The sequence below is a fragment of the Elgaria multicarinata genome, chromosome 2 (assembly GCF_023053635.1).
Source record: "Elgaria multicarinata webbii isolate HBS135686 ecotype San Diego chromosome 2, rElgMul1.1.pri, whole genome shotgun sequence".
NCBI classification, from domain to species: domain Eukaryota; kingdom Metazoa; phylum Chordata; class Lepidosauria; order Squamata; family Anguidae; genus Elgaria; species Elgaria multicarinata.
Window position 1 is genome coordinate 78,256,914 of NC_086172.1, and position 224,229 is coordinate 78,481,142.

At 46.1% G+C, this 224,229-nt stretch overlaps 10 protein-coding genes across 11 annotated transcripts; 1 reads left to right on the plus strand and 9 right to left on the minus strand.

Annotated features, from left to right (window-relative positions):
- Positions 1-10,373: 10,373 nt before the first annotated feature.
- LOC134393626 (glycine N-acyltransferase-like protein 3) lies at positions 10,374-19,261 on the minus strand. The gene is made up of 5 exons (XM_063118687.1): positions 19,175-19,261; positions 17,733-17,840; positions 15,745-15,871; positions 13,329-13,449; positions 10,374-10,794 (listed from the first exon to the last, which is right to left on the minus strand). Exons 1-5 carry the CDS (start codon positions 19,250-19,252, stop codon positions 10,374-10,376), a joined length of 855 nt encoding a protein of 284 aa, XP_062974757.1. The 5' UTR covers positions 19,253-19,261.
- A 12,209-nt stretch (positions 19,262-31,470) lies between these two features.
- LOC134393315 (glycine N-acyltransferase-like protein 3) lies at positions 31,471-38,172 on the minus strand. The gene is made up of 5 exons (XM_063118346.1): positions 38,095-38,172; positions 35,482-35,589; positions 34,746-34,872; positions 33,015-33,135; positions 31,471-31,891 (listed from the first exon to the last, which is right to left on the minus strand). Exons 1-5 carry the CDS (start codon positions 38,170-38,172, stop codon positions 31,471-31,473), a joined length of 855 nt encoding a protein of 284 aa, XP_062974416.1.
- Positions 38,173-40,688: 2,516 nt separating this feature from the next.
- On the minus strand, positions 40,689-44,098 carry LOC134393316 (glycine N-acyltransferase-like protein 3). The gene is made up of 5 exons (XM_063118347.1): positions 44,021-44,098; positions 43,543-43,650; positions 43,102-43,228; positions 41,714-41,834; positions 40,689-41,091 (listed from the first exon to the last, which is right to left on the minus strand). The coding sequence occupies exons 1-5, from the start codon at positions 44,096-44,098 to the stop codon at positions 40,689-40,691; spliced, it is 837 nt and encodes a 278-aa protein (XP_062974417.1).
- Positions 44,099-51,145: 7,047 nt separating this feature from the next.
- LOC134393317 (glycine N-acyltransferase-like protein 3) lies at positions 51,146-55,614 on the minus strand. Its single transcript, XM_063118348.1, has 5 exons — positions 55,537-55,614; positions 55,059-55,166; positions 54,621-54,747; positions 52,383-52,503; positions 51,146-51,548 (listed from the first exon to the last, which is right to left on the minus strand). The coding sequence occupies exons 1-5, from the start codon at positions 55,612-55,614 to the stop codon at positions 51,146-51,148; spliced, it is 837 nt and encodes a 278-aa protein (XP_062974418.1).
- Positions 55,615-63,088: 7,474 nt separating this feature from the next.
- On the minus strand, positions 63,089-67,805 carry LOC134393319 (glycine N-acyltransferase-like protein 3). The gene is made up of 5 exons (XM_063118349.1): positions 67,728-67,805; positions 67,250-67,357; positions 66,808-66,934; positions 63,964-64,084; positions 63,089-63,491 (listed from the first exon to the last, which is right to left on the minus strand). Exons 1-5 carry the CDS (start codon positions 67,803-67,805, stop codon positions 63,089-63,091), a joined length of 837 nt encoding a protein of 278 aa, XP_062974419.1.
- A 7,271-nt stretch (positions 67,806-75,076) lies between these two features.
- Positions 75,077-80,040, plus strand: POLD4 (DNA polymerase delta 4, accessory subunit). Its single transcript, XM_063116861.1, has 5 exons — positions 75,077-75,217; positions 75,778-75,905; positions 77,002-77,103; positions 77,407-77,518; positions 78,627-80,040. The coding sequence occupies exons 2-5, from the start codon at positions 75,809-75,811 to the stop codon at positions 78,649-78,651; spliced, it is 336 nt and encodes a 111-aa protein (XP_062972931.1). The 5' UTR covers positions 75,077-75,217; positions 75,778-75,808; the 3' UTR covers positions 78,652-80,040.
- Positions 80,041-80,276: 236 nt separating this feature from the next.
- On the minus strand, positions 80,277-99,081 carry LOC134392491 (MLX-interacting protein-like). 2 transcript variants are annotated; one of them, XM_063116858.1, is made up of 17 exons: positions 98,483-99,081; positions 93,820-93,926; positions 93,423-93,505; positions 93,233-93,322; positions 92,685-92,726; positions 92,351-92,501; positions 91,993-92,088; positions 89,880-89,917; positions 89,165-89,612; positions 87,608-87,651; positions 87,334-87,436; positions 87,106-87,182; positions 86,868-86,984; positions 86,607-86,734; positions 85,270-85,393; positions 84,975-85,104; positions 80,277-83,407 (listed from the first exon to the last, which is right to left on the minus strand). In XM_063116858.1, exons 1-17 carry the CDS (start codon positions 98,845-98,847, stop codon positions 83,286-83,288), a joined length of 2,265 nt encoding a protein of 754 aa, XP_062972928.1. In that variant the 5' UTR covers positions 98,848-99,081; the 3' UTR covers positions 80,277-83,285. The 2 variants fall into 2 exon arrangements, with proteins under 2 accessions (XP_062972928.1, XP_062972929.1); XM_063116859.1 differs by lacking the exons at positions 87,334-87,436; positions 87,608-87,651.
- A 2,721-nt stretch (positions 99,082-101,802) lies between these two features.
- Positions 101,803-128,612, minus strand: SSH3 (slingshot protein phosphatase 3). The gene is made up of 14 exons (XM_063116855.1): positions 128,435-128,612; positions 124,183-124,220; positions 121,128-121,317; positions 117,116-117,234; positions 113,983-114,054; positions 112,539-112,604; positions 111,237-111,431; positions 110,520-110,613; positions 110,095-110,223; positions 106,041-106,087; positions 105,568-105,714; positions 104,351-104,551; positions 103,102-103,534; positions 101,803-102,838 (listed from the first exon to the last, which is right to left on the minus strand). Exons 1-14 carry the CDS (start codon positions 128,498-128,500, stop codon positions 102,338-102,340), a joined length of 2,298 nt encoding a protein of 765 aa, XP_062972925.1. The 5' UTR covers positions 128,501-128,612; the 3' UTR covers positions 101,803-102,337.
- Positions 128,613-132,754: 4,142 nt separating this feature from the next.
- Positions 132,755-149,358, minus strand: ANKRD13D (ankyrin repeat domain 13D). Its single transcript, XM_063116860.1, has 15 exons — positions 148,966-149,358; positions 144,426-144,561; positions 143,404-143,528; positions 142,198-142,243; positions 140,957-141,100; positions 140,587-140,776; positions 139,531-139,597; positions 139,281-139,362; positions 137,702-137,763; positions 137,353-137,483; positions 136,927-137,084; positions 136,216-136,374; positions 135,702-135,865; positions 134,981-135,060; positions 132,755-133,849 (listed from the first exon to the last, which is right to left on the minus strand). The coding sequence occupies exons 1-15, from the start codon at positions 149,053-149,055 to the stop codon at positions 133,573-133,575; spliced, it is 1,911 nt and encodes a 636-aa protein (XP_062972930.1). The 5' UTR covers positions 149,056-149,358; the 3' UTR covers positions 132,755-133,572.
- Positions 149,359-155,479: 6,121 nt separating this feature from the next.
- GRK2 (G protein-coupled receptor kinase 2) lies at positions 155,480-197,713 on the minus strand. The gene is made up of 21 exons (XM_063116856.1): positions 196,789-197,713; positions 187,509-187,585; positions 182,870-182,943; positions 181,430-181,531; positions 180,811-180,885; positions 180,370-180,431; positions 179,481-179,532; positions 178,403-178,494; positions 176,107-176,206; positions 175,107-175,185; positions 174,822-174,952; positions 173,976-174,070; positions 172,392-172,499; positions 172,113-172,179; positions 166,674-166,774; positions 164,010-164,076; positions 163,759-163,854; positions 161,584-161,746; positions 161,219-161,355; positions 160,861-160,974; positions 155,480-157,796 (listed from the first exon to the last, which is right to left on the minus strand). The coding sequence occupies exons 1-21, from the start codon at positions 196,899-196,901 to the stop codon at positions 157,626-157,628; spliced, it is 2,076 nt and encodes a 691-aa protein (XP_062972926.1). The 5' UTR covers positions 196,902-197,713; the 3' UTR covers positions 155,480-157,625.
- Positions 197,714-224,229: the final 26,516 nt, after the last annotated feature.

The window sequence follows — 224,229 nt, forward strand, 5'->3', positions numbered from 1 at the left end:
CTCCCCCTCTGTGTAGAAAAGCTCACAGACTCAGCAGCTGGCTTACAAAACAAAATCAGACAAACTAACAGCCATGGATGGAAGATACGGTACAAGTTCCAGTTCCCAGCTCCATCCTTCTCACTCCCATCCATGAGACAGCGTGCCAATCCCAGAGCCTTGGCATCCTTGTTTCTCGCTCCCCCATCCTACTGCAACTAGCAGGCCTCCCATGTCTTATCTCTTTAACCATGCCTTTTGCTGGCCTGTGAGAAGCCAGCCCCCGGTCCCTGGGGGCAGATAACGAGTGAGTCTCCGCATCCAGGTTGGCTGCTTGGACCTCTTTCCAGCTGTGGTGAGATCACGAAAGTGTTCCACAAGGAGAGAACAGAGATAGACCTTCTGGCCAGCCTCCTATCTACCTCTTACACAGAGACCTTAAACACACACCCCTCCCCCCATTGCTTCCATCACTTCAGTTGGGACAGTCAGGATCCGGGCTACAGCGCCTCAGTTCCTCTGTGTAGCTCCCTAGATGCTTCCCAATGTGGCACCTTCCTTTTCAAGGCTGCTGCATGAAAACACCCCTGTTCCAGCCCTGCTTCCAAGTTTCCTGCAGCCTCCTCTTTCTCCTTGGGGATATGTGAGCAATTTTTCCTTAATTACCTGCTTCTTGGGGCAGGAGTGGCTGGTTTTTTTGTTTGTTTTACAAGCCCTCCAGGGGACTCTGTCTCCCCTCACACCCCCTCACACCTTGGTCCTTCTCACACCCCTCCCTCCATTTTGCTTCCTCTTGTTTTATTTCTTACCTATATCTGGTCCCTTCATCCTCCAGAGATATGAAGAATTGGGGGGTGGGGGAAGAGAGACTATCCCATTTCTTCCTGTCACCTCCACACAGATGACATAAATTCATTAACACGTTTTCCTTTCATAGCACGTTTATACAGCAACTTCCCTTCATCATAGTTTGACCCTGTAGCACTAAACCAAAAGCATGAGAAGTAGTAAAAGCAAGTGCCTCCTTTTTGTCCCATACCAACCACAAACCCTGGGCTACTGAGAAATCGCCTTCCTATGCACTGGGGAAGAGTGGGAGTACCAACATGGGCTGAAGACCTTGCAAACGTGCAAGACAAGAATCTATGAGCTCAAATAACCAGCTAGTCTAGCCTTCCCCAGCTTGCTGCCCTCCAGATAAGTTGGACTACAACTCCCATCATCCTAGCCAATATCCTGTTTAGTAACCATCCTAATTCGTCCAATTTTTGTGAACCACCCAGGGAGCTTCAGCTAATGGGTGGTATAAAAATGCAATAAATAAATAAATAACAAGTAGGACCTGCAAGCAATAGCTTTTCCAAATTGTGAGCTTTTCTACATGATGCTATTAATCTGGTGTAGCTACTTTCAGTAGAATTGAGATCTGAGCACTACACAAGGAGAGTTTCCTTTCCTGCTTTTTCACTATATAACCTCTAGATGGCACTACAGTATAGCAGAAAGGCATAAATACACCAGAGACAATCATGCTTTGTTTTGCTTTCACAATTAAATGCTCCGTTTCCCCTGCTCTAAAAACATCTGCTGTAACTACGTTTGATTCTGTGGCAGAGTTGAGATCCCAGCGCTACACCAGTAATGTTTCCTTTTCTGCTTTTCCACTACATAAACTCTAGATGGCACTATGGTATAGCAGAAAAGCATAAATTCACAAGAGGCAATAACACTTTGTTTCGCATTCAGAATTAAATGCCACATTTCCCCTGCTTTAAATAAACTTACTGAAAGTGTTGGTTAGACACAGAAAAGAAACTGGAGAGTCACAACATCATCTAAAGAACCCATAAACAACCATGAGTAAGGAACCCCCCCTTAAGCTAGTGGCCATCACATCCTGGAATTCACTACTACATCAGTTCATTTTGTATTGTGTGAAAAAGCTCTTTTTTTGTATGTTCCGGACTTACTAGGTGACCCAGAGTTCTAGTATTAGGATCAACACTGAATTTCTGCATCTGATTACCTAAATGTCCTGCTGCAGAGGTGTCCCAAAGAAATCAGGAAATTCCTAACAGGCGGGGTTTTTTTGTGTTTTTTTGCATATTCAGTTTGGCTTGAATATACTCTATCTCAGTGGTTCCCAAACTTTTTCAGGTAACCGCCCCCTTGGTTCCACAAACTCATGCCCAGTGCCCCCTACCCTACACTATAAAAATCATTATTCAGAACAGCGGTTTTCAATGACCCCATTAAGGAAGATAATAACAATAAAATTCAAAACTGTAACAATTAATTGAATATTTATTCAAAATCCAATTACATTTTTTTAGTTTATTCAATTAAGCATAATTGATGAACTTGATCCAGTGATATCATCTTTTCAAAGTCTGATAGTCATTTAGCAAGAATATTAGATATCACATTTAGTAACTAGGGTAGAGTACCTCACTATTCTGTAAATTCTTAATGTGATGGATGGGCTTGATGAAGTGATACCAATTTCCCAATGTCTGGTTTAAAGTCACTTAACATGAGTCTTTAAATCACCACGTTTAGTAATCTGGAGTCGATTTCTTTGCTTGGAGAGAAGTAGGCAGACCACACTAAAACCACATTCCACCAAATATGATGTTGGAAATGCAACCAGGAGCTTCTGAACCACTCTCCATAGTGCAGGATAGCGATCAGAAATTTCCTTCTGTAACCAAAACTCCTGGTACGGAAAAGACCACCTCGAGCGCCCCCCTGCCGTCCGCTTGCCTCTTAACGCCCCCCCATGCAATCCCACCGCTCCCAAGGGGGCAGTACTGCCCACTTTGGGAACCATTGCTCTATCTCCTCCGCTGGGCATTTACTCATCTATTCACAAATATAATTTCTCTACATTCGCACAGTCTCCAAGTTATAGTACTGGGATTCAAGACATGATAGAGTGTCATATATTAAAGGAATACCATTTAGCTGCTTCCTGTATTCATTTCATGTATACCATTGAACAGAGCTTCACTTATTGCAGAGTACCATTTCAGATTCCTGTGTGTGTGCAGGCATACATGCACAAATACATTGCAATGAAGGGGTGGCGGTAAGATTCTCTGTATGGTTTTAAGGTATAGTTTATTAGATATTATTAAATTGCGCGCGCGTATGCACACACACACAGACACAGTATTTTAAGAGAACTTTTGTGGGAGTATTAATACCTCATAACAACTATAACAATATTATAAGCACAGGACAAACTGTCACCTTTATAAAAAGATAAAGGATTTGTACTTTTGGCATATATACCTTGTATTCATGAAAACAATTACTCAGTGTCTGCAGAATTAATGAGTAGGCCAGAAATGTAGGTACTTCTGAGAAATAATCAAATGTCGTTTGGGTCACAGAAATGGGCAGTGGGGATTAGTGATGTCCCTCTTCTTGTCTAATGGTGATACCTTATCATTCCTTATACTGTAATTGTATACGTACATAAATAATTATGTCCACAAACTCTTACTTACCTCCCTGTCCTCAAAACATTACTACCACTTTCTGTAAGGAACGAGAACTAATGAGTAACTCAGCAATAATGATATCAGAGGTGAGCCAAGTACAACTAAATGAATTTGCAAATCAAAAACTGAATCTGCCTGTTTGCACACCAAAAACCAGTATTGTACAACAATATAATGATGGATGCTGCATGTTGAAACTTGCCTTCATAAGGAAAACTTTATTTCCAATACAATGTTTGGTTAGAAGTGAAAGTCACATCATCTGGAAACCCCCAGGCCTGATCTACACCAAGCAGGATATGACACACTTTGAAAACAGGTTGAAAACTGTGTATGGAGTGTGTCCTGTGCCCCAGTTGTCGCTACTGTTATAAACCATTTAAAAGCACTAGTGTAGATCCTGCCCCAGTTTTTGCTGCATAGGATCTGAGGTTCCTCAGTTTAACTGTTTAGCAAAAGTGTAACTTCTTGGAATGTAAGGCTGACTGGAAACTTTGCATTTCAATATAATGGCCCCATTTGGGGGAAATCAGTCAAGTGTCTCATTTCTGGTGATATTTGCTTCAGTGCTAGAATCTGCAGTGCACAATCGGGAATAAGGAAGGATTTGGCATAGCAAATGCAGAGAAGATAGTTTTAAATTTATTTAATAAAATTTATTCCGGGCCCTTGAATGTAATAACAGTTCCATGATGGTTTGCGTAAATCAAACAGAAAACAATATAAAAATAGATGTAAAAATACAATTAAAAAATTATCAGCAGGATAAAAGTACCAAATTTGAACAGTTTCCACCGCACGTTAAACATTCAAAGCATAAAATTCAAATTCAAAACAGAAAGGTTTTTGCCTGGGGCCAGAAAGACAACAGAGTTGGTGCTAGGCAAGCATCTCTGGGTGAGCTCATTAAAAGCTCCATCTGACGAGTGTTTTATTGCATGCTCATTACTGGGCACTCAAGGATTCCTCGTAGGTAGCTCACATGACGTCTTCTGCTTCTCACACGCCTTCCACCCCTTCTGGTCTTCCTTGTGCCGCAAGAAAAACCAGAAAAACACCGAAATATTTTTTAAACTGAAGTTCCTGCGCTCTCCTGTATGGGAGAAGCAGCGTGTTCACAAGGAGGGACCGAATCTGTTTGAAAACAGGAAGTAACTGAGTGTCCACGGAGAAGCGATGGTAGCCAGCGTTAGTCAGCGTTTCTTCCAAGGTGTGATGGAGCTTTTAGTATTACATAAGAAGGCCTTCTTTCCAGTTGCCACTCACCTCCGTTGGAGGGAGAGCTTGGAGGAAGTACTCCAAAGATATCCTGAGTGTAGATAATAGGCTCATGTTGGGGCAGGTTTGTTGTAATACAACTGCTGCAATCCCATTTCATCCGATAATTTTGTCAGGCAAAATTAGGCACAACTGTTTTACTTAAACTGAGCAAGTTGCTCCTTGGAGAAGAGTAGAGAACAAGAACACAAACTCCTCAGTTTCATGGGGCCTGGTAGCTAGCATGGCCACTGAAGGGAACCTTTACCTTCAAATTGTGTGTGTGTGTCTACCATCTAGAGAACATTACAATTAGACACCACAAATCTGTGATGTTCAAATCTAGTTCCCAAATGCTGCTCTCATCATCATGTGTTAGCAAATTTGTTAGATCTAGTACTATGAAAGCAAGAAAGCTGGTAGCAGCTGGAAGTTTGGTTCCAGGATGAAGTATAAATGGGGCACATGGTTGCAACTGGTATAAAAAGCATGTAAATAAGAGACTGCACCTAATAAATAGATATAAATGAAGACTATGTAGCCCTGCTGGGCAAGATCTACACACTAGAGAATTCAAACGCTGGGCTATGAAGGAGCAATGGCTCAAGAGGCCAAGGGACATCAGTGAAGTGGGGTTTGTAATTCTTTCCTGAAACCATTGGATTCCATTCCTCTTTTTCTGAGTCAGGGGCGAGAGATGTAGACGTTGATTAGTAAGCCAGGTCAGGCCCCCAGCATAGCTCCATAAAATGACACCCATGGCTGGAGCTGAGCCTAGTGAAATGCATGAGTCACTCTATGGTTTCAGGATAAAAGGAAGGCTGGAGAAAAGTTGAGGAGGGTGAAGTGGGGAGCGGGGAGGATACATTGATCCTTGTCCCAACTTTCTCAGAGCCCCTTTCTCTCAGGACCCATTGGCTCCTTGTGGGATGGGGGAGAGCATGGAGGTTGATGATTCATGCCCGAATGGATTCCTTACCCCCAGCTCTCTGGGGGTAAGTCTGGGGCAGGCACTGGGGTCAGCGCCTCCTGCTGTTTCTGGCTTTGTCTCATGGAATCTCTTGTCCGGGAAAGCAACTGACTCAGTCTTGATTCCCAGCAGGGGACAAAGCCCAGGATGGGTTTTTCTGGGGTGGGGGGAAGTGTAGGGTGGGGTGGGGGAAGCATAAAGACAGTCAGGAAACAACCTTGAGCTAATCACTGCCATCCCACCACCACCACCGCCCCTTGTCCTCAGCCCTCTGCCTTATCCTTGTTCATGGCCAGGCAGACTACTGTGCTAAATCATGGCCCTGCCAATGGCAGTCTCCACCACAACCCAAATGACCCCACTGTAGCATCAGTCTCCAAATCCTTCATGGCCTTGAGAAAAGAAAAGGGGCTCTGGCTGGGGAGGCATCTTTCATGGACCAAAATGCTATACTGGATGAAAAGTGTGCAGCCCACCCCATCTACACATTGTCCCTGTGAGTAAGGGCGCAACTAGACAAGGCAGCAGGGCAATTAGCAGCTTCAGGAGGATTTCAAGTGGCAGAACAGCATGGGGAGGTTTTAAGTCCCACTCCCCCAGTGTTGCGGTTCTGACTGGAATCGGGCAACCTTGCAGCTGCATTTTAAAAGCCATGGTAGATCCAATCATGCAGCATCTCCGTGGTTAGTGATTCTCTGACTGTGTGCCCAGGCACATTAGTGTGGCATGAAAGTGTACCACTTCAAGCTTTTTGAAATACTGAAGCACCATGCAGAATTGGTCCCCTCTTCCATCAGTATATGGACAGTGACATCATCCACGGTAAGTACACCCTGCATCCCCCTTCACATGCTATAGCTGACAGGGTCTGGGTTAATCCTTGACATATCAACTTTGCCCCGAAAACGTGGCTCCATCTCTGAGCACTGAACTAACAGGGCAACCTGACAGGCAGATTTAATTGACCAATCCTATCATTGAAGGAAGAATGTTGCTAATAATTCTGAGAGCTAGCTGGGAATATTATATGTATATTTTTCAGTGTATGAGTGAAGAGTGTTTTCATTTTTTAAAAAACTCTCTCCCTTCCTCCAAGGTATCAACAGTGTGGGGAATACTGCTGCAGGTTAAACCAACTTACAACAAGGTAAAAACTGAGGAACAAACACCCTGATTGTCAGAATGCTACATTAATGAATACAGTCCACAACCAAATGTGAGAAAACTACCTTTTGTAAGTTTGGCATTCTGCGCCCTGCCGCCATGCGGCTGCTGGCCAATTGAGGAACTGTGCCTTTGGCAGCCACACAGCAGGCAAAAATTCAATGTGTGCAGCAGCGACTTTCGCTGCATTTCTGCTCTGGAGAAAGCTGGACCTTTTCTGTGGGGACTGAGAGAAAAAAGGGCAACCCTACAGGATATCAAATGAGGAGGACATAAGGGCAGCAAAAGACCAGGGCAAGCGTGTTATTTGATGAGGCTTTGTTGCAATTTCAGTTTCCGACACAAGAGATATTTCCAAACCGGAAGGGGACACAAACAAGTTGATTTTTAAAAGCAGAATTATTAAATGGCACGTCTCAGCTAAGTTTGTAGTTCTGGCTGTAAGTTTTATAGGTAATTAGTTCCAGTGTGTATGCACAGGCAGTTCACAATATAAACCATCTTAAGGGGGAGTCAGTCTGGCCTATGTACAGCACTCCTGGGCTTTCTTTCTCTTTAAAGCCACCTATTATATAGAACAGGGGTAGGCAATTTGTGGCCTTCCAGATGTTTTGGCCTCGAACTCCCGTGATCCCCCACCATTGGCAATGCTGGCTAGGGCCAATGAGAGCTGAGGGCCAAAATATCTGGCGGGCCACAAGTTGCTCACCCAATATAGAGAGATGGAGCATGTCGAAAACATATAGAACATGTGAGCAGTCCTCAGCCTATGGGATGCTTTTGCCCTTCAGGGGTCTTCCTCATGGCCCACAGATGCCCCACCCACTCACCCACCAAATTCTCCCCCCACCCCCGCTATGATCTTTTCCTACTACTGAAAACAATGCCATTCCCAGATGTGCTCAATGCTACCTTCCCATTTATTTTGTGAATTGCCTCACTTTTTCTAGGAATATTTGCACCCATCCCTGCCACCAATTCCCTGTTTCCTGCTTCCACTGGACCCAGCCAACCACAGAGCATGCTAGATAAGAGTGCGTTCTACCTGGCATGCTGTATAATTTGGTGGATAGCATAAAACAACCAACCAACACATAAATAACAGAATAATAAAATAATTTGCAACTTCTTGTAGCCCTAAGGACATATCCAACAGTGCAATCCTATATATATCTACACAGAAATAAGTCCCATAGAGTTCAAAGAGATTTACTTGCTGGAAAGTGTGTATAGGACTGCAGCCTTATTTCTTAACAGTAGAAATTTTAGATATAGCCAAGAGTTATTATGAATAGCCTGGTATAATCCTAATCTGAGTTTATGAGCTTCTTCTACATGTATGTTGATAAAGACAAATTAAAGGGTTAACTGCTAACTTTTGCAGACATTTTCATGGACTGCTTAGAGGCAAGCCAACCACACTGCAACATAACGGTGGTAAAAGTGACACCTGGTGGACAGAGGCAGTAGTTCATGAGCTTAAGAAAACAAAATTCCCTATGTATGTAAGTGATAGAACTTCAACAATCACAAGTCCCTAACACTTCCTTTCCCCATTTGTTGAGGAGATTTCTGAGGTTGTGCAAGAATCAGTCCCTCAAATCTGTGGCAAATTTGTTAAAGCTATATTTTTGTTGTTGATGGATTGATTTGTTCCTCTTACGAGCAAATCAGTTAGTTGGCTCTGGAATTTTAAGAACAAATTTCATACTTGGCACAGGCAGCGATTGATGCAACGGTCCCAAAAACATAAGCTGTATAAAATAGGCAAAGTTTGTATTGGATCAACTCATGTTGACAGGGGTGTATTAAAGTTGCATAGGTAATGATGAAGAGCCAACAGAAACTGCGTGTTTTTTTGAGCCCCAAACCCCTTCTTACCTTTTGTAAGTTTCATGTGATGAAACTTGTGGTGTCACAGTGGTGTCTTTCCCCCCTCCGGCCCCATTTTGCAAAACTTGAGTTGATGTGTCTGATTCTTCTGAGACGCAGAAGGGAAGGAGAAATTCCTTCAGACTCCGGTATCGGGGGAAGACCTACAGCTTAATAATAATTTAAGAAACAAAATACAAACATATTCTTGAGCAGAGATACCTTGAGCTCTGGGGTTCATGCACATTGGATTCATAGGTATGCACAAGGGGTGTGCCGGGTGTGCCTAGGCACACCCTAATGTCCCGAGCAACAAGAGCCAATTTGGGTGTGTGTGTCATTGAGTAGGGATCCAGACACAGTGGGAAAGGTCCTCCAGCTGCCCTCCAGCTGCTCCACTGCCATGCTGAGAAATGAATGCTAATAAAGAAATGAATAAAAATAATGTCCTTCATGACTGTTTATTCAATAAATGGTCGCCTTTAAAAAAAAAGAATTCCATGGGTGCACACCCTAATAAAATGTGCTGCACACACTTATGTTTGGATTACTGCAAAGCGCTTTATGTGGGGCTGCCCTTGGTCTCGTGCTGCAGTTAGTGCAGAATCCTGCAGCCAGGTTGGTAACGGGAGCAGCTTATTGTCAGCATATTACACCTATGTAGAAACTGCACTGGCTGCCTATATGGTTCTGGGCCATATTTAAGGTTTTGGTACTTGTTTACGAAACCCTAAACAACTCAGGACTGGGATACCTAAGAGTTCTCCTGATCTGCCTGTTTGATTGCTTACGGTGCCTAAGTTTTCGGAGGTTCAGTCCAGGATGGCTCAGAATAGGGCCTTTAGTATCAGAGTGCCCACTCTCCGGAACTCCCTACTTTTATTTATTTTTATATATTTATTTCATTTATATCCCACCTTTTTTCCTCCAAGGAACCCAAGGTGGCATACAAAATCCTCCTTCTCTCCATTTTATCCTCCCAACAACAACCCTGTGAGGTAGGTTGGGCTGAGAGTCTGTGACTGGCCCAAAGTCACCCAGTGGCTTTCCATGGCCGAGTGGGGACTAGAACTTGGAACTCCCCAGTCCAACACCTTAGCCACTACACCACACAGGCACCAACACTTCTGGGTTTTCGGCTCTTACTGAACTGTGATCTTCTCTTCCTTGCTGTCATGTGGAATTTTATTATGTTTTTATACCATATTGTTTGTATAATGCTTAGAAATGCCTTTTAATGCAATGTATTTATCAATATTAATGAATATTGGTATATAAATAAATCTATACACGCAAATCAGCATATTCACATTTTATGCAAACCTGTATCCTCTTTTGTCTTCTTTTTTGATGGTGCATTTCCTGTTTTTTATACAAATGCCTTAAGTGCCCCCCTCCATGGATGGATGCCTCTGTGAAACCAATTCTCACAGATGTTTTAACCCTTTATTTTCTTGCCCACCTTCCTATCCGTATGCTTTGAAACCACCACTGCTGAACCAATGCATATCAGATAGTGCTGTTTATAAGCTGCTTTATAGGGTAGGCACTAATGAGACAGCCTCCATTCTATAAATATAAAATCATGATATTTCATAAAACAAAATCACACACACAAAAGCATCTCAATTCTGGAGATTGAGGGCTGGTGTCACAATAAGCATGTAGTATGTCTCAGGCAAGATATGAAAGCCCATGCGCACCAGTGCCTGCTTGGAGGGCTGGTTCTCTGCCAGGATCCCACAGTACACAGGAAAGCCACGGGAATACAGCTTTCCAGCTATTGCCTGGGCCACAGCTCTCACGCAGCCCTGTCCCCGGTACTGAGGGAGGGTGTAGCCATGTGTCAGGCAAGCCATTGGATCACTAAGGTTCCAGGAGATCAGCTGGCCTGCCTTGTCCACGAGGCAGGCGCTAGGGAAGCAACGAATCAGGCTGTCCAGATAACGCAGGCTCCGATCATTGCCCCCAAAGTCCCAAGCTTCATTCAGCAGGGTGGCTTGAGATGGGCTGAGGATCCCAAGGTGGAAGACGTCGCTTCTGAACCTGAAAAACAAGGGCAGGCAGGGGTGGTTGAGCCAGCTAAGGGGAGACATGATATACATGGTGCGGAGAATGTGGATAAGGAGACATTTGTCTCCCTCTCTCAAAATGCTAGAACTCAGGGTCATCCCATGAAGCTGACAGGTGGGAGATTCTGGACAGATAAAAGGACGTAGTTCTTCACACAACGCATTGTTAAACTATGGAATTCGCTGCCACAAGATATAGTGATGGCTACCAATTTGAATGGCTTTAAAAGGGGGCTAGATAAATATCTCGAGAAGGCTATCAATGGCTGCTAGTCCTGATGGCCATGTGCTACCTCCAGGATCCAAGGCAGTAAGCTCTTGTACACCAGTTGCTGGGGAACATGGGAGGCAGGGTGCTGTTGCACTTGTGTCCTGTTGTGGGTTCCTGGTCAACAGCTGGTTGGTCACAGGGTGAACAGAATGCTGGACTAGATGGAGCCTTGGTCTGATCCAGCAAGGCTCATATTATGATCTTAGCCAAAGTACTCTTGGGCTGATACAGGCACAGAGTTGGGGCCATACTCAACAGGAAGAAAAGTGCCGGAAGTTCTAAGAGAAAGCTCTGAGTTGAAATGACCTCCAGGCCTCCCAGTTTCTGTTATGGAAGGGAACAGGAAAAAACGGGAGAGAGGAAATAAGTGACTTCACACAGCTTGTGGTCAAGACCTACAGCACTGCCCAGCCTGAATGGAAGGGAAAATAGCAACTTGTCATCCAGAGGTTTGGAGAGGAGCCATTTCACTGCACACTTTCCTGCTTTGCAAGGCCAAGCCAGGACAAACGCAGGTTCTGACCATGGGAATGGCATATGGAACTGTCTGTTAGGCTAGACGAGGACTCATTGTTTCCAGCAGAGATTCAGCAAGGCTGCTTCCAGACGGGTGGCTCCTATCATTGCTCTTCTGTAAATTACAAGCGGAACGGCAGTGGAACATTTCACACAATGGAGAGTATTTCTTTATTACATTTCTATACTGCCCCATAGCCAAAATTCTCTGGGCGGTATTGCACTGTAACACTGGGCCTGTTCACACAGCACACCAAGCCCTGGTTAGGCCACGAACCTAACTAGTGGTATGTTGCAGCAAAAGGTTAGTGAGCGTGTTTAAACCATGGTTATGTAGCCACTATGGTTAGGAATGGTTCACATGACATGCTAAGTCATGGGTCACATGACACGCTAAGCCATAATGCTTAACTCAACATGCTCAACCACTGTGGCTTGGCGTGTCGTCTGAACAGGGTCTATGTGCACATCACACTTCAGGGGTATTCAACATCTTTCACCCCAGGGTCCACATTCCACTACAGAGATGCTCTCAGGGTACACATTCCAGTGGCGGGTGGGACTGAAGGCAAAAGGCCGGGGCGAAAATATCAGCATATTTTAGCTGAAAGCCTTTATTGCCAGTAATTAAACTTTAGGGGAGGTATTTCAACTTTTTAGAGTGGGGGGGAGGGAAACTGCACAATAGCTGGGAAACCACCAAATAATCAGTGATTGGGGGAAAGGGGGCGAAGCCATATGGGAAACCCCGGAGGGCTGGATTGGGTCCCTGGGCCTGAGGTTCCCCAATCTTGCACTATGTTGTGCTCCTACCAGTAAGTGTGAAATTGCTGCCATGGAGAAAGTGGAGGCTGGTGGCTCCTAATACTGTGGGGCTATGAATCCACTCCAGGTTTCAGTCAGAGCTCTAAAGGAGCTATCCAGAGTGCTGAACCCTACCCCTAAAATGGGTTCAGCGCCTTGGATTGCTCCTTTAGAGTTCTGACTCAAGCCCAGATTGGATTCACCACCCCACTGAAATAGGAGCCACCAGCCTGCAGTGGTTGGGGCCATCTAAATTCTGCATACATTCATTATAACCTTTATGGTGGGCACTGCTTTATTACCTTGTGTTTTAAAAATTTGCCTTTTCCAGGTAGATTTAAAAAGTAAAATAAAAGGGAGGCAAAGTGCTATAACACTGTAATGCTACCATGTTAAATAAGACAAAAACAAAGCCCATTAGTCATTGCCAAAATGGTGGTTAGCAGAGCATTTTAAAAACAAAACAAAAACCATTATCTTTTATTTATTTATTTATTACATTTTTATACTGCCCAATAGCCAAGGCTCTCTGGGCAGTTTCACAATTAAATCTGTAAAATACAGCAAGTCAGAACACAATAAAAAGCTTTAGAAGGTAAAAATACCATATAAAACCAAAATAAACCCAGCAGGAGTTATGATGGCGGCGCTTTGGCTCTGCGAGGCCTCGGGCTCCTGTATTTGCGCTCCTTCCCGGCATCTGAATGGGAAGGAACGCAAGTGCGGAGTTGCCGCCGCCACTTCTGTTGCACTGAGCACCGGGGGTGGGGGGAATGGGGGAGGAACGAGGAAGCCAGAGGGGGACGAAGAGAGGGATGTGCGGCGCTCAAACCACCAAAGACCTCCACAGACTCCACAGTCTCACTAAACAGGGTAACCGAAAGGGGGAGAAGGAGTGAAGGAATACATCCACTGACCGGCTTGGATGGAGAGTAGATGGGTCTGGATGCATCAGTGTCTGGTAAGCATATGTCTCCAGATGGACGCATTTGGTTTCCGCGATACTCTTGGTGGCTTCATACATTCCATCTTGGAGTCCTGGGTGGAGTAAGGACATTATAGGTGAAGTGACACAATGGGTGGTACAAATAAGGGTCCCCATTTCTGAATGTTTGCATGATTGTTGCATATACACATACATACACTACAGCTAGGTATAACGGTGATCTGAACAAGGGTGGTGTTTCTTAACCACCTCTCCAAAGAAAGAGGCTTACTGGTTCTCTGATTAAGTATCTAAGGCCCTTTCTACACCTAAGGGTCATCCCAGGAAAATGGAGGGATCGTCCCTGCCTGCTCCCGGGATCCCCTGTTTGGCATTTGAATGCACAGGTCTGATCCTGGGATGATCCAGGGATATAGGACTGGTGTAGACATGCCCTAAGTATATATAACTTATGTTCGTTGGGAGATGTACCTTGGGAAATACATACAAGACTACAAGGTTCAAGGAAAAAGGAAGCCCTAGGTTGACATCTCTCCAGGGGTACATACAGAAAATTTCACTTGGTGGCAACCAAGAAAACTTTCTGGGACAGTATCAGAGTTGCTGGGGAACATGGGTGAGAGAGGATGCTGTTTCTATGTCCTGCTTTGTTGGTCCCTGGTTGACAGCTCGTTGGCCACTGTGTGAACAGAGTGCTGAACTAGATGCACCCTTGGTCTGTTCCAACATGGCTCTAGCTTTTGGACAAGATGTGTGTATGCATGTTCCTAGACACTTAATGTTGGCGGAATCTTGTTTGAAATCTAAGGGAGAAGTCTAATGATGCCTACAAGGCCACCCACAGTGACCGTACAGTGCCTATTCTCCATATTGCACAGGGTGCTTTCAGACAGAGGGGCTTTACCTAGCACTAACTAAGGGGGGTAGTAGGTCTTAGATAGAGTACCTGCTTTGCTTGCAGAAGATCCCAGGCTCAAGCCTAGGCATCTCCAGGTAGAGCTGGAAAAATTCCTGCCCAAAAACCTGGAGAGCTGCAGCCTGTCAGTTGTAGAAGAAAATCCAAAATGGAGTCTGTTATTGCATGTGAGAGAAATTCAAAATGGAGGTTGTGTTGTACCTGAAGGAACTTGGATATGCTGAACTATGTATGTGAAATCATAATGGAGCTCTGTGTAGAAACAGTGCATACTAAAAGAACTGACTGATGGGCATGTTCAGAAACTTTTTATCTGCCAATAATGCAACACAGGCTTCTAATCTTGAAAGCTGAGTTCATAATGTATTTAGCTAGTTCTCATGGAAAAGAGAACGAGTATAAAAAGGGCTGCCCTAACTGTTCTCTGGGCCTCCCCTCTCCTATTGGGGTTCAGCCCACATATGTGCTAACTCTGCTGCTGAAAATAAAGCTGTTTGCTAGTGTCATATTCGTCTCTTGTCAGTGCCTTGGAAATCCATGACACAGTGCCGACAATACTGGGCTACATGGACCAATGGTGTGACTCAGTATAAGGCAGCTTCCTATGTTCCCTATGTATTATGGAGAAAGCACTGTGCTCCTATTCCATCTTAATGGATTTTTCATGGGAAGAGAAAAGACAGTAGAAAAATACTTCTGAGTTGAAGATGATGGCTGGTCCCCCTGTAAAATTCTGTGGACAAGGCAGAGTGATGGCACCATAAAAGCCTTGTGTGGAATCACCTACAGTGGCTGGATAAGACTTTTAGTAAAGGTCAACTTGTAGAAAGGCAGTACCTAAATGATTACTCTTGTTATGTAGTGCCTGGAATAGCCTTGTACAGTAAATATAAGCAGGATCTATAATAATAATAATAATAATAATAATAATAATAATAATAATAATAAAAAATTCTTACCCGCCTCTCTCTCTGGATCGAGGCGGGGAACAACATCAAATATAAAAATATTATATAAATATATAGAAATATATAAAACTGATTAAAACTGGCCCTTGTGCCCCTGTAAGCCAGCCAGGAGGAGCACGGCTGCTCCCAGCAAAGGGCAGGAGGGGAGGAGGCGTCCTGGCAACACTGCTTGACTCATGTTGGCCAGTGAGCACCTAATGGTGCTCTTCACCTGGCATTATAAGGATGTCAGAATTGGTACCAAGTGACCTTTCCTGTGGATGGGATTCCAAATCTGAAATACCAGGACTGAGAAGACCCCCTCTCCATTCACCATCAACCCACCTCAGAAGGTTGGTGGGATTTAGAGAATAGCCACCAATGAAGATCATAAGAATGGAAAGGAAATTTGCTGGCTAGGAACAGGACCCATCTGGCCTAAGCTTATAATGCCCTGCATTTCCCCCAGGAGTGTTCTGGTCAACCCCTTGCTTATTCCCCTCTCAGTGCCTGTGAGGACTCACCTTGCAGCTGAAAGGCCCTGCCCCAGTCAATGGCTTCTGCATTTTCCAGGAGCGCTTGGCAGGCATCTATGTCCCAATAGAAAGCAGCATGCAAGTTTGCATAGTAATCCAAGTTGTCTTTCACCACCTGCAGGACATGGTGTAAAGCTGCATCACAAAATCTGACTGTTCACAGCAGGAAGGCAGCAGGGATGGGCTCAGGAAGAGAAGGAGGGTCAGGTTAGTGTTGAAGAGCAACCACGAGAGACGAGGCTCTCGTTCAGTCACCAGCACCACTGAACGGCAGTGATGAAGATGAGCAGCCCTTTCAGTTCCCTCAGCTGATCAGGGGTCCCAAAGGCAACGATGAGTAAATGGGTTGTGTATAAAGTCAGGGGCAGCCTGAGGCAAAGGAGAAGATAGAGCCTCTCTCCGTTCCATGTACAGAAGCCAACAGGAATTACAGTTACATTTTACATCAACATTGCCAACGGGACAGCATCCTTCTCCAAACCTGTGGGCAGCTGCCTAGTTCGGAGGGTGCAAGACACGCCATGTGGCACACACAGCTCTGTCCTCCAAGCCAGGGGAAAGGCCGGGGATGCTCAGGAGGAATGGGCAGGGGGATGCCACTGCGGGACCTGAGGTGGCTGCCTCACTCTGCCTAATGTGAAGGCCGGCCCTGTAGAAGGGAGACTCCACTGGCGAACAATATCAACATGTAAAACTAACATGGCAATCGAGGAAAGGAGTGGATACATTTGGGAAACGTTGGGATTCAGTGAAAGAGGAAGGACACTTAGGCCTAATCTACACCAAGCAGGATACAGCATTATGAAAGTGGTATGACAGCAGTATATAAAAGGCCAGAGCCACACCAAGCAGGATATAGCGGTATGAAAGCGATATATGGTATATGTCCATGGGCCCCAACAATTGTCAGTGCACTTCAATACTGTTATAAAGCAGTACTGTGGCTCCTGCCTCTTATATACTGCTTTCATACAGCTTTCATAGTGAAATATCTTGCTTGGTGTAGATTAGGCCTTAGCATACAGAACCAAAACACCTAAGGCAAGCCTTGGAGGAAGTTTCAAATAAGTGTAAAATCTCAGGGAATGGATTCTGGGTCTCATTAAAGTAGGAGTGGCTAACTTTGAGTGGGGGCATGTTTACACCTCCGGACCAGCCCAGGGACTGCACCCTGCCATTACCACCATGCTGCAGAAATGGTGCTGCACCAGCAAAGCAATTCAGTTCATTCATTTATTTCTTTGATTATATTTCAATACCTTCCCCTAGCTGAAGCTCTCTGGGCAGGTCACTTTTTTAAAAATAACAACCCCAAACCGTTAAAATACATTATACAAAGCACAAAAACCATTTATGTAAACAGATAGCACATATATGCAGACAACAGATATCTGAAAACAAATTTTAAACTATCTGCCAAAGTCAATGCAAGACCTGTTTAAAAATTATATGCCACCAACCGCCTGAGAGAAGAGGCTGCTTTAACCAGGTGCTGAAACGATGGCAATGTTGGCAGCAGGGCACGCCTCGTCTGGGGGTCATTCCATAATTGGGGTGCCATTCCAGTTGGTGCTTTGCTGCTGAATCTCGGTGATGTGACACAGAAGAAGCTGCAAAGGGCCAAATGTAGCTCGTTTTAAAGCTATATTTGGCCCCTTTCGGCCTCCATCCATCACAATGCTGAAATTTGGAGGCACACTGCGAATTCCTTTGCCTTCACTGTTGTGACACTGCCAAAATTCAGCAGCGCAGTGGTGGGTGGCAGTGGGAGCTGCACCAGAGGCCAGGAGGGGCCCAGGTGACCTGTGGGCTGTGTGTTGCCCACTCCTGCATTGAAGGGTGGCAATACTTTGTTTATAACCACCTAGGAAAGGCATAATTCAGATGTCCCACCTCAGGTTCTAATATCTTTGCCCTCACATATTGGGAATGACTCTGTGGGAGGAGCAGGCCAGCACTCAGATTTCATTTCCTACCTCCTGACGTGGGCGGGTAAGGACAGCTTTCACTTCAGGCCAGGAGTCCACAACCACTTCATGCTGAACTGGGTTTCCACGGTTGATGTGCATCACTGCCCCATAGGCCTGCCAAAGAAACACAGTTAGAATGACCTCAATCAAGTTCTGGTCACACTTCAAGAATGTTTTTGCAGAATTGGAAAAGGTGCAAAAAAAGGCAACTAAAGTGATCAAAGGGCAGGAGTAAATCCCCTATGAAAAACGGTTACAATGTTTGGGGCTTTTTCACTTGTCTTCGGCCATAGCTAGATCTAAGGTTTATCCCTGGATCATCCAGGGGTCAAACCTGTTCATCTAGGTGGCACACAGGGGATCCAGTGCTCAGGCAGGGGCGAACCCTGGATGATCCCAGAATAAACCTTAGGTCTAGCTGTGGCCCTGATCTCTCATAATTGTAGAATCCTGGATTTGACAAGCTTTAGACTGATCCAGCATAGCTTTTCTTATGTTTTTAAGCGGAAGTTCAGGTTGTTCCATTAAAAAATGTTGGGAATGTCATGGCTGCATGGTTGCTACATTCTCACTTGGCAAATTCTAACCATGAATAGCATCTGTCCGTCATCTTAAGTGTATTGTCAAAAGCTTCATCTCCGCCAAGTACAAACATGGGTACATAGTACTATAATTTGTTTTATGAATAGATAGACTAGAAAACAGGTCTCTTATGCTTATTATAGATTCCTGTTTATCCTGTACAGCAGAATGAAGACGACCAACTAACAATACATGTTATAGTTCCACAAGATGTATTTATTGCTTTGTTTGACAAAGCTCACCTTTTCTCAACCCTTTTCCTCAGCCATATTTTGAAACTGAAAGCAGCATGGATCCTGTTGTTGTAAAAATAAAAAAATAAAAATAGGGACAGCTTTTGACCATACCTCTTCTAGTTATCTTGTGCAAAACTGACAAAATACGAACAAACCCCAACAATTATGAATGTTTGGCTAGAAGGATTGTAAATCCTGGACAAAGACCTAGGCTATTTAGTGAATACACACCACCGTCAGTTGCCCAAAGACTTGAGGCATCTTGCTGAAGACATGAAGAGAGGGGTTGTACCCTGATTGGCTGTCTAGAGCCCATTTATGCTCAGTTGATTAGTCAGTTGCCAATTGCTACGTTAGACAAGTTGCAGAAATATGCAGCTTCAGACAGGGATATGTTGAGGGTGGTGTTTGGATTTAGTGGAACAAAAGGTAGTGGACAGGGAAAGCTTCCAATCCTCTTTTGCCCCATTCTCTGGCACCTTTTCCTGGCAGGGTTCCTGTGCCTTTAACATCAGAGAGAAGCTAAACAGATGCTGTCCATCAGGGGGAAAGTGCAATGGGGAAAATGTCAATTGGTTCAATTTATAGTAAAAGATGGCAGCACTAAGTGGGTCGGTGGGCGAGGGTTACCGGAAGTGTGTGAGGCAGGCTCCGTCGCAGCAAGCCCTCTAACAGCTGCAACTTGGAGGGGCAGTTCAGGATCAGCATGGCTGGCCAAACAGGGATTGCCTGGCAGGTTCCAGGAAAGGTGGGGTGGTTGGGAAGCACCTGGAGAGAAAGGCAAGATAGACAAAAATATCCTCCCAGCCCACGCAAAACTAGAGGGACTTGCGGTGCCAACTAAAATTGCAAATTTTGTACGTACTCGTCCAACCAATAACAAGTTAAGAATTTTTGCCAGGCCCCTGTTCCCTAAGATTCTCTGTGATAGCTGTCTGTCAGGAATACAGAATTGACACTTAACCAGAGAGGAAGAAAACTGAATACCGTTCATTTGCAAAGCCCAGTTCCTCGGAGTAGCTGAGAATTACTCAGCTGCCTAGCACTGCAGCATGGCTGGACTGGTAACCAAAAAAGAAAAGCAAAAAGCTTTGGACTCCATCGTTGATGGGGGATAAGGTCGTGTCCTTCAGGCACCCCCTATTAGTGATAACAAATCTGTCAGTTTTGGTTTCTCTCAGTTTGTCATTGTTCCAATCCTAAGTTTGGTTCACTCTAACCTTTCTGAACTTTTTTTTTTTAATGTGTACACATTTTAGAGCATATTTCTCCTAATATATATTTCTCTTTTTCTTTTCTTTTTTGTCTAACATATACATTTTTTGCAAGTAATGTTCCAAATAAATTGGATGCTTAACATCAGTTTCCTTAACATACACAGTTGCATGTGTACATTTCCCCATTAGAAACCAAGAAAAGAAATGTTAAAAAAAAAATAGGGAGACATTGGCACACATTTCCTGGGCATGGGGAAGTGCGAAAATGTTTTTCCTAGCCTGGTCTTTGTGCAAAAACAGGGCTGTTTTTTGTTTTTTTAAAAAGGACCGCTGACAATGGTGGCAATCGAAGTAGGGACAAGGGACTTGGCAGCAGAGAAGACAGGCTCAGCCGCCAAGTCCCCTGAGATGCCAGGCAGAAGTGGCTGGAGGGCCAAGGGGAAAGAGGGGCGGGGAAACAAGCTACATGCTACGGTTGGTGCGTACGATCATCTATTGGGTGAACCAACCATGCACTGTGGGTTGCCTGCAGAATGAACCACAGTGCACAGCTTGTCACCCATATGTGGATTGACATGTCATGAGAATGCACCCACTGGTTTGAAAGTGCAAAATTAGGTAAACTCGCATTAAATTGTGAACGGAACAGATTTCTCCCCCATCCCTGCCACCAATAACAGCTGCTGCTCACCTGGAAGGTTGGATTGCCTAAGAGACGAAGGAAACAGATGCATATCACAGGGCTGCAGGGGCATCTAATGCCAGACTCAATGGGAATCCTTAGTTATGCAATCCAGAAAGCAGCCTTTGATTATGGATGGAGTGAACCATTAACAAAATTGTGCCTTGCTCCATGTCCCAGGGGCTCAGTAGGAAAGGAAGATTGGTTTAAACCTGTTTTTGTGCTGACTTGGCCTGGTTACAAGTCCAGAGAACACGAGAGCCCAAGCGTATAACATTCATTGCCCTACACCGGACCTTCTCCATTCTGTAGTTTTAAGGAGCTTCCAAATGGAAGGGTCCTATTGTGACCAATCAGAAGATATTCTGCAGATATTCTGTCCTCCCCCCCACAATGGATTTTGTGCAATAAGAAAAAAAAATTGGAAGGAAAGACTTTGTCATCTAGAACCTCTGTAAAATTCCTTGAATGAGGCAGGGTGATGGCAGGATAAAAGCCCCATGTGAAATCACCACCACTTTGGTAGGGTGTGTGATACCCAGGCCAAGTGATAATGCTAGTGGCTGCAGTGAATCCATCTACTTGCTTTTTCCATGTAGAGGAACAAGGGGCTACTGACGCCACTGGCACCCTCCTATCTAGGAACACCACTGGAAGGGAGGGCAAGTGGGAGGTGAACTCCCTGGGCTCTCGTCCTCCACATGGTAGGAAGGCAGAAGGACCAAGTTGCTTAAGGCCCAGGTGATGTGGTCACCTATCCACCTACATCCTCTTGTCCAATGTAAACACTCTCTTTCCTCCCTGGGTGGCATGTCTGCCTGTGTCAGCAAACAGGACCCAAGCAGGGCATTGAGGTGCCTCTCATTTCCTTCCTCCATCTCCACCAGTTCCCCCACCATCAACCTTGTCTGTTAAAACAAAGCCACTGCTCAGCATTTCCTTCCCACTGGAGGCACCTATTTCAGGGGGGCTGTGAATCCTCTCTGGGTTTCAGTCAGAACCAGCCTGAACTGTAAAGGAGCTATCCAAGGTGCTGAACCCTGTTCAGGATTGGGGTTCAGCACTTTGGATAGCTCCTTTACAGTTCAGGCTGAAAGCTAGACAGGATTTACTGCTCCACTGACACAGGAGTCACCAGCCTCCATTCTTTTAAAACTGAATTTTCTGTTGAAGAAAAACAAGTGACGAGCAAATGATTAACTGGATAAACTTTGCTGGGTACTTTGTCCCGGAAATTGCTAATTTTGCTTTCTTGGACTTGCTGGAAGAGCTTTTAAGAAAATACTAACCCACCTCTCTTAAAACAATATAACATATCTGAAAATGTTTTAGTGATAAATAATTAAGAATTTGGAAAAAAAAAAAGTAAGTAGTAATTGTACCAAAGGGAAGATACACAAGGACACAAGCAGGTTCACAATGAATTATGGGTAACTAGTATAAAAAAAAATTGTTGTCAGGATAACTGGGATAATATCTAAAGAGAAAATCCTGAGTTAAAGCCTTCTCAGTTGGACCACAGGGTTATTTGAGTAATGAACAGGTATAAGACTGTTATTCCAGGGCTGCAACTCCCTACTGCTAATACAGTGGGAGGCACAGTTGAATAGAGAAGGGAATTTCAGCAGGTGTCATTTGTTGTATGCATGCAGCTCTTGGTGAAATTCCATCACAACAGTTAAAGCTGCAGGAGCCCTGCCTTCTTTTGTATCTGCTCGAGGGTAGGGATCCTGCAGCTTTAACTGTTGTGATGAAGAGGGAATTTCACCAGGTGCTTCATGCATACAAACGACACCTGCTGAAATTCCCTTTTCTATGCAACTGTTAAAGATACAGGAACCCAGCCCTCCTTTCCATATGGTCACCCTATTTGTTTGCATTCTGTTGAAGAGTTGCATCTTGACTCATGATTCTTTGTGAATCTTCCATCTCCTCCTTTTTACTTTGCTGAAACAATTGCTGACCAAATCAATCTTCACATGTAACAAATATATTACTTTCACAACACGTAAACAGGTCTGTCCTATTACTTCTGTAAACTTCCCCAGCAGTTGTGTTTCCTCATTAATTGACCATGGACTCTAATTTCATATGCAGTTTTTAGTATGTGTGAATTGAATGTTCTGTGTCTTTTGACTTAAGCTTTGAAGTTGGCTCAATCACCCCACAGGTTATATCAGAAGTTATTTCAGTCAAGGTTATTGTGATGAACTAAATGAAGTTATCATTGTTGAAGCAAATTAAATGAAGTTGACAGTTTGAATTGGATTGGAGAAAAGTACAACCTCTTGTGTTCAAATGACCTGGGGGTGGGGTGGGGATTCCGAATTCCTGGATAATCAGAGTTTTGGATAAATGAAAATACTATTTAATACATAGTGCTGCCCAGATGTGAGGACGTTGTCTGAATGTAGTCTGAATGCAGTGCTTTTTACATAGTGCGGCTTGTTAACCACCCTGGACAAACAACAACAAACCATAGGTCCTCAAGAAGACTTGTTCGAGAAAAATAAGTCATGTTGCATGGTTAACAGGCCACCCTGAGGAAAATGTCCTGGGTTCAGTCAACACACTAATCCACTGAGTGTGGGTTAGTATGTTGTTTGAACAGGTATACAACAGGGCTAGGGAATGGGTTTTTTCTGTTTTTATCCTCAAAGGGTAATCTGTTAGAGGCTGCATGCTGGTAGTAGTTGGAGCCAAAGCTGATGCTAGCCAGGGACAGAGACAAAAGTGGGCATGTCCTGCTTTCCTCTCTCTCTCTCTCTCTCTCTCTCTCTCTCTCTCTCTCTCTCTCTCTCTCTCTCTCTCTCTCTCAATCTGTGTGACACATATATACACACCCTGCCATGCCCCTCCCCCACTGTCACCCCACCATTCTCTCTTTTTCCCTTTCCCTTTTCCTTTTTGCCCAACAGGCTGTGGGAAAGGTAAATTGCTGTTGCCAGAGGTCTGAGCTGATCACTTGAATAGGGCTTTTGAAGTTAGGCTGAGGAATGCAGTAGGGCCACATGTTTCCCTGCTGGTGTACAGTGAAGGGCTGCATATGGAGAACTGGGCCTAGATATCAAGAGACCTGGTTTCAAATGCCTTCTCGGACTTGAAGCTCATGCAGAACACTTGGGCAAGTCAATTGTCCCTCAGTTTAATTTACCTCATCAGATTCTTGTAGAAAAGAAAGAGAGGCTGGGTGAACTTTTCAGTCACCCAGGAGGGATGAACTATCAGGATGGGGTTAATACTGGAGCTGCTCTGCTCTAGTCCCAAGAGGGGGCCCATGGGGCACCAGGGAGGAAGGGAGTCTGGACATTGCAGCAGCAAGGAGAGTTCCTGCAAGGATGTCATCACTTTGCTTCACCCTTTGCTGCAGTTCCAATCCATTGCATTTATCACAACCTCATTTGAAGTATAAGTGAGCAGTGAAGTCTCCCCTCCCCCCAGTTATTATATATCAGTACCATAATGAATACTCATACTTCCTTCTTTAGAAAGTTCAAAGCAGCTTACATGGGGCTTGCAAGTGGTCTCCTGTCCAGGCGTGGAATAGATCTATACCTTCTTAGCTCCATCACTTCCATAGCAATAGGTGCTCCCAGAGCAGTTAGCACCCAACTTTAACTGGGTAATGGGATTTCAAAGGCCAGAAAAGGCTCAAGTACAAATGTAGATAAGTATAATAAGAGTTCTTGCCATTTATCCTCTCCCTCTCTTTCCCTTCTGGGTGTTCATTTCCTGCCTCATCTCCTTCTTTCTTCTGGCCAAGAGCTTGCTGGTCTTGAAAGCTGAGAGCCGTGGGACAGTCTGGCTCCAGATGGATCATTTGCTTAAGTTGACCATAAAATTGTGTCTGCTCTGAGGCCGCCATTGTGGTGCTGGGGGGAGCCTAGCCCATTCCAGCTGTTTGGCACACGGGTGGAAAGGAATGTCAGATGCCAAGGCAGGATCCCCCGGAGAGTAACCATGCCCCAAATTCTTCCCTTGTAGCCTGTGTCATGAATACGTCCTCTGAGAAGAGCATCTGGAGGTACCTCAGGCTGAGAAGGAGCCCCTGCTGTTTTGACGCGATCGCTTTCTGGATAATTCCTTCATTCCTATAGCGGACGTTGTTTGGTGGTGGGAGGTAAGGGCCCTGGACAGTGGCCAAGGCCTCCCAGTTGGCCCCCAGTCCTGGTTCTGGCCTCAGCCTTGTCTGCAGCCAACACAAGACTCTTACCAGGAACAGCTCCTGCCACTTGGATCGAAGAATAAAGGCTTGTTTGGGAACACCGAGGAGGTCTAGGCGAAGTGAAGGTGGTGGCTGATTTGTGCCAATTTCCTCTGCTAAACTGCAAGCCAACCCAGATGAATAGCTCTTGATACAGGCTTGATGTGGCATTGCATATTTCATTTTATTTTCATGCTTTATGAACTTCTAAAGCTTCTCTTGATTTTTGCAGTGTCCACTGCCCATTGAGCTATTGGATCTTCAGTATTAGGCTCATATGAAGATGCAATAATGAGAACTTTGTCTTAGATTTTGAACCTTACTGAGAGATCTGCCATCAGGAACTACTATTGTTTCCTTCTAACACTTGAAGTTGTGAGTCTGTATAAAAACATCACAGGACCTCTAGTCTTTCTTGTATTGACATTGCAGATTGCTTGACTCAGCCATTATTTTTTATTCTGGATGCTGCTGAACTATGCAGACAGGTCTATTGTAAGACTGGGGCCATAGCTAGACCTAAGGTTTATCCCTGGATCATCCAGGGGTCAAACCTGTTCATCGAGGTGACACACAGGGGATCCAGTGCTCAGGCAGGGGCGAACCCTGGATGATCCCAGGATAAACCTTAGGTCTAGCTGTGGCCATAGAATCATAGAATCAGAATACTAGAGGTGGAAGGGGCCTATAAGGTCATTGAGTCCAATCCCCTGCTCAATGCAGTAATACCTTAAAGAATATCTGACAGATGGCTGTCCAACTGCCTCTTGAAGGCCTCTAGTGTGGGAGAGCCCACAACTTCCCTAGCTAATTGGTTCCATTGTCATACTGCTCTAACAGTCAAGAAGTTTTTCCTGATGTTCAGCTGACATCTGGCTCCCTGTAACTTGAGCCCATTAGTCTGTGTCCTGCACTCTGCAAGGATCGAGAAGAGACCCTGGCCCTCCTCTGTGTGACAACCTTTCAAGTATTTGAAGAGTGCTATCATGTCTTCCCTCAATCTTTTGTTCTCCAGGCTAAACATGCCCAGTTCTTAAAGTCTCTTCTCATAGGGCTGATTATCCTCGTTGCTCTCCTCTGAACACGCTCCAGCCTGTCTGCATCCTTCTTGAAGTGTGGTGCCCAGAACTGGACACAATACTCAAGATGAGGCCTAACCAGAGTCGAATAGAGGGGAACCAGTACCTCAGGCAATTTGGAAGCTATACTTTTATTAATGCACCAAAACATCATTTGCTTTTTTTGCAGCCACATCACACTGTTGGCTCATATTTAGCTTGTGATCTACAACAATTCCAAGATCCTTCTTGCTTGTAGTATTGCTGAGCCAAGTATCCCCCAACTTGTAGCTGTGCATTTGGTTTCTTTTTCCTAGATGTAGAACTTGGCATTTATCCCTGTTAATTTCATCCTGTTGTTTTCAGCCCAGTGCTCCAGCCTATTAAGATTGCTTTGAAGTTTGTTTCTGTCTTCCAGGGTATTAGCAATTCCACCCAATTTTTGTTGTCTGCAAATTTGATAAGCATTCCCTCCACCTCCTTGTCCAAATCATTAATAAAAATGTTGAAGAGCACTGGGCCCAGGACTGAGCCCTGCAGTAGCCCACTTGTAACCTCCCCTAGTTTGAGAAGGTACCGTTGATAAGCACTCTTTGAGTCCGATTCTGAAGCCAACTGTGAATCCTCCTAATAGTTGTTCCATGTAGCCCACTTTTAGCTAGTTTGTTAATCAGAATATCATGGGGCACTTTGTCAAAAGCTTTGCATCTATATCTGGGTTTAGGCATTTTAAATGTCTCATGATCTGCAAGTGTTTCTCAGGGTCTGCCATCCCCTCCATGTTCCAGGTGTTGGAATTTAATGACAGGGAATAAAGATGTAAAATTTCAAGAAATTTTGAAGCGATACGGGGGACACATTTTTTTCCTATTTTTTTTGGGGGGGGGGAACAGAAATTTTTGGAAGAATTGAAAATTAAGCAATACATTTTTAGCACTCTTTCTAGATCTAAAGTCACTTTGTTGCTTTAGAACAACCTTTCCCAACCTGGTTCCCTCTAGATATTTCATACTTCAGCTCCCATCAGCCTCAGGCAGGATGGCCAATGGTCAGGGATGTTGGCCATTGTAGTCCCAAACATCTGGAGGGCACCACGTTGAGTATGGCTGTTTTATGTTCCTAAAGTTACATTATGTATAACTTGGTCCGCTCATAAAATTATCATATATTTGAAAACTTAAAAAAACTGAACTCAGTAAATTTGTAATTCTTGTCTGAATGAACCATATTTTTAAAATTTAGTGTACCCAACATATTAATTATATAAGCAAACCAAGTTATACATAACATATTTTAAGTTGCTAGTTTATGTCTGATCAGAGAGAACTTCAGCAAGTAGTCCCTGAAACATCTGGATCATCCTAGACACCAAAAGAAGCAGGAAGAACTGGAGGCCAGTCCAGAAACACAGGACTCTGTAGAACAAAACCCAAACTGTCAAGTATGTACATTTTCTTCCGTATAGTGACAGTTCACATGTTGGGAGATTGAGCATGACTTGGAGCATCCAAGAATGTCTATCAGTAAAAGGTATATTGAACCAACAATTTTAATAAGAAATGGAAGAAATAACTATGCTGAGAATCTTACAGAGAGGATTAAAAAACATTTCCCGCCATGGCTTTGTTATTTCCAGAAATTTTTACAACTCTAATCATTCTATAAAAATCTTATTACATAATTTTTAGAAATCATTTGGTGGGGAGTAAAGGCTTGGTAACAATATATAAGACATCTTGTCTTAAATTTTAAAAGAAAATATTTTGTAATCTGAAACTGTTCAATTTTTCCATTTTTGGGGTGGGTGTGGGTGGGGAACAATAATGCAGGAATGGTCCTGGGGGGAGGGGAGAGAAGAAAATGAACAACTGTTCTCCATCATCTCAGAGTGCAGGACATGGACTAATGGGTTCAAGTTACAGGAAGACCGATTCTGGCTGGACATCAGGAAAAACGTCCTGACTGCTAGAGCAGTATGACAATGGACCCAATTACCCAGGGAAGTGATGGGCTCTCCCACACTAAGGGCATTCAAGAGGCAGCTGGACAACCATCTGTCAGGGATGCTTTGAGGTGGATTCCTGCATTGAGCAGGTGGTTGGACTCGATGGCCTTGTAGGCCTCTTCCAACTCTACCATTCTCTGATTCTATGGGGAAAAAACTCCTCCCCCACCCTAATTTTTCTGGGTTTTTCCTGGACCTTCACATCTCTAACTGAGAATGCATAACAAATTGAGCATGTTCCATTTAGGGATGGAGGCGAGCACAAGGGCAAAATATCCAAAGCAGAACATATAGGTGTGGCTTGAGTTGAGGTTGAACCAGGTTACCAAATTCCCAGAGGTTAAAGAAACATGTGAGGTTTCACATTCCATCACTCCTCCTCTCGTGCAATCACTGAGTCATTACTGACTCTTGGAGGGACGCCAGCTTTCGCTGACGTTTTCTTGGCAGGCCTTATAGTGGGGTGGTTTGCCGTTGCCTTCCCCGGCCATGATTACCTTTCCCCCAGCTAACTGGGTACTCATTTTACCGACCTTGGGAGGATGGAAGGCTGAGTTGACCCGAGCCGGCTGCCTGAAACCAGCTTCCACTGGGATCAAACTCAGGCCGTGGGGAGAGTTTCAGCTGCAGAAACTGCTGCTTTACCACTCTGCGCCACATGAGGCTCAATTCCATCACTAGGTGGCAGTAAAAGTACTGCTATTTGAAATAAAATCCAGTATTTCAGATTCAGATACCTTTCATAAAACATCCAGCTTCTGCAGAGGTTCTGAAATGTGGAGTTGGTTGGCTGGTTTCCGTGGCATATGCTACTTATATGAGCAAGGCTGCCTGCAGTGGAGGCTGATGGCTCCAGTGTCAGTGGGGCAGGGAATCTTCTCCAGGTTTCAGTCAGAACAGTCAGAACTCTAAAGGAGCTATCCAAGGTGCTTTGTTCTGACTGGTTCTGACTGTCACCCTGAGCGGATTTACCATCTCACTGACATCGGAGCCACCAACCTCCTCTGACTGCTGGCTAACAAACAAAGTTTTCTACTTTCTGATCTAGAGCGTCTCTATACCATGCTTTTATCCTGCAGCTTTCCCAGAGTTTCTGCTTCCAATTTCCTTGAGGGATCAAGATTGCTTTCCTTTTCACCTGCTTCCCTTTGCTTTTTGGGAGGGACAGGGGAATATCCTACGTTTGCAAGTTCTATATGTTTCATTAAACAGCCACTAGATGGCAATGTGTATAGTGAAATTGCACACTCACAAGCAGCAATTTTGCACCTCCCAGATTTAATCCCACATTTTCCCAGTTAAGAGAAAAGCCGTGATATTTGTCATGTTGGGAGAGGCTCTGGAGGTTGAAGACATCATGTAAAGGACCTGCAAATCTCCTTGAGTGACCCAATCACGTGTGCACGATAAAAGGCCCATGTCATTGGAAGTGTTTACACAGATCAGGTTTTTTTTAAAGCAAATTTTCCAACTGCACAAATGCCCTGTCAGACACCCCCCACCCCAGCCAAATGCATTATTTCTCTTTCATGACTGGACAGATTATCACCAATTCTAGTAACACCTTAAACTTAAAGACAGATTGGCAGGCCCGTACAGATAACCCAGGGAGGACGACAGACCAAGGGAAGTACACACCATTGGTTTTCACCTACAGCCCCCAGTTGAAACCACTGCAATGGAACATCAGTGAACTCCAACCCATCTTCAGCACAGTCACTTGTCTCACACAAGTCTTGGGAGGCAAAGCAGTCCTGGACTACAGACAATCTCCCAACCTGAAGCAGATGCTAACCAGCAACAGTGCACAGGGCCGAGACACAGACAGAGGGACCAGACCATGCAATAGCCGCAGGTGCCAACTCTGCCCCCACATCTATTCAGGCAACACTGTCACAGAACCCAACAACATCAGTCACACCATCAAGGGCGCTTTCACCTGCTTCCTTATATAATTTGTGTTACATGCCATCCCTGCCTTGTCTGTTACGTTCTTAATAAACACATACGCATAACACATGGGTTATTTTTTTCACCACTTTCTCCAACTGCACATGATTAGATTTCCAACTGCACATTTCCCCCCAACTGCACATTTTGTGTCCAACTGCACGCTAAAAACACACACACCCTGACACAGATGAGTCTAAAATGTATGCATCATGCGTACTTCCATGGCTCTCAAGATCCATGTAACATATATTCATGCTGATAAAGCTCCCTTTGGGCTTGGGAGGGTTGCTGGTGCTCTCCTTTCTAAGCACTCCCCTGCAGGTGAGGGCATGTGTTTTAACTTCAGTCACTCTTGTGGAAAACCAAAAACAGCAGAGTCCTGTAGCTCAGCCACATCTGATCATATTGCCTCTATTGTTCTGCTCCTATTATTCTGACCCTCTAGCTTCATTATTGGACTGGTTTTTGGCTGCAGTTGTCTGTTGCAAGTTTGATTTCATGCTTGCGTTTGCCATTCTTGAGAATGTTCGCTGCTGGCGCTGTTTTTATTGTTGCTTTTATTGTGTTTTTACTGTTTTTAATACTGCATCACTTTTTATTATGTGTTTTAGTGTTTTATGCCGCCTTAGGACTCCTTCCCTGAAAAGTGGCAATAAGTATTATAAATAGAATAAATGAATAAATTCATAACTTCTGCCAAAGCAGGTTGGATTCACAGCAAGGGGTGCCTTCAGACATCACTCTGCTTTCTTTATACTCTTTCACAGGAGTATAAAGGTATGAAGGCTGGACTCTGCTGGGTGTTCAGCCATTGCTTTAAGTGTTTTGGAAAAAGTCTGAGCAAGGTCACGGCTATTCCCCTCCCCCATAGGTTTATCATCAATCAAAATGGTTAAACTGTTAAGGAGGTGATATGTCAGAGATTAGGGTGACCATGGGCTAATCTACACCTACAGCCCTTTCACAACAGAGGAGGGATAATTGCGAGGTTTCCCGCTTCTGGAATCGTCCCTCATGGGGCACATGCGAGGGAGGTTTCCCACAAGTAAAGGGGAGCCATTGCGGGAGGACGTGTGCCCCCTGATGGCAGTTCCAAATGGGTATTGGAAGAAGTGAGCAGGACTGGACAGATGGGTAAGGGGCATGGATTTTGTTTTAATAACTCCTCTGAGCTGCGCACTAGCGCAAACACACAGCAACACCATGCACACGCCCCTCACACCTGGTGAAATTCCCTCTTCATCACAACAGTTAAAGCTGCAGGTGCCCTGCCCTCTTAACTAGATACAAAAGAGAGCAGGGCTCCTGCAGCTTTAACTGTTGTGATGGAGGGAATTTCACCAGGCGCTGCATGCATACAAATGACACCTGCTGAAATTCCCTTTTCTATGCAACTGTTAAAAATTCAGGAGCCCTGTCCTCCTTTCCATATAGTCACCCTACTCAATATGCATCCTTATAAGACCACAACATACAAGAGGCATATTTGTCTAATGTCATGAGCAGGATGGAGGTTAAGGGATGGCTATGGGCAAGGGCAATGTTTAAAAGAGACAGGAAGAAACGTGCATTTTAGACTATATGGTTATTTATCAGGAGCACCTCTATCTCTGGTTCTTATGAGGTATAACCACAATAAATACTCTGGCAGAATATTGTTGTTGTTGCAATTTAGTCTTGAATATATCCACAGCAGGCCTTTGAACTTGGCCTATGTACAAGGCAATGAACGTTACTCCCACCGCTCAGTTTTCTAATGAACACTGACATGGAGCCCCTGAGTCTGGGAGAGAAAGCCCACACTCTGCTATGTTTGGGGCTTGAGGGCTGGTGTGAAGAAAAGCAAGTACTTTGTCAAAGGCAAGATACTGTAGCCCTGACGCTTCAGTCCCTTCCTCATGGACTCGTTCTCTCTCAGAAATCCGCCATATAGGGCAAACCCACTAGCATGCAATCTTCTAGCTGTTGCCTGTATCACTGCCCCCGAACAGCCTTGTCCCCGGTACTGAGGGAGGGTGTAGTTATGTGTCAGGCACCCAACTGGATCACTAAGATTCCAGGCAGCCAATTGCCCCCCCTTGTCTAGCAGGCAAGCACTAGGGAAACAGCGGATCAGGCTCTCCAGATAGCGCAAGCTCCGATTATTGCCTCCGATGCTCCAGGTTTCATTGAGTAGGGTTGCATGAGATGGGTTGAGAGTGCCAAAGTGAAGGAGGTCACTTCTGAACCTGGAAGACAAGGGCAGGTGGTGTTGGTCGAGTAAACTGAAAGCCTTGCAATACCTCTAGGGCTGAAGAAGTCTTTGGTCATACCCTGCATCGGAGATGGGAAACTTTGGTCAGCCCGAGGGCCAAATTCAATTTCAGAGATGCTTCTGGGGACCACATTCCAGAAGTAGGCAGGGCCAAAGGCAAAGGGGTGGGGCCAAAATATACTTTTTAAAAATACCAGCAGATTTTAGCCTAGAGCTCTTACTGCCAGTAACTAATCCTTAGGAGGGGTATTTCAAGCTTTTAGAATAGGGGGAAAACTGTGCAAAAGCCAGGAGCCCACCGAATGGTTGATGGCAGGGGGAAAGGGGGTGGGCCAGTGGAAGGGAGCATGGCCATTTAGGGAGCCCTGGTGGGCCTGATTGGGACCCCAGGAAGGCTGGATACGGCCCCGAGGCCCAATGTTCCCCACTCCTGTTCTATGGGAAAGAGAACAGTTGGTTAAATGACCTAGAGTACTGTCCTTCCTGAGCATATATAGAAATAACTGTTAATCGATTCTAAAGGATTGCAGAGGGGTTCATTTCACCCTGCAATCGCCTATTTTGTGGCTGGGACCATGCCAGAGCATGGCAAACAGACTCATACTAGAGCAATGCCCTGGGAGCAGACTGTTGGGGATAAAATACCAAACTCACTTCCTCTAAAGCAGCCCCCTAGAGTTTCTTGGAGCTTCAGCAGGACAACTCTGGGCTGCTTGTTCCTGCAAAGTCAGGGAACTCCTCCAAGCCATCGCTTCTCCGAAAAACCACATGGATCCTGGAACTTCAAGCTTCTCTCCCAACTCTACTGCTCCTCTCTGCCAAAGATTGACCATTCCATACCTTCCAACTGAAGCGTGTTGGGGAAGATAGCTTTTTAATCATAGGGGAGCACTTGTATGTCTCCCAGTGCATTTTACAGATGTAGTGGAAGATGTGTTTTCTACTCCTAAAATTCCACAGAGGATAGAATTTGGCTGTAGGGGTACCAGATAATCCTTATTCAACCATCAAGGTCCAGGGAATCCCATAGAATAGGTCTCCCCACTCCCCTCAACCCACCAAGCAGGTGTCCCAGGAGAGGGAGTACGCTTACTAACCGGCCCTGACAGTAGGTAGAGGGGTCTGGATGCAGCGCTGGCTGGTAGAAGTAGGGCTTCACATTGACGTGTCTTGCCTTGGCAATAACTCGAGCAGCTTCATACAGCCCATCTTGGAGGCCTGCATGGAGCAAAGATGTTACGAGAGACAAAATCTAAGGCGAGACTGAAGGATTACCTTTTCTAAACCATTGTGTTTTCTCCTTCACTGCTGCTTGATTATTCTATATCAAATCATCTCACTAGCCTTGTCTTAAACAATGCCCTCTTTTGTCTGGATAATATATACCAGGGGAGGAATGACATCCCTTCTGTGCAATACCTATGTAAGGCCTGTGTAACCCCTCAGCAAGCAAGGGACTGCTGAGTTAGAATTCATCAACAGGTTTAATTCTATTGCCAGAGGCTTCAATTGGGATAAAGGGTTTGTTTTGTTTCGTTATCACACTACATGTGTTAATTGGTTTACTTAGTGCCAGGATGTTTGTGTTATCAACAACAAGTGCACTGTGAATATCCACTGCTAATAAATGTGATTGTCACTCAGCACCTTTAGCATTTCATTTCCTTCTGACCTCACTGTTTGCAAATCTCCCCTACCCACAATACGTGTATAGAAAACTGCAACCCTCCATAATACTCCATATATCTGATAGTGTGCTATGGTCCAGAATGAATTTGTTAGTCTTTATAGTTCCACAAGACTCTCTGTTGTTTTTGCTTCAATAGAATAGAATAACATGGCTACCTTAAGGAATATGCAAAACCTAGTCTATCTCCTTTTCATTCTATTTAAATTTATGTATTCATTTTCTTTATGAGAAAAAATGTGGGCAAAAGTTATAATTTTATTAAAATTTCTTAGTCCCTCCAAGGACATTGATTTGGAAGGCAGGTTTGTGTTAAGGCAGAAGTTCCAGTTTAGGGTGCATAAAATTCCAGGTGTTGGTTCCTGCTCAAAACAAGTTGGGTGTGTGTGTTCTGCTACAGATTCCCCCATGTGTGCTTCTCTCTGGTCTATTAACTTAGCCGAACATTTCAAAACACCCATACCCCACTTTCCCCAGGTTTGGCCAGGGCAGCAAAGGGGGCAAACTTGGACATTTTCGAGATCTCTTCATGAGGCAAATGAGGATGACAAAAAAACAGGTTGAGGAGCAGGAATAGGGGAGGAAAACACAGATTTGATGGTGAAGTCGCAGGTTCGCATGATCACAGAGTGGTTCACCCCTCTGTGCATTCCTAGACATGTACTGGCTGATTTGCATAATTACCCTTGCTGGGGGCTGCTTTTCGTGTTGTCCGAATCTAGTGAGAGTGTCCTGTTGGGTGGTTAACAAGCCACCCAGAACTCCTGTTCTGTGGTGGTTCAATAACCAACCCAACAAGCCACCACACACAGGGTTTGGATGACACAAAAAGCCTTTCCTGGTGAAGGTAACTATTCAAATCGGCCAGCACATGACTGGCATGCACAGGGAGGTTAATGAGCCACTGTGGATTGTTAACCACCCTGTGATTGTGCAAATCCCACCCACCCCTGCATTCATTGTAAAAGTGATCTATATTTATTTATAATTGAAATATCTGGGCAAGTTACTAAGTTATACAGAGATGTTTATGATTGTGCTGGTGCATGTTTATCAGTATGTATATTTTTGTTGTAGAGCTCCCAGGTAAATAAATAACTTCCCCCTTAAAATAAAATTCTTGGTTTCTGTGGGACCTCACCTTGCAGCTGAAAGGCCTTGCTCCAGTCAATGGCTTCTGCATTTTCCAGGAGTGTTCGGCAGGCATCTACATCCCAGTAGAAAGTAGCATGCAAGTTGGCATAGTAATCCCAGTTGTCTTTCACCACCTGCAGGACATGTTGGCACAGAGCTGCACCATGAAATCTGGGTATTGCCAGGAGGCAAGCAAGCAATGTAGATGGCCCTGGGGTGGGTGGGTGGAGGTGCTAAGTCAGCTTAATGCTGACAAGCAAAAGCAAGAGACCAAAAAAGGAGGCAAACAATGCAGACAGCAACAATACCAAGTGCCCTTTGCATGGCTTTTCTGCAACATGTGCCAATATCTCCTGGGTTTACCCTTACGGATGGGGGCCAATGTAGGGTGGCCATGTGGAAAGGAGGACAGGGCTTCTGTATCTTTAACAGTTGTACAGAAAAGGGAATTTCAGCAGGTGTCATTTGTATGCATGCAGCACCTGGTAAAATTCCTTCTTCATCACAATATTTAAAGCTGGAAGATCTATACTAGAGTAACCAGATACAAAAGAAGGCAGGGCTCCTGCAGCTTTAACTGTTGTGATGAAGAGAGAATTTCACCAGGTGCTGCACGCATGCATACAAATGCATTTTCTATGCAACGGTTAAAAATTCAGGAGCCCTGTCCTTTTTTCCATATGGTCACCCTAACCCAATGGGCTGTGGGAGGCATCCACCAGTCCTCAGATCGCATGTCCTACCTCCTTACGTGGGCGGGTCAGGACAACTTTAACTTCTGGCCAAGAGTCGACCACCACTTCGTGCTGAGCTGGGTTTCCACGGTTGATGTGCATCACTGCTCCACACACCTGCCAATGGAAGATCGGGTTGGAGAGAGAGAGGCCTACAGCACTTGTCTGGGTGGCTCCACGAGAAAATGGTGTCATACTTGGATGGCTGCTACATTTTAATTTGTAAATTACAGACTATCCAGCCATTCATTGCAAAACAAGTATAATATCATCACAACACGGGCAGAAGATCATTCGGATGACAAAAAGCCAATGAACAAATGTCATTCACCAATGCTTACGATGTTTGAATTGCAAAATTCAGAGTGGAGATGACAAGCAAACTGAGTAATATGTATAATATTTCCACAAAACATCTGCACCCCCTTTCAAAGGAAATCATGGGAAACTACCTTTTACTGAGCCGGACCTTTGCTCCATCTACTTCAGTGTTGCCTCCGGTGATCTACACCAAGCAGAATATGACACTTTGAAAACGGTTTGAAAACTGCATATGGAGTGTGTCCTGGGCCCCAACAGTTGTTACTACTGTTATAAACTGTTTTAAAGCAGTAGTGTAGATCCTGCTTAGCAGTGGCTCTCCAGGGTTTCAGAGAGGGTTCCCCTACGTAGATACGATGGGGACTGAATCTGGGACATTTTCCCATTCAAAGTATTTGCCTTTATCATGGTTGTTTGGGGTATCTCTTGGGCCGCCAACATGCTGCTCCTTGGGCCTGTTGCAGTGGTCTCTGTTTGCTTGCCTTCCCCTGCAGGCCTAGTTGGCACCATCGCCCAGAAAGAGGTAGGACAAATCCCAAGGTTACTGCTGGTCTGCATTCCTTTCTCATTCAGAGAAGGCAAGTAGATACAGAATAGGGTGACCAACTGTCAGGATTTCCCCGGATTTGTCCTGGTTTTTGTTCTTTCCATGGTGTCAGGGGGGATTTTCTATAATTTTCAATAATGTCCTGGAATGACACACCTTCCCCTTTAAGGCTGCCATTAGCATGGCAGGAGGGAATGACATGCTTTCTTGAGGCACGTCATTCCCCCACCCCAAGCTCCAATTGAGGTCTTAAAGGGGAAAGTGGGTCATTCATGGACATTATAGAAAAGGCCCCAATTGGAGTGGATGGTGGTGGTGCAGAATGAAATCCTTTCCCCTCCTCCACTCCAATCGGGTTCTTTAAGGTGGCGGGGGAATAACGTACTTTCTGCAGGACTCAGAAAGCTGCTTCCCCACACACACACACTAGGTGTCCTCTTTTTTGGTTTCCCAAATATGGTCACCCTAATACAGAAGCATGGAGGATTAGGGGAGGAGCAGGGCCAGGGGGTTCCGGAGTGGACCCCCTTTGGCAGATCCCATTGATGCTGAACTCTACAACCAGCCCTGGCTTGACCGCTGGGTTATAGCCCTCCTTTTTCTCTTCCTCCTCTTGTTTTCAACTTTTAGCAACTGTTTATATCAAACATTTAAAAAAAAAACTCAAGGTAGCATTGATTGAGCTAGTTTGAACCCACAAACTAGCATCCACCAAAAATGACAACCTTTACTAGTTTTCAAATTACCATGGAGAAAAATATGAACTGCCTCTTAATGTTATGGATGGGTAGCAGCAGGTAAAGACTGCAGGCACCTTGCTGAAGAGAGGAAGATAGAGCACTTTTCCAGTCTGTCTTCCCAAATGACTGAGCAAGAAGCTTTTGTGTAGTGAGCACCCTGATTGGCTCAGCTGGAGCCCACCCGTGCTTCGTTGACTGCCAAATGCTACACTGGGTGAGTTGCAGGAATTTCCACCATCAGCTGAGGTGGGTGAAATGCTTGGATTTTGTGTAACGGGGAGGGGGGGGGAATCCCACTCCGTTTTGACCCATTCTCTGACCTTGTGGACTGTTTTACTGATGCTTCTGCTTCCAGATTCTTTGTGGGATTAAGATTGGCTCCTTTACATGTTTTTTCCCCTGGGGCAGGGGTTCTTTCTCTGCCTTTTTATATGTTCCATTACACAACCACTAGGTGGCACTGAGCTGTAGCAGAATTGAAGAAATACACTAGGGTTTTATGCTGCCATTCTGGGATATACCAACCTTTCCTTGTTAGGAAAAACACACACACAATTAAAATGGTTTGAAAGAATGGGAGAGCCCAGGAAGATGACGACCTCATATAAAGCAGCTGTTAGTGAGGATTCACGTGCGTACAAACAATGCCTCCTGTAGATAGGCTTAAAGGCTGCCTTGTAGCTTTAAGTATTCTGCAGCTGTTAGCAATTTTGGTTTTATTTGTTTTTAAGCTGACATTAGATGTCTTGAACTTCATAAAAGAAGGACAGGGGAGATATAGATATAGATAGATATAGATTACAGTTAATCAATTAAGATATCCCTGGATTTGAGGCTAGCACCATTCCTTGGCAGGGTTTGATTATTTATATATTTATTCCTGTGCCTTTAACACCAGAGAGAAACTAAGAGATGTACCTTCCCTGCTATAGACATGTAGTGATTGGAGAACATCACTTGTTCAATTTACAGGAAAAGATGGCAACCCTAAGTGGGTCAATGAGTGAGTGTTACCGGAAGTGTCTGGGGAAGTGTCCTTTGTAGCAGACCCTCCAGCAGCTGCAACTTCGAGGGGCATGTCAGGATCAGCATGGTGGGCTAAACGTTTTTTTCCCCGCCTGGCTCCAGTACAGGTGGGAAGCACCTGAAAAGAGAGGTTAGACAGCCAGACCAAAATCCATCAGTCCCTTACAAACAACCCCCCGGCCCAACAGCTCATGCAAGACCGACTTTCCATTTCATAGAGAACAACCCATTTACCTTAGCACTGGGTCAGAGATGACATGGTAAAAAATAAGAACTGTGTCCTGTGGTATAACAACTTCTTTCATGGAGATACCATTGTTCCTGCCAAAGATGTGCAATGAGAGCTGCCAGGCTTACCTTGAGGGACACATCTGGCTGAGGGAAGATGGGAGCAGCCGCCTATTATGGGGCCACTGAGACGATATCCGATGTCATCTTTCCTGAGGCTCCTTAAGAACAGCTCTGTCATCTATTAAGCAGCCTTTTATTCCTGGGGGAATGAACTATTAACAGATTCATGCCTTGACCTGTGTCCCAGAAGCTGAGTGAGAAGAGTTCGGAAGAAGTTTGATTGGGAAATTATTGTTTTTGGACACAGCCTGTGGTGTTTCCATACGTAAGCCCATTGAACTCTATCCATTGTACCATGTCCTGCTTCACTGCCCTTGAAAGGACAGGAGCTGTATCAAGGATGGAATCTGGCAGGCTAGTGGACATCCCATCTCACTGCCAGTGCCAATTTCTGAACTAAATGAGGTTTACTTCAGGACACTCGGACTTTGGCCAAGATTCTCAGTCAGCGGCTAATACTGTCCGGGGTTGTCAATTTTAATGCTTTCCACATACTACAACAACTAAATTTCGTAAAACTGCTAAGTAAAGCAGTGGTCAATTGTAGATCTGTTTATCCAACCCTGATCTTTAGAGAAAATGTCTCAGTTCAGATGTCACACTAACCCATTGAGGGTGGCGTTTGAGAGTGACCCATGGTAGGTTAACTTGTCATGTGATGAGTGATTCCCTCCCCCAACGGGTGCTTTACCCACCCCTGCCAGAGTATCAGTGGTGTATCTCCAGACTGGTGTAGGGTAAGTGTAGGATCGTTCAATAAGGTACATCCCTTAAAAGAATGATTGGTAAGAGTTTGGGAAACAGCTGAAATGTCTAAACTGATTGAATATATACACTTGAGAGTAAATACAGCATAGCTGTTTTTAAGAAGTGTTGGTTACCTTTTATTTATATTTATAAAAGAAAGAGATAAGATCAACATCAATTATAACAATTTTCCAAATTATTTAACTGCATAATTGTATAATATGTTACAATATTCACACTTTGAATAGCTGTCAAAACAGGCAAATGGATGTGTGTGAGAGAGAGTGTGTCTCATTCAGAGTGCTGGTGGCGTCCAAGAGTGGTTAAGCCACAGAATGGATGCAGATATAACGCAACTCAGATAATTTGGTTTTGCCTTGTTTATCTGCCAGTTTCTGCATATAGACATTGGCTAGGGCAACATTGCCATATAGAGGATAGCCAGCTGCATGGACTTGCATGGCCAGTACCTGGCTCAGCACGGCTGAATAGCCCTTTCCACGGTGTGATGGAAGGGTGTAGCCATTTCCCATTGCACCAAGAGGATCCATCATGCCCCAGCTGATAGGCTGACCACTCTCGTCCAGGATGCAGGCACTGGGGAAGTGGCTCGGATGATACGCTCGAAAACTAGTAGCAAAATATAGTGAATCTTTTGCCTTTATAGCAGAATTAAAGCAGGATGCATGGGGGTACTTCACAATAAAAGCAGATTATAAACTAAAAAACTTCAGAGTCCTTTGCAATCAATTCACAGTGATTGCACAGTATTTATTTATTTATTACATTTTTATACCGCCCAATAGCCGAAGCTCTCTGGGCAGTTCACAAAAATTAAAACCATAATAAAACAACCAACAGGTTAAAAGCACAAATACAAAATACAGTACAAGAAGCACAACCAGGATAAAACCACGCAGCAAAATTGATAGAAGATTAAAATACAGAGTTAAAACAGTAAAATGTAAATTTGTTAAAATTAAGTGTTTAAATACTGAGAGAATAAAAATACTGAGGGAATAAAAAGGCAACGAAAGGAGTACAGTGTAGGCGCCAGGCGGACCTCTCTGGGGAGCTCATTGCACAGCCGGGGTGCCACAGCAGAGAAAGCCCTCCTCCTGGTAGCCACCTGCCTCACTTCCTTTGGCAGGGGCTCACGGAGGAGGGCCCCTGTAGATGATCTTAAGGTCCGGGCAGGTACATATGGGAGGAGGCAGGTACATATGGGAGTATGACGCTGGTGTGATAAAGCTCTTTGTTTAGCACCTACTGTACATAGGCTTGGTATTGTACAAAAATGAGAAACATCGCAGGCTCACAAACTAAAGGTATACACAACACGTTAGGGAAGGAAGGAAAGGGCATTGAAAAGAAAGGAGAATCACCTGGGCATAAGACAAAGTAAATAGCTGACAAAACAGGCAAATGAGTGTGGGTGTGTCATTCAGAGTGCTGGTGGCGTCCAAGATGGAGGGGAGGGGTGGTTAAGTTGCAGAATGGATACAGATATAACACAACTCAGATAATTTGGTTTTGCCTTGTTTTTCTGCCAGTTTCTGCATATAGACATTGGCTAGAGCAACATTGCCATACAGAGGATAGCCAGCTGCATGGACTTGCATGGCCAGTACCTGGCTCAGCACGGTTGAATAGCCCTTCCCACGGTGTGATGGAAGGGTGTAGCCATTTCCCACTGCACCAAGAGGATCCATCATGCCCCAGCTGATAGGCTGACCTCTGTCGTCCAGGATGCAGGCACTGGGGAAGCTCCGCAACATGGTGGCAAGGTACCTGTGGCTTTGTTCATTGCCCCCGTAGGCCCAGGTTTCATTCAGCAGATCGACATGGGAGTTATTCAAGGAGGAAAATGTGAAGCCGGGATCTAGCCTGGAAGAGCAGAGAGGTGAGCATAAGGGAGAGGTGAACATAAGTACCCAAGGACTACCTTGCTGGATCAGACCAAAGGTCTATTCAGTCCAACATGAGTTGCTTCCAAGCAGGGCAGTTGTTTACCCCCAGCGTCATCATAGATATTCTGCCTCTTTACAACAGATATCATTTTTGGTGACTATGATGCCAACACAAACTAATTCTTTCTACTATCTGTAGGAAAAAAGATACGGGACTCACACAATGTAAGTCCCACATTACAGGTTAACCCAAACAGAGAAAATACAACTATACCACAGTGCCACATAGAAGCCATGTCACTTAAAAGCAGGAAAGGAAATGCTTTCCGTGCAGTGCTCAGATCTTAATTTTGTGATGAAACTGGAAGAAGACACAGCCAATTAACAGCCTTGTGTGGAAAAGTTCTCTCTCACCTCTGAAAATGCTGCTGCCTTGACATTTGATTGGCACAGCAGTCATGAGAAGGCAAACTAAGGGGCAAATATTGGGCTTGACAATGGAGATTCTCCAACTGGGAGCAACCACAGCTTACCCAGTACTTCAACAGCACCTCGACCCAAAGAAAAGTGTGTAGGAGTGAAGGAAGATGGACAATTACTGATACTCAGGTGGCCTTTCTGGGATGGGATCCAGGTAGGTGAAGTGGGGAGTTGCTGACAACTGTACTTTCTTGACAACGGCGGCATCTTGGGATACTTCATGTATCCCATCTTGGTGCCCTGCAGAGAGCAGTAAAATAGTCACCAGGAGAAGGGAGTGTGTCCATCTGTGTGTTTGTCCACCCTGCAGGGTGTTGTTAGATGCATATATCCAAGTGGTCTTGCTCAGCAGCTCCTAAGAGATCCAAACTAGACATGACACTGTTTTAAAGTAGGACTGATGGTGACCCTGACGGGCATCTTGATGGGTTGTGTGGTTTGGGGGCTTTAACCATTTGCCCTTGCTGCCATTCAGATCCGGATTGGGGAGGGCATGCCTGCTATTTGCATTGGAAGAAAAGCTTCGAATGACAATAACAGGTTCTGTGTGTTGTGTTGTGTTGTTGGCGGCTGGTCTGGATCAGGAGCACAGTGGAGGCACAACACACAGCCCTCTACTTTCCTGCCAAGCTCCTGATTTGGATTGGGGGCCCTGCCATCCCATTTCTTTTTTAAAAATAATAATCATGCAATTGCATCTAGCTGGGCCTGAGGCACAGCTGTACTTGTGAACATTGGCTGTGTCTAAGCAGTGGTGGGATGCCGTATTGCAGCTGGTCCGGTAGCCCTTTGTAGAGGCCACCAAAATGCCACAACAAGACACAAGGGAGGCAAGTTAGAAGTAATGTTGTTCAGGGAACAGTAAATTTAAATTGATTAAATTGGCATTAAAAAGGACGATGCCAGAGAAAGGGCTCCTAGTACTCCTTATCAAATGACACTGTTTAACTACTTCATCTTTTTCTCCTTAAGTGCTTCTTTTTGAGGTAAGAAAAGAGATAGATGAAATAGTTGGAAAACATGGGAGGGTTACAAGTGGAAGGCAACATTGACTGGGCTGCCCTATACAATTCCATGAGTGGGGCAGGGTGCCTGCACAATAAAAGCCTCATCTGGAAGCACCCTAAGTGAGTACTGTGAATTAAAACGGCATGTGGCAGAAGCCTGGAGTGGCCAGGGCACCACTTTCGTTTACTGAATGCCAAGTTTCCCCCAGACAGCATCCGCTACTGCCGCTGCCAGCCTGGGGGTTGTTTGGTGCCCTGGATCTCTTGGCCCCTCTAGACAAGCAGCCACTTTGCCTCTCCCTAGAAACGGCCCTCAGGGGTTGTAAATTCTTAATCTAATGACTCTATAGAACCCAGTGTTCGAGGAACTTTAATAATATGATGGCATCATAATTAGAAGGGGGAATATTATTCCATCGGCCCAAGCTATAGACCCATCAGAGCAAACACAGCCTTTAATGGGTCTCTTAGTTCTTCCCTTAGAAGGAACTGCCTGTTACCATGAATACGCAAAGTTTGGGCCCAGTTAACGGCATCCGTGTCCAGCAATAGTGTCCGGTAGACATCACGATCATGGAAAAATGCTGCATAAACGTTGGAGTACATATCTGAGTCATCTGAGGCAACCTAAAAAAGAACCATAAAGCTCCCAGGTAATCTCTTGATGATGAACATAGCCTTCCTGCCCTTCCCCAAGCTAACTCGGTTCTCCTACAATTGCCAATGTTTTTCCCTGGCAGGACTCCTGTGCTTGACAGTCACCTGCCACTCAACCATTTTAGCTGGTAACGCTTTTCTTAAAGTGCAGATGAACCAGAGGGAAAAGGCTCACCTGCTATTCCCCCTCCCTCATCCAATCTGACACGGATTTCACGAAGGCCTCAGCACAATATGCTGACACCCCATATAGTCTATTTTACAAGACCCCCAAAGTCTATTACCTCTCTGCGTGGCCGGGTGAGGACAGCTTTGAACTCTGGCCATGAATCCACAATCACCTCATGGCCCACTGGGTTCCCACGGTTTATGTTCATTACTGCGCCATGGACCTGTTGAGAGTCACATGTCAGAGCTGGTGCTGCGGTGCAGTTGAAGGAGGCAGTCCGAGACCAACGTGTGGGGAGCGAATCAGTCGAGCGGAGTCTAATTCAGACTTCGATCTGCTGTATTATCCCCCAGTGTCTGTTTGGGTCCTATTGAACAAAATGTAGGAATTCATAGGATCCACGGGGCCATGTTTTCATGTACTTATTGCTTGCACTAACCCCACCCCCACCCCAAATGCACACCTACAAAAATGTAAAGTGTAAATTTGACCACAGATGCTGAATGTGGAATTTTAGAATGGCAGCAGGTAATGGCAGGAGTCTGGCCCACAGCCCTTGTTTATCACCCAGATTACATGGCTCAAGAGATTACCGCAAGTGCCTGAGGGAGGTTCTTCCTCAGCAGCCCCTCCAATAGCCGCAACTTGGAAGGACAGGTTAGGATCAACATGATTTGGGAGATGGAAGCTGATGACCAGGTACCAGTGGAAACAGGGTGGATGGATAACACCTATGTGTGAGAGAGAGACAGAGAGAATTTTTCTGCACACAGGAAAAATCCTGCAGCCTTATTGGGGCTTTCATCTGCCATAATCTTCCCACCATCACGACATGTTCCTTTACACGTGACCACATGATTTTCAATTAAAAACATCCCTTCTTGAAAAGGTTCCATTGTGTTAAATGAGACAGCACCATCAAGTGGTGGAATTTTAGCACAATGCCAATGTTACACACTGGGAGATCCTAGATAATCCCACGTTATTCCAGATAATACCACACTATCTCCATTCCTTAAAAAACTGATATTCCTGGGGGATAACATGGGAGACGTCCTGGACATTGATGATTTCGTGAAATGGAACCACGAACTTCCATGAGTGGCCAATCATGAACGTGCAATAAATTGCTTGTTTAGAAAAGCTCAGAGAGAGCAGTTCTATGCCTTGCTGTAATTCCCAAACCAGGAAGTGTTCTATCTCACTGAAATTACATACTAAGGTAACCCCTGTGTAAACAGGAACAACCTGGTACTGTTCCTGTGCTCCCAACAGTAACAGAACCCCGCTTCCTCCACCATTCCAGCTCAACGCAAAGACATTCTCTTATGAACTACAAATGCTCTATCACAAGGTCAGCTGCTCACCTCCAGTCACCAAGGTCTTAGTGAGAAGAAAAGATCAGAAATAAGAAACCAATGTAGCAACACAACCCCACTGTATCAGTGTCTTGTCCCAACAGATCTTCTTAGGAAGTGCGTAGCTCTGGAGGGCGGTGGATTCTTGGAAATGTATTCTAGAATGAATGAACTATTAACAGTCCTTTGCCTTGGGTTGTAGCCAAAGCCCTTGTGGGAAGGAATCCAAATGACACAGAATAATTGACTGAGTCCCTCAGTAAAGATGGGATGAGTCTGCTTCTTAAGAACTGGAAATAACCGCCTGTTTTAAGGGAAGCTCCTGTTGGCCTCAGCCTCTCATATGCTGGAGGAGAAAAAAACATAGAATCATAGAATAGTAGAGTTGGAAGGGGCCCATAAGCCCATTGAGTCCAACCCCCTGCTGAATGCAGGAATCCACCTTAAAGCATGCCTGAAAGGTAGCTGTCCAGCTGCATCTTGAATGCCTCTAGCAGGATGACTCTAGGGTGTGGTATGGAGGAGGCCAGGAAGCTTCAACTCCTGCTGGAGAACTGTGGCATGATACTTAGGCGCTGTATATTTCAATAATCCCAGGAAACCTCTCTCTGGGAAAGAGAATTTTTGATGCAGGCACCTCTGCATTAGCATTAGTTGTACTGAGTTTCACACACAGCATGTACAAGGGTTAGTCACTGACGTTTGCTCTAAGCTGCTCAGAGGCTGCTTAAGAATGTGTTGGCTTTGGTTCCTAGATATATGCACCAATATTTAATTGAGTTGCTTCGAGCCCTCCCATTTTGGGTTTGACCACACAAACATTTGGGGCTCAGTTGAGTGAAGTTGTGAACTTGGGGTGAACGAAACCATGTTGTAATGGTGTCTGTGATGAACCAGTTATCAATTATTCTTTTATTATATCTCCATATTTCAAGTTACACACTCCTCTTTTGGAAATGGGTAGAAGGTGTGAAGCCCTTCACAAATGACTGGTAAATCCTGTAGATCTGTCCTCATTTTCCTGCCTTATATTCTTCTTTGGCCATATCTACCCAAGATACTTACTCCATTGTGGCTGTGAATTTGTGCACCTTTGGACACATGATGCAGCTGCCGATTCACAGCCACACTGTGGTTTTCCTCTTGAAGCTGTGCATTTTCACAGTGGCATTGTTCTGCATATATTCACTTTGGTGTGTTGCCACCACGGTTCTCCAGTGCAAGCATCATTCTTGGGGTCAATGTGGGTTAGGTCAATGCGTGTACTTTGGGGGCAGATCCCACCTCCATCACCGCTGTGGGATTTCCCATTTTTGTTTCCCCACCTTGCTCCTTCACAGCTGCGCAGTTCCAGTGCGCCTCGAGAAAGGGCAGGGTGGGAGGCAGTACCGAGATGAGTGTTTACGAACAATAGGCATGGCAACAGTCAGGTACCCATTGGTGAACTGAAGTATGGCAGATAATATACGTTAAATGCCAAGACTCAACTGTGTCTAGCTTCATAATTGCACCATGTTTCAGAAGAGAGAGAAAAACGATTTAGAGAGCCCCATTGTTAACCACAATTTACTGCACGTTTACAGCTGTGTAACCCAACACTGCAAAGTTTCCAAGCCAGATACTGCATGGTCAATCCCGCCCATCTGTCGTAGTTGTAGTTGCTTCAAAACTGCAATATGAACTTTTGTGGGGAGATCAGCATTGATAGTAACACCTGTTGATAGGCCCTTTTTATATTAATGCTTGAAGGCACGTACAGGGGATCCTGTGAGAGCAAGAGCTTTATCACACCAGCGTTATACTGTGCAATCACTGCGAATTGTGTGAAAAGGACTTGGAAGTTTTCCAGTTTATAATCTGCTTTGACTGTGAAGTTGACCCATGCATCCTGCTTTAATTGTGCTTTAAAGCCAAAAGACCAGTCCTGTTTTGATACCCTTTTAAGAGCGAATCATCTGTTGTTTTCCGAGCGGCCACTGGGGGCACAGGAGCAGGACTTGATACTTTTAAGATTCAAATTAAACAAATGCTTACACCTGTTTAAAGAGAAAGACATCAAAATTGGCACAGTAATAGATATTAAGGAGGGCTTTAGGCACACCAAATTTGAATTGGATTGGGTCATCCGTTGACTTTTTATGATTTTTTAAATATTTCTCCCCTTAAACCCTTTTCCTGGTATGCAAAGGATCTTAGGAGCACTGCTGCCCAGGGTGTGATTTAGCTAGCAACAACAACAACGACAGCTTAGCACTGTAGGGGATAATTCGAGGGAAACAGGTGTGTAGAATGTACCTAAATGAAAGACCGAGTGGTATCAGGGCCAGCTTGGATGATCCCTCTTTTTTTGTCCAGCCATCTCATGCTGTGAAATCAGAGTGGGTGCATGGGTAGACTGGAGATGGCCAACAGGGCATCAGACTGGCCAAAGGCAGGCGAGCCAACTGGCCAGCGCGGCCATCCATGCTGTCCTCTCAGTGGGGAGAATGCAGCCAGGATCCTTCTCCCATTCACTGAGGAATGCATGATTTCCCCCACCCCTGCCTCAAGCTCTGGTTCCCCAAGCTGGTGCCTTCCAGATATGCTAGGCTTCAACTGCCACCATCCTCAGCAAACATGGGCTGTGGCTCATGGGAGTTGTAGTTCAATACATCTGGAGGGCACCAGCTTGGAGACATCAGGTCTAGATGCTCCACCAAGCTCATGCTCCCAGGGCAAGAAGGAAAGTTGTGCAGCACCAGGTGGAAACAGCAAGGTCCTGCCTGTTGCCTCAGCTGTAAACTTGCATGACAGGAAGCAACACCCTTCCCTGAGCACCCCCACCCCCCATAATACAGCATCCAGAGAAGAGAAGGGAAGGGCTGGTGTCACCACATGAAATGGGCTGAGTGAGCATGCTAGCTAGGCAGAACCTGGTGGCTACTGAAAGGCCCAAACTATTTCCCCTGCCAAGGATGCAAAGACAGGTCTGTGCATGCATCTGTTTTGTCCAGGGTGGCATTTGAACTAACACCCTCCTCACCACGATCTCTGTGCTTATTTTTCAGCGTGTGTCATAGGACTCCATTGTCTTTGGTTGCTTCATGGATGTCTGTTTGTGGGGGTTGGGAACTGCTTTTCCACGTTCAGGGCATAGAGACATGTCAGACACATCTCATGCTTGGCTCTGGGGATTAGCTGCCTCTGGACTCCACTGGACTCAATGGCAAAGAGCACCTTTTATCAGCTTGGGTTGATATACCAGCTACGCCCTTATCTGGACAGAGATAGCCTAGCTACAGTTATCCATGCTCTGATAACCTCTCGTTTGGATTACTGTAATGCGTTATATGTGGGGCTGCCTTTGAAAACGGTCTGGAAACTTCAGCTGGCACAAAACAGGGCAGCCCGCCTACTAACAGGGACTGGCTGACGAGATCATATTACGCCAGTCCTTCTACAACTTCATTGGCTGCCAGTCCAGGTCCGGCCCGATTCAAAGTGCTGGTATTAACATTCAAAGCCCTAAACGGCTTGGGGCCAGGTTATCTGAAGGAACGCCTCCTCCCATATGTGGCTGCCCGGACCTTAAGATCATCCACAGGGGTCCTTCTCCGTGAGCCCCTGCCAAAGGAAGTGAGGCAGGTGGCTACTAGGAGGAGGGCTTTCTCTGCTGTGGCACCCCAGCTGTGGAATGAGCTCCCCAGAGAGGTTCGCTTGGCGCCTACATTGTTTTCCTTTCGTCGCCAGCTGAAGACCTTTTCATTTTCTCAGTATTTTAACATCTAATTTAACTTAAATTTAAACTCTGCTGTTTTAATTTCATATTTTAACCTATATCAATTTTTGCTGTGTGGTTTTATCCTGGTCGTGCTTTTTATATTGTATTTTGTATTTGTGTTTTTAAATTGTTGGTTGTTTTATTATGCTCTTCATGGTTTTAATTTTTGTGAACCGCCCAGAGAGCTTCGGCTATTGGGTGGTATAGAAATGAAATGAAATGAAATGAAATGAAATAAATAAATAAATAAATCATACCACTGTTTTATCACACTCTCATCATGCTGGTTTGCCGCTTTGCAGTACTCACATGATGTCATGCCTGTTCTGCAGTCACCCCTCTTCCCCTCCATTTCCTGTGTTTTTCTTGAGCGGGAAAAGTCCAGCTTATTTCCTTCATGTGGAATTAAAGCACTCTTCTGCCCCCATGTATTGCCATCCTTGTGCTATGTCCTTTGTTGGGGGCATGTGCTTTGAAGGGAGGTCTTGCTAATGAAAGAGGAGGGTGGGGCAGTTCTCCTCTAGCACGCTGTGTTGAATGAACGGGCTTGTGGTGACTCAGTTGAACAGACTTTTGCTGCTCCAACCTCACTCTCATTGCCCACAGAAATGGCACCCAGCTGATGAAACATTAAATCGGTAAAATACTAGACAATAAAGCCAGAGCGAGGGGCGGGGGAATGTCCATTAACAAGAACCAATGAATTGGAGGGGGAAGCAGAAGGGGTGGGGTGAGAGAACAAGCAAGCAAAAGGAGATTTCACCAGTACAGTGGTGATACCACAAACACACGTGAAAGAGACCATTAGCATGATGCGCTAATGAAACAGAGGTGGAAAATGTGGAGGCAAACCAGGAAAAAAAAGTAGGTGTGATGGAGCCCTCTGTGTCCACATGGGCTGTGGTGGAGATTCGAGGGATGCTGTGCGCTGTCTGTTGTTTTTCTGCCATTTTGCTTGTCTTTCTCCATGTGTCGTTCCCCCCCGCCCCTGCCACTCTGCTCCTGGGCTTAGCAGGCAAAAGATTGGGCAGCTGTTCTGCCAGCGTATCAGTGGCGCATCTCCAGACTGGTGTAGGGTAAGTGTAGGATTGCTCAATAAGGTACATCCCTTAAAAGAATGAGAAGTGAGAGTTTGGAAAACAGCTGAAATGTCTAAACTGATTGAATATATACACTTGAGAGTAAATAGAGCATAACTATTTTCAGGAAGTGTTGGTTACCTTTTATTTATATTTATAAATAAAGAGATAAGATGGACATCAATAATAGATATTTTTCAAATTATTTAATTGTATAATATGTTACAGTATTCACGCTTTGGTGTTGCTGCATGTATAGTTTGGGATATAGTCTCATATTTATCATATCTGAGGCCCAGAATTGGGCAAAAGGTCGGGTAATAATAATAATAATAATAATAATAATAATAATAATAATAATTCCTTATTTGTATTGATTGCATTATTTATGATGCTTATGCATATGATGTTGATGTTGGTATTTACTATAATGTGGCTAACGTCAGTTATAAACATGTTGGTGATTGTAAGATTGTGCTACTTGCCTCAGAACTTGAGATCTTCATCATCTGATAACAGGATGAGGAGACCTTTTGGTGGTAGACGGGAGTCGGCTTGTGACTGACCACAACTACTTAAAACTGATGGCCCTGTTTCCCAGAACACAATATAACGTAGCACCCTAAAGCTTTCTGACCTGATATTCAGTTTAGTAAATGCTGGACTGGACATTGAAAGCTGGCAAGTATAGACTTTTGCACAGACTTCCACTGTGGTCACGACAAGGCTTGGCTGCGCAAACTTGAATCACTGGGATAGGAAATTAGTCTTTACAGCTCCATTTACTTCATGGCAGTGAATAGCCCATCTTTTGGGTATGTGGCAGGCACACCACATTGTTACTTATAACACAAGGCGTTGTTTTTTTGTTTTCCAAGAGGTTTTCCAATTGTTTCACAAACAGAGCCATGGCATCAGAATGCATGGCAATTATCTTTATTGTATCATTAGACCCCTGCTGTGGCGGTTGATCATTTTGGATGTTGGGTGTAATGTATCTGAACTGCAGCATAAAAAGACTGATTTATAAGAGGGGCTCAGGAAATGCCAGGATGGAGGGGAGAGATAGGTTGCAGGGCGGGAGCAGTGTGCAGTGCTGTAACGGGGTTGCTGGGCACCCTGGAGGGAAGTGTGGGAAGGTTCCTTGGCTCCATGATATGTCCTACCTCAAGGTTCTTCCCACTGACAGATATGGTCAGGATTCAAGATCTCCAATGAGTTGAGGCTCGTGGCGGTGATAGTGGTGTGATGGGTTTACTGTAGTAGGTACAGGATCATGGCTTATGATTTTGTTTAGCACCTAAATAGGCTTGGTATGGTACAAAAATGAGAAACGTTACAGGCTCACAAACTAAAGGTATACACAACACGTTTGGGAAGGAAGGAAAGGCCATTCAAAAGAAAGGAGAATCACTTGGGGATAAGCCAAAGGGAATAGCTGACAAAACAGGCAAATGGATGTGTGTGTGCGTGTGTGAGATTCAGAGTGCTGGTGGCATCCAAGATGGAGGGGAGGGGTGGTTAAGCTGCAGAATGGATGCATATATAACACAACTCAGATAATTTGGTTTGGCCTTGTTTTTCTGCCAGTTTCTGCATATAGACATTGGCTAGAGCAACATTGCCATACAGAGGATAGCCAGCTGCATGGACTTGCATGGCCAGTACCTGGCTCAGCACAGTTGAATAGCCCTTTCCACGGTGTGATGGAAGGGTGTAGCCATTTCCCATTGCACCAAGAGGATCCATCATGGCCCAGCTGATAGGCTGACCTCTGTCGTCCAGGATGCAGGCACTGGGGAAGCTCCGCAACATGGTGGCAAGGTACCTGCGGCTTTGTTCATTGCCCCCGTAGGCCCAGGTTTCATTCAGCAGATCAACATGGGAGTTATTCAAGGAGGAAAATGTGAAGCCGGGATCTAGCCTGGAAGAGCAGAGAGGTGAGCATAAGAGAGAGGTGAACATAAGTACCCAAGGACTACCTTGCTGGATCAGACCAAAGGTCTATCCAGTCCAACATGAGTTGCTCCCAAGCAGGGCAGTTGTTTACCCCCAGCATCATCATAGATATTCTGCCTCTTTACAACAGATTCCATTCTTGGTGACTATGATGCCAACACAAACTAATTGTTTCTACTATCTGTAGGAAAAATATACGGACTCAGGCAATGTAAGAGCAGGGGGTTGGACTCAATGGCCTTGTAGGCCCCTTCCAACTCTGCTATTCTATGATTCTAAGTCCCACATTACAGGTTAGCCCAAACAGAGAAAATACAGTATTTAACTATAAAAGTCAAAGAAAACACTTTTTTTCCACATTTATTTATTTATTTATTACATTTCTATACTGCCCAATAGCCGGAGCTCTCTGGGCAGTTCACAAAAATTATGTGTATTTGTGTTATTCGGCTATACCACAGTGCCACCTAGAAGCCATGTCACTTAAAAACAGGAAAGGAAATGCTTTCTGTGCAGTGCTCAAATGTAAATTCTGTAATGAAACTGGAAGAAGGCAGAGCCAATTAACAGCCTTGTGTGGAAAAGTTCTCTCTCAACTTTGAAAATGCTGCTGCCTTTGGCATTTGACTGTCACAGCAACCATGAGAAGGCAAACTAAGGGGCGAATGTTGGGCTTGATCACGGACACCTTGACAATGGAGGAACCACAGTGGGAGCAACCGCAGCATACCCAGTACTTCAACAACACCTCAACCCAAAGAAAAGTGTGTGTGTGTTTGATAGCAAGAGGGGCACTTACTGATACTCAGGTGGCCTTTCTGGGATGGGAGCCAGGTAGGTGAAATAGGGAGTTGCTGACAATTGTACATTCTTGACAATGGCGGCATCTTGGGATACCTCATGTATCCCATCCTGGTGCCCTGCAGAGAGCAGTAAAATATCCAGTCACCAAGAGAAGGGAGTGTGTCCATCAGTGTGTTTGCACTAGGAGTTTGGGCAGGGTGTTGCTAGATGCATATATCCAAGTGGTCTTGCTCAGCAGCTCCTATGAGATCCAATCTAAACATGACACTATTTTAAAGTAAACTGTAGGACTGCTGGGGATCCTGATTGGCATCTTGGCGGGTTGTGTGGTTTGGGGGCTTTAACCCTTTGCCCTTGCTGCCATTCAGATCCGGATGGGGAGGGCGTGCCTGCTATTTGCACTGGAAGAAAAGCTTTGAATGACAATAACAGGTTCTGTGTGTTGTGTTGTTGGTGGCTGGTCTGGATCAGGAGCACAGTGGAGGCACAACACACAGCCCTCTACTTTCCTGCCAAGCTCCTGATTTGGATTGGGGGTCCTGCCATCCCATTTCTTTTTTAAAAATAATAATCATGCAATTGCATCTAGTTGGGCCTGAGGCACAGCTGTACCCTTGTGAACATTGGCTGTGTCTAAGCAGTGGTGGGATGCCATATTGCAGCTGGGGCACTGAGTTGGCACCCTGCACTTTCACTCCTGTGTGGGGTTGCACCAGATAATCCCCATGCCAATGAGCAAGCATGGGTTTTAGGGGGGGCATCTGCTTCCTCCCCCATCCCTCCCTGAGACTGGAGTGAGGCAGAGGCAGAGGTGGTAGCAGCTCGGGAGGTGGGGATAATTTATTTGAGGAGGAGGAGGAGGCAGCTCAGGGGAAGAAGTGAGGCGTTCCGGCATCCATTCCATTCGCCGGCCTGCCCCTGCCTTTTGCCCAGACAGAAGGCAACCAATTGGAGGTCGCCACCCACTGGGGACACCCCCAGAGAACCTCTGAGGCAAGGACAGACCAGTGGAAGAGCTGGGCTGCCCTCTCTTTTGCTGGAAAAGTCAGAGTAAGCCCCCAACTTTTCAGCCAAGCATCTTTGGTTCTTTGCCCCAGAGTGGCTTTGAATGTGCGCCTGCATCATGTAACTGATACCACGTAGATTCGGAGCCACCCCGGGGCAAAGAAAACATCAAGACAGCCCCGAGCATGTGGTGGCAGGTTCTGTTGCTGTAGAAGATGACAAAGGCCCAGGAAAATAGGAACGTGCACCTACACTACATGAGTCAGAACAGCGATGTATAATAGCTGCATTTAACTAACTGCATTTAATTAAAATAAATTAAATAAAATTAAAGTTATAAGAAGGACAATAACGTGAAACACGGAAAGACAGACAGAAATGAGCAAGAACTGGATTCCAGTTTTCCTAAGGGGAATAGCATGGTGGATTGACCTGTATGCCTCCCATAACTACAAGAGGACGCAAGGCACCGAAAACACAAGCTGGCAAGAGAGGCAGGTTAGATGTACTGTTGTTCAGGGAACAGTAAATTCAAATTGGCATTAAAGAGGACAATGATGCCAGAGAAAGGGCTCCTAGTGCTTCTCATCAAATGACACTGTTCAACTACTCCGTCTTTTTCTCCTTAAGTGCTTCTTTTTAAGGTAAGAAAAGAGATAGATGAAATAGTAGGAAAATATGGCAGGGTGACAAGTGGAAGGCAACGTTGACTGGGCTGCCCTATACAATTCCATGAGTGGGGCAGGGTGCCTGCACAATAAAAGCCTCATCTGGAAGCACCCTAAGTGAGTACTGTGAATTAAAACGGCATGTGGCAGCAGCCTGGAGTGGCCAGGGCACCACTTTCCTTTACTGAATGCCAAGTTTCCCCCAGACTGCTTCCGCTACTGCTGCTGCCTGCCTGGGGGTTGTTTGGTGCCCTGGATCTCTTGGCCCCCCTAGGCAAGCAGCCACTTTGCCTCTCCCTAGAAATGGCCCTCAGGGGTTGTAAATTCTTAATCTAATTACTCTATAGAACCCAGTGTTCGAGGAACTTTAAAGAGGGAATATTATTCCATCGGCCCAAGCTACAGATGTTATGTAATGTTTTGTTTCTTCCCTTTCCCCTTTTCTCCTTGTGCTTTGCTTTCTGTAGAAAATAATAAAATTGTTAAAATTAAAAAAGAAGAACAAACACAGCCTTTGATGGGTCATCTTAGTTCTTCCCTTAGAAGGAACTGCCTGTTACCATGGATACGCAAGGTTTGGGCCCAGTTAACAGCATCCGTGTCCAGCAATAGTGTCCGGTAGGCATCACGACCATGGAAAAATGCTGCATAAACATTGGAGTACTGATCTGAATCATCTGAGGCAACCTAAAAAAGAACCATAAAGCTCCGAGGTAATCTGTTGATGAACATAGCCTTCCTGCCCTTCCCCAAGCTAACTCGGTTCTCCTACAATTGCCAATGTTTTTCCCTGGCAGGACTCCTGTGCTTAACAGTCACCTGCCACTCAACCATTTTAGCTGGTAAAGCTTTTCTTAAAGTGCAGATGAACCAGAGGGAAAAGGCTCACCTGCTATTCCCCCTCCCTCATCCAATCTGACACGGATTTCACGAAGGCCTCAGCACAATATGCTGACACCCCATATAGTCTATTTTACAAGACCCCCAAAGTCTATTACCTCTCTGCGTGGCCGGGTGAGGACAGCTTTGAACTCTGGCCATGAATCCACAATCACCTCATGGCCCACTGGGTTCCCACGGTTTATGTTCATTACTGCGCCATGGACCTGTTGAGAGTCACATGTCAGGGCTGGTGCTGCGGTGCAGTTGAAGGAGGCAGTCCGAGACCAACGTGTGGGGAGCGAATCAGTCGAGCGGAGTCTAATTCAGACTTCGATCTGCTGTATTATCCCCCAGTGTCTGTTTGGGTCCTATTGAACAAAATGTAGGAATTCATAGGATCCACGGGGCCATGTTTTCATGTACTTATTGCTTGCACTAACCCCACCCCACTCCCAAATGCACACCTACAAAAATGTAAAGTGTAAATTTGACCACAGATGCTGAATGTGGAGTTTTAGAATGGTAGCAGGTAATGGCAGGAGTCTAGCCCACAGCCCTTGTTTATCACCCAGATTACATGGCTCAAGAGATTACCGCAAGTGCCCGAGGGAGGTTCTTCCTTAGCAGCCCCTCCAATAGCCGCAACTTGGAAGGACAGGTTAGGATCAACATGATTTGGGGGATGGAAGCTGATGACCAGGTACCAGTAGAAACAGGGTGGATGGATAACTCCTATGTGTGAGAGAGAGACAGAGAGAATTTTTCTGCACACAGGAAAAATCCTGCAGCCTTATTGGGGCTTTCATCTGCCATAATCTTCCCACCATCATGACATGCTCCTTTACATGTGACCACATGATTTTCAATTAAAAACATCCCTTCTTGAAAAGGTTCCATTGTGTTAAATGAGACAGCACCATCTAGTGGCGGAATTTTAGAGCAATGCCGATAATCCCACAATATCCCAGATAATACTGCATTATCTCCATTCCTTTAAAGACTGATATTCCTGGGGGATAACATGGGAGACGTCCTGGACATTGATGATATCGTGAAATGGAACCACGAACTTCCATGAGAGCCCAATCATGAACGTGCAATAAATTGCTCGTTTAGAAAAGCTCAGAGAGAGCAGTTCTGTGCCTTGCTGTAATTCCCAAACCAGGAAGTGTTCTATCTCACTGAAATTACATACTAAGGTAACCCCTGTGTTAACAGGAACAACTTGGTACTGCTCCTGTGCTCCCAACAGTAACAGAACCCCGCTTCCTCCACCATTCCAGCTCAACACAAAGACATTCTCTTATGAACTACAAATGCTCTATCACAAGGTCAGCTGCTCACCTCCAGTCACCAAGGTCTTCTTAGTGAGAAGAAAAGATCAGAAATAAGAAACCAATGTAGCAACACAACCCCACTTTATCAGTGTCTTGTCCCAACAGATCTCCTTAGGAAGTGCGTAGCTCTGGAGGGCGGTGGATTCTTGGAAATATATTCTAGAATAAATGAACCATTAACAGACCCTTGCCTTGGGTTGTAGCCAAGGGCCTTGTGGGAAGGAATCCAAATGACACAGAATAATTGACTGTGTCCCTCAGTAAAGATGGGATGGGTCTGCTTCTTAAGAACTGCAGATAACTTCTTGTTTTAAGGGAAGCTCCTGCTGTCCTCAGCCTCTCATATGATGGAGGAGAAAATCATAGAATAGTAGAGTTGGAAGGGGCCCATTGAGTCCAACCCCCTGCTGAATGAAGGAATCCACCTTAAAGCATGCTTGAAAGTTAGCTATCCAGCTGCATCTTGAATGCCTCTAGGAGGATGACTCCAGAGTGTGGTATGGAGAAGGCCAGGAAGCTTCAACTCCTGCTGGAGAACTGTGGCATGATACTTAGCCGCTGTATATTTCAATAATCCCAGGGAAACCTCTCTCTGGGAAAAGGAATTTTTGATCCAGGCGCATGTACGAGGGTTAGTCGCTGATGTTTGCTCTAAGCTAGGGTGACCATATTTTGGAAACCAAAAAGGAGGACAACATGGCCGGCCCCCAAGAGGGCATGTAATTTGTCACGACACAGGCTCTGAACACCAGACCTCACAGGTGCCACCACTTATTATGGGGCGACACAGGCTCTGAACACCAGACCCAGCTGCAGCTACTCCCTGCTCAAGCCAAGCACCACCGCTTGATATGCCTAAGGCAAGGGATAAAAACCACCTTCCTCCAAACTATGTGGAGAAAGGGGTTAAAATGGAGAAGGATTTTAATATATATAATAATGCGCTGTGAGTTATATCTGCTTAGGTGAATGATTGTCAGAGTGGTTGTTATATGTGTAAACTTAAGATGATAAATGCCAAACAGACACGTGGGATTTTTGTGGTAGTTTAAAAACAAAACAATCAACATTTATTTTTAAAAGTTCACAAGCTTTGTTTCAAATAAAACAATTAAAAACCTTTTTGAAACTTTTCATACAATCCTGTCACTCATTCACATACGCGCTTTCCTTTTTCTCACACAATCATCCTTGAACTTTCTTTATTCTCAGTATTGATTAATATACATCCACTACGTGCACACCACACTCTAAAGACACCACTCACTACACTGACCCTCACATTTCCCAGAACTTAAGTACCATAAACACAGAGAGCACTACAGACTCTAAGAGTACCTAACAAGTCTCCCTGAAAAGTTTTTTCAATCCCCTCAGTCATTCCCTTATATATCACTCCTCCCCCCTCCCAAGACATTCTAACTCCGCCCACTCAGGCCAACATTCTAAAAACCACAGACTTACAAACCGCAGACATACATTTGGAATTGACTTGTGGGGTGTAACGCCACAGGCGTGTCCAGCACCAAGGGGGCGTGCCCACCCGAACATAGCCTTGGTCACATGTCTGATTTTACAGCACACATTTAAGACAAATCTGTTCTACATAGCATCTTAATGTTAAAATCACTGAAATAAAGAACAAGTGAGAGATTCAATGTATCTGAAATTCACTTCACTCACTCCTACTTTTGTAGGTTTTGCTGTACTTTGAAGCTTTTGCTATGCTTTGTGTGATAGTCTCCCCTTCCCTCAAATATCTTTGTGTCTTCACTCATTGCAAGCTGCTGTTGTTGTTAACAGGGTTTGCTACTGGCCAGCTGGATGGCTGGCTTTTTTTAATTTCAATTTTTTAAAAAAGCTTGTGTATAATTGTCACAAGTTTCTCTACTCTAACATTAGGGTGGGTGTTGTGGCAGTTTACCTAAAGACTGGAGATCCCCTTAATGCCAAGGGCTGAAACTGCTCAATATGCAAAACCCCAAAGAGGAGGTTTGACAACCTGAGTTCGAAGGATATGGCTCCAGCAGTTTTAAAACACAATAATTTTAAAACTTTGAACTTCTAAAAAAATCCTTTAAAAATGGATGAACAGATGATTCAAACATGGCATGGCTAAATCTCTCCTTAAGAGCTATCATGGTGCCAACTTTCAGCCCTTTATCTTTTAAAAATGTCATTTAAAAATAATAATTTTAAAACCTCAAACTTTTAAAAAAATCCTAAAACTCAATGGATGGACAGATCTGTTTCAAACTTGGCATAGCTAAAGTCCTTGTTAAGAGCAATCATGGTGCCAAGTTTCATCTCTTTATCTTTAAAAATAATATATATATTTTTTAAAAATTAAATCCTCAAATTTAAAAAAATTCTAAAAATCAATGGATAAACAGATCTGTTTCAAATTTGGTATAGCTAAAGCTCTACCTAAAAGCTATCATGGTGCCAACTTTCAGCTCTTTATCTTTAAAAACGATGGTTTAAAAATAATAATTTAAAAACCTCAATTTTAAAAAAAATCCTAAAAATCCTAAAAAATCAATGGATGAACAGATCTGTTTCAAATTTGGTGTGGCTAAAGCTCTACCTAAATCCTATCATGGTGCAAAGTTTCATCTCTTTATCTTTAAAAATGACAATTTTAAAAATAATAATTTTAAAACCTCAATTTTTTAAAAAACTAAAAAACCAATGGATGAACGGATCTGTTTCAAATTTGGTATGACTAAAGCTCTTCCTAAGAGCTATGATCGTGCCAAGTTTCATGTCTTTATCTTAAAAAATGACGGAGTTATAAGCATTTTAGTTAATTCCCATTAGAGCTGCCCTTTGGAAAAATCCGGATTTCCCCTCCACCTTCCGGGCAAATCCGGTCATATGGTCACCCTACTCTAAGCTGCTCAGAGGCTGCTTAAGAATGTGTTGGCTTTGGTTCCTAGATATATGCACCAATATTTAATTGAGTTGCTTTGAGCCCTCCCATTTTGGGGTTGACCACACAACTATTTGGGGCTTGGTGAGTGAAATTGTTAACCATGGTATAATGGTGTCTGTGATTATCAGTTATTCTTTTATTACATCTCCATACTTCAAGTTTCACACTCCTCGCCTTTTTTGGAAATGGGTAGAAGGTGTGAATCCCTTCACAAATGACTGGTAAATCCTCCTGTAGATCTGTCCTCATTTTCCAGCCTTATATTCTTCATTGGCCATGTGTCGCCTTTGGACACATGATGCAGCTGCAACTGCCAATTCACAGCCACATTGTGTTTTCCTCTTGAAGCTGTGCATGTATCTGTTTTTGTCCATGGTGGCGTTTGAACTAGCATCCTCCTCACTGAGATCTCTGTGCCTGTTTTTCAGAGTCTGCCATAGGACTCCATTGTCTTTGGTTGCTTCGTGGATGTCTGTTTCCATGCTCAGGGCGTAGAGACATGTCAAACACAGCTCATGCTTGGCTCTGGGGATTAGCTACCTCTGGACTCCATCACACCACTGTTTTATCACACTCTCATCATGTTGGTTTGCCGCTTTGCAGTGCAGTACTCACATGATGTCATGCCTGTTCTGCAGTCACCCCTCTTCCCCTCCATTTTCTGTGTTTTTCTGGAGTGGGAGAAGTCCAGCTTATTTCCTCCATGTGGAATTAAAGTACTCTTCTGCCCCCATGTATTGCCATCCTCGTGCTATGTCCTTTGTTGGGGGCATGTGCTTTGAAGGGAGGTCTTGCTAATGAAAGAGAAGGGTGGGGCAGTTCTCCTCTAGCACGTTGTGTTGAATGAACGGGCTTGTGGTGACTCAGTTGAACAGACTTTTGCTGCTCCAACCTCACTCTCATTGCCCACAGAAATGGCACCCAGCTGATGAAACATTAAATCGGTAAAATGCTAGACAATAAAGCCAGAGCGAGGGGCAGGGGAATGTCCATCAACAAGAACCAATGAACTGGAGGGGGAAGCAGAAGGGGTGGGGTGCGAGAGCAAACAAGCAAAAGGAGATTTCATCAGTACAGTGGTGATACCACAAACACGTGAAAGAAAGACCATTAGCTTGATGCGCTAATGAAACGGAAGTGGAAAATGCGGAGGCAAACCAGGAAAAAAAAGTAGGTGTGATGGAGCCCCTCTGTGTCCACATGGGCTGTGGTGGAGATTCGAGGGATGCTGTGGGCGTGTCCATTGTTTTCTGCCATTTTGCTTGTCTTTCTCCATGTGTCGTTCCCCCCTGCCCCCGCCACTCTGCTCCTGGGCTTTGCAGGCAAAAGATTGGGCAGCTGTTCTGCCAGCGTATCAGTGGCGCATCTCCAGACTGGTGTAGGGTAAGTGTAGGATTGCTCAATAAGGTACATCCCTTAAAAGAATGAGAAGTGAGAGTTTGGAAAACAGCTGAAATGTCTAAACTGATTGAATATATACACTTGAGAGTAAATAGAGCATAACTATTTTCAGGAAGTGTTGGTTAGCTTTTATTTATATTTATTAATAAAGAGATAAGATGGACATCAATAATAGATATTTTTCAAATTATTTAACTGTATAATATTTTACAGTATTCACGCTTTGGTGTTGCTGCATGTATAGTTGGGGATATAGTCTCATATTTATCATATCTGAGGCCCAGAATTGGGCAAAAGGTCGGGTAATAATAATAATAATAATAATAATAATAATAATTCCTTATTTGTATTGATTGCATTATTTATGATGCTTATGCATATGATGTTGATGTTGGTATTTTCTATAATGTGGCTAACGTCAGTTATAAACATGTTGGTGATTGTAAGATTGTGCTACTTGCCTCAGAACTTGAGATCTTCATCATCTGATAACAGGATGAGGAGACCTTTTGGTGGTAGACGGGAGTCGGCTTGTGACTGACCACAACTACTTAAAACTGACGGCCCTGTTTCCCAGAACACAATATAACGTAGCACCCTAAAGCTTTCTGACCTGATATTCAGTTTTGTAAATGCTGGACTGGACATTGAAAGCTGGCAAGTATAGACTTTTGCACAGACTTCCACTGTGGTCAAGACAAGGCTTGGCTGCGCAAACGTGCATCACTGGGATAGGAAATTAGTCTTTACAGCTCCATTTACTTCATGGCAGTGAATAGCCCATCTTTTGGGTATGTGGCAGGCACACCACATTGTTACTTATAGCACAAGGCGTTGTTTTTGGTTTTCCAAGAGGTTTTCCAATTGTTTCACAAACAGAGCCGTGGCATCAGAATGCATGGCAAAACTTATCAAAGGAAATTATCTTTATTGTATCATTAGACCCCTGCTGTGGCGGTTGATCATTTTGGATGTTGGGTGTAATGTATCTGAACTGCAGCATAAAAAGACTGATTTATAAGAGGGGCTCAGGAAATGCCAGGATGGAGGGGAGAGATAGGTTGCAGGGAGGGAGCAGTGTGCAGTGCTGTAACGGAGTTGCTGGGCACCCTGGAGGGAAGTGTGGGAAGGTTCCTTGGCCCCATGATATGTCCTACCTCAAGGTTCTTCCCACTGACAGATATGGTCAGGATTCAAGATCTCCAAAGATCTTGCGTGATGAGTTAAGGCTCATGGCAGTGATAGCGGGGTTATGGGTTTACTGTAGTAGGTATAGGGTCATGGCTTATGATTTTGAGCTTCATCCCATGTACCTATTTACCTTGAATTATCCCTTACAGCGCTAAGCTGTCACTGTTGTTGTTGCTACCGGGTGGCTAGATCCTTTGCATACCAGGAAATGGGTTTAAGGGGGGAAATGTAAAAAAATCATTAAAAAATCAACAGATGACCCAATCCGATTCAAATTTGGTATGCTTAAAGCTCTCCTTAATATCTATTACTGTGCCAATTTTGATATCTTTATCTTTAAAGCTTATGCAGATGTAAGCATTTGTTTAATTTTTCTTCAAATCCTGCTCCTGTGCCCCAGTGGCCGCTCGGATGATACGCTCGAAAACTAGTAGCAAAATATAGTGAATCTTTTGCCTTTATAGCAGAATTAAAGCAGGATGCATGGGAGTACTTCACAATAAAAGCAGATTATAAACTAAAAAACTTCAGAGTCCTTTGCAATCAATTCACAGTGATTGCACAGTATTTATTTATTTATTACATTTTTATACCGCCCAATAGCCAAAGCTCTCTGGGCAGTTCACAAAAATTAAAACCATAATAAAACAACCAACAGGTTAAAAGCACAAATACAAAATACAGTATAAGAAGCACAACCAGGATAAAACCACGCAGCAAAATTGATATAAGATTAAAATACAGAGTGAAAACAGTAAAATGTAAATTTGTTAAAATTAAGTGTTAAAATACTGAGAGAATAAAAAGGTCTGAGAGAATAAAAAGGCAACGAAAGGAGTACAGTGTAGGCGCCAGGCGGACCTCTCTGGGGAGCTCATTCCACAGCCGGGGTGCCACAGCAGAGAAAGCCCTCCTCCTAGTAGCCACCTGCCTCACTTCCTTTGGCAGGGGCTCAAGGAGGAGGGCCCCTGTAGATGATCTTAAGGTCCGGGCAGGTACATATGGGAGGAGGCAGGTACATATGGGAGTATGACGCTGGTGTGATAAAGCTCTTTGTTTAGCACCTACTGTACATAGGCTTGGTATTGTACAAAAATGAGAAACATCGCAGGCTCACAAACTAAAGGTATACACAACACGTTAGGGAAGGAAGGAAAGGGCATTGAAAAGAAAGGAGAATCACCTGGGCATAAGACAAAGTAAATAGCTGACAAAACAGGCAAATGAGTGTGGGTGTGTCATTCAGAGTGCTGGTGGCGTCCAAGATGGAGGGGAGGGGTGGTTAAGTTGCAGAATGGATACAGATATAACACAACTCAGATAATTTGGTTTTGCCTTGTTTTTCTGCCAGTTTCTGCATATAGACATTGGCTAGAGCAACATTGCCATACAGAGGATAGCCAGCTGCATGGACTTGCATGGCCAGTACCTGGCTCAGCACGGTTGAATAGCCCTTCCCACGGTGTGATGGAAGGGTGTAGCCATTTCCCATTGCACCAAGAGGATCCATCATGCCCCAGCTGATAGGCTGACCTCTGTCGTCCAGGATGCAGGCACTGGGGAAGCTCCGCAACATGGTGGCAAGGTACCTGCGGCTTTGTTCATTGCCCCCGTAGGCCCAGGTTTCATTCAGCAGATCGACATGGGAGTTATTCAAGGAGGAAAATGTGAAGCCGGGATCTAGCCTGGAAGAGCAGAGAGGTGAGCATAAGGGAGAGGTGAACATAAGTACCCAAGGACTACCTTGCTGGTTCAGACCAAATGTAGTATTTAATTGTAAAAGTCAAAGAAAACACTTTTTCACTTTTGTATTTGTGCTATTCAGCTATACCACAGTGCCACCTAGAAGTCATGGAAAGGAAATGCTTTCTGTGCAGTGCTCAGATGTAAATTCTGTGACGAAACTGGAAGTAGACACAGCCAATTAACAGCCTTGTGTGGAAAATTTCTCTCTCACCTCTGGAAATGCTGCTGCCTTGACACTTGACTGGTACAGCAGCCATGAGAAGGCAAACTAAGGGGCGAATGTTGGGCTTAACCACAGACACCTTGACAATGGAGATTCTCCAACTGGGAGCAACCACAGCTTACCCAGTACTCCAACAGCACCTCGACCCAAAGAAAAGTGTGTAGGGGTGAAGCAAGAGGGGCACTTACTGATACTCAGGTGGCCTTTCTGGGATGGGAGACAGGTAGGTGAAGTGGGGAGTTGCTGACAACTGTGCTTTCTTGACAATGGCGGCATCTTGGGATACTTCATGTATCCCATCTTGGTGCCCTGCAGGGAGCCATAAAATATCCAGTCACCAAGAGTAGGGAGTGTGCCCATCCGTGTGTTCGCTCTGGGAGGATGGGCAGGGTGTTGCTAGATGCATGTATCCAAGTGGTCTTGCTCAACAGCTCCTGTGAGATCCAAACTAGACATGACACTATTTTAAAGTAAACTGTAGGATGGGTGGTGATCCTGATTGGCATCTTGGTGGTTTGTGTGGTTTGTACCCTTGTGAACCTTGGGCTCCATCACACCAGTGTTTTATCACACTGTCGACATGCCTGGCTTGCTGTTTTGCAGCGCGGTATTCACATGACATCATGACTGTCTTGCAGTCACCCTGCCTCTTCCCCTCCATTTTTTGTGTTTCCCTAGAGCGGGGGAAGTGCAGTTTATTTCCTCCATGCAGGATTAAAGCGCTCTGCCATCCCTGTGTATTGCTTGGGCCATGTCCTTTGTTGGGTGTGTGAGCTTTGAAAGGTCTTGCTGATGAAATAGGAGGCCGGGGCAGTTCTTATTCTCCAGCATCCCGGCTTGTGCTGAGTCAGTTGAACGGATTTTCGCTGCTCCAACCCCACCCTCATTGCCTGGAGAAATGGCATCCAGTGAACAAAATGTTTTAAAACTAGACAATAGAGGTGTGCAGAGCGGGTCTTCTCTGCCACAAAATTACAGTAAATGGGAATTAACCGAAATGCTTACAGCTCCCTCATTTTTAAAGATAAAGTGATGAAACTTGGCACCATTGTAGCTCTTAAGTAGAGCTTTGGACATGCCAAGTTTGAAGCTGATCTATTCATCTCTTAATATTTAGGATTTTTTTTTAATTTTGAGGTTTTAATTTATTAAAAAACAAACAAACCCACTGTCATTTTTAAATATAAAGAGATAAAAATTGGCACCATGATAGCTCTTAACTAGGGATTTAGGCATGCCAAGCTTGAATGAGAGCTCTTCATCGGTTGATTTTTTATGAATTTATTTTTAAAAAACCGTTCGCCACATAAACACACACACCTCTGATTCTGTGTTAATCCAAACCTGCACATTTATGGAAGATAAAAGCTCCCTCCATAAATGTGCAGGGGTGGGTTGATGCAGAATCAGAGGTGTGTGTGTGTGTTTATGCAGCTTGAAGGATATTTTTTTTAAAAAAAATCAACTAATAAAGGGATATTGTTCAACCTTGGCATGCTTAAAGCCCTATTTAAGAGCTATCATGGTGCCATGGTTCATCTCTTTATCTTAAAAAACGAGGGAGCTGTAAGCCTTTTAGTTACACCCATCACATTGGCTGATGGGTCTGGGATTTTCCGTGGTTACCTACAAAGTTGTTGATTGTTTTGTTGGGACTTTGGTTGGGAAGAACGGATGCAGTGATCCTATGTTGTTAAGTGTTATTAATTGGGATTGGGAGAGCGGGGGATAAAATAACGGGTGTGGAGCGTGAAAACGGGGGATGTGCTGAGGTCTTTAAAAGCTGAAGAAGTGGGGGGGGGGCAGTCTTGGCGATGCTTTTCCAACAAGGCCTGGGGAAAAGAGTGTGTGAAAGCTGGGAAGCTGGCTTGACGTTAAGCAAAGAGGTGGTGAAGAAAGTCACCCCTACGTTGTTAGGAGGACTCTGCATTTGGCTTAAAGTCCTCTTTGCTCCCTGCCCCCAGCACTTCCCAAACACTTTGGGAACTTCTGTGACATAAGGAAGTCCTGCCTGTGACTTCCCAAATTTTAACCATTGTGATCACTCCAATGTTCGGAACTCTCTGTATAAATACATAAATAAGGTCCTGAGTGGAGGCATCCATGTCCATCACCCAACAAGAACCAATGAACTGGAGAGGGAAGGAGAAGGGGCAGGGTGGAGTGGGTGTAATAGCAGGATAGCAAACAAGTGAAAAGAGAGTCCCCCGGTATAGTGATGATTGTGAAAGGGACCAGCGCTTGCCCCGCTAATGAAATGGAGGTCAAAATCGAGGGCGCATACCAGGAAAAAATGTAGGTGGGATGGAGCTCATTGGCTGTATCAAAGCAGTGGTGGGATGCCATATTGCAGCTGGTCCTGAAGCCCTTTCTGGAGGTCACCAAAATGCTTCCCTCCAGTACTGCCCTCCTCAGTCAGGTGATCCCTGTGGTAAAGCATCTAGGATGGGTGTGTTCTGGGGATCTCAGGTCAGGCTGGCCCCTTCAAACGAGTGCATGCTGTGATCCAGCAGCAACTGAGCACTGGCATAACAGTTCAGTTGGAGCTGTGGTGCCAGGAAAGGGTGTGCATGTTGGCCACTATGTACAACTTGTAAGATGAAGGAAACATTTTGCAGCCGCAACACCAGGGGGCTATCTTCACGGCACCGAGTTGCTACTGACCTCCCCCCACAACTCCATGCTTTCGCTTCTGCGGGGTTACGCCAGATAATCCCCATGCCAAAGAGCAAGCGCAGGCTTTAAGGAGGTCATCCAGCCCTCTCCCATTCCACCACCACCATCCCCCGTGAGACTACGGCAAGAGGAGGAGGCAGCAACTTTTCCTCTCCCTAGAAACAGCCCTGAGGGGTTGTAAATTCTTAATCTAATGACTCTATAGAACCCAGTGTTCGAGGAACTTTAATAATATGATGGCATCATAATTAGAAGAGGGAATATTATTCCATCGGCCCAAGCTATAGACCCATCAGAGCAAACACAGCCTTTAATGGGTCGTCTTAGTTCTTCCCTTAGAAGGAACTGCCTGTTACCATGGATACGCAAAGTTTGGGCCCAGTTAACGGCATCCGTGTCCAGCAATAGTGTCCGGTAGACATCACGATCATGGAAAAATGCTGCGTAAACATTGGAGTACATATCTGAGTCATCTGAGGCAACCTAAAAAAGAACCATAGAGCTCCCAGGTAATCTCTTGATGATGAACATAGCCTTCCTGCCCTTCCCCAAGCTAACTCGGTTCTCCTACAGTTCCCAATGTTTTTCCCCAGCAGGACTCCTGTGCTTAACAGTCACCTGCCACTCAACCATTTTAGCTGGTAAAGCTTTTCTTAAAGTGCAGATGAACCAGAGGGAAAAGGCTCACCTGCTATTCCCCCCTCCCTCATCCAATCTGACACGGATTTCACGAAGGCCTCAGCACAATATGCTGACATCCCATATAGTCTATTTTACAAGACCCCCAAAGTCTATTACCTCTCTGCGTGGCCGGGTGAGGACAGCTTTGAACTCTGGCCATGAATCCACAATCACCTCATGGCCCACTGGGTTCCCACGGTTTATGTTCATTACTGCGCCATGGACCTGTTGAGAGTCACATGTCAGGGCTGGTGCTGCGGTGCAGTTGAAGGAGGCAGTCCGAGACCAACGTGTGGGGAGCGAATCAGTCGAGCGGAGTCTAATTCAGACTTCGATCTGCTGTATTATCCCCCAGTGTCTGTTTGGGTCCTATTGAACAAAATTTAGGAATTCATAGGATCCACGGGGCCATGTTTTCATGTACTTATTGCTTGCACTAACCCCACCCCACCCCCAAATGCACACCTACAAAAATGTAAAGTGTAAATTTGACCACAGATGCTGAATGTGGAGTTTTAGAATGGTAGCAGGTAATGGCAGGAGTCTGGCCCACAGCCCTTGTTTATCACCCAGATTACATGGCTCAAGAGATTACCGCAAGTGCCTGAGGGAGGTTCTTCCTCAGCAGCCCCTCCAATAGCCGCAACTTGGAAGGACAGGTTAGGATCAACATGATTTGGGAGATGGAAGCTGAAGACCAGTGGATGGATAACACCTATGTGTGAGAGAGAGACAGAGAGAATTTTTCTGCACACAGGAAAAATCCTGCAGCCTTATTGGGGCTTTCATCTGCCATAATCTTCCCACCATCACGACATGTTCCTTTACACGTGACCACATGATTTTCAATTAAAAACATCCCTTCTTGAAAAGGTTCCATTGTGTTGAATGTGATAGCATCATCTAGTGGTGGAATTATAATGCAATGCCAACATTACACACTGCGAGATCTCAAGAGAATCCCTCAATAATTCAGATAATAACACATTATCTCCATTCCTTTAAAAACTGATATTCCTGGGGGATAGCATGGGTGACGTCCCAGACAGTGATGATATTGTTAAATTGACCCACAAACTTCCATGAGTGGCCAATCAATTGCTCATTTAGAAAAGCTCAGAGAGAGCAGTTCTGTGCCTCGCTGTAATCCCCAAACTGGCAAGTGTTCTATCTTACTGAAATTACATACTAAAGGAACCCCTGTGTTAACAGGATCAACCTGGTACTGTTCCTGTGCTCCCAACAGTAACAGAACCCCGCTTCCTCCACCCTTCCAGTTCAACACAAAGACATTCTCTTATGAACTACAAATGCTCTATCACAAGGTCAGCTGCTCACCTCCAGTCACCAAGGTCTTCTTAGTGAGAAGAAAAGATCAGAAATAAGAAACCAAAGTAGCATCACAACCCCACTGTATCAGTGTCTTGTCCCAACAGATCTCTTTAGGAAGTGCATAGCTCTGGAGGGCGGTGGATTCTTGGAAATATATTCTAGAATGAATGAACCATTAACAGACCCTTGCCTTCGGTTGTAGCCAAGGGCCTTGTGGGAAGGAATCCAAATGACACAGAATAATTGACTGTGTCCCTCAGTAAAGATGGGATGAGTTTGCTTCTTAAGAACTGCAGATAACTGCTTCTTTTAAGGGAAGCTCCTGTTGGCCTCAACCTCTCATATGCTGGAGGGGAAAGTGAATGAGACTGACTCTAGGGTGTGGTATGGAGGAGGCCAGGAAGCTTCAACTCCTGCTGGAGAACTGTGCCATGATACCTAGCCGTGGTACAGTTCAATGATCCTGGAAACCCCTCTCAAGGAAAAGGCATTTTTGATAGGGGTGTGCACAGACCCCCCGCTCCGCTTCACTTGCAGATCCACCATTTTCCGGATCGGGCCGCTCCGCCCACTTCCGCTCCGCTCCGCCCGGAGCTCCGGATCCGGATCCGGAGCTCCGTTTCCCCCCCCCATAGGCTTGCATTGAAAGCTAAAAAATTATACAACTTTTTTTCTGTTCAAGTTAGAAACCTCATGTTTGGCACCATGACACCTCATGGGGATATACACACGCACGCCAAGTTTCAAAGCAATCCCATCATCCCCTGATTTTTGGCGAATTTTTGAAAATCGGGCACCCCACACACAACATCCCTGCGAGGTGGGCAGGGGAGGAGGGAGGGAAGGCAGGCAGGCATGCAGCTGGCATTTCTGGGGGCATAAGGAAGTGAGCCAAGGATAAGCCAGTAATGCATATAAAATGGAATAAATCAATCAATAAACAAAGGAGGGGTGGAATTAAAAGCAGCAGTGTTGCTCAATAAACAACAAGAAGAACTTTTTTTAAAAGGCTATATCTGTCTTTTACCAGCAATAGGGGGACGTGCCCGGGGGAGGGGGAAGTAGCTGCCAGTTCAAGACACTGACAGCCACAGCTCTGAGAAGAAGTAAAACGCTCACTTCAACTCAGAACAGGCATTGCTCCACCACTGAAAAGTGACCATTCACTTCAACTCATGATAGGCATTGCTCCACCGTTTTACTCTCTTTGGAAGGCTCTAATGGCCTTCCAGTGCAGGAGAGAGTGGGGGCACGTCCACGATGAGATGCCCTAGGGGAGCTCATCCCCTTGCACCACATCGATTCAGTTGTTCCCCAAGGTTAGGGTGGGGAGCAGTGCTGTGTTTCTATCTCTTATTCTTGGCTTAGTATATGATTTCAGGTTGTGTTTGTGCATTTGGTGGGGCTACTGTGTTAAAAAACACGGGGAAAAGCCCGTTCAGATGAAGAAAGAGAAGTTTCCCAGAATCCCAAGTTACCTGTTTTGCCTATGCCCTCCTCCAACTTTGGGATCATCATGACCGGGAGCTGACTCTGCCCCTCAGCCCTTTGAAAAAGGTATTTTTCCCGCCGATTTTTTAAAAACGTCTAGCCCGCGACCCGTACGATGCAGAAAGTTGAGAGTGGTCTCAAAATGACCCCCATCCACGACTCTCTGTGCACAAGAATTTTCAGAACGATAGCTTAAACCCCCCCCCCCAGTTATCCCCGATTCTTTCCCTCAATGCAATCCTATGGGCGAAAAGCCGAAAACGCAGTTTGAGCCGCGCGGTTGACCCGATTTTCACAAAAATATAGCCCGCAACCCGTACGATGCAGAAAGTTGAGAGTGGTCTCAAAATGACCCCCATCCACGACTCTCTGTGCACAAGAATTTTCAGAACGATAGCTTAAACCCCCCCCCAGTTATCCCCGATTCTTTCCCTCAATGCAATCCTATGGGCGAAAAGCCGAAAACGCAGTTTGAGCCGCGCAGTTGACCCGATTTTCACAAAAATATAGCCCGCGACCCAGACAACGCAGAAAGTTGAGAGTGGTCTCAAAATGACCCCCATCCACGACTCTCTGTGCACAAGAATTTCCAGAATGATAGCTTCAAAAACAACGTAGTTATGCGCGATTATTTGCCGCAATGCAATCCTATGGCGAAATGTTTTCAAGATGGCGACCGGAGCGCTCCGCCTGAACTCGGAGCTCCGAAAAATGGTCGCTTCTCTTCGCCTTGCTTCTAGGGGGTCCGCGGTCCGCTCCTACTCCGCCTCTGGGTAAGGCGGAGCAGGCCAATCCGCTACTGCTTCTACGCTCCTAATCGGAGCGGAGCACATCCCTAATTTTTGATCCAGGCACCTCTGCGTTAACATTAGTTTGTACTGCGTTTCACACACGGCATGTACTGGGTTTAATCGCTGCATAGTTTATTGCACTAAGCTGCTCAAGGGATTTATTTATTTTATTTATTTAAGGATTTTTATGCCTCCATTCAGCCAAAAAAGGCTCTCATGGCGGCTTACAAAAGTATTTCTTGACAGTCCCTACCCACAGGCTTACAATCTAAAATACATGACACAAAAGGAAAGGGGATTGGGAGGGAGGAGGAGGAATTAAGAATGTCTTGGCATTGGTTCTCAGAAATATGCACTAATATTTCAAGAGCAAATGCATTGTTTCCTCCCATTTTGGGGTTGACTGCACAACCATTTGAGGCCCGGTGAGAGAAGTGGTTGACTTGGGATGAACAAAACCACTGTATAATGGTGTCTGTGATGAACCAATGATCAATTATTCTTTTATTACATTTCCATACTTCAAGTTACACTCTCCTTGCCCCTTTTGGAAATGGGTAGAAGGTGTGAATCATGGATTTTCGAGACATGTTAAAAACGTCAGCTAGTCATTTCACTATTTCATCCCTTTACAAATGACTGGAAAATCCTCCTGTGGATCTGTCCTTAGTTTCCTGCCTTATATTCTTCTTTGGGCATATCTACATGGGGTATTTACTTCACTGTGGCTGCGATTTGTGCACCTTTGGACACATGATGCAGCCACCAAGTCACAGCCACATTGTAGATTTTCTCTCAGAGCTGTGTATTTTCCCAGTGGCATTGTACTCTGTATTTTCACTTTGGTGCATCACCACCATGGTTCTCCAGTGCATGTATCTTTGTTTGGGTGAATTCAGGTTAGGTCAATGGGCATACTTTGGGGGCAGATCTCACCTCCATCACCGCTGTGGGATTTCCCATTTTTGTTTCCCCACCTTGCTCTTTCACAGCTGCGCAGTTCCAGTGAACCTTGCGAGAGTGCAGGGTGGGACGCGGTACCGAGATGAGTGTTTACAAACAATAGGCATGGCAACAGTCAGGTACCATTGGTGAACCGAAGTATGGCAGATAATATATGTTAAATGCCAAGACTCAACTGTCTCTAGCTTCATAGTTGCGCAGTGTTACAGAAGATAGAAATTACTTTGAGAGCCCCATCGTTAACCACAATTTACTGTGCTTTTATGGCTGTGTAACCCAACGCTGCAATGTTTCGGGGCCTGATACTCCATGTTCCATTCTTCCCGTGTGTCGTAGCGGTAGCTGCTTTGAAAATGCAATGTGCAGTTTTGGGGGGAGATCAGCATTGAAAGCGGTGCCATATCAATGACCCCTTGTATATGAATACTTGAAGGAGCATAACAAACGTTCCAGCTTGTTGAGGACATACTTCAAGCCCTCTTGGCAATTATAGCCATGGCTCCTTTGGTTGCTGGGCCATTTCTCAAGAGTTGTCAGAGAGTGTGTCTGCTACACTAATGCATTTCCTTCAAAAAGCACAAGATACAGCCCACTTAACTGGAGGAAGGAGGTGGGGAATGATTATGCAGTATATGATAGCATGTAGAGTTCATAGGTGTGCGTTAGGTGTGTGACGGGTGTGCACAGGCACACCCTAATGTCTCAAGCAATAAGCCCCGAATTGAGGGGGCCATTGAGTAGGGATCCACAGGGGGATCCAGACACAGCAGAAACAGCCCTACAGCTGCCACCACCCCAACAGCACGCCATTGCTCCCAGAAGCCGGAGAAAAAATGAATTGCTCTGCTAGGAGCTGCATTTCAAAGAGGCCAGGAGGAAGGTCCCTGAAGGCTAATATCACTTCATAAGCACCTCCTCTGGCCAGTGTCACCACAAAGCCTGACCAATGCTGGGGCTTGAGGAGCATCTCTTCATCCCCCCCACTCCCACAATGGCCCTCCCTTGGTCAGGCAAGCTGAACGTGGAGTACAGTATCAGTGTCCACATGGTTTAATAAATGAATAAAAATGTCCTTTATGATTGAGAAGTCAATAAATGTTTGCCTTTAAAAATAAATAAATTAAAATTCCCTGGATGCACCCTCTAATGAAATGTGCTGCGCATGCCTATGGTAGAGTTAGGAAGGTCTACTGCTGATACTTGAAGCTGGCAGGGCCAGGGTCTTCCTGAGGCCTACCAAAGTGAGAGCAGGCTCCTGAGTCTTCAGTAGGGTTTTCATTTCAGACAGGAGTGGAGCCCATGATTCCCCTAACCAACACTCATGCAGAATGAGAGCATGTCAGGGGGTGTTGCTGTCCTGTCATCAGTAAGCATATCTCTATGTGATAAGAGTGAAGTAGTACCTCCATATGATCTAAGATTGTGACACTCCTCATTGCTGTAGAGGATTCTGGGGTCACTCTCAGTTTGCATGTTGGGAGCTACTGGAAACAGTGAAAGAGGCACACTGCTTCCTACATGGCTGGAAAACTACAACTAAAGCCAGAACATGAGCAGAATGGGCAAGTACTTTTATATCTCCAAGTTGCATCTGACCATGCCAACATTACGAAAGGTCAAAGACGCATCACACATTACAAAACTGCTGCTTGCAAGTGCCTTCCCATAAAAACATTTTGTGCCATGAAGCTGGGATGGCACATTCCATGTCCCCATTCACACAGTTAATGACCTCCCAAGTATTATATTACTCAGTAGCAGTGCCTAGTACGTGGTGCAAATGATCTATAGGACTGAACAGTCTTGAATGTTAATGTTCAATCCTAGGGACTGGCATGCTTTTGTGAGCAGTCTAGCTAGTGAGTGCATGAAGGCTGGGCAATGGTGGGCATTCAGTCATTGCTTTAACCATTTTGGAAAACACATGGGGATGATTTCCATAGGTTTATCATCGATCAAAATGGCTAAACTGTTAAGGAGGTGATATGTCAGGGGTGGGATTGAGCTGGTGGGGAGGAGCCCAGGGCTGGCAGATTGGCAGGAAGGACTATTGGAGCAGGCTGGGATAGCAGGGAGGCTGGTGCAGAGGTGGAAGAGGAAAGTGGCTGTGCAGGGTGAGGCTGGCTTATATTCTTACTTGGAAAATTACCGTCTCCCATAGGAGCCTGCCCAGGTTTTAGGATCTTCAGAGGAGGCCCTTTTTTCAGTACCGCTGCCATCAGAGGCATATTTTGTGGGGGTGCGAGACAGGACCTTCTTGGTGGCCGCTCCCAGGCCGTGGAACTCTCTGCCGAGGGAGGCCAATGTGGCTCCTGCTCTGCTGCCCTTCTGCTGCTAGGCAAAGACTCTTTTATTCAAGCAAGAAAGCTGATCTGCTGGGCTTGGGTGCTTTTTTAAAAATTCTTTTATTATTGTGGCTTTTTGAAATGTATTTGTGTTATGATTGTTTGAGCCAAGTTTTCATTGTAAAATGTTAGTTTTTACTCTTCTTAGCCATGTTGGGTAAGATTTTCTTGGTGGAAAAGCAGGACATAAATCAAATAAATGAATAAATAATGCCAGTTTATATGTATGAGTCCATTAAGCTCAAAATTGAGTTTAATAGGACTTACTCCCAGATATGTATGTATAGGATTGCACTCTAAGGTGGCAATCATATACATACTTGAAGTTAGTATCCGATACACACTTACCTGAGAATAGGTCCCATTGAACGTTATCTTTCTTACTAGACATGTATAGGATTGCAGTGCATGTTTTACTCCAAACATGACACTAATGGTACTTCTATACTAGGCATTGATTGTTCACTCACTTTGTATAGGGTATCTGTGGGAGTTCCCAGATGGAGGGTCCTAGCACTAATAGAAAGCATTGTGCAGCTATTCAATCTTTTCTTCCTTAACAGATTTTCCATGGTAAGAAAAAAGACAGAAATGGTAGGAAAATACGGGAGGGGTATGAGACAAAGACAATAACATTCGGAGTCCCTCCCCATACAATTTTGTAAATGTGGCAGTACAATTGCACCATATTCATCTGGAAGCACCCTGTATAGTGCTTCCAGATGATTTATTTATTTTTACATAACTTGCGCAGTTACGGTAGAACAAGGAAATGGTCGTGATAAAAAAAAGGTGTTGGTTCCCCCCCCCCCGCCCCCCCAAAAAGGAACATGTCAAGGGTAATTGGGTCCTGGTTTCAGTATTGGTCCTGGGGCACAAGTACGAGCTTGTTCCGCGGGAACAAATAATTGAGAAAGCATTTCATTACATGGTTGGCCGCTGGAGGGGGCATTGTCTTCCTCCCCTGCCCATGACGTTAACTCAAAGCGAAAGCAGCTCTGCCATTGGTTGCTAGAGAGCAACAACAACGCCACTCAGCCGGGGAGCTCCGCACCCCGCTGGACCGCGGAGTCTGGGGGCGTCGGCAGCAGGTCGCGTGAGGAGCCCCGTCGCAACCCTCACGACACGTTGGGGGGTCCCGCCGGCACTCGGCGCCGCTCTTGGTAATGGCGCACGACGCAGTTGCAGCTAGCTCACCGGAGCATTTCTTCCGTGTTGGCTTCCTTTTGCCCCTGTGGGCGAGAGCGGCTCAATAGCCGTCGCCTTTCGTTTTGCTCTGTGTCGGGTACTAGGGCAAAGGATGCAAAAGGAATCCTCTAGTGACCCTGAAAGGCAGAGGGACTCTCCCGGGTCACCTAGGAAGAAGGCTGAAACAATTGCGGGGAGCTGGCCATCTGGGGACTTGGCTGAGGAGTGTCGAATCCTACACTTTTTTCACGGTCGCACAAGGAAGCAGAGTCCAGGATAGGGACTGAGAGGCATTGGGCCTACTCTCTGACAGGGAATAGAATGTGAACCCTGATTCTTTCAGTGCCAATACGGTGCCCTGGAAAATGCAAGGAATTTACAAAGGGAGCAGGATATCTGAGCATGCGTGGCTACCAGGGGGACAATTAGGTAATGCTGGTAGGCAGGAGGGGACGAATAGAGTGAGGCAGAGATGAAAGCACAAGCTGGCAGCTTTCCTGAAACTCCGTTTCTCCTTATATCTTATTTGGAGCAGCTTTAAATGGTTTTTGGCCTCACATGGAACCATGGGCAGGAAGAGGCTCATCACAGATTCCTTCCAAGTGGTGAAGAAGAGAAAAAGAGGTAGCAAGGAAGTACAGGAGGCTCAGACCCCAGCCCAAGGTGAGTATTTCTAACTAAATTAAGTGTCCTGATTAAACACGTAGCTTTTTGTGATTGCCTGCTGTCAGTCAAAATATGAATATTATACGTGGGGGAATAGGCCAGTGTCACTTTTGAGTGGCACAAGACCTCCGTTCTTACGTGCCCATCCCAGTAGGTGACCCATGTCATATGTATGATTTGCCAGAAGTCGGTGGCACTGCCTTGCTCTTCTCCAGAGCTGTTTGTAGGAGTTGTAACTATTAGGCGCACAGAATAAATCTAAATTATCATTAGTAATTAAAGTGCTTGCTGCTTGATTAGCTCAAGAAAGTTTTTATATTACAGATATTACACCACTAATAAGCCTGGTGGTAGAAAGATCCAGCCATGCTCCTTCGTAGAAAACTGTGCCCATCTCTATTTGTTTTCACTGCAGTTTCCTGGTGCTCTAGAGAGGAGCCTAATACACGGGATGTCTCACCTCAGCACTACAGGAGTAGTGATGATATAACTGCTCTCTGCCTTTTAAATGGGTTCTATGCATTGTAAGCAAATGAGAAAACTTGGTGATGATATTGGGGAATTTCCACATTAACTCCTTGGGAACCCTGAATATCTGATGGAAGAGACAGACATTATTTTGGATTAAGGAGAGCAGGGTGGCTGGGGACAAATTATTTCCTATTTCCCACTTCATAGATGGGAATATGTATGTGTCTTACAGGGTTATTGTAAAAATGAATGGGCAAAGTCTTTGCAAATCAATTGCATAATATAAACAAATACAAAAATGAAATGCAAAAGCTGAAACTCCTCACTCTTCTGTTATGTGACCTAATAATAATAAATTTATTTCTTACCCGCCTCTCCATTTTGATCGAGCGTGGAGAAGAGCATCCACAATCAACTGCTCTCATCTTGTTTGGGTGTTTGCTACTAATATGCAGAAAATCATTGCCATGGCTATTTGGATTATAGAGCAGTCCAGAGAGAGCTAATAGCATTGGTTAAAGAAGGATGTTACTGCCACCCTAGGCACACATTTCAAACAAGGAAAACCAGCCGGTACCACTGGCAGGGTGATGCTAATCCATTTATCTCTGATCTGACACAGTGACAGTCCAGGCAGAGTCTCCTCTACAAGAAGCTGCACAGCCAGAACAGCTGGAGTGGCTGAAGCAGTTTGATCTCTGCTGGCAATATGGTCCCTGCACGGGTAAGAACTTCCAGCCCTTACTAAAAACCTACGTACACGTCACTCCATTTGATGCATAGTTGTACCCTACCCCACTCTTTATCTTTTGCCACGCCAAATTTGAGTTTATAAGCATCTTGGGACAAGGAATCTGCGTAGTCTGCAGAGTGCCATGCCCATTGATGGTGCCATATAAATAACAGCAGCAGCATACCCACAAAAAGCTTTCTCAGCTGCAGTAGCCTCTCACCTCTCAAGGAATCTGGTTGGGCAGCGCTGCCGTTGATGCATCACCTTTGAACACACACTTTGTTTTGGTGACAGGAATTACCCGTTTGCAGCGCTGGGAGAGGGCAGACTTGTTGGGCCTGAGCCCCCCTGCCACAGTGCGGGAGCTGCTGCTGAAGCACAGCAGGGACCCTCTTGTTATATACAGGTTAGTATAGACATTCTGTTTCTCTTCCTCTCAATCTGTGTGTCAAAGAACTTGTTGAAGTAGAGGGACCTGAGTGAAAGAGCAAGACTGGCAAGATTAGATTGGCAGTGCAGGGATATGGCAGCGCCAGGCAGGTAATGTCACTCTTTTAAGGTCTGGGCAGCTTTTAATCACAATGTACAAATGGGCAGTGACTACATCTCATGAGGTGAGACTCAAGATGAATTGGAGCAAATAGAATCATGTGCTGAGCAAAAAAAAAAGGGGGGGAATCTACAATTCACAGTCTAGGATTAGAAAAAGCATGGGGTCATTCATGGGGGAAGTCAGTTCCCCTTCCACTGGAGTTTATGCCAAGATCTATGGTAGAGGCTTTAATGGACACATCATGGTAGAAAGTCCTAGTGGCAAAGATTCTCATGGATCTCAAGCAAACGTACAAAGATACCAGTGTCAGCGCCTGGAGGGAGACAGCCCTACACTGCCAGTGTGTCATCACTTTGCTTCACCCTTTGCTGCAGTTCCAATCCAATGCATTTATCACAACCTCATTTGAAGTATAAGTGAGCAGTGAAGCCTCCCCTCCCCCCAGTTATTATATATCAGTACTGTAATGAATACTCATAAAGTTCAGAGCAGCTTACATGGGGCTTCCAAGTGGTCTCCTGTCCAGGCGTGGAGTATACCTTCTGAGCTCCATCACTTCCATAGCAATAGGTGCTCCCAAAGCAGTTAGCACCCAACTTTAACTGGGTAATGGGATTTCAAAGGCCAGAAAAGGCTCAAGTACAAATGTAGGTGATTCCAGCGAGTTCTTCCCATTTATTCTCTCCTTCTCTTTCCCTTCTGGGTGTTCATTTCTTGCCTTTTCTTCTTCTTCCCTCTTGCCAAGAGCTTGTTTTCCTTGACAGCTGAGAGCTGTGGGACAGTATGGCTCCAAATGGATCGTTTACTTAAGTTGACCATAAAATTGCGTCTGCTCCAAGGCTGCCATTGTGATGCTGGAGGGAGCCTAAACCAGCTGTTTGGCACATGGGTAGAAAGGAATGTCAGATGCCAAGGCAGGATTCCCCGGAGAGTAATCATGCTCCAAATTCTTTCCTTGCAGCCTGTGGCATGAATACGCCCTCTGAGAAGAGCAACTGGAGGTACCTCAGGCTGAGAAGGAGCCCCCGCTGCTTTGACGCGATTGCTTTCTGGATAATTCCTTCATTCCTATAGCGGACGTTGTTTGGTGGTGGGAAGTAAGGGCCCTGGACAGTGGCCAAGGCCTCCCAGCTGGCCCCCAGTCCTGGTTCTGGCCTCAGCCTTGTCTGCAGCCAACACAGGACTTTTATCGGGATCAGCTCCTGCCACTTGGATTGAAGAATAAAGACTTGGTTGGGAACGCTGAGGAAGTCTAGGCCAAGTGAAGGTGGTGGCTGATTTGTGCCAATTTGCTCTGCTAAATCGCAAGCCAACCCAGATGAATAGCTCTTGATACAGCATTTCATTTTATCTTCATATTATATTTTAAAACTAGTTTTGAGTTTTGTAATGGTCATTGGCTATGATGGATTGACAGCATACTCAGAGGGATTCTGAAAGATGGAAATAATTTGAGTCTTCCCAGGATACCAAACCAATTTTAGGTGGGATGTTGTTCCCTAGTCCCACCCATTTTGTCTTTCTGTGTACAGAGAGCGCCCCGGGATTGCTGTCCCTTCAAGAAACAGAGCTCCTGGGTTTGTGCAGTATGTGCCCCCACGTAAGGACTTAACTGGCTGAAGAGCAGTCACAGACTCCGTTGGAAGTCTGTCTTTAGAAGATCGGACTCCTTTTGCAGTAATACCAGCACTAGGCAATGTTGCTTCTAAGGCCAACAAAAATGCTGATGACTAGGCTAACTTGACCCACTAAAATCTGGGAATTTAACTTCTGAAATCCAGAACTTTAGATTTGCCACAGTGTCCTGGGTTAGGGCCTCTCCCTGCAATTTGTCTTCCTGCTCTTTTATTATTTTTATTTATTACATTTACATACCACCTTTTTTCCTCTTGTAAGGAACTCAAGGTGGCTTACGTGCTTACGTGATCCTCTTCCACTCAGTTTTATCCTCACAATAACCCTGTGATGTGGATTAGACTGAGTCAGTGACTGGTCCAAAGTCAACCAGTGGGCTGAGTGGGAACTAGAACTCAGATCTCCTGAGTCTCAGTCTGACACTCTAACCACTATACCAAACTGTCTCTCAAAGTCAGTATGATGTAACTGCACACCAAATATTCCTATATCATAAAGACCAAACCCACCATCCTACCAGTTGCACTCCACACAAAATTGCTTACTTCAACAGGAGGCAGTGGAACCTGGTAGTTCCTGTCCAATTGTGCCAATGTGAAATGAGGTCTATCAATTGAGATTGAAAGTGCTATCTCATGGAAAACTACCACATTTTCTATAAGTTAACTTGTCTGCTAAGTTACCAGAAGTGTAGCCCACCAGTTATGAGTGTCTAATTCTTTAAAGACTTATTTACCCCAGTGTTTGTGTGTGTACTGTGTGTAAAAGACTTGTAAGGTTAAAATCAATATGATTAGGGTTAGGGTCATGCACCAAGATGGTTGTCAGTTTTAGCTAATCAGGAAATACATAGACCTGGATTTTTAAGGGGCTAAAAATCCAGCTAGAAAAGTGAAGACTGTCAGACTGATGGATATTTACTACTAAAGGTGAGGAGCAGATGATTCCATAAGGCACAATCAAGGCTAGCCAGGTGTTGAAAAGGCTTACAGACTTTATTTCTTTCAATATGCCCATGCTTCTATCACTCCTTGAGTATTGCTGGTCATCACCTGATGACTCCTCAATCAAGCACCCTCTTTAAGGAGACGCAGATGAAATGGAGGTTTCATTATACTTCGTGTGGGCCAATACCAAAAGGTGGAAGAAGGGCATATATTACTTGCTGCTGTCACCTGTGCACCTAATAGAGATTTATAGAAGTAATAGGTGCTATGTATAAATTCATTTTCCAGCCAGTAGCAACATTTTTCCCCCCAAGTGTGGATCTGAGAGTAGTTAATTCTTTAATAAAGCATTTTGGATAGAATATGGTTGAAATATATTGAGACATAGCTAAGAATATGCAGTTGCTGAGACAAGATGATCCAATTGTAGGTATCATGAATTCAGGGATCAATTTCACCAAGTAATTTATTCCACTTAAATATATGGAAACAGGTGGTGTTCTGTTCTTCAAAGCAATGGGTGGGACAGTGGGAGATTTAACTGGTAATGCAGTTGCAGAGAAGAGATGACACCTTCAGAATGGTTCAACAAAGTCAATACAAAATTTGATTTGTTTAAGACCTGTAATAGCAGCAATACAAAATAAATCTCTCTATAAAACTGTAAAAAAAAGAAAAGAAGAGGAACGTTGATAGTGGTTGGCCATGTAAATCGTCGGTTCAGAAAAATACAGTGGTGAAAAAGAAAAACTAGAAGGATGAGCCCACCATCAGTGAACAATTGTTAAAGATCACTCATATAGAGTTTAGATTCATATTTGAATCAAACAGAAATTACAAAATGGAATCAGAACACAAGAGAGCCCAAAGCATTAACTGAATTCATTAAAGAGCAACAAAAACAACCCAGGGCCTCAACAACACCCTGAGCTCATACAGCTTTATGAAAAGGTGGTTTTCTCCGTATCTGGACACATAAGTACACCTTAAATGCAAGCAGGTAGAATAAGTTCAATTCTCTGAAAGCTCAATTTTCTAGCCTCAAAGGAAGACTTTTCATGCAATATGAAGTTGGCTTATTCTCTGCTTGTCTCTTCATACCAACATGGGACATGGCAGTGGGGAATAAGCTTCAATGGAGTGAGTAAGATAGCTTGTTTTAAGAAATTTGTCTATCTGATGATCATTTCACTCACAGGCATAACTATCATGAAATACACAAAGGCAGCTGCCACTGGTAGTGTATTTGAGGTATCAGTAAGAGATGATAGAGTTTGCCCATGGGACAGCATTTGTCTAACAACCAGGACATGAAATGAGCAGGAGCCAGGCATCAGTACTGTGCCCCAATGTAGCTCCAGTTCATTTCAAGGATGATAGTGCAGCATACTAATTGAAAGGAGGGGTGAAGAAAAAGAGGTTCAAAACATCCTGAACTGGCTCAGATTCCACCCAAAATTCAGGAAAGGAAAGGGGGCCTTTACTCTAGTTCCCATCTACCCATGTGCACAAGAATTTGATGATTAAGGAACAACTGGAAAGAGGGTGTTAGATGCCTTCTTTTCTAGTAGGCATCAGCTTCATCAAACTCTAACCTGGATATTAGAAATGAGAGCAGCCCACTGTAAGAGGGTATTTGCTGCTTCAATGATTGCAATAAATTGCATGAGTGCTAAAAGGCATCTTCTACATAATCGTACTACCCTATCTTCAAATGGCAGAGAATCTGCACCATAGCGGGGAACCTAGAGCAAAGCATGGCAAAGATAGCACTGGGAGCATTCTTTACCAATAAGTAAAGAGGTATAAGAGTTCAGTTGAGGGGTGTAAGGGTGGGGGCTAGGAAACAGCAAGCTTATATCTGTGAATAAGCCCCAGAGAACTAAAAGGACTGAAGAACAGAATATATAGGATTGTACTGCAAAACAACCCCTACCCACCAAAAGTTCTGATCCAAGGTTTTCATTCCTGCTATAAAATGACATGCTTTTAAGGGGAAAATCCCATAAAAGCAGAAATTATTAAGATGTTAAATTCTGAACTGGAAGCCAGACTCCATCCTCATGTAGAAATCTAGTAGATGCCCTGAAAATGCCAACGTAAGGTCTCTGAACTGGAACAAAAAAGATGGAAAATGGATGATCTGCACCTAGAGGAGGGTTCTGCATAGGTAAAGTCTGCCATTCACCTGTAGGGCACAGGGCGTTTGGCCCAAGCTATAAGTAGATTATTGTGAAGCAGCAATATCCATCAAATGGACAGCTGGCCACAAACACTCAAGATTCAAAGCTCCGTCACACCAGGGGTTAACACGCTCCCTACCTTCGCTTCTCCGCCCGTGTTTTCATTCCTCAGTTAACTTTCCCTTTCAAAAGTGGAAGTACACGATGAGCACAAGGCCCATTGAGTCCTCTGGTCTAATGGCATTGCTTCTCCTGCACACAGCAGGAGAGCGCAGCGATTCCGAGTTTAAAAAAATATTGGACTTAAAAGAGAGGGGGTTTTGTCACGCAAGGAAGGCCAGAAGGAGCGCAGGAGGCAGACGACATCATGTGAGGGGCCTGAGCAAAGTCCGTGAGAACGTGCAATAAAACGCTCGTTGGATGGAGCTTTCAGTGAGGAACAGAGCCATGAGACAGAGGGGAAAATAATATTGAGTCACTTCACTGCCCTCTGGTGGGAAAACAGGAAATGAAGGCCATACGGATCCTGTGGCGGCCCCTTTTCACCCCATTTCCGAGAGAGGCTGAAGCCATGCCTGGCATCCTGTGCCTACGGATTTAATTTCCCCCTCCCTCGACCGTCTGAAGCCCACACTTTGTTCTGCAAAAGAGAGAAGCTTAAGAGGTGGCCAGCACCAAAGTGAATTCCCAGAGATGCCCTGCTCTGGAATTCCCAGCCCCAATACTGTCATATAGGTGAGCGTTCTTATTTGCATGACAAAGAAATGCCTGAGTTTGAATCCCTGCTGCTAGCTTTCCTAGCAGGACCTGGGGCAGTGTGAGGATATCCATTCTCTACTGGGGCCCATCTTCATCCTAGCTGTTGCCTCTGCAGTAACGAGGGCAAGATACAGCTTGCAGAGCTTGTTCAGGCAACTGGGCTGGCTGAGTCAATATGGATGTGATCTTGCTGAGCTGCAGGAGGGATCCAGAGACAGCTGTGGAAAGAAAAAAACACAAAAGCTTAGTAGCAACCCAAGCCAGATGCCTTCTCCCAATCTGTAGAAAGGGGGTTCTTGTAAACCTTGATCAGGTGTCAGGAGCAGAGTAGTTAATACAGAATTGTAAAGATCTTGGAATTGTTGTAGATCACAAGCTGAATATCAGTCAACAGTGCGATATGGCTGCAAGAAAGGCAAATGCTACTTTGGGCTGCATTAATAGAAGTATAGCTTCCAAATCGCGTGAGGTAGTGGTTCCTCTCTATTCGGCTCTGGTTAGGCCTCATCTAGAGTATTGCGTCCAGTTCTGGGCACCACAATTCAAGAAGGATGCAGACAAGCTAGAGCGTGTTTAGAGGAGGGCAACCAGGATGATCAGGGGTCTGGAAACAAAGCCCTATGAAGAGAGATTGAAACAACTGGGCATGTTTAGCCTGGAGAAGAGAAGATTGAGGGGAGACATGATAGCACTCTTCAAATACTTAAAAGGTTGTCACACAGAGGAGGGCCAGGATCTCTTCTTGATCCTCCCAGAGTGCAGGGCACGGAATAATGGGCTCAAGTTACAGGAAGCCCGATTCCGGCTGGACATCAGAAAAAACTTCCTGACTGTTAGAGCAGTATGACAATGGAACCAGTTACCATGGGAGTTTGTGGGCTCTCCCACACTAGAGGCCTTCAAGAGGCAGCCAGACAGCCATCTGTCAGGGATGCTTTAGGGTGGATTCCTGCATTGAGCAGGGGGTTGGACTCGATGGCCTTGTAGGCCCCTTCCAACTCTACTATTCTATGAGTCTATGATTCTATGACAGCTGGAAGCTCCAGCCAGATTTGTCAGAACAATACATAGCCAGCATTCCAGGATCACATCTGAGGCTTTGTCTAAGACAGGACATCAGGTCTCTTGTCTTCAAGACATGAAATGAATCATAGTCTCCAAGTGGACAGATAAAAGAAGGGACTTCTTCACACAGCACGGGGTTAGACTATGCAATTCGCAATCACAACACGTAATGATCGCCACCAATTTTGATGGCTTTAAAAGGGGGTTAGATAAATCATGGAGGAGAAGGCTACTGATGACTACTAGTCCTGATGGCTATATGCTACCTCCAGTATTAGAGGCAGTATGCCTATGCACATCAGGTGCTGGGAGCATGGGTGGGGGTGGGTGGGTGCTGTTGCACCTGCGTCCTGCTTGTGGGCATCTGGTTGGCCACTGTGTGAACAGAATGCTGGACTAGATGGACTTTTGACCTTCTCCAGCATGGCTCTTCTTAAGTTCTTATATAGTCTCTAGTAACTTAGCAAAGCAGGGAAAAGAATTAGGAGTCAAGAATTTGGAAATCTATCTTAATTCCATCACTCACCCGTTGCAGTTTTAAAAGGTTTCTCTGTTTCTCAGTTAAGTGTGATACAAACGTGCAGTTTGAGCCAGGGTGAGACGGGAAAATGTTATATTGCACATAACAAACGTGTTGAGTTTTGAAGCAGAATAAAGGCAAGGATCATCGTGAGACATGGGAAAAGAAGTAAATTTCTAATATTCACTATTGATCCATACCAGGACGCAAGATGGGTAGGGTGCAGTGCTGCTCCAACCAGCTCATCACCGACTGGCAAAATTCCTTGACGCTGCTCGTGTTCACTGTTCTTGTGTAGCTCTCAAACAGCGGTTTGATCACCACGCTGAACTGCAGGATGAAAGGGATTAAGGAGCCTACACAGTCAAATTTCTCCACTCCCCTTTAAGATTTGACAGGGTACTCACTTTGTGGCAAAATTCATCCCCCCGCCCCAAACTACTCTTTTTTTTTTAAACCAAACACACGTCACCCCGCCTTGTTCCTGGGGGATACAAGCCAGAAGCGCCAGTTCTCCAAGGTGCGCTGGCGCACATACTCTTCATAAAGCTGAGAAGCCCGATCTGATGGCGGTGGTAACACAGGAGCTCCACTAGGTGGAAGTTGCCGCTGGAATTGACTGGAGGCAAGAGAAAAGGCACAACTTATATGCCTGAGACCCCCTCTCGTGCATTATTTTTGGCTGAATAATAACAACAACAACAACAACAACAACAATAATAATAATAATATATTTATCTCTTACCCACCTCTCCCTCTGGATCGAGGCGGGGAACAACATTAAATATAATACAATATTTACGATATTATATTTACAATATAAGACGCAGGTCCGCAGCTTGGGTGTACTTCTGGATTCAGCCCTAAGCCTGGATGCCCAGGTTTCGGCGGTGGCCAGGAGTTCATTTGCACAGTTAAAGCTAGTGTGCCAGCTGCGCCCGTTCCTAGAGATGTCGGACCTGGCCACGGTGACACATGCCTTAGTTACATCCCGATTGGATTACTGTAACGCGCTCTACGTGGGGCTGCCTTTGAAGAGTGTTCGGAAACTCCAGCTGGTTCAAAGAGCTGCAACCAGATTGTTGACCGGGGCTGGTTACAGGAAGCACACAACTCCCCTGTTAAAACAGCTCCACTGGCTTCCAGTCTGTTTCCGGGCACAATTCAAAGTGCTGGTTATGATTTATAAAGCCCTATATGGCTCGGGTCCAAGTTATTTGAAAGAACGTATTCTCCCTTATGAGCCTGCCCGTGCTTTGAGATCTTCTGGAGAAGCCCTTCTTTCAGTCCCACCTTCTTCACAGGCACGCTTGGTGAGAACATTATTATTATTATTATTATTTATATAGCACCATCAATGTACATGGGAGAGGGCCTTCTCGGTGGCTGCTCCGGTGCTCTGGAACTCTCTTCCTGGGGAAGCTAGGCTGGCTCCCTCCTTGATGGGCTTTCGGAAGCAGGCTAAAACTTTTTTGTTCCAGCAGGCCTTTGGAGAATAATCCAGCCCTCCATCTCTGTTAATGTCTTATAATTTTGTTGTGCATTTTTTAATTGTTTATGGTTTTGTTTCCCTCCCCTCCCCCCCCCCCCCATGTATATTTTAAACTTTGTAAGGCTGCCTTGAGGCCCAGCATTGGGCAAAAGGTGGGATAATAATAATAATAATAATAATAATAATAATAATAATAATAATAATAATAAAAAAACTGGTTTAAAAGCATGTAAAACCGATACAATATTAAAGTAACTATCACAACAACTTAAAATTCTTAGGTTTAAAATTACCCGGATCCAAAGGTAACACAACCACTTAACCCTGCTCCACAACTTACTCAATGGCTGTGCTCAGCTCTTCAATTTCACCACGCAGTCTTTCTATTGTCTCCTGAGCTTGTCGGCGCTCCTGCTGAAGTCTTCTCACATACGCCACACTCTTCTGCAGGAGCACTGCTTTGCTGAGCTGGGAGCAGAGCAAAGATGAAAGATGAGAAAGGACAAAGACAGCAGGAATGGGCCACAGAGCAAATTGAAAAGACAGGAGACAGAGGAGATGTACCTCTGCCTACACTCGGGTATAAGGAGGGGATGCGTACCTTAGCACTGGTCAGATCAGATCCTGGCAGTACCAAACTGGCAAGAGTGTTGAAGCCAGAAGTGATGATCATACGACGGGCACAGTCAGTGGAGGCAAAACTCGATCGGCTGTTTCCCTACAAGGGAAAATCGAGTCACATGTTTTCAGACACTGGCCAAACTCCTAAGCTCCTGACCACTTGGTTGCAGTCTCTGTCTTTTGTATGTATGTGTGGGGTGCGGCGGTATTCCTGTTACCTTGGCAGTGTAGCGTTTGTACATTTCCTGGGGATTGCAGAGAGTCTTGTCCTCAGCTCTCTCCTTCATTTTAGCACCTGGAAGATTCCCAAAAATAGGGTAGGTGAGCTCTCCCTTAAAAACCTATGCCCTATTTCCACCTTAGTGTGGCATAAACGTCTGATCGAGAGAGTGCACATGAGATACTGCTAAAAACAGAAGGCTTCACACCCTCCCTAGCCTGCTTACCAGTGTCAGGGAAGGCAGCAGCAGAAGTTGGCCGTGGAGACTTCTCTGTTGCACAGACTGAACTCAGTGTGACATTAGCAGGGAGCTTTGGGGTGCCACACACCTGTGGGAAAGGATAAGCAGACTTAAGAGAAAGGAGCCAAGAAACGTATGGAAAGAAATTGTGCCTGTCAATCCAAGTTGGCAAAACTAAGGCTCTATATTTGAGGCCTCCCAATAGCAGACCCTAGACTGCTCAGTCCTACCCTTTCCAGAAGATGGCCAGTTTCCTTACCTGTGCAGAGTTCATGACTGGAGTGAGGGGCAGTGGGGCAGGACCTAGAGATGAAAGAGGGAGAGAGTTCTTTCTTGGTCTTTCCCCCCCCCCTCTGGTCTTTATTAGGTACTTCCCCTGTGCAGAACTTGGCTGGCTCAAGGGCTCTGCCAGGAAACAGCACACACATACACACACCCTGTAACTGCAGAGGTTCAATTTAGCTGCTCACTGATGAACTACTTTGGGATGCGTTATATCTGCTTAACTTTACTTAGCCAACCATGCTACTCTATGAAATCCCACCCACTATAATTGACCATCTTTGCCACAGAGGATCCTTCCAAAACATACCCAGGAAGACTGGCTTCCCCACTTTCCCTAAACTTTTTGTATGTACCACTCAGCCGGACAATGACTCCTTGGTGTCAGATATAGAAGACAGGACTTCTGTACCTTAATAGATTAACGCAATTGGGATGGCTGAGGACGTTTTGTAGATGCAACTTCTGCCCCTGTAATGCTTCCTTATTAGAAGGTACAATTGTTGACACCTCTTCAAAGCTACTAAGAAAAGGCACAACAGTCCTGTTCTGCATTGTGTCAGGAAAAACTGTGCGCACCTCTAGATTCAGTGGGCTAAATAAATGGGGTGTGTGTGTGGGGGGGATTCATATGTAGTTGAGTATTAGTTAGATGGTCACTCTGCCTCCTGCAACAAAACTACCAGCTTAAACCACACTACAAAGAAGCAAGGAGGGTGTGTGTGTGTCAAAGCAGGAATCTGGGCATAGGAAGGTTTTTTTCTTTCCTTTTTCAAACTGCTGTTCTCCAACACAAGTTATTCTAGAAACAAGGGGGAAGCAGCCCGGGTACCAGTACAGGAGTAGAATTGGGATACTGCCATTCAGAAAACAAGAACCCCACTGTGTAAGTATATTCAATTTTACACATCCATATAGGTGCCAGCCTTAAATCTAAGATTAGGATATGGAAACTAGTTGACACCTATTACAAAATGAACTATTTTGCTGATCTATGGATTAGTCCATGCATAACTAATATATACACACACACACAGAGTCTTTGCAAGACCAAACCATCAATTCACTGAAGGGAATCCAAGCATTGCTATTTAAGGCAAGTGAGCTCAAGCCATTGATGATTTTCAAGCTTTACAGCAACAGAACTACTGAAAGCAATCTCTCCTGACTTTACTTTTCATTTTGTTTCAACCGATCCATATAAAAGTAAATGCTAGTTTCAGATAGCTCTGGACAATAAAGGCTATAGTTGATGCAGTTGTCTAAATGAGGGGTTCTAAAACTTGAATCTAGTGAGACACCTAAAAAAATCCTTTCCTAGCTTCTTCAAGGCTAACAAAGATGAAGACATTCAGCTGATAATAGTCTGAGATCTGGGAATAAGACGACTAAAATGCAGGAACCCACAGTATACCCTAACGTCTAAATGCAGGAATCCAGAGAAGCCTTACCTCTCCCAAGCAATGTCCTTGCATAGTCTGTTAGCAACCCCCCCATTTCCTCCTATATATAGCCCATCCTGGTAGGGACGTACCAGTTTTAAGCAGGTGAGTGAGAGGGGCACTGGGAGGAGCTGGCGGATACCTATAGGAGGGTGCTGGAGCAATCCGTTGCAGCTGTCTTAACCTCCCACCCTTGGCTGTGGGAGCAGAGGTTGGCATAGCAAAAGTGCCCCCAGATGGGGATGGTGAGGTTTTTTTCCCTGATCCTGTGTGCGTGATGACAGAGAAGACCAAGGTGGTTTGCGGCTGTATGTGCAAGACAGGCGGAGCAGGCGGAGGAGGGCTGACCCTCTGTGGAGAGGTGGGGAAGAATGGCAGGAAGGTCTGCTGTCCATTCAGAGGTGTAGGTAGCTCTACATCCAGGGAGATGGGAATGGGGAGAGGAGAATCTTCAGGCAGCGAGAGTTCTTTGGTGCCAGGGGCAACCGGATGGGCAACACACTGGCCCACGGCAGTAGCATCTGTCATCAGTGCAGGAGCCTAAAGTGAGAAAAGGAGGAGTGAGTTGTCCCCAATCCCTGGGTTCAGGCTTGAGTCTACCTGAAGGCAGCTGCAATGGTAATCATACAGACCCAAATTGAAGTCAATCACAACTGGGAGAGGTCCCACTGAACAGCTTTTTGCAGAGCCAAGGAAGGGCCCTCCAAATCTCAAAAGCAGGCACAGGCCACTTTTTGCAGCAATTATCAGGAGCTGGAGAGGCCCAAGAGTAGGGAATGATCTACTGAATAAGTTGCTTCTCCTTACCTGGACCGTAGGCTGAGAACGACAGGAAGTGATGAATTCTGTGGGGGGTAAAGAAGCAAGAGCTGAAAGCTATGTTGATGGGCTGGGAGAGACAGAGAGCAAAAATAAAGTGAACTGGCTGATAGATCTAAAGGAAGAAATGAATTATCAGGACTGCACTATACAGAGAATAGGCATCACTTGTTGGTATCCAAGGAGACTGGAACAGCAGAGAAATTATGGCTGCAACAGTAAGGGGATGAGATTTTTAAGATTCAAGGGAATTCAACCGAATCACTGATAGAGAAGCTCTGCAGGTAGGGATTGCTTATTTCAGAGTCATGAGTGTAGGCAGAGGATCTATTATGTTAAACCTGCAACCACAAATTCAGAGACAACAAATGTCACAAGAATTTATACAAGATTAATTTGCCTACTTTATTCTTCCTGTGAAATGGCACAGGAGTACAACAGCTTGGTTGAATTTTTCCTGGCTAGATCAGAAAAGGGTGTGTATGTGTCTTGAGAGACAACATATCAAAGTACAGTATGCATATGTGCAAAGTATAGGTATAAAAGAGGGTATAGAATTCAAATTGTAAAGATTCTGAAGTAAGTCACCAGATTTGGTGCTTCAAATGCATATGATATCTAGATCCCAACCCTTTTCCAAATACACTTTATGCCAAAATAGTGACCACATCACTATTAGTCCTGGTTTTAAATATGAGGCTTTTTTGATCTGTATGAAGAAATGGACCGAGGTAATGTTCTTACATGATGTTTTATATTCTGTCTTGAAATTGTCCTAACCATACATATTCCAGACAGTGTTTGCAAGCTGCACCTCTGCATCTAGTGGGCAATAGTGATTAGACTAGCCTCTAGATTTCAGGCACGGCTCTGAGATGTGCAAAAAAAACCTAGACCCCAACCAACTGTTCGAGTTACCTTTCCTGGTAGCATTTGTTGGAAGAGATAAGTGGAGTTCAAAGGAGTCAGAAGAAATAGAAGTGGCACAAGAACCAAGGTTGAACCACTGGAAGTCATGACAGATGGAGAGAGAGTTAGCCAGACTGCCTGTTAAGAGTCCAGGCAAAAGGGGAGAGAGAGGGAGGGAGAAAAAGAAAGAGAGAGAGAAAGAAAGAGAGAGAGAGAGTGCAAATTGGAAGAAGTAGAGAAACAGTGAGAAAAAGAGCCTTGGCCCTTTCCAGGATAAATCATTCAGTTCTCTCTCTGCCCCACACTCCCAGCCATTCAGCATTCTGCGGTCACTGAGCATCTTCAGTCCTCACTGGGCCATTTTGAGGTTCTCCCCATAGGGTTCCCCTGCCCCCAAATTTATTTGTACCTCTGTAAACCTTGAGTTTTTCCCCTAGCCAGCTGATACTTCCCTCTTGTGTGTGGATGGTGTTGTTTTAATTATGTAAATATCAGCACACAGATTATAAGTTTGTTATTAGTACGTAGGATACAAAAAAAAGATGACATTTGGCAAATGTTTACAAATCTTCAGATTTATAGAGTTCTAGCAAGAGGCATTATATTTCCTCAGCAACAAGCTGTGCTGACATTGTATGAGCTGGAATTTTCAATTAATGGCAGGTTGGAAAGGCAGTCTTCTCTCACCAGCTATATAGCATCCAGCCAGCTTAGATGACAAAGAGCTTTGATATTATTTATTCTTGTGGTTACAAGTCAACCTCTCAAAATCTGGGGATCAACGTGTGTTTTTTTAAGACAGATTATTCATATTTGATTTCTGGCCCTTGATGACACCATTGTGACATTTTCTCAATTATCTCCCAAATCACATGAGTTAGAAGTGTACTTTTATAAAACATGCATGCTACAATTCTGAAGAATCTAAGTGTCACTTCACATATTATATTGGGAAACATGTTTTTCTAGATAAATACACACCACAGGGAATTGCAGTCGATCAGGAAATCCCAGCAACATGTATCCATATTACACACATTTTGAAATACAAATGTGATACTTTTTAAGTGCGTACAATGTGAGTACATAATTAAAACTTAGTGTGCCAGATGCACATATTTCTCTATGACACGCCCCACCTGACCAGTGAGCTCAAGTTAGCCATATGAATTTGATGATTTTGTGTTGTTACCGTGAGTGGGATCCAAGGTGTCCATGAACTCCTCACCAAAGCTGGGATGCAGCTGGGTCAGAGTGGGCTGGATCATGTCTGCATTACCCTGATGAGCTGAAGGCACAAAATTAGAAGTGATATAATTCATTGACCAGTCTGTTCCATGGCAAAGTATTGTCTGTCATCAAACAACCCATAGAAATCAGGGACAAGTTCTTATATGGAGTTATTTATATGGGAAGGCTCTCCACCTCCTCGGCATTAATAAGACAGGCTTCAATAGAAATCCCTGGAGGGCATTGCTAAAGACTTAAAAACGGCAGAAAGAGGCAGATCCCAAGGATAAACGGAATAGGCACAAAGCAAGGACTTTTACCAAGGCCACGGAGGTTGGGGCCACCATAGGGGTTGCGGCTGGAGAAGATGGTGTCCAGAAATGCATTCAGATCGTCCAAGAGGTCGAGCTCCATAGGGCTTCCACTCGTTTCACTGTTCAGCTCCAACCCTGAAATAGCATCACCTACTTCCTGTATAGAACAGGGGAGAAAGAGCTCTATACTCTAATATAGCTTTGGGCACACTCAGCTGAAAGGCTGGAATGCTGAGTGATTGCAAACAACCTCCCATCTTTTTCCAATTCCAGGTACATGGGGAGGGGAATTTGTAGGGTATACTGTAGGATAAGGCTAAATGGAGCATTAAAATAGCACCTGAGTAGGGCCACACACTGGTTTATCCATCTTCTTTTGGACCTAAAATAAAAACAGGATTGTGAGCATTAGGACAGATTTCTGAGAAAGCAAAAATTACTATACTTAGCAGGAAGAAATCAAACACACCAGGGACCTCAATGAGCCACCACGGGCAGTTGTGATTGGAGGGAATGGCTGGATGATCAGTGTGTGTCTTTGTGCAAGTAAGTGAGAACGGAAAAAGGATGAGTTGCAGCAGCTGGGAACATGAGCCTGTTGGCAGAGGCACCTATCAGACCTAGATGGAAAGATATTCTGCTTATAAGTCTAATACCAGATCATGACCATCAGTTGCACTCTACCATGGTCTTATAGTGGCAAGAAGAGTCAAGAAAAGGCACCTTCTTGAAAACGTCTAAGGGTCTCAAGGCCTCTTAGGATAGGATTGCCAGCTCCTTTGGATAGCACTAACAAGAATTGTGTGAGGACCCAGCTTGAGTGGAAAATGTAATGTGGGGTTGAAAGGGCACAATATGAAGCACATTTTGCATGGGGAAAAACCTTACCCAGGTATGGTAGAATGTCCTCCATTTCCGATACTCCCTAATAACAACCCCAATTTGGCGTTTCCAGTACTTTCCCTCCATGATGACAGCCTGCCAAATAAAGATGCACCAAGAGGTCAGTTAAGAAGAGACAAAAGGAAGTAGGTTATGGTATCACTTTCAGTCAGAAAGGATCAAGGGCCCTGCTCACCTCAGGCTTGCGATGCTCGTTTATGTCACTGCACTCCAGGGGAGTCACAAAACTGCACACAGGGTTCTGCCGTTTCTCCACATCTGTGTCCAGAATGAAATGGAAAGAGAGCTGTGAGCTCCAGCGCAGTTTCAGACAGACCAAGATAAAGGGCAAGATGCTTGCTGATTGGCTGAAATCTACTCAGATTTCAGCATCCATCAAATGCTCATGAGTTTTAAACCCAGAACCAATGAACTGTGTTACTTTTGTCAGCAAAACATTTTGTTTGCAGTCCGTAATTCTGCACAAAATTCTCTCCTTGGCTGCAGAGCTCATGGAGAATCTTCCCACCTTTTTAGAAAAGGAGTGCCCTTTCGATTGAGCCCTTGACTTCACCCTGTTCCAAGCTACTCACACTGCAGATACCAGGCCCTCCAGATGGCATTATTGAGCCGAATCTTGTCACGTTGTAGCAACTTCAGCCCCTTGAAGGTTTTCCATTTGGGAGAGACAATTTTCCCACTACAAACAAAAAGGCAAAAAGAAAATGAAATTCTTCTATTACCTGGTATATCTGTTTTTCAAGAGAACAGTGGACCAGGAAACGAACCGAAGAACAGCAAGAAAGCCCAAACCATAATGGGCAGAAGCAACTCTCCAAAAGGCTGGTATATATAGCCATGGTTATTCCCATTCTGTGCCAATAAAGACTGGGTGCGTAAATTCTGCATTCAAAATAAAATGCATGCAAATGTTCACTTTTTGCAAAGATTTACTCAGTGTACATGCTTTATTGAGGGCCTGACATTAGATGGTTGGTTCCTCCTCAACTTTGGACTTTAGGGAAGCAGGGTTATAAGCGCAGAAGACAATTGGAGACTAGAGGCTCCATTCAACATAAGAATAATATATAGCGCCATGTACATTGATGGCGCTATATAAATAAATAATAATAAAATAATAATAAATAAACCAGAATTCTTATTGTGAATGCTGCTACCTTCTTCCCGACTGCTCCTGCTTCAGTCCTCCCGCCAAGAATAAACCCTGATTTATGAGTCTAATGTGATTGGATAGGAACAAGCTAGAGATCCCAGTTCAGGGATCCAAACTATGGACGTAAGTGGCAGGAGGAGCCACGTGGGAGCGAATGAGAAGCATACACCAGCATGCGTGCTCATGGGTTGTCATGGCATTCAAATGTGGCCCAAGAATAGGTATAAGAAAAGATGTTCATTACAGAAGCTCTGTTCCTAGAATACAGCTCTCTGCATAAATCACCTTCCTGTTTTTCTGATGTATCTCCACAAAAAAAAAAAAAGGGGGGGGAGGATCTAGTTTTTAAAAATTATGTGCTAGTCACTGACTTCTGGGTGGAATGCCATGCAACCTTTATCACAAAATAAAAATAAATAGCCCTAGCTTTAGATGGCAGGATAAGGGAAAGGTCCCACTCTCTTATACAGCAAGGGTTTTTTTTGGTGCCACCATTCATTACTGTTGTAAAACCCCAGGTATGAGAAATCAGCGAGTATTGGTCAAGTATTTTTGGACAGAAACCTAACTTAATTATTCTGCAGAAGTATAGTATGTGCATAACTTAAAACAAAACTAGCTAACTGTTTGGTATTTTGACATTAGTAATACTCAAAGCAGTAAATTCATTTATTTCCCACAGAGAAATAAGTTTTGATTTATTTAACCCAAATGATGAAAAAGAAATAGTGGGAGGTCTTTTCCCTTTACCATTAGAAAAAAACACAACCCTGCCTCATCTATATACCAAATGTGTGTACCATCACTTTCCAACCACTTAATCTCACTAACATCATCTGCCATCCAAAGGCCTTATCGGGCAGGACTAATGATTAAAAATGACAGGTTGACATACCCTCAGGAATACAAGCTGAAACTAGCAGCTTGCATACCACTCACTCACCCTGTCTAATCAATAGCAATACAGACTGATATCCTGCCCTTGTGAGGTTCACGTGAATGTGCACAAACATCTCACATGAAGATCCACATGCCAAGTATAATGGAGTACATTCTCTGACCACCCCCTTGCACTCTGCTCCGTAACACTTCAAACCTGGCAGCTGCTTCACTGAGCAACTCTGAGAAAAACAAAGAGGGACAGATCAGAATCCATGGGTGCTTCCAGAGCCACCAATCAAAAGGCACTGTGCAGCTGTCCTTAATATATATATATATATATATATATATATACACATACTGTGGTATGAAAAAAGACAGATGCAGCAGTTGGAAAACATGGAAGGGCTTTTAATCAGAGATGACAACATCTGGACCCCCCGCAAAATTCCCTGAATGAGGCAGCACAACTGCACAATAAAAGCTTTGTCTGGAAGCAATATCAGGATAGGAGTATTGTGTGGAAAGAGTATAGCTACTTAATTCATAACTCTTGAATGAACACGGCTGGGGACAGGGCACAGTCTCAAGCAGATATAGACTGCTCCAATGTGGCACTTTTCATTTCAATTATTTATAGAAACTCCAAAAGGTCATTTAGACCAAAGCTATTTTGTTTTGTGTGCCATATGTGGCCAGCAGGTTGCAGGTTTTCCATCCTAAATCTAGTCCAATTTCTGCCCTGAGGCATAGGGTGGGTTTGTACAGTCACAGAGGGAAAATAAGCACCATGTTTATTTCCCCTCCCTGCGCATGCCAATCACAAGCTGCCTAATTAGCTTAATTACCTTCAGGGGGGCAGGTTGTCATGATGTCTGAACCCACTGGGGGTGCATGGGGTGGTTTACAAACTACCCTGAAACCTCAGAACAAGCCACTCGTTTTGGGGTGGTTTGTAAATAATCCCAGCCAGCCAGCCACCCTTGCTGGGTTCAGATGTCATGACAACCCATGCTCATGAAGAGTAATTATGCTAATTCATTACCAGCACATGCAGAGAAGAGAAATAAGCCACTATTGATTATTTCCCCTCTATAATCGTGTGAACCTAGCCACTTGCATTTAAAACATTCCACATAGTTGCCTACTCTGCCTCTTTATAGAAATCTCCATGGAATTTTTTTTCATTACTTCCCTAGGAAGCTTGTTTCAGTGCTCAACTTGCTCTCTCTTCTACTCCTCAGAAACATTGAAAACCACAGCCAGCTACTCCCAAAACTTCAGCACATGTCTTCATTTTCAACAAAATTTCAAGAATAAAAAACAGATAGCAATTAAAACTTGACTTATGCAGGACAGACTATGCCTTACCTGAATCATTAATATTGTGCACAAGAAAACTCTATTAGGAAGATAAAGGGAGGCATGCACAGAAATATATGCTCTGTCACAACTCTGTCTACAGACATCTATAAGTTCTGAAGTAGTGTAACCATTCAAGGACAAAGGGGATAAACTACAGACATTGGCCATTTTTGGTGAACTTTCTGGTATACCCCCGCAGGCTGACTCAAATGTCACAAAAATGTGCAAGTTTTCAAGATCTCCAGATCTCTTCATCAGGCAAGATGTTACAAAAAGCAGGGGAGAAAAGGCTGACTTGATATTGCAGTCAGTTTGCCTGAATGATCAGAATCATAACATGATACGGAGGAGAAGAGCTTAATGTTAATGACTGCAAAACCTCCTTCTCCATATCATCTTAAGACTCTGACCAGTCAGTGCGCCAACAACTTGCCTGATAAAGAGATCTCAAAAGCTTGCACATTTTTTATGTCCTGAGTTGGCCTAACAAAGTTGTTACACTATTATAAAAGTCCATCACTCTCAAAAATCAAATGGATCTGACCTGAGAGGTGTTTTTAAAGATTGAAGGTCTTGACTGCCTATTGAACAAAACAGGCAGGGCTTGCCAGATGCTGAAGCAAAAAAGAAACAAGAATTTTTTTTGTATGGGTCAGAGATATGGTCAAGGAAGGAAAATATGATAATACCACAGGCTTTGGTAGGCAGCCTTTCCCCCTAGCAAGTATGTTAGAAGTTCAAAGTTTGAGTTAGTATCACTTCTATGTGGGGTGCATGTATGCAAACCATATGCTACAAGTCCACCATGCCAGGAAACAAGCAGTAGTGCAATGCTAGAGAACCAGGCCTAACTCTGTCCTCTCCAAGCCATCTATTCCTGTCCAGGTATGCACACACTCCTGCTGCCTGTGCCAGGTTGGCCACTCTTATGCCAAAGCCACATGAAGTTCCACACTCAGGTCAAAAAAACGTGCACACTGTAAATAATGTTGGGATTGCTTATATAATTTTATTCTTGTCTTAGCTAATAGGTTTCCTTAACAAATTCGTTTAAAAATACACACATTGCAGAACTGGGATTTGTTGGTTTCCATTAGCTAATCTTTCTCTGACAATTAAATGTCTTTTCCCCCTCTCTGTTGATACCAATGGAGTATAGTATCCAACGTTAATCCTACATGCAGCAGACCAACTGAAATGAATTAGACTTGAGTTAGTCACAACAAACTTAAGTGGTGGAGTTAGTCACAACTAACTTAAGTCCCATTCATTTCAATAGGTCTACTCTACATAGGACTAATACAGGATACTACCCAGAAACTTTGAACCTCCCTCACACTATTTGTGCTCAGCATTCAAAGCTGTTAAAAGTGTGTGCAGGAGCAGGATAACACTTTTTAATTTGAATACACATTTTAGGTTTTAATTTGGCATTGCACTTAAAAGAAATGCAAGATATGTTTTGGAAGCCATGGGTGAAAACACCCCTTTTACAGGAGCCCAAGGCAGGTTAGCAAGCATTTGTGGGTTTTTCTTCTTAGTGATGCTTAAGCCACATGCCATTTCAATGCGTGGGGAAATTTAAGTTTTGTTTTGACAATCTGCCTAATCAAGGGGTTGATCGACCATTTGGTTCTTACCGCAGGCAGAGTACTGCATTCCTGCCTGCTTCCAAGAGGAGCTGGCCCTGGGGCATCCATGAATCCCTGACAGGTGCTGGAGACTACTAGACTAAGTGCCCTTCCTAAATTGCGAACCTCTCTCCATATTTCTTCACCAGCCCCTACACACTCCACTGTGCCCAGCCGCGAGGGCCTCCGGTTCCATCCCGTCCTCACCTGTAGGCCAGAGTCATGCACTCGAAGAGCTTGGTGAGGGAGGCGTCGATGTTGAGGGCTCCGCTGCTTCGAGGCCCGTAGCGGTAGATCAGGCACGTGCCCTCGTTCACCGTGTCGAAGTCGTAAGCGGCCCCAAGGCCCTGCTGAGCGCCATCCTCGGCCTTTTCAGCCGCGGCCTTCCACGCCGAGCCAGCCCTTCTCACCCGCTCCACCACGCACGGCCCGGGCCTCGGAAGCTGTGGAGCGGCTTGGCCTGCCGGGCTCAGTGCCGCCTCGGTGTTGGGGTCTGGATCTGGGTCGGGCTCGGCGTGGGGCTCCGACACCATGAAATGGCCACTGTGAATGATTTGGGGACGCGACATCATCCCAGGCGAAGGCCCCGTCGCCGCCGCCGCCGCCGCTTCCCTCGTCCGCCGCCGCCCGAAGCATCGCTAGCAGGCCCGACGCAACGCTGCCTTCATCATGACAACAAGATACTGCCGTCAGGGCAGCCAAGACCGGGAGAGGGTAGCGTCACTTCTAAAAACGTCGTCGCCGCCGCCGCGGAAGAACAAAAGGAAAGCGGAGGTTAACGAAACTTCGTCCTGACAGCTGTCCGACCGTAGGCTCCCATAGCAACAAGGAAAAAGCATTCTGCGCATGCGCTCCTCCAAACACCATCCGCCGCAGGGCATGGTGGTTATTGTAGTTCTGTTTCAACTTCTTGCATTCAAACTCGTATCGGAGACTTTTAAAATGTGAAATATTTTCTTTTGTTTTCTTCTGAATAAACACGTGGCTGCCCAGTCACAACTATAGTAAAAACCACGGATTTATCTCCATTGATTTCTGTAGGCAGTTCTCACTTTCATCTGGGAGAGAAATTGCTTCCTGTGTGCATTCGGAAGTTGCACACTTATCTAGACAATAAGACGAGTTACTCTAATTTTTCTTATCTCTGTGCTAACTAGTAGGCATAAGATGACGGTGACGCTAGAATGAGACATTAAGATTACAAATTCCAAAGTGCATTGCGGCAACACGGCCGTGGTGGAGGCGTAAGACAGTACGAAAAGAATGGTGGTAAATGTAGTTTTTTCTTCTCCCCTGTGGCCATTATGGGTATCACATATACTATATATGATTAATATACTATTAAGGGGACCGGGAATACCGTCGAAGGTGGGATGAGCGCAACAATATACACCGTTATCTATGTAGACCAGCCTTCCCCAACTTGGGGCTCTCCAGATGTTTTGGACTACAACTCCCAACATTCCTGACTATTGGTCACGGTGGCTGGGAATGACGGGAAATTAAATCCCCAACATCTGGAGGGCATCAGGTTGGAGAAGGCTGTTGTAGACTCTGCTCTATGGTGTTTCAGGCATGGACTATGTCAAGAATTGGGCGTGAGGGGCAAAGCTGCACAGTGGTATGCGATTGTAACTTGATGCGATTGTAACACTGCATTTTCCTTGTGTGTGTGCTTTGTTTCTTAGAGGAACGTTCTGTGACATTTGCAATCCTGTACTTATCTGGGAGTAAGCTCCATTGAACTCAGTGGGACTTACTTCTGAGGAGACATATATGAGAGTTAGCTGCTAGAATCCTGGGAAGCAAACCCTGGGAACTTAACAGCATTAATGCAGAAGACATGAGCATCATGAACTCCAACAAAACTTTATTCAGAGTGTAGGATGTAAAAAACAAAAAACTAAGAACAAAAGGAACAGAACAGCAGTCTTTAGAATGCTATATTGGGTATTAATTTCTAGCAAAACTGCCCTTATCCTAACATTAACAACTTCACATGACTTAGGAGTCCCCATGTTCTCAAATTATTTCCTTCATCTTGGAAACATTGGTGAACACTTTGTAGAAGGTAACGGTGGAGTCTGTGGAGAGTATATTTGGCAGGGGGAGGAATGGGTTTGATTAGGATCAAGGACTCTAGAGAAACCTGTACTGCCCATGTTCTTTTTCACAGTATTTTGAAATGCACAAATCTTTGGAAACTGCACATTTTTTCCGGGAATTGCTTATTTCTTTTCAGATTGCACTTTACAAAAAAAAAGCCCCAACAGTGTCAGAAAATGTAGACTATTACTAATAGATCCGGTGACCAGGGCCGGGCAAAGCTGGTAGTAGGCCCCACTTCAAACTGCTCATTAAGTATTTTTAATCAGTTCTAAATACATATGAACTAGAACAATTTATTAAAAAGGTAATAGCAAGCACTTTTATTCATGATGTCTTATATACATCATTTCTTCACATTCAGAAATGCTTTACATGTTTTTCTTTGGACAAATTCATCATCAACAACAGAAAAATTAAGCAACTTTGCCCAGGGGGACTTGGAGTAGGCCCCCTCAAAATCATAGGCCCATGCCAACTGGCCCCACTGCCCCGCCAGTGACTGAGCAGCAACAAAGCCTAGGCACCAAGTCTAGTGAGACCGGTACATATCTAGCCTATGATAAACTTGGATACTAGATTCACTCCTCCATTTCTCAAGGGGGTGCTTCCACAGAAGACCTTTACTGTGGACTCAAATGCACATGGAGCATGCTGGGAGTTGTAGAGCTTCTTCCGTATAAACATGCATAGGATTGCGTTCTTAGGGAATTTGAAGGCTGTTGCTGGTGAGCTCCCTCCCCACAAATGTCCATGAAGCCAGGCTTATTACTTGAGCCAGCTCCAGGTTTTTGAGGGACCTTGAGCAAGACACCCTCAATGGGCCTCTTCCTCTGTGAGACTTTCTCACTGCCGTTGTCACCAGCTGCTGCTGTCCTCTTTCCCATCATCGCTCCCACTTGCTTGCTTGGCAGGCAGAGAGCCAGTGAGCAAGTAGCCAGCAGCATCTCCTGCTCCTCCGTCTCACCACCACCATTGCCTGGGCCAGAGGGAGAGGCAGCTGAAGAACAGGTTGCAACAGTGAATAGGCAGAGCAAGACCAGGGGCCTCTTGCCAGTGGGCCCCTGCTGAGGTGGGGGCCTTCAAGCATGTCTACCCTGCCCACCGGCCCTGCTTATCTCCCATTCCACTTCACATTGGCTGAAGTTCATAGACGGTTGGCTCAGCGTGCAGTTAGATGTAGTGTGTTTTAGTGGTGGCTGATGAATGTACTACACGGCCGCTGCTTTAAGTGGTTGCCTTGTTTTCACTCATAGTGGAAAAGCAAGGAATAACCTGACCATCCTTAATAGTCAATTCCTGCACAGAGCCCCCACCCTAGGGATGGGGAGCACCCTGTCCTGAGGAAGAAGAGTCTTTTTCTCTCCCTCCTTCCCTGCTGCATGGAAGGGGGCACACCTTGAAGGAAAGGACAAGACAAGAACTCTGGCAAGTGGAAAAAGTGAGTTAACTCTTTATTTTCAGGCTGAGTGAAGCTGGCAATGGCATAATGTGTGCGTATGCGTGCAAAAGGAAGTCGGGGCTGCTTGTTTCCCCAGCTGGATCACAGTGAGAGGCTACTGCCTTGGCCCTCCTACAGTGGCATCATAAGCAAGTTAAAAGGAACAAGCAGAAGTGCCCTGCAATGTGAACTTGGAGCTGTGCAATCTTCCAGTCCACTGGGAGGCCTGAAACAAGCGGACGGAGGGACTGGTTCTCTTCCCCACCAGTGGTACCCAAGGACGCGGAGGTGAGCTTGTGATGCAGTTCTAGTTTCCTGAAGGGCTGGTCTCCCCTCCTTCTACCTACCCTTCCTCCAGGCAGTGTTCAGAAGATGCCATCTCCCAGGCCAATGGCCACTCAAGTGCCTTAGGCAGAGGAAGGAAGTCCCCCATGGTAAGAAATGACCCTTCTGTTCAGACTCCAGGCCCCAAGAATCACCCCACTTAGTAATCAGAGAAAGGCAGAGGCAGGTTTTCAGCCTGAGCTGGGCTCCATGTCAACACTGGCCTGGCGCACCACCCGTCGGGACCGGGAGGAGGGCAGGGACCGGGGGGCAGTGCTTTCTCCAGGCTGGGCTCCTGGCGGAGAAGGCGACAGGAGCTTGTGAGGGCTTTCAGGATCCACCTGCCCCTCAAACTCCTTGGCCCGACTCACCACCAGGGCAGCATCAGCCAGTTGAGCCACAGAAAGGCGGTGCTGCAAAGGGGGCCTGCGGCCAAATGGGACAGGGCCCTCCATGCGCCGAACAACTTTGCGCACCCTGCCTGGTGCCGGGTGGTAGGAGAGCTGCTTGCAGGGCTGGGGGCGGCTCCGGGGAGCTCTACGTCCACGCCGCCCAGGTCTGCGTCCCTGAGCCTGCTCCCCTCCAGGCAGGGACTCTTTTGCTGTAGAGTCTGTCGCTGACCTTAAACTCTCCTCATTTGGAGGCGATGGCTCAGAGGTCACAGGAGTCTTCCTGTCAGCATGGAGAAATACCTGTTTGGGGAGAAAGAGGTAGATTGATTGAACACCAAGAACCATGCAGGATTCCCCTTCATCCTACCTCTCCCATTTCCCTCTATATCAGCTTAGGTTCCAGCATCTAAGGTGCTCAGCATCTATTTATGCGCTGCCGTTTTTGTTTCCCTTACTGCCATCCAGGCTCCGTTCCTCCTGCCCTTAGTCCTTCCCGCCATTATGAGTTTGTCTACTCCCTCCACTCGCCCTCTCCAGGTGCATGCCTTGCGTGACCCCCATACCTCTTCCTCGGAGGCATGCTCTGGCACAGAGATGTGTTCTGGGCTATCCATCTCACTGATGCTGCGCATGACCGCGTAGAGATTGATGCGTGTCCGTCGGAGCATGGCTGGCTTCTCCGGTACTCGCATGGTCGCCAGGTGTCTCCGCACCTCCTCGGCTCCTGAGTCGTCTGATGCCCCGGGTTCCTCTGATACCTGGAGACTAAGTTCAGGGCCACCAGGGGAGGCTAGAGGGTGGGTGGGTTCTTCAGGAGGTTCCCGCAAAGGTCGGAAGCAGTACTGGGGGGTTGTCACTGACTCTTCTGGCTCTTCTTCTGAGCTCAAAGTCTCATAGCCTGGGCTCCCTGAGAGATCATTGCTGGCATCACTTATCTCTGAAGAGCCTTCTGATCGGTCGTCTCCTAACTTTTGTTCCCAGAGGGTGCTGTGTCGGCTGTAGACAGACACGAAGTGAACACAACATACTAGGATGTGAGAGGTAAGAGGGTTTCTTTATAAACATTACCAAGCTGCTATCACAGGTTAGTAAGGCACATCATATCCTTTTTCAAAAAGAGCCAAATAAGGAAAGGGTTTAAAATCAAGCCACAGTGACAGCCCCCCAAAAAATAATCTATTAAAAATCATTACCAACTCCTTCCTAATTTTAGCTGCAAACTTACGCATTTTGCGGTCTGTAAGTTTGCAGGCAAAAGTAGCTCCTAACAGACGCCCCCTTTAAAGAAAAAACCTGGAGCAATTGCTTTGGAGTGGGCGGTTGGGAATGGAAAAGCAGTGTGAGTGTATCTCCTTAACCCTTCTGTGCCTGTTGTTTTCTCACTCCAAAATCACCTCATCAGCTTTTCCCTGTTGAGGGTTTCATCCATGTTTGTTCTTACAAATAGATATTTAGGATCTCGGGAAGGGAAGAGAAGAGTTAAGAGTCCCCCCACACGGTTATTTTCATGATTCCAATAGTATCCCCCCATCTTGAAGCCAATTTTCCAGTTAAATAATTCATTAATTTTATTTATTGTCTCTGGGCAGTTCACAATTAAGAAAGGGTCATCAAGTTACTATTGCACGTGTTACACATGTTTGCATGTAACATGTTGTTTGGCCCTTGGACAACAGCAGCACATCCATTTTTTATTTTTATTTTTTGTATAGCTGCATTGGGCAGCTTCGGATCCCAACAACCTTCCTTGCCTTCTTGCATGCACACTGACCAGACCACAACATGCCCGCCTCTCCCTTCCGTTGCAGTCACCTGGCATCCAGAATGCCCTGGTAAAGCTCTAGCTGTCTCATGAAGCCTGGGTTGGGGTGGACAATTGGCCGTCGCTCCCGCACATGGCAAAGGGCCTGCTCCAGGGACCAGCCGTACTCCTTCATGGCGTAGGCAATCACCGTGGAGCCAGAGCGGCTCACGCCCATCTTGCAGTGCACCAACACCCGGCAGCCTTGCGCCCTGCAGGGGAGAATCTTGGCTGTAAGCAGAGCTACCACACCGCCCAGGACATATAGAAGATTGAGCATCCAGTCGCCCCAGCCTTAGCCAAGTAGAGGATACCCCTGTTTCTTGGCCTAACTCAACTTGACCAAAGCACAGATTAGTTAGTTACCCTGAGGCCATGATGCTCGGCAGTGACCAGGGAAGTAAGCAACTCTCAATATTGCTTTTAAAAGGACTCTGGTTGCTCAATTGGCAGAGCTCTAGCTTGGGAAACAAAGGGAACTTCCAGATGTTGTTTGCAGCAGCGATGGTAGATTTGAGCCAGAAAATGCCCAATATGGGATAAGAGAGCTGGATTCAGTCCCTATCTCTTCCAAATAGGTAACTGGCTCTGTCAAATCTCACAATAATTTCTGTCCTCCATTGCACATGTGGTTCCCAGTCCATTGGCTTAGAAATTGCTTATGCAGCCAAAATGCTGGATTCGCAAACCCAGAACTAGGAGCTGATTAGAACTACAGTAAACTGTAGGGAGGGGGCTGTAGCTCAGTGGTAGAGCACCTGCTTTGCATGCAAAAGGTCCCAGGTTCAATCCCCCAGCATCCCCAGGGAACCCCGAAGAACTGCTGCCAGTCCATGTTGACAATACAGGGCAAGATGGCTCAATGGTCTGACTCAAGGCAGCTTCCTGTATTCCTACAATCATCTGGCAGTTCCTAAGGAAACAGGGGATGCACTGTGCCAAATTCTCACCCATAAAAACTTGCAGGGTGAGAGAAAGGGCTCATACCTTTGCCTTGTTTCACCAGCCCTCTCAACCATGGGCAAGCGGCATTTCACAAGGAGGCAAAGTTTTTCATGAAATGGGCCCACCCCTTTCAGCTCAGCCCTAGGTTTCGCACCCAGAAGCCCACTCCTGTGCATGCAGTGCCCTCGGCTGGATCGGGGCCACGCTAATTAACCTCTTTGCAATGCACGATGCCGCAGCCACATTCATGTATGCGTCTTCCGTCTCGGTGCCTGCTTCTCACCGGGCAGCTGAAATGAAGCTGTAGGTCTCCTTCCAGTGCGGCAGCAGCTGTGACATCTCCTCATCATAGAGCCGCACGTTCATGTACGTGAAGTGCTCTGGGAAGAAGTTGTCGATCTCACGGGTCACGTTGACGATGTGGCTGACTCTAAAAGGCAAGGCGGGCGGGGATCAGCTGGCTTCTCCCATTATATCGACCAATGGGGACTAGCAGCTCCCTCTCACCATGGTTTTAATGCCATTTCTTCCACCCCACCTAACTAAACCCTGCTTTGTCTCTTAACCATCAACTCTACAATCCCTTGGTATCTCAGAGTGGATCTGAAACTTAGAGCAGAAATCCCTTCCGACTTCAAAATGCTTGAGTTGAGGTGTGGAAAATGGTTGTCTCAAAGTCCAAGGATTCCATATCAGATGAAGGTCCTGAAAGTGCTGGCCTTGTTCTCTGAGCAGCATCTTGTATTGATCTCATACCTGTTCCTTTGGAGTTCCTCAAGGTTGGCTGCATTCCATTCAGAGCCCTGGGACAGAAAGGAACAAACACCAGACACACAGTTCAGTCCCAGGGTGTGTAACCCATTAAACATACACACATCCTGGACTTGCTCTTTAAATACCTCTGGCAGTGAGCCACTCAAGAGCTACACATTTAGCAAACGCCTGTTTTCTACCATTTCAGGCTTCAGGTCAAGGAGCTGCATTTTTGAATGCTATTCGATGTGAAAAATTGCCTGCGTGTAGAAAAATAGCGCAAAATCCCTTTTTTCTAATGTGCTTGGGCTTTTTTTTTAGGTGCAGGAAGTAACTTTGGCCCATCAGTGAATCTGTTTTGCCTAAGAGTGCATACAAAGGATCACTTACTGCCTAGTAAACCACCTAATGTGTTTTACTCCCATGTACACCTACTGAATTTCTTAGGACAGTTTCCAGGGCTGTGCTGTATGTTCACCTGCCTGTTGAAGCTAGGCTAATGAACACCAAAGATAGGGCCTTTCCAGTGGTGGCCCCTGGATGGATGTCAGTATACTACTGATGTCCATCTGGCATTTTCATTGCTCTCCTTCAGGAAATGGATAAACTTGACTCAGAGAGCTTTTGAGGGAAATGGGGGGGCGGTCTGAGTATTTTATACTATTGTGGGGTCTGTGTCCATTTTGATTTTAAACTTGCTGCTAGTTGGGGTAGAAGATTCTGCCAATTCTGTGAATTGGATTTAGTTGATGATTTGGGTGTTTTTAGGATTTTATAGATTTGGATGCTATTTTTAAGGAAAAGGGCAGGTAATATACGTTTTAAGTAAATAATGTAGATTAGTTCTTCCTTAAGCACCCTTTAATGATGGGCATACTCCCAATTGGGATGATGAAAGGATTAGGACATCCTTCTCCAACCTGATGCCCTCCCGTTTTTTTGGAACTAAAACTCCTAACATTCCTGATTATTAGCCATGCTGGCTGGGTTGCTGGGAGTTGAAGTCCAAAATATCTGATGGGCCCAAGTTTGGGGAAGGATGGCTTAGGGCTTGCCTACCTACTTAAAGACTGCTGATATTCAGTGGGGATTCTAACTCACTTTAGCTGTCGCAAAAGCAAAATGCAGGGGGAAAGGCTGTTTTGTGTATATTCTCGGAGAAGCTCATTTTGACAAGTGTTAAAGACGCCCAATCTATTCTGTTAGCCTATCTCCAGCAGTGTGGTCAGGATTAGATGTTTCACGGAAACATATACGAGAGCGATTCAATTTGCTAAAGACTTCTGGGCCCTCGTCAATACGACAGTGGGATTGCTCCTCATTAAATAAAAACCTGATTTTTCGTTGATTTGAGTGTAGGTAAAGAACATCACACTGCAGCAGCAACAGCGATTTCTTTCCTGAATTATTTTTTTTATAGTGAGTTATTAATGCTTACATGTGCATTATTAGCCCATATACGATGATAAAAAGTAGAAGCCAACGAAGCTATAAATCTTATCTGTGGAGCTCTGCAGACTAATATAACACACAAACCAAGCAGGAGTGGGGGTGGGGACGAGGCTAGAGAGGGAAAGGAAGGAGGCAGCAGACCACGTCTCCTCGTCTGGCTGCCCGTTTCCCCCTCTGTTTTCATGAACTGCCCAGAGAGCTTCGCATATTGGGCGGTAGAGAAATGCAATAAATATATATATATATATATATATAAATAGAGGAATAAATTTGTTTTAAGAAGCTTTCTCTGTGGAGCTCCGCAGAGACTTCAAACTAAAATCGGCACGAACAAAGGAGGCAGCAGATTGGAGCAAAATTGGGAAATGGGCCAATCATGTTGTCCTACCCTCAAAGCTCTGCCCACATGTCAAAATACGACATAACTCCCTCAAAGACACACAGCCGTAACACAGTGCAAACTTGGACCCGATCTAAAAGTCGCAGTAAATTGCGAATGCGAATATGTGCATTATTGCAGTTAAAACCCAACGCAGAGGCGGATGGACAGCTGTGTCATGTAACCTAAAATGTGAATATGTGCATTTAGGTCGGGGTAAAGAAACTGTATAGACAAGCCCTGGGATTTTGTTGCTGTTAAATCTTGACGGTGTTGAAGATTTGGCTGTACTCAGTGTTTGTATTGTCTCTATCGTACTCACTCTTCAAACTTTTAAAAACTTGTTTAGTTTACAATGTATGCTGAACTCAACTTGAATTTGTTTCTTTTGTTGTACTTATAACTAACAGTGTGGTCCAGTGCACTCCCAGGTAAGTGTGTATGGCAGAAGTAGGCAACCTGATGCCCACAAAATACTTTGGATTATGACTGACTGGTGGCCATGCTGCTGGGGCCAAAGGTTGTCCAAAACATCTGGAGGACAACAGATCCCCCTACCCCTGGAATATAGCATTGCAGCCTAAATTCTGTCGTCTAGATAAGACAATTACACCAAACATGTTCCTAGATGAAGCTGTTTCCATGATACAGGAGGGGCTCCATAAAAGGCCCAGCTCCTTTCCCTTGATTTTACGCATCCATTCAGCTCTGCATGGCAAGCATGTGACAGAAGATCACTGCTGCACCGGGGAGGGTGGGCAGAGTGGAACTTGTTACTTGATGATAGATGCTCAGCGTAGCCCCTGCTACAGCTGTATCCAAGGGGATGGGGTGGGTGGGGAATAAGGTAACCTTGCTTTCCAGTATTTTCATAGAATCATAGAATAGCAGAGTTGGAAGGGGCCTATAAAGCCATCGAGTCCAGCCCCCTTGCTTAATGCAGGAATCCACCTTAAATGCAGGAATCCACCTTAAAGCATCCCTGACAGATGGTTGTCCAGCTGCCTCTTGAAGGCATCTAGTGCGGGAGAGCCCACAACTTCCCTAGGTAATTGGTTCCATTGTCGTACTGCTCTAACCATCATTTTGGATCCGTGCTTCACAACACCTTGAACAATTTAATTGTATGTGTGGAAAATTAAACTTGTATTTGTTTAAAGGGAGCAGCCTCTTACTTTCATCCAGGGCTGCAAATAATGATCTACAGACAACTTAGTCACAAACTTAGTCACAAACTGCCATAAACTGCTAAGTACGAAGGCTCCACCTTTGGAAAATGTGCATCGAAGGAGAAGTTGTTGTGGTGATGCTGTAGAATTTAACTTGAACGTCACTATTTAACACGTGGTCATGAAGGGGCACACAGTCAAACTAGGAAAACCACCCAGAGAGCTTCGGCTATGGGGCGGTATATAAATGTAAATAATAATAATAATAATAATAATAATAATAATAATAATAATAATAATAGTAACCAAATCACATTTGGTGGTTGTTTTCCCAAATTCTGTCCCTGTGTAATAGATGATGTGGGAAGAGCCTGGCTGCATGGGAACGATCTGTTATCCATCACTTTAAAAACATCCTTTTTTTGGTTTTGCTTCTGCATCCAACAATATTAGTGCGGAATCTGTCTTTTGGTTAAGCAGAGCAGTAAATATTCTGCTCTAGCACCTGTTCCCTAACTCCAGCCTCTATGGCACACTTGTTAAAGAGAGGAAATGAAGCATTGTGCCCGAGTTACTGTTTCTGACCTTCAGCTGCACGTGAAGTAAAGACTGTGCTATCTCTCAACATGGGCTATACACAGTTTAGGAGAGAGAGAAGGGAGGCGATGGGGCATTTCGCTTCCTCTTATAGTAGAAGAGAGGCATAGCTTAGAAGCAACTAGGTGGCTGCAAAAATCGGTGTGGTGTGGTGTAGTGGTTAGAGTGTTGGACTGGGAGTCATGAGATCTGGGTTCTAGTCCCCACTCAGGCATGAGCCAGTCACTGACTCTGAGCCTAACCTACCTCACAGGTTAAAATGGAGAGGAGGAGGACCATGTATGCCACCTTGGGTTCCTTGCAAGAGGAAAAAAGTTGGGATATAAATGTAATCATAAAAGTTAAATAGTCTTCCATCTTTCTGCCATCAGAGGAGAGTTTGAGGGCCTAAAAGCTGAGATGAAGGGTGCCTCGCCCACCCCCCTGTCTGCATCAGGGATCGCCTCTTGTGCTTTCTCACCAAGTACAGGTAGTCAAAGATTCTGGAGGGCCGATCCATCTGAGCCATGATGAGCAGCATCTCATTGTCAATGAACTCCTTGTAGTCCTTCAGGCTGCAGCCGGCTCGCCGCTCCAGCTCTGTACGGATCTGTGGGAGAAGAGAGGAGACTGTGAAAGCCAGTGTCCCTCGTGTACCGGCCTGGCTGCTCTGTAAATTACACACCCTCACCCTGTGCCTTCCCCATCACCCACCATACATATCTCCACTTCCCAAATTCCACACAACCCCAAACTCTCCCCTTCCCTGTCCCTATTAAGGGCCTTTCCCCTTTCATGTTCCCAAATCCCGCCTCATCACACGGGAGTTTCCGTTCCCTCACTTCCTCTTTTCCCACACAACCCCATCACCTCCTCTTCCAGAATTCCCTTGTCCCAACATCCCACCTCCTTGGAGGTGATGTTCTCCAGGTCAGTGGTGGCCATCACCTCACGCAGCTTGGCCCGGATCATCCGCTCTGTCATCTCCTGTGCTGTCGGCCTGAGGCACAGAGATGGAGGGTCGGCAAAGCTCTCGGCCCGCCAGACTCTGCCCCAGACACCATCACGCCAAGTCTCCCCTACAGACCCCTCCCACACCCCGATGGCAGCAGGGTTACACATCTGATTCTGTCCTGAAGCTTTGCATTTCCCTAGGTAGCCTGATTCATTCAAGACTGAAAAAGAAGGCTGTGGGGCCAGTATAATGGTGGATTGTTGCTGTTTTTTTGCTCTGACCAGAGTCTCTGATCGGTATCTCCTACACTCAAAGAAAATCTCCTCTCTCTTAGTTATTGGGCTTGGCTGCTGAAGTGGAACCAGAACTGGGGGGCTGGGAACACACTGGATTCTAGACTGACTAGCAAGATCATCTCAAATGTCCATGCAGAGGATCTGTAGCTCAGTGGTAGAGCATCTGCTTTGCATGCAGAAGGTCCCGGGTTCAATCCCTGTAGTCTCCAGGTAAGGCAGGAAACCCCGGGGAGCTGCTGCCAGAACTGAGCTAGGTGGACCAAGGGTCTGACTGAGTCTAAGGCAGCTTCCTCTGTTCCTATGGCTAACTGCTCCACTGACTGCCAGTCCCAGCCTACAACCAGCCCCAGGGGGGAAAGGGGCATCACTGACTGCTCAGAGAAGACTGCAGGTGAACTGGGCCGCACAGATTCCAAGTCAGACATGGCCAGCCATTCGTTAATGCAGCTCTGCTCCGAGTTCACGGCCTTCTGATACCACTCCGTCCAGCTCAAGGCACTGCCGCCTGGGAAGTGGTTGTTGCAGACGGCTTCGCTGCATGCCTTGTGCAGCGCTTGCAGTGCAGACCTGAGGGCAGAGAGGAGAGTCGGACACCAGAAACACGAGAAGGGAAGGGAAGTGAACCTAAGAATTTTGAGATGCTGTGATTGTTATTTTAATATTGTATTGGTTTTATATGCTCTTTTAAATTTTAAGTATTATATTGTGTTTGGTGTTGTTCCCCACCTCGATCCAGAGGGAGAGGCGGGTAATAAATAAATAAATAAATAAATAAAATTATTATTATTATTATTATTATTATTATTATTATTATTATTATTATGTGCCCAAGGTGGCGGGCACCACAGCCAAGGGGTGGGTTGGGAGCAAAACCTGGAGCAGCAGCCCCACCCGCACCTTCTTTCAGACATAAACACAGTTACAGGACAGGGGCTGATTTGCAGTGCTTTACGACAGGGCCAGGAAACCTCCAAAGATCAGAGATGAAGCACTTCCCCTACTCCCTCCCACACTGCAATGAGGCTTCTAAAAAGCCTCCATTGGTGCCAGCGGAGGCTTTTAAAACCTCATTCCAGCATGTGTGTGTGTTGGGGTATTTTCAGGGGCGGGGGCTTGCTGTTGGGTAGGGAAGATCCAATCCACCTCTCCCAACACTGTGCCCCCTTCTGAAAAACCATCCTTTCTCCGCTGCAATCAGGCCTTCGAAAAGCCTGTTTGCTGTGGGTGTTTGGGGGAGTAAGTGAGTGAGTGAGTGAATGAATGAATGAATGGGATCTTAGCAATTACGTTGGAGCTGCATGCCAGCAGGCCCCCATGCACCCACTTTGGGGTGTAGGCCCCACCACTGCTGGCAAGAAGTCCCCTGAACCCTGAATCAATTTGGCCGTTGGGGAACTGTAAAACAAAGGAGGGTGGGATGTGGAAGGAGGAACCTGACCCATCCAGCTCTCTCTCCAGCTCCCCTCCACATACAATTTAAACTCCTCCAAAAGCTTCCACTACTATTAGAGAAATGCTATAGATCTCTCCTCCCTCCACAGCATTTAATACCCCTCCCCACCCTGCTACCCAAAGCAATCATGGCAACTGGGTCCCGATTCCCAAAGGGATTCATTGGTCCTCTCCCATCCCATGCCCTTCACATTCTTTGCCCCACCCAACAGCTTCACTCACCACATGGTCTGGACCGAAATGGGCTTAAAGATCCGCGTCTGCCCCCCAGATGTCACACTGAAGCCCCTAGGGAAAGAGAAGCGAAACTAATTTCAGCAGCCACTTGGAAGTGCTCCATCAGGGATGCAGATACATGAAAACAAGCATATATGGATGTAAGGGCTGGCACAGTTGTGTAACTGGCTTGAGTTATACCGCAATGCCAGATCCCATTTTGCAAGCAGAAGAATTGGGTCTTAATCTGCATGTTCTAATAATGGATTGCACCGACTAATGGATTGCACCAGTTAATATGCTAAGCACTCTCCCTCTGCACTGTACAATCCTTCTAGAGATTTTTTGCTTTCATAAAGAAATTCTTCTTTTCCAGCCATAAACATAGGCGTGCCAGGTGTGCCCAGGCACACTCTAATGTCTTGAGCAATAAGTGCTGAATTGAGGGAGGCATTGAGTAGGGATCCAGATGCAGCGGGAACAGTCCTCCGGCTGCCCTCCGGCTACTCTGTTGCCATTGCTCTGACAGTGTACCATTGCTCCTGGCAGCAGGAGCAAAAAGGAATCACTCTGCCAAGAACCTCTCTGCCGCGAGCCACACTTCAAAGAGGCCTTGGGCTGAAAGAGGTTCAATACCATGCCTTAAAATGACTCAAAATCCAGGTTCTAATGAAGATTAAAAACAGTCAGTAGAACTTAGACCTCAGGGTTGGCCCTAGGCATTGAAGTCCTCCCTCTGAGCTGCAAGCACAGCAAATGCTTTGTAGCCATCCGATCAGAAGCAACGTGACTAGAAGCGACGATGTATGAAGTTCATAGCAAATTCAAATTCACAACCCTGGCTATAATAAGCTCTGGATTGAGTCAGGCTGTGAAGATGTAGCCCAAGTGTGGGCAACTCGTGGTTCTCCAGAGGTTTTGGCCTACGACTCCCATGATCCCTCACAATTGGCTATGCTGTTTAGGCCTGGTAGGAGTTGTAGATCAAAATATCTGTAGGGCCACAAGTTGCCCTCCCCTCATGTAGCCTATGGACATTCTCCAATGCAGAGTTGTGCACTTAGGTTTGCAGTGGATTGGGGACATTGTGTCCTGAGGAGGTCAGACAGAAAATTTTGGGTGCTGTTATTTATTATTATATTTTTCTTGGGGATGGGGATGGATGTCACTTGGATTTTTTTGCCTCTGCCACTGAAATGCCTTGGTCTGGCCAGCATCTCTTTGCTCGTATGCATGGAGACAATTATTAGGATCAAGGAGGAGGCATCTCCTATTTATTCCACTTCAGCCTGGGCATAAAGAGAAAAATAAAGACACACAACAACGGCTTTTCATCATCCCTGTCTGTTTGGCAAAGCAAAGTTATATTAGAGGCTGAAAGCTTAATGCTAATACAAGGATTGGTATTACATGGACAACGTGAATGGCTTATGGAGCGGAGGTATCTTACCCATCGCCATCAAGGAAGACCTGGGTGTCACTCCATAGTGGAAGCACCATCCCCAACGTGCAGACAGCCAAGCTGAGAAAGAAAGAGAAAGAAATCAGACAGCTCCTAAAGGAGTTAGTATAGAACATGAGAAGAACCCTGCTGGATCAGACCAAGGCTCCATCTAGTCCAGAATTCTCTTCACCCAGAGGCCAACCAGCTACCCATGGGAAACCCACAAGCATAACATGAGTGCAACAGCAACTGGTGTACACAGGCATACTGCCTCTAATACAGAAGATAGCACATATCCACCAGGACTAGTAGCCATCCATAACCTTACATGAATTTGTCCAATCCCCTTTTAAAGCCATCCTAGTTGGTGGCTATCACTACATACTGAGGAAGTAAATTCCATAGTTTAACTATGGGCTGTGTGAAGAACTATTTCCTTTTATCCATCCTGAATCTCCCACCAATGAGTTTCATGGGATGACCCCATTGGGTTCTAGTATTTTGAGAGAGGGAGAAAAATGCCTCCCTATCCACATTGCATGATTTTGTACACCTCTATCAGGTCCTCTCTCCCTTAGCTTTTTTTTAAGTTAAACAATCCCAGATGTTGTAACCTTTCCTCATAGGGGAGTTGCTCCAGCCCCTTCATAATTTTAGTTGCCCTTTTCTGTACGTTTTCCAACTCTACAATATCCATTTTTAGGTGTGGTGACCAGAACTGTACACAATGTGGTCACACCTTTCTGACTTATAGGGTAAATACATACATACATACAATTTACCCCTATGCTCTCCCCTTAAACTGCCTTTGCAATGGCTTGATAATTGATTTCTACAGTGGCTCTTAGCTGCAAAGTCAAAGTCAAACAAACACAGCAGTGGTTTGCATCTTATTGCTCAGACAGGGACTCCCTATACTGAAGTAGTTAAGAAATACAGCTATTTTCCATTCAGCTCCTTGCTTTATTATGACATGCTTGAGTACCTGTGCCCTGACTGAATATATAAACAAAGGTTTCTGGAGCACACAAGCTGGAAAAGAGGAGGAAAAAACCCTCAGTGAACAGTTGCAAAACTGGTTTAGCCAGGGAGTAAAACACATTAACGTGGTTAGATATGCATCAGAAAAGTAAGAAACGACTCTGAAGCAATGATGCATTTGATAAAGGGTGGTGGTTGTGTTCTTACTTCTACTAACTTCATGGAGAGAACAAAAGCCTTGTGTACTTGGCTCCTAGATGCATTTGCTAACTTTGAGTGATTCATTGGCATTTGCTTCAGCTAGTGGTGGTTAAGATCACAGCCATGTTAGAGAAGCAGAATTTACAGCCTGATCCTATGCGTATTTGTTCTGAAGTAAGGCTCACTAAGTTCAATGGGACTTGGTTTTAAGCAAATTTGCAGCAGATTGTGGCCTAAGAGACTTATGTGGTATCTCATATGGGTTCATGCCTTGTGGAAGATACCATGCGAAAGACATGAGGCTAGGAAATATTAGCCACTGGAGGTTTTCTAACTGAAAATGCTCATTCATCTTTCCTCACTGTAACGTGAAGTCAGTCTTTTGTGTTTTTTAGCATTTTACTTTTCTGCTTTGTGAATCCCTTTTGTCTAAACTTTGTGTCCGCCTTTCTGAATTATCTGGGTTCAGCAAACTTTAGTGAACCGATTGTCGAGAGTCAGCAGCTCTTTCCCTTTCATTCTTTCACAAGTAGAAGCTTGGAACAGGCCATGCTTCAGCACATGCATAAACGTAACTGAGAGTGGAGTGACTAGAGACTGTACTCCAAGAAAACTTAGCTTAGCATGCTGAGTTAAACCGGAAAAACCTCCAGCCGAGAGCTCTCTGCTGTAGGGACCAGAAGTGCTCAAACAGTATTTTTGATCTCTAGAGTTAAGTGTCCTCTGGACTAGGGTGACCATATTTGGGAAAACAAAAATGAGGACATCCAGTGGGGGTGAGGGGAGGGAATCACACATTCTTGGGCTTTTGGAAAGCATGTAATTTCCCCCTGCCACACTAGTAGCCACCATTAGCATGGTGAGGGGGAATGATGCACTTTCCAGAGGCCCTCAGGAAGCACTTCCCCTCCTCCACTCCAATCAGGGCGGAGGAGGGGAAAGCGTGTCATTCCTGCCTGCCCCCTGCTCCAATCAGGGCCTTTTCTATAATGTCCGGGAATTACACACTTCCTCATTTAAGGGGGGGGGGGAATGATGCACCTCCAGAAAGCGCGTCATTCCCCCATCACACTAATGGCAGCCTTAAAGGGGAAAGCATGTCATTCTTGGAATTTATAGAAAATTACAGAAAATCCTCCCTGACAAACAGGATAGAATAAAAACCTGGACAAATCCTGAAAAATCCTGACAGTTGGTCACCCTACTCTGGACATGCCCTGGGAAAGAGACCTGGATGGTTTTGCATCACTTCTAGCAAATTATTATAATGCCCTGTGTATAATACAGCCAAACAGAAGGGGACTTTGTACTAACCAAAATGGGACAATCCCTGACTTTGCAGTCCTTGGGAAGGCAACCCCCACCCCCATCAATTTCTGTACCAGCACAGAATTAAATGGGGTTGTGCAAGGGTGGGCAGAAGGTACATGGAGACTGACTATTAGATCGATGGTGGGGTTGGGGTTTCTGACTTCTATTTAACTATAGCAAGAACAAAAAATCTAAAACACACTGTTAGAATTCCCCCTCTGTAATAAGGTCAGATGTAGATTTGTATATGCTGGCGATTCCGGCGTATGGCTCATGAGGTACAGTAGGGCCACCATTTCACATCTAGCTCCACCCCACCCCCACTCATTTTTCACCTCACTCCAGTTGAAGGACCAGAGGGTTCTAGTAAAAACAACAACCCACACACACCATAACATCGATTTTGCAAGTCTCAAGTCTATCCATGCTTGGTGTAGTGGAGGCTCAGTGCTGAATTTGCTGGGAAGATCTGGCTTGGAAACCCAGCTCCTGAGCTGTAAAGGTCACTGGATAACCTTGAGCAAGTCTGGAGGGCCACAAGTTGCCCATCCCTGGTGTACCGAATCATGCATCCCCTCCTTTCACTCTTTTCCTCACCAATACCCTTTCTCCCCACCCCCTTCTACTCCCTCCCTTGGCCTCTCACCCTTCTTCAGGGAAGTCCACTCCCAGCAGCACCATCTCATTCTTGCTTTCCATCTCCGCTGCTGACACGACAAGCAGGTACCGGATTCGATGAGCTCGAGCTGACTCCAGCCTCACAGCCTGGAAAACACACACAGCCCTCACAAGACTGTCCTTCAATGTTATCTGCACCTCCATGGCAATGAGATTCCCAACCATCAACGGCTGTGGAGCAGTCCCAGCAGCCATTTTGGAAGCCTTCCGTGGTTCCTGAGGCCAGTGCCATGGCTAAATTTCATATTTGTACTTACATGAAAATAACATAGCGAGCAACACATGTGCGCAGCTATGGTAGGTTCCAGGCAGGCCCAGGCTAGAGGATGTATCATATTCCTTCTTTGTAGCCATTTGTGCAATTTCCAGTATGAGAAAAGAAGCAATGGTTTGGAGGAGAAACTCTATTTACATTTTTCCAGAAATAAACATATGTGTTTGCAATACTGCCAGCGACTGAAGCAAGTTGAAGTGCATGTTGCATCATAGTTGAGGCTGACTAAAAGCCCTAGTGTGGTTAAATCCAGATTCTCAAATCCATAAATCATCCCTTCCAAATCATTCTATGTAAGACTTCAAAGCAAAATCTTGCAGAACATACAACAGTGTTTTTAAATTGACCATGTAGTGTTTCAGCCTTCAGAACCCACTTCTACTACTTTTTCTACAGTCAATAGGTCTAGAAACATAGTTTTCTACAATGTCAAATATCTGAGTCACTAAACCGTGTTGGAAAGATGATGGACAAGTGTGCATAGCTTATCAATTGTTGGGTAGGGAAGGGTCAGACAACAAGGCCTCCCTATCCACTCTCTAGATGTATTATAATTACATTGTTATAATCTTCAGACAATTTTTACTTGCTACTAAGAAGTATATTTGATCCCTTCTCCTGCTATTTCTATGTTGTTGGTAATGAATGCTGCCAATGTGAAAGAAAAATCAAAGGTGTATTAATTGTTAATGTGAAAACGAAACCATAATATATATACTGCAAACTGATTTACAAAGCTCAAGTAGCTTGTAAGTTTCACATGTGAAAAGGCCCTTAGTGATAAGTGAATGCGATTTGGGATTTCATGGTAGGATACCACGAAAGGAACCTCTGTTACTGGGTTTTAAGGTGGTGTTTTTCAAGCTTTCTGTCTTCAAGGAAACATTTCCATGCTGACATCAGTGTACACACACATCAGTAGCTTTGCCAAGGATTCTGGGGCGAGTTTTAGGACGGTGCACATACTCAGTTCTTGTGTGTGTGTGTGTGTGTGTGTGTGTGTGTGTGTGTGTGTGTGTGTGTGTGTACACACTGGGGCTCACTATTGCCCTGCTTGAAGTGAGAGCAGACTTCAAAGATGCACATTTATTTATTTCTCAATTTTGTACACTGCAGGGGATGATCAGCAACAGTGAGCAAACTGCCTTTCAGGGTAGCTTGGTTCTGCCAGTAAAATGATTGATCTTCTAATTGAGCAGCCCCTGGTAAGCTTCCAAATACCATCAGCGTCCACCAGAAAGTAGCTCAAAAGCCACTGCCTTAAAGAATTGTTCCAGGTGCTTGGAAGCTGTTGTGATTCACTCTCTAGAAGAAGAAAAATGTTATTTAGGCCCGCTTGGAAATTTCCCAGCACAGTCCCCAGTGCTGGGATCAAGCTCAGCAGAGACGCCAGCTCTGGCTGCCTGCCCAAGAGAGCAAAAGACCCACAGGCCATAAATGGGGAAGTGACTGCAGCTCCCAGCTGAATGTCTGCCTGAAAGCCACATTCCAAAAGGAGAGGAATCCCTCTCCCACCCCACCCACACGCCATAAGCCTCCACAAGCATGGACACTGAGGCCCCTAGTTATGCCCTGCCAAGCAGAACGTCCAGGATCTCTGGAGCTGGGGGCAGGGCTGAGTCCATTTATCACAAGAATGCTGGGCAAGAAGCAGCACAGAGTCTAGACGCACACTGAGGGGAGGGGAAAGGCAAAGTTAGGTCAGAAACAGTGAGGGATATTCAGATGATAAGTACACAGAAAATCGGAACTAGCCTGGGAAGCAATCTGGGTCATCAGGAAATCGTTACTGAGGTAGTAAATATGTGTGTTGTATCGACATTCCTACACATAGAAAACCAGCAAGTCCATGAGAAGGCTCCAGTAAAGCTCTTCTTCCTGACATTTAGCTTTCTATGTGCAACTGAATTCTTTGACCCTACCCCCACTTGGAGGAAAGGTCAGTGGAGGCTGGTGGCTCCGATGTCAGTGGGGTGGTGAATCCGCTCCCGGTTTCAGTCAGAACAAGTCAGAACTCTAAAGGCATTATCCAAGGTGCGAAGGAGAGTTTTGACAGGTTTTGACTGAAACTCAGAGGGGGTTCACTTACTCACCCCAATATCAGAGCCACTAGCCTCCACTGGGAACATTCAATCATGTGAGCCCTCACCTGTAGCCTGAAGTGATATTATCCAGACATGGGTTTACGACCTCAGTGAGGAGCAGGCCTGAGACTTATACCACCCTCTTCTGAAATATTGCTTACTCAGAATAGTTCTTTCCCCCCCCCCCCCCATTTATAACAGTTCCCTGGTATGTCATGACCTGGTAGAAGCAAAGCATCCTGGGTAGAGCTCGTGGCTCCTAAGAGAGCTCAGAAGGACAGGAGCCCATTTATGTCACCATGGAGATAGAGGGGTAAGAAGATCTCACTGGCCTCATACAATGTAAAGGGGGGGGAGCCACGTAAGGTAATTTGATTGATAGGACGAACTTTAAACTGGTCTGGTTTGACAGTGGGAAGCTGGCTCTTTATTGATCTAAAGGCACTCAAAACCAGGGCTGGTCCAAGACATCTTGCTGCTGGAGGCAAAGAAGGCACCCCACCCCTATTCCGGGTACAGCAGGGATGCTGAACCTCTTTCAGTCTGAGGGTCAAATTCCATTTTGGAGAAGCTCTTGGGGGCTGCATTCCATTGGTGGGCAGGGCCAAGGGTGAAAGGGGTGGACCGAAAATAACGGCGTATTTTAATTTAAAGGTCTTACTGCCAGTAACTCAGCCTTGGGAGAGGCATTTCAGCCTTTTCGAATGACGGGAAACAGCATAAAAGCCAGGAAATTACCAAAGGATCAACAGTTGCGGGGAAAGGGGTCATACCCTTCAGTGGTGCCCCTCAAGGACAGATTTGGCTCCCAGGCATGAAGTTCTGCAGCCCTGATGTACAGGATCCAACCAGACTTGCAAATGAAACTTACTTCAGTACCACCACTAGGACTGTGTCCTCCATGCAGGGACAGTGGCACACTCCTGGGTGCCCTCAGGCATGCTGCCACTGAAGCCCCACCCCTCATCCTCCCTGTTTTGCCACCCCCTCCTGCCGATCTGTCTTTCCCCTCCTTGGTTCACCCCACCCCTCTTCTCGCCCTTCCTGCCACGACTTCCTCCCTGCCACCACTTCATCCTGTCCCCCACCTTCTGCCTCCACTCCCTCTGTGCTCCCTGCCCCGGTCCTTCCCCAATCCTCTTGCCCCCCTCTAACTGCCGCCCACTGCCGCAATGCCAAGGACCTTCCTCAGAGCCAGAAGTTATGGAAACTGCGGAGGTGTCCCAGGAGATTGCCTATGCTGCAGGCTACCTCCTCAGAGAGCTTTCCTTTGCAGCAGCCACCCGCCCTCTGTTAGCGCTGGCTAAACAGAAGACGGGCAGCCGCACTGGCCACTTTCCCCTGCTGACCTGGTTCTCCAGGGGTTGGGTGGTAGAGAGGGGAGGATCTTAGGGGTTGGCAGGGACCATCCCATCCTTCATCTTCTGCTGCAAGCGGCAGCTGCCTCACTCTGCCTAACAGTAGAGCAGGCCCTGCTCAAAACACTAAACTAGATAACTGGCTATTCCAGGCTCACTGAGTTCATCCCAAAAGATACATTTTGTGGTCAGGTCAATTGCTGCCCAGACGCCACCATTCCATTCCCACTTGGCTATATCCATCCTCCCCATTAACAGTCTCACCAGCCGGATGGTGTCTTCCGGCCGCAACAGCCCCACCATTTGCTGCAAGTGCCGTTCCTGCTGTCCTGGTGCAACATTCTCGCTCTCTGGCTTCTGGTCTAGGGGGCTTGCTGGACCCTCTTGCACTGCCTCCAGCTTCTCCTCTTCCTGCAGGAGCAGAGCGGCTCCTTTGACCATGACGAAGCTGTGGCTGGAGAAGAGGGGGCGGGGTAGGGAGAAAGGGGAGATTGCCGTAGTAGAAAAACCCTCTCATTCAGTGGTGGAAAGAAAGCGTAGGTAAAAGAATTAGACTTGGTCGCTGCTTTGGGAAGCCAGCAGGGAGGGAGTCAAGTTTGCTCCAGGGGGATGGAGAGCTTGCCCCATTAAGTCCTGCCTTCCCCCCCAAGGGGAAAGACTTAGAAACATTTTGTGATTGCAAAATCAAATCTCAGCATTTGAAGTAGTCAGAGACAGGGAGCCCTTGGATTCAGAGGGAAACTAATAAGCAAACACTGTTAGCCTGAAGCATTAAGGCCATTAAATGCATCCAGGAGTGGTGTGGAATTGAAAACAATATTTCATTTTAAACTTTAAAAACCCAACTAAATGGCTTTGAATCTAAGGAAAGTATGATTAACACTGAACAAACTCTGTTGAAGTTCGTAACATGGAGCAAGCAACTTGGAAATTGCAATTTCAGTTTTTAAAACAACAACTGTAGACCGTGATTTATTTTAAATGTATATCATTTGACCTGAGAGGGCCCCATTTATTCAAAATAAAAACCTCTTTTCCAGGTCTCTGTCTCCCCTCCCTTCCGCCGCGGCCCCTTTTATGCAGATAGATGCTCCAAAAATCCTCCCCCACAAATTGTAAATTAGGGGGAAGGACTCCAGTGCTCCCTGCACCAGCCTTCTCCAATGTGCTGTTCATAGAATCATAAAATAGCAGAGTTGGAAGGGGCCTACAAGGCCATCGAGTCCAACCCCCTGCTCAATGCAGGAATCCACCCTAAAGCATCCCTGACAGATGCTTGTCCAGCTGCCTCTTGAATGCCTCTAGTGTGGGAGAGCCCACAACCTCCCTAGGTAACTGATTCTATTGTCGCACTGCTCTAACAGCCAGGAAGTTTTTCCTGATGTCCAGCTGGAATCTGGCTTCCTTTAACTTGAGCCCGTTATTCCATGTTCTGCAATCTGGGAGGATCGAGAAGAGATCCCGGCCCTCCTCTGTGTGACAACCTTTTAAGTATTTGAAGAGTGCAATCATGTCTCCCCTCAATCTTCTCTTCTCCAGGCTAAACATGCCCAGTTTTTTCAGTCTCTCTTCATAGGGCTTTGTTTCCAGACCTCTGATCATCCTGGTTGCCCTCCTTTGAACACGCTCCAGCTTGTCTGCATCCTTCTTGAATTGTGGAGCCCAGATTTCAAGAAGGACGCAGACAAGCTGGAGCGTGTTCAGAGGAGGGCAACCAGGATGATCAGGGGTCTGGAAACAAAGCCCTATGAAGAGAGACTGAAAGAACTGGGCATGTTTAGCCTGGAGAAGAGAAGATTGAGGGGAGACATGATAGCACTCTTCAAATACTTAAAAGGTTGTCACACAGAGGAGGGCCAGGATCTCTTCTCGATCCTCCCAGAGTGCAGGACACGGAATAACGGGCTCAAGTTAAAGGAAGCCAGATTCCAATGGACATCAGGAAAAACTTCCTGACTGTTAGAGCAGTACGACGATGGAATCAGTTACCTAGGGAGGTTGTGGGCTCTCCCACACTAGAGGCATTCAAGAGGCAGCTGGACAACCATCTGTCAGGGATATTTTAGGGTGGATTCCTGCATTGAGCAGGGGGTTGGACTCGATGGCCTTGTAGGCCCCTTCCAACTCTGTTCTCCAGATGTGTTAGCCCACAACTCCCATAATCCCTCAGCCAGCACAGGCTGTCGGGATCATGGGAGTTCTAGTCCAACACATCTGGAGGGCACCAGGTTGGGAAAGGCTGCCCTTCACATTGCACACTAATGTAAGTAATAGTGCCCCAATGTTATTTTTTAAAAAAAGCAGAAGTGCTCTATGAAAAGGGAACAATTTTTTCTTTTCTCCACCCCACTACCGCAATACAGTTCAAACATGTTTTTTAAAAAGTAGACAGTTCTGCTACAGAGGAAAAGGAATTGGATCCCCCCATTTACCAGAATTATAGATCTTTTCATAATACATTATATTTGAAACATAGTATTTTTCAGAATATTGATTTGGTGCACATTTTCCGTTCCAAAATACTTTATCCTATTCCCCACTGTTCTCTCTAAGGCCTTTTTTTTGGTACCGTCCATTTTTGGCAATAAATGGGCAACTGTTACACTTTTGTTTAGCACAGTATGGAGGTCTTCCCTCAAGATTACACTTAGGATGGAAACATGTGATTCCTCCCATAATGCAATTGCGATTGTTTTGTGGCATTCTGCTCTGCAAGTGTCATATGTCCGCATGGGAAGCAGTAATGCTTACTACTAAGTTACACCACTCTTCCTTTCCCCACAATCAAATACCCACAAATACCCACAGAGAGCCCTGGCTATGGGAGCGGTATATAAGTGTAATAAATTAATTAATTAAATAAATAAATATATGAACTATTTCCCCTGTTTATATGAGGAGGAATGGTTCACAAATATGTGTGTGTATGTGTGTGTACCCTAGGTGATCCAGTATGCTTTTGTACTACTGGAGCACTACGGGAGTGTAAAGATCTTCAAAGACAGCAAGGCCACTCCTCTTCTGTACCACCGTTTCAGGAACCTACACACATACACTTCTGCATTTTTTCACTGTACAAATCCAGCTTGCAGCCATTTTTTTAAATTTTAAGTTGCAAAGCACAGCCTGGTTACTCCCCATCTCTTAGATGTGGATAGGATATTACACTACCAATGCTGGATGGTTGCTAGTGAGGGTATCACACTAGATGTAAACCTATGAGATTATTTATGTAAAACATGAGGAACGTGGGGCTTGACGCTGAACTTCTTAAATATGTGAGTATAAAAGGACAAGATTATGAAGGCTGCATCCTCACCGTCTCTGCAGCTGCCTTCTCCTGGGAACATCTTCATCCTGCAAGGGAATTCCAGGTGGATAAGTCACTACTACTCCAGACCAGAGGAGGAGAAAGCTCTTGTTGCAGATTAAAAGAAGGCTTGCTTCCATAATCCCAGCACCAATATCCTGCACTCAGCAAATTCCACAAAGACCTCCCAAAAGGATTAAACAGGGGCTCTGACCAGACAAACCTATAACTCTACCTATTTGAAACTTGGAGTGATAGGAGGCTGCCCTTCTAATAAGTGATGACTAAGTTTATTTGTCCAGACCTCAGGGTACAACCCTGCCATAAGAAGAGTCATGCTGGATTATAAAGGCCTAAATAGCCCAGCATTCTGTTCCCACAGTGATCCACAAGCAGGACATGAGGGAAATATCACCTCCTGCTCAAGTTGCCCAACAAGTGATAGTGAGGGGCATATTGCCTCTGATTCTGGAGGTAATATTAGCTATCATGACTAGTAGCCATTGACATCCAGTAAAAGGCAAACATAGTAAATACTGCATATAAAAACCATTAAATATAAATCACTTATCATAAAAGATCTAACTCATGCACAGTTAAAAAGTCAACTGCACAGCAGCCACCATAAAAGTATACTATTTACTGCTGCTAGCAAAAGTTTAATTTATTGCTGATGATCACTACCAAATAGCAAATGGTGGGGGCCCTTCCACACGGGCTTGAGAGTTACTCCTTTGTACCAGGAAAATTACGCGGAACCCAGGTATTTTTTTAGTTATCTTACAACTGGGTTTGCACTGTTTGGTTTGGCGTGGAAGAACCCAGTGTGACATAACGTTCCTGTTCTAAACAACTCCGTGGCACATGCAGATTCCTTGGGATAACTTTTCTCAGTTATAGTCCTGCACAGTATGGTCCAAAATTTGCAGCCTGAATTTGTATGTGTGTTAACTTGTTCTGCTACGGCTAGTCATGGGGAAAGGTGAGTACTGAAGCCCATCGCCTGAGGACTCAGAAGTCTTGCTCAGTCCCCTTCTGGCTTCTGCAATCTCACAAGCAGCACACACATATTCTCAACTGATCGCAGTACCAATAGGACTAGAAGCTTACTCTCTTTAAAAATAATAAAAAAATCATACTTTGTGTCTTCTTAACTGCCTGTGTCTCAACATACAGATAATGAAATGCCAGGCTTCCATTATGCAGTTACAACTACAGGCCTCCTTAATTAAAAGAAATGCTGAAAAGATGGAAGTATCTTGTTTTATATGGGTCATCAAATCAGGGCTGGCTTTAAGATGAAGCAATGTGATGGAGCTGCTGTGGGCAACAGTTGTCAGAAGAGTGCCATTTTGCTATCTCCAACCTCAATCATGAAAAGGAAAGGAAAAACAACAACAAAAACAGACGAACTTCAGTTCTGAAAAGAGGGCTGATTTTTATTTGGGGGTGAAACAAGGCCTGGCTTAGCAATGGATAAGGGATTCTGCTTTAAAACTGTGATGCCATAAATGCTGACTCTTGACCTATATAAGTGGCTAGAACATATGCTCACTCAGAAAGCCGTAAGCAAACGAAACCAAGTATAACAAAGAAACTTCCTCCTTATTACATTTGTCTTGACATACATTAGCATTACGACAGCACTTTTTCAGCGCTGAAAGCACCTCGCATACATAATCTCCAGATCCTTACAACAACCCTAAAAAGATAGGTCAGTATTTTTTTATCCCTGTATTGTAGATGGTGGGGCTGTGAGAAGAATGGCATGCCCAAGGTAAGTTCATGGGCCAGGAAGTTCATGGCTCAGGCAACATTTGAACCAAAGTCCTTCTAACTCACACTTTTAGCTGCTGCTCTAGCTTTCACCATTCTGCACCAAGCTCGGATATGGTATGTCACACCAAGCTGAATGCTTCCTATTGGCCACATATTCTGGGCTGCAAAGTGCTTGACAACCCTCCTGTTTTTGCAGTCCCATGCCATACAGTACATGGTGGGCAAGTTGCAGCCCTCCGGATGTTTCAGCCTGCAACTCCCGTTAGCTCTAGCCAACACAGCTAACGGTGGGAAATGATGGGAGTTGTAGTCCAAAATTTCTGGAGGACCCACTCCTGCACAGGCAAACCCAGAAAGTTTATTAAGCCTTGGATATGCCACAATACATGGCTGATGGTTTATGTTTAACCTGGTGGGTCACAGGTTGTGTAGACCTGTGCTACATCATAGCTTCAAAGCAACAGGGAGACCTCAATGAATGCCAGGCTTGGAAATACATATGCAGGGAACAGAATGGCTCCCCTTTTAGGGCACTGTCCATGGCTAGTCTCTTGTTTTCTTGGAATGGTTGCAAATATTTTCCTAGGCTAGCCTTGAATTCCATCTCTTGCATAACCTTATCTATGTGCTTCCCAGTTTGCTGGCAATTTCCTGTGACATTTTAAGCATGGAAAAAAAAACCCAAACAGTGTTCCTCGCCACTTCCTAATTACCATCTCCTTACACAATGTCTAATTATACTTGGAACTCAATCAGTCCCACAGACTGCCAAGCTTGGGGTGTGTACTAAAGTGTGAGGTGCCACAATGCAAGGAACATGAGGGCGTATCCAGCACTGGTGTTATGGTCTGGGGAGTCTTCCTGTTCTGAAGGAGCGGAGGCCATTCTGCAAAGGACATTTTTGCTACACTTCATGGGTCTCTGACGTTGCAATCAGCAAAGAGTTGGCAGGAAGTGGCCAATTGTGAAATTCACTGACATGTCACTATTAGCACCCAAGTTCTCTCCACGGGATTTTGAGCTGTTGTAAGCTGATTAGAGACAAACCATCTTGTCAGGGACACAAGGAAGGAATGGTCCATTGACCACTGGTATTCTTTTGAGAATTTCCCTAAATTGTTTCCTTACAAGGAGAAGTTGGAACTGGAGTAGTCCAAGGAGGGAAGGAAGGAGTCCTACAAGAAGCCACCCTCTGTTAGACAAGAGGCCCATGAAAGAGTAGCTTGCTGGATGATCCTTTCACAACTGGCCCCTTCCCTGGAGGGGCTGGGGCTCAAGCAGCCTGGCTTCCGTCAGCCGGATTGCCTCACTCCCTAGGAAGGTCTCGTCTGAGGAAATCTACTGGTTGTGAGCTCCCAAGACAAGGCAAAAGCCAATATAATGCTTCCATCACACCTTTCTAGGCAAGATGTATACCACCAACTCAAACCTTCCCTTCCAGTTATGTTGGACTGAAACTCCCATCATCCCCATTCATGTTGGGGAAGATGATGGGAGCTGTAGTCCAACATATCTAGAGGGCCCCAGATTGGGCAAAGTTCTTGCATCCCTGTCTTCATCACCATTAGATAACCCAGAACAACTGTCACCCCCTGGTTCTGTATTCGTAACAACTAACACAGATGGGGATCCCTCCTTCAACTTGAGTTCTGAAACATTTTAATAATCACCCTTTTGCCACTCTTTGGCAATCCCAGTTGCAAATTTCCACAAAGGCAGTAGCCATGTTAGTCTGTTGAAGCTAAAACTACAAGGGCTCTAGGGGCACCTTAAAGACTAACGAATTTGTTCCGGCATAAGCTTTTGTGGGCAGGACGGTGAATCCGAGAGGAAGGTGACAGGGCATTCCTGTCAAAGGGGTGACTGATCCACCTTGAGCAGCACACTTGGGAAACTAGAGACCCTGCTGTAGCTAAGAAGAAAAGCTGCACCTAGAGTGACAGGGAGTTCTTTTACCCCCACCCACCCTACCAGCGCTACTACTTCACTCCACCCTGCTCCCTCTACTGGGAAGGGAAGAGAAGGTCTGGAGAAACTGGGAAATCTCTTGCCCCACCTTTCACCTCCTACCACCACCACCACCACGACGTGACATTCCCCCTGCCCTTCTTCCGACAGCGCCCCCTGCAGGGCGGTGCAAGAACAAAGGCCAGTTCTTCCTCTGGCACAACCAAGAAAGCTGCAGCCCCTGACTGCACCACCTGGCCTGTCCACAGCGGGCAGTGGAAGACCACAGAGGGAGAGCGAGAGGTTGGCGTGTACATTGGGGACAGGAGGCACAGGGTGGAATCGGCACCCAAGCATCCCCGCACGCCGGTCTCTGAAAGTGGGTGGTGGAGAGACGGTCGTGGCTGTCCCCCAAAGAACAGCTGGAGGCTCCAGGACTGCGGGTGGGATCGTATCGGTTTGGGGTCGATCCAAGCCCTGCTCCGAGCAAAAGGATTCGTCTTGCCGGAGCGGGGCTAGAAGGGGGGTGGCTCACCTTGCAGCCGGTGGGTGTCGAGTGGCCGCTCCCCGAGGGGGAGCGACAGACGGTCACAAGCGCCATGCGTGGGCTCGGGCGCCCTTCCGCCGCTCCCAACCCAGGAGCCAAGCCGGAGAAGAGATCGTGCCACTGGGAGCCAGCCGCCGCCGCCGCTTCACACAACCTCCAGGGGGCGGGCGTACCGAGCCACTCATTCACCCGCTGCGGGGTGGGACCCGCTGCCTGCCGTAAACTTTCTGCTCCTGCTGCAGCCGGCCGCCTCAACCAGGAAGCGGAGCGATCCTTGACTGCAAAGTACTATCCGGCACGTCTTGGGGGAGGTCTTAAAGGAACAGGCCCAAGAAGCAAGGGAATCTCCCCAGCAGAGAATGGCAGGATGGAGGAGGAGCCTCAAGCTGCCGTGGGTGACTACTGCTTGTGTGCTCGCTTCTCCAAGGCAGCAAGCAGCCACCCACCCACCCACAGCACCCTGGTGGTTCCTCTCCTCCTCCAAGGCGCACTGATTTTGAATGCCGGGTCTTCATATCGTGGAACATGGGAGTGCTACTAACAAGAACGCCTCTGAGGATGCGCAGAGTGCCCTTCCCCCTATTGAATAAGCACAGCATATACCTTCCTCACCTACCTGGCCGCGTAAAGCTACCAGGCGGGCTGTTCACCCCGCCCCAGTCGTTTTAGAACTTAATCAGAACTGTCGGGCAGAATGTGCAGCCTGAAAGGAAGAGCGGCAAGATGATGGGTCTGTTAGGGTCATGGGAAAGGGTCGGAGCTCGGTGAAAGAGCACAAGTTTTATATGCAGAAGAGCTCGTGTTCAATCTCGGGCGTCTCTAAGGCGTGGCGGCGGAAAAACTGCCTGAAATCCTGGCGGGCTGCTGCTGCCGGTTAGTGTCGACAATACTGGACGGACCAAAGGTCGGACTCCGTCGAAGGCAGCTTCCTCTGTTCCTCTAAAAAGGGCAATGAACACCCACGACTACATTTCTGGGTGTAATTGGGAGCCATGCTGATCTCTTATGCGAAGAAGGGTGAGGATGGGGAGGTTCTCCACTTTGACTGGATGTGGCCTGATCATGATGCGGGGGTGGGCTGCATGTTGATATGTTTTCATGCATACAGATGTAACATCTCTTCGCTAACACCAAGTCTGAGCTTAAAATAGAAAACTCCGCCCAGTTGGGAGCTACAATGACTCAGCAGGTGGTCGAGCCAAAAGCCAGAGTATCAGAGCCAGGGAGAGCAACAACACAAGGCCTCCCTCTCCGCTGAGCATGTCAGGGCCGCCACCCACTGCCACAAACTAGGATCCTTGTTGTCTATCAGCAGCCTTCCTGAGCACAGGGAGCCACTGCAAGGGCCAACGAATAACGGAAAGGGACTGCGAATAGCACCAGCTGACACAAAATAAACCAGGCCAGATGATCAAGGGGGAAAGCAACTGACACTCCACCATCACCCAAAACCACCCTTTCAAACTATGTGCGGCGCTTGAATCCTTACGACTTTGGAAGTTGGGTACGGTTGCCAGCAGTCGAACCAGAGATGCTCTCTGTCCCCTTCCAACAGCCTACCCCAATGTGGGTCCCTCCCATATGTTTCAGCCCACATCCTTCAGCATCCCCAGCCCAGCATCGCCAATGGTCAGGGACATGGTCAAAACATCTGGAAGAACCCACACTGGGGAAGGATGCTTTAAAAGTTCAACTTGCAAGAGGTGCAGAAAGAAGCTTTGACCAAAATCAATTGTCCGAAAGTGTTTTGAACTATCAACCCTTTTTTTAGGGAAATGGATTTTGTTTGTTTGTAACAAACATGTAATTTTTTTTAAAAAAGCAATACATTATAACATTCACACTACAGTTCCCACGCTAAATACATGTTAAACCTCTGAGAGATTTTGCTTAGTATGCGAAGTGGAGCATGAACTGACAAAGGGCAACTAATCCCTGGGATGATTCTTTACATCAGCTGCAGCTTCTTGCACATATTGGAGTAGTCGGGTTTGCATTGCACTTCATCTTAAATCTCTTAGAGGATGCACACATATTGTGCCTCTTACCACTTCTGCCTACCTACTTGGTAGTATGGTCCAGCTTGCTATAGCAGGTGGGATAATGGAGAGGGGTATGAGTGGAAGGCACACTGGCGGCATCCTCTCACTGGAGGCTCCAGAGCTTTCAAAAAGAACAGGCAAGATCTCTGGGTTCACTGCAGGTAACTCTAAGATCTGGGCCGGATCTACACTATTGCTTTAAAGCATTTTATAGCAGTTTTATAGCACTTTAAAGCAGTTAAAGCGCTTTATAACTTATAGAGCGCTTTAAAGCAATAGTGTAGATCCGGCCCTGGACTCCCCACCCCACCCCCCACAATGCTCCATGCTTCTCAGTCCCAGGTATAAAGTTACAACACACGCTATGTCACAGCATGACAATTTGAACACAAAGCTACTGTGGGCAGTTAGAAAGCTGCCTCATACCAAATCAGATCACCAAGCGCTGTATTCTGACCAGCAATGGCTCTCCAAGGCTTCCTGGCCTTCCCTGGCGATGCCATGGATGGAACTTGGGAACTTTTGCGTGCAAAGTACATGCTTGGCCACTGAGCTTTGGCCTTTCTCCAAAATGAAGGTGGATGAGCTTGGCTCTAACAAGGCAGACAAAGTCTCGGGGTTTCCTGATACACCTTTCAAGATGTAGGATACAAGCAATAGCAAAGGCTAGATGAACACAGGCAAACGGTGGTCGATGCAATATTAGCAGTACCGCCCCCGCTGCTCTTTTACAGGCCGCTAAGCCAGTGCTCTCGCATGGGCTCACGAACCAGCCAGAGCTTCTCACACAATGTACAATCGCGACCTGCTTCCTAAATTTCACCAGATTGAGCAGAAAGGTGGAGGCAGCGGAAACAAAATTACAGTTCTGTCAGCTGACACTAGATGGGGATATGCATAGTGCTAGATAAGGACAACAGGATCTATAGTTTTGCATTTGTGGCCTTGAAAACCTGGGTCACTGATTGGCTGAGACAATGTGATGGCTCAGAATTTCTGTTGCTCAAGTAATTTGTAGTTCAGCTTCTGTGAGGCAAGAGGAAGGTATCAATTTGGCTAGGATTAAAACCTCACAGGCTAAGGACTGGGAAGCTATGGGGGGACCAAAGACAAGGAAGTTGAAAGAAAAAATTAGTCTAGAGAATGCCCAGAAAAAGAAAACCTGGCAATAGAGTTAGTGGAAAATACAGTTTGAGAAAAAGAGCAGAAGAGACAGAGAACTAGGCAAGGAACTAATCTAAAGAAGCACATTGTGTAAAATGAAGGACTATATGGGTAATATCAATTAAGTCTCCCACTGGTGGAACTGGGAGGGAGATGATTTCCCCTTCCCCCCTGCACCCCCCCTCCCACAAATCTATTCTGTAGATTTTCAGGAAGAGCTGCTAGGAAGGAAGAAGAGCATGTCCCAACATGCAAGCAAGTGATGTTTCCCCCTATGCTATAGGGAGAAGGAGAGAAGAGTCCCAGGGAACTGGTCAAGAGGCAGAGTGCCCAAAGTAAGTGGGATAAAGTAGGCCGTGTCCTGAAAAACAAGGACCTGGTGAAACAATGACTGGTGATGCTGCAGAAAAGAAGAGCCACCTAAAACATTGGACTGGGGTAAAACTATAGCTAGGCCCTAAAATCTAGGCTCTAAATGGCAGAACAGCAGTGCACTATTGACAAGGAAATTCTGCCAGTTGATGCTTCTACTGTCACTGGAGCATTGTGATTAAATGGGTGACGAAAGCTAAGAAAGCACATGTGTAAGAATTCCACATAACGAGTTAAACTAACGGGTAATAGCTAATAGCTATTAATAGTTAATAGCTCCGACTATTGGGCGGTATAGAAATGTAATAAATAAATAAATATTTTTTGTTAGCAGGCATCCAGTTTGTAAGAAATAGGATGGTCCCATTGTTGCTACTTGCTTGGGATTGTGAAAATGAGGGCTTGCCAAGCTTCTGGAAGCATACACGATTGGTAGCTGCTTCTGGCTCTGTGGCGCATGTGTTGCGCAAGCCTGATGAGTAGGACACCCCCCTTGTTCTGTGAGCAACACTCAAGTCCCTTCCTGAGCGGAGTCATGCTAATGCCACATTCTAGTTCAAACCACAAGTTGCTTTTAAGTATGCAAACCAGCTTGTTCCGTAATTTAAATGAAACATGGTAAGAGCCACAGAAATCGCAGCAGGTAGCAGAGTCTAGTTTACATTCTTTGTGACAGACGGACAACCTGAGAGCAAGACAGAAGAAATGGAAGAATGCCACGAAACAGCAATGCTGGTTTCTTAGTTTTATTTAGTAGTTCCTGCTGCCCAGAGCCCCCCTGTGCCTGGTCCCCAGACGGCAGGAGAAAGCCGCTCAAGAGCGGGCACAGCTCTTCCCTTTAGACCCACTGGGTTCAGTTTTAAAAAATAATACACACCTTCCACTCCCCTTTTTGTATATATCTTCAGAGATATAAATAAAATAAATTAAACACGCAGGAGGGGGAAGAGCAGCAGCTCATGATGGGGGGTGGGGAATGCGGGAATGAAAATTATTCATCACACTGCAGCCGGGCTTCAGGTCTCACTGCAAACATCAATGCATCAAGATCCAGGACTCGGCCCTCTCTGTTGCCCTGTCCCAACAAGCCCAAACCATTGCAAGGACAGAGAAAGCAGCGTGCGTAGTTCAGTCTCAGGAAACTTCACACCCATGCTAAGGTGATAAAAATTCCCTCGACATCTTCCTCTCTTCTGTCTTTTTTTTCCCTTTTCGCCATCTTCTCTATCTGCTGCTCCTCCTCTTCTCCGCCCCACCTCCCTCTGTGCTGTATAAAACATTTCCTCAGAAAAGGATGAGGATATAAAGCAATTTTAAAAAAATCTTACAGGAAATAATACCGGAGGATGGAACCATGTGAGTCCCAGGAAATGCAGAAGGTGCTGTCTTCTCACATCCAGCCGGACCCTGACAGGAAAGGGGCGAAGCATGGACCCCCCCCCTCCCGCCCCCCGAGAGGTTAAAAATACAATGACGGCAAGGACAGTTAGGCTGGGTTGTGTGAGGCCTGAGGGAGGCTGAGGGGCCCCTTGCTGGCAAGCTGGGATGCTACTTCTCCGTCAGGGAGAGCTGGAGGATGCGCTGCAGCTCCTCGTCTTCCTCGCGGTGCTGGCGCTCCCGCTCCTCCTGCTCCCTCGAGGACAGCTCCATGGCCAAACGCAGCTGCTCGTCAAAGCTGGGGTAAGGGGGAGGCAGGGCGGAGGAGCCCCCCCCATTGGTGCTGAGGACTGGGCTGTCCTCAGGAGGAGGGGCTACATTGCTGCCTCCTGACTCCACGGTGCCCAGGCCTGGCCCCGCCTGAAGGAACATGCTCTCTTGGATAGCCCTGAGAGGACAGAAGGGGAGAGCGAGGGACACGCATTAGCAACAGGGCGGCCAGATGCTGCTCGGTCACACTTCACAGGCTTGCGCCATCCAATCTTGCCCTCACTTCCTTCAAACAGGTCCACCCACCGCCCACCACCACCCTCACTCTGCTATTCTCATCACCCTGCCCAATCTGGGCTGGGCCCTTTCCCACACCACTGCTCAGAGCCTGCTGGTTGCAGGTAAAAAATAAAGTGTGTCAGCCTCTGGTTTGACCTGGATGAAGCGCTGTTTTGCAGGGAAAATCCCAAAGTGGCTGCGGGTTGGCAGCTGCGTCGTATAACCGATGCAGCGCCACTGCACAGCAACATATAGAGAGTCCCCTGCTCCCACTTGGCTCCACCTTGGGCTCTCTACTAATAGCCATCCCCATGTCCTCCAACATTTCACAGGTAAAAATAGGGATCCTCCTGTGTACTTGTAATACCCTTGTGGGCGCACTAAATATCCGTAGAGAGGACCCACCCACACCAAGTAAGCAAACACTAACACCGTCCTGAAGGCTCTTCAGTATTGCACTTTTGTTCATTATGCCACTGCCTGTCTTCTAAATTGGGGTGTGTTTCATTATACTGAAAACAGCATTTAGGGTGCTTCACACTGGTTTTGTTTGCATTTGTTATAAACAAAACCAGTGAGCCCCCGTCTTCTCCCCATCTCCCAAAGCCCCCCACCCATCAGAGAATGGTTTCATACATCTCTCCCTGTGCATGCAGAAAAGGGGTAAAAGAACTCCAGTGGCTGGAGGAAGAGACTTCAGTGTCCTGCATAGTTCTTTGTCTCTCCCCATGGCCAGCAGAAGGTATTGTGCAAACTAATATGCAAATTAGCCTCATCTACATAATGATATAGCAGAGGTGGGCAACCTGCAGCCAGAGGGCTGCATGGGGCCTTCAACCTTATTTTATGTTGGCCCCAGTGACCTTCACTGATGTCCCCAGTTCTTTCCCACTCTAGCTGCTGCAGAGAGCTTCAGCTATGTATATTAGCGGTATAATAAATAAATAAATAAATAAATAAATAAATAAATAAATAAATAAAGAGAGGGACTAGGAGTGCTACCAGTCATGTGTGTCAGACTAACACTCACCGTTCCAGCTGTAGTTCTTCATCATAGGATGGTGGATTGGATCCTGGCCGTGTGTTGGTCAGCGCTTCCCATATGGTGACCTGGGGTAATGTAAAAGAATGAACACACTAACATTTGGCACGTAGAAGGCAGTATCAAATGCAACACCAATGCTAGCCTAAATTACACTGTGCTACTGTAAGCGACTGCTAGCGCAAATAGCATTAGGTGGTGCGACAGGTTTCCCTGGAAAACCCATTGTGTCAGCCACCGCTATTGGTGCTGGCTAGAGGTCGCTTACAGTAGAACAGTGTACATACATGTTAGCGCTAGTGTTGCATTGGATACTGCCCAGACAGATGACTGGTGTGTGTTCTTGTAGTAGCTAATTTGAGGCTTGGACTTGGGGTGATGCATTTGTCCCTTAGTTGAGACATGGACATGTTGGGTAGCATGGGGCATGCCATCAGAGTTTAGCCTCAGATCCCTCCCCACAGCACTCTTCTAAAAGGAATTAAAAGGCATTAATAAGATTAAGGTTTGCAAAGCTCTCAGTGCTACATCTATAAATGACAGCCAAGAATGATGTCCACTGAGTGTCAACCCCTGGGACCTGGTTTTCTTTGTCCCCCGATTCAACCTCCACTTGCTTCCCACACAGCCTCTCTGGGCTAGCACCCCTGGTGCTAAGTGGGCCTGAAGCCTCCCCCAACACAGGCCAGTTGCTGCCCTCCCCTATCACCTGGTCCGTCTCTGTGCCAGCATCCAGGAGGCTCTGCTGAATGGCAAACTGGAGTAAGTCATCATCCTCGTCCCTCATGGGCTCGGTACGGCCTGCGCCCAGCATCGTGTAGCCTTGGGGCACCTCGAATACTGATGGGTCCACCTCGCAGGGGAAAGGGTACACTAAGGCCAAGGAGAAAAAGGCAGGACAGTGGTTAGTTAGCTTGCTGGTCAGGGACTAAGAACATCAGAAGAGCTGTGCTGGATCAGACCAAAGGCCTATCTAGTCCAACATTCCTTTGGCACAAAGACCAACCCAATGACTATGAGAGGCCCACAGGCAGGACATGAAGGCAACAGCACCCTCCTGCTTGCGTTCCCCAGCAAAGGGTCCCAAGAGACATACTGCCTCTGATGGAGCAGAGGAGCTACCAGTCGTGTGTGTCATCACATCTCGGAGCCATCACAACTCGGAGCCAAAGACAGCCTTGTCCTCCGTGGATCTGCCTGATCCCCACCACCTCTGCTCCTACCTTTGGTGTTGTTGGCTGCCTCTGCCCCAGCACTCGGCTCCTCGGTGCTCTCTGGGGTGGGTGGCGGAGTGCAGATCCGCACTGAGCTCAGTGGCTCGTCGCAGCCACACAAGTTACTAAATGTGATCCGGGCATTCAGCACGTGGAAGAGGGGGATCTCTGAAAATGAGATGGGGGCGGGGATATAAAGAGAAAGGAGGAGGGGTTGAAAGGATGGAGACTGGAAAAAACCCCGCCCCTATATTTAGCCTCTCACTGATTTGCCACTTGACCTGCCAGGACCTTTTCCATAAGCCCATAGGAGGAGTTGGATGCCACATCAGACCAAAGGCTTATCTAGTCCAGCGTTCAGTTTGCACAGCGGCCGGCCAAAGGTCCATGAGAAGCCCACATGAGCACAATAGCACTGTCCTGCTCATGTTCCCCAGCATTGCCATACAGAGGCATCCTGCCTTTGACACTACCAAAGGTACTATATATAGCTGTCATGGCCTGTAGCCATGGATCCCTTCACCACAAGAAAGGCTGACAGCCCCCCCCCCCCCGCCCCACCCACCACCCCCTTCACCCCCTGCCTTCCTCTCAATGTAAATGGCCCCTCCTAGTGTGTCGGTAGTCAGTTTTGTCTCTTGATCCTGGACTACCGCTGCTACCTAGCATCATTCCTCTCCGCCTCCCCACTCTCAGCCAGCCGTGCTTTGCATCTCTCACCGATTTTGACAGGGAAGCCAGGAGGTAACTTGAGGGTGATGAAGTCACGCAACTTGGCAAAGTGGGCGTTGCTGATGGCCATCAGGTCAATGATGGGTGTCACCTGCTCCACCAGGGAGAGGGGATGGTTCTCGCAGAGCCACAACGTGGCCTTGAACCTAGCAAAGAAGGGGGGGGGTCAGACTCCCTAGGAACCCATGCAACACCCTCCCTCCTCACCTTAGTGCCCAAAGAGACAGGGCCTGCAACTCACCTACATGGGGGAATACCCGCTAAGCCACACTCCCATTTCCCCCATCTTTTTCTCTTACTTCCCCATGAAAAGGTCTTGCCCTGAGGAATGGCCCTCATAAGAACATCCTGTTCTGTTTCTGCCACCCCATCCATGCTGCGCACACTCTTCCCTTCTGCCCCCTCGCCACTCACCTCTGCACCTTGTTGGACATCTCGATAGGGCGGCCGATATTACGGGACTCCAAGTTGAAGTTGGGGTCAAAGTATTCCTCGGGGGTGATGGACGTTGGGTTGGTGGGGCTGGCGGACTGCAGCACAGGGGCCTGCAAGAGTGGGGAACGCGTGATCTTACGCAAAGGATTTGGGGATGAACTAGGAAGCACCCCCTCTCTGCCCCCCCCCCGCAGCCCCTTCTCCCTGCTCCATCCTTTGCTCCTCTGGATACCCCCCTCCCCATCTCATTCACACTCCTGCGCAAGTATGTGGCTGGGCCCCATCCCCTTTCCCCACCTAGGGAAGGAATCTGGGCCTTGCCACTCACCCCATTCTGCGCAGCGTGCTGCTGGGCGATTCCCAGGAAGGACTGGAACGGAGTCTTGGAACCTGAGCGGCGATGAGAGGGCACAACCCAAGAGAATAAGTCCCACGCTCCTTTCCAGAGCAACCCTTCCCTCCACCTTAATACTACTGATCTGACATTTAGATTTTAAAAGGTTAGGCTGAGAGGCAGAGTTTCTCCGCACAAGACTAAAATCCAGCATCCTTAATGAGGCTTCTGCTTCCAGATTCCTTGTGGGATTAAGATTGCCTCCTTTATACATGGCTTTTTCCAGGGGTTTTCTTTCTGGGCAAGTTCTATAGGTTTCATTAGATAAGCACTAGATGGTGCTGTGGTATAGCTGCGATATAGCAGGATTCTTTCCCCCATTGAATAATGACCCTAAAATGGCCAGAAAGCACAGGAGGGTTGATGATGTTGTGGAAAATTTTGGCAGATGTCATTTGTACGCATGCAGCACCTGGTGAAATTCCCTCTGCATCACAACCATTAAAGCTGTAGGAGTGACCAGATACAAAAGAGGGCAGGGCTCCTGCAGCTTTAACTTTTGTGATGAAGAGGGAATTTCACCAGGTGCTGCATGCATACACATGACACCTGCTGAAATTCTCTTTTCAATGCAACTGTTAAAGATACAGAAGCCCTGACCTCCTTTCCATAGTGTACATAGGCATATTGTCTCTGACACTGGAGGTAGCGCATAAGCCTCAGGACTAATAGTCATTGATAAAATTTCTCTTCCACGAATTTAAATAATCCCCTTTTAAAGCCATCCAAATTGGTGGATATCACTACATCTTGTGGCATATTCCATAGTTTAATGTAGTTAAACCTCTCAGGCCTGAATTCCATAGTTCAATGTAGTTAAACCTCTCAGGCCTGAATTCCATAGCTTAATGTAGTTAAACCTCTCAGGCCTGAATTCCATAGCTTAATGTAGTTAAACCTCTCAGGCCTGAATTCCATAGCTTAATGTAGTTAAACCTCTCAGGCCTGAATTCCATAGCTTAATGTAGTTTTAACCTCTCAGGCCTGAATTCCATAGTTTAATGTAGTTTTAACCTCTCAGGTCTGAATTCCATATTTTAATGTAGTTTAACCTCACAGCAATTTTCAAAAGGCTGGGTAGGAAGGGAGTAGCTGTTTCTCAAATTTTGCAGCACCTTTTGAAACTGAAAAGATTTTTTAAACTTCAGAGTAGTCTCCACACTACTCCAAGATTGGGTTTAGTATACCAGTACCTAAAAGGCCCTCCCTGCTCCCCTGTTTCCACTTTGCCTCTTTACAAATGTTCATCCCGTGCCTGAAGAAACTGGGCCTATGGCAAAGCCTATTTCTACACAGAATGGTGCTTTTAGAAGCGCCCTGAGAACTGAGGGGGGCATATTCCATGTCAAGACTAATGAGGACAAGTCCTGTGAATTCAGTGGGCAGCAACCACCAATTAGTGAGCATAACACACAAGTGAGTGGAGTTTTCTAGGGCAGTCATTTGCAGCATGAGCGGTCATTGGATGAGTCATCAGTGAGTCACCACTGGAAGTGGCTCAAGTATGTTTTACCTTTGTTGCGCGTTTTGTCCTGGTCTGACAGGTGCTCAGTACGGGTTTTGGTGACAAGCTCCACGTTGCTGGCACTGTAAACCTGGAAAAACACAAAGGCCGTTGGTATCGCTTGATCCCACTTCACACAAGCCCCCACTTCATGGAAGCAGGGAAGCAAAGCTAAATCTAGCTCCATGGAGGCCTGATACTCATGCTGGGAAATTATGCACACACAAAGGACATGGGGAGGAGCTGAGGAGAGTTGTACCTTGGCTTCGTAGCCGCTGATGTTCTCCATTTTCTCTGAGCGCCAGCCCCAGATGCCGGACTTGTTCCTGCGGAGAGGAAAACCCCTAAGTCATAGAATCATAGAACAGTAGCGTTGGAAGGGGCCTATAAGTATGATAGAGTCCTTGGCTGACCCCTCAGATGCTGCCTCCTCTTTCAGCCTAAAGACATCAATTTCTTCAAATGTCACCTTCTCACTCACATACAGTACACCTTCTTCCACCCACTTCTTCAATCCTGCCTTTGGAAGACCATGATTAGGAAGCAGAAAGTGGCAGTCTCTGGATCAAATCTTGTCCTCACAGAGGAGATGTTCAACCTTCCAGTTACCAAACCAAAGGCAAAAAGAGGGGCGTGGAGACTCGGTGTTTGTGGTAACAGTCAGAAGAGCATTTCACTGGCAGCGGTGGGGACCTTGGCCCATTTGTCCTCTGGCAAACTCGGTGCTACCCAAGGAGCTGGACACTTACTTCTTCCCCATTTGGGCCCTTCATCATGTGCCATAAGAACATAAGAAGAGTCCTGCAGGATGCGACCAAAGGCCTATCTAGTCCAGCATCCTGTTTCTCACAATAGCCAGCCAGATGCATCTGGGAAGCCTGGAGGCAGGGCATGAGCACAACATCCCACTCCTGTTATTGTTGCCCAGCAAACATGTATTACAGGGCATGCTGCCCTGGACACGGCTGACCTATGGTGTTCCTCTGCCTGAAGCAAGGGATTAAGTGGAGCACAGCCCTGTTCCACTTGGACACTGGTGACTCCTCCTCCACCACACCTGAGAGCAGCAGGGTGGTACAGGAGGCGCAGGCCAGTTCAGGCGGCACATCCAGGGAGCTCAAGAGGAATGGCAAGTGGAATACCTTCCCCCAGCCTCTGCTGCCTGAGGCCACTGCTTCACTAAGACTAACAGGAGGCCCGCCCTGGTCTCGGATACTGGTGGTAGCACATAGCCAAATGGCTAGTAGAAACGGTTAGTGCCAGCACATGCTCCCCATATTCCCAGAGGTCACCCGCCTGCCCTGGCACCGCTCACCGCTCAAAGGCAATGTTCTTGGTATCCAGGTGGGTGGAGACGATGGGGGAGGTGAGCCGGCTGGCCACGTGCTCCTCGGAAGGCTGCATGGCAGCCAGCATCAGCTCAGGCTCGTGCAAGGCTAGCGACAGCGTTTCGGTGTACACCACCTGCTTGTCGTGGTCGACCTCCATCACCACTGCATTCTCATCTGGCCAAGAGGGGAAGGTGAAAGAAAAAAGAAAGAAAGGAAAGAAAGAAACGAAGAGGATAGAAGAGCAACACAAAAAGAGCAGCAGTCAGTCTCAAAGCCCCACATCTCACCAAGCGCACCCCAACCTCTCCAACCCCACACCCCCTGCAGCCCCCCTGGGAAAGGGAATGTTCTGACCTTCGCCTTTAAAGATGTAGCTGCGCCGGCCCCGCTGCCAGGTCATGTGCTCAAAGCCCAGTAAGGTTGTGTCGACCCGCAGGTTTTCGCCACGCTTCCACACCCGGTACACGTCACTTGGGCAGATTTTGGAGACCAGGGGCACTGGGAACGGGGAGGAGAGAGTCAGCGGGGGGGGGGGGGGGGGAAGAAGGTTTATGGCAGGATTCTCCAACCTGGGGCCCTCCGGGGTGTTGGACTGCACTCCCATCATTCAATATAAATGGATATTGTTGTTTTTATGCTTTTGATGGTTTTCAGTTTTGTATATTTGTTTTTAATGTTCATTGTTTTTAACCTTTGTAAACTACCCAGAGTGCTTCGGCTATGGAATGGTATATAAATGTAATAAATAGATAAAATAAACCCTAGGGAATTATGGGGAGTTGCAATCCAACACATCCGGAGGGCACCAGGTTGGGGAAAGCTGATTTATGGTAGCCTTTTCCTCATGTGGCACAGAGTGGTAAGCAGCAGTTACTGCAGCCGAAACTCTCCCCACGGCCGGCCCAGGTCGACTCAGCCTTCCATCCTTCCGAGGTCGGTAAAATGAGTACCCAGCTAGCTGGGGGAAAGGTAACTGCGACTGGGGAAGGCAATGGCAAACCACCCTGCTACAAAGTCTGCCAAGAAAACGTCAGCGAAAGCAGGCGTCCCTCTAGGAGTCAGTAATGACTCAAGTGCTTTGCACGAGAAGTTCCTTTCCTTTCCTTATTTGCCACATTTGTACTCCACCCTTCCTCCAAGGAGGCATTGTAGCCTCCGTGAGCTAGGTTAAGAGGAGAGCCAAGCGTTTCCCATCACTGAGAGGGACTCCTTTCCCATCTGGCTGGGCCCCTCCCATTCCTTCAGAGTGTCACCTCCAATCTTTGGAGCACTGCTTTGATGTCATGTGGCAGATACACCACTGCACAGACTCTGCTCCTAGATGAAGAGGAAGAAGGGGGCATCCAGGTTTTATAGACCAGGTGATGGTCTACAAAAGACAGGTTGTGCTATGCCAGTGATGTGCAACTGGCAGTCGGTGGGTCAAATCTGGTCCAAGGAGCACAGAGCAGTCAGGTTTTCTTTCACTCTTGAAGGGGACCTCATTCTCCAAGCCAACACCTCCTTTGCTGGACAGTCTTCTCCCATTGTCTGCTCTGTCTTTTCTGAGCTTCTCCCCTCCTCTCCCAGAAAGTGGATTCCAGGCACCGACTTACCCCAGCTGGTAAATTCCCACTTCATCTCCACATAAAAATCAGGAGCCTGAGGAGACAGAAAACCAGAAGTGAGGGGACAGATCAGCTAGGCTGATCACATGGAAAGGAGGACAGGGCTCCTGTATCTTTAACAGTTGAATTGAAAAGAGAATTTCAGCAGGTGTCATTTGTATGCATGCAGCACCTGGTGAAATTCCCTCTTCATCACAACAGTTAGAGCTGCAGGAGCCCTGCCCTCCTTTTCACATGGTGACCCTAGATCAGTGCATATGAAATAAGAGACGGGAACAGCAAATCCTTGCTCTCTAGAGGGGAGGGGAGTTTGCCACGTGAGGGGATACGGCCACAGCACTGCTAAAGTCATGCTCTGCCAATGGGAGATGCATTGTTCCATTAGATTTAACTAGAAAGCCCAGGAGTATTTTCAAGCATCCCAAAAGAATGAGGGTTAAAAGGACAGGGCCGATGTTTCTGGGATTCACAGCAATGACTTCTTCTGTCCTCCTGAAATTGAGCCGTTCAAATGCATCCTCCTCCAAACCCTTCTGCAGGGGAGTACGAGAGGGACGACGGGATGGTTCCACGCCCACACTGAGCAAAGAAGTATGGGATTGAATGCTGACGCAGTCTGTGGGAGAAGAAACTAGAGCAAGGGTGCAGAACTTCAAGCTCAGGGGCTAAATGTAGCTAAAACACAGCCCCTTCCCCCAGCCCCAATCCTGTTCCCCTGATCACGGAGGGTGGTTTTCCAGTTTTGTGCAGCTTCCCCCCCCCAACCCCATTCTAAATGGTCAGAGTGCCTCTCCTAAGAGTTACTGGCAGTAAGAGCGCTAAGCTACAACATGATGGTAGCGTTGGGTATTTTGACCGCACCCGCTTTCGTATGTGGCTCCACACATCAATGGAATGTGGACTCCCTAAACAACTCTGAAATGCAACTTGGCCTCAGGCCGAAAGAGGTTCTGCATCCTGATCTAGTGAGTTTATTCTTCTGAAATGCAACTGCAGCCAGGACTTTGGGGGTGGGGGGAGAGAAGAACTGTCCACTAAGATGGACAGCAGGCCTTTCTCTCTCCCTCTCTCAACTTTTGGCAGGGCCTCTGGCAGGAGTCCAGGATGGGCATCCCTGTAATAAAATATGCAGACACTGGAGGGGGATGGAAAACACTCAGGGGGTGACATCACTTGGAAGGCCATGATACGTACTCTGCGTAGTTTATTGAGCAATTCTGGGATGCCGGCTAGGCGCTGTGTGGCGCGCTGGTAATCACGATACTGGAGCACGAGCTGCACCATCTCTGGGTCCCCGGTGCTCACGGCCTCCTGCAGAACTAGAGGGCATGGACAAAGGCGCAGAGGAACCATCAGTGCCTGGTTTTGGAGATCCATTCCCAGTCCCCTTCATGCCCCTTGCCCTGCCTCTAAGTCTAGCCCACTTTCTCCTCTAGCCTCACTCCTGAGACAGCCTACTGATCTGCCAAAAGGGCACGTCTGATTGCCAAGGGCACAGGTACCGTGCTAGTTGGTGCTCAGGGCCCAGCGAAACATCTGCCACGCTAGGCAGACAAAGCAGGCCTCTGGGAAGCAAAGCCAAAAAGATCAGGATATGTACGCCGTACAAAACTGCAGGGAATGAGGGAGCATAAACTTCCATCTGCAAAGTAGACAGATGGTTACTGGAATGGAACCATTATTAGGTCCTGGACCCCACTCCTCACCACCACAGCCCGGAGGTCTCAAACCTTTGTTTCTCAACGGCTTGGCTTTCCCCTGCTCAACTCTCAAAGCAAGTCCTTCCAGTGAAGGCTGGTGTCTCCAATGTCACTGGGGAGGCGAATCCGCTCCAGGTTTCAGTCGGAACCAGTCAGAACTCTAAAGGAGCTATTCAAGGTTCTCTGCACCTTGGATAGCTTCTTTAGAGTTCTAACTGGTTCTAAGTAAAAAAAATGGAGCAGATTCACTGCCACTCTGACATTGGAGCCCCCAGGCTCCACTTACTACTTCCAAATTTCTGCTCTCCCTCCTTGCCTAAGATGTAAAGAGTTGCTTAATTCCAAAGATGATAAGCAGTCCTAAGCCTACGTTGTCAATTTTGACAGGAAGCAGTTCTCCAAGGCTTCAAGCCAAGCTCTTTCACAGCCGCGTGACCCCAATGCCCTTTCAATAGGGGAGCCTGGGGGTCGATCCTGGGACCTTCTGCATGCAGTCGGGGCCCTTGAGCACTGTACCTGTCCAGCCATTGGCATTCTCCTGGCCCACAGCGGCACTGTGTCGCAGCAGCACCCGGGCAGATTCCAAGTTCCCCAGGGACACGGCCAGCTCCAGTGGTGTTCGGCCACGGGGGTCCAACATTTCAATATCATGCTGCAAGGGAACCACAGGATTAACGATCTGGATGGAGAATCCTCCTCAGGAGAGGCAGGGATGGGGTTTCATCTGAATTGGGGCTCAGCCCCTGGAATTTGTTTTCCATGCTAGGACGCAGACGTGTGGACTGGGCTTTCAACACCATCCCTCTTGCTAAAGATGACCATTCAGCAAGCACTGTCCCCAGATACTGCTGTTTTTGTTCTACAAGGACATCCAGGATTCTAGGATAGAATTCTCATATGCGACAGAGACTGATCCGACCCAAGGGACCGTGACATATTCATATCCAGTGGCTGGAGAACAAACAGCCCATCTCTGTGCTTAATCCAGCCTTCCCCAACCTGGTGCCCTCCAGATGCGTCGGAATGCAACTCCCATCATCCCCAGCCATCATGGCCATTGGGAGGGCATGTGGTTGGGGAAGGCTAGCATGATCTAATTTACTGCATACTGAGACTGGGTGCCAGAATCGATTTCAATATAAGCCTATATTGTTGTTTGGCCCTGAAAGACACTCCCTCCGTAGTGGCCGTGCTTCTTCCTCCCAGGGCTTCACTGGAAGTAACACCCCCACCCCCCAGCAATAGCCTCTGACCCCACATTATGGAAGGGGGCAGGCCTAGCCCTGCCACGTGCTGAAATGAATCTGGCTTGTTTCCCACTGTAGGACGTGTGCACTTGAGCGCTGTAGTACACGATTACACTGCCTCTAATTTAAAAAGACTATGGATCAAACAGCGAGAAAAATTGTTTTTGACGGATGAATAATTAGGAGAAGGGGCTATGGTGCCTCCTGCTGATGTCATAGGCATCTTCTCGATGCTGAGGGCCATGCAACTGCTAAGAACACTGGGGGCAGGAAGCAGCAGGAATCCAAGAGCCAATTTATGATTTCATTTCCTCTCATTTGTTACATCTCTATACTGCTCAATAACCAAAGGTGCCGGTTACCAGCAATTCGCCAACAATTGCTGGAGTAAAGTCACAGAATCATAGACTTGGGTGGGACACTGGAAGTCATCTAGTCCACCCTCTCTGTTCAATGCAAGATTTGCAACGTCCAGCCCCTGCATAAATACCTACAGTAAAGGAGAGCCTACCATCTCCTTGGGCAATCTTCTCCATGGTCAAGCAACTCATACCATTAGGAAGTTTCCCCTAACGTTTAGATGACATCTACTTCCTCGCAATTTCCACCTGCCAACTCTAGTCCTACCCTTTGGAGAACAGAGAACAAGTATGATCCACCTTCTGTGTGACAGCCCTTCCGATATTTGAAGACTGCTACCATGTGTCTCCTCAATCTTCTCATCTCCACTCAGCTCTTCCACCCTGGTTGGTTCCAATTCTCGCTGTGTAGTGATGGGTCCAGAGTTCTCCTAACAGAACTACCTTGTCTGAAGTAGCCCAGAGTCTGTTCTAACCTACATTAGCTGGACCATTTTATCTGCACCTGCAAACTAGCTGTCCACAAGAGTATATGTGACCACAGGCAGAATGACAATCCCTTTGCCACCAAATTACCCTAAGAAAATAAGAAGAGCCCTGCTGGATCAGACCAAAGGCCTATCTAGTCTAGCATGCTCGTCAATCACATGCCCCAATGGGAAGCCCACAAGCAGGTCATCTTCTGCTCATGTTCTCCAGCAACTGGCATACAGAGGCATACCCCACATTTAAGATTTGTGGCACGGTTTCAGGACAGGCAATAATCCCCAGAACTCTTTGTATAACAAAACTCTAAGACCTCCCAGCTAGGATGAACACCTTCTTATCTATTTCTACGCTTATTGCTTCCCACATCTTATCAAGGAAAGCTACCAAGTAGTTTTATGTAGCCTATCACATAGGGCAGGGGTGGGCAGAAGGTAGATCTGGATCTCTGGGTGATCTGCAGTAGATCAGTCAGGGTTTTTGACTCCCACTTATTTAATAAAGGCAGCAAGAAAATGACTCCCCGTGTTCCCTAAATTATGCTGCCGTAGTGAAGAAAGCTTGGGAAGTGGAATTTTATGTAGAATAACAGTGAGCTCAATTCACTGATGGTACTCAGAACAAACCCCTGGACCCAGAATTCTTTAATGTTAAGACTATGTCTTTTGTACAAGGACCCGGTTGGTGGATCGTGGGGCTGTAGTAAAAAAGAAAGAAGATCCTGCAGGCCTGAAATCTGCCCAGTCCTGACATAGGAAGTATGTAGTGGTGGCTGGTGCCTCCAAAATGAGGGGAAGCTACCAGTCTCATCCACTTTGCCAGACCACTCCCTTCCCTTAGCTTCATCTACTCAAAACTCTTCCTATTTGTCTCACCCCTGCTGTGCCCCTGGAGAAGCCATGACGTTCGGGGCCTTCAAATTCAAAGTCAGTGTGGCTTTGAATTGCATCTGCTGGAGACAAACAAGAAGGGAAGATGTTGGCTGCCCTCATACCCTCCTTGCAAATTTTCCAGAGGCATTTGACTGGCCGCTGTTGGAAGAATAATTCTGGACTAGATGGAGACGTGTGACTTGTCCAAGACCACAAACAGAGTACAAGAAAAAAGGTGGGATTTGAGCTCCAAATACAAGACTACTTCTTGGACCTCATATTTGCTGCTGCAACATCCACCTGACCTGACCCAACACCGACGGCAGTGCCCTGGCATGTCGTACTAGCAATGGTTCCTCTTCCCGACCCTGCAAGGACCTCTCGTGTTTTTAGAGGCAAAAGAGAAACAAACTCAGCCTTGTAAAAAAAATGCTGCACACATTTATCTCTTCACACAATGCATGATGAATTTACAGAATTCACTATTGCAAGGTCTGGTGATGGCCACCAGCTTAGATTATTTTTTAAAAAAAAGGAATAGACAAATTCACGAAGAATAGGACTATCAACAGCTACTAGCTAGAATAAGCGAAGCTAAATGAAGTGTTCAAAGGCAGTATACCTCTGTGTATAAAATGCTAGGGACAAACAATAGGAGAAGGCCATCATTTCCAGAGGCATCTGGCTGGACAGACCCCCCCTACTCAAATTCTTTCCCCCCCACCCCAAGAACCTCTGAAAATTCATCTCCTCAGATGCTCCCAAATTCATCCAAAAGGCGGGATCCCCATTTTCTGAATCACCATCTACCTTCTCCTCCAGTCCTCTTTAACCCATGTGGCCTGTTCCCCATTTCTCTCAGTTCTGAATCAGTTGCTGTGCAAAACTCTCTCCATAATACCCCTGTTCCTTGGGCTCCCCCTCCTGGTGGAAGAACAAACAGGGAACATTTAGCACGTGCAGTTATTGTCTAACCAACAGCCCCTCACCTGGACCACATTAGTCAGCCTGCATCTACCACTCACCCCTCCACCACCTTTTCCTAGCATCAGAGCCTGTCCAGTGCTCAATGCTAGTCTATAGGGCCAGGCAAGAAGTTGAAATCTGGAAGTCATTTTTTTGTGCTGGTGCAACAGTGTACGAGAACTGGCACCAGCCTGAATACTCAAATAATCAATTTTAAGAGAGAGAGAGAGAGAGAGAGACCCTGTGGTCATACACATGCACACTGAGCTTTAAGGATTATAATTTATTTCCCCTTTTTCCAAAATGGTGGCTATCCATGCACTAAATAAGAAACCACCAATGGGGAAACAATTTAGGCCTCAGTGCCAGAGGATTATGGTAGGTTGACCTCCCGAACTGAGTGTGTGACTCCTTGGCATGGCTTGCCCTCATGCGCCCGAATCTGGTTTCTGGACGCTGCAGAGTAGAGAATGAAGGAGTGTCGGGTTGTGGGATTCTGAACAGATGGGCTTAAAGGGAGACTATGATTTTCTTGGAAGTTTGTACTGCCAAGTTGGGTGAGGAATGATGAGGCTGGGGATTCCCAACCCAAGAGAAGCACGCTGTTCATCTATGCAACTGTTCTGCAACCTGCTATTTGGGCTGGGGTGAGGAAGGGCAGTTTAGAGGTATAGGAAAAGTAAAGGAGAGGATGGGTCAGGAATACAATGAGGTTAGGGGAAAGAATGATGGTGCCACCCCAAATGGGGTCAAGAGATCTTCCTCGGCCAATTTCCACACCAGTGTGTGTGTGTGTGTGTGTGTGTTGCCAGGAAGGGGGAATTCACTGGAAGAGGTGGGACCAATAGGATGCCGGTGAAACCTAGGTTCGAAGTAGCCATCTCAGGATTAGTGTCAGCTACAGGGCCTTGTTCATTACCCCGTCCAGTGCCACCAGGGGTACTGGCAGGGGAAACCAAACGCCGGGAGCATCTTAGAAGGCTCCCGCATCACCTCCCCCTCCCCCTGCACATCTCCAGCACCGGCTGTAAGGCGCTCTATGGGGTGGACCGGGATGACGGGACAAGAAAGGAGGTCCTCCGGCTGAGCGAGGAGGAGAGTGGAGTCTAGATGGCCTCCCCCATACCTGTCCCTTGCGCAGCTCGCTGTCCAGCGCCTGGTGCCGGTTGTGCCAGACGAGCAGGTGCAGAGGGAAGGCGTCTGCGATGCGGGCCATCCCGTCACCATGTCCCCGCGCCCGGCCGGGTTTCTGCTCCGATCCCTCTCTGCCCGAGGCCTTTCCAGGTAGCGGCGGTTAAGCCAGCGGCTCCCGTCCTGCTCGGCTCTGCGCTGGGCCCCGCTGCGGCGGCGGCGGCGGCGGCGGCGGATGCGCTCCCGGGAGGAGAGGCAGGCAGAGAGGGAAGAAGGAAGGAAGGAAGGAGCGAGGGAGGGGGCGAGGGAGGGGCGCACGCGCGGCCTGGCCGGGGTTCGCTGCGGCTCCCGGGGCCGAGCCAGAGCCAGAGAGCGGCGGGCCGGGAAGAAGGGGCGGGCCTGCGGGGAGCAGGGAGGAGACAGCAGCAGGGGCGCGGAAACCTGGCCCAGCCCTGGCACTTTTCAGGCCTGGATCTCAGCTCCAGCCCACGCGAGAGGGCCACACGGAGGGTTTGGGCAGGCAACGTCCCTTGCGTCACTGCTGCCACCAGGCGGGATCAGAGCCGCGCAGGAGCTTGCGGTCCTTTGCAGTTCAGCTCCTCCATCAGGTGTCAGTGCAGACCGGGGTCGGGGGTACAAAATTGCTCGGGGGCGCCCATGGCTTTCTTTTGGCCTTGCAGCTCTATCAGTGTTGGCACAAGAGAAAGTGAGCTACCGGGCTGGGCGGGTTCCGCTTGCTTTCTGTGGCAAGGCAGGCGTAGACCCTTCTGCCATTGGCGCCATCCGTAGCCCCGCCAGGGCAAGAAGAATTTCTTAGAATTACATGGGGAGAGACTAACTGAAACCTGGAGTTTCATTTCATCCTTGGTTGAGCCCCCGAAGTTGTTTGCCTCGCCAGGGCTGAGCTGTGGAACATGGGTGAATCAATAAGAGTGCTCCTGAGCACGTGCAGAGTGCCTTTCCTCCTCCTCCTCCTCCTCCCCCACCACCACCCGATTAGCCATAGTCAGTAGTGTGAACTCTAGCCAGGCTTGAACCCTGCACTTCTCATTCTACAAATTTCACTCTGCTCCTGCAACTCTAAATATGGATCATCCCGCACTTTTTATTTAGAATGGTTATTTCCTGTTTGTGTCTTTCAAACTAAAATTATCAGGGACAGGAAGGCTCCTCTAACAGCATAATCCTATCCATCTTTTTTCAGAAGTTCAACTGTGTTCAAGGGGTCCTACTAACACTTCTCAATAGGCACAGCTAGTATTGTACTGGCAGTCTTCCTCAGCCTGGTGCTATGCTGGCTGGGGATTATGGAAGTTATAGTCCAACACCTCTGGATGGCACCAGGTTGGGAAAGGGTGTAATAATGGATCGCTTTCAGCTCATTGGTTTGCTATCAGATGGCTTTTGAGAAGGGCAGGTTTTCTCAACCCAGGCCTCTCCTGTTTCAGCCAGCTCGGGCCTTGTCAGGGAAGAGCAGTCCTGATGCAAACTTTGCCTGACTGACACATTGCTTGGTTGAAAGGACAGAGAAGTTGGCACCCAGTTAAACCTGAAGAGGAGTATCTTCCTCTAGTAAACAAGGGGCCTCCCATGACCAGGCCTACAAAAATGTAGCACAGGAAGTGAAGAGGAGGAGGCACCTTAAAACAGCAAGGAGGTGTTTATAAGGGGAAGCCAGCCTGCCAGCCCTTCTTTAGGATTGTGCTAGGTCAGCAAATTTCTCAGAGTTGAGAAATGTCTTCTCTGACAAATAAAGCCCCCATCTCCAATCATATACCCCCAAAGACCAGAACCGTAAGAAAGCTGGTCTTTCCCTCCATTTTTGGCAGTGGAGGGCTCCTGTGGTTTTTAATAGGCGCATGTAGGGCCGAATTTACCAGTGACAGCTTCTCTGTTAAACTGCTTCCTTCAGACTGTGCAAAGCTGCACATGCCCCCATTTCTGTCTCAATTTTCAGCTAGCAAAGGTCCTACTCAGAAAAAGAAGCAAAAATGTGACTGTCTTCAAGGTTTCTGAAGAGAAGTCTTCCAGCTTTAGAATTCAGGTCCAGCCTAGCTATGCCCAGTTTTTTCCAAGCTCATTGAGGCTGTGATGTACACCAACAAACAACAAAGAGTCTTGTGGCACCTTCAAGACTTAAACTGATTTATTGTGGCATAAGCTTTCATGGCCTAGAGCCCACTACATCTGATGCATGAAATGTTATCCTCAGTTGGCAGATTATATATACATACACGTAGTTGCAGAGGTAGGGAGATGTAAACAATGGGTCTAAATGGCAATAGAATTAAAGGGCTAGCAGAAAGTCTGCTATTTCTATGCAGTACCTAAATATGTAAGATAGGAACAGAGGGCTGCCCTTTTTTATGTAAGATTTGTGTCCATTCTGTTGCATAGAGACTGACTGGTTTGATCTATAGCAGGGGTGCACAACCTGTACCTGCTACCCCTGGACTTCAATCGTACACCCACCCACCCCAAGGGTGCTCTGACCTCCCTGCCACCACTAAATTCCTTTCCACAGTAGGCCTGATACAGGTCAGTCTTTCAAAGATTGAGCTGTATCAGGATCCCTGGGAGAGGGAGCACATCTCTACTCCCTCCTTCAAAGATCCTGACAGCTTTTCCCCAGCTGCTGCTAGCAGTGAGGAAAGAATTATCTGTATCAGATTACTGGTGTGTGTGTGTGTGCACGTGTGTATGTTTGTGCACATGTGTGTGTATGCAGCCCCTGACCCACCCACCCCAAAGTATCACACAAAGTTCTTAGGGCCAAAGGGTTTGCACCCCTGTTCTAAGGGGACAGCAGGGCTTTTTTTTTTGCAGGTGATGGCATAGATGTTGGAGCATGAACAGGTGAATGAGCCCTTGGTATACAAGGGATGTTATTAGGATCTGTACTAGTGTTGCTTGCATGGAATTGTGGACAGAGTTAGTATCTGTGTTCATTGTACGGCCTGGCCTATGGGTTTGTGTCCCTTAGGTAGTACGTTGGTTCTGCTGAGCAGACATTTTCAATTAGGAGGCTGTGTATAACTAAGTTAGTATCTACCAAGCCCCAGAACTGTTGTTGTTTAAATGGATACTGTTGTTTTATACTGTTGTTTTTATATTTTTGATGGTTTTAAATTTTGTATACATTTTAATGTTCACTGTTTTTAACTTTTGTAAACCACCCAGAGCGCTTCGGCTATGGGGCGGTATATAAATTTAATAAATAAATAATAAATATAAGACTGGGTTGCATTCCATTCTCCCAAGACTGAGGTAGTTTCTTTTTTCTCTCTTCCCCACTCCCGTTCTTGAAATGGCAAATTACGTTTTATTTTTATTTTAAATATATATATATATATATATATATATATATATATATATAGTAAGGGGATGATCCTTCAAAGGAAGGCAAAAGAATGAAGTATCAATGTTTTTTAATGTTATGTTTTTGCAAAAGAAAAAAAATCCTCGCAAAACTAGTTTTACCAATGCATATTCCAGCTTGAGTATGCATCCGATCTACTCATAAGTAATGTTTTGGGAGAAGGTCCATTCTTTCTCTGGACTGACAAACTGTCCTACTGTCAAGCAGCAGAGATCTTTATATCAGAATAGTGGAAATATTTTTACTTCACATATTTTTGGAATTGCCCTTTTTCATTGAACAGTGTGCCGTTTAATTGTTGTGCCTAGTCGGAAACTTCTACTGGTTCAAAACATGGCAGCCAGGTTGGTCACCAGTACACCTAGGGGTGACCATATTACACCCAATTTTAAAATCACTTCACTGGCTGCCAATTAGTTTCTGGGGGAAGTATAAAGTGTTGGTCCATTACGTTTAAAGCCCTGCATGGTTTAGGTCCAGGTTGCCTGCGGGATCACCTTCTCCCATACAATCCGCTCTGCACACACAGGTCCTCTGGGGAGAATTTCCTTCAGTCAGTGAAGATTAGGCTGACAACCATTACCGAGAGGACCTTCTTTTCTGCTGCTCCCAGACTGTGGAATGGCCTGCTGGGAGAGATTCGCCAACTTAACAGTCTTTCTGAGTTTAAAAAAGCTATAAAGACTGATCTCTTCCGGCAGGCCTACTGCTGAATTTTAAGATGTCTGGCTGTTATTTTAATAATGTAGTTTTATATGTTTTTAATCATTTTTATGTATTTTATAGTACTTTTGTATTTGATGTTGTTCCCCGTCTTGATCCAGACGGAGAGGCAGGTAAGAAATAAATATATTATTATTATTTTGATTTTGGCCGGCCTTGCCTCTTGCATACTTTTTCATTGTGTAGGATTGATTGTGGTATGCTTTTTTAATATGTGAATATACTGCTCGTTCTCTGTATGTATGGGTTGTGATTGATTTTTCAATTTCATATGTAGAAGACTTCATATCCCTTGCTGCTGCACCCCAACTTTGTTCCTTTACTGACACACATACTTGGTTCCGTGCAGATTTTCTCACTTTCATGGTCATGCATTGGGTATATGTTTGACTTCCTTTTTAAAACTTTTTTTCAGGTACTCAGCCTATTTCTCCAGTAAAAGTTGCAGTCCTATTCTTACTGACTGGGAGTAAGTCCCACTGAATTCAATCAAGCTTACTTCTGAATAGATATGTATAGCACTACACTGTAAATGTTTATTCATCCACCCTTTTAAAGCAAATATTTCCTCATTAACTCAAGTGGGGGTGGAAGCAGGGAGACACAACATTCAGCCGATTTGCACGGCCAACTGAGTGGGTGTGGCTTCATGATGATCTTGAACAGCCAACTAGCACTCTACACAGCCAACTTCTGCAGGAATCAAGAAGAACCAGTTGCTCCTAGACTCGATTCAGCCTGGATGTCTGTTCAAAATGGGGGTGAGCATGACTCACAGCAGGCTGTACTCACTTGTAGACAGTGTAATACGTACAGGTGTTGTTTCCTTTTTTATTCTCTTTCTATATTTTTAGAGGCAGTGATTATACTTCAGTGTAAGGTGGCTGAAGGAAGAGGTTGATCTCACAAGTAGGCATCAGATTCTTTTGGGCTGCTACAGTGCAACATCTGGAGTGCAACATCTCTGGAATCATGCATAGCAGCTAGCACTGAAGCACCATACACTCCAAACAATGTCCTTGTGCATCTTCAAAATGTTGCAAAGGATCCTTGAGTGCAACATTGAACTAATGCAATGGAATGTGATCCAGCTGTGTACCCCAAGATCCCTTGCAGTATCAGAGAAGGTTGTCGTACAATTCTGCTCACACACAGCAGCGACCAGCTATTCAGTACATGTCAGGAATGCACCCCAACACCCTTTGTAACATCAGAGAGAATGCTGGGTCGTAGCTCATCAACCACACAAGGGCAATGGAAGCTCATGTGTATGATCTGAGCAGTACACTCCAGGATCCGTTGCAACGCTGCAGAAGATGCTGGGGTGCAACTCTGCTCATGCACTGCTTCATTGATGGCTACTGAGTATAACCTGAGATTTGCATTTCCAGCTCACAAACAGCAGCTGCTTGGGTAGGCCCTGGTTAGAGATCCTCTACTTTCCCGCACTGTATTGTCATAGACATCTATTGTATATTGTTAGTGACATAATTCACAACGAGTGCTCCTTTTCTTCCCCCCCTCCCATTAGCCACTTTGTTTTAACATTAAGAAAAAACATTGGGAAAGATTTATTCATCCTTGCAAGAGGATGTGCATCTAGCCAGAGTTTATGAAGCAAACAGTAGCATATTCCCTCCACCCCAAATCTGTTATGTGCAGATACTGACATGAAAATCATGCAATACCTAACATGCTAGTGGCACGCTTCCATTGAACACCTCCCCCACCGTACCTTTTTTTTTTTAACCACCCTGTTTAAAGCACTTTGCATCTCTCACATTCCAGAGCTAATAGGCCATTGGGTCTTTCAACACAATACATACTGTGAATCCAATTCTATTTGGCATGCTGCAAAATATCTATTGCTAGAAGCAGGGCAATAAGGATTCCCCTTGAACAATTCCATCTCTGTTCTCCATGAGAGTTACAAAGTCTTCACTCATGATATCATTGGCCCAAGAAACAGGAACAATTGCATTATACGGCAGTAAGAAGTCTAATTGACTTTGGGAAAATTCCTTTCTTGATTAAAGCTACAGAAGACCAGAGATTATTATCCTAATCAATATTCCAAATTGTCCCCTATCTCCACCCATAACAGATGACTTTATATTTCCTGTTAAGCTTCCTTCCAGTCTGATAGTGAAAGACAGCCAGTAGGGTTGGACACAGAGAGCAGATGATAGCACTTCTCTGGACAACATCTGCTACAAGAAGATTAAAAAAAAACTTTCTCTGGACAGACACTCCAAGAACATGGAACTGACCGTTGTCTAACCCTCCCCAGACACAACCCTTACCTCGTGGGAGGAGGCATATGTATGTGAACACACATACAAGCTTCCTAGCACAGACTTCCCATTCTCGCTGTAGAAAGGAGACGACAAAATGAACACACATAGTTTTATGACAGAACACATTCTTTGCATGCATAAGGTCCAGGATTCAATAGTCTCCAGTCTAAATAATCTCAGGCCTGACTGGGCAAGGCCCTTAACTAAGTTCTTGGAGAGCCTGTCTGCCAGACAGAATAGACAATGCTGGGCTTCAAATGCCCGGACTCGATGTAAGCCACCTTCATATGTAAGCTTAAATCTACATCAGTGACTTGTTTTATGCGCGCTGCTAATGAAGGCCACAGAAGAGCCTATCCATTCTACAGTTGTGGGTTTTGGATTTTTTTTATTATAAAAACAGTCTTTATCCCACTCATTAAAATCACATTCAAAAATCGGCAAAAAATCCATAATAATAACCCAGAGAGACAAACCAGAGATCAATATTTACAAACACTGCAGGGAAAGGGGCTTCGTTCCACCTCTCCCCTTCCAGGGCCGTAAACCTTGGAAGGAATGTGGGCGTTTAGGTGGCAGAACAGGCAAAACTCATCACAGGGGGGTGGGGGTGAGGGCATGCAGCAGAGGCAATCGCATGCGCTTGGGGCATGAGACCATGGGGACGAGAGCTGAGCCCCAACCAAAACCCATCCACCCCAGCCCCTCTGCTAACCGCAAGTGGAAGGGGGAAGAGGGACACAGGGTGAATTCAACCTGAGATTTCTCGCCATCCTGTGGGAGAAATCATAACACTGCTAGGGGAGGGGGCAACGCTGTTCATACAAGGCATACTGGAAAGGAGAGGAAGAGTGGGCCCAGTTTTTCAAACTCAGCCTGGCCCCTTGGCACAGAGATATTTACAAAATCCTTCAAACACATGGGAGTTGGCACAGGGCCTCATCCAGGCTGAGCTTCCAGCTCCTGCGCCCCCCACTCCAGCCCCCACTCGAAGAGGCCCTGGGCAGAGGGCTCAGAATCTCTTTTGGCATGAAGCCTCCTGCCCCTCTCTCTTTCCACAGCAAAGCAGGATGGGGTTTGGCAGTGGAGAGGGCAGAGCAGAGGCAGTTCTCCCCCTACCCCAAGGAGACACGTCAGAGGCAATAATACAGTTTGGGGCAAGTCAAATGCAAGGAACTTGCCCCAGATCCGGCCGAGGAGTTACAGGGAGTATGACTTTACACTCTCTCCACTGGGCCAAGTGGGACGGGCACAAAAATCATCTTGAAATTTGGCACAGTTGATTGAGAACGCCTGCTCAAGCCTAGGGTAGCAGAAGAGCACAGGCAGAGGATCGCGATTCCTAAGGCTGCTGCAGGAGCAGTGAGCGCCCCGGGTCAGGATTTTCAGATGTGGAATGGCAGCTCGAGGGACAAGAAGAGGGCGTAGGTAAAGGGTTAAGGACCTGAACTCAGGAAAGGGAAGAGAACAGGAGTAAGCCTTCATTTTCACTGGAAATAGCTGTTAGTGGGTAATAGTTTCAAGGCAATTCCTTATCACCCCTTAGAGTGGAAACCCAGCCAATCCTGAAAGGGATGCTTATGGCACAACGGCTGCCTAACCAATACATTTTGAGCAAAAGGTAGAGGCAGTGAAAAATGCACTCTCCCTGCCAGAACCAGAGTACTCTTTTGGCAGGATCTGCTGCAGAACCCTCATCGGAGCCTGGCGCTGGAAGGTCAAAGGGCTGGAATTCAGATTGTCACGCAGATTTCTCTTCATCCCTGCTAATGGGGACTAACGGGACTAACTCAAAGGATATGCCTTCCACGCACCCCATGGGGAGCAAGGCCTAAGTGCTCAGGCTCCATGATGCTCCTCATGGGTGCACTAGCACATGTTTGGCACCACAGGGAGGAAGAAGGAAGGGCTCAAGATGCATGGCACACCTGAGGACATCTTCCATTGGTCCTATAGAGAGGCAGGGCCTTAATCCCAGCCTTGCTTTAGTGGGGGACGGGCAGACTCTTATCCGCCTTACCAACCAGGCTCCTTTCCCTTAAATGGTTATCAATCCCCTTGTGCTGGGGGGTGGGGCAGGGTGGGGAATGGGGAAGCCTGTCCCACACCTTCTGGATGCCCCACCCCCTCACTACAATACCCCAGGGGGCTGGGGTGGACGTCACAACGATCAGTAAAGAGAGACAGGAGAGAGGGTGGGGGCGGTGGACAAACCCAGCCGAATAAATTAAGGATGGGAGAGGAACGTGAGGAGGGTCAGAGGCCGTTGGTGCTGCTGCTGCTGCGCTGGATCAGGGGGACCTTGCTGAGCTCCACCACCGGAGAGCGTGGCTTATGTTTCATTTTGGGCACCCTTTGCAGCAGCTGCTGAGCTTCCTGGTAGGCATCACGCAGCTCCTTCTTCCATTGCACCAATTCCGGGTCGCTCTGTGCACAAAAGCAGAAGGATTAGCGGGGTGGGTGTCGCAGGACACAGCAAAGACGTGTGTCAAGGCGGCATCAGCATCAGCAATGACATTGCTGGGTGCAGAAGAAGGCGCCCAAGATTCACCAGCCTATCGCTGACATTGCAGCCATGCAAGTGGTGGGAGACTTTGCCCCCTTCCTGTGACATTCTGCTCCAGACCATTGGATACAAAGGGCTTTGCGGCACCTTAAAGGCTGCCACACTTTTTTAACGGCTTTAAGACGCTTTCGTGGACTAGACTCCACTTCACCTGACTTACGCCATAATAAATGTGTTAGCCTTTAAGGTGCCATAAGACTCTTCTGTTGCAGTAAAAATAGCGAACACAGCTACCCCCTCTGGAAGTTGTATAGGAGCTGTTAGCGCTTGCAGGCATTATTTCCTAATAGCACCTCTGTCTGTCCCAGCCTGTTAGCACCAAAAACCTTCTCCCTGTCTAGAAGGGGTAGGAAGCTGGAAGCACAGGGTCTCCATCAACTTCCCATGTGGTTCCCAGCACAACCCCAACCCTAAAGAGCCTCCTGTCGTTCACCTCAGATGCTTTCTCCTACCTGAACTGAGACACAGGCAAAAGGCTGTTTAATCCCCACCCATGCTACCTGTGTTACTGGCAGATGAGGCTCTACCAGTGTTCTTCTCCGCTTGTGCACCTCAGCAGTTCCCTCTCGTTTCCTTGGGCACTGCGGTCAGAGCTAAAGTGCATTAATGAGGGGAGAACTCGGACAAAGCTTCTCTATTATTATTTGCACTGGAATAGGGCTAAAGAGACCTCTGCCTACACTTGAGGTCCTGCGAGAGTGAGGCAGGGATTGGTGGCCCTTCAGAAATATGCCCCCTGTTAAAAATTAGGTTACCCACGGCGGGTTCAAATTTTAGTGGATTATAAAGAGAGTAGTGTGTGAATGGTGTGTGTGTTTTGGTGGTCTCACAGGGCCTGTTCAGACAATATGCTAAGCCATGGTTAGGCTGCTAAACCTTTTGCAGCAAATGGTTCGTGAGCATGTTTAATCTGTGATTATGTAGCCACCATGGTTAGAAATGGTTCACACGACACACTACGCCATAATGTTTAGCTCCAAATGCTTAACCACTGTGGTTTAGTGTGTCGTCTGAACGGGATCAAAGATTTCTGTTCCAGCCCCTCCATGTGCTACTGTGGACTATATGCTAACTGCCCTACTTTGCCATGTGCAGAGATTCAGCCTTTCCTGCTCTTAGTTACTACTCTCTACCACGTTTGTACATGCCCTCCAGATGTGTTGGACTACAACTCCCAGCATCCCACAGCCAACTGGGATTTGTAGTCCAATACATCTGGGAGGATATCAGGTTGGGGAAGGCTGCTGCACTGTATGGAACCCTAAAATCTGCAACCATTTTGTTTAAATGTTTGGAGCATTATTTAGCAAGTTAAACACCCACTGGAATCCAGCCATATACTTAAGACACCCACAGAAATCAGTGAGGTGTACAGAAGTGTCTAGCTTTGACCATGTTGTTCCCTTGGTTTGCGTGGAACAAGCGTAGCAAGTGTCTACCCAAAGCTTGGAAGCCAGAGAGAATTTAAATGGGTCTTCCAGTGATCAGGAGGGGAAAAAACCCTCTTCCACCCACACAAATTCCTGGTCTCCCAGTATGTTATTACAAGCTGCCTCTCCTCTTCTAGACCTACAAGCTGTAATAATAGAATCATGAAAATTTAGCTAAATTCTACATGTCTGCTTAATATGCACAGATTATTCTGGCTGTAGTTTGCAGAGCATTCACAAACTACTTTAAAATCCACTAAAACATGAACTGCCCTTGTTAACTGAAATAGGAAGAACAGGAAACACCAGTGTTTTGAACTTCCTGTTCCGTTTTTTCTCCACCTTACATAAAACAGAAATGTTTGCATCTCCCCCTTTGACTCCTCCATGCTGTCGCCACATCAGGAGCCTCCGCATCTCCTTGGGTGGGTATTGTGGAAGTTCTATTTCAGACCTAGTCGAGACGCACAGAAAGAAGAAGTGTGCCTCCGATGCTTCTTGCATCTGTGTCACATCCAAAGGTGCTTGGTTTCCAACCACCAACCGCAAAGAAAAGGCCATCCACCCTTTCCCAGACCTCATCTCATCTGACCGTAACGATCTAATGAACCAAGACCATAACTTTGGAAAGGTGCCTGTTGAGCCAATACCTCTAGGTGCCTTAAGTAAGCTATGAAGTATAGGGGTGTAGACAAAACCTCTGCAGTCTCATTATTACTGGGGTGGGATCCTTCTTTGCTCTAGATATAGTGTAGCACAATGGCTAAGAAACTGAGCTGTGGAAATCAGGAAGCTTCTGGTTTTAATCTTGCCTCCATCATGAACTCACTAGGTGGCCTTAACCAAGCCCTCTCACACTCTCCCCCACCTCCATGTGCATTACGGGGACAACAGCAGTGATGGATCTTACAGAGCACTTTTAAGAATTACTGAGATAATGGATCAGTTCACACAATCAAACGGCTCACTGTGGTTTCTTTAAGCCACATTGGGCTGCAGTGTGTGCAGGCAGCCATTTTGAATATGCAAGCCACGACTGCAGCTTGTCGTTTTGTCCGAACCAGATGCCCCTGGGAAGCCTATAGGCAGGAGATGAACGCAACAGTACTCTTCTGCTGAGGATGGATTGGGCGAGGCTTAAACAACTCTCGCATAACCCATAGCATGGAATGATGACAAGCTGCGGCCGTCGCTTGAATATTCAAAAGCTGCTTGGCGGACACCGCGATCTACCGTGACTTATTTAAGCTATAGTGATTGTGCGAACCAGGTCAATGTATGGGAAACACTTTGAACTATCAGTGCCAATTATTAAAAACAAACCCCATCCATTAAATCGTGTCATGGTAAATTGGGGTGGGTGGGGTGCAACTCCATACTACCCACTCAGAATAATGCTTGAGGGGTCCAAATAGACTCTACAGCTGCAGGCACCAAGGTTTTGGCAATTACTTCAGGCTTTGTTGTAGGAGAGGCAACATGAGAAAAGACTCACATCACACTGCAGGACAAACTGCTTGCCTCCCCTGATCTTCAGCAGGATGCACTTTCGATCCTTTATCTGCGTCTCCTCCACTGACTGGATCTCTTCCATAGTGAGCAGGGACTGCTGTTGTGGGGCACAAACAAGCTTTGGTCAAAGAAGGAGCCACATCCAATCACCAGTTTAAACAGGCATTCTGCATCCCTAGCCCAAATCCAGATAATCCCTCCCCCTCCAAGCACTGCAATTAAACACCACCACCCCTACACACACACAAAGTAAACTCTTGTGCACATACATGACAAGTCCTTGACCACCCTAAACTTGAAATTTTCCTTGCTCCAGCAGTGTGAGAAGAGCACTCTCTTACCGGGGATTCTCCCTCTCCGCGCCACTCCAACCGATTTGGGAAGAGATAGAAGTATCGCCTCTGCCACTGAGTGAGGAAAGGGTTCCCCAGTTTTGACATGTAGCCATGCATGATGCAGTCCTTGCCCAGGGCATAATCTGGACAGGAGAGAAAAGGAGTGGAGTGTCAAGAGTGGCGTGGGAACCATACCGAGCACGGCAGGGGACAGTACCCAACTCCTCCAGCCACGGCTTCTCCCCCAGAAAGGATGCAGAAGAGCAAATGCCCGGCAAGTGATCCGGGTTTTAATAGGCAAAGCTAGTTGTCAGAGGTGCTCCCAGCACAGTTGTCCTGAAAAAGGGGGACCAATGACCAGTGGGGCTCACCTTCCTCATGACCCAACAGCTTGTTCTTGGCCTTTTTGCGGGCCTCCAGCTTGTCAGTCTCAGCATTGACGGTGTCAAAAACGGTCTCTGTCACCTCCTGCTGCCAGCGCTCTGAGATGGTGAGTGGAAAATTGCGATAGAGCTCCTGGTCGCTATCCAATAGCTGGGATGAGAAGTGGGTTATGTTTACTATGTTTCCAGGAGCCAAGGCAGTTATGGAGAACAACCATGGGAGAGTACTATTGCGCTCATATCCTGCCTGTAGGCTACCTAGTGGCATCTGGTTGGCTACTGTGGGCTTGAGAGGCCTCTGGTCTGATCCAGCAGGGCGCTGCTTATGTTCCATGATGGAGCCTTGGGGTAAGTGTTGCCACATTCCATCCCGGTCCCACCCCAGTAAACTACTCAGCACAGTTCTTTGCCCCAACTCTGCCACTTCTATCTTCTGTAGTACTTTGCTTTCCCAGCCTATGCAACTACTTCCAGACACTCCAGACCCCATCCTTCCTGGTTCCCCCAGTAGCTTCCTCGGTTTCCTCGGTTTCCCCTATCAACTCAGACATAACACCTCTCCTTTCCTGTCTAGGAGTGCATTCCTCCAGACTCTCCATAACTGCTTATAAACCAGTCTCCCCAATCAGATGCTCTACAGATGTTTTAGACTTCAACTCCCATCAGCGCCAGTCAGCATGGACAATAAGAATGCTCGATGCTGTAGTCCAGAACATCTGGAGGGCACCAAGTTGTGGGAAGGCTGCTGTAAATCCTATACAGAAAATACAGCTAAACCCAATGCCACCTTTTTTAGAAGCAGGTTTGCTCTGACCCAAAGATATCTGGCTGGCCACAATCCATGTGCTGGGCTAGATGGACATTTGGTCTCGGCCAGCTTGGCAGTTCTTAACATCCGCTAGCACACATCTCACTGCAAGCCAGCAGGTTCCAAAAATGTCCTACCACAGCACCCTGACATGCACCACCTTTACTCTACAATAGTGATCATGTCAGCCAGCCTTCCCCTTAAGAAAAGCCATGATGAGTCCGAACAAAGGTCCATCCACGTCAGCAATTTGTTCACACAATGGCCAACCAGCTGCCTATAGGCGACCCACAACTTGGTACCCTCCAGACATTTTGGACTACAATTCCCAGAATTCCTGACCATTGGCTATGTTGGCTGGTGCTGATGGGAGCTGAAGTCCAAAAATCTGGAGAGGGCACCAGGTTTGGGAAGGCAGGTCCAAGCCTTGTGGTTAGTGCATGTAGAATGTCACAGAAGGAAAAAACATCAAGAGGGTTCAGAAACTATATAATGAATGTCTTCCACAAATAAAGGGCAGTTTGGCTGAGGCCGACAAACACCCTTGTTCAACGTTCACTTAACTTCATGATCAAATAATTCATGATCAAAGATGAGGTGCGGGTCGCTAGCTTAGGTAGCTCTACGAAGGCTTAAACTCATGGCAATGAGCTATGATCAACGGAAGCGCCATATTTGGGGGCAGTAGCACAGGGCCCTAACTGCCGGAGGCAAACAAGAGGGCGTGGCTGACTCCATCACATCCCGCTCGGGAGTTTCCCTGTGGTCTCTGGCCGGAGCTAGCGCTGGAGGCAGATGGATTTTAATCTGATCCAGCAAATCAGTCCTGGGGCCAGTCCTTAGTCTGCGGTGAGAGTGATAAACCTCGAGCCCATGGGCCAAATTCCCATTGCCTCATCTTTCCCTCCTAAGCCACGGGTTGTTTGGTGGCTTCCCAGTCCCCCTCCCTCCATTCTAAAAGCTTGAAATGCCTCCCTAGGGCTTAGTTACTGTCAGTGAGGGCTTTACGCTAGAATAGGTGGCCATTTTGTGCCCTGCCCCCTTTTGCCTTCAGGCCCTCCCAGAGCTTCTCTGAAACGGAATCCAGCCCTCCCTGTGCGGCAGTATCGCTATCCCCCTGTGGCAAAGCGGAGTACTGCAGCCTACAAGGCAGTTCCACCATTAAGCATGGTTGCCTACGCTCATGAGTATTTCGTAACTCAGCCTGCTCTGAGTTCTTGTTTTTGGAAGAGAAGTGGGATACACCTTTTGAAGTAGAGGTGTGCTCAGGCTAGCGAGCAGAAGAGGAAGCTGCCGCTGACGAGCAGAGACTGCTGTGACCCTGGGAGAGAAGGTTGGGGGCTTCCCCTAGGTACCTTAATTCCTTTGGTGTCCTCTTCATCAAAGGAACCGATGTCAAAAGCATCGGCTGCATTCACCTCTCCACGTGGTGGGATCAAGGGGGGAGGATACTGTGAAGATACGATGGGGAAAATCAGCCAAGGGGCAGAAAGGAGTCACTCTCCTCTTCTGGTTTCTTCCTTCATCAGGATGGCTTAGCAGACTCTCTATTCCCCCCTGCCCCAATGCCCCCCCCCCCCGCCCCAACCTGGGCTGCTCTACTCACCTTCTGGAGGAAAACCATCTGCCAATCTAGACCCTGGAAGAAGGGACTCTCCTTCACCTCAAGCGCCCTGTGGGAAAGATGGCAGCAGATCAGATTGAGCCCTCTTTGACTACAGAACTGCTAATGGGCAGGTAAAAAGCTTGGAGAAAGCAAACACAAACAGAATGCTGCCTTTGTGTCCATCTCACGTCTGAGTCATTTCTTTTGAAGAAAAACCTTGCTCCGTTTAAAATATACTAACTGCCTAACCGCTTCTGCACCTGCTGGCTTTTACTTCCTACATTAACTTGGTCTGGTGTGTGTGCCCTCTCTGTCACAAAAAAGTAGCTGCTCTGTTTTGTTGCAGGAAAGAATGCTGTGATGCTGCAGGTGTACAGAATCTGGTTCTTGGTGGAGAATCCAGCTCCCTGAGAAATTCAGTTCTTGTTATTTATTATTTAAAGGCAAGTTTCTAGCCTTCATGGTTTTGAAGAGATGCTTGAAAGTAACAGCAGCAAGGTTAATGATATCTAGGAACTGGAAGGTTCAAGGGGATTATCATTTAGAAGACTGGTATAAAGAAACATGGGATATTACAAATTAACATGTAATATAAAAGTTAGACGAGGGATGATAAAAACGAATGATTTTGAGGGAATATGGAAACAGTTCCTAGAATTTGTTTTATCTAAGGGGAGTGGGAAACCACCTCCAGAAGAAACTATGAGATTCTGGAAACAGGAATAAGATCCCGAGGTGGGGGGTGCACTTTTATGTTAAGTATGATTATGTTAATAGATTAAGCTAGAATATATGATATTAAGGTTATTCAACTTTTTTTTTAAAAAAAGAGATGCTTGAAAGATTTATTATTGTTGTTGTTATTGTTGTTATTATTATTATTTGTATTCCACCTTTTGCTCAATACTGGGCCTCACAGAATCATAGAACAGCAGAGTTGGAAGGGGCCTATAAGGCCATCGAGTCCAACCCCCTGCTCAATGCAGGAATCCACCCTAAAGCATCCCTGACAGATGGTTGTCCAGCTGTTTATGTAGGCAATGCCTGTTGAAATCTCAGAAAGTAAAAAGCTGGCAGAATGGGATTTCCAGTGGCCGAGTGTAAATTAGGCAAAAAACCAGTTTAAAAAATGGCAGGATACATTGTGCATAAGAGAAATTGTGCAAACTTGTTGAGTTTGCATAATGTACACAACGAAGAGAAACCAGCTTTTGCTGCTGCAGATTTGGACTGCTTCACTGCAGACTACACACATTGCTGCTTTGGGGATAATTGACTCATCACAGCAGGAACTTTGCATACTAAAGTGCCGACTTCATCAGATGCCTGACATGAACAAAGTAGGTTTGCTTCCTACGTGAAACACATCAGGTGATGGATTATATAGGTTCTTCCCAAGAGTGTGTAAAATATCCCCTTTTGGGGCTAGATTATTTAATTTTCTACCTTTCTTCTCTATAATTTTATGAGGGTGAATCAACACCCAGGTATGATACAGATGCCTAGAGGCAGGCTTCCTGTCATCATCCTCCCTAAAAGAAAAAGGATACTGTATATGATGAGGGTGTTTCAAAAAGTAATAGCAATTTATATCTTTGAAAATAATTACTTGTTATTACTAAGCTGCTCTGACAGCCCGGTTTTGATTTTTCTAAAGTTGGGAATTTCTGAACCAAGCCGTAGAAAGTGGAGGATAAAGACAATGGGGAGCTGTAAGAGAAGAACTGCTGGGTGGGCGAAGGTACAGGGAGGCGTGTGGTGCATAAGTAGCATCTGTACTGACCACTGGAGAACCATATGCAGCCCTCTCCTCTGGCTTCTAAGACTGCATATTGTTTTAGAGATCTCTTCGGCAACTATGAAAAGGTCAGAAACTGGCTTATTTTTAAACAAAGAAAATCTTTGGATTCCAGATCCTATTTTAGGTTCTAGGCTAAGTAGAGTATACATGGAAAGCCCAAAGCCTTGCCTACAAGGGAAATGATGTTTCTAGAGCACACATATACTGTACATTCCTTCACTCCCTCAGAACACCCCTGCTTCAAGGTCATCTAATCTGGTTTATCAGATCGTGGCTTGAACTGGAACGTGAGGAATGGCGCAAGCAGGGAGCCTGGGAAAGCCAAGCCAGCAGCAGAACACCAGAGGATGGGTGTATGTTTTTTCCTCCCTGTAAAACCTGTTCTGTAAAATGGTGGCATTTTTCTTGGTCCCATTACATATCTAGGGCAATACATATGGAAGACATTGAGTAAAGACATATTTTAAAACTGCCCTGGTTGTGGCACCTGAAAGTAGTACGTCCTTCATTATTATTATGATGCACTGGTTTTAAACGTTTGAATTAGTTGTATGTATTTTGTGATGTTTTTATTTGTGTTGTACCCCGCCTCAATCCAGAGGGTGAGGCGGGTAACAAATAAATTATTATTTATTATTGTTGTTGTTGTTATTATTATTATTTCTTTCCCTTTTTTCTAACATTCTAAATGAGGAGTGGATGAAATGACCTCTCAGCTAAGTTCCGAACTCAGGTCTGTTCTGTTGAGAGTGTCCAACTATCCCTTGCAGCCGAAGGTGAAGAACCTGAGCAGCCGACAGACCACTCAGGACAGCCCCTGCCTGCTCCGCCCAGGTCCTTCCGCTCCCCCATGAGAGGCTCACCCGCGGCCCATGCAACCTAGGCGACGGTTGACATCTCTCTGCAACAGCCCGTCCAGCAGAGAGCGCAGCTCAGGTGAGAAGGACTCCGGCAGCTCCACAGCCTGCGGGAATGAAATGAAGAGGGCGGGGTTAGATCATGGGAAATGGCAGATGGGAAAGCGAGAACAAAGGGTCGTAGGAAACCAGACGGAGATGGCTGGGGTTCCCCATGGAGGAGTCCTGGGGCATTTGTGCCCCCTGAGTCCAGCTGTTCTTCCTCACAAGCAAAACCTGTGCAGAACGCCTGGGGTGATCGAGTTATTCATGCTGCCAGAAGGGTCAGGGCTCCCTATTTCAGCAGCCTAATCATATCCCTCAGAAGAGGCAGCAGGCTGCTTTTCTCCAGCAGGAAGGTAGTCACAGTCTACATAGGAGGAGCAGAAGAGAGGCAATGGACTATCGGTGACCCTCGGCCAAATTTTATTATCCGGCTGTCCTGGCGCCACAGGGCCCACTCTTGTCCTCCAGAACTCCCCCCTGGGAATTGCTTCCTCTTCTGCCTTGTGTGTTTGTGTGCAAGAGAGAGAGAGAAGGGGGGAGTACAGAAAGGATGGGCAGCAGAGAGAGAAGAAGAACTATGTAATCCTGCACCTTCTGCCCACTTATGACTCCACCTGTCACCATCAACGCCCCCAGCGGCCCTTTCCTGTGTGTCAACAGCTCTTCCCAAGAAAAGGGTTCCCCACCCGCAGGAAGGAAACATTGCTTTTAAACCAGCCAAACATTCACACTCATATGAACAGACATCGCCCCCACTGACCTCTAGCAGAGACTAGCTTTTGCTGCCCTCGCCCCCTCAGCCATTTTGAGTTTACGCACAAGCCCTCTTCGGTATTCAAGGAGGGAGGGATGCGCTGCAGCAACACCCCCCTCCTGCTTCACCCTTGATCTCCCCATGTTGACGGGGAAGGTCTGCAGTGAGCAGCTAACCATATACGGGTGAACACAATCCTATCAGGGTTCCCAAAGCTGCGGAGGATTATAAAAGCATCCCCCGGCATGTGGCTGCATCCTCACTGTGGACCAGGGATGGGGAACGTGTGGCCCTCCAGATGTTGTTGGACTGCAACTCCCATCATGCCTCACCACTGCTTATACTGGCTGGGGCTGATGGGAGTTGCAGTCCAGCAACAGCTGGAGGGGCCCTGCAGTAAACCACCCTTATCAACGTGGGGAGGTCCAGGTTGGAGGGGGCCAGGCCAGTGCGCATGGGTCCCCGTCGGCCCTCCACATAAGGCCACAGTTGCATAAGGCTACAGTTCAATCTTCTCCTCGCACAATGGAGTGGTTAGTAGCAAAGCCCTGCCCCCAAACTGCCTCCTAGACTTTTTAACCCAGCCATCCCAAAGTGGGGCCCTCCAGATATTTTGGACTACAACACCATCATCCATGCTGGCGTGTGCTGATGGGAGTTGTAGTCTCAAACTTCAGGAGGCACCACATTAGGGAAGGCTGCCTTACCTCCCTCTCACCTTCCTCATTTTCATCAGGATACCTCTAAAACCCTGCCAAACTGCGAGGCAGCGGCCGATGCGTTACAACCTGAGTCGACCAAGAGTACCTGTACTGCCCCACTCTTTCTCGCCTTTCCTCTTGCTGTCAGTGTGAACCAGCTCTATCGTGGGCAAAAAGGCCTGTGGAAGGGATGGCAAGAAATCTAGTGGGATCCATGAGCTCAACTGACCAGATTGGAAGGTGAATGGAACCGATGACTTTCTAGAACGAGCAGCAGCCCTCAAAGCCACCCAAACAGGATGAACTGTCGGTGGGCAACCTCATTCGGCCCGAGAGCCGGATCCCATTTCAGAGAAGCTCTCAGTGGCTGCCATCTAGTGGTGGGCGGGGCCAAAGGCAAAAGGGGTGGGGGCTAAAACACACAGAAAAACACCCGACATATTGTAGCTTAAAGCTAGACTGTATCTTTAACAGCTGGATAGAAAAGGGAATTTCGGCCGGTGTCATTGTCATGCATGCAGCACCTGGTGAAATTCCCTCTTCATTACAACAGTTAAAGCTGCAGGAGCCCTGCCCTCTAGCGTGTCTGGTCACGCTAGACAGGGCTCAGGGGGAAAGGGCGTGGCCATTTGGAGGGCCAGAGTGAGTCCTCAGAGGGCCGGATTTAACCCCAGGTCCTGAGATTTCCCCATCTCTGATATAAACCTTTGATAGATAAATGAAGACAGAATCCACACACTCTCCCCATTTTTCAGAAGTCAACCCTGTGAGGTAGATTAGGCTGAGAGTCAGTGACTGGCCCAGAGATGCCAAGTGAGGACTAGAACCCAGATCTCCCAAGTTCCAGTCCAACACTCTAACCATGACACCACATTGGCTCTCCACACCATCTCGTTAACTTAGGGAGTTCCCTGCCACAGGATGTGGTTAATGATCACTAACAGGAGACGGCTTTTAAGGAGAACTAGACAAATCTAATGAGGGTAGGTCTATCTGTAGCAATTACACATGTCAACTAAATAGAACTTCTATGTTGAGGCAGTAGACCCCCAAATACAAATTCCTGGGACAAGGGGCAACAGCAGGGGACTGCGGCTGTCTTCAAGCCCCACATGTGGGCTTTCCAGAGTCATGTGGCTGGCTATTGTGAGAAAGAAGCTGCTGGCTGAGATGGGTGCTTGGTCTGATCCAGTACGGCTCATCTTATATGGCCCTTCTGGATCATATATTTTACATTTGTATTTTCTACTTTTATTATGAATGGTCAGGGCAGGCAAGTCATCAGAGTCATTGAGAGAAAACACCACCAGGGCCACCCCTACCATGAGGCTGAGTGAGGCAGTTGGCTCAGGCAGCAGATGCTAGGGGGCAGGGAGTGGTAGCAAGGTGATGGGAGAACAGAGCTGTGGGTATCACACCGCCTCTCTGTGCCCAGTTAAGGTACTCTCAGGTACAGTGGAGGATGCAGTTTTGTCACCAGTGCTGAAGTAAGATTCCACTGTCAGTCTGGTTGACTTCTGTACGTGGAATTGCTTTGTGTCTGTGCGTGAGTGTGTTCTTATCTTGTTCTTCATCTCAGGCAGCAAAATGTCCTGGGTCAGCCTTCCTCCCAAGTGCTGTGTCATTCCCTCTATTTCCAGCATTCAGATGTGAGTAGCCAACCTGGCACCACCCCCACATAAGGGAGAACTTTGTGCAAGCTTGAGGAAACCTCAAGGTTTGCAGAAGTACAAAAAAAACATTCAGAGAAAAATAAATAAGGGGGAACCCCAGAACAGCCCAATAGGAACTGAATAAGCTTTGTAGGCATAGGACGCTGACTGACTAGTGGGGTGTGGGTGGGAGACAGAAATGGAATGGAGTATGGGGGGGCAGCATGGCTGGCTGGCTGGCTGGCACAGTAAGCAGGAGCACACTGCAGTATTTCGTTGCAGGTCCCACTTGTTTATTAATATAAATTATTTTAATCAAGTTTAATGGGCAGAGTGCCTGGCAAACCTAAGCCTCACAACAGTGCCGTGTGACTTCTTACGGCAGATTGATAGCAAGTCGTTCCGTGGAACCTGGCAAACAAATCCCCCACCCAAGCTGGAATTTGAACCCAGGTTCCTCAGTTAGAGAGTCTCCGTTGGTTAAGCCATCTTCTGTTTTAAACCTGTACCCCACATGCAAAAGAGCTTCACAAGATGTGCTCATTTCATATCTACGAGCCACTGTTGACGGCTGGGTCGGGGAGGCTGGAGGCATCTCAAGCTCCCTTTGGAGGCGGGGTGACAGTGGGGGAGAGCAGCTCTTCACATGCCAAGACAGGGTTTAGCCACAGTGAGAGGGAAGGAGATGCAACTCTTCTCAGGGCTCTTGGAAACACACATGACAGGTTGTGACAAGAGGGGGAAATCCACTGAATCCAGTCACTCCAAGGAAACCACTGTGGTGAATGACAAAAGGGAGGGCAGACACAGCTCTCCTCGGCTCTGTCCCTTCAGCACTGCTCACTCCTTACAGAATCATAGAATAGTAGAGTTGGAAGGGGCCTATAAGACCATTGAGTCCAACCCTCTGCTCAATGCAGGAATCCACCTCAACGCATCCCTGACAGATGGTTGTCCAGCTGCCTCTTGAAGACCTCTAGTGTGGGAGAGCCCACAACCTCCCTAGGTAGCTGATTCCACCGTCGCACTGCTCTAACAGTCAGGAAGTTTTTCCTGATGTCCAGCCAGAATCTGGCTTCCTTTAACTTGAGCCCGTTATTCCGTGCCCTGCACTCTGGGAGGATCGAGAAGAGATCCTGGCCCTCCTCTGTGTGACAACCTTTCAAGTATTTGAAGAGTGCTATCATGTCTCCCCTCCATCTTCTCTTCTCCAGGCTAAGCATGCCCAGTTCTTTCAGTCTCTCTTCATAGGGCTTTGTTGCCATAACCAAAGGCTGCCTCCCAGTACTGAATGGAATGCCATATGCACAAAACTGTCATGCAGCGTCAATCAATGAGACTCTATCGCAGTCCTTCCTTGGAACTTTGCCTTCTTTGGCCCAGCCTGAACCACTATAGAATAAAACTATAGAATTTGCATTCTGAAACTCCGCAACGAACGCACACCGCACGCACACGAACAACAGCTGCAGAGCACAACGCCATGAGAAAATGCCAGACAAGAGCTTCTGACTGCATCCTCTGCGGGGCAGCTTTGTCCTGAAATACTCAATGATGTGGCAAGACCTGGACAGCTTGCCCTGCCAAACAATTACCACTGTGCTGAAAAGAACTGCATCTGCTTACTGTCTCCAAAGGTTCTTAGGAGAAGGGAACTTCTTTGTTATTGTCCATATGGAGCTAAATATGGAAGACCCCGATCTATTGAGATCCTTAAAGCTATAGTATATATATATATATATATATATATATATATATATATATATATATATAAACCCTATCAGGCCAGTTGTGGAAAATATAATCCTGTGTATCTGTTCACCCTCCCCCTCTCTTTCACATAAACACATACACACACGCAGGCACGCACATGAGTCAGCCAACCAACCAAAGAGAGAACTGAAACTCACATAACTAGGGACTGATCCCAACTTTCAGGATATTTGATCTGGAAGGTGAATTATGGGGATTTGATGGATGATAACCTTGTGTTAAAATGCATAATCTACCAAAGTTCTGAGTGGCGATGGAGGGCATAATGGTCAAAACAAGTACTTGGAAAGATGTTCCAAGTCCAAATGAAACTGTTGAGCAGGTTTGTGGCATAGCAGCACGGGAACCCAGCTGTTGACCCTTGCAAGGCAAGGCTATATCCTTCTAGGTGAGGACTGGTTAGGTGGTGGGGCGGCGGCGGGGCGGGGGGTGATCTGAGGTTTTTGAGACCCAAAAGGGAGAGAGGTACAAGGATCAATGCTGGGGAGATTTGAGATCAAGGCTGACAAAAGTAGCTTACCATCGTGAGGGTCATGCGGTCGATCTCGTGCTTGTCCTTAGTCTTGTGCTGCCGAAAGGGGCTGTGCCTGAGATAAGAGCACGGAGGATGTCAGAGGCTCCCATGTCATCGGAACCCCTTCAAACATCTCTTCGTCTTACTCCACTTGTATCCCACTTCAGTAGCACCAACACCTCCAACCCAGGATCCACCCCAACCACAGCTTCCCCTGCCAATCATGCCTCCTGCCTCCCACAAACCCTTCTCCAGCCCGGGCTTTCCCCCACATTATCCACTTACCCCCTCAGTAGTTTGAAGAGCATGCAGCCTAGAGAGAACCAGTCAGCGCTGCTATCGTAGGCGACGCCCTTCTGCAGCACTTCTGGCGCCATGTACCCATGCGTGCCGCTGGGAGGGGGGGAGGAGTAAAGTAGGAGTTAGGGAGAGTGCGGCACCAGGGCAAGAGGCCCTCAGCAAGGACGTGCCAGTGGAAAACAGACTGACCCCTTCAGGGGGTTGGACTCGATGGCCTTATACGCCCCTTCCAACTGTACTATTCTATGATGTGGGAGCAATCTGCATTTGGGAATTTGGGGACACATGTGGCTTGTAAGCGGAGACTGATACTGATTCATCCTTACATTACAATTTTTAATTATGATCAGCAGGAACTTTCTCCCCAGGGATGCCAAAATGGAAGTGGCTTCAACTGGAAACTCTAGAGAGGGTCATGTTCCTTGCAACACCAGTATCCCCCAGAAACAACCATTCAGCAGAACACAGGACCGCATTAGCTTGAGAACAAAGACACTTGTTGTTGCGAAGGGTGGGGAACTGGGGTTGCACTGACTTATCCTACCCGAGAAGAAAGCCCAACTTGTGGGGGCCTGAAGCATGCAATCAGTAGGTCCCAGTTTTGTGGTGTCTTCGGCCTCCATATATTGGAGCCTCCATAATATTGGGTGCTTTGCGCATGTTTGGGGCCTCTATATATTGGATTCTCTGCAGATAGGCCAATGTGTAGACATTACATTCCAATACCTTGGTGGTTGGACAGGCCCAGGAGCTAGTGTGCTAGAGCAACACCAATCCCCACTGGAAACAGCGGAGGTGGGGAACCTCTTTCAGCTCAAGGGCCAAATTGAATTGTGGATAAACTCTTGGGGGCCGCATTCCAGTGGTGGGCGGAGCAAAAGGGGGTGGGGGCAAAATACAAAAAAATACCAGCCTATGTAGGGCAGCTTTAGGCTCTTACTGCCAGTAACTAGATTCTGCATTTTATGCAGAATTCTAGATTCTGACTTTATACTGTTAGTTTTACCCTACCCAGTGCCTGTTTACCCTACCCTGTGCCTGTTTGCATTCTCTTCCCCTCCTTATTGTTTTATTATGATTTTATTAGAATGTAAGCCTATGCGGCAGGGTCTTGCTATTTACTGTTTTACTTTGTACAGCACCATGTACATTGATGGTGCTATATAAATAAATAAATAATAATAATAACAACAACAACAACAACTAAGACTTAGGAGAGGCATTTGCAATGTTTTTAGAATGGGGAAAACGCTGCACGCAAGTTGGGAAACCAACAAACCATCTCTGGTTGGGAGAAACAGGCCGAGGCCAGGGCTGTCTGAGGGTCATACTGGGGACCCCAGGCCTGAGGTTCCCCACCCTTGGCATGTAGGAATGCATTTCTAAATAGAGCTGGAGGAACCGATAGTGGACGAACTCCCACAGCACCACCAGAAGGGGAGGGCAGGAGTGGGGTGGGAGTGCTCCCATAGTCATTGAGTCTGTATAGGGTGGAGCTGTCATAGGCCTGTACAGGATGGTGAAGAACAGAGATGCTGGTGGGAAACAGATCCCTTCCTGGATACTCACACGCTGGCGTGAGGCTTCTTCTTGGAGAAGTCGCAAGCAAGCCCCAGATCCGAGATGCGGACATGGCCAAACTCATCCAGCAAGATGTTGGCTGGCTGTAGGGAGAGGGGCGGAAAATGAACAAAAGCTAAAGGAGCACTGGGTGGGGGGCGGGGTGAAAACATACGAGCACCGCCTACCCAAACCCTCTTCCATCCTACTGTGGCCTGGGCCTCTGCAGCAGTACTGTGGGGCCCCACAAATAAAGGCAAGCCTCTGAGGGAATACTGAAGTCGCAGTTACTGAATGGGAAGCTCAGCTCCTGCGGAGGAGGGGTGCAATGCCGTCACAATATACAAAACAAGCAACAAAGCATGATCCTGTCCCACTTCGTATCAAGCAACTACTGAGAGATTCAAAGAGTGGGTATCAAATAGTGTAATAAGCCACGGTACCAAATCCCAAGGCATTTTCAGTGTGTGTGTGTGTTGGGGGGCGGGGGAGGTACTTCATCTTCCTTCAATAAAATAATATCCAGCTGTATCTTCAAACCTCCATTTTCTGAAGTGGCAGCAGAGGGCAGAACTCAGTTTCGAATATTCCCCCTACGAAGAATGCTGCTGCCACCCCAAAACTAGTTACGGCACACAACGTTAATGTTGGCTTCTGAGGAGAAGGGGGCGGCACAGCTACCGAGCGCACCGTGGGATAATGTTTTAGCTGTGGGTGGGAGTGAGGCACTGAGGGCCCTTGTGCAGAAGACAGCAGCTGGCTCCCTTTGTGATGGGGTGGGTGGGTGGCTCTACTGGGCCGTGACGCAACCGTTGGGGGTGGGCGGGAGGGAGGGAGGGGATGCCACATGCTCACCTTGAGGTCACGATACACCACAAAGCGGTTGTGCATGTGCTCCAGCCCCAGGATGATCTCTGCCGCATAGAAACGCATTTCGGTCTCGGAGAAAACCCCATGCTGGGAGAGGTGATAATGTAGGTCACCTCCTGGAGGAAGTACATAAAAGAGGCATGTGACGCATACGGCCGGGATATTCACCGAGGGCAGGAGCAGAGAGGCAGGAGTGGCCAAGGGAGATCCCTTACGGGAGAACAGGGGAGAGAGAAAGGGGCTCTCTACAGGCAGGGTGCTGGCTCTCACCATTCATGAGGTCCAGGATGAAGCTGAGCTTGTCAGGCGTTTGGAAGGCATACGACATGCACACGATGAAGGGGCAATCCTGGCAAAGACATGAGGAACAAAGTCACAACAGAAGGGGGGGAGGGGAAAGGAATCCCAAAGTATACCCGTGCACACGTGTGCATCATTTTTCAAGTCTACGTTATGGGCATTTCTGCTCACACCCATATGCCACACCCTGCCCATCCCACATCTCCTCTGCATTCCCTGATACATCCCTTGCTCATGCCGTCTACCTGCCACATCCTCCTACACACACATATTTGCATTTGGCATTCACGTGGGGCCGGGTTGTGCAACGTATCGCTCAGTCTCTCACCTCACACACTAGCACGGCATTGTTCATTCAATGGCTCGTCCATTAACCCCTCACTCCCATTCACAACTTTTGCAGTGTGCATTGCATCACCTCCTACACAGCCATCTCACAATCTCCTGCTTCTTTGCATCTCTCTCTGTCTCTCTCTCACACACACACACACTTGTCATGAACACCTACAGTGGGTTTCCACCTCCTTTTGTGCAGCTCACATACTGAGCCACCTTCCTGTCCCGTTTCTATGCGTACGTGTACATCTCATGCCCTCCCGCTGCCTTCATTGCGCTGCTTCTCCTCCCCTTTCAGGCACATGATACTCATTGCGCTGCCTACACATTGCGCTGCCTACACACATCTCAGTCCTGTTGCTGGAGTACTGCAGACATCACACTCCCTGCCACATGCTCAACGCCACTTCCTGCACACACTGTCCTCCCTCTTCACAACCAGCATGCTTATCAGAATGTTAAGCGCCATTTTCACACCGGCATATCACAGCGCCGGTTGTAAGCACCACGCTTGCCTCCAGGCATTCAGCTCTTTTCCCTTCCACCTCTCACCCCATCCCCAGTAGCAAGGTGCTCTACTGGGCAGAATCGGGGCTTGTGGATCCTCCCCATGGCCCCGGATAGCCAAGCTCACCCCAGTGCTGACAAGTGACAGCATGATGCGCTCATTCAGGGCCAATGTCTCCCCTTGCTTCATCTTAATTCGCTTCTTATCCAGACACTTCATGGCATACCTGTCAAGAAAAAGGAAGGAAAACAATGCTGCTGTTGTTATATTCTTGATGACTGTTGTAGCCGATCCAGTTCCTTTAGGAATTGTTGCAGCTGATACCCCTCTATGCAGAATAGTACGAATAAATGTCCATCCACAGCGCACTTTCTGAACAACTCCTCGCAGGCATCAGTTCTCCATCAGAATCTTGAGCCTCCGTATTGTGACTGCCCCAGACGCCCCCAAAGAATTTACTGTGTCCCAGGGACGCCTTGTAGCGTTCTCTGATACATCCCCGCGTATCTCCCCAGCACTCCAAAGCAATCACTGCCCAGCTTGCCAGCTGCCGGATTAAACCAATCTTCATTGATTCCTGCCTGAAAATTTCTCTTGCCAGCTGGCGCTTAGGATGTGGATGGAAAACAAAACTGTCGGAGTCCATCTTTGAGCTGGCTTTGGCTTGGCAAAATGCTAGCCAAAATGAACTTCTTAGGGGTAGTGATGGTGAAGTTTTCCAAGGCAGAATCGCATGGTCAGCCCCACCGGGGAGGAATTGTGGGGAAATGCGGAGGTGTAAGAAAAATCCAGAATTCTCTCAAATAGGATTGATGGCACTTTTACAAAAAGTGGTCCTGAGGCCCCTCCATGGGACAACACACCAGAATGTAACCACTGTGTATCTACAGTCTTGAGCAGGAATGAGCAACTAGTGGCCCTCCAGATGTTTTTGGGACTGCAATTCCCATCAACCCTCACCATTGGCTATACTGGCTAGGGCTGATGGGAATTGCAGTCCAACCATAGGTGGAGGGCCATAAAATGCCCACTTCTGGTTTAGAGATCACTTAGGTTCAACTAAACTTATGTTCCATTTTGTATACAAACACGCTCTCTTATCCTACATAACCCTATTCTTTGGACTTTTCTATGCAAGGCTGTTAATCGGCTCCATCTATTTTGAAATCTCAGCACTACACAAAGAGCTTTTCTTTTTCTTCTACATAACCTCTAGGTGGCACTGTAGTATAATGGATTTGTACAAATACACAAGAGGAAATCGCGCTTTCTTTCACCACAAGAAATAATGCTCCATTTCTCCTGCTCGGAAAAAAAAAACCTCACGGAAAGTGCTGTTTATGAACAGAACCGAAACTGGTCACGACGTTGTCGAAAGATAAGTAGGGAAAGTTGAACACATAACAAATGCCTCATGTAGTAAAGATCCTTGTCCTCTGTTTTTGTTTGCCACAACTGGAGAGGAAGTGTTGGGTGACTACTAGATAGAAAACGGAGTCCTGAACGATTGTGCTTCTTGAGATGAACGTGCCTGGAAATTAAGATCTTAATAGGAGGCCCTTCTTTAGCTGCCTCCACGTTCTGAGGTCATGTGAGTGGCTATGGAAAAGAGGTCCTTCTCAGTGATGGTGCCCAAATTATGGAATTCCCTCCTAGGTTATATGGGCTTGATGCTTTTGTTATTAACTTTTAGGCACCAGGTGACGATTATCCTGTTCTCTCATGATTTTAATGGCATTTGATCTGTTTTTTAATGGTATATGCTCCTCTTATTTCGGCTCCTAGTTTAATTGATTTTATGATGTTGTTGCTGTTTTGATCGTGTTGTTTTGTTATGATGCTTGTTGTTTTGCTTTACTTTCAGGTCAGCTGCCTTGAAACTTTAGTCAGTGAATAACCTCTGAGCTGCTGACTCTAAGCAGGCAGTAATCATTTCCCCCAACACTTCATATGCTCCTCAGAGGGCTGTGGGCTCAGCATTAGCACTTATGCGGGTCCCCAGACAACAAAGGCAAGATGAGAAAAGGCCCTTGGGAAACTTGCTTACAGCTGGGCTCAGAATGCTGAAAGCAACTGGCTGCTTGCCTGTGCTGGTTTTAAGGAGCAGCAGGACTGACCGGGAGCTGAGCTATCAAAGGGTCAACATCATAGTGCTCCACTGGCATCAGGGCCAGAGACACTTTTATAGAGTGATGCACTGTGTGCAGGAGTATACAAAGTATATACTCTAACCTGATGTAAGTATAGAGAGAGATTTATCTACACCAGCAGAGTACCACATGGTCACTGAAGTTCCCCTCTGTTGGCATGTGCCAATGAGCATGTTGTGAGGAAGGCATTTCTGGTTCTGAACCTGCGTCCATACTAGGCTTGCTCTCATGGGATTTTCACAACAATTTAGCCAAACAGTCCTGCACATTACATTTTTCCCGTGTCTGCTTTCCGGCAGCCATAGACCTCGCCAAAACCGCCGCGGCCAATGATCCGGTGAACGCTGAAGTCATTCATGGTCAGCTGGGTCCCACAGGGCAGGAAAAACAGCAAGAGGGAGAAAAAGGAAACAAGAGCAAAGCAGCAAAGTTAACACACTGTGGGTGCCAGGTTTTCCCTGTGGCAGCAACACAGAGCATGGGTAATGTTTTCAATTTGCCAGGGAGCTGGGCCTGCAGCCCCTAGATTGGAATGAATGGCCTTCCACCTGCATTTGTCTCGCCTCCAGGCAGGGCTGCTTGGGAGCGTCTCTCACTGCTCAATTTTAAAACATGACCCCAGATTACCTTGCGCCGTGTGGCTGAACAGGCCACACTTGCTGTAGGACAGGGATGGGGAACCTGTGGTCCTCTCCAGATGTGGCTGGATGCCAACCAGCATGGTCTTCTATAGTCAAGGATAGGGCTGCTGCCCGAATCTGTCTCCCAGGGCCTCCAATCTATTCTCCAGAGCTCCAACTACCCATTGGTGCCAACGGAAGGTTCCCCCCTCCCCAGCTTAATTGCCACGCAAGAGGCAATTTTAAGGCAGACTGCAGCTGGGGAAAGGTTAACCCTCTCCTCTCCCCCCACTCCAACTGCATGGCCATGAGTCTTAAAAACAAACAAACCCTTTCATTGATTCTGATGGCAAGATTGGATCCCAAATCTTTTAAATGCCTAGCAACACCTCCTTGTCAGGGATGATGGGAGCTGTAGCCCAACAACATTTGGCAGACCACAGGTTTCTCATTCCTATTCTAGGCTGCTGGGTTCAAGACTGGGTTTACTTCTCAAGCTCTTGCAATTGACACGGAACCATCAAACCTCCCACTGGTTTGCCAAATGATGTAGCTACTAAGCCTTCCCAGGGCTGGGGCTAGCTTTCACACTGCGCTAGCAGCACTCTGCAAATCCTATACATATGGCCATACTGCGATAAAGTGGTCACAGGCTGGTCTATGCTTAGTGTCTTTTGACAGCTCCTTCCTTATCGCCACGACTCTCGGGAATGCCCTCCCAGGCACTCACATGGATGTTCAGCTCCACATTCTTCCACTGGCAGAAGCGTGTGAACTTGTCACTAAAACAAAGCAGAGGGAGGAGAAATGAGAGGGAATAGACCGTGTGGGGGAGAGGGAAAACACAAGAGAATGTGCACACATATGTAGCTTCCATCGATCCTGCAAGCCAACTCTATGCAAGTTTACTCAAAAGCTTGTCCCCCAGGACTTATTCTGATGTAAGTGTGCATAGCACTGCTGCCTTACAGCTTGATCCTACGGGCATTTACTGAGACGCATGCCCCACTGTGTTCAATGGGTCTTACAATGGGTCCCAAGCAAATCTGCAAACTTAGAAAGGTATTGCCCCATCTTAACGCTTTCAAAGAAATGTCCCATTCCCAGTGAATGAGGAAGTGACATTTAGCTACTTCTCCATATTTATTTTCCCCTTCATTATTCTCCCCTGGATGAATTCACTGTTATCTAAGCATTTCTCCCCCATCAGACAGCCTCCGCTAAAGATTCCTCCAGAAAGCAAGCCACAGACTCACACCACATCCTAATAAGAAACTCACTCTCTGAGTATGGATGCTTGCGTAGCCAAAAGAACACTACCCACACTCAAGAGGGAGGTATCAGCAAGAATCAGAGAGCCCCCCCAAGGGTTGCAGTAGTAAACAAGCAAACAAACAACAAAACCCCATCCCACCAAACAACAACACAGCGCAATGAGGACTAAGGATACTCAGTGGGCAGAGAATGCTGACTGTTGGGGGGAAATGGAAAATCAGGGGAGGGGAAATGGAATAAAGTATCCAGCAAAAGGGCATGGCTGGCAGGAACTGTGAACCGGAGCACTGCAAAACTGTGTTGCAGATCTCACTGGGAGAGAGCCTACACCCCTCAGTACTCACCTCTCAATGAACCTCTGGAAGATAGTCCCACGCAGACGCAGGCAGATCTCTTCAATGTACGGCTGGCAGAAGAGGGAGGGCAGACAGGGATAAACACCAAGAACCCGGCCATTAACCTCTCCACCCACTGGTTCCATGTCTTATTTGCATGGCCCCCACAATGCTTGGGGATGTTAAAATCCCTGGCTGGGGAAACACAAGAGCCTCAACAGAAAATACTGTTTAAAAGATGGGCCCAGTTAGTGCCTGCGTGTCTCTAGGTTTGGCAATGTTAGGAAAGAGGGATTTTACTGTCCCCTTACTATGAGTCACTGGGAAGCATGAGCTGTAGTAGCCCACAGTTCATGCTGCCAGAACCCAGGAATTCTAGTTTACCCAGTCCTGGGACAAATGAGATTTCGGACTCATTTTTGAGCCCGGGGTCTGTGCAGAGGGACTTACCTGGAAAAGATCAGGTGGAACTTGCTTCTTGCTGAGGCGGGTCTGCACATACTCTGTGGCCATCTTGGAGAAGGGCTGTGATGGGACACATAAAAAGTGATGAGCCTGGATATTCTGCTGCCCACCCACCCCGTTTCCCATGTAAGATACAGCGTCAGGCTGAGCAGACATCTTGGAGTTGGCCTCCATTTCCAGTGTTGCTGCCACTGCTGTTGCGCTAGGGAATGCACAGGCCAAATCACCCACAGAAGAAACACGGTGACATGAAAACAGGGGAGACAAGGACACTCACAAACTTTGGGTCAGGCTTAACAGCTGGGAGAACAGGAATGGGACTAGTGGCAGGCAATTATTGACACCATAAAAACACACACAACCATCCTTATTCCATAGTTCTGGTGCTTCTGGGCTTGGTAGCCACTTGTCTCTATCGTGCCTGGTGCAGTGGCCTCCTGAGACTATCTCACTGCTTCCCCACAGACTGGCTGATGGTCACTCTTCTGCTGTACTGCCAGGCTCACATCCTCCATCTATGTGCAATTATGAAGCAGCTTTTACTCCAATTTCCAAGGGCCTTTTTCGACTCTCCCTTGTGGCAGCAAGCATTCGGGACACTCACGTGAGAGCAGGACAGCAGTTCCTTCATGATGTATGTGTCAAAGATCTGGCGGCTCTTAATAGCTCGTTCCTCATCGGAGTCCAGCTTCTCATACTTTTTGATCTGGAGAGAATAGACAAGGTCACATCAGAGGTGCAAGACAATAAACTCTAGTGATGTGTTCCTTTCCATGTGAGGCCCACAGGGGAGGGAGGGGGAGAGAGAGAGAGAGAGAGAGAGAGGGGGGGGGGGGGGAACATCCACAGGACCTACGCATGTCATGTTCTGCGTCCAAAGAATTCCAAGGCTGTGCTTGGAGAAAGGTCTTCAAAACATATTTTGTTAAGTGTATTTCCGTTTTGGTGGAAGGTGCAGATTACGGCAGGGACTGGATGGTGGTGGTGGCAAAATGTCACAGTAGTAATGCTCATGTGAACTCAAAAGGGGCAGGAACTAGAGTTACAGGGGAGAAGCAAGAAACTCAACAGTGCACTAAAAGCACACAGGAAATACATTTTTCCTTCTCTTCTTTATTTTTTTGCTTTAAAGACATTTTTTATTTTTAATTAAAACAAAACAAACCCCATATATTGTACACATCGTGCATTATATTGTAAAAAAAACATAAAGCACATCAAAACCTTTCTGGCTTTTGAGCCTTTGAAGAAAATACATTAGTCATCTTCAAGGTTATCATCTTCAGTAAGACTTTTCAGGATATGGAAAAGCTACCATGCTCTGCCCTAAACAGGGCTGCCAGACTGCAACCCAGATTGCAACCCATTACATTCCCACCTGAATTGGGGGATGGCACAACCATGGCTTCTATCACCCATTTCCTCCATGATCTTTTCCCCCCAAGCCCTCCCAAACCTACTGTAGTGAACAAGACTCCAGTTATGCACAGAGGGCAGAAGAAGCCATAGCTGTCTCATCTCCCAATGATGCCTGAAACTTCAACGATACAATGGGACTGTCTGGGTTGTGACCTAGCAACCCTAATCCTAAAAGCAAGATTATACACTGCACAGAATGGCTAAAACCCTGGACTCAGTCCAACCTCCGATTGCGTGATGAGACTTCCCCTTCTTCTTGTCCCTCCATGCTTCCCCCGACCCCCAACTCAGACATATCTGCTCTGGTGGTCCAACCCTCTAGAGCAAACTTGGGGGAGCGCAGGGGGCTTGGGAATCTATGCCAGCAATATCCATTCTACCAGTAGATGTACACCACTGGATCTAACCCCACGTCTGTTTTCACCCTTTCTAGAACAGACCTCTTCACCTTTGAAAAGGGCTTCCAAAGGTCGTCTTCTCATCATCCTAAGTGTTGTTTGGGCAAATGGCCTGTCCCCATTTCAGAGGTGAAATCAAGCTTTTGAGTGGCAGGCCCCAAAAAAAGCAATCCTAGTTTGATTAGGTTGGAGGAATTGCAACTTTCCCCTCCCAATCAGAACCTCACCTCTTCATAGAATTCCACCAGGGGTTTGGCCTCCTCCACCTGATTCAGGCAGAAATCCCGGAACAGCAGGAACCCTAAAAAAATACACACTATGGTCAGCATTAAGATACAATCTCCCCCTACTTCCCATCTCAAAATCACCCTCAATTAGCACCTCTAGAATGTCAAATATAAGAAAAATAGAAGGACTAACATATATATATATATATATATATATATATATATATATATATATATGCTAAACATTTCGGCTTCTGCCCTCATCAGTAGCTGTGTTGTTAAAATGAGTACCAGGAGTGGAATGGCTGTCTGGAATGCCTGGAGATTAAAGTTCCTTAGAAGAAAAAATAGAGATATGGTTGGTATAATGCTTTTGAATTGTCCTCCAGATTAAGGCCATTTGGACTAAGAGTTCTCAGTCTATAGATCAAGATTTCCCCCCCTTTTTGTCAAGCATATCAAGATTTTTTTGTTTGTTCCATTGGAAACATATAATTTTACACTTCATAGCCTTAAAAATGGCAGGAGGCAACCAATCTGATCAAGAGGGTCATGCTGAAAAATGCTTATTAAACTTATGTATCTATAGTGTTGCCACTGTCTAAAAGACATGAGGCTTCCCTTGCTGCATGAGACCAAGGCCCTTCTAATCTGGCACCCCTGTTTCAAACAGCGGCCAGCCAGATGCTCCTGCGAGGCTCACACGCAGACAGGATTGCCAAGTCATAACCTGGATGTGCTGTGCATACAAAAATACGGAGGAAGTAGGAGCTGGTGCAACCACAGTTTCTCCCTCGCCTGGTACAAATATCCGCCACAGCAAGATAAAGGGGTTTGCCCAATAGCTGGCAAACCGAAAAAGGGAGGAATAGGGCAGAAGAAACTACTGCTACATTGACACCTGTTTCCTTAGCATTATTTTAAAAAATATATGCAACTTCTCTGGCAACCCCACAACTCAAATGATGGTGGTGGCTTCCCCCATGTGCTTGTCTATGGAGGATCTGGTATTCAAAGGTATGTTTCGTCACCTGTCATGGCTTATGGCTAGTGATATACTGATCTTGTGCGAAATTATCTAAACCTTAAAAAAAAAAAACTTTTAAACCAGTGGCCCCTACTACATCTTGTTTTTTATATCTGTCAGGGATGCTTTAGGGTGGATTCCTGCATTGAGCGGGGGTTGGACTCAATGGCATTATAGGCCCCTTCCAACTCTACTATTCTATGCTTCTATATACAACAACCATGTGCCTTTAACAGAACCATAAGAGGAAGAAATCAACATCTGAAGCTTTTCAACATCATGCATTAATGAAAACGTAACATAGCAATTTCAGCCTGTTACACCACTGTTAAGAGGCATCTCTCCATACAAAATGAGAAACTGTAGGCATCTACTTTATTTTTTACAACCATAAATGTCAGAAAGAAGGAAGGGAAGGATTTTACTTTTCTAATAAGAAGCTTTTTAATATTATTTTTTTGCAAAAGATATAACATTTCTATAGGCTGCGTTAAAGATGTCCATTAGATTTGTCTCCATATTTCTAGCCTGTTCCTATGCTTTCAGACAGAACAAATTTCCCCCATCATTTGGTCTCTCTCCTTGGAAAAGCTTCACATGCTTAGTTTTTGCATGTCATTCTGCTGGTAAATGCACAGGAGGAGGGTCAGTAAAAAGAAGCAATTGCACATAAGAACTTAAGAAGAGCCTTGCTGAATCCAGCACTCTGTTCACACAGTGGCCAACCAGCAGTTGACCAAGTACCCACAAGCAGGACCTGGGTGCAACAGCACTCTCCCACCCATGTTCCCCAGCAACTGATCTATATAGGCTTACTGCCTCTGCTACTGGGGTAGCACCTAACCAACAGAACGAGGAGCCATTGACAGCCTTCGCCTCCAGGAATTTATCCAATCCCCCTTTAAAGCTATCCAAATTGATGGCCATCATTACATCTTGTGTTAGCAAATTCCTTAATTTAACTATATGTCATGTGAAGAAGTACTTCTTCTATTTGTCCTGACTCTCCCACCAATCACCTTCATAGGATGACCCCAGGTTCTAGTATTATGCTTGTTTCTCTTGTCAAAGCTAGTCACAGTTCGCATGTGTTTGAAAATTCCCATAACCGAAGCCACTTCAACCTAGTAATGTGACGGAAACCTAGTTGTTGATTTTTATTTAGTTAGTTAGTTGTTCATAATAAGTGACTGACCACCACTTTCCACTGTGTGTATGGAAATGTGTGTTGGAATGGGAGTCGGGAGATTTGGGTTCTAGTCCCCATTTGGCCATAGAAACCCACTGGGTGACTTTGGGCCAGTCACAGACTCTCGCCCCAGCCTACCTCACAGGGTTGTTTTTGTGAGGATCAAATGGAGAGGAGGAGAATTATGTATGCTGCCTTGGGTTCCTTGGAGGTAAAAAAAGGTGGGATATACATGTAATAATAAATAAATAAATGAATAAAATGCAACCCCGTCTATGTGTCCCATTTCCTGCAAATTTTTATTAAAAGGTGAATCAGCCCTTTTTGTACTTCTCCAATATAGTTAGTACTGACACAAGTCTCATCTACAGCAAGTTGGCCACTGAAAAAGGACGGTTGGGTGCTAACCCCTGCACCTGGGGAACAACGACTAACTTCTCAAGCGCACATACGGCAGCTTCTGCCTTCCTCCCTCCCCTCCCCTCCTTCTGCTGAGGGCACACGCTGATCAACATCCACCTCAGCTTGTGGTTAAACAGCTCCTGGTCCTTTCTCTCCAAGCTAGGCATGCACCAACCACAGGTGAGAGAGGTGAAGCCAAGAGGCTATTGGGAAAGGAAAAGGAGAGTAAAGACCAACGGGAGAGCGGGGTGGGGGTGGGAGCGAGAAGAGCAGGACATATCATGCGGAAACCACAAGTGGCCGTGGGTGTGGGAGGAAGCAAGAGCATTTCCTGTTGGGGCGGGGTATAGTAACGGAAAGGGGAACCAGCGTTGCAAGGAGATGCCTGGCTCAGTATGGTCAACCGTCAAGGGTCACCTAACCAGTCCACAGCCAGTCATCACTAAAGCCTTCCTGACCTGCAAACTCCTCATCTTTTATCTCTCGTGCCTTCAACAAAACGACAAGCAGAAATTCATCAGGTGAAGTTTACCCCATCACTCAATCTACCGGGGAACAAAAGCGTCACCTGCTGTTTTTTTTTTTACTTCTCACATAGCTGTGAACAACACAGGAGCCCTGCCAGAAACAAAACAGATTTTTCTAAGGGCTTCTGTATCTTTAAGGGCTGCATAGAAGGGAAAATTCCACCAAGTCAGATACTCTGCTGACTACAATGAGGAGAAAATGCAACTCTTAAAGGCACAGGTGTCAGCCCACCTAGGGGCTATGATCCTGGAACATTATGATCCGGGAGAACATTATGCTGCCTTAACTAGTCCAGCTGCTTTAAATCCCTCTTTTCTTCCAATATGTCTCCAGCAAATGAAGTGCTCCCCAGATTACCAAGGAAAGGTGGATCAGGAACTACCGCAGACCACAGAAGAGGAAATAGAGTTTCATAGAATAGAAGAGTCGGAAGGGGCCTATAAGGCCATCGAGTCCAACCCCCCGCTCAGTGCAGGAATCCACCCTAAAGCATGGGTGGATTCAATGACCTAGGCTATTCTTCCCCTTCTCAATTCATTTGCACAGCTCTCTACTCATCTCCACAAGGACTTTTCTACACCAGCCTGGGATGTAAAACTGACCAGACCCAAGAGAGGACGGGGCTTCTTTCTCTTATTTTATGCAAGAAAAATTTGCCTGGGGCGGCGTTTATTACCCTTGCAGAACCACGTCATGACAAGCGATGTCTCCATTCCCTCTCCTATGCAATCATTCAAGTTAACAGGAGTCCTGGATTCCCAGGCAACTGGTCACTCTACACCAGCCTTGCCCAACTTGGTACCCTCCAAAGGCTTTAGTCTATGATTCCCATCACCCAGCCAGCATGACCAATGGTCTAGGGTGATGGGAGTTGTGTTCTGAAACAGCTGGAGGGCACCAGGTTGGGGAAAGCTACCCTATAGACTTGCTAACTCCTGCTCTGAATGAAGGCGGCCATTGTGCTTCCAATGTCTGGTTGGTAAGGACAGATTGAGGAGGAGAGGATTTCCCTACTCCAGTGCAACAGTGATAAAAGAAGCTGTGCTTATCACAGAGGTGGGCCATTTGTGGTCCTCCAGATGTTGTTGGACTGCACAATCCTCAATCCTCACCGCTGGCTAGGGCTGATGGAATTTGCAGTCATTTAACATCTGGAGGGTTACAAGTTGCCCACCCAGACCTATGCATCTTCTCCCCGCCGCAAAGTATAGAAACCCATTTCAGGTCAGAAGCTGGAACCCTAAGAAGAGAGACACAGGCCAGGTTCAGACGACACGATAAGCAACGGTTGATTTCAATGTCCCTCCTATTATACACACATACACACACTGTTGATTATCGTGTTGTCCGAACTCGGCCACAATCATATACCGAGCAAGTATCCTCCATAACAGCTCCACAGATACCCAATCCACCAGCCCCACTGATATTTCCTTCCTCTGGCCTGGCTGACGAGACCACAGACAAGCATGCAGAGAGGCTCTTGTACTCACCAATCTTCTGCAAAAATATCTTGTCAAAGGTCACCTCACTCCGGTCTTCCAAGTATTTCTGCATAACACTGCGGATGCTGCCAAGAGACAAGGCACATGAGGAAATTAAGTGGGAAGCACTCTTTAGCTTGGCATATTCTCTCCAGAGACTCTTCCTTTAAAGATAAGAAAGAGACCTGGTTTGCACATCATGACAACCCAGAGTATGGGTTGAGTTTGGTTTGTGGTTGAATTGAGGGTTATTGTTATATGCGAATCCTACACTATGGTTTAACTATGGATTTTTAAGAAAACCCATGGTTTGTTGTTGGGTTGTGAGTTCTGGGTTGTTTGTGATTAACAAGCCATAGTTAAACCATAGTGCAGGTTCCCATGTAACAACAACCCATACTCAACCCTAGGGTGACCATATGGAAAGGAGGACAGGACTCCTGTATTTTTAACAGTTGTATAGAAAAGGGAATTTTAACAGGAGTCATTTGTATGCGTGCAGCGCCTGGTGAAATTCCTTCATTACAACAGTTAAAGATGCAGATGCTCTGTCCTCCTTTCCATGTGGTCACCCTACTCAACCCGTGCTTTGAGTTGTTGTTAAGAATGAACTAGGCCATAATCTTGTAGCTCCTTAAAGACTAGCAAATTTAATATTTCAGGAGCTACAAGAGTCTTCTGTTGGTTTTGCTGCAACATGACAACCCTGCTGGAAGTCGTTCCCTTAAAGTAGCCTTCCCAAACCTTGTGCCTTCCAGATGTATTAGACTACAACTCCCACCAACCCCACCCAGCATGGGCATGTTGTCTGGGGTTGATAGGAGTTGTAGTCCACTACATCTGGAGGGCACAAGGTTTGGGAAAGCTGCTTTAAAGAACAATTCCTAAACAATATCATTTATCAGAGAACCTGAAGATAAGACCCTTATCGGCGACGGGGGAGGAGGAGAACAGGCTCCTGCCCTGGGTGTCCTCCATTTCACTCATGGATTAAGACCAACTAGTACTTTAAAGGAGAATGCTGTTTCTATCTGGGGCTAATTAGAGGCAGAAAAGTTATAAGGGCAGTCTCTCGTCCTAGCAGGTAAGTGAATGTTTGTTTTTTTGTTTTAAAGAAGGGCTATTGCTCAAAGAACAACACCTGTGTCTAGGAGATTTGGAACAGAAGCCAGTTAAAGAGCCTGGAAACACAAATATGAAAGAGATGGAGTAAGGACAAATGGGCAGGCTTCTGGCTACAGGTAGCAGAGGAACAAACAAGAGAGGATCTTAGGGCACTGCTCTGAATTCCCCCAGTTTGGGTAAATGTCATGTTTGATTGCCTTCTAGTTAGTGGCTTGTTGTTTCTAAAACAACTAAGACAGAGTCACAAAATGCCAAGCCAAAAATTGGGAAAGAGTACACTTGGGTTGAGAATAAACCCAAAATTTCAAGGTCTGTTAAACGTACACCGACTAATCTCAAAGTTGAGTTGACAAAACTTCCAGCTGGTAACTTAGAAAACACTATAGAGAGCTTGGCTGCTAGACAGAGAATCATGCTGGGTTAATGTATTACAAAGAATTGGAACTCTGTTTTGGAACCATTTTCCATCTTTCTGAGATGGGCTATGACCTGACTTCCTCTGTAGATATGGGGCCTGTTCAGACAATGTGCTAAGCCATGGTTAGCGAGCGTGTTTAAAACGTGGTTATGTAGCCACCATGGTTAGGAATGGTGAACCATAATGTTCACCATTATGGTTCACACTGAACCATAATATTTAGCTCGAAATGTTTAACCACCGTGACTTAGAGTGTTGTCTGAACAGGGTCAAAAACTGGTAAAGTAGCACATGTGACGTTTTCTCTTGAGAAATGTTATTCTCCCCACTTCTTGAGCAACCTCAAATATGAGCACTCACACCCTACTCATGAAACTATCAGGAAAGATACCTAAGTATTTTTCTACCTCAATCCTAAGTGCATTTTATTTCAAAATTCCACTGAACTGTTTTCAACAACTTCCTTTCAGCCATATTTACGGGACAGGAAGTACCACTAACTTCAAGGGAATTTACTCTTAAGGAAGTATGCTTGCATTTACGCACCATTGGTGCATTTTACATGGAAGCTTCTGTAAGAAGATCTTGTGAGTTTGAGAAGATGTAGATTATCATATCACTCGACAAGTGGGCCGAGTCAACATTCCCCGACATGTACAATCCACATGCCTGACTACGGATCCTTGAGCTGGGTGAAGCAAGGAGGAGCAGTGCGGGTGGCACAATCCTTCTGGTGAAAAAGCAGCGACTCTACCATTACCCTTCTGTGCCAGTTGGTACCTCTTTCACATGTGGAATTTTGTTATCGGAAGTGAGACAAACTTCCATATGAAAGTGCTCTTAGGACCAGAAATCAGAATAAATTGCTAATGCTTTTCTCATTTCAGTCTACAGATGTGTCTGGGTTGGGGAGGGGGGTTTACATTTTGAATGTTCCCTCATGGGGCAGGGTGGGGAGAATCCTTTCATAGAAAATTAGCACAACAGGATGGCAACTTTTCTCACAGACACACACGCTTCCTTTTTAGTGTTACATGTGGGAGAGCATTCAAACAAGCAACCCCCATCACCTGAAGTGGTATAGTTTGGTCTGACTATAGTCCAGTGTGAAACTATCACTTGATTCTGCTGGACTCTGGGTATCTTAAAAAATACGAATTGGAAGACAAAAAGAGCTGGAGCCTTAGCCTGAAAAGGCTGTTTGCATCATATCAAAAGGGTAATGGAAAGGTGTTCTCTATTTACTTCATTGCTCAATATGATTTGCAAAGTAAAAAGAACAAATACTTGCTGCTGAAATATATGGGCTAGAGCTTGTGGCAGAAAAAGGGAGTGCTGGGCTTTGAACCTGGCTTCTAGAGAAAGATGGTATTAAAGGTGCCATGGAAATTGAATAAGAGCCAGTATGGTGTAGTGGTTAAAGTGTTGGGCCAGGAGTCGGGAGATCCAGGTTCTAGTCCCCACTTTGCCATGGAAGCTCACTGGGTGACTTTGGGCCAGTCACAGACTCTCAGCCCAACCTACCTCACAGGGTTATTGTTGTGAGGATAAAATGGAGAGGAGGATTATGTACGCCGCCTTGAGTTCCTTGGAGGGAAAAAGGTGGTATATAAATGTAATAAATAAATGTGAAGGAGATAGATACACTCAGGAGTGAAAAGTGTGTTTGAGATGATGGCATACTTAACCTCTACCCCCATAGAGGATGGGATGGCAGCAGCATTTTTTAAAAATAAATAAATAAAAGTGCAGTAGTAAGTAACAGAAGCCATGGTGGTTTCTAGTCTGAGTGATGAAGCAGGAGCTATTCCTCCTACATAGTGGAGGAAGATGGCTTTTCAGAGGCTCTGGCTCCTGAAACTAGTGACCCTCAAGGACAAAAGATCCTATGACCAAGATGGAAGAATAGTGGGAGGAAGACTTATGGATGCCTGTGTTTCTGGTGCCTGCTGCTGCTGTTAGGGGGATGGGACGCTGCGTCTCAAACATCTCCATGACAACCCTCCCCAGGGAGCAGGGCCAGTTGAAAGATAGCATTAATATTATTACATAAATTGCCTTGTGTGGAAAAAGGACTTGGCACTCATTATCTGGTTATTTTCGCAATGTCCTGGTAAAGTAGGCAAATCATGAGCAATATTCCCTTTATGTGCAGTAGAGATGTGAACTTGGGTCTCATAACTTCAAGGCAACTGCTCCATTCCAAAGAAACACAGTGGCACTTACGCCAGGCTCGTAAAAACAAACAAACAAACAAACAGTAGCTCGGTCACCTGTGGTGAATAAGAATGCAGCCTCCTGAAAACATCTCTGTTTTGAGAAGCCTTCCCTAACTGACTAGTCACTGTTTTTTCTGACTCCTTTGTTTTTAAATTGAATGATTTCAATTTCCTTTTTAAAACTTCTTTCTTTTACTGTTTATATCCATGTTTGCTGCTCTGGAATCTGTGTCAGATAATTGAACGGTAAATAAATGTTGTTAATAATAATAATAACAACAACAACAGCAATAATATATTTATTTTTACCCACCTCTCCCTCTGGATTGAGGCGAGGAACAACATCAAATACAAAATTACTATAAAATACATAAAATTGATTAAAAACCTATAAAACTAATACATTATTAAAATAATAATGATGACGACGACAATGATGATGATAATAACGGGAAAACCTTCAGAAAAGATGGCTTGTTTTTTAAGCCATAAATGATAAATATGTGTATGTCTGGTTGAGCAGGCTCGGGAAAAAAGCACTCTTGTGGGCTTGTAAATCTCACGTTATTCACAAGACTGCTTTCAGTCCTTTCAAGAAGGGCAGCCACTGAAGTTGAAAGAGCCAGCACTTTCTGATAAAAGGCTAGATACCTGAGGTTGGTCCTGGTGCTCTCTTAATTTCCTCCTTCGTAACATGGGGCACTAGATAATGGCAGAGGAGGGCTATCGAGAATGTCAGCTCCCTTGTGCTCCTCTTGCACTGACACTTAATGAGAGGCAGTTACTACTAAAAATAATCAGCCAGCTGTTGACAATGCTCTTGTTCACTTAAAGGCCATTGGGGAGGAAGCGGGAAATTGCTTGCAAGTATCCCTGGGCATCAGAGCTGTTTTATTCTATTTTGTTTCTTCTGTATGCTCTTGCGGATTAGATGACTAGAGAGACTGACTCCAGCACTTCAGGGAACACTGGCTACCTTCAGATCCTATCGGACAAATAGGAAATGAATGCACAGAAGAGAGTTTGGTTCCCTTTAGAGGAAAAACAACTGTGTCGTACAACAACCAGCAGAGGAAAAGCTTCCCTTAACCCACTTATAACCTTCTTCTCTTCTCTGCCCACCCCCTCCCTCCTGCTAAGCGGCATTCTGCCTTTTCATACATGCACGGCCGTTTGTGGCTCGGTCACATTTCTATCCCTTTCATATAACCTTCAAAAAGCGGCAGATTGCTACGGAAGTCAGGACACAGGTTTCCCCGACTCCTGTTCTGTGCTGCGGTTGCTTCTGTTGCAGCTGATCCAACTGGTTTACACCCACAGGTGACACCATTTCCTGGCGTCAATACTAGAGATGGCACTACTCTTCTTTGAGGCTGGGCTGTGACTTTGGTGAGAGTGACATGAGACAATGCACCACAAAAAAGGCCAGCTAGAACAATACTGGAGCAGCAGGAAGTGCAGTGTATCGGAGCCTACTGAAGAAGGCTGTGGGGAGGGATTTAGAATGTGCTCCATAATAAGACCTCCCTTTCTGACCCCTGATTCTACTCTGCAGGACATAGCGGACAGCATGTCACACAAGGCCCAAGAGACCTGGGCTCAACTCCACGAAAATTACTGAGTGACCTTGAGCTAGTCATGCTCATCCAACCTAACCTATCTCACAGGGTCGTTATGAGGACAAAAGGGGGAGGCATAATACATGTGGATCTGAGCTCCTTGGAGGGAAGTGGGATACAATGCAATAAATACATCAAATCTCAGATCCTGCCTCCTGATGTTTTCAAGAGATCAAAGTGCACCTGAAGTGTAGCAGCTCTGAGATCCATTATGTTCACTCCTTCTTGGAATGTCTATGTGGACAGAGTCCTCCAGACCAGAACTTGTAGACTCAGAGTCACTACGGTACAGAACTAAAGCTGCCTTCCCCAAACTGGTGCCCTCGAAATGTTTTGGATTTCAACTCCCATCAGCCCCAGCCAGCATATCCAATAGCCAGCAATGCTGGGAGTTGTGGTTTAAATATCTGGGGGGCACCAGGTTGGAGAAGGCTGGATGATGATGATGATTCTATATCCCGCCTTTTGCCAGTGCTGGGCCTCAAGACTAGAGCAATGGGCTTGGATGGAGGGAAACCTAAATACAATTCTTCACTCAGCTATAAATCTCACTGAGTAGCTCTGGCCAAGTTGCTATATTTAGGTCTAATCTACCTCAAAGGTTGTGAGGATAAAATGCTGCCTCTGAACTCCTTAAGAGGACATCAGCAGGATAAAACTGAAAGAAAAAGTAACGTCCCGATTATAGTAATGAAGATGCCCTGCCCCATGCAGCCCCTCTAGGAGCCTAGTTGAAGTTTCTTTTTCCAAAATCTCTATCCTACTTCTGTTATTCCAATCCTGAGCAGTCTTCTGAGGATGGTGCTGAGCGTCTACCTTGTAGAATGGAGGTCGCATCTAGGTTCCAGCAGTGTGCTTTATATTAATGCCTATGTTTGAAGAAGTAGGTAAAAAACAGGAAACTCTGGGATCAACTGCCCAGAAGAAATGTTCATGAAAGGTTCATGCAGGGGCTATACTCCATATGAGTTCTATAAGTCTCATCTACTTATATAATGACATGTCTGAGAGTGAGTAGCCTATATATGAGAAATGTGACACTATCCTCTGTGAATAGGAATGTGTCTGCTGTGCCAACATTCTATAAAGCAAGTAAGAAATTAGTAACAGGCACAATGCCTAGTACCCAGAGAACCTTGCCTTTCTTAAAAATAAAATTAAAAAGCAAATTTCTAGTCCTTCTCATCTTCAGAGATAGTGTATGAGTAGAAGTGCAGTGTGTCCAGAGACTATTGAAGGCTAGTGGGACAGTTCTCTATAACAGGAAGTATGGAGATCTCTCTTCCCTGACCATTGATTTTACTCTGCAAGATGTAGAGGACAGCAAATCAGACAAGGCCCAAGGGACCTGGATTCAACTTTCTTCTATGCCATAAAAATCACAGTGACCCATTCAACCTAACCTACCTCACAGGGTTGTTGTGGAGACCATATATTGGCAATTGGACCCTGTGACTATTTTAAGATTCATGTCTTCTAAAAGGCAAATCTCACAAGCACAGCTAGTATCAAGGAGAGGCATGGTTGGTTACCTACCCACACTCCAGCAGGAGCCCATTCCTCCTTTTTCACCTGCCTTTTGTTCTGGCCCAGACAACAGTGGTGGTGGGAAGGAGGAGCAATAGTTATACTAACTGCTTGCTCACTGGTTCTCTGCCCATCAAGCAAGCAAGTGGTAGCAATGATGAGAAAGAGGAGAGGAGGAGCACCATGTTGGTGAGAACCTAGACTCACTGAGGGAGGGAGGGAGGCCATAGAGAGTGTCTTGCCCAAAAGCCTGCAAAACCTTTTCACCGGCACGGCTCACAAATGCCTCCTTTTGTATTTAGATCTACAGTCAAGAACACTTCTATTTTCCATTTCCCCCCACCCCCAAATAAAGATAGATATTGAGCTAAGAAAATGGTAGGCCTTGGTGGTGTGTTTAGAGGAGAAGCGGCAAGCAGGAAAAGCCAGTGGTGATACTGTCAGGATAAGGATAAACTATGCCTAGTTTGGGCATAGAAAAAGATGAGGAAGAGGCAGCTAGAACCTGAATGAGGCAGAGCAAAGATGTCTTAGTTCTGCAAGCCCAAGAGAATACTCTTAAGTTGCACTCAGGGCTGTAAGTCAGGTGGGGTGCAGTCTGCCAGCAAGCAGCAAGTGGCTCAAATGGGGAGCAAATGAAAAGGCTCAGGGTGTTTGCAGTTGGAGGGCTCCCAGAGCTACCAATCAGAAGACCTTGTGCAACTATTCTGACTCCCCCCACCCTTAATTGATTTTCTGCAGTTGAAAATAAGACAGGAGAAGCAATGGGAAAACATGGGAGGTTTATGAGCAGAAGACAACCATGTCTGTCCCCCGCATAACATTCTGTGAATGAGGCAGGGCGGATGCAATAAAAGCCTCATCTGGAAGCACCCTGTTATTTGGCTGCCCCGTCTCAAAATGATTTCCCCCTAAGGCTATGGGACTTCACCTAAAGTTCCCATGTGGGCACTTCCACACTGAAACCAGCAGCCATGTGAAGAGTGCAAAGGCTGTTGGGATTTTCAGACATTGCCATGGTAACACATTTGGTTCATTCTCTGAATGAGCAGCTGCCATTTCTTGCTCCAATGGGTCCTTTTGATCCTCCTCACAGACCATCCATCTTTCCTTCAATGGTGGGGGAGCTGGGGCAAGTGCTGTCTGAATAGACCTCTCCCTCGGTTGAGAGAACCCAAGATTACTGTCTGGAACGGGGATGGATGGGATAGGCCAGATGTCACTTGGAAGAGGGAGGAAAGGAGGGGGAAAGGAAGGCCTGGGCTTGCCCACGTGTTGTAGGTGCAGGATGCCTATCAGGCCCAACCCTGTTGCCCTTGGTAACTGCTGCCAGGAAGCAGAATAGGGGTTGGTCAAACTAACCATGGCCCTCTGACCCAAATGGCTGGAATTTTGTGACTGAATGCTCCAAGCCCCCTTCTGTGTCACCTGAGAACTAGTCCCTTACATTAAGCAGAGCCCCTGCCAAACACATTTCCTCTTTATCTGCTTCGAGAAAAACTGCCCGTCAGTGACCTTGCCGAGCATTTGCACAGGCTTGAAATGTTGTTTGTGCAACCTCAGTTTCCACTTGAGTTCAGGGCAGCCACAAGGTGGATGAAGGCCTGGGCCGCTCCTTGTGATCCCACTCCCAAACCACAGTGCTTGGAGGAATGGACTGCGAGGTGGCCCCCCACATTCTTGTGTGTAAGCATTACGAGAAACCCTTTTGCACAAGCGACAGGGGTCTGTCGCCTGCACGGCGAATATCAGAAACAGAAGGCAGTGGTTAGGGTATCACGAGATTGACCTCAGGCACTGCCACCGCCATGCTATATGCTCTTTAGATCATACAGATGCAGAATGGGTCATATACAAGCACATACATTGTCTGATGTATTAGCCTGCCTCTCTATGGGGGTTAAACAATCGCATATTACACATACATAACAAAATAGAATGGGATGTGCGGGGACAGAATTGTGTCATGCAGATAAACAGAGGTGGAGGGGGGCTGCTCCTCTATGAATATGGGCTAGAGGGCTGGTGCTGTAAGGGGTGGGGGAAATAATATCCAGGGATCTGGGCCAAACATAGAACCAGGAAACAGAGACAGTGCACCCTGACAACCCATCACCATACCCCACTGTGGTAACATAACCACGTAAAGGGAAAGATGTTGCTTTAGGGTGCGCTTTCCTCCTTTACCCCCATCTTAGATGGATTGGGTGGGTCAGGATTCGTTCTATAAAAGGCGAGGAAGTGAGCCTGATTAATTTCAAACGAGTAAAGTGCTCATCCATGCGCGCGCGCACACAGATATATATATATATATACACACACGCAACTCAGGCTAGCTAAGCCGTGCCTCATGTTGGGCCCCGCACCTGCCCCCAGCTCACCTTGGCTCAGGTAGTACAATCTTCTTGCTTGCTCTGGCCGCAGGAGTAGATTTACTTTTCTCCATAGCCATCAAGTAGCTCACATCGGCGAGCACAGCCTCCAAGTCGGCCATCTTGTCAGGAAATATTTCTTCTGCTTTCCTTTTCTCACAATCAATTCTCTGATTATTCCCGCGGCCTCTGCGGCTCCCTCGCCTCCTCTTCCTTGTCGGTGCGTGTGCCCGTGCCTAAGCGTGTGCTGAGAGGGGAGAGCGGGGTGGGGGAGGGAAGGAGAGGGGATCGGCCCCCCCACCACCCCTCTTACAAACAGACCCACATGATGCCTGTGCAAGAGAAGCGGCGTTCCTTCTTCCTTATTTCTGCGGTGCGCTTGCTGCTGCGTTACCCTCCCTCTTCTCTGTTATTTGCTTCCCTTCCTCCAAGGGCTGGCTGTGTGTATGAGGCGCGGGGTGGGGGTAACAAGGGCTGCCGCGGCGCTGCTGTTGCTCTCGCCGCCTGTCAACGCGGATCGGCGGCGCAGGGGTGGCGGCGAGGGTCGCTGCCTTTGATTGAGCTCGATCGCTGCTTGATCTGTCAAGTGCTTTTCTTGCTGTGTGGGTCGCGATCCGGGCTCGCGGGGGAGAGAAGGAGGGAGGGAGGAAGCAAGCAAGCAGCAGAAGCAGCCCCTCAAAAAGTAATATAAAGAGAGAGCGCAGAATGTATTAATCTCAATGCACTGATTAAATAAATGCCAAGCGCTAAAGACGGGGACCAAGCAGATCTGAAGCTCACACGCTGCTGGTGGTTCTGGTTCTTCTTCTTCCTCCTCCTCCTCTCCTCCTTCTCGTATGTGGTTTTGTTTTTCTGCAGGGGCAAGGAAATCCGGGGCCCACCACGCAGCTTCTGGCTCTCCCGTCGCTTTCTCTAGGTCCAGCTTAAAGCAACAGCGCCCGGACAAGAGGCGGGGAATGGCAGCCCTGCTTTGTACACAGAAGAAAGTTCGTCGCCCGATGCCGCCCTCTGGAGATTGCGGGCGGGTTTGCAGTTTGCTTGCTGCAGGCTTTTCTTTCTCGCTCTCTTTTTAAAGACCATTTCGATTCAAACGCAGCCCGAAGCAATACGCTGCAGTGGGGTGGGGGTGCTCAAATCGAGAAACGCTCGGAGGCCTAACGGGCCACTTCACTTTGCCATTGCCTTAACCGCTGCTGATGCACAGCTATGTCCGAGAGGCACTTCCTCTAGCAGCCTATATTTGAAATTGAAGTTGTGTGACAGAAAATAAATGGGCACCTTTTTTTTTAACGTTACATTCGAAAGAAACTCGTCATTTGGGTGAGAAAAGAAAGAAATTAACCACTTTGGTGGATGGAGTGGGGTGGTGAAGGTAGTAGGACCTGCTAATGAGTATTGTAAATAATAGCATAAAATGTAATTTCCCTACAACCCAGAAAGCATACTTTAGCATAGATGAGTGGCGTCTGATCTCTCACTCCCCAAATACTAACATATTAAAGATTCAAATTCATGAGCAAACGTCTGATATCTTGTTCTCAAGGCAGGAAGGCTGTTGTTTGCTATAGTGATTGGTGCTAATTTGCAAAATAAGCTCAGTGATGTAAGGCAAAATAATAACCATTCTATGTCAGTAGATTCTTGCATGTGCTCACACACATACACCACCAACAAAGGGTAGGGCTCGAAAGTATACATGCAGTCAGCCCCAGTAGGAGAGGTGAGAAATAATCACAGAAGCCCTTCATCTTACTCTCTTATTAAAATGCTTGCCCATGAACAATTTCCTTCATTCTGGGGAACTGGTAAATGGTGCTTGGTATATAGAGAATACCCTGAATCAGGAGTGGGATAAAGTTTCATTTTCTTTGTGTCAGAGGATAAGCAACCTTTTGGAGTCCCTGGGCACATTTGGCAATTTGAAAAACTCCCGGGCACCACCACAAAATGGGAACACTGTAGATGAAAGCATCGGCTTGCACCCACCCGCCATGTTTATTTTCTAAGAATATCTCTGAGCCTCATGTGTGTGGCCCAGAAACGGTTATGGGAAAAGAAGATGGGAGCAGCTAGACACCCACACTTTGCTTTAAAGCAATGCCAGCTGCTAGTAAGAAATGTTATCTAAAAACAAACAAAACAAAAAACGTGGGAGCAGTATGGCACCTTGGCAGGCATGAAGAAAGATGTCCTATGGCACACTTGCGCCTGTGAGCACTATGTTGCTTACTCCTGCTCTGTGGAAAATTTCAGGTGTGAGTACAAGTCCCAGTTTCTTCTTCCATGTTGGTCCTTAGGTGAAGATTTTTCCATACCCAACGCATCATCCAACCTTTAATTGAACACTTCCAAGTTAAGAAATTTCGCACTCAGGTTCCTTTCAATAGCTTGGTTCCATGTTACCCTTAGGATGCTGTTCTTAAGAGTCAACCAAAGGCTACATCCTATAATTGGGCCTTGCATCCCAGGGCCTTGTCACCTTGTTCACTATGAAAGGTATATACAACAAATTACGTCAAGCCAGACTCCTCTCAAATACTTATTTTTTAAAAAAACTCCCTGGTGAAAAATCAAACTGTTCTTATTCTATCTCTTACTTTTGGTATTCCTCTTGATCACCATACATGGCGAGAGAGGTTAGATTGACTAAGTTTAACAAAAGATATAAACCTTTAGTTGCCAGACCTTACCATGGTCTCATTAACACATGTTCATCACCGTCGCCATCTTGATTGCGAAAGCAAGAGATGATGGCTACCCTCTAGAAATGGGCTGACACAGATCTAATACCACCAAAAGAACTTCCATGTCCTTTCGCAACCGTTCAAATGCAATTATTTTCAATGGAATCCATTCACACAGTCAATGGGCAAGTCGCCCGATACATAGAAATCAAGGCCAGCCTTGTCATCGTTCACACTGCTCCCTGCTCTCTGCTGCAAGCATATTATATGGATTCCTCACATCCATTAAATTATATTCGGGTGCAGTCCTATGCATGTTTAGACAGGAAAAATTGCAGGATTTGCAAGACTTTTTTCTGTTTAAACGTGCATAGGATTGCACTCTTAACATCTGAAGAAAGTAGTTAATCCAGTTCTCCCATATGAAAATTTTCCTCATTATGACTAATACCATGTCCAAACTGAAGTGCTTTTTATTAGTTCCAGTCACATGGGTTGAAATGTTATTTTCTTTAATAACCATACCTCTCTTTTGTTTTCAACTTTGCATACCTGAATGACTATGACTATAGGCACAAAACAACATGTCTATTCAACTGAGGCGTGTGCTGCTCTGAAAGCTAAAAATGCTGTTTTAAATATGCATTAGTAATAATGGGTAGTAGTTTCTTGGAACTCAACATTATCTTGCCCTTCAGTTTTAGCCTTCAGTATTCAAGCAGGGACAAACATGAGTGAAAATGAATTTGATATTTATTTTCTTTCAACTGAAAAACGTAGGTCTCATTTTTCTTGGATTCACTTTTTCCTAGTTAAGAATATTTTTATGTTTTGCCTTGGGGATTCTGAAGCTACAGCCAAGACTCATCCATTCTCCCAAATGTTTGGTTCTATGCTATTAGGGAAATGTTTGTTAGGAAACGAAATGTGCAGATTGGAAAGGCTCTGAATTAAATGTAAGAAATGGCTGCATAGACCAAAGCAATTCACCTTCTGTTGGTGCTAAACTAAACTAAAAATGACTATTATCCAGGCATTTTCTTTCTTTGGTTGCCTCCACTTGGTCTTTTGGGATGTTATATTGGGCCTGTATTAAATAGATGTCACAGCTCCCATAGTTAGAAGCAACTTAGCTTCTGTGGTATCATAGAAGAGCTGACTAGCATCTCAGAAATCTGAAATTCCAATGTCCATGAGCATTCTATATGAAACATTGTGTATTTTGTTTATTTATATTTATCTACCACTTCTCATTTAGTAACAAATTTAATAAATTCTTACAGCATACCTTTGATTATGACAAACTGAATCTATAATGCCCTTGCATTAAGACCAACATCAGAGGCCCTACATTCTGACTCAGCCAAACTTTAGTCCAATGGATTCAAGACATAGGATTTCCTCATTGGTGGCCCCACATCTTTGGAACTTCCTTCCCAGGCAAATATGTATGGTGTCATCATTACTAGACCTTGAAGACACATTTATTCCATACTGCATTTGGTGCTTAAAAGTCATTAGCTGCTGCTGTTGTGTGTGTGTTTAATTGTATGTTAATGTTTTTATAGTATTGTAAGCTGCTTTGTGAGGGCAGTGTGCCCTGAAAGGCAGGTTGAAAGTCTTGCAAATGAATGAATGAATGAATAAATAAATAAATCTGCAGACCAGTTGAGCAAGACTTTTGCCAGAAAGGAACAGCCAGCTGAAGAAAAGCCATGCTGAATCTGACTAAATTTCTATCAAGTCCTAGTGTCTTACATCTCATAGAGGCTGCCTAGATGCCTCTAGTAAGATGGGCATAAAGACAAAAGCCTTCACTTGCTGTTGCTCCCCAACCTGATTTACAGGACAGGTTGTATTTTTTAAAATTATTATTACACAACCACTAATTTCACATGAACTCTTGGATGGATACCATCTGGACCCAAAGACTTACTGATTTTTAATTCATCAATAATCCCTAGAACTTTATTTCTTGTCACTATTTGACTCAGTCCTTCAGACACACTTTAGGCATGGGTACTTGTCTTACATTTTCTTCAGTGCAGCTCTCCATCTATCCAAAGCGCTGCCAACAAGAGCCAAGAAAGGTGGGAGGAACAATGAAGGCATTATTGCCTCCTGTTCCTCCTAAAAATAACCAAATTCAGCTAGATGGGCCTTCTTGCTCTCCTCATTTGGGCAATATTTCAGTTTTTAGAAGGAAGGATGCCTTCTTATATGCTGCTTGTATGGTTGAATCTAATGAGTTACTAGATTCAAACGTAGAATGAATCTGTACGGGGGTCTCTACCTACAAGGCTGCAAAAGCTTTAGAGAGCAAAGGGAGAGGGATCATTGTGATTTAAGGGAAAATAGGAAGTCACCCTTTAAAAGAAGTAAAAGTTCCCACTCTTTTCATTGGGTTGTATCCAATGGTGTCCATCTGCTGGCAGAATGGACACTGCGGGTGGAACACATTCTCCGTCCTCTCAAAAGCCCCCTCCATGCTCCCTAAATCTGATCTGGTGGATTGGGGGACTCTCCAGAGCAGATCTGGGGGAGCAGAGGAAGGGGAAGTCCCATCACTTTATTTATTTAAAATATTTATATCCCGCCCTATATCACTAAGATCTCAGGGCGGCATACAGATAAAAACATACAGTATAAAACAATAAATATACACAGTTAAAAACAAATTAAACCATGATCCAAGTTAAAACAATATATAATTTAAAAGCAATATATACAGTTAAAACAGTTAAAACAATGTGCCAGTGAGTTTAACCATCAAAGGCTTTGTTAAAAAGTCATGTTTTTACTTGGCGTTGAAATGAAATCAATGTTGGCACCAATCGGGCCTCCAAGGGGAGGGCATTCCACAGTCAGGGTGCCACCACAGAGAAAGCCCTCTCCCTTGTCCCATCATAATGTATATGTTGCATTGATGGGATGCAGAGAAGAGCTCCTCCAACAGATCTAAGGTCTCGGGCAGGCATATATAAGGAGAGGCACTCTCTCAAGTATCGAGGTCCCAAGCCGTTTAGAGCTTTAAACGTCATTACCAGCACCTTGAATTCCGACTGGAAGCATATAGGCAGCCAGTGCAGTTCCTTTAAGACCGGTGTTATGTGGTCTCTGTAAGATGTACCTGCCAGCAGTCTAGCTGCTGCATTTTGCACTAGCTGTAACTTCTGCGTCGTCTTCAAGGGCAGCCCCACGTAGAGTGCATTGCAGTAGTCTAATCGGGAAGTTACCGTGCATGCACTACTGTGGCTAGGTTGTCCCTGACCAGGAAAGGCTGTAGCTGGTGGATCAGCCAAAGCTGACCCCAAGTACTCCGTGCCACAGAGTCCACCTGGGCCTCCAGTGACAATGATGGATCTAGGAGTACTCCCAAGCTACACATCTGCTCCTTCAGAGGGAACGCCACCTCATCCAGAACTGGTTGCTTACCCAATTCCCGGACTCAGGAACCACAAATCCACAGAGCTTCCATCTTATCAGGATTCAGCTTCAGTTTATTGGCCCTCATCCAGCCCATTACAGCCTCCAGGCACTGGTCCAGCACCTTCACAGCCCCAGCTGACTCCGACGACAAGGAGAAGTAGAGCTGAGTATCATCAGCATACTGATGGCACCCAACCCCAAAACCCCTAATGACCTCACCCAACGGCTTCATATAGATGTTGAACAGCATGGGGGACAGAATAGAACCCTGTGGCACCCCACAGCTTAATTGCCACGGGGTGGAACAGGAATCCCCCAATACCACTCTCTGGGATCGGTCCCGCAAGTAGGAGCGAAACCACTGTAACACTCCTACTCCCATCTCGCAAAGCAATGCCATGATCAATGGTATCAAAAGCTGCCAAGAGATCCAGGAAGATCAACAGGGTAGCACTCCCCCTGTCTTTCACCCGAAGTAGGTCATCAGTCAGAGCCACCAAGGCTGTTTCAGTGCTGTGCCCTGGCCTGAAACCAGACTGAAATGGGTCCAGATAATCCATTTCTTCCAAGAACGTCTGAAATTGCCCTCAAGCACCTTGCCCAAAAAGGGGATATTAGCAATGGGGCGGTAGTTCTCACATACCTCTGGGTCCAGGGAGGGCCTCTTCAGGAGAGGGCACACTACAGCCTCTTTCAAGGCAGCAGGCACCACTCCCTGAGAGAGGGAGGCATTTACCATGCCCTGGACCCACCCAGCCAATCCACCTCTGCTAGATCGAATTAGCCAGGATTGGCAAGGCTCAAGCTTACATGTGGTGGGACGGGCCGATTCAAGCGTCTTGTCCACATCATCAGGCTGCAACAGCTGAAACTGATCCCAAAAAACATGATTAGATTGGGCACTGTACACCTCCCCAGACTCTGCGATAACTGTGGCATCAAGTTCCGAGCGAGTATGAGCAACTTTCTTCTCGAAGTGCCTAGCACATTTATCACAGCAGGTTACCGAGGGTTCCAATTCTGGTTTCCCAGAGCCCGAGCCTCCTCACAACAGGCTCTTCACCACCCGGAATAATTCTGCTGGGCGGCATTTTGAGGACGAAATTGAGGAGGCCTAGTAAGATTTTTTTGCCATCCTCACGGCCGCGTAATAGGCACAACGAAGAGTCTTTGCTGATTTTCGATCATACTCACTCCGAGACCTACGCCACCTGCACTCTAGCTGTCATCCAGCCTGTTTCATTGCCCGTAGATCTTCTGTAAACCAAGGTGAATTATGGGCTCCACAGCACCGGCGCTCGGGAGCAATTGTATTAATGGCCTTTCCCATCTCACAATTCCATAGTGAAACCAAGGCCTCGACCGAATCGCCAGCCCTATCAGCCGGAAAATCCCCCAGAGCATTCAGTCAGATTCCAGAAGTCTCCGGGGGCGGACCATCTTAATGGGTCCCCCACCCCTGCAGGGAGGATCTGCTACAGGCGAACCAAATTTCACAAGGAAATGATCTGTCCATGACAACGGGATTGTTGGAAAAAAAACACCCAAAACCAGATCGTCCCCCATCCGACCAACAGTAAAAACCAGATCAAGGGTATGTCCTGCCACGTGTCAGGCCAATGATGTACTGAGACAGCTCCATTGTTGTCATGGTAGCCATGAAGTCCCGAGTGGGCCCTGTCAGGACAGCCTCGGCATGGATATTGAAGTCCCCCAGAACTACAGTCCTAGGGTTCTCCAACACCACCTCGGAGACCACCCCCGCCAGCTCGGGCAGGGAGACTGCGGGGTGGGCGGTACACCAGCAGCATATCTGTTCTGTCTCTTTGGCCCAGGACAAGGTACAAGGCCTCAAAACTGGCACTAGGACAGATGGGCTTCCTTGTGAGAAAGATGGAATCCTTGTGGATGACGGCAACTACTCCCCCCCAGCCCTCCAATCTGGACTGGTGCTGCACTGAGTACCCAGGTGGACAAAGCTGAGACAGATCTACTCTGCCCACCTCATCCACCCAGGTCTCAGTGATACACACCAGGTCAGCCCCCTCATCCACAATTAAATCATGGATGGTAAGTGTTTCATTGTGGACCGACCTGGCATTCAAAAGCAGCACCAGCAAATCAGAGGGCGGACTGATAGGGCAACCTGGGTCTTGAGATATGGGGGAAGGACCGAAAGTTGGGACTGATTTCAAACATCTGTCCTGCCTTTCCCTTACTTGGTACGTCCAACCCCCAACACCATATCTCCCTCTGCCTGAGATTACACTAATAGGGGCACCCTGTTCTTCCCCATTCCCCTGGGATTCACTGAAACACATAGATACCAAAACAAGGGCAAAAGCTGGTACAATAAAACAGGTATACCAGGCCATTGGGGTAATGCAGCACCAAATAAACTTAAAGGAGGCCTAATATACCTCCCTCCTCAGCAACCCTCCACAATTATACAGGCTGCCATCCAGGCTATGGCCAGTCTCTCACCCTAGCCAATTGCCTCCACCCCCTCAACTCTCACCTAAGGGGTAGTTGGATCACATGAGAAGTCTGGATCAATCCAGTGTAACTCTCTGTGTAACATCCATGTGGTATTGGATGTACCCTGACAATGGATCAGAAAAGATCAGTTTGTATTTGAGAAAGGGGATACAATGCTTTTGCTTTGTTTAAAAGTAGTGCGAAGTGTTTCAAAAGCTGCAGTTTGGGGAATGTGACATTAAAGCCTGCTGAAGATTTCTGAACAATTTCCCACTTTGCCAGAGGATTTCACATGACAACACTTTTCAAAACAAAGTGCGTCAAGTCTGGTATCCTGCACACTGCTCTCACTGAACACAGTGGAGACTTACTTCCAGATAAACATGTGCAGGATTGTGCAGCCTGTTGTGGATTGGAGCATGAGTTCTTCTGGTAAGGTTACACTCCCATCAGACACAAGGTGGTTTATGGGCTTTTAAAGTAATAAATTAGCTTTGAAGATGCCCCAGGACTCTTTGCTCCTAATAGGTACACTTCTTCCTCTTCTTCCACTTCAAAGTGTGTATGCACTTTTCTGCTTGATTTCTATCGAGCGCTTAAGAGGCAGAAATCAATATATTGGCACCGTTTTGAATTTGAGATCCGAGCAGCAGTAATCTCATCAGCACACATTTGGGAGAGTTACACTGGATTGATCCATGTTAAGTTTCCCAGGAAGGATTTGGTGAGAGGCATCTACACATTCCAGTCCTGGAGGTATTATTACACCACCCCCACACCTCTTGCAGCCCTGTTTCTCATCAACAGTCTACACAACATAGTAAATGACTGTCGTTGCAGCATTGAAGCCTAAAAATAAGCTTGCTCAATGTTTCAATGGACATTTAATGGTTTTATCGGAATGTGAGAGGCCTCCAGTCTCTTGATCCGACAGCCATTTATGCAGACTGAATGGCTGGAAGGGGCCAGAAATTGACCAACCCACTCCGGGGTAGGAGTCACCATAAATCAAGACGTTTCGCTCCAGTTCACTCACTCAATCCAGACCACAGCATGCCAGCAGAAGAGGCACAACTCCTGATTATCCTACACCCCCCAAGTTAGAGCAGCAACATCTTAAAACAAAACCCACTCTACATCAGTAGACTAATTTCCACAGCACGGGGAAAAGGAATGGGGGAATGCCATATTTGTGGCCAGGAAATAATATGTTTAAACTGGTGTAGCACTGTAAAGTTCCAGGGGAAGCCAAAAAAATGTTACCTTATTAAACCCTGAATAGACAGTGGCTTTCAAACTTCCTGTCTTGACTTTCCATGTCAGCTGACTGTCTGCCAAGGAATCCTCCTTGCCATGGAAACCATGTGTGTTGCAAAGGATTATGGGGCATATTCTAGGGCACACACTGAGCACTGGCAAGGCTTGCTCGTTGTCCTGTGTGAACTCAAGAGTCCATTCTAGAATGGGCAACCTTTCACTCAGAACATGAGAAGCTGCCTTATACCTGAAGAAACTATTCAACCATCTAGATACCACCATTTTGTTCATTTATGGTGCAATCTGTGCATGTTTAGGCAGAAAAAGGTCCTACAACTCCCAGCATGCCCCAGCAGTTGTAGGACTTTTTTCTGTCTGAATATCCATAGGATTGCATCCTTAATTTATTTTTTTCTCTTAATCCTTTTTCAAGGATTGTGGATATGCAACGATTGTCTGTGGTTTGCAATTTTAGCCCTCATTACGGCTGTGAGAGTGGTTTTTCAGTGGTGAGTTATTATTTTTTTACTGTTTAATTGCATTTATGTTTTCATATTTTTCCTAATCCTTGATCATCCTTAATGCTATTTTTAGTTTTATAAATAACAATTCTTAATGATTTAAATGTAACTTGCAGGCATCACCACTGTTTCACCATAATTTCTTAATTATATTTGGCAAATTGGACTGAGGCACAATACAATTTTTCATTTCCCCCCCCCCCCCCAAATAACAAATTTATTTGGAATGTTTGTTTTACACATTAATCGTTGCATTGGTGGGTTTTTTGTTTCTGCAAATCCACAAAAGTAGCTGAATGATTCAATGACACGTCTACTGAGGGAACTAGGTTTGACTGACTGATTTCAGATGGGCTGGAAGAATAGCTGTTGTGGGGGTCACCCAGTGTGCCCCCACAAAGCAAAAGACAGGCAAATGTTCATATCTTGCCAGCAAAGGTTCCCTTTTTACACTGCTCATGCCTTCACTTTTTGTGAATCCGACAGCCATCAGATGCCTTCACTTTTTGTGAACCGCCCAGAGAGCTTCGGCTATTGGGCGGTATAAAAATGTAATGAATAAAATAAATAATAAACTTTACTCGAGAAACAAGACACAGGGATTTGAAGACCCTATGGTATCATTCATACGTCTTGAGGTCCTTGCCTTTGGCTGTCATGTTTTTCATGCTGTGGTAATCATCTAAATAGTTACAGCTGTGGATCTGGGTTGGTGTTTAGAAAGTGTGGATGAAACGGGGCAGTAAGATACTCATTCTATTTTTTCTTTCACTGAATGTGTTCTTCTGAAGCAGTTGAATCACTCAGCATTTCTTGGTGTGTGTACTTGGAATAACTGCCATCGAAACCTATGGAACTAAAGGGCACTATTTTTTCGTATCTGTCAAGCGAACTGGGATCTTTGTGACTTTACTAGACTACCAAAGAAGTCTGGGGGCCATCTAAACACACGGAAAGCCCCAGGGTGGTGGTGTGGTGGCACTGCATCACTTATACGATGCAGCACCCATCTCGGTGAAACTTTCTCTGGAGCGAGGTTAGTATGGTGCATCTGCTGTCTATCCTCACTCCAGTAACAGCAAAGGCATAGCCAAGTGATGGCGACCCATGATTGGTCACCATCCACCCAGGCAGAGGACAGGCCTGGTGAGGCTAATAGCTGCTGGAAAGCCCGCCCTGCCTCCCTGCATCAAGATTACTCACCGCCAAACCACACCAGCGATACCATGGGGTTTGGTGACAGAGTGGCACCAAGTTGACGCCATGAAGACAGCCCCCTGACTAGGGTTGAAACACCTTTGTTGATTGTTATACATTTAGGATTTTATGTTTATTTGCTCCCAGGTCACTATTAAGCCATTTGATTTATAGTTTATTGGTTATCAAAGGCAATACATGCATTTGTAAGGTGTTCGGCATTTTACTTTTTTGTAAAATCTTTTTGACATTACACATCCCACCTTGGAAGGTAGCCAATACTTTCTGAATACAGAGTGTGTGCTTTGCCAATGAGCTATGTCTCAGCCTTCCCCAACCCTGTGGCTTCAAAATGTGCTTGACTATAACCCCCATCATTCCCAGCCTGCATGGCCACCAAGTTGGGGAAAGCTGGGGCTACAGTTTCTCTCTTTCAGAGAAGCTTGTGCGCTGGTTCTAATGTTCTCATGGAGGAACCTTTTGATAAGCTTCTGAGGATTCCAGTCTCAAAGCTACTGAACCAGAGGAAATGAACTAACCAAATGACAGCAGATGGCAAGGATTGTCATTTCTGGCTTGCTCAATGTATGTATGCATTCCTCTGCCATAAGAACAACGGGTTGGATCTGAACTTAGTCAAAGTAGACCTACTGAAATCAATGGGTCTTCAGTTATCCCATGGATTTTAATAGATCTGCTCTAAGTATGACTAAGTCTGAATCCAACCTGGAATGTTTCATCTCTCTAAGTATTATGAATCGGAAAGGATTATTACACATCAGACATAAATAGGAGCACCCTGCCGAGGGAAGAGGCACCGTACTGTCATCATGCAGTAAAAGAACAGCTTTCCTCCAGAAACATTCAATTCCAGCCTAGATTGTAAAGTGATTACCTTACTGTAAAGTGCAACTTCCTCAGGGGCTTAAAGCTGTAAAGTATAATATTCATTATTAGGACAGACAGATTCTGTTAATCTGCAAAACATTTTATTAACAACTGACACTAGAAACCACAAGTCTAAAGCTAAGCTGGATATGTGATACTGTGCTTATTTTTAAAGTTGATTTTTGTATGAAATGTTTTGGGTTCAGAGGCTGTCCCTTGACAGTCTATTTACTGAGCAATTGTTGAAGCTGCAAACTCTCTTGGGTTCAGTTCTAACTCTGGAGACAAAGAGTGTGATGTTAATTGAATCCAGTGGGGTGGAACAGAATACGCTTGCCAGGCAAATTGCAGGTAGATAGAACCCAATTTGGTTATGCTCAAAACAAGAACCCTGCCTTGTTTCAGAAGAGGGCTAGACCTCCTCCTGTCCAATCCCACTCCCCAGTTGGTGCGGCTGAAACAAAACAACTATTTGCTAGGCCCAGGATCCTCATTGGGGGAAGGCAGTTGAAAGACCCTGTTCAGATGGCACGCTAAGCCATGGTGGTTAAGCGCTTTGAGATAAACTTTATGGCTTAGCATGTCATGTGAACCATTCCTAACCATGGTGGCTACATAACCATTTTTAAACACACTAACCATTTGCTGCAAAAGGGTTAGTGTCCTAACCATGGCTTAGCATGTTGTCTGCACAGGCCCAGCCTTCTGCTCCTGCAAGCATGGAAATGTCTGCATTTATGGTTTGTCACATTCCACTTGGCTTTTGTTAGTGGGATCACTATGGGCCTGCTTGGCAGGGAGACATTTGGTGGGCGTAGCTTCCACATTTGAACACAACACTGTGGATGAAAAAGCAAGCCCCTGGAACACCTGCTAGGATGCCTACTCAAAATCACTTAATAAGGATTAGGCAGCCTATAAATACCTTTTAATCTGCTACTTGTGCTCACATTCGGGATGCTGAGACTTGAAAAAGTATGGAGGGGGGTATAATAACTGAAATCATTACTAAAAATTAGAACTAAGTTAATTCAGACTTTCAAATTTAGTTCTAATAAGGAAAATCAGGTTCAGATTGGGAAAATGCTGCTTGGCTTCATTTTAACTTGTGTGTGATTAATGTGGAACACATGCCTGATTAAGTTTTTTGGGACATTTCTATAGGTTAAGTCAGAAGCCAACAACACAGTACAGAATGAAATTCAATCTCAACTCTGAAGCCCAAGTTCAAGACCTTCGTTGACTATGCAAGTCAAAATCCAGATTTGTCAAGTCAGTCATGAGCAGGATTGTGTCATGTAGAAAAATATTAGATGAAACTGAAAGTTATTGATATATGATTTCTTAAACCCTCTTTGCCCGGGCATATGGCGGCACATCCTAATTACCCACATGTTTAGTTTTAAATTGGTTTTTAATGCTCTATGTGTGTATGTACTGTGTTTTAGAGTTTTAAATTTTGTATTCTTGTTTTTATCTCAATTTTAGAATTTCTGTAAACCGCCCAGAGAGCCCTGGCTATGGGAGCGGTATGTAAGTATAATAAATAAATAAATATAATAAATAAATTAATCACATCCAGCATGACTAGCAGTGAGTTTGGATCTTGTTATCCATATCAGGTTAACTGCTTCACCCTACTGAAGCTGGTGCCCTTCAGATGTGTTGGATTACAACTCCCATCAAACTAAGCTAGTGTGGTAATTTGCCATGATGACTGGGGACAATAGGAGTTGTAGTCCAAACATCTGGAAGGCACCAGGTTGGGGAAGGCTGCTCTATTGCCTTCAATTTATATATCAGTCAATCACCCACATAAGCAGCAATAAATGCAGGTTGCTTACCTGTAACTGTAGCTCTTCTAGTGGTCATCTATGCATTCACACATATGGGCTCTGCGCCCGTGCTGAGACCTGAATCGGAACCTCCAATAGCTTAGTATAACGTTTTAGGCGGGAACCATCCTTAACGCTACTGCGCATGTGCATGTGGTTCCCGGCCAAAGGCCAGTTTACAGGAGTCCGACATTGTGACCCCCTAAACATAACCTAATAAATACAAGAAACATCTGCAATAGTTTAGGATAACTTGTATAAGGATACAAGAGAAAAACACAAAGAAACACACCACCAAGAGGGGATGGTGGGTGGGTTGTGTGAATGCATAGATGACCACTAGAAGAACTACAGTTACAGGTAAGCAACCTGCATTTCTTCGTGGTCTCTATGCATCACACATATGGGAGATTAGCAAGCTGACCTACCTCGGAGGTGGGTTGGTGTGTCATCTGAATACTTCAGAAAGAACTGCTCTTCCGAAGGAACAGTCCTGTCTTGCTCGAACGTCGAGATTGTAATGTCTTATGAACGTGGATGGAGTAGACCACGTTGCTGCTTTACAGACATCATGTAATGGCACTGCTCTACGAAAAGCTACAGATGTAGCCATTGCTCTTGTAGAATGGTCTGAGACCGTTTCAGAGAGACTTAGGCCTGCCAAAGTGTATGCCAGTTCAATGGTCTTGGGTTATCCAGCGTGACAAACGCTGACAAGATATAGGGAGTCCTTTCCTCGGCTCACCATAGCACACAAACAGTTGTTTTGTATGTCTAAAGGATTCAGTTCTGGATTTGTAAAAGGCCAAAGCTCTCCTAACATACAACATGTGTAGAGTGGACTCCAATGGAGTTGTTGGGTTAGGGAAGAAAGCGGGTAATATAATATCTTGTGAGTTGTGGAAGGTAGACACAACTTTGGGTAGGAAAGCCAAATCAGTTCTGAGTACCACCTTTTCTTTGGAAATTGAGATAAGGAGGGTCGACTCTCAATGCTGCGAGTTCACTTGCACGTCGAGCTGATGTTATAGCTACTAGAAATGCTACTTTAAATGACAGTAGCCTGAGGTCAATAGAGGCCAATGGTTCGAAAGGTTTCCCTGTAAGTGCCTTTAGAACCACGGATAAACTCCAGGTAGGGATTATGTGTCTTGTTGATGGCAAGATATTCTTCAAACCCTTTAAAAATGTTCTCATTACAGGGTGGTAGAATACTGAGAATCCGTCGACACCGTGAGGGAAGGAAGAGATGGCTGCGAGATGAACTCTGATTGATGACAGTTTCAAGTCTTTTCGGTATAGAACGAGTAAGTATTGTAGTATATCATCGAGGGAGCACGTATCAGGCTGAAGGTTATTATGTTGTGCATATAGAGTAAATCTCTTCCATTTATACCTATACGATCTTCTGGTAGAGGGTTTTCGAGAGGCTAGTAAGATCTGGTCTATTGTAATGCCTGGGGATTGCGATGGGGAATTATTCTCCATGCTGTTAACCCCAGGGTTTATAAGTCTGGATGTCTGAGTTTGCCGTTGCTCCTCATCAGGAGCTTCGGTATTGGTCTGAGTTTGATGTAGTCCTGGTTCGATAGTCGAAGAGCATGGGCGAACCAGGGTTGTCGTGGCCACCAGGAAGCTATCAAAATGCAGTCTGATCCATCCGTCTGGATCTTCGATAATACTCGTGTCAGGATTGGAAATGGTGGGAACATATAAAGTAGTGCCCCCTTCCAGGTTCTTGCCAAGGCATCTCCGAGGGAGTTGGAGCCTAAGCCCACTCTGCTGCAGTAATTGGGGCATACCGAGTTGTTCTCCGTTGCGAAGAGATCGATTGCTGGGAGACCCCAGAACTGAAATAGGTCGTCTCTTTGTGTAGTTCCCATTCGTGTGAGGTGCTGAACGAACTGCTCAGAGAATCTGTGATTGTGTTGTCTGTTCCTGCCACATGTATGACTATCAGAAATATTTTTCTTTTGATGCACCAATTCCAAATGCGCATAACCGACCGATTTTGCGCATAACTGACCGATTTAGCGGGTGAGACCTTGTGCCCCCTTGTCGGTTTATGTAACATACTACTGTGGTATTGTCGGTAGCGATCAGGACAGTGCAGTTCATTAGAATTGATGTGAAAGCCTTTAGTGCTTTCTCGACAGCGAGCAATTCTAGGTGGTTTATGTGCTCTTTGCTTAATGACTTTGTCCATCAACCCTGTATGTGAAGAGAATCGCAGTGGGCTCCCCACCCCAGAAGGGAGGCATCGGTGGTAACTGTCTTGGAAGGTGTTGGTATCTGGAAAGGTACCCCTTCAAGGATGTTCTTGTTCGACAACCACCAAAGGAGGGACGACCGTATCGAGCATGGTAATGTTAATTGAGTTTGACGCGCGTCGGTACGGAGGTCGAAGTTTCTCAGAAACCAGTTCTGGAGGATCCTCATCCAGAGGCGTGCGAATCTTATCACTGCCGTGGTGGCAGACATTAGACCTAGCAGCCTCTGTACGGTCCACGCCGAGACCCGTGGTCGGTGTAACGTCTCTGCCACCAGTTGACGTAGTACCGTAGCTCTCGGTGTCGGGAGATATGCTCAACCTTCTCTCGACGAAAGGGATAAATTTCGTCGAGATAAACTCCTATAAAGTCTATTCTTTTTGCGGAGTTAGAGTGGATTTTTCGTGATTGATCCATAGTCCAAGGTTGTTGAGGATTTTTAACGTTGTGGCTATGTTCGCTTCTAATGTGGTTCTGTTTTCTGACACTAGAAGCCAGTCGTCTATATAAGGGTAGACTGTGATGTTGAGTTGGCGGAGATGTGCGCAAACCACTGCCATGCACTTTGTGAAGACCCTCGGGGCAGTGGCTAATCCGAAGGGTAGGATCATGAATTGGAAGTGTTGGTCTCCTAGGGAGAAATGGAGGAAAGGTTGGCTTGAAGGTCTGACAGGAATGTGAAAATATGCGTCCTTTAGGTCTATGACCGCGAAACAAACATTTTTGTGACGTAGCTGTAGGACAGATGTAATCGTGGTCATACGGAATTTTTGGGGGGTGATGTAGTTGTTGACATTTCTCAAGTCCAATATCGGTCGAAGCCCTCCATCCCTTTTCGGGACAGTGAAATAACGGGAGTAGAAACCGTGGCTTGCTCGATGAGGTGGTACACGGCAAATTGCTCCCTTTCCCAAGAGGGTATTGATTTCTTGGATGAGGACAGGTGTTGGTGATGTCCTTTGTATTCCCGAAAAGGGCGGGAGGGCGTCGAACTCGATATGGTACCCCAAACGAATAATAGTGAGAACCCATGAGTCTGAAGTTATTAGCTCCCATTCCAACAGGAATGGAAGCAGTCTGTTTCCCAAATTTGGGTAATGATGCGGGCGGCAGTCAAAGTCGCTGCTTTTTCCCGAAGTCCTGTTGACGTTTGGGCTGGTATCTTTGAGGATAAGCGCACTTTCTCTGCATTTGTTGCTGTTGTTGCCGCTGAGGTTTGTCGTACTGAGGCCATTGTTGATATGTGTACGGTTGTCTATTCCATCTACGAGGTCGGTATTGGATGGCTGGTGTCGAGATGCCCATTCTCTTTGCGGTTGTACAAGCCTTGTGTATTGAATCCATGGCCTTGTCGGTCTTAGAGTTGAATAACCCTTCGCCGTCGAATGGTAAATTCTCTATATGGGTTTTTGTCTCTTGACTTAAACCAGCGGAACGAAGCCATGCATGCCTACGGAGAGCGATAGATCCCATCATGGCTTTGGAATCGCAATCGACTTGATGTCGGGCTGTGCTGAGTTGTTGTCGAGCCATGGCTGCTGCCTCTGACTGAAAGACCCTTGCTAATTCTCTTTTGTCGTCTGGCAAGTAATCGCAAAGCGATCCTACTTTCTCCCATAGAAGTAATTGATATCTGGCCATAGTGGCCTGGTAAGTGGCTGCTCGTAGACCTAGTGATGTGGAGGAATATATTTTCCGGCCTAACATGTCTAACTTCCTTCCTTCCTTGTCAACAGGTGCTGAATGTATTCATTGTGACCTGCTCTGAGAAGACTCGACAATGATTGAATTTGGTTTGTGATGTTGGAACAGGAAGCCTGCATCTTTTTCCTGTATTTGATACATCGACTCGAGGCGTCTCGAAGTGGGGGCAGTCGAAGAGGTAGTTTTCTAAGAAAGCTGCGCAGTCTGAAGCAAAGTGGGTGGAAAAGGTATTGCGACAGAAGCGTTGGCTTCTGTATGTAGAACATCGTAAATTGGGTTGACAAGCCTTTTGGTTTGTTGTTGCGTTTCCAGGCCGAGAGATTGCGCCATCCTAGGGATGTGCTCAGAGAAGCGTCCAGTATCATCTGATGGCGAGGGTGGATCCTGGGAGGCAACTGCATCCTCCGGGGACGGTATGGAAGGTGTTATCGACACCGAAGATGCAGAGTCTGATTGGTAATCGTCTTCTGGAGATGATGGGCGTGTAAGCTGCATCGGCTGTTCTGGTGGCAGAATAGCTGGTACCGGTGCGATGCCCAGTACCGTGGCTGGTGGTTCTTGGTGTTGTTGCAGTGTTGGCAACTGTGAATTAGGCAGAGACCTTGCTACCGGTGGGTGATATGCAAAGTACTGCTCAGGTTGAGGATGGTAGCGGTGGTCGTAATCCTCTGAGAGGTAATATGGGTACGGACGGCAGTAGTTCCAATCAGGATACTCATAATGTCTCCTAAGAGAAGCTGAGTATTCCAAACCCCGTCCCACTCAGAACGTGGTGAGTGGGATCTCTCCCTACGTGTCAATGGTCTTGGAGACCGAAGTCTAGCCGGGGAAGGAGGTGGAGGTAACTCTCTTGGAGACACAATTGTGTCGATCGGGTCTTGTTGAAGAGACAATGGCTGTTGCTGAATTGAGCGTGGCGGTGTCGAGTCCCTTATTTCGCCCTCCGATATTGACTCTATGGGTCTAGTCGCTGAATGTGGTCGTGATGCAACCTGGCTCGGTACCGAGGTGGTCGGTACCGAGGTCGCTTTTGGTCGGGCTGCAGTCGTCGATGTCTTCGATGTCGAAGGCTTCGATACCGACGGTGTCGGTGTCGAAATGCGCTTTGTTAGAGGGGACTTGGAAGAGTCCTTTTTCTTTTTCTTCTTGGTTTGAATTTCCGAGGATTTTGGTGTCCTGGCTTTTTTTGAAATCTTCTTGGCGACGGATACCGATAAGGACCGACCAGGCGTGAGGGGTATCTCTGCCCTATTTTGTGCCATGGTGGTCTCAGAGATGACAAAGGAATGGATGTCAGAGCTCTGTTCCTCAGGCCGCGTCAGGCCATGCATTCTCGGCTTTTCCGTTGATTTTTGCCGAGGTGTGTCGGCAGCCTTGAGGGCTTTCTCCCACAGGATGGCCCTTAGCTGGTCTGCTCTGTTTTTCCGCGTTTGTTTGGTGAACGACATGCAGTGAGGGCAGGATTGCACAATGTGGCCCTCTCCTAAACACAGAACGCAGAGAAAATGTCCGTCCATTGGCAGTAATTTACTGCAGCAGCTTACACATTTTCTAAACAGGGCCTTAAGGGCCATACGCTCCAGGCCGCTAGCGACCGGAGATCACTAAAGTAACAAACACTAATCTACTATTATTATTATTTTTAGGATAGACAAGGAAAAAAAGGCTAAGACTAATAGCGAAGAGAAGAAAGAAGGTAAGAAAAAGGTAAGTTATGAGGTAATTTTAAGAAAAAACGCTAAGGAGGTTGATTCGTGCGTCTAGTCACAATGGCGGACGACGAAGAACTGGCCTTTGGGCGGGAACCACATGCACATGCGCAGTAGCGTTAAGGGTGGTTCCCACCTAAAACGTTATACTAAGCTATTGGAGGTTCCGATTCAAGTCTCAGCGTGGGTGCAGAGCCCATATGTGTGATGCATAGAGACCACGAAGAAGAATTTGTCCATTTCTGGTGAAAGGTTCCCAAATGAGCTATTCAATCTGCTCCAATGAGGTATCATTCAAAAACCCATGGTGAAATGAATAATTCAGAAACAAAATAATAATAATTAAGGATCTTGGTGTTCAGGTTCTAATGCCTCTAACAAGTCCAATAAGCACACATTGCCAGCCCTTCCCCTTGAGAAGTTAGGCTGAAAGTAGGTTTCCAGATGTTTTGGACTTCAACTCCCATGCTGGCAGGGCCTTCTGGGAGTTGAAGTTCAAAACATCTGGAGATCTACCTTCTTCCCTCCCTTGCACATAAAACAGTGGCAAGCTGAAGGGCCACTAAAGCGGGGGGGGGGGCAAAACTTCTGGTTTTCGTGATCTACTTTGTTTTTCATTGGAACGCCACCATCCACCAACTGGAGCCCCCGAATAATCCCTTTTACCAACCCACTCTGAAGTTTGGCCCCAAAAGCTATCCCTGCATATCCCAAACACTTACCGAGTTTAAAGTTCATATAGGAAATTTATGTAGGCAGATATTCTACAGATTAGGGTAGAGAGGTTTGAGTATATGACAAATACCTAATAGCTTGGGTCCTAAATTACTCTTCCATTCATATGCAAGGGGGAGGGATTTCTGCTTTCTCCCATTCCATCTGCAGCCTCTCCATCCCCCCAAAGTCCCCAACATCAGCAATAGGTTTGCAGGAGGGCAGGAGGTTACAGAGTGAAGGTGGAGTGGGGGCAAGCCGTGTTCCAGGAATGTGAACTCTGCTCCATTCATGGAAGTGATGTTAGGATGCAATCCAATGATGTGAGCATTTGCCATCAAATCCCAAACTAGAAGGATGTTCCTGGATGTATATAAGGTTGCTTTCGGATGGAGGGTTCTTGGTGCTAACAGTCAAAAGGCATTGCACAGCTATTTCATCTTTTCTTCCTTAATAGATCTTTTCTGCAAAGAAAAAAAAAGTCAGAAGCAGCAATGGAAAAATTAGGAATGAATATAAGAAGGAAGTGCCCCATAAAGTTCTGCAGAAGAGGCACAGTGATTGCATAATAAAAAACCTTATTGGGAAGCACCCTAGAAATCCCATGCCCCACATTCCCTTTCATATTTTAATCTGTTGCAGAACAAAAGTTAATAATAACCTTAGAAAATGATAAGGGAGGGAAACTTCTGCTGTGTCCTTCCTTAATGTTTGTAACAATATAGCTCATTCACAAAAGGGATCAATGGCCCCAGATTCACCTCTCCTTTTAATATTAAGGAATCAAGGGCTGCTCAGAGAGTGACATACCACTATTTGGACAAGGTAACTATTTTATCCTTGGGATGGTAAACATGCATCCAAGGAAATAGGAGCACCTACAAAAGCTTATGCTACAATAAATTTATTAAATCTTTGAGGTGCCGCAAAATATTCCTGTTTTGTTTTTTGTTTTTACTGCAACAGACTAACATAGCTATTCTTCTAGAAACTAGAAGGTTGTATAGGACAAATGATGCCGGATAGACTTAATCCATACATAATCATGGCTCAAATGAGCAGCCACAGATTGGATTTCTCTAGGGCAGGATCAGACACTGAGCTCGAGAAATTGCATGCCTGGGCCTACAAAGCAGTTTTAGAGTTTCATTAAAACAGAACCTGCACACAGAGGCCTTGAGAATCAGGAAGACGTGGTTCTCTTATCTCCTAAGGTATCATCACCTTTACAGGTCTCTCTCCACACAATGAGGTTCATCAAATGAGTGTTTTATTGCACGCTCGCTTGCTACTGCCCACTTATGGATGTGCGTGTATCCTTTAGACAATGTCTGCCTCCCGTGCGCCTCCCGCTCATTTTTCCGTCACAAAATAGACCCCTTTTAATCCAACTTTTTTAAAATAACGGAATGTGCCACAATCTTCTGCTGTGTGCAGGAAAAGCGGTGTGATTAAAATGCCCCCTGAATGGGCCATGTGGTCTTTGTTTACTTCCTCTTTCCCCTCTGGGCAGAAGAGGAAGTCATGAGGGACAAATGTGCGGGCAGAGAAGTGATGGTAAGGAAATGCGATTTCCCCCCATGTGATAATGCTGAATGAGCTTTTTCAGGGCACTGGTCAGTTCCCTAGTAATCCTTCCCAACATTTTCATTAGTGCTCTCTTCTCTTCAACATACTGAGTTCACTAAGAACTGCAGCTTTGTCCTTTAAAATCAGGGTCGGCAATTTGTGGCCCTCCAGATGTTTTGCTCTAGAACTCCCATTATCCCTCACCATTGGCAATGCTGGCTAGGTAGTTGCAGGCCCAACTATCTGGAGGGCCAGAAGTTGCCCACCCCTGCTCCTATGCTGACCATCACTGAACAAGTGAACACCATCTCAGTGGTCATTTCCTTGGTTTCCTGTAGGTGTAGGAATCTGCTGCAAATTCTCACACTGCCGAATTTTGATGAATAATAGAATTAGATCTTTGTAGAACATAGTTTTAGGAAATGTCAGTCCTTCTAAACCTACAGCACGATCCTATACATGTCTACTGAGAAGCAAGTAGGTGGGCAGTATTGCAGCCTTACTTTCCCCTCCTCCCACTTAGAAAACTTTGGTGAGAGACAGTTTGATTACCTGTAACTGTAGTTCTTTGAGTGATCATCTGTGCATTCACATATATGGGCTCTGTGCCTGCACAGAGCCTCAATCCGGGAAACCTTTATAGATGAGTTTGGTGGGAACCCTTCCTCCATCATCCTAGTGCGCATGTCCCTAGCAGGTTCCCACTTATTCCCTCAATTCATTGATACCAATATTGTAGTTTTGGAACCAAGAGGAACCTTCAGTACCCAACATTGAACTCAGGTATGACACCGAAGATGGGGAGGCGTGTGGGTTGTGTGAATGCACAGATAACCACTTGAAGATCTAATTACAGCATTGCTGCTTTGAGGAAGAAGGCTGATTGAACCCCATTCGGCGTGCTACGGTCTGTGCCTTTTGGACTAAGTCGATTGCCTCATTGATTTTAGAAGAAAAGAGGCCCTAACTGTTGAATGGTAAACCCTCAATCTGCAGTCCTGGGAAAGTCCAGATCACAGTCTATTTGATGTCGAGAAGTGGTTATCTGCTGCTAGGACATGGCCTCACTTTGAAAGAGCAGTATCTTTTTTATCGTCACGAAGATGATCAAAGTGATGGTGAACCTTCTCCCAGAGGACAAGTGCTATACTGATATGGTTGCTTGGTAATGGATACCTTGATACCCTGAGAAGCAGAGGGGTAGAGCCAATAAATCCAGACAATGACTCTTCTTATCAACAGGAGAAGAGTGGAGACACCTTGACTTGTCCTGCACAGCCTCAATCACCATTGAACTTGAGACAGGATGGGTGAACATAAATTCTGCTTGATCCTGGGCTGGAGACATTCCCTCAAGTTTAGATGAGGAAAGCATAGTAGAAGGGGCCTTTGTGATTGTTTAATGGTATGGTGCAGAGCAGGAAGGGAAATTGCCACAGGCTGAGAAAACTTGCTATTGACAGTGTCAGACACCAGGTCTTGAACAGCATAGACTGGCTGTGGTGTTTCAAGCCCAAATGATTTTGCCATATGCATGACCTGGTCTGAGAATTGCCCCAAATTCTGAGATGGAGAGATGGCATCATGGGACCCACAGCAGTGTCCGGAGAGGAGATAGAGGGATGTAGAGATGATTGAGATGTTAAGTTCAACTGATACCCATCAATGCCGGAGAGTGGAGATGCCCCCAGAGGAACTTCCCTCTGGTCACATGGGTCCCAAACACCAGTCAGATAGGGTGATGCCTCCAAGGCCACTGAAACATCAATTGGCAGGGCCCATGTCCCAATTGCGAGATCTCCTGTAAGGCATGTTCCCAGCTTGAGTGCCTATCCCAGTCAGAAACTGGGAATCTGGATCCACACTAATACCATTTATATTGTCTAGGGACATGAGCTCTCTGAACCAATGCCATGGAGTAGATGGATTCAGGATGGTGGCTCTGAGGCCACCTGTACAGAGGAGATTGATATGGGTCCTGATGAGGTGGCAAAGGGGGTGGCTTGATCAGAGAGGCATCCCTGATCTCACCCTCTGACATCGACAGAATCGGAACTGGGTCTTATGTTGGGACTGAAACAGCCACTGGTATCAGAGACAACAGCATTGGTGGAAGATTGGGACTCGTGACTGAAACTGTAGCATTGCTGGAGGAGCAGGACGAGTGATCAAACTCAGTGATTGTGGACAGTCCTGTATCGAGTCTGCTGCCTTCTTTGAACTTTTCTTCTTAGGTTCAGAAGAAGTAGAAGTGGGTGATTTTGAGGCCTTGGCCTTTTAGTGAGGTTTTTTTTTTTGCCAATGAATGTGTCACTGACTGCCTTGGTATTTGCGGGTCTTGCCTGCTTGGAGACCCGTCTCAAGGTGTGAGGTAGACTCCTGCGGGTTCAAATGCAAACACTTGAATGGACCCAGGCAAAGCAGACTTGCCCTTAGCAGAGTTAAGGGCTTGAGGCATGGTTTTCGTAGGCTCCTTTACCTCAAGTACTTTTCTCCACAGTATATTGGTGCACAAGTGAACAGACCGATTTCTTTGTGCCTGCTAGGTAAACACATGGCAATGCAGGCAGGACTCAACCAAGCACCCTTCTCGCAGGCAAAATAGACAAAGCAAATGTCTGTCTATGGGGGTAATTTGCTCCAGTAGCGGACACACTGATGAATACAGTAGACACTGATGAATACTATAAATAATTTGAAGGGAAGATGCACATATGCAACAGCTATGTGCAGGAAAGATGCATCTATCACAGCTTCCTGGCATGTATCGATTGTGCATCCCTGTGTACAGATGTATTTCCCCTTCAACCATCTTGGCATTAACTGCAAGACACAGCAGAATATATGCAGCTGCAAATGCAAGAGAAACTAAACCCACATTTTGGACCTCATGGATTTGAATCTTAGAGGAGCTGATCTTTCCTTAAACATCTTCCTCAGACCTTTCAATTTTTTTTCCAGGTGAAGTATGCAATATCTATATCTCATCCTTTTATTTCTCATAGGGGCATTTGGTCCCAACACATATCTCATTTGAAAATATTTTGCCCACCCCATAGTTTGCAGTTATACAAAAAGCAGTTTGCCCTGTGGTACTTGGCTCAAGTATAAATTTCCTGGTTTTAATCAATCTATGAATGAGAAAGAGCAGGTTCAAATTTAGAAAATTGGACTCTAGGGAGACGTTTAAAGGCCACCAAATATGGAGATTATGAATAAAGCTCAGCAGATGGCACTCTCTCCCTCCAACTGGGAGGAAGCACATTGCCCTGATTTGAGGCTTTAAGTCAAATGGTGGCAACATACATTGGTGTTTGGCAGGGGTGGGGGAGCAAAGGAGGGGCACTGAACACTCAAATGAATTTCTGTTAAGAAAAGAACTAGGATTTAGCTGCATGGAAGACATTTACCGTATTTCTTCGATTGTAAGACGCCATCGATTGTAAGATGCACACTAATTTCAGTACCACCAACAGAAAAAAAAACCCTAAGAAACACCCACAATTCTAAGACGCACCCCATTTTTAGAGATGTTTATATGGGGAAAAATGCATCTTAGAAGGAAAATGACATTGCGTGCTTTTAAAACGAGAAGTGTAAAAATACTCAATTAGCTATTCACCTAGAAACTTTGTACAATATAGCTGACAGTTGTGCAAAGCCGCTGGTCTCTCTGTGTGTATACCTTATATGGAGTCAAACTGTTAGTTCATCTATCCCAGAGCTTATTCTAGGCCAAAGGCAGAGCATTTTTCCAACCCCGTTTCTAGGGATCTTTTGACTGGAGAAGCCCGGGATCTCCAAAGGCTGTCTTAGTGAGCTATTCTATGACAGTTGTACATAGACTCTGATGTGTGCTCCAGACTTTCCAATCTTAACATTTTTACTTGGCTAGTAGATGCTGCTGTACATAAAGGAACAGATTTTCAGAACTAGTTTTAGGTATAACACATACCATGTACAGCTCTTATTTCATAAGAGAACTTTACATACTGGTCTGTAGAAGAGACTTCCTCCGCTGTATTGTTTTACAAAGTGGTCACTTGGCTTTGATGCTCCATTAAAGATCTGAAGAGGGCATGTGCTCACATGATCCTTTAGGCCAGCATACTTCATGCTGCATTTCCTGAATGCATCCATCCCAGAGCCCCTTGCTGAGTCTGGGCATCTTTGAAAGTGCCCTAATAGCTTTGTGTGTGCTTCTTCCATAAAACATTCCACTGAGCAGTTTCCCCTGCCATTACAATCCTTTTATCTTCATAACCTGGATCTGCCTGGTTTGTTTTCATGCAGCAGCTTTGATATGCCTTTGCTAGATCAATGCTTGGTCCTAGCAGAAGCCTTCTTTCCGGTACACACAAAATGATTCGCTGTTTTGCCTCAAGTCTTTATGTACTGCATTTATATCTTGCACCTTCAACGTTGTGTTCCCAGGGCAGCTTACAATTATGAAATAATGCAGTTATTAAAGTTAGTTTAGATATCGAAACATAGCCATTTTCCTGAACCCTTCCTAGATTTTTCGGCATGTTTTGAAAATTGGGTCTAACAATCAATTTTGACCATATTGACCTAAAATGTTACCTTTGTACCAGCAGGTTGAGCCACAAGGGATTGGATAAAAGTTCAGATATGAATAAATAGCATGAATAGAAACAGATTAGTATGAATAGTCAGAGAGTCTAAGGGCAGATACAGATGCCATGACCTATTAAAAATAGATGTGTGGATTAAAAAACAAAATATTAAATATTTGTTGGTCCCTCATAATCACAATTACAAACATATATGCCCGATATCTATCAATGGGTATCTTTCATCCAAAACAGACCAGAACTCTGCTTTACTTGTACAGTATATCAAGATAGAAGTGTGCTCTTGCTTAGGAAAGTATCAGGTTATAGCTCAGATTAAGGACAACCCTATGAAGCCAAAGAGATTTAAAAGGCCAGAGGTGCATAGGGGTTAGAGACAGAAAAGAAACATGCACAAGAGAAAAATGTACACATTGTAAAGATGCAGAATTATAGGATATCAAGATTGGAATTGCAGTTGTGTCCTCCAAATGTTGAAGCACTTTGAACACATCTGCCCACGCAATGGGTTCTAGAGAAGGCAATGGAAACTAATAAAAAAAACCCTAGTACAGCATCTGTCATCTTGGGTAATCTAGATGGAATGATTCCTGGAAGATG

Excerpts from the sequence above, each read along its gene's own strand:
- GRK2 (XM_063116856.1), bottom strand. The coding sequence starts at position 196,901 with ATGGCCGACTTGGAGGCTGTGCTCGCCGATGTGAGCTACTTGATGGCT. Across the intron at positions 180,432-180,810 it reads TTCCACCTGATCTTTTCCAG|CCGTACATTGAAGAGATCTG; the intron begins GTAAGTCCCTCT and ends CTCTTCTGCCAG. Across the intron at positions 176,207-178,402 it reads AAAGCAGACACGGGAAAAAT|GTATGCCATGAAGTGTCTGG; the intron begins GTAATGTGCAGG and ends TTTTCTTGACAG.
- LOC134393316 (XM_063118347.1), bottom strand. The coding sequence starts at position 44,098 with ATGTTGATCCTAACCTGTCCTTCCAAGTTGCGGCTATTGGAGGGGCTG. Across the intron at positions 43,651-44,020 it reads ACCTCCCTCAGGCACTTGCG|GTCCATGGCGCAGTAATGAA; the intron begins GTAATCTCTTGA and ends GACTCTCAACAG. Across the intron at positions 43,229-43,542 it reads TCACCCGGCCACGCAGAGAG|GTTGCCTCAGATGACTCAGA; the intron begins GTAATAGACTTT and ends GTTCTTTTTTAG.
- LOC134393317 (XM_063118348.1), bottom strand. The coding sequence starts at position 55,614 with ATGTTGATCCTAACCTGTCCTTCCAAGTTGCGGCTATTGGAGGGGCTG. Across the intron at positions 54,748-55,058 it reads TCACCCGGCCACGCAGAGAG|GTTGCCTCAGATGATTCAGA; the intron begins GTAATAGACTTT and ends GTTCTTTTTTAG. Across the intron at positions 51,549-52,382 it reads GAAAGGCCACCTGAGTATCA|GCTAGATCCCGGCTTCACAT; the intron begins GTAAGTGCCCCT and ends CTGCTCTTCCAG.
- LOC134393315 (XM_063118346.1), bottom strand. The coding sequence starts at position 38,172 with ATGCTGATCCTGACATGCCCCTCGAAGTTGCAGCTGCTGGAGGGTCTG. Across the intron at positions 35,590-38,094 it reads CACTTCCCCAGACACTTCCG|GTGTGTGGAGCAGTGATGCA; the intron begins GTAACACTCACT and ends TTCCATTGGCAG. Across the intron at positions 34,873-35,481 it reads TGACCCGCCCACGTAAGGAG|GTGGTGAAAGACAACTGGGA; the intron begins GTAGGACATGCG and ends CATGTCCTGCAG.
- SSH3 (XM_063116855.1), bottom strand. The coding sequence starts at position 128,500 with ATGGCGCTTGTGACCGTCTGTCGCTCCCCCTCGGGGAGCGGCCACTCG. Across the intron at positions 112,605-113,982 it reads GTCTTCCTTGATGGCGATGG|GGGCTTCAGTGTGACATCTG; the intron begins GTAAGATACCTC and ends CTCTTTCCCTAG. Across the intron at positions 104,552-105,567 it reads AGCTTCATTTCAGCTGCCCG|GGCGCAAGGCTGCCGGGTGT; the intron begins GTGAGAAGCAGG and ends TCTCCCCTGCAG.
- ANKRD13D (XM_063116860.1), bottom strand. The coding sequence starts at position 149,055 with ATGGCCCGCATCGCAGACGCCTTCCCTCTGCACCTGCTCGTCTGGCAC. Across the intron at positions 142,244-143,403 it reads TGCTCAATAAACTACGCAGA|GCTCCTGATTTTTATGTGGA; the intron begins GTACGTATCATG and ends CTGTCTCCTCAG. Across the intron at positions 141,101-142,197 it reads GTGGGAATTTACCAGCTGGG|TGCCCCTGGTCTCCAAAATC; the intron begins GTAAGTCGGTGC and ends CCCCGTTCCCAG.
- LOC134392491 (XM_063116858.1), bottom strand. The coding sequence starts at position 98,847 with ATGATGTCGCGTCCCCAAATCATTCACAGTGGCCATTTCATGGTGTCG. Across the intron at positions 93,323-93,422 it reads ACGAGCATCGCAAGCCTGAG|GCTGTCATCATGGAGGGAAA; the intron begins GTGAGCAGGGCC and ends TTTATTTGGCAG. Across the intron at positions 85,105-85,269 it reads AGAACTGGCGCTTCTGGCTT|TTCAGCGTGGTGATCAAACC; the intron begins GTATCCCCCAGG and ends TTCATCCTGCAG.
- POLD4 (XM_063116861.1), top strand. The coding sequence starts at position 75,809 with ATGGGCAGGAAGAGGCTCATCACAGATTCCTTCCAAGTGGTGAAGAAG. Across the intron at positions 77,104-77,406 it reads GCAATATGGTCCCTGCACGG|GAATTACCCGTTTGCAGCGC; the intron begins GTAAGAACTTCC and ends TTTTGGTGACAG. Across the intron at positions 77,519-78,626 it reads GACCCTCTTGTTATATACAG|CCTGTGGCATGAATACGCCC; the intron begins GTTAGTATAGAC and ends CTTTCCTTGCAG.
- LOC134393626 (XM_063118687.1), bottom strand. The coding sequence starts at position 19,252 with ATGCTGATCCTGAACTGCCCCTCCAAGTTGCAGCTGTTAGAGGGCTTG. Across the intron at positions 17,841-19,174 it reads GCCTGCCTCACACACTTCCG|GCCTATGGGGCAGTGATGCA; the intron begins GTAACCCTCGCC and ends TTTCTTTGGCAG. Across the intron at positions 13,450-15,744 it reads CAGGGCCTTTCAGCTGCAAG|GACTCCAAGATGGAATGTAT; the intron begins GTGAGTCCTCAC and ends TACTCCACCCAG.
- LOC134393319 (XM_063118349.1), bottom strand. The coding sequence starts at position 67,805 with ATGTTGATCCTAACCTGTCCTTCCAAGTTGCGGCTATTGGAGGGGCTG. Across the intron at positions 64,085-66,807 it reads CCAAACTTTGCGTATCCATG|GGCACCAAGATGGGATACAT; the intron begins GTAACAGGCAGT and ends GGCTCCCTGCAG. Across the intron at positions 63,492-63,963 it reads GAAAGGCCACCTGAGTATCA|GCTAGATCCCGGCTTCACAT; the intron begins GTAAGTGCCCCT and ends CTGCTCTTCCAG.